Genomic DNA, 224617 nt, shown 5'->3' with positions numbered 1-224617 from the left:
GTTGTTAAAGCCCAAGGGCGGCCTGTCGGGGCTCCGCACGGTGAAGGCGGCAGCCTGGCCGCTCCCTGCCTCCTCTTCGTCGCCTTGCCGCCACCTCCCCGGGGCGGACTGGCGGATTTATCGGCGATAACCCACGAAAGGGAGTTTCAGGAAATTGCTCGTAGAACTCCCGAAGCCTTCGTTACAGATAAAGATCCCGTTGCAGTGAGGTGCTCCCGCTAATGCGTGCGCAAAAGCCGAATTAAAATGACCCCGGCCTGTTTTCTAGAAATTAACTCGGTTTTAAGTGATAGCTGTCGAAGCCAACTTACCAGGTTTTCGGGCAATGCTGAACTTTGCCGTAGTCGCAAAAATATAGTTCCTCAACACACAATGGGGTATTTTATTTCTCTCCCTTGCAGATAGGCTTGGATTAGTTGTCATGTGAATTTCTAAGACTAGCGTGTAAATTACGGGTGGTTGAGGCTGTGTGAAATTGTCTAACGAAGCATTAAATGTTCTCTGCAGAGGGAAGTTAGTTCGTTATTGTCCTCTCCAAATAGGGCAATTCCACCTCCTTAGTCAAAAGCCAACATAAGATAAGACTCAGACCTCAAAATCCAAACAAAAGCAGCTATGCAATCTCAGAACAACGTTAACTATGAACTATTAATAAATTGTTAATTGTTGCTTACCAAGCACCTGTCCTTAACAGGTTGACTGCGAGAAAGGGCATTTGTGACACATCTCAGTTAGGAGTAGGCAGTTCTGAAAGCCCTGAGAAACGCTGTGCTCCGACCAAAGCCCTCACCGCTGAGCAATACGTTAAGCACATAAGCTGAATTTTTCTGATCCTGTTTTCTGAGAAATGATAGAAACTTTGGGAGGGTTTTACTCAGAACTGAAGCCTCAGTTTTGGAGTGGCATATTAGGCTGTCAGCTCCGAAGTGGTCAGGCAGTTGGCCTGCATGACCGTTGGAGGTTCCTTCCAACTGAAATATTCTATTCTATATCTTTTCTTAACGGTGTCATCTCTTCATAAGAGAGATACAGTGTTCTCTCTTCATGACACTGCTGGTGTCCCCTCATTGGTCCCCATCACAGGCTCTGCAAAAAGCGCAGGAAGCTCTGTAGGAGACAATTCAGTAAGGATTAGCTCATAAAGGAAGTTTTTTCCCCGTAATCCTTTCAGTAAGCATGCGGCTTTTGCCTTGGCAGGCTCAGATGATTGTTCTTTATTTGTTCCTTGTTTTCATCATCCTGTAAATATGAACACAAGGTATTCATAGCTGAACATTGTGACCTTCTATTATACGCGAGAGATTATTGAATTTGGTTTATTTTTCCCTTAATGTTTGTTTGCACGTGTTTTCAACTTGCTGCTCTTTCGTTCCATTAACTAAGCGAATACCATGCTGGAAAAAACCAACTAGTTATCCTAAACAGTTTATGCAGTAAAACTGCAATCTCTGCTAGCTCTGGGTATTGAAGATACGTACCTTCAGTAAGTCTAAGAGTCACTCTTTAGAGTGGAACAATGGAATACTTAATTAAAAGGTTTAAAACTTTTAAAACCCACTATTTTTCAGTAACCTGTTGTGTGAAAACTTTTTTATTCTGTTCAGATATGACATTGATTCATCAAGAATAAATAAATCAGGTGAGTGCAGACTCAGTGCCTCTGGAAGGTGTCCTCGCTGCTGATTTTGTAACACTTCGAACTACATAAGGAGTGTCAAAGACAAGTAAATGTCAAGCCTCCTTTCAGCAAGCCTTGGTGGCCTAATCAGGATGAATAAATAGGACAAGCAGAGTGGAGGGGGCAGCAGAAAGGCCACTAAAAGCACATACCCCAGAGGTTCAGAAGGTGCGAGTTTCTTTCCCAGTGTGAATGTGAATGCGAACTCACTCTCACAAATGTTCTGGCCCAAGAGGATTTCCACGAGAGGCCAGAAGTAAGTAAGATGATAATGGTGCCTTATCGAACAAGGGATGAAACTGTATTCCCTGAACAGGATGGCAGGAGGGGAGCACAGAAAAGGAATTGAAATAAGGAAGGATGAAGGGAGGTGAAAAGCAGTGTGTTTTACAAGGGTCTTGCATCCCCTTAGGTCTGTGGAGTGAGCTGGATTTCTCTTCTGTCCTAGGTGGTTTTCCCAAGCAGACAACCTTTAAGCTGACTGACTTTATTCCACAGGAATTCAGTACCCTCAACAGGAGTCTAAGGAAATGCGAATTTAGGATTTCCCCCGAGACTGCAGTGAAGCGCTCATGGATCTGTGTGCTTCTTGAACAGTGGTTATTTTTGCCTTCTATAAGGAAAATTGCAGTTTTTAAAAGCACCATGTCTGATAAATTGATAGCCAACATTTGGAGCCCTCTGACCTACTTGAATTTCCAAGATAGTAAATCTAAACTAATCCTGGCCTTATCAAGGTGTGTCTACTCTTCTGCCAGCATTTACAATACATCTTTGGGGGAGTTGATTAGAAAGTGGGTGTAAAAGGTCAGAAGATAGAAATGCTTCAGGCACGTAATTGCCAGCCTCTGCTTCGATACCATGTGTTGCAGCCAGGGACTTCTGTAAGAATGGACCTGTATTATGTATAATTTATCAGCCTGCATATGTACTGCTAGGAGCATTGTAAGAGAAAAGCAGCTAGCTCCCACTGCTACCTGCAAGTTCTGCAGATGGTATTTTTGACTCAACAAGGGATAACAAACCACCCCCCAGCCATTCCCAAGGTCTGATCGCTCAAAAGTTTGATTTATCCTTTTCTTTTTTACTATCCATCAAATGTAGATAGCTCTGGCGTCCAGAACATGGCTGACACAAAAAATCCTTCACAGCAGAAATTGCTGCTGAAAGGTGGTGTGCAGGAGGTGGGACTGAACCTGTCCAAAACAACAGTGACCTGCAAACATAGGTAAGAAAATGTATGGTGTGCATCTTTTCAGCGCTTCTAGGAAACTCTGGAAATGTTTTTTCCTCAGTGAGTAAAAAGTTTGTTAGAAATATTGTATGATTGTGTGGTTTGCCTGTGTCCTAGTCATTCCTCACTAGCCTCTTTCTCGCCCGGTGTGCTGGGTGGCCAGCGCTCTGGTAGAAAAGAAAAAAACACCCCTGCCTTTAACGGAAGTGAGCTCAGTTATACTAGCAGCGAATTTGTCCGTATGATAGAAAAAAAGGCTGCTTCAAACACCACACAGCTTAGGAGTCATGAAGACTCATTTTAACACAATGTCTAGATTTCAAGGATACCACAGTATTCACAGTGCCAATAATCACTCCCAGTCCTGCAGACACCTGTAATTACAGGCTGTCACTCCTCAGCAGAACTTATGAATGAAAGAATTTGAACTGAAAAGAGCAGAAATTGTTATAATAATTAAAGAAATTACATCTTTCCTGGCTTTTGTTGGAATAGCGATGACTCTCGTCTTCTCGTTGCTTTCCAGTTTCACAGGGTAAATGCTGTCATAACATTTAGAGAAGGTTTGAGATGAACACTGAAAATAACATGATAAATGGGCTGGGATAAGACAACCAGCTAGTACAAAGTGACAGCTGTGAAGAGCTGTATGCCACCTAACCGCACACACCAGCTACTGCGAAAAATGCATTTGTAACCCAGTGTCTGGGCATCCCATTCAGCTCTCCTTTCTCTCAACTCCCCTGCCTGCAACAATGTGAGCTTTCCTACAGAGCTGTGCTCTGGGCCAAGTGCAAGAGCACTTGCAGGATATAGGACAGTTATTTAACCTGTAAGTTGCTCTATTTTCTGTAGCAGCCCCCACCACACCTACCTTAGAGCTATGGGCAGACAAAGAGACGGGCAGACAGACAACGGTGCCTTAACTCTGAGCCTGCACTGGCGGCAATCTAAAGGTCATGGAAAATGTCTCATCCTTGTCTTCTGCAAAGCCATACCCGCTGCTGGGAACACGGACCGCGTTATGCTCCTGTTTACCAGATGAGCTGTCTGGAGAGGGTCAGAGCACCAGCATTGTCTTCCTGACCTCAAATCTTTTTTTCTCAGCTGGTTGCTGTTACCCATTTGTCTTCTTCGGCATGGTGGCATTGTCTTGCTCACTTTGTTGTTACTTGACACAAATTTCTACTCTGATTGCATTTCCTTCTCCTGTAAATTCTTTAAGACTACTGCTGATAACAAAATGCTTCATTATATGTTAAAGTCTGAGTATCAGATATTAGGGAGGGTCAATCTCCTCAGAACAGGACCGTGTGGCTTCCATTCACAGAGCTAACAACAACATCAGTTCTGCAGCCCAGTCCATTATATTTTGGTTGAAATTGGCTAATTAATTCACAAGTTTTTTGGAGGGAAAAGGCTGACAGGTGGAGGAACAGACAAGAAAACAAAGCGATTGCATAGGCCTCCTTTCATTTGTAAACTCAAGATAAGTATCTTCCCACTTGCAAACAACTCTGCAACAGCGATGATGCAAAGTGCTGTGTTGTGGTAAATAACCGACATCACTTACTGCAGGTGCAATATAAAATCTAGCTGATTAACCAGGTAATTGGCTTTCAGACCTTTGTCAGCTAATCTGATATTGCAATGTTTCATCATCTTTTTTAATTATTTTTTTTTAATATCTTCAGCATTTTCTCAGTTCTTTGAAAGGATGTTGCTTTTCTCTCTCTGCCTCATTGCATGCAGAAGCTGTTTGAAAGTTCACAAGCCTTTTCTGTTTTTCCTGTGCAGTTTGCATATAGAGTGCAGGGCTCTGCTGACATACAGCAACAACGCTGGCCTGAGTCAAATCCTGTGGCAAGTGTAGAGTTGGACTTTGCTTGCTCTGAGCAGCTAAAGCTGAGGGTTTGGTGCATTTGTCCTATAACTTTGGACTAGTCCATTAAATCGCTGTCTCCTTCAAATGGTTCTTTAGTTTGTACCTGACCTAAGTCTAAGTAGTTCACTGAAGCAAACACTAATGTAGATGCAAAACTGACTGCTGAGTTTAAAGATGCATGTATCTGCATTTTCACCATTTTATTTTAGACACTTGCAGCTTTTCAAATCTATAATATTTCAGTCCTGAACTCTTCTTCTAATTATGCTGAAAAATCATAGAGAAATTAGTTGTGCAGCAGTCCTCAAAAGTAAAAATGCTCTGTGTGTATATGGTGTCCGTGCGCGTTGATTCATTGCTACCAAATTTTGTGTGAGGAGGTATCCCTGAACTAATTTGTTGGAAAAATCGGTAATGTCTTAATTGTTCCCTGCTTCTGAGTCACTAATGGACACTTCCGAACTTGTTAATACACCCATGTTTAAGCACCCAGGACTTTTCAGTCCAAATGGAAACACCATTATGTCTTAGGCATCCTTACATTTAAGAATTACAGGATAGAAAGTGGTGTGAAATTGTTTTCTCAAGCCCAGATACCTATATTCCTCATAAAAGTGACTTTGCGCTCTGTGGGTGTTCTGAATATGGCCACTTTAATCTTATTTTTTGCTTTAAGTAAGGATATCATGATCTAGGAAGGAGGAGAGGTATGCAGAGGGACCACTGCCATTACCTGCTGCTGTACGCGTTACCACTGTATCTATCGCTGTGGATGCATGTTTGGGGGTTAAACCCCCTTACAGCCTGTAGGTTTGAAACTGCAAAGCCATCGGGGCTGTTTCAAACACAGGTCTTCCTCTGAGTGCTGCAGGCAAGAGCAGGCTCAGCGGACCACAGGGCAACAGGCTCAAGCTGCTGGACCCAGAATGCAGGGAATTACTCTGTAAAATGGCACCCGCGAGTCATTATTTGCAGTTTGCCCACTACAGCCTTCTGGGGCTTTCCGTCTCTTTCATCTGTCTCACTTGTAAGCAGACTGTTTTTCCATGTGGAAGTTATTCATTTTGTTTTATCCGCTGCTGAGGGGTTTAGGTGGGGAAACGAGAGTGCTAGATCAGCCCGTGCTGACAAGCGCGATGCCTGTCTCATCTCAATAACGCATTCTGCTCTCTCGACCGGAATGTACTATTTTTTTCGTATGTGTTCTCACACATGAGGAGAGTGTGGGAGGACCAAATGTCACCACTGTGCCTTGTGGTTTTGTCGGTGACCTTTTTATTACCCTACACACACTCCTGGCTATATGCAATGTGGCTGCTTCTCGTCTCAAGACTTGTGTGGGAAGTTGATGGTATAAGGAAAGAAAGAAAAAACAATACAGATAAAATCTAACAAATATGATAATGTTTCTGCTTTTCGTGTAAATAAAGTGAAGAAGCACGTATGCGAAGGGCTTAATGCTGGACTGCATCCCGAAGCCAATGCACCGGTTTTGAACTGTAGAGGCAGAAAGACCCAGCACAGCAGCACATGACAAAACGACATCTAAAATGAGAAGTCTTCATTCAAGACGAAACCTTCCTGTACTTGCATAGGCTCACGCCAGTCATTTCTCCCTCCCCAGTCCCTTTTGCCTCCTGTTTCTCAAATACAATACTTGTGCACTGCTGAAGGGCAGGGTGGAGTATGGCTTAAGGCCACAAGCACAAAGCTATTTCATTCTTGTGTGAGTCACTGGATGGTCTGGTCCATCTGTCTATCACCTGTCAGATCTGCAATTAGAAATAAGCTTAGACAGGCATGCAACAGGGCCCAGTAGACCTGCTTGGGTTGCTGAGGGAGATCCCCCCTCCACACTCCCAGCTGCTCTTGCCATCTTCCGCAGCTCTCTGCCTCGGCCCCACTTCTACGGTTTGTTTGTCTTTGTCCCTGCAAAATCGACCTCCCAGGACAGATCAGTCCAATGCTCTGGTGCTGGGCGCCAGCACTGACTGGGTTGTCTTTTGGTGACCTGGTGCAGCAGAGGAGTGGTGCTTCCCTGTGGTTTACCGGGTATGAACTGATTTAGTAGATTTCTCAAAACCCATGGAGGCAGCGACCCATTTCTAGAGTTAATCAGCAGGACAGGGAATTTTATGATCAGAACAGAAAATTAGTCAGAAATTACTGCTTAGGAAATGTTGAAAAATGGCCTTATGAAGGAGAACAGATACAGAACTGTAGATGCATTCAGTTAGGTGTGACAGAAACATTTGTGACTGAATGACTGTGGCTTTTCCAGGGGACACTGAACATCAAAGGAGCCCAAGAGAGCAAGTTGATTCAAGGGCAAGCTCCTCAAAGCACACGTGTGGTCTATCCTGATGGGCAGGAAGTCAAATCTGTGGCAGGAGGCCAGCTTGGCCAAATCAGGAGTTTCTGCCCGAGCTTCACTGTTGGAAGAATGTGTAGGGGGAGAGCGGAAGCAGGGATGGACTATCTGAGAGGAATGTAGAAGCATTGCCCAAACTGTTAAATTATGTGATAAAGCTCAGCCGCATGCCCACAAAGGAGCTCAGAGAGACAACTGCAGGCTGCAGAAACCAAATAGTACCCTGCCTGGCTCCTCCCAGGCCCATCACAGAGGCCATCTGCCCATCAAAGGCCCATCTACACAAGCCCAGAGGAGCAGAGGGACAGAAAGGCAGGCAAGAACCCAAATTAAGGACTTCTGAAGAACAACCACCGTGTCTGGGTCCCTCCAGGGCTGTCCCAGCAAAGCCTTAGCCCTAACATCCAGACGTGACAACCATCACCATGAGGACTGGGAGCAGCTCTCTGGATGACCTTTTGGACTAAGGGGCTTGCTGCCTAGGGGTGGGAAATATCGTGGGACGCAGGGGAAAAGCAGTTCATGATCACACAGGACTTATTATAGGATGTTTAGGAGGGGAAGCAAGCGTGGGACAAGAGAGGGGTTTAGCTAATTTGGGAGGAACAAGAGCAGTAAATAGAGGGGTAAGGGAATAAAAAGGGCAACTGCATGTAAATAGTTGGCTGGTCAGTTTGCTTGGCTGGCCTTGCCCTGTGCCTTACCAGGGCAGTCTGTCCTGTCTTCTTCTTCAACTCCTTTCCAGCTCTTCCCTGGGTGATGGCTCTCCATTCTGTGTGTGTACGGGGGCGTGAGCGGAGCAACGGGACAGACCATGGGTTGGAGGGCCCGTGCGTCCCTGGTGCCAGTGGCTGGAGTGAGTGCGGGTGTGTGAGTGAATGTGTGAGCGCTAGCGGAGATCAAGCTGGGTGAGCCAGTGAGCAGGTGACATGACTTGGGAGCAAGGGGGTGAGTGGGTCTCTTAGGGCCAGCTCCAGCTGCGAGAGCACCGGGGTGCCTCTAAAGTCAAGAGCATGGGGTGGGGGCCAGCTATGAGACCAGGGGAGTCCTGGCCGGCTCTGTGTGTGACAGACACGCAGGGAAGGAATTAAGAGAGCCAAACCTGAACCAAAGTTAAAACTGGTGAGGTGTGGAAGGGCACCAAGAATGGCTTCCACAGGCACATCCACAGCAGGACGAACACCAAGGAAAAGATGGAGCCGCTGCTCAATGGGGTAGGTGACCTAGTCTCAAAGGACACTGAAGAAGCAGAGGTGACTCAAAGCCTTGACTTACTCTTCACTGGCAAGGTCTGTTCTCTATTCTTCACTGGCAAGGTCTGTTTTCAGGCCTCCTAGTGTCTTTGTGCCTACAGTGCCCAGGTAGGAGTTTGGGGGAGAAATTTACTACCCATAGCAGAGAAAGATTGAGTTATGGACCGTTTAAGCACACTTGTTGAATACAAGTCCCTGTGTCCAGATGAGATGCATCTGAGGGTAGAAAGGACAAGCTGGCTTACATCACTGCAAAGCTACTTTTGTCTTTGAGAGATCCCTTCCAACCTATATGATTCTCTGAAGCTACAATTTTGTGATAATGATTTGCAGAATGCACAGATCTCCATGCTTTCTAATGAATAACTAGTGGAACTAAAGAACTTTATCAGACAGGTCTCCACAGATATTAGGATTTAGGGAATTGAAGACAGATGGAAATCTAGCTAATCTTTCCTTGAAGACAATAGCTGAAATCAGTTATGTATAAGAGCAAATCTCCAGGTACCTTTGGGCTGACAGTGAATGCAACATGCTGTGGAATATTATTTGTGCTTCTTAAATTAGAATTTTAAATGTCCTTGATAAGACGTGTTAGCCGTCAGGTTTTAAAATAAATGCACTCAGTATGACTGACTGCTAAAATTCTATGGACAGCTAAAGATGTTATAAAAATAAAGCTGTCTTTCCAGTTATGCATTAGCATTATGAAATAAAAAAGGGGACAGTACTATGTATGACAGGCCCTTCCAGAAAGAAAACATTTAGTAATTGCCATTCTTGGAAAACTCACAGCATCATTGAACAGTGTAGGCTGGAAGGGACCTCTGCATGTTATCTGGTCTTACCACTCGCTCAAATCATGGCTAACTTCAAGGTTAGATTAGGTTGCTCAGAGCGTTCTCCAGTGGAGTTTTGAAAGCCTCTATGGATGGAGAATCCAGAACCTCTCTGGGCAGCCACTCTCACAATGATTTTTTTTTTAAATGTTTAATCAGAATTTCACTTGCTGCACTTTTAAACCATTGCCCCATGTCTTTTCACTGTGCATTCCTGAAAAAGAGTATGGCTCCATCTTCTCTACAAAGCCCTCTAGATAGCAAAAGAAACCATCTTTTCCAGGTAACTCTCTGGATCTTCTTTTGGAAGATTTGTTGCTATAGCATACAGAAGTGTCTCATGGAGAGTCATGATGTTCAGGCTTTTACAACAAGGTTTCTGACACCCATCTACCAGTCATTTCTAAGAAATGCTTCCTCTTAGATTAATATCTTTGGAAGAAATATATAAGATTGAGGGAAGCTGTGGTGAAGAGTTACAGCATGGCTATGTCAGGATCAATTCCTAATTTATTTTTTTTTCCAAATTATTTCCATTAGGGATTTGGGAAAGCAGAAACACTTGTGGACTCTTCAGTTCCCTTGAGTCCTAGAATGCAATATCTGTCTCACCCTATTCTGTCCTTCCAAATGTCCTCACTTTCAAATGGGAGATCACAACTGGAGAAATAAAGGAAGCAAAGTGTCTTTTCCTCTCATTAAACACTGTGCTTTAGTATGGAGGAGAAATCTTTTATCAGTAAGTGCTAAATTTTCCTGATCAGTAAATTAGCTTTCCAAACCTTTCTGATTGCCTGGATAGGTAAGGTTTGTTTGTCTTTGTATGGTTAATTATTCCTGTTTGCCTATTTTCCTGTGAAGTTCTTCTTTAATTAATGATTCAGGGATGTTTTGAAAGGCTTTTTTAGTTGCATATATGTAAATTTTTCTAAAAGACTTTCTGATCAGGAAACTCCTACCAAACATGGCATAGAAAGCTAGCTCCAAACTTCTACATGTTATTGTTTCACAGCAGGCTACAGAGATAGCATAAGGGATGAGAGCCTTTCAGGGCCCACAACAAAGCTTGAGATCCCTAAATTAGTGGCCTGCTTTTTCCATTAGTGTTGTGCTCTGCTGAAATGGCACTGGACTGACTAGATTTTAAGCTGGTTGTTTCTAGGATGTGATTTATAGACAGTCAGATTATTTCAGTAGGATCAAGTATCCAGTGAGGTACACTGACAAGAATGTAGACGTACCCTGAGCTTTCTCAGAAGTTGTGACATCTGTTCTTCAGCTCAGATGTTTCAAACTGTACAGCAGTTTTGACTGCCTTACAAATTAATAACATCATGATGGGATGTGCATTTAAAACTCATGTCCAGGGAAGGGGTCTTTGGGAACAGCTATTCCTTAATCATTCTCCCCAGAGACGTGCACAGTCTAGTTCCTTTTCCCTTGTCTGTCTGATTAGCACTTGCTTCTCCGCTTGCTGCTGTGCAAGCTCGCTTGTAGCCAGCTGGAGCCATGACAGCACCGACTGCACTGTTCAGCGTGAGACAGGGTAACAGACACTACTCACTGATTTTTTCTTTGTTTATTGCAAACAAAGATCCCAAAGGGTCCAAAACATTCTCCCTCTTTGGACCAAGCTTCTTCCTCCCGTTTCTGTGCTTGTTTCCTCTGCTGGCTCTCCTGAGTGTCAGGCCATCTGCTCCTTCCCCTTTGCGTGGAGAGCCTGGCCCTTCTACAGGTGCTTCGTAAGCTTTGCTGCCGCCTGAAGAATTTCCTGCTGCCACCAGTGTTGCTTTTTGCATTTTGCCGTTCCCAATTTCTTTCTCAGCCAAAGTGGTGGGTTCATAACAAAACAAAGCCATAGCTGGGCTTTGTGCATTGATTTTCTCATGCAGCAAGGCAACGTGCCAAGAGATCCCCTACATACAAACACAGTGCTGGCGGGGAAGGAGGTGCAGAGGGGACACGAGCCATGGAATAGCTCCAGAACAGTTTGAGGAAACATGTTGCTACATTCTTGTGTATCATCTTCTCTTTTTTTTGATATGCCTATTTAGACATGTCAGAAAATGACGTCCTAGACAAATTTTTAGAAAAACCACATTCAAGGGTATAGTGTTTAAAGTACTGATCTGCAGAGTGGTGGACCCACATTTAATGAATCATGCATTCAACATGAATCAGGTTATGAAGAAAATATTTTTTTATTCAAGACATGTTTAATTTATACAAAATGGAACAGCTGCAATAGAAGAGTTTGCAAGAAAGTGAGAGCTATACCAAAGCTATAATCCAGCAGTGAGGGATCTTACCGTGGTTTCTGATAAGGTTGCTGTACTTTCTTTGTGCAAAACATTTTTCAAGGTTTAGTTTTAGTGCAGAGGAAAAGCAAATGCAGTAACCTCACCGACTCTCCTGAAATCGAGTGCTTGTTTTCTGGCCAGTACCAATTATTATGCTGCTCACATATTCTGCAGGGAAATACCCAGCAGGCTCCCATCCCACTGAGGCAGCCAAGGAAACAAAGTTGATACACAAATATGATCTGCAAGTACAGGAGTGTGTAAGTTGCAAAAATTCTCCCAAAAGAACTATAGGGGGTAGATGTGCCACTTGGAAAGGATCCATGTGATGGTTCAAAGATCAAAAAACAAGAAACTTGAAAAACAAGATCTTTCCTGCCTGTCAGCTAGGCAAAACATGCTTTTGTATATACACATACAAATATTTGTCCAGGATTTGATGCTGTGGCTTTTAAGTTTATGGGCTATTCTTACTGTCCTTAACTTCTTGCATGATATATGACATATACTCTGCTTGCCATCATTCCTTTTTCATATTATTCCAGCAGCTCTGTTTTCATTTAACCCCATGTTAATGGGCAGTTGCGACAGAAGATTCAGGGTGAAAGCGCAGAGCATTCATTCTGCTTTGTGGAAGTACCAAAGCTTGATTTTCTGGCATCCTTCATTAAAACAAAAGAAAAGTAATAATAAAGCACGACACAGGCCAGCACATCCTACAGTTGACATTTCAGATTGCAACATTTTGACTGAATACTTATTTCTGCTCATTTGCTTCTTTGCTTGCTGCTCTTCAAAATGGTATAGTGTGACCTAGGAGCTTTTCCACATCTGTACCCTGACTTAGCATATCATATAGAATACCTGCCATTTTCTTAGCACTGCTCTCTTGACTCCACCTGTTGCAAATGGGAAAAAGAGTCCTCCTGCAGTTTGATGATCCAGTGTTTGCCAGATCCTTGACGTATCATCCTAGTTTATGCCTGCAATACCTGACATTCCTTGTTAATTATCTATCCAAGCACTCATTAGCACCTGATATCAGACTGTATCAGGTGTAATCACTAAGAGATGCCCAGGCAAACACAGTTACTGGATTAAAAAATACTATTTCTTTGTTAATTGTTGTAACTAATGTTATAACTTGAGTTACTTTAGACATACAGTTCTGGAGCATCCCCTCTGTCTGCACTTTGGGAACTTAGCACACTTACTGCCTACACAGTGCAGAGATATTCCTAGACAAATAGTCACAAGTAAAAGACTAGTTACTTTACTTCACTGCCTGCTGCTGAAAGGAAATATGTATTATAATTTCCTCCTTCGTTTTCCTTCTATAAAACATCCAACATTGTAATTTTCCGCTCACATATTCAGCTAAAAATACAACGTAACTCAACTGACCTGAGATCAGGTTCACCTTTGCTGCAGCTGCAGGAAAGAGAGGAGAAGGTAGGCGAAGAGGGGCTGCCCAGGCAGGGTGGATACTCTGGCATGGTGTGAGGTTATGTATGTGCCACGCTCCCAGGCTCCAGTTTCCTGGGCCCCTCTCCCTGCCAGCCTGCACTTGGAACTGTGCTGCTGCAGTAAGGCAACGGAGGTCTCCTCTGAGCTTGCCTTCATAATTCGCAGGAAATCAGATGCCTGCAGATTATAAACAAAATCTGGCAGATTATGTCCTTCAGCTCTTAAATAAAATGGCAAGTAAATTTAGACTGGGCAGAAGCTGGAATTAGGAAAAACCTGAAAATCAGAAAAACACTTGTGAAGTGCTTGAGCTACCCTAACATTTGGCTAAATTAAGATACTGTGCCTCCCCATACTGAGCTATTTTAAACCAAACTTCTTGGCTCTGCTAAAAGCACCCTTCTTCCACTTTACACTCTGTTGTTGAAGCAGAATACATCAGAATTATTTCTAGCTAATCCATTGAAAAGAAAACTGTCAAAAGAGTTAGCTTTCTTTGAAAAGTAAGTATTACACAACTTCTTGAAGCTTCAGTTCAAGTTTCACTACATTTAAGATTGCTGATTGGAAACACAGTCATGTCAGCTGAATATCACATCGAGGCCAATATGACAAAAATAAACACCAGCAGTATAAAAAAGGCAGAGAGGTGAACCAGTTGTCCTTGCTTTATTCTCATAACTTCTTACTCCAGAGCACTTGAGAGTTTGCATTTAGAAGTAGACAGAGCAGGTATGAGCAGATCTAGATGTGTGTATGCACATACATGCTGAAAAAAGGAATTACTCTGAATTAGAGCTTGGCTTTTGTCAGATATGACTGGAACACACAGCAGAAAAAAAAAAGGTAGGTTAGCAGAAGGGAAGATGATATTTATTTCTATATAGGAGTGAAGAGTGTGACATAACTGAGTTCTTAAGTGGTCCACAATATGGGCAAAGACAGGAAATACCACTTTAGTATCAGTAGCTTCCACTGGTCTGTCTGCAGAAATGCAGAGCACCTTGTAATGCTCCTGTACGTGATGCTTTAATTTGTCATAAGTAGTTGGATATTAACAGATCTACACAGGACTGTGGCATCCAGCTGGATTCAAAATGAAGTGATATACATAATGTTTTCTTATGAAACATTTTCCCCCTTGAATTCAGGTCTGGAAGAAGCTGTTTTTGCAGTACTGCTAGTACAAGTATGAATGATTGAAACATTTTGAATCTATATTTGAAGCACCCTGCTGAACATTACCAGGCCTCTGTGAGTTTACAGAGAAGGGCAGATGTCTTTTGGACATTACGATTTCTCCAAATTTGGCACAGCTGTTACATGAGACATTGCTAATCAGAGCATTTACCCCAAGTGTTCAAGACAGAGCACAGGCATACCTAGCCGATTCTCACCATGTAAGTGTAAAATATATGTGTAAATAGCACTATTCACACACTTTGTAGATGTAGAAATAAAAAAAGAGAGAGATATAAGGGATTCTCTTGCTCACAACTTTTTGTTCATATCTCTCCCTCCCTCTGGGAGTAACAAATGACCTTATTGTTTCTCCCTTTGCTGAGACTTCTGCCTCTCTGCTTCAAAGATGCCAGTCACAGTGTTCTTTCACACAGATTAAAACCATTACATTAAACTCAGAACAAATGATCCACATTCAGCTTGAAATTTGCTGCCTTGAAGATCTCAGGAAGCCTATGTATCTAAACCTTTGCCTTCTTTTTTTCCCAGCTATATTAGTTGGTTAGCTAAAAATCTTTACTGATCTTTCCAAGCTTTTCCAGCAAGTTTGAGACACTTTATTCAAAAGATATTGGAAAAAAAACTGCTGTCTTTGGTACCGAGTTGAAGTAATGGGAAAAGAGGCAAGAACACTGCAAGAGATTTCTGAGTGTGTTGTTCCTGATACAAGGTTACGCAGCAAATGACCTCAAATTATTTGAATCCTATCTATCCTATTCTGTATTTTACTTTTTTTTTTTTCAAAACAGAATTATTTAGCACTTCCTACAGTGTGTTTGGTATTGTATGTAACAGTCAGCACTGACTGTGCTGCTGGAGTGGATTGCATCCAGAGGCTGGAAAGCTTTCATAGGCTAGAAAGCAAAAGTTGGCCAGCTGGGATGCTTGGCTTGTGGATGGAAGTTGCCTGAGAGGCACATGGCTTGTTAAAGGTCTTAAGCTATTCTCTGAATTCCGCACACACTATAATATGCAGGTCAGTGGGCAGGACAACACTACACCAAACAATGGCTTGGACACCTACCTGGGAGCCTCATATGCACTACCTCTACAGCCTGTGGTCCAAAATGTGTCATGATGAGATCTGCTGTGGACAAATAGAAGACTGATCAAAATTGCTTGGGTTTAGTTATCTGAGCTGTGTCCGTGTTACAAACAAATACCTCTCATTATTCTGGCAGCTGCTGTTAAAGAGAGCATCAAACAAGCAATAAAAATGAGGAGGATGTTGAAGGAACTAATCAAAGGACGTTTCAGCATAGGTAAGGAAAACTTGGCAGGTTCTCGTTTGAATTTGATATGCCGTGATCATATCATCATGGTGATCAACCATCACATCATGGTGGAAAACCTGTGCATCATGGTTTAACCCCAGCAAGCAACTAAGCACCACGCGGTTGCCCGCTCACTTCCCCCCCACCAGTGGGATGGGGGGGAAAATGGGAAGGAAGAAGGTAAAACTTGTGAGTTAAGAACAGTTTAATAGAACAGAAAAGAAGAAAATAATAATGATAATAACAATAAGAAAATGACAATAATAATAAAAAGATTGGAATATACAAATGATGCACGATGCAATTGCTTACCACTCACCAACCAATGCCCAGTTAGTTCCCAAGCAGAGATCCCTCCCAGGCCCACTCCCCCCAGTTTATATACTGGGCATGGCATCACATGGTATGGAATATCCTGTTGGCCAGTTTGGGCCAGCCGCCCTGGCTGTGTCCCCTCCCAACTTCTTGTGCCCCTCCAGCCTTCTTGCTGGCTGGGCACGAGAAGCTGAAAAGTCCTTGACTTAGTATAAACATTATGTAGCAACAACTGAAAACATCAGTGTGTTATCCACATTCTTCTCATACTGAATCCAAGACATAACACTGTATCAGCTACTAGAAAGAAAAATTAACTCTACCACAGCCGAAACCAGGACACTGTGGAACTTTCTAGACCTGGTATTCCTGACTATTGGCTATCCAGTGGCCAGGAAACAGCTAGCTGAGGAACAGCTGTATGGATGATGAAGCAATCCATATTATGTGGTAAAATACTGTATGCAAGTATGTAAGCCAGAATCTCACTGTATGATAGTTTCAGGTAAGTTTGGCCCAAGTACTGGACCACTTATGAAAAGGAGTTTAATTTTTCCACTGTCTCGCCTATTGTAGCTTGTACCAAGTGAGCAATCTAAGCTCTCTCCCATCTGAATTCATATTTGCCCTTCCCAAAACACGATAATTAGACATTTCGTTTCGAAGGCCAAATGCTAGGATTGCTTTTATGAACTGTAAAAACAGAAGCTGTGTGGGAGATGTATGACAGGCATAGTTTCACTTCTATTTCTGAAATACGTGAATAGGAAGTATTATTCTCAGTTTAATTCTGGAGAATAAGGATAAGAGGAAATGGCAATGGATTTCTTCTATTCCAGAAAACAAAATGAAGGGTGAGGCTTTCTAGTAGCAGTAATTTTTTTATACCAAAAGTAGTTGGTATCTAGATAGAAGCTTTTAATATGCAGGTTTGCCAGTCCCAGAAGTAGGGTGAAACTGCAGTTAGAAATTAGTTGAAGCCAAATTTATAGCCAGCTAAGGCAAACAGAGGATATGGATTCAGTTGATTAACTTAGTACACTAAAGCAAATCTGAACAAAAAGCCTAGAAAAGAAACAAACAGGAGCTTGTTCCAGCTGCCTCCTCTGTCTGAAGATATAGGTCCTCTTTGTGCTGCTGGTGCAGATCTGAAGAAAAGAAAACAAACAGGATGTTCACAGCACAGAGCTGAGTTAGGATTCTTTTAAATATCAGGGGTTTGTTGCCAAGGATGAAGTTTGCAGTCCAAGTGCTAAGCTAGAAGTTTCTTTATAAGAGCTCGCCACCAGATTCCTTTTGGCTGTCATGGTTTTATAAACAGGATATCTGTGCAAAACCCTGGGAATACTCCTTTCTACCTTAATACCTGAGCCTCCTTGTCTCTCCACGTCCATTTACTGTCTCTGGCCTTATGCTTGAGATTGTATAGAGCTCTTCTAGACAGCAGTGGTCCTAGAGGTCTGTATTTTTACAGCACTTGATACAACAGTATCCAGATCCATTTCTAAGTCTCCCTGACATTGCAGTAATGCAAGTAATAAATACCACTACTAATAGGTTGCATCTGGCTTCCTTTCTGCTTATGTTTGTAAGCTATCTATGCCATCTAGTGGGTATTTTTTTACTTACAAGTTTGCTTCAAACATCAGGGTGTCAACAAGCCAAAGTCCAATTTTGACTCGGCAGGAACGCAGCTCAAGTCTGGAGAGGAGTTAAGGGGCGCTACCACTACCCAAGAAGCCCCAAGGACATTACAGCACCTTCTGTACAGAGGCCATCCCTCTGCTGACCTGACACAGCCCTCTCCTTTGGTATGCCAATGTAACAGGAGTCGGTGACAAAAAAGTCACTTGCACAACTCTAATGTTTCTGGGCTCAGGACGATATTCTCCCAAGGCTGAGAAGGCAGCTATCAGTCTTGTAACAGAAAATAGCCATTGTGAAAGGGGATGCAACAGAGCCTGCATGTCTAGTCTCACTATTTATTATGGAAGCATGAACACTGAGTGTAGGCTGAACACACTCTGCAAAGGAAACTTTTTCCTAACAGATACACGCTCTTAACAGTGATACCACTACTGACCAAACTGTTCCCATGTCAGTTAATGGACCATCAGGGAGCGGGGATCCATCCACAGAGAAAACAGATCTAGAAGATAATCATCAAATAATTTATATACATCTGCTTAAGGCTCTTTCTGAAAGAGCAGCTAATTTCAATGGAGATGTTCTTTATTACAGAGAAGTAAGTGATTTGGGGAAAAGTGTAAGTATTCATTGGCTTGAAGTATTTTAGCTACTTAAATTTCAGGGAGTGGCAATGATAGTTAGCATTCAGATTGGGAAGCTCTGTCTTGATTAGGGTTAGCATAGATACGAAGTCAATATCAAGCCTATTACATTGCCATGCATACAGGAGGGAATAGAAGGCTCAGGAGGGAAAGAAGCAAGGAAACTTTTCCTAACATGATGATAACAGCTGAGTTGCTTAGTAGTTGCCCCAGGCGAGCATGAGATTGGTGCTTAGAATACACTAGTGTTTATATTAATTTAAGTACCAACATGGATGGAAAGGAAGGGGTGGCTGCTCCCCTGCTTACATACTGCAAGTGCTATGTGGTAATACTGGAGAACTGGTATGCTCATCCCTTAGGTGAAAGGAAAAAGACATTAATGGTTTCCAAAAGCTTTCTCATCCAGGTTTCCTCAGCTGAGGAATGTACCCACATCACAAAACTTTCAGGGAAATGGTTTAAAACCTGGGAGAAGAGAAAAATCTTCTGTTAAGAATTCACAATATCATATTTTTTGAAGTCCTACAAAGCGCTTTTTCCTCCAATTTCTTAATAATGTCACCACGTTCACAGCTGCGATTTCACATGGGACAACTGTATTTTCCTTTGACACATGAACAAAAGCCTTACCATTCACTGGCAGAACAAGGAAACCCTATTTTTTTTTAATCCACTGTGCAAGTGGTACCTAGTAACAAACAAATGCCTTAACAGGACTGGAAGCCTGTTCTGTTATCTACTACCTAGAAGGAATCTAGAGCTATCAGTGGTATCTAAAATGTTGTTGCATGACAAGATGAGTAAAAGCTTTCAGTGACGGGCAGGAACAGGCAACACTCACTTTCTCTGTACGGGTGTATTAAAAAGCTGAACACATGCTACAGAAAGTGATATACACCTCCTTTTCTGTACTGCGTGAAGCACTACTGCCACACAACCAGAGGCAGGGAAGCAGGAGTTGCACCTCACTGCTGCCATAATCAGGGACAGCAAATCAGGTTTTTCACAGCAGAAGTTATCATTGCAGTATTACATAGGTATTAACATACAAAAGATTTGCAGATGCTTGAATTAGGGCAGAAAGGACAGCAGGAGAAAGGATGTGGCAAAATGTATGGATTATGCATAAAAATAATGTAACTAGAGAACAACTTTTATGCATCTACTGCAACTTTCCAAACTGTGAGGAAGTTTTCATATTCAGATGTTCAAGTATCTTATGTGTACCTATACATGCAACAGCAAATAGATTATGAAATTTAGCCACAATTGAAAACAGTCATCTTTACTGTAAATTAACTGAAATACATCAGAAATTAATTTAATCCTCTTTATATAATAAAGAAAAATATGGATAGGAAGGGAAACTATTAAAACCTAGTTTGGGAGTGATGCTTGCTAATTAAGAAAGTTGTATCTATCTTGGATGTAATCTGCATTCTCTGCAGATAACCTACTGGCCCAAGGCAAATACATTAAAATATAGAAATTGGGTTTGCACACAAAATGGAAGATTAAAAAAACTTCCTCAAAATTTGGAACTTAAAGTTCCAGTAGCTGGAGAAATGTCCTTTAGATCTGTTGCCATGTAACCTACAATTTCATTATTCAAGTAATAATGTTAATGAAAGCAATTTCAAATTTGTAATAGATTTCGCATCAGAAGACTGATATTTACAAACTTCATTCATAACATCAGTGATATAGTGTGATTGTGTGATCAATGACAACTGATTAACACCTCATTTTGAATAGCAAGTGCTCACAGGCAATTGTGCACAATTTGTAGACAGAAACTGCTTACTCAATACACAGTAATAAATTCAAGAATACTGTATATTGCGTATGGGTGATACATAATAGATGATGGAGGTGGATCTGTTGAACTGTTGACTTCTGCATTATTTACTTGTTTGTAATGACACTGAGATGAATTGAACTTCTTTTACTTACGATGAAAGGGTACACTTAGAATCATCAGGATAATCCAGGCAGAGTAAGAACATTACAGACCTGTGAAGACATCATTTTATTTAGCATCTTTCAGGCAGAAAACTGAGGAAAACAAAAGAAAATCCAAAACAAACTCAACAGTATTATCATGTTTAAAGCTTCCCTTCAATTATATTTATCTTACAATCTACTGTGAATAACTAGACCTGTGAATACTACTGTGAGTAACTACTAATTCTGCAGACATTCAATAGTGTTTTTAACCGTTGTTTATATTTTCAATCCAAATAAATATTTAACAGTGAAGTGGAATACATGAGGCCATCTTCTGTGTCTGACATTGGGTAAGTACAATACTCCACTTAATTATACAATTATACAATACAGTGTAGTGTTTTGCTCAATTCACGGCCAAAAAATGGTAAGTCTGAAAAATGTGACATCACCCCTCCAACATATATCACCCCATCACCCCTCCAACATATCAGTCTCTTACTGAAGACACAGCATTAATGGCACTTAAGTACTGGAAGGTAAGAAAGCATTTAAAATAGATGAGGTGCTTCTGCAAATACACCACATTAATGAAGGATTTTCACTTACTTGTAATTGTCAGTGCAGGTGACATCATAACCAAGGGTTTTTAGCCTGTTTTCTAATATTTTTACAGTGTGAGTTCCACAGGACTCTCTGTGAGAAAGGATTTTAGTATTATTGCAAGTCTTTTATCACCTAATTTCATTTCACTGAACTTGATGGAATTAGTAAAGTAAATCCCCATTACTTTGCCTCTTCTATATTCCTTAACACCTACAGAAAACTGGTGTACATTGCTATTTATAATGCTTCATTTGCTTACAGTTTAACATTTTATACTCAGTTTGCAGAGACTGGAAGATTGGCTTCAGCCAGTGAAGCATTTGCAGATTCTATTAACTAATATTCCTCCTTTTAATATTTCACTAGACAAACAGAAAAGGAGATAAATGATTTTGTAAAATAATAAGTAAATGTTTCATTTGTAATATTCTTTGGCAGCTATTTAGGTGGTGCTAAAGTTGATGCTAGCTGTCTTTACAGGATAAGATGGTTATGATAAATTAGAATTATTCTTGCTAGAAGCTTGTCCTCTCTCTTGAATACAGAACAATAGAAAAACACGACGAGAGGGAAAAAACCAGAAACAATCCTAAGCGCAGCTTCTGTGTCTAGCACTGATTTTTAAATTTATGGTCCATTAGCAAAAGAAAGTTCAGCATAGTACAGAACCTACTGAGACCTCTAAAACTTGCACCAACATCAAGTGTTAAGACCAGTGCTACTTACATTGGTCAGTAAATACTCATGACTCTAAAGAAATCATATGGGGACCAACAAAATCATTGTAAAAAGCAATCAATAAAAATACACAAATATTCCCATGCATGTTTGTTTGTTTTTATTAAATTAATAGCAAAATTAGACCTTTTCAAAGCCTGCATTTTATTATTTGATTGATTTTAAGTATTGAGAGAAAACGAGCCCCCTGGTGGTATTTCTCTGCTTCTACTAAATTTCAAACTGTTAAGATAGGTGAAAATGAAAAGAATGCATACGGCAAGGTGAAAGTAATATTTCAGGTCAGCATTTAATCTGAAATTCAGATTGACTCTTTTCTTAGTAAAACTGTATGTGCTATAACTTCACTCAAGGTCCGAGATCCACACACACATCTAATCAAGAGTGGACTCTAGACCTAATATTAGAATTAATTTGTATTTTGTCTAATTCTGGTATTTCTATACTTTTGGGGAATGGGAGGATGTGCCTTCTGTGTTAGTGAAATCATCTAAAATATTTTTAGTTTAATTGCTTTCCAAATATAATCAAACAGAAAGCTAAGGTGAAATTCTAAAGACAGGTCCAAAAAGGAGAAATTAATTTTTTTGGAAGATGTAACTTACATATCTGGTCCTTCAATATCATCCACAACCCAGATGACAATTTTTGAGATTTTGTCTTTCTGGAGATTAGGTATTTCATAATCTGCAAAAAAACTGATGCAAGAAACAGATTTTTAGAACTATAGAGAACATTTGAAATAAATAATCTTTTTTTCCCTTTGCATTAATGAAGGCTCTGATCCTGCTGCAGGATATGGGCTTGCTTGATTTTACATTTATATCTTCTGATTATAATCAGACTTAACACAGAGTAGAAGAAAATCTGATTCACATTCTGGATGTCCTCAAAGGTCAAAGGCATTTAATCAGAAGTTTTGTTTTCATATTCTTCATCTTAGAGGGGGTCAGCTGAAAAAAAGTTACAATTTAGAGGTGAACCAGAATGAAGTAAACTTTAAAAAAATGAAAAAACACAAAAAAAGCATTTGATACTTAGTAAAAAAAGAAAAAGGTCATTCTTGTAGTTATTGCTTTTAGACGCAATACATTTTTTCTTTAAATAAAAAAATAACAATAGCCACAAAACAAATGTATTTTTAGGTACAAAATCACAGCAACAGTAACATGAAGTCTCTGTCTAGGATAGATAAGACCATCAAGGAGAAACTTCTAGACATGTCCATCCCTAGCCTACGAAATCTTCCACTTTATTGCTTTGTGTAAATTGACTTTGATAGATATTTAAATAGCAATTAAAACAAGATAATAAAATGGCAACTAAATCATAGAATCACAGAATCATAGAATGATTAGGGTTGGAAGGAACCTTAAAGATCATCTAGTCCAACTCCCTTGCCATGGGGCAGGGACACCTTCCACTAGACCAGGTTGCTCAAAGCCCCATCCAACCTGGCCTTGAACACTTTCATGGATGGGGCATCCACAACTTCTCTGGTCAACCTGTTCCAGTGCTTCACCACCCTCACAGTAAAGAATTTCTTCCTAATATCTAATCTAAAAATACCAAATCCAAAGGATTATTTTAATGTCTGTAAATTGAATTTTTTGTGAGATGCAGGCATTTCAAAGCCACAGATTTCTAACCCTTCCAGCAAGATGTGCTGTAATGATTTCCAACCTTTTAATTGATCTTTTTTTTTTTTCCCCTCAGAAAGCTTATAAGGGCTGTATCCGTGCTGAATGCTTGGTCTAAGCCTGAGCCTAGGTGTGTACTATAATTTGCTTATCATGGGTCTTCTTAAATGTCTACATCTGGGCTGCAGTGTCTCTTAGCCACTTTAAATGCTCTGAGACCCCCCAGCCTAGGCGGTACTGTTAGTTGTTGCCTTCTGGATGAGACCACCAGTGGCAATGTGACCACTGCTTTGTCCTCCTGGTGCCTGCAAGCAAAATATTGGTGCTCTGGTGTGGAAGCACAAGACGTGTGGTGGTTTTCAGTGTCTGTGGGCAGCCAGCCGAGACCTGTTCATGAAGTTTGCAAGTTAATTTAAACTTCTGGAGAGGTGGATACCGGCCCTTGCCCTCTCTAGTCAAGTCTAGTACAGCAGTGACTAAGCAGGGACCAGCAGCAGCAACAGCAGGTTTGCCTGTCTGTCCCAGGTGTCCAAGCCTGTCTTAAACACATAGTGAAAATATAACAAAAAATAAAGATTCCAAAATTTTAACTCATTTGCTCATTCATGCATATGTTATTGCCAGCAAAAATGCAGCTTCCCCCAAAATATAAAGCAATCTTTAAGTAGAGGAGTCAGAAACTGTGGAGGAACAATGTACAATTGACTTCAGTAAACCAATTTTTGAACCCACTAATATTATTAAAGAAGTATGCCAACTACATTCATACTGTGTGAATGAGTGAAGTTATTTTGCAGTGAAGTGAGAAATAAATTTTAACTGAAATGGCAACAGGTGACAATGATGATTTATGTGTACAAACTGTAAAGCAGGATAAACTTTGGAAGTGGCTTTGAAATGCATGAAAACAGATCAGAGAGGTGTTTAGGAAGACAGGTAGATCTTTCAGATTACCTTCTGCTATTAATTATTAAACTCTAAGCCTCTTTCAAACAAGATCTCTTAAACGAATTCAGTCATAAATGGACCAGAAGATACACAGCAGAGAAAACAGATGGAGTAACTGGCTTTGTTTTTTTTCTTGGCAGGCTGTGTTCCAGTGGTGGAGATTTCACTGGTCACGATACCTCCAGACAGGCAACCCAGGGAAGTGGTGGAATTAATTTATGTGCAAGAGGTTTCTGAAATAAGGAACCTGTAAATTAAGGGAAATAAGGAATCTTTTTCTGAAATAAGGAATCTATAGTGGATTCTGGGCATTGACCTGCTGCCACATATTATCATCTGTGGAAGACTTGATCCCAGCTGACCACCTGACCAACCCAAGGAGACCATATAAGTCTTCCTGATTAGCTGAAAGCTGTGTACAGAGATGGACCTTTTGGGGGTGGAGGTAAGTAGGTAGTAGGTGTTTTGGAACAGATGGTTCTTGTTTCTCTCCTATCCGGAGATAAAATTAACTTTTTAGTCCTCAGTAAGCACACAGGAGGACGATCTGTTCTATGGGTTTTTAAAGGATGTTTTTTTGATCTGTCTTGGACAGGACAGTTGCTGAGGTAAGGAAAGATGTATTTTTCATTACAGGTAGGCAGTCACTGCAGCCACATATTCAGTGAAAGTTCTTAAGGGTGTACTTTTAGAATAAATTTTAAATATAAGCTTAGATGAACTTCTGCATAGTGGTACACTTGTAAATCTGGGAAAATACATCTGTCCTTAATATACGAGGGAATAAGGAGAAGAGGAAGCTAATCCTTGCTGTTATCCTTCTCAACGAGCTTTTTTGCTTTCTGAAACCATAATGGCTCTCAAACTACCTCCTTTCTTGGTCACAGAGAAATAGCAGGACAAAGCACTTTCCTTATAGAACTTACCAAGTTTGCTCCTAGGCCTGACAGAGGCTACAGTCCTTGTAACAATGTTCTCTCCTTAGAGATGTCCCTGAATAGAAATTTTGTAATGCTCATCTTTTTGAAGACATACACATTTTGCCACAGATGTTGGCTGACTTGAAGGCTTCTTTCAAAGACCATTTATCCTGCTTGCCATAGTAGTTTGTAAAATGCAGGAGTCAAAAGGATTGTTTCCATCCATTTCATGTTAATTCCTACAGCTGGGGACAATTAACAGTTGTCCCCACAACTCAGCAGAGTTTGATGCAACAGGCTCTTCCAGCTACACTTCCCATGCTTTGTGCAGCAGAAGACCCAAACAACTGTTTGACCCTTTTTTTGCAGGCATCAGACCTTGTACACATAAATAAGTCAGTTTTCTTACCCTGGGGCTGGATAAGCTCCTCCGACTGCAGAACCGTTCAACAAGACATGTATCACCCCAGAACTGTGCTGTGCATACTGCAATACATAACAATTTTTTTCAGAACTCATCTTACAGATTTGTCATATGACTTGATATTGTATTGCAAGCAACTAACACCAAGACAAGAATTTTACCAAGAAGAATATCAAAACTGTGAAAATAATACCATCCTAGCACCCTAGTAGGTCACTGCAGTAGAGAGGACAAGAACTGAATAGCCAGTGCATTAATTCAATGCATCTTCTCAAACTATTTTCTCACACACTTAAATAGTTTCTTCAGCATAGGAAGAAAGCATTTTGGCACTCTATGTTGGGTTTGATCTGTGAATAAAGGGTTTCCACTAAGGCTGTCAAATGTCACTTAGGACCTACATTCAGTAGACAACTAGTGTGCTTATTGTGCTTAGTATATGCTTAACATATATTAAGAAAGCTAACGCAGAATTTCAACACATTATCTAGCTAAGGTGAAAGTTAGGTTCCTCTTGCTAAAACACTGTACCCAGTCTAAAAGAGTGTATTTGTATCAGGGGAAATAATCTAGCACAGTTACAGACTTAAATCTGGTTTGATCCAGCGATGTTTTCCTGAACCACCCAGGACATGCTCACTAATGTACGAAGTCAGCACTAATGCACTATTTACAGTGATTGAGGCCATCCTCCAGAAAGAGTCCACCGCGTTGTTTTCACATTCCTCCATGGTAGGGCAGGATTCATAGTCCAGTCCTGTAGGAAGGCATGTGATTTCTTCTATTAGAGAGATGATAACAACCATAAAAAGTGACCTTAGAAAGCAATTAAATATATTTGCGCATTACTCACTGAACATACAAGATGGTCTGACATAACACTGAAAGCTGATAGTTTCCTTTTTTTCTATCATTTTCCATCCTTTGCAGTTTACACAAACAGTGACATTCTGTGGATTCAATAATTCAGCTGAAACAGCTCTAACTCTATACCTGGGATGCAGAGAGCTCCACATTCAGAGGACTGAGAAGGAGGTTTATCTCCTGTGCAGCACTGTTTAGATTTCACTGTGTGCTTCCCTGACTGCAATGTTAAATGTTCACACAAAACAGGAGAGAATAAGACAATGAAGCTATCCCTGATTTTTCATGGGGTAAGAGCAAAATTAGCTCCTCCAGAACAGCAGTTGGTCTCCATTATGGTTTTACAGACAGATGTTTAATATAGCACTCATCGTCTTACCAGCACTGTTTGCCTGCCCACACCAGTTTAGAAAATCTCCAAAGAAGCCAAACAGAGTATCACTCAGAGACATGTAGCGACGGCCTCTGTCAGCAAAGCTCTTGACTAGCAGCTGATTATTTTCCCAGAAGAGAGACTACATGAAAAAAGGAAAAAAATAATAGAGAAGAAATGAACTATCACTTGGGCATGGACACAATGAGATTATGGGGTGTTGAAAACAGTTTTAAACACTTTTTAGTATTCCTTTCAAAATCAAGCAAATAACCAGAAACGTTAGCTATCTCTTCAGAATAACAAAGTTGTTGGTTTTTTTTACAGTGGTGTAAGTTCTGATCACTAGAGGCTTTAGGGGCATTCATACCATGATGGGAATCGATAGACCTATATTAAATATAGTTAGGCCTAGCTTTGCTTTCCTCAGCAGACAGATTTAGGAAAAGGGAGAAGAAAGGGAAAACAGATATTTATAAGCTAGATATATCTTATCAGAATTCTCTCCCACTGCTATGTTGACTTATGGTGTGAAAAAATCATACATCTAGCTGTTATTTCTGTGCTTGCAAAACTCTTTGATGAATTAAGCTGTGTTGACAGGAGTATTTGTTGGTTTAGCTTGTATCATTTAGAGATAAGGAATAATTGTGCTAGAGGAAAAACTGCTTCAAAGCACAACCTTTTAGAGAAGGCCAAAGCACACATTCTGATGGGGTATGATGGCATGAAGAGCCGTGTTTTGCACCTGCACAGTTCTCTGCAATTGCCAGCACATCAAACCCTTACTGTTTTCTACCATATAATGGCATCCTATCTCATTTCTGCTTATGCTTGTTTAACATGTCAATGTCTAACATGTCATTACCCTGTGACTTGGCTGTGGAAGCAAAAGACAATAGCAGGCACAGTCTTTGCAGGCAGAGCACCTAACTTGAGGAAAAGTGGAAGTGGAAGTTTAGGGACTATGACAGAGCTCCCGGCACAGCAGAAAAAATGGGGGATCTTTGTAGTATGAAAATATAAAAGTTGCTGAGAAGTTATTGCATAAAACAAATGCAGCCAAACACATGGAAAAATGCCATCAAGCCTGTGCCTAGTTAGTAAACTACAGACAGGCCAAAAATAATGAATCATGAGTCAGCCACAGAATGACACTTGGTCAATTTTGAACTGTGTCTTGGAAAATCTGCTGGATGTCACAGGACTGTTAACATAACATTAATAATCATTACCTTGTTAGGTGGAATTGTGTGCAATGACAGGTTGATAACTAATTCATAGTCCTTAGGTAGAATGCTGCAAGGATCCTTGTTAATAAATGCATTTTTAAACGCTTCCCATATCTCTGAACAATTCTTCTCACTGTAATCATTGAAACAAGCAAATAGCAGTATTGTTTTTTCAAAGCACAGCAAGAATGTAATTTGTTCCCAACTTCTTCAAATTCCCAAACTAAAACCCCTACAAGGTTAAGATAGAAAACTGAAGTCAGGGTGGTAGAGAACTTGCAACCCAGGAAGAACATATACACCTTGTCTTTTCCTGACTCCTAACAGCAGCAGATTAGGAAGAAGTAACAATGAAAATATTAGGATTTACAGTGTGGAATTAGAAATACATAGGAATTCAACAGAAATCTTAGAAGGAATAGTATACAGAGCAAGCTTGCTATCCAGCATTGTAGAAATACTAAAGAAAATAGTGTTCTTTGAAATTTTCCATATTCAAAAAGCCACTTCAGTTAAAGCATAGCTAAATGTGCAAAGCTGCTGGAATGTAAAATTACCTTTAAAATGTCAGATTCAAGTGCAGGAGGAGTTACTAAAATGTTTCAATGGTAGAGTAATGGTTTTGACAAAAAGATGCCTTCTGTGTATATAGGCCCTAGGATTATGCAGCTTTACCTTGCTGGAATGAGTACAGTGACCATGTGGAACACGTACTGTTGCTGTGCAGTAGCTACAAGAATACTGTTAGGATTCAACACTTAAACTGCTTGTGAAGGGAGGCCTGAAATAAGATGCTAGGCTGTGCACTTCAACAGTTCCCTTCTGCCAGCTCTGCCTTGGGGACAATAATCTCCCGCAGAAGGACAGGACAGGCCATCTAGGGATGAAAGTGTCTTATCTCTCTGGACTTGCAGGATCTCCTCTGCCACAGCTCTAAGCCTGCCTGGAGTAATTAAAAAGGGAATTGCTACTTTCATCACTTTCCCACAGTACCTTCCCCACACACACTGTGACAACGTCTATGCCGGCGACACTCTTGTCGTGGTTTAACCCCAGCCAGCAACTAAGCACCATGCAGCTGCTCACTCACTTCCCCCCTCCACCCAGTCGGACGGAGGGGAGAATGGGAAGAGAAAAGGTAAAACTCGTGGGCTGAGATAAGAACAGTTTAATAGAACAGAAAGGAAGAAAATAATAATGATAATAACGACAACAATGACAATAATAAAAGGATTGGAATATAGAAAACAAGTGATGCACAATGCAATTGCTCACCACTCACTGACCGATGCCCAGTTAGTTCCCGAGTAGCGATCCATACCCTCTTTGGCCAACTCCCCCCAGTTTATATACTAGACGTGATGTCGCATGTTATGGAATACCCTGTTGGCCAGTTTGGGTCAGCTGCCCTGGCTGTGTCCCCTCCCAACTTCTTGTGCCTCTCCAGCCTTCTTGCTGGCTGGGCGGGAGAAGCTGTAAAATCCTTGACTTAGTATAAACACTACTTGGCAACAACTGAAAAACATCAGTGTGTTATCCACATTCTTCTCATACTGAACTCAAACCATAACACTATACCAGCTACTAGAAAGAAAACTCACTCTATCCCAGCCGAAACCAGGACAACTCTGCAAAACAGAATAATGTATTTTATGTGCATACAGCATTCCTAACACGAACAGCTGTAACTGCAAAGCTGTAGCTTGAACAACAGTAGTCCCAATAAGTAAACCACACTTTGCCATTAGAGTGTTTTGCTCATTTAATGCCATCCACAGACAGCAGAGTTTCTGCTGGCACTTCTTGTGAGATTCTTTAAGGAGCTCCTTTGTGATGCTGAATGTCACAGATACTTTAAAGTATCCCTTGTGATGAGCTATGTAGCTCCCATGCAGGAAACAGACCATGGATTCTCTTGCAGTAATCTGTGGCCATGCTTTCAACAACTATATAAAAACCCCCAATATATTGTAAGCAAATATGAGATCTTGATCTGAAAATCTTCAGTTATGCAATATCACCCTTGATCAGTAGTTCCAATGTTTAAATAGCCTTACTTGATAAAAGGATTTGCACCCAATTTCTGATTTCAAGCTGTTAAACTTCAGCTTCTGACAACTGTATATACTTATGTCTCATTCTGCTAAAGAGCTGTCTACTGTAAGCACTCACTTTTTCATGCTAGTGCTTGTATATTATGATCAACTTAACTCTTAACATCTTTCTTGACAGTTGAATCCAGCAGTCATTTTCTGCTTAATTCACATATTACATTTTTTTTTCTTCACGTCTTCTCATCCAGGTTTGAATAGCTTGTAAATCGAAAGGATTATTCTGCTCTGTTACTCAAAATTTCTTAGCTGGCAAAAATACTTTTTGAAACTACAGGGTGGGGAAGGACTGTAGTTCAGGACAACTCCTTCCAATCTTAACAGACACTAATAAGTCATATTAGATTTATTCACACTAGTCAGTTAAAAAAAATGTTTTCAAAAATTCCATCATATACTGCAAATAAAGAAATATGGGGGAAATACACTACAGGAACATTTGTGTTGTGTAGCATACTCCTATTAGAAAATTTCAAATATGATTTCCATTCAAATCCCTCATTTCTACATGACCATAACATTTTGTAAACTGCGTCTTTTGACTGCCATTTTGCATGCTCTGTTTTAATGTAAGGGAAAGTTTTTCTTATGTTTCTATAAACATCTTTATGTTTTAACTGTGTTGCAGTGTAAAGACATGCTTTGTTAGCTGCTTTTCTGTTAGCAAAGTATTTTTAAAAAATTATTCTATTTGCACAGAAATTCAGAAGCAAAACCTATCCAGGTGGCTATGCCTCTGTAAAAGCTAGCCTGGGGGCAATTAAGAAACAGAGAATGAACAGAAAGGGTTATAAATAATTAGATTATCGGTTTTGTGCCTGTGCAATATGAACTTTCCATTTTGTTTAGATTACACTATTTGCTTATAGACCTAAGGGAAAGCGAAAATAACACATAATATGAAATTAATTGTGCAGCTCTTCTTTCTGTAAAAACCATTTTGGGCCTTAATTCGGGAAAGAAGTCCTAATGTCCAGCCTGGCTTCATGCTATTCTGACCAAGAATACTTTGATGAATGTGTTCAGACTTCTCAATTTTAAAATTACATTGTGAAAATGTCACAGGAATTAATTAGACCACAAAAATGCTATAAACATGAGACATATAGAAATACTTTCAAGAATATTGTATTTACATTTCTAAAAGCCCAAATCAGTTAATGATAAAATTAACATCTCCAATGTAACAATCCTTTACGCTGCTCATTTTAGTGTATTCTGTATTACTGGTCATGTCCTGCTTCAGATATAAATGAAGTGACATCTGTTAACTCCAACAAGAACTCTACCTATCTAGAGCCTACTGCAAGACCATACTTCATATACCTACACAACTGTTAACTGACTTAAGGTTTCATAGTTTATATTATATATTACATTGTAGGTGTGTAGAAATCTATACTTAAAGTTTACTGGCACCTTCCACTATAACATGTTTAGAAATTTGCCAAACTTGAATTGTTCAGCCGAACTTTTAGTACCATGTTACTGGCATTAGGATGATTTTTTCTTTCATGGGGAACCTGAACCAAAACACTTCTGATGTTAAGAATGTTATCAGAAAGAAACATGTTCTTTTGCCTTTGTTAAAAGCTGTGAACCTGTTTTCAGTCCTGTATATCTTCCTCTTTTTGCAGCAGGAACTGAAAATGGGAAGTTGGGGGAAGAAGGTAGTATTTGCTGATATTATGCAACATAATCTAACCCTCTTTAAGACCATGGTTCAATGCTGCAGGAACCCTGCCAGGCCACCTCTGCAAATACCTCTTCAAACTATCAGGAAACATTTTAGTGGCAGAATAAAGGACTGAACTCCAGGAGACTGTCCTTCTTAGTTTTTTCCTTTTTACCGAAGCCCAAACAATGTAAGGAAGACAGAAAAAGTAGTCATTTTAGCAAAGTGTGTGACTTACCTCCAGTTCCATGTAATTAACACAGACAATGAAAGCTCATGGGTAATCGTACTTCAGCAGTTGATTACTACTTGATTTTTCAGGTGCATGAGCTAAACAGTCTCTTTCAGTACCACAGGATAGCTATAAAGCGTGGTGCTTTTGTTCTTACATGACCTGACATACAAGGCATGCAAAGTAAAGCTGGTCTTCCCAGGAGCACTGTCAGATTAGGTACTTCAGAAACACCATCCCCACCATTTCTGTGCAGTGTTCTCCTTACAGAACACTGTGGCACTGGGGGGGGGATGTGAAATAAAAAGTTGAAGGATTAAAAATCTTGCCTTAATTACACTACTTTTATTAATATGACATCCGTCAAAGTTAATTTTTTTGCTTCCAGACAGCTACAAGCACGTTGGCTTCAGTAGGATCACTTTCATGGCTAGGAGCAAAACATCAGGCTTCTGATTAATAACCATTTTGTACGGAACATAAGAAACTGATCCAGAAACAAGCAAAACTTACCCAACAGCAGGATTCACAATTCTAATATAGTTATAGCATCTTCCAATGACAATACTTTCCAGGTTTTTTGTTGTACCTTCACCTTTCCATTTCTTTCCCTGCACGTCTGAGAAGCTGTTCATAAACAGAACAGAGACAACTACCAGAGACAAAAAAAGGCTCTTCATCGTGAATTCTTGACAACCCAAGTTTTTAAAAATAAAGGAAAAAAAAAAAGAGAGAGTTAAATGATACAATTTAAATGGAAACCTGGAGGTTTAACGTTTAATAATTTCAATACTGGCTATAGCTCTGTACACAAAAGAAGAAGTTAGACGGAAATGTGAACCTTGCTGGGGACTGCAATCTGTTTCCTGGAACGATTGCAGCACAGGGATACATCACTTCCCTATGTCTAACCGTTCCCCACTTCTGAAAAACAAGACTTTTAAAGTCGTGATATTGCCACCTGGTGGTAACTGGGAAGAATTACAATATATTTCAGTAAGAGGGATGGAAAAACCCCTTACCGCTTCAGTATTTATCATGCTTTAGGTTCGCTTAATACTCATTGCTATGCTACACCTTCCTAAAAGATCATAAGTGCTTGCAAGCAACATGTTTTAAAGCAGTTTCTTTTCGCTTTAAAAGGGCTATACTTTTTGCATGTATTTCTCTAATGGCTGAAAAAAATGCTGAAATACTTATCAGGAAAAAAAAATTAAAATATGCAGGTAAAGCAATGATCGCATAAATACGTAAATTCTCAGGTGATCTTGCATCACAAATGGGATAAAATTAGTCAGCTCCTTTTCCACCTCTCCCGGGGATACTGACAGCAACATTTTGGTGCGATGATATGTGTTTTAAAGTCTTCTTCATGAACAAAACCGCCTTGCAGGCAGAAATCAATCATAACGAGAACCAAAACGATTAAGACATACTTGTGCACCGAAGAAATCTCTTCGACGTCTGTTTACTCTTATTCTCCTTACAGCTTCTTTTCCCTAAGTACTTTGTTAGATCATCAAATGGTATCAATTAATCTAATCTTCAGTGTAAACATTCTGTGGTGTACACTGCTGCAAATACAATCACACTACTTTTTTACCTTTTTAAAAAAAAAATTTTTTTTCAAGCTTAGAGTAATTTGTCTATTGACTCACATTTCTGAGGAACATGCTGGTTCTTTTTCTATTAAAAAGTCTCCATGCCTCAGTGAATATATCCATCTTTTTTATTTATGTACTTTTTTATATAGTGTCATGCTTACATTGATGCACTGGTACTCAGCTGATGGATTTTGCTGAAGGCAAAATCTTGCCCATCATCAAGTAAATTGCTGATGATGAATTTCTCCTGTAAATGTGATGATAGAAAGATAACCAGTTGGTTTGTTACCTGTAGCAGAGTCTTTAGGAAAGCCAGATTTACCCAGAAATGGATGTGCAATGTTGTGCTTGATACGGTGGAGACACAGCAAATGCTGTACTTCACTTCAGTTACCTCTCTGAAACATGGCCATGCTGATAGGGCACCAACATGTTAATCAAATGGTTTCAAGTCACTGCTTTGGATTCAGGATTAGAGAGTGCAATAATCCATGGAAGTCAATGATTTCTTTATTTATTATCAACTTTGCTGCAACCAAATTTTGCTTAATAATTTCAGGACTAACAGAAACTAGAGTCATCACTGATGTGATCTTCTATAAAGAACAGGGCAGAAATTGTCACCGATTTTTGCATCAAGACTCAAACTTCTGCTTAAAATATACAGTATAAGTTAAAAAGACATAAAGACGGATACTGAGTTTAGGAATGGCTTTTCTCCAAGGACATGCCAGGTTAGGACTCATCAGCTTCAGGAAGATGTGGGTGCTGCTCAGTGGTGTTCTCCAAAAAAGAGACAACCTGTCATAACATACCAGAGGGAAGAGAAATGAGTCCAACAACTGCTGGGATCCCCATCTCATCCCCTATCGAGCTCCCTTTCCTCACTGGCTACTTCTAGAAATACAACATAGGGCCAGAAGGGCCTCTGATCTGGCTCAGCACAGCCATTTTTAATTTACGTTCTTAGTTTTTATTTAAATACTTCATGTGATGGCTAAACTAACACACCTCCAGGGAAATTCTTCCAATAGCTTGATAGCCTTAGCTCTGGCCTGAACTTGTCTACCTTTAGGTTCCAGTCATTGGATCTCATGATGTCTTTTTCTGTTACAGTAATGAAGAAACTACCCTCAGAAATCTTCTCTCTGTGTAAATTCTTGTAGAACACGACCAAGTCTCCCTTTAAACTTGTCCATGGAAGATTCAATATTTTAATCCCACTATCAGGCACCTTCTCTTGTAGTACTGTACTTCACTGCCAGGAACTGGCTCTCCATCTTGCCTCCCAAGCTCTGGCAATTCATGCTGGATGCAGATCACTGTCCCTCACTCTCTGCCACTCTCTCCTAGAAGACATCATAGCCCATGAAAGAGAGTGAGCAAAATCGGCAGCATATCTGCTCTGGAGATACTCTAGTTCACAAACTGAATATTAACTTAAATGGCCACGAAATTAAGCTTATGTTTATATTCTGAAGCCCTGGAAGACGAAGAACAGACATGTTCTCTCTTATTATTTCTACCAGATGGGAGTGGTAACTTCCAGCAGAAGGAAGGTGTAACAGGTGGGAACATTAACCCTCTATTATTATTCAGGCATGAATTGCTGGCAGAATAACACCAATTCTGTACAACTTCATGCTTTAGGCCTGGAAATAGGACCTTGGAACTGCTCATATTAACAACCTCCTCTGTAAGTGTTGAAGTAACGAACTTCACTAAACATTGTTTCTTGAGGGTTTGTCTCTTTGGTGCATAATTCTATGTAAAGCAGTAACCCAAGGTCTCGCCTGCTCCCTTGTTTGCTATGATACACTCTCTGTGCAAGAAATGCACAAGCTCAAAGCCAGAGCTGTGCTTACTAGCCAAGCAGTAAATACAACCATGTGCTGGCTGGCCAGCTGCGTAACACCTGTGCTTTGCCTTCCTTTTCTTCTCTCATGTGTAACTGCTTTTTTTCCCCAAAGTTGTACGATGTTAACCTTCCAAGATTCATACATATTTGCAAATATGATTAAGTAGGCCAGCATGTTCAAAAGTCCCTGGAGGTGGAAAAGATGAATGGAAAAGGGAACGCCCAATACAGCAATTGCTTAAGCCTCATTTCCTTAGATAAAGAGATAAAAAGATTATTGTGCACAGTGTGATCTAGATAACCCTCATCACATGGCTTCTCCTTCTCAGTTCATTATCTACTACTTTTACCAGCAATAATTTTGCATTTTATTGCCAAGCATTAGTACGTTGAGGAATACTGGACTAAAAACGTATGTGTGCCTTTGCTCGAAATATTTCAAGCTGTTCACAAGTAACTGCTTACATCTATAAACTAGCTGCCTTTTGACCTATTTAGTATCTGCAACATAGATTTTGTACAGTAATAGTTTTCAGCCAGAAAGGTCTGCTGCATTTGTTGTATGTTTGACAATGCATTTCTGGGACATTTACTACACGTTGCCATGCTGGTCGACAGTTTTACTACACATTGCCACGTTGACTGACAGTTACGCCTTTTGTCAAACTGAGGTGTGATCTCAATTCTGCTAAGTGTTCCTACTTTTTTTGAAACGTTGCATGGCCAGAGGAGTATCAAAGGCAGGTGTTCCCGTTCCTTTTGTCTTGGATGTTACACAAACAGCGCACTTAACTCTGCTTATTTGGCACAAATGCTGCAAAAAGTTGGGCGCGGAGACCCCGCTACAGCCCGGTTTGGGACACATCATAGGTCTTGCCTCATAAACACCCGTTCCCCTGCAGACACCCTCTTCATTCCTCGTATGTCGTCATCTCCTCAGTTTATTTGGGTGAAGCGAGTTTTCTTTACTTCACGTAAACGCACGACGCAGTTTTAAATTCCTTCCGACTTAATTAAAGGCATAAAAACTGCTGTGCCCCCGGCGTGCCAGGCTACCCGGCGGGCCTGGAGACCCGCTACCACGGGACAGCGGCCGTGCCGCGGGAGCCCGCCCGTATCAGGAGCCGCTCCCGCAGCTCTGGTCAGCCGAGCCCCCGCCCGCATTTTGCAGGCCTGGCCTCTGAGCGCTGCGCGCCGCGTACAACCGCGGAGCGCCTAGGCTGCGCTGGAGCCAGGCAGGCGGCAGCCAGACCCCCGCCGCCGCTGAGGGGCCGTCACCCCAGCAGCCCGCCGCAGCCCCGCTCCTCTGGGGGGGGGGGGGAGGGGGTAAGGGGAAAGCCGCCATCCCCCCCCGCCGCCCGCTCCCGGCGGGAAAGGGCGGGGCAAACTGCGCATGCGCCCGGCGGCGGGCCGGGCGGCGGCGCCCGCGGGGCGGCCGCGGTCACGTGGCGCCGGGGCCGGCGGGGCGCTCTCCGCGGCGCGCCGCGCATGCGCGGAGCGGATGTTACCGCCGCCGTTAGCGCCGCCAGCGCCGGGGCTCTATGGGGAGAACATGGCTCCTTTCCCCGAGGAGGTGGACGTCTTCTCGGCTCCGCACTGGCGGATGAAGCAGCTCGTGGGGCTCTACTGCGACAAGGTAGCGGGCGGGGGCGGCCTCCGCCCCGCTCCCCCGAGGCGGGCGGGGGGATTCCGGCAGCGCGCGGCTGTCAGCGCCTCGCCGCCCCGGCCCCGGCCCCGCCGGCAACTTCTCCTCGCCGCTGCCGCGGGGCGCCCCGGCCCTTCCCGCCGCGGGCGGCGGGGCTGGTGGTGCCGCCTTCCCCGCCGCGCCCCGCGCCCCGCTCGGCCCCTTCCGAGCCGGGCCGGGGCTCCGCTCGCGTCCCCCGCCCCAGCGGCTCTGCCGGGCTGCGCGCCGGCCCCCCGGCGGGGCGTCCCGCTCCCTTCGGCCCGGAGGAGCGGCGCTGCCCCGCGGGCGCCACGCCTTCCCGCCGCCTTCCCTCTCGGCCGGCCGCGGCGAGGGAGGGGCGCGGGCGCTCGCCCCCCCCCTCGGACCTGCTGCCCCGGGGCTGGGGAGCGGGCGCCGGGGCCGGCCGCGGCAGAGCAGGCACCCCCCGTTAGGGCGCGGGGCCGCGAGTGGGCCCCGGAGAGGCCGTGGTGCGGGGGGGGGGGGGGGCAGGCAGCGAGCCCCGTCGGTTTTTGTTACTTAACCGGTGCCCCGCAAGTTACCGGTGCTGCGCAGAGTGGTCGCTAACAGTCTGCAGGCGGCTGTGTTTGCGTTCTTATGCGCAGCGTTCGGTGGGCGAGTAGCTTAAAGATACCCTAGGTAGGTTTTTTTATTTTAAAGATATATAATTTTACTCGTGGACGAAAGTAGCTTTTTATTCTTGCATCGGGGTAGTTAGTAATCAAGGCTGATGTGTCACCTGAAAGGCAAACTTCGCTGCGGCAGCTTTGAGTGTAATGGAAGGGTTTCAGGCAAATATTTCAAAGCCAGCACTCATACCGAAAGAAGTAGTGCCTCCCATCTCTGGGCATAAATGGCTGTTTGGAGAACCAGATTGGCTAACAGACATTTAAAAGGAGGGTGAAGTTACGTGAGAGACCGTATAATACCTTACTGCTGCCAACAGGATGGGGGAGTTCTTGCTTCCTTCCCCTCTTTTCCACATGCCACCTTGTACTGCTCTGGGGCTCACCAGATAGATCCCTTCGTGTGAGCCTGTTCAATTTGCTAATCGGGTAAAGAAAATGTGAGTTGTTTTTTGCTGGGTTAGCTAACTGAGCAGGCTGAGCAGAGGGTCTGGGGGGAGGAGGAGGCGAGACCTTGAGTAATTTCACTTTGCCTTTTATTTGTGAGTATGTTCGCAGTTAACTTTATTTTTAATCTGTGGTGGCGTGGAAACTTGTGATATTTTAACAGAGTGGATTTTACATGAAGGGAAGCAAACACCTGGGACTCTTCTCCCCCTGGCCCCCAGCAGCAGTATTAGCATATTGTTGACAGCAGCTGAACAGGTTTTGTTTGAACCTCCAGATATTGTAGACATTTGGGTTTTCTTCCGAGAGGGATTTCTGTCACTTTTATTGAGCCTCCCACAAAGTTTTGACCGAATTTACTGTGACTTGATAGAAATAAAACTGCCTGGGCAGGAATGGTTGGCTTTCCTAAATACTGGCAAATTTGATTAAAACTATCCAGTTTGCAATGAACATAATCTCTTGTTTTCTAAAAATTTTTCTACAGGCGTTTGCTTGCTTCCTTTTTCTTTTGAAGTGCAAGCATGAATGAATGGTGCTTTTAAGTATTCAATCTTGCATCCTTTAACCCTGTTTCAGAACTTGGAGACTGTGCCTGGCCTATGACCTTTGTATTAGAGTAATGCTAGCTTTGCATCAGAAAAAACTCTGCACTGTGTTTGCCTTTTCTTCTTGTCTGATATGCTGTAATTGGATAAGACTGTAGTTCTGCTTACATGGCAATTATAATCTGTAAAGCCATGCTCTTTATAAATTTAGTTTGTCCTTGAGGGGTCTTTAATTCTGTGAATTACATATTACCTGCTGGTCCTCATGTTCCCTGTATGCTGTAATAGAGTTGTTGTCTGTTAGCGGCTGAATTTAGTAAATTCCACCAAATGTTAGCAGGGGTGAAATGGGTGCATCTGTGCTTTGCTTTTCAGGGGAACAACTATAATGTTACTGAGGGGTAAAGTGTGTAGGTACTTAAATAATCCTGTAGGACAGAGACACACAGCTTGTTTTGTTCTTCCAGGACTTGATGTGAGATGGAACAGTGAATCAGACATTTGTTTGGTGCATTAGGAAAGTTATCCTACTTCTTTTTTTAACTGTTGCTAGCAGAGATCTCACCATACATTTGCTGCATTCTTAAATGGCATTTTTACCTGCGTTGTACACAGTGTCTTGGACAATAAGAATAAATAAAATTCTGTTTTGTAAGGAAACCCACAAAGTTCTCAAACCTATCACCTACTCTGAAGATAAGTAGATGCTTCAAGTCTTCAGAGGATGTACCCCCCTGTAGGTAGTGGAGTGCTACAGCAGACAGTCTTTATAGTTAAAATGCTTTTCCTAATGCCTGACGTCATCTTTGCTACAAATAGAGCAGATTCTGTTTTTCTCTCTCTAGTGAACCATTCTTCGTTTTCAGAAAGATCTTGTGCCGATTTGCAAATTGTAGCTGTGTCCTCCATCTTAGTTATCTGTTTTCTGGCCTAAGCAAACTGATGGATTCTACTTCATCACATGGGTCATGCTTTCTGTACCTCAGCGTACTTGTTGCTTTTGTCAGGACTAAGCTGCCGTTCTGCAACAGTTTAAGCTATCTGACTGCCGCTGTTATGACTGCGTGCCTTTCTTGCTCCCATCAGCACTTGAAGTGACTCACAAAGGCTCTAAGCTGGCAGAAAACATTTTTTTTCTGAAGCGGGGCAGTTTTTCTGCTGATGTGCTGCCAGCAAGCACTGGTCAGATGAGTACTGAAGCCAATGTGAGGCAGAGGGTGGGACTGTGACAGCCAGCAACTGGATTGGCTTAAGCTACTGTGAAACCTCAACCTAATTATGTGTATGTTTTCCTGAAATCTGTTGTGCAAAATGGGACACTGCTGATGTTGAGTAGAGCAGATGTGGTTTGGATATGTTATTCTGCAATCTTTTTTTTTTTTTTTAACAGCACCGTACTCGCTTTGTGCTTCTCTATAATCCCATACTTCTCTGAGGGCTGGTACTCAAATTGCCTTTCATATTTGTCATCAGACTTCTGTCCTATATGTAGAAGTATGCACTTGTCTAAGTCAGCATGTCAATGTCCCATAGAGACCATTTCTGTTGTCACATTATGATCTTGTTTCCCGCACTCGAGAATGTGCCACTCATGTATTACCAGCTTTCCCAGCTGTGGCCGAAAATACCGTATCTGTCATGAGGCAGCACAGATTTCAACTCATCGTGTATTGAAAATCCCATTGTGGTTAGGCTGGAGGCATTGGTAGCTACAGCTTGAGAGCACTATTTGCAAGTGCTTGAGCTACCCTGCGATTTCCTGTAGACTGTATTAGTTTGCTGTAAGGCAAAACAGTATAAAAAACCCTAGAGAAATCATGATCTGTAACATGTATCATCTTCTTAAGTAGTTTGGTTATCTTATCAAAAGGAAATCGGATTCTTTTTTCTAAACAAATCTGTGCTGGCCGATTGTTACTTCATTAGCTTCAGGATCAGGGTTACTCAAGTAGCAGACTCTGGTCTAGATACACACTGTGATTAAATTTTGCCTGGGCCTTCCCCAGAGACAAGACACCTGGTATTGGTGTATGGGATTTCAAACTTCCTGTGGTCTTGTGGACTTACTGCAGCTGAAGAATATGTTTTTGAATCTTTGTGTTAGAGAATTACCCAGCAAATTTAGGCTGCTTTAGGAAAAGAAATAGGAAAAACAGTTGTGCTTTGAATGCTGTAATGCAGTTATCAGTGATTGATGACTTGTTCTCATGTCTTTCTGCCTCTCAAAACGAGTGTGAGACTTCATACTGTGACTGAGTGGATCTAACAACTAGCTGCTGCTGGAAGGGTTAATTGTTGATGATATCCTCTGTGCTCATCTGGCCCCTTGATGAGCAGCTAGTTCATCTAGTGCACTGAAGCGAAAGGTGATTCAGTAAAACCGGCTCACTAAGAGGTCAAACAAGCTCCAGAACCACGTTGACAGTATGGGAGGAGGGAACAGGACTAACCATTGCAGGAGTAAACAGCTGCTTTAATAGCTCAGCTTTATTGTGAAACCTTTGGGTGTTTGATCAAAAACATCTAAGGTCCTTCTTCTGTTTGCCTGACTTCAGTCTTCTGTGATCTTGCCTTTCTACAAAAGATCTCTGCAGTTATTTCTCATGGTTCAGTAATTACTTTGGCTAGTTCTTCCAGGAAATTTGGATCAATTTTGTCATGTTCTGCTGACTTGAATGCATTGAACTTGTATAAATATTTAACTAGCGTTTTTCTTTTCTAGCCTACACTTCTGACTCCTTGTTAAAAATTAATTGCCATAAATATTTTTCCTAATTAATTTCCTTATGAAGACTTGAGCAGAGAAGACATTTAATTTTGCTGTTGTCATCTCTGCCTTTCCTCTTAAAAAGTTGACTTAAATTATCCCTTTTCTTCTTTTATCTAAGTATATGTAGACTCTTTTGCTGTTTTTTGTCCTCTGTCCTCCTTGTTTGAAGTCTAAATGCTGTTCTGTTCTACTTACCTGCAGTGATAAATTCTTGGTTATTTTTGTAGGATTCTTTTCAAAACTTCCATATAGCTAAAAAGTTCCTCTTTTTATTTTCTAATAATGATTTCTTTTGATAACTTGCATTTCTTTTTAACCTTTGTGTCTATTTCAATAGCCTTCTATTGCACTTGACTTGTTTCTCTTGCAAGCTTTGGCCTCTGCTGAAGAGAATGAAGTGTTTTCATGTGTTAAATCTGTGATGTTCTTACAATAAGGATATTGCAGATGAACCATTTTAGGAGTGAAAAATACTCCTGAATTAAGTTGTATTGACGTTGTAAAGCATTGAGCAGGGAATTATATGACCACATTAGGATTACGCTTTTTGTGGCAGCGAGGACTGAAATACAAAAAACTAGACAAATTATCAACACTGACTTTCTATTTTCCTTGGGAACAGGTAATGACTGTTCCATGAAGATAAGTCTCTTTCTGTTTCTAATCAACAAATGTTGGTAAAGCTTACGTGCTACTTTTGAAATACCTTTTCAGTATTTCAGTACACTGCCATTCATTTTCCACTGCTTCAAATGTGTGTGTTGATTTTGAAATTCATGGTATCTGGTTATTGCCACTTAACATTCTGTAGCATTGAGCACTTGCCTTCACCTATGTTTAGAATGAATAAACAGCTACTTAGGATGCTTAGTGTTAATAAGTCTGTAAACGATGGGCTACACTATCACTGCAGGCAGAAGATGGAAGGAAATTCCTTCTTTCTTGATGGAAGGAAATTAAACCTCCTCATTAGCATCCAGAGTTAGGTGAGCAATTTGCCGTCCATGCCTCTGACTATTGCATCAGAGACTCTACCAGTCATCTTTCCATCTCAGCTTCTGGATGCTGAATAGTTCAGTAACTTTTTGCTATACCTATTGGGAAGTGCCAGCTTTGAATTCATTTTTCATGCAGAAGAATATTTTGAAGATGACTCTGGAAGTGACAATGTGTTTTAAATATCTACTTTTTAAAGCAAATGCATTTTAAGTAAAGTGCCAAAGGAGGTCTGAAATGGGGGACAACAGCGATAAAACCTGTTTGGCATTTAAGTGAGGCTCTTCAGACCTGTGTCGCAATTTCAGTCCTTTTTTCAGGACACACTTAGCTCTTGTTGCCACCTTGAACCTTCTCACCATTTTTTTATTTTTTGTCTAGCAAAACACCAGTTTTTTCTTACCTGTCAGATGCTTTGCCCTTTTGTGTCTCTTTTTTGCCTTCGTGAGAAAAACCTGAGGGTATTTTCTTATGCTAGACACAGTAGCAGATTTTTTTTCCAAGTAATTGCTTAGCACCTATTTTTGCCCTCAAATTGTAGGAAAAAAGTTTTCTGTTCACCCATCGCATGTTGCTGTGATCTTTTGTCCTCTCTTCCAGCCTGCTCTGCAGAGCAGTAATAACTCACCTTTGCCCTTCTCTGCTTTAAGCAACGACAATTATTTCTCTCCTACTCTTTGGCACAAAAAAATCCCAGAGAAACCGATGCCTTCTAAAAAGCTAGAGACTGTAATTAGTGTGTATCAGTGTTCATACAGGTTTTGTGCAGCTATCCTAGGATATGCTTTAAGTGATTAAATAGAGTATAAGTTGTAATTCTTGAGCTTTTAATTTGTTTTTGCAGTTAGTACCCAAGATGGATTAAGCTGGATTGGTGAATTTTTCCAGTGCCCACCTTCAATTGTGTTAGGAAATTGCAGTGAGACTGGTGCAGAGGGGCAAAAGCATTTTTGCTGTTTGTGGTTTGTGAGTTACTGCAGTGGGAGAGTGGAGAGGAACCTTGAGGCTGCTGTTAGTTCACTCTTGGGAGTTAGATGGTGTCCTCACGAAGGCCAAAAGGCCAGGTCTTCACAGGAATCTATCTCTGTGAGGGTGTAAGACAGGAAAGCTGCCTTCTACAGCATCTACAATGTATATAAGAAATGCTGTGACACAGGTATCTAAATAACAGCATCATTGCAAGTGTTCATCATGCTTTTGTTTGAAGCCCTTGTATTTCATATCCTTACTAGATTTTTCTTTAATGTTTTTTGGGTTCATCTCTGCAGACCTTGTGACAGCCTGTGTCCCTTCATCCCTGGTAGACTTCTGCTTGTGGAAACCATGTGTTGGAGGAGGCTTAGCTGATTTTACCACTGCTTCCTGAGCTGTGCTGTGCGCTACGGTCCCCAGCGGGGTCTGACACTCATAGCAATTGCATCACTGAAAATCTTGGTGCAGTCAGTCCCATATTGTTATTTGTATCTCTTTGTGAAAAGCCCTTCATGATTCAAAAACTGATCTATGGGTGTTCATTAGGCAAAATTGACTGTGTATGTAGTGCAAGAGAGTGATATGAAAGACCCCAATAAAAATGAAAATACCCCAGTTTGTTTGCACCTCCACTGTGCTCTTATGCTTGGCATTTATCAGCTTGACCTTAGCCTTTCAGAATATAGAGATAGAGAGTGCAAGTTTTTACCTGCTCTGCTGCCTGTGCTCTTTGAAAAACAAAATAGTTTTGTCTGTCTTAATCTTTGAGTTAATATAGTGTTTGTGGTTTGTTTTTTTGTTTGTTTGGTTTTTTTTTTTGAAAGGCTATTTCAAGATTTTAGTTAAGTTGCAAAACAACTGACAAGATCACATAGAGGACAGGATTGTATAGAGAAGGCAGATGGGCATTTGAAAGTTTTGCATTTCTTGTTGAGTTCTGCCAGATCCTGTCCTGCCTGCTGTAGTAATTACTATTATTTTGGGTTCACCCACAGCCAAGAAAAGCACCCAGGGTAGAAAACCTGTGTAACTCCTCTGTTTTAAGGCTTCATACATCTGAATAGCTGGAGCATGAAGTAGTTTAGCTAATTCTCTTACTGTTCACCTCATATACCTCTACATAAAGATAAGCTGAGGAGCAGGTGACAGTGAGAGGACAGTCATCCTTTTTACTAGGCTATCTTGGCACTATATTTCTTCCTTGGGGAAAAAATAAACTGAAATTCTTGTTGTGGATTCCTAAGTGAGATGTTGCATGTAACTGGGCATCGCTGCTGGCTGTCTGTCACACTAGCGCACTGACCAGGTGAAAAATGAACCCACTAAAAAGGCACAACTTCTTACTGGGTCAGTACACCAAATGGGTTCATCTTGCAGCTGCATAATTGGTAGAGCCTGTTCCAGGGAAGTGGTAGGAATGTACAGCTGGAAGCAGGGGCAGGGCTGCTGCTTCTGGGTGTTTCCTCCTCCATCCCCATCCCCCCTAATTTACAGCAGATTAAGTATAACATGAAGCCACATGCTCTTGGTGTTGACACAGGCACACCTTGTTATGGTCTTTGTCCCTCCATTTTCTTGCTCATAAAATTGATATAATATCTGTGCAGAGTCCAAGTTCCTGTCCTTTGAATTTTAGTGCTATTGCATATGTGAAGTGATAATACCTAAAAATGTAAGAGTGAAAAGTAGCTGACTACTAATGCCATGCTGCCTTTTTTTTCTTTTTTTCTTCTTAGTGCTATTCTATTCTAAAAATGTTAGGTTTATTTAACCAAAGCGGTCTGCCAGCTCCATAGTGAAAAAGATTTTACTATTTTTTTAATGAGCTTTAAATCTGCTGAGTTAACTAGTGGTAGAATGCTAGTCTGCATTGATCATCAGGAGTATTATATCTATGTCACCTGTGGTGGAAATCAGCTGCTTGTATAGCTCTTAATGAGCACAATGGTCATGTGTGGAAAGCAGAATATATAGGAATGACCTATCAAAAATGTTACTTGTGATGATACATGAAAAGGAAGAAAAATTGCCTTCAGTATTTTTTTTTAGATTCCAGACTGAATTTTTAGGGTTAGTGGTTGTTTAAAAGTTAGAGGTGCTGATGGGGAAACCCTCATTTGAAATAAAGCAGTTTGTGAATTTGTATCCACTTTTGATTACTTTAACCTTGAGTAATTATCTCATTTTAAATTCATGAAATATTTGGGCAGAGTGCAAAAATCAATTTTCCTTTTCCTGTTCTCTTTCCTAATTTTTGTTGTTTTCCAGCTTGTAGTTGGGAGTAGAGAGATAGTTGTAACTGGGAAAGTTAGCGCACAGCATAGACTTGGCATATTGCTGTGGTAGTCTGATAAGAGCAGCGTACTTCTTTTTCTTTATTCCTGTTTGCTACTTTCTCCTTGTCAGTTAATAGTATGCTTGGATATTTTTAAGGAACAAGCACAACTTTCCACTCACTAAATGTATTTTTGGCATAGATATTATGAAATAACTGTTTCAGTTTACTCACTGTAAACTAACATTTTCAGAATATTAATGTTGTTCTTCTAGGAAGACATTTTTCCATATTGGCATCATATATGTAAAACACTTCCAGAAACCAAGTAATACTGTGTTTTGTTCAGTGATTTAATTAGCAGTCTTGAGCTTTCTTATTTATTCACAACATTTTGGATGGAAGTATCTGTGTCTTCATCTGACAAAGTTTCATTTTTTTTCATGAAAGCACGAAAGCCACAAAGGAGATGCAAGAGTTGAATGTAGATTTACATTCAGTTGAACGTAATGAACATGAAACACTGTATAAATAGCAATTGCTGTTAATCTTGCTGGTATTGTCATCTTGTTATTGAAGCACAGAAATTAAATAATAGCTTACGGTAGGGATGTTTTTGCTATGTCTCTGTATGTTCATCTTGACCATGTTAATGGCTCTGTTGTAGTCCAGTGGAGTTGGTGACTCACCTAAAACTGGTATGTGATTGTCTGAGCTACAAAGACTTTTCAAGCGTAGCTATTCTTGAATTGTGTGATTCAAGGTTTAAAAAAAAAGATGTCCATAAAGTGAATTCTGAATTCAGAGTTACTATTTTTTCCTGCAAAGGAAGGATGGAATTATCTGATCTTTGAAGTTTTCTGCCATTGATTCAACCTCTACTTCTTAATAATCCTGATACTAGTTTACATATTGCTTCTAACTGTGATGAAAAATCGGTATTTCCAATTTTTATTTCAGTCTTGATTTTAAGTATTGTATACTGCAAACCCCCTAAATTGACCACTTAAGTATGAAGAACTTCAGAGAACAGCAGTCTTAGGTTAGCATGACTATCTCCTTGTCATGCTGTTACTTGGAATAGATTGGGTACATTTTGTGACCTCGTGCTTTACTTCACTGCTGGCACCACAGTGGCCCTTGGATTATTGATGTGCCTTCTTTCGTTTACATGAGATTAATTTGATGTGTTGTTTGGTGTTTCGTTTTGGTGTGGGTTTTTTTCTTGTTTGTTTAAGGGTTTAATAAAGTTAATACTGAGTTTAATAGCTCCTGGCTACTTCTAGAGTATGCCTGCATCAGCTAAAGGTCTCTGAAGTTTTTTCAGACAGAATTTGCAGTGTGATTGACTGACTGTTGTTTGGGCTGTTGCTCAGGCTGTTTGGATTATGTATAACTTAAATTTCATGAGGCTTCAGGAAGCACCAGGACTGTTTCTCTTGTCATACCCCTCTTCAATTAGAGTTTGCATTCCAAACACAAAACCAGTTGTGCTGTAACTTGGAATTGTTTAAATGTAATGTCTTCAAAAGTCCACAAAGCTCCCCAGTATCTGTAACACCTGTTGCTGTGATAATCGGTTTAGTGTGGTGTGTTGTAAGGCTGCTCAGGGATCGCACATGCACTGTGCTTTATATATTTGACCAGTCAGCAAATATCCTCAATACAAAGCATTTCCTCCCCCTTGCCATGCTCTTGGGATTTTCCATCTGAGTTTGGGGGGTGCTGGTTTTTTTGCGCTACTAACCTCCTGCACTAGTTTTCCTTGTGTAGAGCTGGTGAAAAGTGGACCTTGGAGTGGAGCAGCTGCTGGCTGTTAATAGCATTGGTCTCCCATCGTAAGACTTCCATCAGTCCTGGTAATGAAATTATAGATCTGACCGAGTGACTTTGTTGCTAGGCTACCTGTCCTTTAAAAAGCCAGTTTTCCGCAGCTTTGGCTGACCTTTTTAATGTACCGATTGCTGATTCAAGTACAGTCATTAAACTTTAATATCCTCTCCATAGTTCTAATCTCTTGGATATCTGCTGGAAGCCTCAGTAGCAGCGGTGAATATGCAAGCGTTTCATGTGCAGTGGCTTCTGTAACATTTATAACAGGAATTCTTAAATTGCATTCACAAACGGATTCGTTATTCATTCCAGATTTGTGGATGATAATAGGTGGGTTCAACATAAGTTTTTGAATCCTGAAAAGACTTTGAGTCAGGAGGATGTGAAGATGCTATTTTGTATTGGAACCAATTTTGTGTTTTTTTTTTTTTTTTTTTTTTTTTTTTTTTTTTAATTTTAACCCAACAGCAAAATACAGTAGTTCTGTCTAACCTTCCTGTTACACACTTTAGCAGCCTTGTTTACATTTTTATGTGAATCAAAATGCGAAGCATTTGGGAGCAAACGGGATTTTAGGTGAAAAGGGTCTTTGGGGACTGACTTCAGGTATTGTGGATCCTTATGGGTAGAATGAACAATTTCGAGACATCATTGATCAAGAGAAATGCTACATTAGAAACCAAACTTCACCATTATTGAGGTCTGGAGGTGAGGAGGCTCACCTGAAGAGGTATTTCTGCACCCATCTCCTGTGCTTGTTCAGACTTTGCTTTTCAGTGTGGAAATTCCAGCCTTTTGTTTCATCTAGTACCACTGCTTGGTATATTGCATTCTCTGAGCTTAGCGTAGCATAGAAATGGTCTTTGGAGCGAAGTTTGTTTCCCGTTTGTGATATGTATGTAACAATTCATGCCTCAGATCCTAACAGTGCATCACAAACATAGGGATTTTTTCTGACCTATCAGTAGTTGGTCTAAAAGATACTGGACTCCCCCTGCTCCCTATCCCCCCCCGCCTTAACTTTGCCGTATTTTCTGTCTCTGCTGAGGCTAAGTAAATTTGTTTTTCCATAATGACAGTCATTTTGCTTAGATGTACAGTATGTAATGTACAGTATGCACAGCTGACTTGAGTTTCATAAGTACTTGGCAGATGTCCAGTGTGTTTCAGTTGCATTGCTAGTGGTTGCCAGGAAGTGGCAATGCAATGTCAGAATGAATAAGTACATTTGGTTTTTTTTTAAATGATAGAAGTTTTAGGTATCTCAGTTTATGGTTGTTTTTGATGTATCTAAGACTTATGTATGAACATACATGTCTCAGATTCCCATTTCTAGTAAACCCCTTAGACTGCAGAATCTTTGTAAACTAAACCACTTTTGAATATTCCAGTGCCTTAATTGTGAATTAAATTAAATGAAAATATTTTTATTTTTAGAGTGCTTGCTATTGTATACTGCTGTAGGCTATGATTCTTGAAGCTGCATGTGGAATAAAACATAAAAATGGAAAAAATACTGTTTTTCTGCATTCACCGAAGGAAGATGCAGTTTTAAAACCTATTGTTGCTAGTGGTAACTGTTTGTACACATGTAAAAATGGCACTACTGTGTTACCTGGAACTTTGTGCTGTCTTGATTTGTTGGTTCTGAGTCCATTGGAAGCCTTTTCCAACAGCTAGTATAGTTTGTATTCACTTGGTAGGACTCAGCATTCCTTGTGGATAGTATGTCCCTAAAGGTAGGCTCAGGGCTATTTGATAATGGCTTCTTAGTATGAACTAAAACGTAGGTCTGGGAAACTGGCGAAGCCTTTCTGCTGTCCTGGGGAGATTGCATTGATTTCTACCAGGAAGTTGTTCTCCATTTGTTTATCTTGGTGTTTCACAAGATTGGTTTATGTTGCTTAAATACAACTTTGATTTTACTGGCTTCTTAAAGCTAATGCTATAACTGCATTGCTCTCTCAAGGATGATCTTCCTTTAAAACGTGATCATACTACTTTCGGGTTTTCTTAAGCTAAGTTCATTCATGTGGAATGAGACATTTGCCTTCAGAATTTGTGTGATTAAATGTAACATGCTTTTCTTTATAATGCGCATTATTGCATATATTATGCTTTGTTAAACTTCTGTAGTTTAATATCATTAGTTCTTTGTAATATTTCTAAAATTTATAGCTTCCTTTTTTTCTTCAGAGCCTGTGACGGGAAATGCAGTTACATAGTTGCCACTGGAAATGAGAGAATTGTGCAGTTAAATCCCTTCATTTACTCAAACCTCATTCACAAAGCACAACATTGTAGTAAAACTGCTCTGCTAACTTATATTGGGGAGTTAACAGAATTCGAGTGTGAATGGCTTACTGTTTTAATGAACTGTAAGAGGAAACGTATACATGAAATGACCATGCATAATGAGTTTTTGAAAGTTTTAAAACAAGTTTGAGGGTTTTATATAGAATTTGTGTCAGTTCCTGTTAACAAATAAAAATTAAATGGCAAGTCAGTTGTGAAGGTAAAATAATTACGAATTTGGTAAATAATTTCAAAAGTCATATTAATAGGGATATTATGTAAATGTGAGTGTAGTATTCAAATGCCAATATTCTGCCCATTTCTGGAAGAAGTTGTATTAAATTCTATTTTAATGCACCAGTTAGATAAATTATGAGAAAGTTACTATTCAAATAGAAGACTAGTTTGTGTATTCCTATCTATGCACTTGAATCTCTGATTTTTATCTATTGCGCTTGAAGAAATTAAAAGCATTCATTACTCTAATTTTTGATGTCTTTGAAGCGAGTTGCTCTAATTGCAAATTCAATTTTTATTTTTGCCAGTTTTCTGTATAAAACTGAAGTTTTTCAGCTTTTATGTTATAAGTAATAAGGGCAATGAATAACTGGTGCTAATACCTGTTCTAAGGATTTAACTTGACTGTGACATGATTTTCATTGATTTTTTTTTTTTTTTTAACGAGATTTTCTTTCTTCTAGCTTTCCAAGACCAACTTTTCCAACAACAATGATTTTCGGGCTCTTCTGCAATCTCTTTATGCCACATTCAAGGAATTTAAAATGCATGAGCAGATTGAAAACGAGTGTATCATTGGTTTACTTCAGCAACGTAGCCGGACAGTGTATAATGTGCACTCAGACAACAAACTCTCAGAGATGCTTAGCCTCTTTGAGAAAGGGTTAAAGAATGTAAAGGTAAGTAGACTATAAGAAGGACTTGTGTCCTAGCGAAAACATGCTGTGATTACATATTAGTTTACCTCGACTTTTCTTAATACTCTCTACAAATAAACTAAGGAGGAAGAAGAAACATTTGTGGTTTCTTCATACAGTAGTGAAAATTTTCCAGTCTGAAACACAAATTCTTCTGCTGTTCATCACAGTTACTAAATTTCTGGTAAAAATTCTTTTCAGAGGTGTATTTTGTGACAGAAGTCCATCACTGCATATTTGGAGGTGTTTTGGAGAGACAGCATGGAAGTCTCAGATACAAAGACTTCTCTGCTAAGTGATCAAAACAGTTTCTGAGTATAGAAATAATGTGTTTTATTAATTTGTTAGGAAACCCTGAGTATCTTTTTTTGTGGCACATAGCATTGTATTATTGTCACAAATGGAGATGATTACCAGACTTAAAAAAAAATAAAAAGCATTGTTTTATTCTGTTAGTGAGTCATGTACTCCTTCCAGTAATCTGTTGCTCAGTAATGCTGTTAATGTTCCAGTCCTCAAGAAACTCTAAATGTTATTTCTCCAGCTGGCTTTTTCACAACTTAAAAGTTGTTAAATTCTTCTCCAGTAGAACTGTACTTGAATTCTGTCTTTCCTCTGGAGTACCCAACTCCCCTTCCTGCACTCTAAGAACTATAGTCTCCAGTAATAATTTGACATCCCATATTACATTTTTAGTACACATGGTCCATATTTTCGGTGAGAAAAATACTAAATATGCAGTTGATTGATTCCATTTTACTATCCTTATTATCTATTTTTAACCTGGGAATCCTGCAAATATTTTTTTTTTTTTCCCTGTGCATATCAAACTTTAAAATTTGTCTTAAGTTGTTTCCATTAATGAATTGGAAAGTGAAGGAAAGTGAAGGAGAGGGGAAATTTAACACTTGGTTTTGTGTTATACCTTCTCTGATAGGATGCTAGTGTTATTCTGTTACTTCACTTCTTAAGTGTGGAAAAACCGATTTCTCTAGCTCTATTTAGATACGTTAACTGTTTAACTTTTTTTTGAGAGTGTGGTTAGTTTAATTTAAACTGATGGCTTAAGCTTTTTTCTGTAATAGTCAGGGTTTCTTGATGTTATAGAGGTTCGAAAAGAAAAACTTACAACATTTACTGTAAGAGCTAGGAGGAACTTCAGTATGTTGCAATTACTGGGCAGACTTCAGAACCAGCTTCTTATTACTGGCACAGAGAACAAGCTAACAAATTGATAGGTGAGGTTAGTCTAACTTTAACGTTTAGAAGTCAGTTACATCTCTACTTTGGAAATTGAAGAACTCTTAAATAAGTATCTATGGAGCATGTCTGACTAAAAATTCTGATTATAATTGGGAAGCTAGAATTGTAGAATAACTAATGTAAAATGTATGCAGTTAAAAGATGAAGTGGAACTGCTGTATCCTAGAGTAATTCTTATGCAAAACATTCATATACTTAGATTACTCTTACTACTTTGAACTTGGGTGAGACTGTAGATTGGCAGACTTCAGTCTTTGCTCCAAAGTAAAAGTGTGATTAGACAAGTTAATTCATATCTATGATAACAAAATAAATTGGAATTAGACAGGAAGGGAATACTTTGTTCTGCCTAGTAACAGGCCAGTACAGACTATCAGTGTGTCATGAAACTTTGTAAGTGAACACATTCTTACCATGAAATAGACCAAACACGCTGCATGCATGGGGAAGACATAATGGGCTTTACTTTGAAACACTGGTTTATTTAACAGTTCAATCCTTGAAAGAATGGACAAGATTAGGTAATAGTTAATTTTTTGTTTTCTTCTTAGAATGAATATGAACAGCTAAACTATGCGAAACAGCTGAAGGAGAGATTGGAAGCCTTTACCAGGGATTTCCTTCCTCATATGAAAGAGGAAGAGGAGGTAGGTAAAAATTTTCCTCAAATATTATGCTGATCTTTCTTGGGGTTTGGAATGACTGAACAGAGACAAAGGGCTTAGTTTCAGTTTTTTCACAATTCTCTGTTTTTATTACTATGCCAGTTTGCATTCAGGACTGTGGTGTCATTGTTCTGTTCTCTGACTGCAAAGTGACACACTCTGAAATAGTGAATATATTGAAAATTTATGATGAAATTCTGGTGATTTGAAAAATTGATAACAGAAGTCCACTAGGGCTGGGATTTGTTTGCAGCAGGTAGTTATTTAAGGGGATGTCTAGCAAAACTTAAAGGAAGAAAAGTCCTGTAAACCAGTGCTTCATGACTCAAACTGACACTCCCAAACAGCCTCTGACCTATATTTGAAACATAGACTAGTACTGCCAGTCTGATGATTTATGGGTATCCAAAAACTGGGAAGCATCTTCTGGAGAGAGTAAATCTTCTGCAGTCTGTCCAAGAGAAATCTTTTCTCATGTTTTTCTTCCTTGCCACTTTGCCTTCCGTGTGAGTACCTCGACAAGTTATATAGTTTAAGCAACTTTAATCACTTCCCTTTTCTGTTGGGGAAAAGAGTTAATCGGCTTGCCTGAGACCGTGCAGTGATCAATTGGCAAGCAGAGGGTTGGAACTCAAAACTTCCATGGTCCTGTCCTTAGGTTCACTTAATGTATGACATGTTTTACTTGGAGAGAATTTGAAACAGGAAATTCTGTGTTGGTAGGTCTGTGTAGCATTATTGACTATCTCTGTCAGCACCGGACTTCTTTTTTCCTTTTTCCTTTGCTTTAGGTTTTTCAGCCAATGTTGATGGAATACTTTACTTACGAAGAATTGAAAGATATTAAGAAGAAAGTAATTGCACAGCACTGCTCACAGAAGGAGGCTGCAGAATTCAGAGGTCTTAGTAAGTGGAATCAAGCAGAAGAGCTTCAGAAGGTCTTTAAGTATTCTGTGGACGAGAAGGCAGATCAAGGTGAAGCATCTAATTAAAGTTAAAGTAATTTTCAACCTGTAATTTTTATCTAAAAAAGCCACACCAATGACATGCTTCAAGTTATGTGCAGGCAGATAAAATAGTTTTTATAAAATGGGAATTTCTTCAAACCAGTTTTGAAGCTTCAGGAACTTTACTGTTTGATACAGGCTTCTTGGCAGGTTGTAATGTAGACAGTACTTCATTGTTTACCTGTTCTCAACCTTCTTCCTCTCCCTTCTCTTCTGTGGTAATATTTGATAAAATAAACAGGCAGAAATTATAATTTACTAGTAATTTCATACGTCCATTGAAATTACATTTTCTATTTGCAGACCCTGCATTTAATTCTTGGTTTTCAGGACTGCTTTTAAGCTTTTCTGTTGATGGTTCAATAACACAGAATAGTTAGCCAACTGACAATATTTCAAATTAAAAGCTACTCACCTTCCCCAACTGCGCTACCTAACTTCCCTGGGCCTCTCAGGAATTGGAAAGGAAGAAACTGTGTGCATGGAGTAATGCAAGGGAGTGAATCCATGCAGCGTGTGAGGAGGTCAGATGAAATGTGCATTCTGAAAGTAGATATTTAATTTGTGTTCATCTGTAACTACCTTTCCTGATGAAACTTTGAATAAATGGATAACTACTGAAGTGTACTTCAGGCTTGTTTTATGACTGTTGAATCAGCCTAAGTTGTCCATGTTTACAGTTTTCACTCTTAACTAACAAAGAAGAGTTGATGCCCCAAAGAAGGGGAATTAATGTACCAAAAGTGTAATACTGGGGTGTGAAACTGTAAGTAGAGCAAGCCTTCATGAACTGACTTTGTGGTGTTGGTAAGATGTGGTGCTCTCATTAGAAAAACTTGAAAAACTACTCTGTAGTCAGATTTTTTTGATGAAACTTGACTTCTCTGAACTACTGAACTGGTCATTTTTTTGCCCTCCAGGTGAAGCCTTCAGAAAAGATCATGGTCCATGCTGTGAAATACTGAGTCTGAACAGATGAATGTGACAGAATTAGCCTTATGGCATTATATGCTGTTAAGTCTAGCTGGAATAGCAGTTTTGGGACAGTAGTAATTCTGCAATGGTTGTGTTCTAGACTTTAGGGAGTGGGAAGTATGTGTCCTGCATCCATTTTTTAAAAAAGGAAGAAAATAACACAGCTTGCAGTCCTGTGCAGTTTTAACTGCATTTTAGTGTGAAATTCTCTGTAGTTTACTGAAGCGACTTGCCAGGTGTATGAATAAATATATTGATTCATCAAGTGAAACTGTATTCAGTTATATTTTTTTGAAGTAGCAATAGATTATCACAGGGTGAAGTTCACATGCTCACTTTTGAAGTTTATTTGCAAAAAGAAACCTGATGCTTGTCTCGCTGTTAGGTCTTATGTACTTTGTGTCCTAATTTTAAAAGTAAATACCTACTAATTTGTGAAACCTGCTATTTCTAAGTACTCCTGAAAACTATTTTAGAAATATTTTTTTCTCAAGTAAATTGTCCTTAAAGCGTTAAAAATTCTCTTAAAATGGCAAAAAGCCCACTAATCAAAGCACTGAATTTGTTGTTTTATCTAGTTTGCAGCTCTCTGTATTATGGTGATAAGGGAGAGCTACTGGACATGGTTTCTGCTGCTGTCCATTGAAGTATTAATTACAGTGATCAAATTTTAGTCTCTAACATAATATCTAGTATTACTTTGCAACCTGAATGGCTTGTCACCATTCAGAAGTTAAAATTAATTGTCTATGCTAGCAGTTAAAGCTAGAAATAAAATATGAGACAGCTGCAAAGAGTTAAGCATGGACTTCTTGCTGTGTCCCAGTCAAGAGGTTGAGTGCTTTCAGTGAGAGTGGTCCCAGCTGGTAAATTATGTGTGCTAGTACTGTTTCCTGGGAATGTGACAAAGCAGGTATATATATTATCAATGACAGAAGGTATTTTTTTAAAGCATTTCATCTATAGCAGCTTTCATCTTGCTGTGGTTGAGTAGCAGCAGTTTACTTTTGTCCAGGGCTCTTTTGGACCTTCGGGGAGTCAGGGTTGGAAAAAACTAACCAGTTGAGAAAATGGCAAACAGAAAACTGAGCTGATTTTTGTTTGTTTGTTTGGGGGGGTGTTTGTTTGTTTGTTTGGGGGGGTGTTTGTTTGTTTGTTTGGGGGGGTGTTTGTTTGTTTGTTTGGGGGGGGTGTTTGTTTGTTTGTTTGGGGGGGTGTTTGTTTGTTTGTTTGGGGGGGGTGTTTGTTTGTTTGGGGGGGGGGTGTTTGTTTGTTTGGGGGGGGTGTTTGTTTGTTTGGGTTTTTTTTGTTTAAGGTGTTATTACAGTGAAAGCTTCTTAAAGCCAAAGCAGTACCGGTTCTTTTTTCAACTCTTTTGTCAAACAATTGTTTAAAATTTTTTCAGACACTATTTTTTCATTGCCCTAGTAAAAATGTGAATTCCACTACTATTATTTAAAGCTCTGAGGCTGTGCTTCACTTAACACACACTTTCTATATTTCAGAAACTGAAGTAACAGGGCACACCACAAATATTACTAATCTTCCTCCTGAAGTCATGCTGACCATTTTCAGTTACCTTAACCCCCAAGAGTTATGTCAGTGTAGTCAAGTAAGCACTGAATGGTCACAGTTGGCTAAAACTGGATCTCTCTGGAAACATCTGTACCCTGTTCGCTGGGCCAGAGGTAAGTTAAATTTAATTCTTCCTTTGAAAGCATGTCAATTATCAGAATTTCTGAGTCTATAAAAGAGAATGTTTTAGTATAGACTGTCATGTACAGTGAACCTAACAGCTGAGCGTGTTGGAAGGGTGTACCCTTCTGGCAAGGATGGTGCCCTGAAACTTGGTTAAATGTTAAAAGTCCCCCAGACATGCTTCCATCTTGTAGAATTAAGAAAGTAAAAGTTGTCTTTGTTGTAAGTGATGAGTAGCTCTTGTATACGAACTGTTGATTACTTTTACTGAGGTTTGTTTGCTTGTATGAATTCTAACAAGTATATTCACTAATACAACATCTTAATAATGATTTAAGAATCTGAGGGGATTTGAATTATAAATGCTGCTGTTACACCTGTATCAGTAAAATTTTTATTTCATTAGGTTACTAGGTAGAAATAAAATACATAACAGCAGAATGGAAGTTTAAAACAAATGGAGTTCTAACATTTCCTCACAATCTGTTCTTACTTTTTATATTCAAACTGCATGAATGTTAGTGTTAATTCTTTAGATATATTACTTCAATAACTTCTTCTGCAGTATGGACTAAGTGTTTTTTTTTTATAACTTCTGTTCCTCAAACTCTCCTGTTAATTAAAAATTCCTATTGAGAAGTGTAACCTTTGCAAAAGTACCTGTTCAAATAGACAAAATAGTCTGTATTCCAGTGAGGCCAGTTACAAGTCATAAGAGTATGTTTGCAGCTTTAAATATTTGTTTGTATTTGTCTGTATTTATGTGAGTATTAAACAATCACTGGAATATGGCATTGCAGGCTTCACAATTGCTGCCATGTCAGTGTCGCTGAGTAAAAAGGAAACAATCTATGCTCTTTAAAAAGGTGTATTTTATGTGCATTTAAGATTTTAAGAGAGAAAGCTAACAATATATAATTTAAATTTTGAGATACATAGAAGCTAAAAACTTCTTTCTGGCTGGACCTTTATGGCTTCTAATATCTGTGCAAGGCAGAGAGGAGTTAAATGGCTTTTGGGTCTGAATTAATTTTTTTGGTTGGATAAATCTTACTGAAAATAAGTTTGGCCCCCGAGCTGCAGAAGACTGAGCGGAGAGGAGAGGTTTCAGAGTTCAAATTGTTAAATTTTTATTTTCATCTAGTTGTCTTGATAATTCAGTGCTACGCAAAAAAGATAATGGGCAACTGCTTAAAAGGACTTACTCCTAAACCTGGTTTTGGCACAACAGGAAGCTAGTCTCAGGACGTACTGTCCATACTACTACAGTTGTTTGTGCAGAAGTGCTCTGAACTGGGTGAAAGCTTCTCAAATGGGATTTACTGCCAGAGGGGAAAAAAAGATCATAAAACTACAGGCTTAGTTAAATTTTTAACTTTTTTTTTCTCCTAATACAGAGAGGGCTTCTGAGGCTTTTTATGTAATGTAAAGATGGGTTAAAGAAGGTGAGAAATGTTACTGAAACCTTTTGCTTCATAGTTGGTTGATCAGGATTTCATTGTCACTGTGTTGCTCATATAAGAAACCTTGTTCCTTTAGATACTACTCAACAGGGGTTGCTCTTGCTTTGGGTGTGGTAGGATCTCCCACTAGTGAGATATTACAATAAGGTGTTTCTGTTTTAAGCATGTCTACACTGAGGGAGGCAGCAGACCTGCTTATACGGAGCCCAACACTACAATATACCCAAACTAGAAGTAAATTAATGCCTGTGCAATAACCCTTGGGGAGAGGGGATGCCCTACTAGCTAAAACAGTGCAGCTGTTGCTGATATTCGTGTTTATCCAGATGTTCTAAAAAATGATTGTCTATTGATTTGAGTCATATGTATGTTATAATCAAGTATTCTATGGCTGTTGTAGGTAGGCTACTTCTGGAACTTGGATTTCTTGATCCTGGGGTTGTCGTGTGCAGTGACTAAAAACAGGCTAATAAAATATGTTCTGGTTGGCTGTACATTTGTGAGATTCCAGAGGAAAATGGAAATGTGTTATACTAAAAGTTGGTGGTTAATTTATCTGCCAGAAAGAACTTCAGCACCTACACAGTCCAAATAATCCATAATGGTTTCTGTTATTTTTGCAATCATGTTGGTCCCTGCTAAGAAAATAAAGACAACAGGCATGTCTCAGAATAGCATAATAGGCTGTGAGTTCTGTAACGATACTGGAACTGTTCTAGGGATCTTTTGAAGCTTTAAAATATAGATCAAACAAGAATTATCTCAAGGTTCAGTCCAACCTTAGTTGAGATGAATGCAAAATTCATTTATATCTTTAGGTCAGGTCACAGTATACTGAGAATTTATCATGGCTTTTTTGTGCACTGATGAGTAGTTTGTCTTAACTTTCTTTTTTTTTCCTCCTTCTTTTTTGGGGGATGCGGGGGGTGAGTAGGTGATTGGTATAGTGGTCCTGCGGCAGATCTTGAGACAGAACCTGATGAGGAATGGGTGAAAAACAGAAAAGATGAAAGTCGTGCTTTCCAGGAATGGGATGAAGATGCTGATATAGATGAATCTGGTAGGTAAATTCTGATTTTGCTGATCTTTTTGGTGAAGATACAGCTATAAGAAATAATGGTATAAAATTGAGTCTTTTCTGTAAAATCAGTTTAAAATACAGATTTTTATCATAGTTGATAACAGTACATTAAAATAATGATAAATCTAGTAATACATTCTGTCTAGATTAAATGCTTACTAAACCAAGTAGACTTATACAGTAAAAAAGAACTTGGGAAGTTTTGTCTAGCAACTACTTAAGGTTCCTGAAAGGAGTGTTCTTTTTCCTCATCTTCACCTCATCCTGAAACCCAGCTGGGTGGAGGAAAAAAAAAAAAAAAAAAAATGAATAGGGGATGAGGGAGGGGAGAAGCAGGCAGCTGGTTTTAATGAGCTAAATTAATTCATCTAGGGGAGAGCAAACATGAGTGCAGGTAGAAGAGTTATGGGCATGTGTCTGGAGTTAGGAAGGAGGTAAAAGCTAGGCTTCATCTCTTCAGGAAGTTTGGATGAATCATCTTGCATCCTAATGCATTCTAGGCTTAGTTTTAAATTTGTCTTAAGCTGTTATACCACAGGATATGAAATGCCCTGTGAGATAGTATTTCAATGTATAAAGCAAGTTGGTGGAAACAGCTGTCCCAGACAGCCCTGAGCAGTAGTACATAATCTGTAGTAAATATTTATCCAAAGTCCTTTAATGATAATTTTCTGTTAAGACTTTTACTGTTTTTACTTGCTGTTGGAGTTAAACTCTTCAGGACTGTCAGAAAGACAAGCAGATATTTTTTTAAAGATGAGGCTTAAGCAGTACATTGAGCTAGAATTCAGCAGAAGTTTGATGTAAGGTACTTTCTGAAACTTATGCCTTGTTAAGCTTGCTTTAGTTTCCTGAGAACTTGTTTGATGTAAGATGGCAATGTGAATTCCAAATGACTGAAAGCACATTTTAAGTCTTTCTCTTCCATTTTATTTTGCAGAAGAAGCAGCTGAAGATTCACTTGCCATTAATATAGCACAAATGGAAAAACGTTTACTTCATGGCTTAATTCATAATGTCCTCCAGCATGTAGGGTCCTCAGTGAAGACATTAGTATTGGCCTACAGTTCTGCAGTGTCTAGCAAAATGGTATGTAATTTGAAACTGGCATTTAATAATTGTGGCTATGCAACCTCTAATTAATAACTGATGTGCCCAAGTTTAAAACACTCGGGTAGTGAAAATGAATTGCAATTCAAGAGAATGTTAATTCTTATATTGTCTCTTGACACTGTGTGCAACCTTATTTGCTTGTGTCTTCACTGATTATTTTCCGTTCCTTTCCTTTTCCAGGTTAGACAGATCTTGGAGCTTTGCCCCAACTTGGAATATTTGGATCTCACTCAAACTGATATTTCAGACTCTGCATTTGAAAGGTTAGATAATTGTTGTTTCCTTTCAAAAAAAAATTAAAAAATCCAGCTTTTTGAGGGGGAAAAGCATTCAAACATGTCTTAGTCCATTGCCAATAAAGAGAGAAATAGAGAAATCCCATTTAGGATTCACACATAACTAAGAACTAAACCAGAGTAACAAATCAATGAAATAGCAAGTGAAGCATGTAACTTTGTAATGGCCATTTAAAATGCTGTCTTCACTATTGGATATGTATTACCTATCAATGTGTGGCTATCCATAACAATAATTGTGTGTTGTTCTAGTATTAACAACTTGAAATTGTCCATGGATTTTTACGGAGTCACTCAGTTATGGTAGTTCTCTTGGTCTGATATAGCTGGTAGGGTTTGCAATACTGCTATTTAAGACACTGATCAAATGGTAGGCAAAGCTGTAAGGCTCAAGTGTAGTAACTGTGGATTCCTGAGTTTTGCTGAAGCCTGCAGAAGTTTCATTGATGTAGTGGGATGGTACATGGATGCAGAGCCTGCACCAATAGGTCTTATTGTGATACTGAAATTTAGTGGCTATGTCAGTGTTCAACACTTTCATCATATAGTGCTCTCAAGTTTTATGTGTTAACTACATAGAAAATTTTACCAGCATGGATGCTGGTAACAACCCTCTGCAGCTTGTTGAAGTTTTAGTTGAAATAAAAGCTTTGTGGAATTTCTGTGGCTCAGAAATCAATCTTTGTGAGCTTTTGTCAATCTCTAGTGAAACTTACATTATTTGCCTGTCCTCATATATCTATATTTCCAACAACCCAATTTGTAACTCAGAAAATTAGTTGGGCTTGCTGTAAATATAAGCAATCAGTTCTGGAAAGTAAATGATAGTTAACATTGACTATGGATAGGTAAAGGTCACTTAAATCAGCTGTATACTTTTATAGCAATTAATGTAACAATATTACTGTAGATCAAATTTCTATTTCTTTTGAAAAAGATAAGGCTGAAGGGGTGAGGTTTTGTTAATAGGAAAAAGTCTGATTTTATTACCATCTCTAATCCTAATCACTTTTATGGAGTAATTAATACTCCACACACAGAATGTGTTTCAGGAATCCAGCTCTTCTCTCTGAAAGAAATGGGAAATTACAGGAGGATATATGTTCTAACTACACTGAAATTTCAGTATATGTAAACAGCCAAGCTTGAGAAACTCAGATACTAGAAATTACAACTATTAAAATACTTTGAACTGAATATTGCATCTCAGGTGTAAATTTGGGGGGGGGTGTGGATTTGTGAGTTCAGTAAGTTTTTTCAGCCTTCTGAGGAGTTAACTGTGATGTATAGTAACTTAGATGGCTCTTGGTAACTGCCTTATACACAACAGAAGCTGCTTTTTGAAATTGTCCATGTATGTATTTGGTGTTTGCAGTCTGATCTACTTTTTAAAAATTTGTTCAATGTATGGCCAATTTGGACTTTGAAGTCTCAGTGGCAAATTTGGACTTCTTTTAAGTCTTAGCATATGGAAAAAATATAGGTTGTTACTGAGTTATGATTAATTTCACATTTCTTTAGACGTAATATTTCTAGGCATATATACAGCACTTGGAGTATCAAATCTAACCTGTCTGGGGTCTTTTCTTTTGTATATTCTGTGAATTAAGTATTTTGCTTGTGAAATGTTCGTTTGTATATTTAGCCTTAACATCTGTTTCTGAACAAAAACTAAAGAAAAAAAAACAACCCAAACCAAAACCAACTAACCAAACCACTTTTTTCTCTGATTTCAGTTGGTCTTCAGTTGGTTATTGTCAAAATCTACGCCACCTTGATCTGTCTGGATGTGAAAAAATCACAGATGTGGCTATAGAGAGGATTTCCAGAGCACTGGGTATCATATCAACTCACCATACCAGAGGTATTCTGAAAAGCTGCAGAAACAGGAATGCTAAGACTTTGTGGAAAAACAGAGAGATTACTCTGCAGTCCAACAAGAAGTATAATTGTTTGCATGAAATCAACAATGAAAACCTCATTGAGGGAGGAGATGGTGAGCAGCATTGGACTAAACCTGACAGCTCAGAAAACTTGAATTCTGCTTATGTGTGGATGCTAGATGCAGATGATTTAGCTGACATTGAAGATGCTGCAGAGTGGAGACACAGAAACGTTGAAGGATTTTGTCTTACAGAACCAACATCCCATGTTAATTGTTCTGCATCGTGCTACAGTAGAGAAATTTATGGATTAAGGACTAGAGGGTGGCAGCAGCACTGTGCTTCTACTGACTTGATTTACTGCGGTCACTCATTTTGTTGTGCTGGGACAGCACTAAGAACTATTCGAGCACTTCCAGAGTCCTCTGCACTGTGTAAAAACTCAACAAGGACTAAGCAGTCAGAGAAAAAAGACTCTGTATACTCTGGGAGTGAAAAAACAGATGAAGAGACTGCACGAGTTCTTCAGTTTCTCAGTCTTTCTGGATGTTACCAGATCACAGACCGTGCTCTCAGGTGAGGAGGCATTTTTGAGCTATTTTGCTGCAGTACGTTTTTTCTAATTTTATTTGTTGGGTCATTCTGGGGTGAATCTGCCTAGTCTCAGTAGAAACATTTTTATCGAAGAAGCTCTGGTAAGTTTTTAGTGGTCTTTGCATCTTAAAATATTTATAGTACCAGACTTGAAAACTTTATTCAGCTTTTGCTTTGTGGATTTAAAAAAAAATAAAATCTTTTAGACATACTTACAAAAATACTTGACTTCAGAGGATTTGTTGTTCTAGGTAGTATTAATGCTTTGATCTTTAGTGATTTCTCATTAGGAAATTGTGTTGATTCACTAATTTTTTTCATTATGCCTGTCAATATGCTTGAAACTTTATAAAACTGAAGTAACATCTCATTTAACCTTTCTTGATAGTGACATAATTTATGGACAGGCTAGATTGATGGGCTGAGGCCAGCTGTCTGAGGTTCAACAAGGCCAAGTGCTGGGTCCTGCATTTTGGTCACAACAACCCCATGCAGCGCTACAGGCGTGGGGAAGAGGGGCTGGAAAGCTGCCTGGCAGAAAAAGACCTGGGGGTGCTGGTTGACAGCCGGCGGAATATGAGCCAGCAGCGTGCCCAGGTGGCCAAGAAGGCCAACGGCATCCTGGCCTGCATCAGAAATAGTGTGGCCAGCAGGAGCAGGGAGGTGATTGTTCCTCTCTCTTCGGCACTCATCAGGCTGCACCTCAAATACTGTGTTCAGTTTTGGGCCCCTCACGACAAGAAAGACATTGAGGTGCTGGAGCATGTCCAGAGAAGAGAAAAACAAAACTGGTGAAGGGTCTAGAGAGCAAGTCTGATGAGGAGCGGCTGAGGGAACTGGGGTTCTTCAGTCTGGAGAAAAGGAGGCTCGGGGGAGACCTTATCGCTCTCTACAACTACCTGAAAGGAGGTTGTAGCGAGGTGGGTGTTGGTCTCTTTTCCCAAGAAACAAGCAATAGGATCAGAGGAAACAGCCTCGAGTTGCACCAGGGAAGGTTTAGATTGGGTATTAGGAAAAATTTCTTCACTGAAAGGGTTGTCAAGCACTGGAACAGGGTGCCCAGGGAAGTGGTGGAGTCACCATCCCTGGAGGTATTTAAAAGATGTGTAGATGTGACACTCGGGGACATGGTTTAGTGGTGGACTTGGCAGTGTTAGGTTTATGGTTGGACTTGGTGATCTTAAGGGTCTTTTCCAACATAAATGATTCTATGATAATTTTGTATGTGCAGAACATCATGTTAAATATTACTTCATATAACAAGTAAAGGAGGAGAAAAAATAGTTGACTTGAACATTGAGATGGTTTCAAGAGTTAGAAAATTTCCTGTGTGTGATATTTGCTACTGATATTTTGTATTGTGTCAGAAAAATGTAGTTACTGCTTCATAATGAAAGTGGGATGAGGCTGAAGTACTTGCAGCCACCTGCTCAGGTATGCTGCAGCACTTAGGGCTAATTAAAGGTTCCTGGAGTGCGAAGACTTCATGCCTACCTGTACTGTATGCTGTAGTCAGCTGAGAAATAGTGTGAGGCACTGCTGGCATTGATTTGTCTCTCTGGAGACTTCATCCCCATTTAATGTTCAGAAGTACCAGCTGTTCAAATGTCTCCTGTAGTGGAGGTTCGGACACTTTCACTCACCAGTGTTAGTTTTGCTCAGAGTAAGCTTCAGATAGCTGTGCTTTGTGTTTGAGCTTGTTGCTCTTCAAGTGTTAGAGTGGACTGGTACTGCTGAGTTTCCTTTAGGTGCTGATTAGGTCATGCTGTGTGTAGTTTGCATGTTACTGGTCTTTTTTTTTTTTTTTTTTTTTTCCCCCCATGACTCAGTAATCTAGGACCGAAGGGAGTTTTGGTCACTGAGTCATGGGAAGGGTTTAGTTGTGGTGCTGGTTTCCCACTGGTGCTTTTTGGATAAAAGACAGTATTTAAGAGCTGAGAGTGTGCTGCAACAAGTGCTTCTTGAACTCACCAGAATAGTTTGAGGCCCTGAGGAAGGAGAATGAAACCTAACAGAAACACTTGCCAGTTCATTTCATTGAAAGGTTGTTAGCTGGTTTTGTGGTCAACAATTATACTTCTGCCTGCTGACAGGAGAAAGTGGTAGTGATGCTCTGAAGGCATTTTCAGTTTTATGTCCTGGCTTGAATCTGCAGCTTGGTGATTCAAACCTGGTGGTTTTTTTCAGGGAGGGTGAGCTTGTTTGTGATTGAATGTGAGCACAGAGAAGGCAATGTGATGTTTCTCAGAGAAGAATGTGATGTTTGTGATTGCCCTGTGAGCTCACAGAGAAGCAAGCAGACTAACATGGAGTGATTGCTCAGGTGTGATACATGCATGAGGCTGTTGCTTCAGCAAACTTGTGCACTCAGAGGAAAAACAGAGAATCTAATTGAGTAATAAGATGGTGTGTTGGCGTAGAGAGGCTCTGCTGTCAGTCCTAGGAAAATACAAATTTGGACTCCAAAATAATTTTAACAACAACAACAAAAAAATACAAGACAGTCAAACTTCTGGAAGCGTAATATACCAAACTTGGGAATGTCATGTTTTCAGGGTGAGTTGAGGAATATACATCACCTTGGAGGAGTTGCCAGAATCAGTGGTGTTTTGGAGAAGAATGTCTTGGAAGTTCTTTGAAATACTTGGTCATCTCTGGAGTCATTCATAAACAAAGTGATTTACCATTTAAGTCTGTCAGAAGGAATTGTTAGTTTCAGTTCATTTTACAGGTCTGTTATGCAGCTTCAGGGGTGACTCCCTTTACAGGGCATGGAACTGCCAGATTTAAAACTACATGGTTTATTAGAGGTGTGTTTTTTTGTTATGAGATGCAGTTAAGTCTGTGACTTGGCAACATAGTGGAGTACTTGTCAGTCTACACTGTGTGGGCTCTTAACACCTCTCTTCTGTCTGTTAACAGGGCATTGACTTTGGGAGGAGGACTGCCGCATTTGGAACACCTTAATCTCTCGGGTTGTCTCACTGTAACTGGTGCAGGCCTGCAGGATTTAGTTTCTGCATGCCCTTCTCTAAATGACGAACACTTTTACTACTGTGACAACATTAACGGTAATGTCTTTTTATGAAGACGTGATGCTTTTCTGGGGAGCGATGTTTGCTTTAAGGACACTTTTTAAAGCAAAACAAAAAGAACCACCAAACCCCTATTTTTTTTTTTTTTCCTTAGCTGTGTAGCACTCATTTTCACAGATTAATTATGAAATGACAACTGTTAAGTCAGTTTTTTCCTCATTTGTTCTTTTGGTTTTTTTTGCTTGACACTAGTACAGTTTTGTATTACCTAAGAAAGCATTTTTAATCCATTTATCTCATAATTTAGTTTAGCCTAAGTAATAGGGGCTAGAAAGTAAGTGTCCATATAGCTAATACTCACTTGCCCTCTCTGTATCTTCCCTGTAAAGCATGTAATTGTATGTTTTCTTTATGGTCGTAACTTCAGACAGAGGCCTTATTAGATTGGTACCAAAGTGGTGAATTTTAGGAAAGGAATGGCTTGTGTTTTGCCATGCAAACCTCCCATATTGCAGTAGTTTTGGTATAGGGTATTTTTGATCCTATATGGATCACGTGTCCTTATGGAAAATGTAATTTAGTTTTTCTGGTTTTGCTTCAGTCAGTAACTTAGGGATGGATCTAAGCTGGAGAAGGATCTAGATAAATGCATAAAATACATTTATGGTGTAAGTCTTTTCAGTGTTCACCGCACTGGAATTCAGTCTATTATGTTAGGTCCAGTAAGCATTCATAGCATTAGAGATGGGAACCACAATGTGACTTGTATTCTATGTGTGAATTTAAAACAGGTAAGTGCAACAGAAGGGGAAGGAAAAGGAGGAAAATAACTGAGTTCACAGGATTATAAGAGCTAATTGTGTGTAAAACAAAATCATATTCCCTGGTAGTTCATGGTATTCAGCTCAATAATTTGCATCTATATTGAGATGTAGCCACAGCAGGGGTACAGGATGCCAGAGCTTTGGTACTACAAGTAAATCTGTACTGACGTTTGGGTATTCAATCCATTGAAATTGATATAAGATGATGCACTTGGATTGGATCCTAATATTAGAAGTGAAAGTATTAAATCATATTTTGCTTCCATAATTTTTGCACTACGTTATGCACTTTTTTGACACTGCTGGTTTTTTTTCGAGACTTGCTTTTTGTTACTTCCTTCCATTCCATCCAGACTACAGCTTTTAACAATCTTCTAGCATTTCAACCTGAGAACTTTGATATTCCTTTTTTAAAATCCTTCACTGACTCTCCTTCCTGCATTGTGTTGAGTTTAAAGATGTCTTCAAAGACCAGTGAAAAGCCTTTTTCTTTTACATCTGATTCCGTACTATTTTTCCTCTGTCTTCGCTTCTGTCAGTAATACCAGCCTTGATGTTCTGTTTGTCTTCAGACATTTCTGTTTATCTTTGTGTCCCTAAAATACACTATGTTGTCTTAGTATTAGTTTACAAAGCCAGAATCTCTTCTGTGAGTGTACCACTTTAAAGCTTGGCTGTTCCATAATATCCTCAAGAAATTATTTATATTCAAACAGAATACTTTTTTGGAATTACTCTGTAAAGTTGTCCTGATCCTCTTCCTGTTTATTTCCTTCCTTTTACTGCCTGCTGGAAGCCGTGAGCCTATAAGCTCTGCTTGGTTCTGTAAAGTATCACGCATGCCTTTGTATGAACAGTTACTCCTGTAGAAAGAAATCAACAGGAGAATAAGGCTGTAATGGTCTGACTTCTGACATCTATTGAGAAATAGTAGCATCTCAGAAGTTTGTGGCTGTTTTCTTTAAGAAGGAAGTCGATAAAAACTTTAAAGGGGTGTCCTAAGCCAAATTTTGAAATAGGAAATAACCTTTTATAACTGAATCTCCCATAGTTTTATCTGGGTACTGTTCTTTGTATTTTCATTCAAACTTCATTGGGATAGGGCTATTCAGTGTGAAACTAATACCTTAGTTCACTCTGTGGGCAGCAGGATTTCTGTGACAGCTTGAACTATTTCTTTATCATTTGGTATTTCTAAAGTAACTGTAGGGAAAGCAATAGCCGTTTCATTTAAATCAATCCATATCTGAAGCCGTTTATGTTTCTTCGCACATATATAGATTGTATAATTAACTGCTGCACAAAGATTACTGATCTGTAAGCATGTAGAGAATAATTTCATAATTTTCTTTGCCCACCAGCTTATCAGGGATTATTTTTGGGGAAGGAGATATGTTCTGGGATCATGTTGGAAAACACGTCAGTCTTGCAGAACAAAAAATGGAGCCAACAGCATGGAATTTAGCCATCTTTGAATAATAAAGATACCATTTTGTCATCTGTTGATAAATACGGGCTTTGCTTTCACCTACAGCCTATTTTCAGATTGGTTTTTCCTATAAACACTGAGCCTAATGGGGGTGCTTATACGGAGCTTCACTGGATTTTCTTTGTGGAGGGCTTGCCGGACTTGTTTGGTAGGCATGTTTGTTCGCAGTTTTCAGATTTTCATTGCAAGTGCTGGTCTAACCATAGCTACTCTACCTTTTTAGTAGACTAAAACTAAAAAGGTGGAGCGGCTGTGGTTAGACAGACTCAGTTGGGTCTCAGTCACAGAATACTGTTGCACAGCAGTAATATACTGCAGTTTTTATGAGCAGAGACCATGAATTTGCACACACTTCCAAATTTATTTTCTGTTTACTGTTAGTACGACTTCAGTTCTTGGTTTGCATACTAATGTTTAGGATCTCTGCCTGTGTTTTGCTCAACACTGGAGACTTGGAGTTAGATAACCCTTAGCTGCAGCTGAAAACAAATCCGTCAGTATACACCACTTCTAATTGCCGATTTTTTTTAATGTCTAAAACGCATTTGGTTGTCGATCACACTGGACTCAGTAAGAATAGTTTAATGTTTGAATTACCTCTTGCCACTTAGAAGTTTATATTCCCCCATAGGCTGTTTTGTCCAGCTGTGTTCAATCTCCTTACTATATTCTCAGTTTTAAAGCCTGGAGTACTGTCAGCTTCAGGATTAGAAAAATGGGGCTCCCTAATTTCTGCAGTAGTAGCTCTTTGCAGCTTTTAAGTATGATTCAGTTTCTAGAGTATTTTTAATGATGTAGTCCTCAGGTGCTGTAATTAAAGAAATAGGGCATTAATGAAATAAAGTTGTGGTGATTCTGATGATTCACTCTATTCTTCTGGCATTTAGAAGTTCATTGGTCATAGTTTGATCTGTCTTTCAGCAATGGAGCCAAGGCTTTGCAATTTGTTAGGCTTTATGGACTCCTGTGTGCAGATTTATATGGGCATGCATTGTTATTAGGAGACCAAACTCTTGAAGTCTAAGTTCTACAGATAACCAAGGTGCTCTCATAAAGGTCTGTAAGTGTAACTTCACCAAAGGCTGATAGAGAGTAGCACTTGGTAAACTCAGATTTGAATTTAATATTGCCTTTATATATTTTTTAAAGCTAATGCTTAATTTGATCACTTTTTTGGTAATTCCATTGCGATGTATTACTTTTGCTACATTACCATCCAATACGGTATGCAGCATTGATGATGGAGCCTCTCACTGGTGGTGGCTGTGAAAAAGAACTCTTTCCTTCCCTCCTTTGTCATCCTCCCAGCTCATTCTTACTGCCTTCCTGGGGCCAGCACTAGTCTTTCTGTGGCTACTTGGTAAACTCAGTCAAGAACTGGGGGAGCTGAAAGCACCCTCTTTTTTTTTTTTTTCTTCTCTCCCCCCCCCCCCCCCCCCCCCCCCCCCCCCCCCCCCCCCCCTTCCTAGGTGGGTCAGGGATCCATCTTCCTATAGACCACATGACTGTTTCTGCTGCACAGGCAAGAGCTAGAACAAGTGGCTAAAGAGGGGTGGTGGTGGCAGCCAGTTGTCCTGGTTGGAGTGGTTCTTTCACCGTGGTCTTGGTCTGGGTTGTTGTGTATTCTTGGTGAAATGCCTAACTTCTTTAGGAAATTCTAGGAAACTTTGGCTAGTTTTTGTTTCACTAGTACATGTAACAAAATGGAGTAACCAAATAGCTGTGCTTCTTCCTCATGTTGCAAGATGTGTTTATATGTACTTCATTTGAAAACACAGCTGTTCATCGTGAGTAAACAGACCTCTGTTCTGGGTCACCTGAAGCATCTGAGAGTAATCAGATGTGAATGTAGAGACCATTACAACAATCCGGTTTAGAGGTAACTGAACCAGTAATGTAGACTGTGGCAGGTTGGACAAGAATCTGATTAACTTTGCCCTCCCAGATGAACCAGCCCCAAACATGTTTAATTTAGGCACTTTGCTGCTAGCACTTAAGTCTTCACAGTCAGTAGAAAGAGAGGGACCCTTCTGAAAGTGATTCAGCCCCACTGTAAGACCTGAAATGACCATCTTGCTCACTGGGCAATACAAAAGGAACCGTATACAGTTACCGTATTGCTTAACCTGGTGTGTCAGTGAGGTGAGATGAATTGGAGACCTTGTATATAGGGTCCAAAGGAAACAGGAGAGAGTGTTTTTTGGCAAGATTAAAGAGGCTATTTGAACTTAAGCAGAGATAGTTTGAAAACAAAGTCCCATCCAAATGAGGTCAGTAGCAAAGACTAGGGAAAGCGGAGATTAGGAAGCCAAAGAGATGTAGCCAAAAGTCAGTTTTAGTAAATAAAGCTAGGAAAACAAAAACAGTCTCTGTGGCTGTCAAAAGCAAAGGCACTTGAATTTTGCTATCTGTATCAAATGTAAAAAGAACAAGCAAAGGAGGGCTAGGGAATTTATAGAGGAGATAAATGACCTGTGATGGAGGACAGCAATTGACATGTCAAAACATAAATGAAATGAGTTATCATCGAATAGCCTTACTGTTAAAACAACCATTAATGACACTTCCTACCCTGTTGCAGTAAGAGCATAAAATACCCTCCAAATCATGGGAATTGCCTTTATATGCTAAGAAAGAATACAGGGTGGCAGATTTCAGGAGATGTGGTTTGAACCCCGAGTATTTCATTTCATCAGAGTTCTTTATCAGAGGCTATAAGGGAAAGTTAGTGATGGTATGAGGACTAGACATGGGACAAGAAATGCAGCATAGGAAGAAGGGTGGATTTTCACTGTGATGTGGTTAATGCCATTTGTAATTCAGTGCCTAATAAATTAGGAAATGAACCTATAAGCTTTTCAGACGATGCAGTTTACTTAGAAGTTTTTGCTATAGCTTCTAAGTTGCTATAAGACTGGTTTAAATTTAAAAACTGAAAGCTAATTAAAAGATAGGAAGAAAGGGCCGGGCTTAATGGTCACTGTTCAGGATGGACAGGAATCTGGGAGGTAACATCTCCCTCCCCATTCTGCCCGCAAGAGTTCTGTGCTGTGATCAGTCTTATTCAGCATTTCCATTGCTCTTGTGGTATAAGAAATGCACACAGTAATTTCCAAGTTCTTGGGTGGTACTGAGCAGCCTCAAGCAACGATACTGGTGCTGAAGATTTCCAGAAGGACTTCTTACGAGCTTCAGTATAGCTGTATGTATGGTTATATGTCTGTGTGGTTGGGTATAATCAAACTGTTATTGCATGAAACTGAATTCAGACCTGGCAGTTGCAACATGGAGACAATGATTTCAGAGAGGTGTCGGTGCTAATTCTGAGATCTTTCCTGTTCGCAGCAGCAGCCAAAAAAGCCACCAATGTTATGCATCATCAGGGTGTTCAGAACAAGATAGAGGGTGTTGCTGCACGGTCCTGGAAGCCTTGGGGCACTCACATTTGGAGCACTGCCTGTGGTTTTGGTCTCCCCATCTTGAGGAGTGTATGTAGTGGAGTTACAGAAGACACAGAAGAGGTCTACTAAAAAGAATTAGGGAGCTGAGCAGCTGTCTTGCAAGGAGGCACTCAAAAGGCTGGAATGTTTCAATCTGGGAATGAGAAGGGTGAAGGGGGATGACTTAACAGAACTGGGAAAGCAGTAGATGAGGTGAATGTGCAGCAGTAACTCGCCAAATTCTGCAGTATTAGAGCTTAGCGACAGTAGATGAAGAAGGTAGGCAATTGATTCAAAGCAGATGCACAATGTAGTGAACTTTGTCCTGTGGGGAATTGTGGAAGAAGTACCAGCAGGTTTAAAAAGAGGTTAAACATAAAAGATATGCAGAATAGGCTTATATTGTCTCCCTAGATAACACTTGCTGTTGCCAGTGATGAAGGTAGTGTTAGATAGACAATTGGTCAGACCTAGAAGGGCAGTGTTTATGTTCCAGTTATGAGCATAAGGAAGAACATTCTTAAAACGAGCAAGAAAAAGATGGAAAACAATATTGAAGTATACAGAGTATTCCCTTCCTTGGGATGTTGGGGCTCTATACGTTTTGTCAACAAGCATTTTACTAGAATTGTGACAGTTGCTTCAAAATTACTGATGTGCTGCTTAGCTGTGGCAATGATGAGGAAGGTCAGCTACGACTTGGAAAATGCTGCTGCACAGAACATGCTCTGCTAAACCAGCTATTCAGAAGCACCGAGTCTCCTTTTTAAAGGACTTATGAAGAAGCTTTCAAACTCTAGCTCGTAAGTCACTTGGAGGATCAAAATTTAGTTCAGGTGAATAAAAAGATTTAAAAAGGAAAATGAGTTTATTGACAAATGAAAAGTTTACTATTTTGCATACTGTAACCATTGTCCTTTATTATAGCTTCAGGTTTGTTTTATTCAGTCTCATGCATGTGAACTTAATTACCTTGTAGAATATTCCTCATTGGTGTGTGGCATGAAGCAGAAAGCTGATTTCCAGACACCAGGTTCTTGGAAATTAATTGAATTATGACTTTAAAGTACTGTTCAAGGGGAAAAAAAAAAAAGCCAGACATAGCATGGTGCCCTAGTTCATTACATGATTTTGCTAGTCTTTTCTAAATGTATTAAAACCACCTTAATTACTCTTTGATTTGTATCAAATACAAAGGGGGGAAATTTGGGTTGTCCTGGTTAGGTCTTTACCAGCTTGTTTTCGTTAACTTGGCAACTCACTTCCAATTTACGTGGGGTGCCAGAGTTCAGCCAACTTCTATGTAAATGTTTACATCTCTAAAGAAGGCATATGGCTACAGGAAATAAAATCCTGTACTAATAAATCTAATAGTTTCTTATCTCATGATCATTTAACGTTTCAAATTAAAGGGATAACAGTAAGCAAAGGTAAGTGGAGGTGGGTTGAATTAGTGTTGGTTTGTACTGTCAGTGCTCACAACTTTCTCTTTTTGAATGGCTAGTTTTTAGCCTTACAGCTTCTGATAACTGCAGTGATACTAAAGGTGATTTTCTCTTTAGTTTTTGAATTTCCAGTCAGCATATGTGAGGCCTAGCCAACCATGAAATGTCACAGAGAAAAAACCTTCCAGACTAAAAAACTGTTTCCATTATGGTAGAAGTAGTTTTGGACATTATGATTTCTTTGGTAATGCCATGAAGTCATCAACTGAATTTGAAAAATGGGAGTTAAATATGCATTGTGAAAATATACCTCAATTCTGAAAGCTAGCTGTGAGAGCTTGCTTAAACTTGCTTATTTAGTGTTGCTCATCATACATCTGTGTCATTTTGAATGTGTTATCTTCAAGGGACTAAGCTATTGGAGCAAAAATATCTTGAAAAATAACTGTTCCAACTGAGGTTTTTATATTGTGATAGTACTGGCAGTGTTTCAGACTTCACAGTGCTGAAAGCACTTCAGTGTATTAAAAAAAGAGAAGTTTTATGAACTACCAGGTTATGAGAATTCTGAATCTAAGTAAATGGCCTTTTCTTCTTTTCACATTTGTTCTGTTTTTGTGCAGGTCCTCATGCTGAAACCGCCAGTGGATGCCAGAATTTGCAGTGTGGTTTTCGGGCCTGCTGCCGCTCTGGCGAATGACCGCTGACTTCTGATCTTTCAGTCTACTTCATTTAGCTCAGCAGGCTTCCTTTCATGCACTTTACTTACAGTTTGCATCTTGTGTTAACAATCCTTGGAGTGAGATTTGTTATACTAGCCTGACCCTGCCCACAACTTCAGAATCTTAATTATGAGTGTACTGTACAGTGTTGTAACAATCTCACAATCTCATTTGGTTTGAAGGGTGTTGGGTTTTGTTTTACTTAATTTGGGGAAGATGGGAAAAACATTCAGATTTTTTTTTTATGCCACTTTCTTCCAAGTTTGGCACTTAAATATACTTTACTGGATTATTTTGTGTTAAGTGAATGGTTTTTTATTTTGAATCCGTAAGTACAATATAAAGCTCTGCAGAGAATCTGAAGCGTACTGTTTGCATTTGGGTAACAATTATACATCTTTAGGAGCCTTGTTTCTTCCCCTTTCCTCTCATCCTCAAGTCATTCTTTATATTGCAAAATTAGGGAAATTCACACCTTCCTTTTGCATTTGGTTTTGTATTTGGGCTTGAAAGATGTACTCAAATAAAACATTCCCACCAATAAATGTATGTAGCAGTTGAATATATATGCTTTTAAGGCATAATACCCAGCCATACCATGCCAGTAGGCTGCAGAGATTGGGTGGATGGGTGTTGTGGTTGCAGAGCTGTGAACCTTGCAGTGTGTGGGGGTGTTTTGTTTTGTTTGGGGTTTGTTTTTTTTTTTTTCCTTCCCATGACTGTGTTAAGATGCATTTTTGAAATGGCTTCCAAGGAAGTCTGTTTTCATTAATGTGAAATGTGTGGAAGACAACAGTACGTTTTCCCTGTTGCTTTGATTTTTAAAAAGAGCCCTCATCAAACAGTAGAGACTAGCAGGTAGGCAGAGAATCCATTGTTGGGCTGAGTGAAACCTGTGCTAGGAAGAGAGATGAGTAATGTATGAGTACTGCACAAGTGTGTGTGTGGGCAGTATGGGGAAGAGCCCATTGCAAGAGAAGTAAGTATTGTAGCCCATGTTAAGTTGCAAACTTTAATGGCCACCTGCTCCTAAGTGGCATAGTTGCAGGTGGTTTTTCTCTTGGGCAGAGGAGGGGTAGGTGGCAGCCTTTGTAGAAGGCAGACAGGTTTTTTTTTCCCCCATCCTGCCTAATTTTGAAGGCTGACAATATGTCAGTAATTTTTACCTGTTTTACTAATTGGATAAATTCTTTTGAGTAGTATTTATTTAGGACAGCAGTCATGGTGACATATGTAGCTTTCAGGATTCTTGGTGTCTGGGAGGTCAGTTTGCAGGTGTACCTGGAGATTACAATAAACTGCAAGTTTTGATACCATCTTGCTCCCACTAATACTGAAGAGTAGTAAGGTAAGAAAAATACTAGTGAATGTAGAGTTGCTGCAGTGTTGGCTGTTCATGGTTAACAGCTGAACATGGGCTAGAAGCAGAACATACAGTGCTCAGTTAGAAGCCTACAGAAGAGGTATAAAAGGCTACCATTATTCCAGCAGCTGTTGCTTCAAGTCAGCTACATTAAATTTACTTTGGTGCCCAAGGGTTAGAGTGGATATATGGCCATTTGTGCAATGCTGACTGAGGTAAGATGAGAATAGTAACAAGGTACATGGTGGGCTTTCTTGCATCTGTCCTCGTTGTGGAACTCTTGTTTCTGAGGCTGGAAAGGTGCAGCTAGAGGTCCTCCTCCTTGCTGCTAGGTGGTCTTTTCTGTGGAGATTGGTAGAGACACAGCTGAGGCCTGCATCAGCTGCAGAAGATTCTGTTCACTTACACCATGTTTCTTCTTCAGCCTTCTCTGAAGGGGAGTTGGACTAAACTTGGGAGATGTCATCAATGTTGTTCAGCAAAGCATCATGTGATGACAGTGTAGCTACTCCTTTCTGCTGGAGGTTTATGGAGGGGAACCTGTGGCAGCAACCCCAGGCTCTAAACCAAAGATTTTGTGTCTAGTATTTATTAGGTAAACTGAATCTAGTTTGGGGTTAAGCTCAAGAACAGTCTTAACTTTGATATGTTCTGATGAACATTTTTCCTAAGCTCAACCCACCATCATTTTCACTTGGAACAGTTTGATTAGCAAGGCAACTGCAGGAGAAGGATATATATTTGTATCAGTATTAACAGTTAACGCCACTACTTAACATACTAATAAGCGAACCTGATTTTTGTTAACTATTCTTTGATAATCTTCTACTAGGGTAACTTGCAGATAAGGATTTCATACTCCAAAGTAATTTAATCAAATTCTTGTATAAAACGAATGATCTTCCACTTATGTTTTGGTATAAATATTTACTAAATACTTTAACTTCTAAAGAAAATGTTGTCTTATACCTCTAAATGGTGCTGGCATTATACAGACACTAAGTATGAAGTAGCAGATGATGCAGCCTCTTAAAAATTGAAGTATGGCCTTCACTGGCTCTTTGGTGCATGAAATTTATTCATGAGTAAACAATCCTGATCTTCATTCAGGAACTCGGGTACTGGAAAACTCTTAACTATTTGTATTTGCCACTGTCTTTGAAGAGGTCTGTAGATAAAATAAACTGACTAGCTAAAAACATGGTTCCTAGAATCATGCCTTGAAGACTAAGTTTCACCTGAAAAGGAGGTGGCTTAAACTACCATTTTACTCTGAAGTGTCACTATATGTGGGCATGTGTTATGCTTTTAAGAGTGTCATGTCCCACTGGGAGCTGTAAAATACTGTATAAAAATCACCTATCAGTACTGGAGTTTTAAGCTGTCAGTCTCTTCCTTAGCAGTAATAAGTAGCATCTTCAGTGGTTGTAGGGTGAATAAAGCTCATGTGTTTGTAGCTACTAACAATCAGGCTCTCATTTGATTTTTAAAATACTTGGGATAGCTCAAATCAGCAGTGTGAGAAATCTGTTATTTTTACCCCTACATAAGCAAATTTCTTGAGGTATTCTGACTGGTCTATACTACCTATTTCGAACAAGTGAAGCAACATAAATCCATACAGAGAGAACATTTTGGGGATAAGCATGAATATACACAGCTAGAGCAAATTCAACATTGGAAACATCAATGGTATGAACTCCCATGCTGTGTACAGCTTCTATTAAAGGTCTGACTTCAGAAAATGGCATGTGAATAGGAAATCCAGAGACCTGGGAGAAGGAAAGAAGAAAAAACACAAAGGTAAGAAGAAAAGGTAAAGGCACCTGAATAAATACTCAGTTTTAAAAATCTGTTTTACTGTGCATGTAAATTTTATCTTTTCTATTGGTGGCCTGAGAAGATGCAATAAAAAAGCCTATTTTGTATTTTAATACCACCTCCCTATTTCATATACATCAGGCAAGCTTCTGCCATTTTTCCCCTTTAGTCTGGGTTAAGTTTGAAGTGAAGATGTTTAGAAATCCACTAGAATAAAGTTACATTAATGAACACATACAGCATAATTGCTGCTTTTCTGCCTCTTAACTGGTTTTAATTCATTGTGTTCTTCTGTCTGCACTGGCTGGGGCTTTGAGGTGGCACATGTCTCCTGCCCATAATACATTTCAGGTCCAACAGGAACTGAAACCTCAACTCATTTTGAAAATTGCCAGAGTTTTGTACAGTATTGTCACCATGTGTTTTACATGAAGACCAGAAGGACCTAACCTTTAGAACAGCCTGGAGGAAGAATGCATGGGTACACCTGTGGCTGCAGTGAATTCTTAAGTACATTTTCTTCTGTCTTTTAAAGAGCAGAGCAATGAGTAGAAAACGGAAGTAAAGCATGTTGTCGTGTGGGCTTCTGCACCTGTAAGTAGACTGAGTGTAGTGCTACTTGGCACTAGTGCCAGGTTCTTGCTGACCAGACTTGAGAGCTAATGCACCAATCAACCCATAAGCATCCAGTGCTAGGAGACTGCACTTGTATTTATGTGTGAGAGGTAGTGACTGTTGCAGTACAGCAATAATCCAAGAACAGTGCAGCCAATTTATCTCTACATTCTTATCTTTACATTCAACAGAAAGTTTTTATCTTCAACATCTACAAATGAAATAAAATAGATCATCACTCCTTCACTCTGTAAATACTACATTGGTTTATCTTTTGTATAAAAGCATCTCTGATTTTTGGTAGTAGAGGAAATGAATAACCTAGGACAGAGTAGTGATAATAAATCCTAGGGATTTAGATTCCTACTTCTGTGCACAAGCCATATATATTCACAACTGTACCCTGTAATCTCCTAGCTGTTTTTGCAGCTCTGCCTGATGGTCATCTTCTATGTCTTTGCCTTGGTTTTGTTCTAGCAGTGGCAAAAAGTTACGCAGGGTAGAGGTACAGTATCTGTTCCAACGAGTTAGGTGCCGTGGTCTCCATTCCATAATCTTCTCTTTTAATATTTTTTCAATCCTGCAATAAAATAGACTAATTATTACAATTCTAGTATTTACTGGACATCTTAACTGATCACACTTAGTACAGATTATGGGGAACGCAAATTACCTCAGTTAAATTTACTGCTACCTAAAAGCACAGAAAAGCAATGCCAACGTAACTGTATGGTGCTGTGCATGTTCAGTAACAGAATGGGAGGCCAGGGGCTTACAACCCTTTTTAGTGTACAACCTCTACGGCATTTTGCTTATTAGGGAACCGTGCAGCAGTAATTGATCAGTTGTATCTGGCAATCTCTATTAAAGAGAGAGAATTAAAAAAAAGCCCTGTGAACTACAGCTTCTGATTTTTTTTTTTTTTAGGCCATTTTCAGTTCTTAGCATTCCAAGCAGGTTTTTAGGACCTAGGTATGAATATGCTCTAGTGATCAGCAGTGACAGCGTTTGCTTTGGAGGTAGAATTACCTGCCCTGTAGTTCCACTGCAGCAGCCTTGTCTGCATGCTGATAAACTAATTCTTCGGGCTAGCAATAAATAAAACAATTAAATGTTAAAATGTACAATCTCTTCTAGCTATACAACAATAACTACAGGAGTTACTGCCTTGATGGTACTCAAGTGAGTTCACAATTATGCTAAAATAATCTATTATTTAGTAGAGATATGATAAATACACACAAACATCTAGTTAATGTTACACTGGTTTGGTTGGTTTTTTTTTTTTCCAGTAAACTTCAACTGCTTATACCTTTGATAAACTGTAGAGAAATTCCTGTTTGTTTACTAAGGATGCATGTACAGCTTGAAATAATGCCTTCCTAGCTGTAAGACAAAAGTTGACATTTTCTTTATAATACCAAGCTACTACTTTAGATATGTTTGTGTTAAAGATTTGTCATCCCATTTACCTTACTGTTGTCCTGAGATCTTACATGGATAGTTAGAGGACAACAGCTGTGCATTCATTCTGTATAAAACCAAATACTTTGCAGTATTCCTGCTGGCCCTTTTTTTTTTTTTTTTTTAAGGAGTGCCTGGGAAAATGTTTTTAAAACCCAATGCTGTTACATAAATACACTTAACCACAGAATTCTGAAGAACCTAGTCTCTGCTTCTTTATATTAAGTCTGTGACCTCTCAACCCCTCAAATCAAGTTGGTAATAGATCCATTAATACCTGAATGCTGTGGAGACCAGGGTATGGCAACCTTCTTGAAAAGAAAGACTTCCAAAGTTTTGGTTTGCTGATATCAAAATTTATCCTTATTGGGGAATCATATTCTTGCATATTAAACCAAATCTGCAAGAAAGCAGGTTTGTTTTAACTTTAAGCATATAATCACAGCTATGGAACACATTCCACTTATGTGGCAATAAAATACTATAATCTTGATGTCCTCATAGCAATTGCCAGTATGAGTTCACATGAAAGAAGGCAATCTTGTATAGTCAGAGGTGATGTGCAACTTCCGCATTCTTGCATCAGAAGGGATGCTGCTGGTCTGTCATGTCTTGTGCTTCAGAGTATGGACTAAGACCAGTGTACGAACAGAATTACTGTCTGCAGTTGGCAACTCTTCCTGCTGAATCTTTTTCTCCAGTATTTCCTTTTCAAAGCCTCATCTGCTGTGCACTGTGGCAGTTTTTATGCTTTCAGACACTTTCTGCCTTTACTATTACTTCAGCGTCACATAGTACTGGGTTACAGTATACTCCAAAATTTCTTCCACTGTCCTGGGCTGCATTTCCACCCCTCTCAGTTGCTACACAAGTCTCTTCTGAATTCTGAGTAAATTCTTCCACTGGCCCAGCACAGTGCAGCTGTGGCTGTGATGCCTAATAGCCTGCTGCACCATTGCTCTCTCAAGCTTATGATGCTGAATGTAAGTAGATATTGCAGACTCGCACAGCTCCTGTGTACATTTTGTCATCAAGGGGAACCCATGTCTTGCATACCAATTCTTTACAGATATTCAATTTGGTCTATGTTTGAGCCTAGGCTGAAGCATGCAAGCATTGTAGGCTTCTTGCTCAAAACAACCTTAAATAACTACTGCTAAGGCTGCAAAATGTACCAATAACTAATATGTAAATCTACTAATTAATATGTAACCTTTTGTAACTGATGGTTCTGTGTACAGCCTATATAACACACCATAACTGTGTTTTTCCTGGTTAGGTATGAAGTGGTATTGGTCTGCTGGCAGCACACCTGCTCAGTCACATGTAGATTGGAATTAGTTGCCTTGAAAGATGTTGTTGAGCTCTGTGGTTCAAGGTTAGCTGATCAGGTTATCAGTGCTGAAGTCCTTAGTTGCTTCTTCCAGGAATTAACAATTAAGATAGATACATTTTTCTTAACTGTTAGGTTTAGTACTTAAAAAAAATCACAAACCCCAAACCAACTCAACCACTCCCCAGAACACTTTCAATGAAAGACAGAACTGACACTTAAAATAAATATGCTTTAGAATACAAAATCATAATCTGTGTTTAGAATAAAACCCCAGAAGGTTGAAAAACAGAACAAAAGTTATAACACATGACACTTGCAAACAACTTCTCCAGGTATGTTCTCAATACAGAAAATAAAAGCAAATGTTTGCTATATTTTGGTGCACAATGGAAGCCTGACTCACTGTTCCCTGACAGTGTTTCCAAAAAACTAAGGAGCAAACTTCTAAACTCAACACCCAGTTTTTGTACAAATAAACCCTAGGGTTCTTTCTTTTAAACTCACCTTGTGTTTCCTCAGTTTCAGACTTCCACACATCTTTCTACCTAGCTGTCATGTCCCTGTTTGTGTCCCCAGAAGCTGTGAGGGTTTGCTTCTACCCAAGTTGGGGAATGCTGCTGGCAGGAGACTGCCAAGGGTTTCTGTCCCTCCCGACACAGGCTCAGCTCTGCCCCGTTCCGTGGTCTTCGGTTCACCTGCCCTAAGCTGTGCAGCTCTTACAAGGTCTTCTCTCCCCCACTGCTATCTCTCAGAGAGTTTCTAGCCACACAATGAATAATATATTGTGAACATGCACTAGTGTTACTTGTATTTTAAAGCAAATAAACAGGAGGACTTGATGTCAGGCAGAAAATCAATACAGGTTTTGTGCCTTGTAGTGCCAGCTCTGTGTTTTGCACGTTGAACCATTCAGGGCTGTGCCCACCATTACATATGCAACTCAAGTGACTCCTTCCAATATGGTTTATTTTTCATTTTTCAGTTACATTTCACCTGCAAACTATTAGCTTTGCTGAATTACTATTCCTCAGCTAAGCAGTGGTAAACTTAGGTTATCCAAGTTGGGAAACATTGAAGTAAAACTCAGTAATGAAAATTATATGAACATATGTCTTGATCCACCTAAATGCTGATTAAAAAAAAAAATCTCTTAAGTGTTTAAAAGTAGCTGAAAAACCTACTTAAGATTGAATGAAATCACTAATAATGAGACAGCATAAATATAGTTACATTGATGAACAAATGATGCATAAAGTCAAGAAAAATATCAACTCTTACATGTATAGAAATGTATCAAGACTAGGTACACTTACATTATCACAGCCGATCAGACAGTACACATTTTGTAAGGGGCAGAAGGTATCATACTGCCCATAAAAACATCCAGTACTGGGATTCCAAATTGCATATTGACTTTGTTCCAAAGTTAATACATATGCAGTTGGTCCCTAGGAAGAAAAAAAAGTATGAGAAAGATGTTTTAAAACTGGCTATGAAGACAGTATGCTTTGCATTGTGTGGAATATTAAGTTTTTACTATTGAGATTAATAGTACTTTTGGGGGCAAACTGGTTGGAAGAAGTTACAGGTTCATTACTATTCAACAACTAACATTTACATAATAAAGTGTTCTCTGTTACGTGGCAGAAAAGTGTTAGACGTACACAGCCCTGAGCCATTCTTAAAATACAGATTCTTAAAGTCATCTTGGTTCAGCTATGAACTGATACGAAATTCCATATACAGGAATGCTTAATGTATGCCACTTTGGCATCAGCATGTCCTGCTTGGTTACTGCCACAACTCTCATCCACGGGCAATCTCTGAGTTGAAGGACTGCCGCCCAGGCAGCACACTTTGTGTCTCATCCGTCAGCCTTCCCTCATAACAGGCACATAAGGAATTTCCCAGCTCTCTATCACAAATCCCTAACCTGCTCTTCTATTTTCTTGTTATCTCCCACATTTTCCAGGCACCTTGAAATACCTGGAATAATCCCCCTCCTTACAGCATGTGTAAGCTGAATGCTTTATTAAGGACTACCATCTCCATCAGATTTTGAGTGGAAGGAATATACCTGAGTACCTGTTCCTGCCACTGCAGTATCTCAGACTGTGCTGAAGAATTTTTACCAAAATTCTGTTCAGCAAAACTTTCACATATGCTTCAGATACTAATGTTGGAAAGTTGCATTATAAACAGTCTTACCATCTCTTTTCAAAAGAGCAGTATTGGTTACTTGCAAATGTGAGTGCTTCCCTGAGAAGAAATGCAACTCCTAGGGGGTAAAAGATTCTAAATATTTTAGTCCTTAGCCCATCTAAGCCGGATTGCTGCCACAGTGGGTTCACAGTCCAAGGCAAAGCAGACTGCCTAACCTGCCTGTATTACATAAGGCAGATGAAGATTCACTTATCAAGCCTGAACAAATCTATCATTTCTCTTGCTGCAGCTTTGCCATCAGCTGGAGAAAGAATCAAGGGATGTGTACATACCAGTAAGAATCCCTGGCAAGCCCTTAAACATCTCAACCTTGACCCAATCCCACCCAAACTCCATCACAGTCTGTGTATTCACGACTGAGACACTGTGAATGGACTGTCTCCATTACCTTTGTCCTGGACACACCATTTATACAAACTTATACAGATGCTTGGTAGTGTACTATGAGGATGACAGCTACTACCAGATTAAGTGTGGAAACATGGGTCCAGGAAAAAAAAAAAACCCAGACAATATTTATACTATGATATACTTTCAACTTCCCCCCCCCTTTCTGAAAAGAATCATTTCAGCAGCACCAATGTTTAGATAACTTCCTGGAAAAACATGCCACCAAGAAATGATTCTATCCATTGGTGGGAACCAAAGACTTCACAGAATAAAAGTTAATAGTCAGACCAAATGAAAAAATCCTCTTACCTCAGGAATAGCATTTCCAATGATAAGCCAGGCTTTTTTCCCCATACCAAGAAAATAATTACACAAGAGCACAGCATGTTCTTCCTCATCTCCCGCCAGAAGATAAAGAAATTGCTAATTGAGGTACAAAAAAAAAAAAAAAAGTCTTTCTATGCAGTTATCAATGGTGTTTTCAACTTACAACATTTAATAATATTTCTTAACACTTCTGAAGCAAAAGAGTTCTCTCACATCTTTGCAATTGATCTTTATTGTTAATTAGGCACTGCTTCAACATGCAGGATGAAAAGTGAATGCTGTGAAAATCCATGATGCAGATCTGAAATTTTACAAGAACCAGGGCTTTTGTCTTTTGAGTTATTCTGAATTTTGCAGAAAAGTTCTGAGATGGTAAAAACATAATCTATGATTAACTTAATATCTGTTATTATTCTATAGATGACAGGGTTTATTTGTGTGTGACAGAGAAGGCTAAATATCCCATTATTGCTGACATTACATGCAATGTTTTTTCTGTAGTTCCTTAGAACTACAATGATCAATTTTAAGTCTAGTTTTAAAGTCTCCACCAGTCAGCATCCTTTCACTTGTGCATGACTAGCCATTTTGGATTGTTTTATAACTGAAAACAAACAGAAAAAGCTTAAAGCCCTAAGCATTCTTAGGGTCACTCAATTACAACCTATCAAAGAGAAAAATTTTGGCTTGTGTCAGGATGAGCAACTTTTCTCAAGCTTTGGTCCTCATTCTTTGAAATAAACAGCTGATAAAGAAAAACAGTCCTCACAATAATAGAATCACAGAATAATTTAGTGCTGAAGGGACCTCAGGAGCTCATCTAGTACAATCTCCCCCAGAAAGCTGGGGCTGCTAGGATGTTACATTCAAGAGGATAAAGAACTTCTGCTTAATGCATTGCTTACATCGGATGTACTCCATAAATCACAAATTCCAGCAAATGACACACTATCTGGCAGAAAAGGAATCAAAGCAACATATCGACCCACCAATTCCTGCAAAAAACCAAAACAGAGCAATTCACAGTTTCAATTCACGACACTGATCTAACAATAGTATTGTTATGCCAGATGTGAAGCATAGTGCTGTTTCCACAGATATCAATGACAAAACACTGAGTAACCTCGTTACATTAGCAGCTAGCTCATTTTAGAACATATATCAAAGACTGATGATTTACTCCCATTGAGGTTTGTCTTTTAAAGGACAATACTCATCAATATACCTATGTTTTTCCAAAGACAAATATCCTCTTCCAGCATCATTATAGACAGACTTACTGCATATCACACACAGTCATTACTACTTTATTTTGTACCTCTCATTTTTCCTTTACAAAAAGCGTAGCTATACAGCAGACATATAAAAAAAGGTATGTGCCTACGTGCAACGTGCATGCGCACATGTGAACACACACATTCTGAAATCTGTATCCCAGAAACTTCACTATCTTTTCTAAGTACTTACTGCTGCTGTTTGAGAACTATTTGGGATGGCATCAAGAAGCTCCTGTGGTGGATTCAGAGGTTTGATATATCTGGTAATAAAAACCGTTTTCCCATTGAGGTCAATTACAGTTGTTAGGCATTTGCGGCTTGGAAACTTTGATGTACATTCAGCTTCATACTTTGCTGCTGCCTGGAGCAATTTCTCCTCTTCTTGGGTATCAAACTTCAAAAGACAGTACAATTTATACAAAAATAGTTTTATTTATAGTTTGGGCTTAAGTCTTTACTATATTCGGCCTTATTTCACCATTTACAGGAGCATAAAAGGAGTGTAAAATTCTTTCCTAATAGCATTTTGAACTTCCCTTGTAGTATATACTTTGGCTCACAGACATGTAAGAAAGTCAAGGTAATGGAAAATCAGGCAATTTGCATTTACTTATGAATGCACATAATGACCTGTACCTATAAGCTGGCTTTATTAAAGCACTGAAATATGTAGTGAAAGTTATGGCCAAGCAAAACTACAGGGATGAGTACGTAACACCACATATTAATTCACAGGTAAACAATTATGGTTAGGTACTAATCCTACATGCTATTCACATAACATTCCATTAAAACCACAACTAAGGTTATGCACAAATCCCAGTAAATTTTATATAAATAATAATATGGCAACCCTGCACAATGCCAAAATATTTGCAGAGAAGGTCCAAGTAATTTTTAGAGGAATCCTTATAATTCAGACTTGCCTAAAATTTCAGGGCTTTTAGATGAGATTTTGTAGAAGCAAATCTAGGACTCAAAAGCACTTATTAATTATATAACAACAACAATTATTTGCTCATATGTCACCTAAAATGTCATCTTTTACAGGTATTAGGATCAGTCAAAGTATTTTTTTCATCTACTTAGAATCCCTTCTATATTTCTAGTGGTGCTGAGAATTAAAGCTCATACTTCATAATATTTTTGTTCAATATAAACCACTTTTTGTTGTTTGTATCCTTCTTCTCAAACTAACCAGAGGGGGAACAGCTGGGCACTGCCCTGTAGCTAGACCTTCAGGTCAGCAGAGAAGGCATACAGTGGTGATTCTTCTCAACCATAATTAACAGCCGAAATGTACAGCCTTTGGCACTTTGTAAATTTAAATTTAGTAATTCAGTGCAAATATTACTGACAAATAAACAACTACTATATCAGAGTCAAGTAATGCAAAGTGCAAAAAGATTGCTGAACGGCACAAAACCAAGCTAAGTCTTAAACAGGGAACAACAGAAATCTCTCAACTGATTTCATTTATTAATATTATACCTTCTTAAGCATTTCGTTCATCTATATAGAGATGCAGGAAGGACAGCAGGAAAGAGAGGAAAAATAGGTAAAGAAACAAAAAAGGTATTGTAAAATTAAACTAAAATTAAGCTTAGCATCCTAAATCAGTACACAAATATTTCAAATGACTTAACTACAGCAGGAATGGCTAGGAATAGGAACAAAGGATGGCAAAAATATTTAGTTAGTTTTTGTCATTTTACGCCAAACACTTTCTATAATAAGTGTATGTGTTACATTTGGGGAGTTGCAGCACAGAATTATAACTTACCTAGTCATGGTTAGAATACACGCATATGTCACTTTAGTAATGTTTTTATGTACAGATTTCATTAGATACATACCACCTAAAATAGAACAGTCTCTTAATGAATTTGGTCCTGCTTTACGTAGTTTCATCTAACATGAAATTATATTTTATTGTTTTCTATTTATATTGCTTTGAAAAAAATGGATTATTTGAATATCCCATACAATGTTTGCTAAAGAAACAATTTGGTTTGGCTTAGTATCCAAGGTAAACAAATCATCTGCTGCTAAGTAACATTTTTATAAGATTTAGAAAAATCTCTAATGCAAAGAGTGAACAAAAATCTGGCAAAACTCCTACTGATTTATTAGTCACAACTGTTTTTTCCACTGTTCCTCAGATTTTAGAAAACAGATCTTCTGTACCAATAGTTTTCTTACCTCAGCAACATTTTCCTTATTCCTGGTTTTACTTTCAATGCACTTCAGTGGTAATGCATACTTTTTGGTACAGTTTAGCTTTCATGGAATCATAGAACAGCCAGGTTGGAAGGGACCTCGAAAGACCATCTGGTCCAACATTTTGTGGGAAAGGGAGCCCAGATGAGATTATCTAGTACCCTGTCCCATCGCATCTTGAAAACCTCCAGTGATGGGGACTCTGCCATGTCACTGGGGAGACTGAGTGAATGATTGTTCTCCCTGTAAAGAATTTCTTTCTTATACTGAGATAAAACCTCTCCTGGTGCAACTTGTACCCACTGCCCCTTGTCTTCTCAGTGTGGCTCCCTGTGAGGAGAAGCTTTGACATGTAGTATTTCTTGCTACTTAGAACAGGACTAATTTCCTGTGTTGTGATTTACTGTGCTGTGATTCTTTGCTGAATGGAAGGTACTTCAGTCTCTTTCTAGTTCTTTATTGTCTGAGTTTTGGCAAGGGGCAGTTAGCTCCTACCGTCATACTTGAAATGAAAGACAACTTATGTCAGAAATATCTATGACTTTAAGCTGTTTTTTCCCTCTGAAGTGTTCAAATCAATTCTAAATATAGCTAGCAAACTGCACGATTTTACTAAGCATTAATACAATACATAACCTGTTGATAACTAAGCATCTATGCAAGAAATTCTGAACATTTGCTCATTATTTAAAAAAGTCAAGATTTGCAACATATAGTCCATAATATTTTACAATAATCTCACCCCTTATTTGAATTTCCATGATTTTTCTTTTGAAACAGTACTAGAGACAGGTCTTTCTATAAACTGAGATCTGTTTCCTTACAAATTCAGTACATTGTTTTTCCCAGCAACTAATTACTGTGTGTGAAGATTAAGACTATGAAACTCTTGAATAAGGTCTCATCTATTAAAGGTGCCTCAGGGCTGTTAAGTTCATATTTACGGTTTCAAGTCCTAGTAATAATCGTATCATTCAAACTAATTAACCTTAAAAGGCATCTATGAATGCGCTTTATTAATTTTCTTTATTATCAACATTACTAAATTGTAATAATTCCCACAGTACTGCATGAGAGCAAGAAAACATAGAACTGGATAGTTTCCAACACTGTAATTTAACAGGAAAAAAGGTTTTTAGAATGCATCATACAATTTTATAGTTATTCTGAAAAAGAAATTACATAACAATAGACCTTTCTCTCCAGTTCCTGTTTGTCTCTAATAATTCACCAGTGTAGCACTGAACTGGAAAAGAATGAACTGCTGCTGTTTGTGCATGAGAAACATACATCCTTGCTGAATGGATCTCAAAATCATTGCATAATGTTACATATAATAGCAAGTGGTGTATGCATTTTAACTACATATTGTTGTTAGTGTAAGGCACTTCTGGTTTAGTAAAATAACTGAAAAAAATAACAGCTGCTGTTTAGAAATGATTATCTTCAAGATCTGGAGGCATGCATGAAGTCCTAAATAATAAATGCTGTATTTGAATAGTATAAACACAGAAGCAAGAAAATACTATGTTCACACCTGCCGCCTCCTTTTTGTCCACTGTTCACAAATACTCACATGAATACTTTACTGTTTACAGAAGTAAAATGGGAAAATTATATACTCACAGATAATGAATGCAAATTTGCTTTCTATTAACATTGGAACTAGATACCTGGTGAAAGTTATTTCTCATGCATTAAGTGTTCATCTAACTTAATGGTGCATCCAATTAAATTGAACTGAGCTAAAAAATTTCAAACAGAACCCTCAATTTGTATTGATGTCCTTCTGTATTTGTATGCATGTCCTCTGGTACACTAAGCATACCTATTTATATGCATCTCAAGAACTGCACCACTGGAAAAAAAAAGCAAGAATATGATGAATTACTTACTACTTACCTTCTCTCTGACTGACTCTCCAGGAATAAGCTGTGGTTCAATGGTAATAAACAGTGTTATATACGAGCCCTCACTCAGATTTTGCACAGAATCATAACCTCTCTCGATTCCCAGGTTCTTTTCTTTGCTGTAGCCAAGGAGGACTGGAGGAACATCCACCTTAAATGTACCATCAACCTACAACGTATACAGAGAAATACTTCTCATTAGAAGCAAAAAAGAAAAACTTCCTTCTCAAATACATTTTCTACTTGTATTCAAGTATTTTATTACTTTGATTTCTTTACTACTCTGAATTACAAAACAGTAAAATGAGAGAATATGACATATATACTGATTAACTGTGGGGAAAACATGAGACATCTCACGGTTAAACTTATTAATTACAACTGGATTTCAGCCTCTCTTGCATATTAGGGACACTAATATTTAACGTAATGGAAATCACGCACACTAGTTCTTAAAGAAAGAGTGCCAGCCTTTCACTGTTTTTCTTTCAAACAGCAATCTCCACATGGCACTATTTACCTGGAAAATGACAAAATGGCAAAATACAGGCTGCAGGACTACGCTTCTGAAGGCAGCATCACACCAACATGCCTTTGCCTATGTTTGAGTGATGTGGGATGATGCTCCAGCATCTCACAGATGGACACCCTCCACGCAGAAGTTGCTGATGCTGCTTGGGTGCAACTGGAACTGGGCCCATTCAGCCAGCTTCCCCACAGAAGAGTGCTCTGATAGACCCACCAGCCCTTTGCACCTCCCTCTGCCACCACAAACAAAAGATAAGGTCTTTCTGAAAGGTTGTGTCAGACAAGAAATGGCATGCCCCTCACTTGCTCAGGCAGGTCTTAACAGTGGAACTACACAGCTTTAACAGAAAAGCAAGAAGATTAACCTCCTGATTTGGGCAGAATTCAGATGACTGCCATCAAGAAGCCTATGTTCAGTGGATGTAGAAGATGAACAGATGACTCACTGTGCTGACTCATCAAACATTTAAGAACAAAATTAAGTTTTGATAAGGAGAAAACTCAAAATAAATCAGTCAATTTCTGCTGTAGTATAGTAGAACAGGATGAATAAATGCTTCATTTTCTACTGAAATTTAACTGCTAGATGCACCTTGATATAACCACTGGACTGATCGGGCTTTTTCAAATTCAGTAAGAAATACTGTTCAAATGTAAAGAATCTCTAATGTTGGGAAGATCTATGCAGGCACTCACACTATGCTTAGGGAATCACAAACTGCAACACCTCCTCAAAGAGAGCCAGGAGTGCATCTGACAGGAATCCTGGAGCTACTCTGGTTCTACAACAGAAAGACTGATACACCAACAAGAAGTATGAAGAACAGACATTGACATCAGACTGGTAATCCCTGAAGATGGATTATAGGCTCTGTCCTTCACTATACATTGGTAAGCAGCCTGTTAAAATGCCTATGTCTGCCCATTAAGTCTCTCAGGACTGTGAGCAGACACACTTCTCAGGTGAAAGTCATGCATTCAGCATGGAACATTTCCCTAAAAAGAGTGGTGGTCACATTATGGGACATTGTTTCCACAGGATGACCAAAGAATTGTGTAAAGAAGGCTAGGTTTGAGGGCACCACAACCCTCAAACACGTAAATTCGTTGATTGACTTCCCAAGTTGAAGATAGCATATTATTAATGATCTAGCAGGAACAAGTGGACTAGCACTGGTTAGACATACACTGTCCAAAATTTCTCAGCAATGAAAAGAATCCCATGCTTTCTTGAATCCTTTGACAATTATGTTCTGTTATGCCCTGCAAACAGAGAGCCCAAGAAAACCACGTTGAACTCCAAGCACTACACTTAAATGAGATTCCTACAGACTTACCCTCTACCCAAAGAATCCAGGAGACTCACAGTATGTCTTAAAAACCTTAAGGTTCTGAGAAGTGCTCCATATAGCCAGAGGAGAGCAAATTAAGGTATCATTAGGTATGCAATGTATGTTAGAATTTTCATGAAGTAAGAAACAGACTTTCGTGATACGATGACTTGATCTACACGTGAAAGCAACTGCCCCGCAGAAAAAAAAAGTCCTACAGCAAGATTACAATATGATAGGACTATTGATATGACAAATTAGTTTCCTTAACCTAAGCCAGGATGGGTGGCTGGACAAAAAAACATGCCTTTCCCCTATGAAGAACCACATGTTTTACTATTACTCCCATGCCTAACGGTTGATATCTCTTGAAGAAAGCTTCTCTTGAAAAGTTCTAAAAATGGAGGGAAGAAGGGATTGGGCCAGGCAAAGGTGGAAAACTGGTGATTCATGAAAAGTGTGAAAAAAGAAGTTATGTCAAGTTTCCTATCACCTATCTAGCTGATACTCCTATTCCTAGTTCACCTATCTAGGCTGTGCAATACCAGAGATCTCAAAAGACACTGACAAAACCATCTAAAGAATATGTACTTTTAACCTCATTACTGAAGGAAGCCAGGCTGCACTGTCAGTGTAGAAGTATGTTTGTTTATCTCTTCTCCCTTCAAAACATTGAACTTACTGACAAATACTCATCAAATTTGACAAAAACCAGTGGTTTCAAAGACATTTTCAAACAATTCCATAAAAATAAACTAAGTACAGAGAACATCATTAAATCTGACATTCCATTACCAGCCCCTTTCCATTCTCCAGTTTTGTATTTTAAGAGATTTACTCCAAGTTATTGACACTTACCCTTGCTTGAAAATATATGGTGGTAAATGGAATCTTAACACAACCCAGCCAGTGTCTCTCAATACGAGTGCGGATTCCACTTCCTCTTTCAGGATCATCCTATTAAAAAGTTACCCAACATAATGCTTTGTAAGACAGCTCCATTTCCTTTAATTCAATCAACAATTTAATCAATGCATTAATAAAAATTCTGTATTGTTTTAATAATTTAATATAAATATCAGTTCAACTACTAGTATGGCAATGATTATTCGGCATGCCTTTCAAGCATGCCAGATGCTGAACAAATACAAGAACATCATGGTCCATGATACAATGTGCTTGCACTTCAGGGTTCAAGTCCTGTATAACCTGTGATGGAGAACTCAAAAATCTCACAAGTAGTCCACAAGAGTCTTCTCAGACAAGGTAAATTAAGCTCTGGTCTTCTAATGAAATATTTTACTAGTATTTAAAAAAGCTTTTTGAAGGTAAAATTGTATGAAAATCTAACTAAACCCTGTGGAATGGAAGCACTGTTTTCATGTGTATTACCTATCAGGGATTTCCAAAGCTAGTATGATCAGCCTACAGTTATTTAAAAAAAAAAAAAAAAAAAAAAAAAATTCTCTAAAGGCTAGAGTGATATCTCAGTTTCAAGACTGCATCTTTCTTCCCTCTGCTTCATCAAATACCATTTCAGTTTTGAGGACAGAATTCTGTTCTCAGTGAAATGTGTGCATTATTTATTTTGGGGGTTTTATTTTCAAGAATGTTGAGTGCTGCTATTTTTGTGCATGCTGAATTGACTGGGAAAGCTTTCACTGTTTTCAACAGGGGAAGTAGTTATGCCAACACTGAGAGCTTACAAAAATTTCTTCTTACTAGTACTTGCAATTTTTATCTCATTCCAAAAAATTAATATATACAACCAGAAGATTTTTTTTTTCACCAAACAGCTTGTAAAACAGGATGAGACAGAGCATAAAAAGATAGTTAATAAAAAAATACATGAACTGGGATCATTTGTCTGGAATTTAGTAAAAAATTCCGATTAAGAACAACAGAATTCAGATGACAATTCATATGTTGCCTCTCAATTGTACTATCCCCAATTTCATTAACTATCAGTAAAACAGATTACATACACATGTTCAACTCTAGCAGCAGATTATATAGTACAAGCTTGATTTGTACAGACAAAGGTTAACACTATAAAGATTGCTCCCTGTAACAATCTTGTAGTATTGATGATACAAAATCATAAGGAATGACAAAATAGAAAAAAAAGAGGCACAGAAAGGTGCAAGCTATTACACTGAAAAGTCTTATTCTGTCAACTTCAAAAAGCTCATAATATTCTGTAATGTACACTATCCTTCAATTATGAACTCACCTCTACAGCATCATGAAGTACTTCATCAAAAACATTAATGAAGACTTCATCCTTCACTGACTGCAAACTGTGGGTGCTGTAGTCACCATTAGGTGCTCTGAAAAGGTTAAATAAACAAAAAAAGTTACTTGAACAGAACAGGAAAATTTAAATAAATTTGCACGCTCAAATTAAATTATTATTACTCAGAAATAATTTTATTTCATTTTGCCACACCTAAATGGAAGCTCAAGTTCCTCATTCCAGTTGGGGTTTGGACCCTCTGCTGTTGTTGTCCGGCAGACTGTTCGCTGAAAAGAAACTTCTACAAAAGGACGGACTAAAACCTATAAATGGAGATCAAAACAAAGGAAACAGACCTCTATAAAAATTCATCAGAACATATTAAATTACACATTTTCATGTATTTAGAAAAATAAACATATACTTTGTGGAGATCAGGCTGGTCCAGCCCAGATAAAACTTCAGTACACCTTAAATATTGCACTTCCCAGGCTTCTAAGGATTTATGAAGCTTTTAAAAATATTTTATACATTAGCATTTCCAAAAGATTATGTGTATTTCAAAATACTTAACATATTTATATACACCAGCAAAACCACATTTTCTCCTTGGAGTGGGAAAGCTACTAGCTATCTTATCAAAGAAGGTAACTGAAACAGAACATGCGATCCAGACACCAGTGGAAAAAAGTGCACTTGTATCCTCTTACCTGTAATCCAAGCAGCCTACTGCTACAATCCTGGTTGTCTCTGAAACTGGCTCCTATTACAGATAAGCAACTTCACACAACAAACCCCTAATATGATTAAAAATGCAATAATGGTGCATTTTATTAACATTCAGATGCATAAGCCAGAACCTTTTCTACATCTCAAAAAGCTGTACTTTTGAAGGAAAATAATAAAAAAAGGAAAAAACCCTGAAGGGCTTCCATCTTCATTCAGAAGGATGCTGACTTGATGTTCTCAATAGTAAGCAAATGTAGCTTCAGTATCAGTTGTTAAGAATGGCTGTGCTGGTTTAGACTAAGAGTGCACTGGGCCCAAAATTCAGGCTGTGAAAATGGCCATCAGATGACACATACAAACAGAGCAGGCATATATGATATTTTCTCCTGTTACTCTTCCAGGCTTCAACTGTTTTCAGATGAAGGACTTTCCTTAGCCTGTAAAGATTTTTCTATTTAGTAACTCCCAATGGATCACTCTTCCAAATACTTGTCCAATACCCACTTCAATGCAAGCAAACCTTTTTAGTCCACAAAACATGCAAGCAACTTCTCTGGGCACCTACTAACTTCTGCATGAAGAATCACAATCTTCTGTTTGTTTTGAGCCTAACTCCTACCAGCTTCATTTGACAATCACTCACCCTTGTACTGAAGGAGCCAGTAAACAGTCAATCCCTATCCACAATCTCTATATACTCATGATTTTGTGCCTCTCTACCATATTCCTCCTCCCCTACTCACAGTTACTACCATTCTGGCTGAAAAGCCCTACCATTTTTCACTGTACAGCAGCCATTCTGTATTTCTGACATCCTTATCACCCTTCTCTAAAGCTTTTGCAGCTTTATATCTTTTTCAGATCAAGGAGTGGGCAAGCCAGCCTCGCTAATAAGATACCCTTCTGATGGTAAATGTTACTGCCTGTGGAAAAGAGGAATGCTCACAACTTCACGTAAGAAAATGTTAGTGTTGTAATATACCTGGTTGAATGCCCAGTCTGGGCTATCCGTTGGGCTCTGAGCTGACGGAGAGGCTGCAAACATGTCGTTAAAGGACCTTGAAGATTTGGATGGTTGTTGAAGTTTGCTATGAGAGGAAACAGACAACAAAAAAAGACAGAGAACACATTACAAAATATAAATCCCTCACATTCTGTACTAACCATACAGAATTCTGGAAATATTTCTAATATTTTTATGCTATAACTTTAACCTTGGAAAGATATTTATTCGATCAAATAACACAAAAAGAATGCCAGAAAGGGGTAGCAAGTGTATAGCTCTTGTAAGCCTCATTGCAAAAGAGTGCTTTGTGCCTGGAAGCTCTTTTCTGACGAGCTTATCAACCCCAGGCTTTTGTTGGTTTTTTTTGCCTCCCCCATACAATCTCCTTGAGCTACAGGTTTTTCAGTTTAAGGAGATGAATCCCCACAGAATTCATAAACAGTGTGGACTTCATGGTATCCAGGCAAGGCCTCTATGACAAAATTAAACCCATGTGAATATTACACAATTGGCAACCCATGAGTGAAATAAAATAAATGTTAATACCTTTATTTTTATAGTGTTTCCAGATAATTTTTTTGTAATAACACCACAGTACAGGTTATAAAAGAATAACTATTCATGGAGAAAGCAGCTCAAAATAAGATACCATATAATGCAAAAAGACTAGGAGGGTTTTTAGTTATTTTTGTAATACTGATAATGAATTGAAATTTTCATCTTTTCCTTCCTGTCAACAAGTTTCTAATATGAATTGCTTGTCTCAGTATGAACTTCTTTACAGAAATGCAATAGAACCTTTATTATAGTAAAGGTTTAAAACAGTAGAAGATACTAAATTCTGTATGCACAGTAATTGGTCAGCTTGAAAACACCTCCGAGTTAAATGCAAAGTGTATTCATTTTGGGAGAAGGAGAGAACGCTGCATGAATACATTGCTTCTGGAACTGAACCAGAGTGTTCAGAACTCAAGCATCTCTACATGATGCAGCATCACGCAGTGCAGGCATTGCCTTAACGTATGAATGCCTGAAGGTAATGGTCACCTTTAAAATTAGTCAGAGCCAAATTAGGCTCAGGCCATTAACTTAAACAGTTCATGAAGGAGAAGATGAACATGCTACACTCAGGAGGCAAACACAGAATCCCACGATGAAGAACTGGATTTTTTTTTTTTTAATACTTATTTTTGGTATTTAATTAAGATATTATGAATTACAATTGCCCTAACTAACAGACTTGCTTAAGGTATAATTCATCTGATATTACCAGAGTTATAATGTTGTCAAAGTTATCTTCTGGACAGTTTTTTCCTCAAGCAGATGAATACAGTTTTTGGCAAAACATTTCTTGAATTTAGCAGTTATTGATAAATAATTATATTATTTTCCTTGGAAAATAATATTTTCCAAACCCACTGCAAATATTTGCATTCTGTCTATTAAACACAAAGAAAATGTCCAAATATACATTCTTTTTTTTTTCCACTGTTAAGAGAGTCACAGTCCAAACCTACAAAACAGCAGTTCTTTATCATTATTAATAGAAAGATAAGTGTATGTATGTTTTTATCATGAGGATCAAAACAACACACATGGCTGAATTTCAACATTAGTTGCTTCAGCTGTCCTCAAAACAGCTGCAACCAGAAAATGAATCTGTACTGGAAAGAGGCATTTAAACATACCTCATCACTGGTTTTCTCACTGGAATATCATAAGCTCTAATGATGTTCACTAACAGTTTTATGTCTCCATCTGATAAATTCTGTGCTGTGACCTTCTTCCTTTCTTTTCTTCTTGGCTTTAATGGTCGTTTTGGCTCTGCCAGTTTAAAGAGGCTGAGTCCCAAAATACTAATAAACATAAAAGACATATTTAGTCATTTTTGCAGAGAATCCAACATTCTAGTTTTTTCTATGACACACGTGCAAATTATGCATTAACAGAAAAAGGAAATATATGCTCCTGTTAGTGCCATACAAAACTCTGTGAAATGTCAAAATGTTTTAATTGTTTAAGACAACACAATCCAGTTTTGTTGTATATTTCAGAAATTATAACTTAAATGTGCAAAAAAGGTGGTTTATTTTCCAAAACTAGGTAAGATACAAATAAGGCAATTAGACAGCTTCAAGACAGATCTAAACTACAGTGCTATAAACAAGGTATCTAGCAGGTGACTACAACCACTGTATGGAATAGGCAAAAAAATCTAATTACACAGCTATGTACAACAAACAATACGCTATAGAAAGGAAGCAGAATGAATATGCCACAACATACCCTGGACCCTCAGAACTTATAACCCAAGGCAAAGCAGAACCAAATTAAAAAAACAAACAAACAAAAAAAAAAAACAGGAAAAGAATATGTATGTTTTTACACATCATTGACACTAACTGCAGACATTCCAAAATCTACTTTAAAAACTGATAGCCAATGGCATTCTTTCCTTATACATAATAAAAAAATCACACTAATTACTGTTAAAATAACACAAAACCACGAGTTACTGAAATATCTCACGAAGTAGATGCTTTAAACCAATCATGGTGTATTTTAAATTCACTAACCATATAAATTAGCAAATAGAAACCAATATCAATTAGTATTCATGATAAGAAAGTATCAGTGAAGCATTTGATTTTAAACTTCAAAAGCTGATTATAGTCTCATTCAGATTTTTCCATTCTGTGTTGTGAAAACATGAACTAAAAAAATAGGATGAACTCTTTTATAAGACAGCAAGTCTCTGTATCTCCAGCAGATGGGACTGTTTAGATTTATACTGCTGATTGAAAAAGCTCTGCCTGTACTTTAAGAGTGTCACATTTATAGGGAACACAAGCAACTTCTACATAAAAGAAAAAGTATCTTTCACAAACTGTTTACTTACACAGATTTTAAGTGAGCAACGCTAATTAAGAGTCACCTATGCTGTGATGACTGATAAATGTCAAAATCAGTAAGTATGGGATTTGGAACAAAAATTGAAAGAAAGTGCTTAAGTAATAAGACAAATAATAATCTTAAAACAAAAAAGAAGCGATTTCCAAACCCAGTAACATTTCTGAAAGTAAACACCATATGGCGACATCCAGCAACAGCAAACAGAAATACATGAGAAGTAAAATAAAGAAAATGACTGTTAAAAAAATCTATTGCACATTATTGGCAGGACATATGCACTGACTCTAAGTGAGTATCACCTATAGAACCAGTAGTAGTATTACTACCTCTGATACTTGTCTGACATTTGGAAATCATTCAATCTGGCACCAGCTAGGGCTACGCTCAGCTCATCAGATCACAGCCTAATGCATTATATCCTGCTAAATCTTATTTACATGCTGTCACAGTACTTCTGCCAAAACCAGACTTTTTCCTAAAAAAATTTTACGCACTTTGTGTATCAATACACTGTACTGGCAGAAGTGTACACAGTGATTGAAGTTTATGTATTATACTAAACACAAAATTGCATCAGAAGTCACATCAATACACTTGCAAAAAAAAAGATCAGAGATGGTTTTACATTATTTTGATAGAACAAATAAAGATAGTTCCCTTACCCCAGGCTGGGAATCTCCTCTTCATTGACAAGGTCAGAGAGAAGGAAATTGTGTTTTGCTATGAGGAAACGGTTTATGACTGATTCTCGAACCTGTGAATGGGGAGGGAGAGGAGACAAAAGTACATTTCTAATCCAAACCCACTGCAAATATTTGCGTTCTGTCTATTAAACACAAAGAAAATGTCCAAATATACATTATATTTTTCCACTGTTAAAAGAGTCACAGTCCAAGGAAAGTTTTCTTTCCATCAGATATTTCTCCAGAACACAATATAAGCTCATTTTACAAATACACTGATTCTCTAGAAACATACTGGCTAGCCAGATATAAGAATGTATGAAAGCATACAATCAGAAAATGCAGTCTTATCCGCTTACAGCTCATCATCAGAAACAATCACAACAATAAATGACACAAACAGACATCTCTTTTCCACGTCTAAATGAAGTTGCAGAAAAGGCTGTAGAGAAATCTGTATGGTATTAGTTATGGGGAATAAACACAACACTCTGGACTGCAGAACAATTGATGAAGCCTGTATTACAAGTACAATGATTTCAAATAGATGTTTAAAATCCTTAGTTCCTTTCATTTCTATGCTGAGGTCATAGACTGAAGCACAGAGATGAAAGTCTTCCCTCTTCTCCCAGCAACTATGTGGAAGCAGACTGACAGAGAAGGTTTGTCCTTTTTTCCTACCACTAACGCTACTAATGCCTTTATATACTGTGCTGTTACAAGATCAGTTGCAGAACAGCAACAACAAACAATTTTCTGCAATACATCTTTGTTATTTTAAAAAGTTTTTAAGTTATTTTTATTATAACTTGTGTTGAAGTGATAGGCATATACAGATCGCATTACAGAGTGAACTGAATTTCAGTTCTGATGTGAGCAATCTAATTTTCCAGCACATCTGACAATTTATAAAAGTGTAAAATATCCGAATATTATTTTTAAAAAGGCTACTTGTATTTAATCTAAAAGAGTGACAAATAAAGGTACCGTAATGTATGTTACTCTGTACTACTACACTATTACTCAGTGTGCTGCATAAACCACACGTTTGAGTACAAACTTAAATACCATGCAAAACATACAGGGCTGACACAGACATGACAGCTTTGTTAAAAATAATTTTATTATCATACTGAATCTGGGCTTTGGCACTTGCCTGGGAGATTTAAACACTCTTCATTGTCTAGATTCTTTTACAAAACATTCTTTCTAACAAACAATTTGTTTTGTCCTGCATCAAATCAACCTAATCATCATATTACATGTTTTGCTGGCCAGCTAGGATTTGATACACTTTTTTGCTATTTCCAGTACTGGTAAGAAACTGGTAGCCTTGTTTTGCACTTGCTATTTTGCCAAAATAGTCTGACATTGCAAACTTGTCATGGTTATATGACCAATGTTTTCCTATGATGTTTCTCCCTAAGGATTAAAGAGAATGTCATCCTAACAGAATGAACAGACTAGAAAAATAAATTTAATCAAGATAAGGGGGAAAAGATGTTACTCTAATACCACAAAGAAGGTAATGTGATGGAAGATATGCCCTCTGCCTCAGGCTGCAGGACAAGACACTACTCTGTGTATTGCATTAAATGATTTTTAACAGCAGTTAGGGCCACTTTCATGGAGATAATTAAGTTCTTAGCATCACAGCTTACAAGATGGAAAACAGGGAGAAGGACATCAGTGAATACCTGGGACACAACAGTACAAACCTCTGGGACACTGGAGCAAAAAAGAATTTACAGAACTGCTAGAAAAATCCAGAATGGCTGGTCATTTTGTATATTGCATCTTTTTCAATAACATTAAATGAGACATTCACAAACCTCCACTTGTTCAATTAGACCAGTTTCAGGCCTACCTTGGAATTTTAAAGATGTCTGTACGTCATGTTTAGAGATGAATCAGTTTTTAGTATTCATGGAAATAAAGCATCCAAATATAGAAGCAACATATGGCCTAGAGAAATATGGTGGATCCATATTTTTTGCAGCTTACCTTCTGTAGATAGTTGGCAACAACTGCTCTGTGTGCATCTAGGTAATTTTTGCTGTCAATCACATCCCTCTCTTGCAGTCTCTTCTCATAGTCCTAAAGACATTTACTAGAGTTTGTGATTCGATACATATTTTCAGTGCTTTATTGCATACAAGAAAAATGGCAAATATTTCATTAATATTAATGTATGGATCACAGAAAACCAAAACAGGTGTCAGAGGTTTATAAAGCTATTCTTAATGCTAATGTATACAGCAATAGCATTGCTACACTTCCATGAATAGAGACAAGAGTTCCATTAAGTTACAAAATTCATGTGGTTTAAATTACTATGAATAACTTGAAGATTTCCCTCTCTTCTTTTAAAGCTGAACTTTGACCTGCTGCTATAAACTGAAATTCCATTTGAACTACTGCAGCTGCAATAGGGATAATCCTTTATAAACAGAAGTGATGCAGTATTCATGGAAGATTACCTGAAATCTGAACTCTGTTTTAATACATGTAACTAGCTTTCATAGTGTCTAATACTGAAAGAAACTCGACTTGCGAGAGTTTGTTGAGAAACAATTACAGAGCTATTTTTAAGTTATATTTAAGAAATAAAGATATCTAATAGCATAATAAAAATCTCTGTACTTTGTGACAAAGTGAAAGCTCTTTAAGCAGCCAGAGTGTGAAGATTTTGCTTTGCCTGAGGTTTGATAAAAGAGTCTGTGGCCTAACCAAGGGGCTGACATGAATACCGGTTACCACCACAAGAAAAGATTTACGAGAAGGACTTGGTCCTTGGGAAGAAGTATGTTGATGGAATATTTTTCAGGGTTGTCTACTATTCTGGTAGACTACAATGAAAGCTGTACTGACAGATGCAACTTTTATTCACAAGTTCAGGAAAGCATCTCATAAATTAAGAAAAGGCTAGAGCCAACACTCAGCTTCCAAGCAAAACACATAGCCTACAAGTCCAGGGGGTCTCCCAGGACCTGCAGCGTAATGGCAGTCTGCAAATCAAGTTGGCTTTAGAACCACAGCTAGTTATGATGTAAAAGCTACTCAGGTAAATTAATCTTCAGGTCATTTTGCTACTGTTTTTACTTAACATCATTTTTTCCTAAGGGTCCGGGAAGCACATTGTGGAAACATGGTGCTTCATTATTTCAACAATAAGTGTTTACTTCAACAATAAGTGTTTACTTCAACAATAAGTGTTTACTTCAACAATAAGTGTTTACTTCAACAATAAGTGTTTATCTAACTTCTTCAGTGAATAATAATTATTGTTGAATGACTTCAGATTAGCAACAAAATAAAGTAAGAATAGCTCTTCTGAGCCAGAAATCTTAATTTTTAAGCAGCTTTAGTAATGACTAACCTAGAAGTCCAGTAACAGGAGTTGAATGTCTAACTGGTACACACATATGCATTGCTCCCTTCAGAAGTCTTTTTACTGCAATATGATTTAAGTACCACAAATCATTAACCAGTACTTGTTAACTTGTAGTAAACTGTTGGCATTAAATGAACTTTCAGAAGAAATAGGAAAAGATCATAAACTTCTGATAAAGCAAATACTCAGATACAGACTGACTGGCCCCGACTCTGGTGTTGAACACCAAACTAAAACTCTTCCTATTTGACCCAAGACACTTGTTTTGTTTTACTTCCATAAGTGTATCAAGACATTCTGCTTGCCCGTGAGTATGGCACGTCTTGGATTATCAAAATCCTACAGGCCATGCTGCTGGGCTCTTTGGTAGAGATGATGGACCCATTTGTCCTCAGGAACAGAAGGAACCAAAAATATAAAGCAAAAGAAGACTTCATAGCAGTACTGCATATTAGTGCTGTACACTGTAAAAAGATTGGAGAGGACAAACAAAACAATCACTTGGGGAAACACCACAGTGGGGAAAAAATTAAGATAATTTCATGGCCTAATTGTGTTGGGTCAGGCTGGGATGGACTTAATTTTCTTCACAGCACCTGGTATGGTGCTATGTTTTGAATCTGTGACTCAAATGGTGTTGGTAACACACCACTGTTTAGACTGTTTTTGAGAAGTGCTTGCACAGTGTCAGCACCATTTTTTCCAATTCCCCCCCCCCCCCCCAGCAAGTAGGTGGCGGTGTGCAAGAAGTTGAGAGGGGACACAACAAGAACAGCTAACTCAAAATGTTCAAAAGGATATTCCATGCCATGAAATGTCATGATCAGCAGTAAAACAGAAAGGAAGGGGATTTTGGGGAAAGTAGCCATTGCTCAAAGACTGGCTAGGGCTTGGTCTACATCTGGGAGGTGGCAAGTGCATTTACATCACTTGTTTTTTGTTTGTTTTTTTCCTTCTTCTTTCTCTTTCCTTTGCTTATAAAACTATCTCAACCCCTGAGTTTTCTTGCTTTTGCTCTACCTTTTCTCTCCCCTGTCCAAAGTGGGAGGGAAAGGGAAAGTGAACAAGCATCTCTGTGGTGCTTAGCTGCCTACCACAGTTAACCAACAGCAGGAAACTTCCATTATCAGATTTAGGTACAACTACAGAATTGTCATTTAGGAATAGCAATAGGATATAGATTGAAAATATCACTGTCAACAAATGGAATGCAGTTATTCCTTGTTAGGATAACCTGAGGAAGTATGGGTTTGAATGGACTGAATGGACCGCTTGCTGGGTTGAAAACAGGAAGGACAACTGAGCTCTAACTGTAAGGAACGATAGCTCAATGTACAGTTGGTGTCCTCTAACTAGCAAAGTACCCCTGGAATTGATTATAGGGCCAATATTACTCAGTACCTTCACCAGTGACCTGTACGAGGAGACACAATACACTGCCAGCAACTTAGCCAACGATACTCGATTAGGAAGAGTGATTAATACAATACATCTGAACCACAATTCAGATGGCTCTTGATAATTGAAGACTGTGACAACTGAGGTCTCAATGAAGAAAATTCTGTATTGAGGGTGGAGTGACTCCATGTGCTGGCTGGCACAGACTGGAAAGCAACCAGTAGAATAACAACCATATTCAAAAAAATCTGGAGGTTATGGTTTAATGACAACCAATGATGTGTTCTTTTGGCAAAAGGTAAACCACAGGCTACATTAGGAGTAGCATGGCCTACAAAGAGAAATGACTAGCCCCTCCAACCTGGCACTTGTGAGGGCATACCTGAAATATTGTGTCCAATTTAGGGCTGCCAGTTCAAGAAGCATTTGGAAACTGGATGAGGTCCACTAAAGGACTACTAAGACAGTCAGAGGCCTAGAGTACATGACCTACAAGAAGAGATCAGAATCTTAGAGTAATGTAGGTTGGAAGAGACTTCTAAGGGTCATCTGATCTAAACCCTCACTCAAAGCAGGAACAACTCCAATGAGGATGCTCATGGGCTTTGCCAGTTGAATTTTCAGTATCTCGACATGACAATTCTACAAACTTCCTGGACAACGTGTTCTAGAATTCTTTGCGAAAAATGTTTTCATTATATCTAACTGGAATTTCTCCTGGAGTAACTTGTGTCTATCATCATCTTGCCTCCAAGATGAGTCTTGCTCTGTTTTCTCTGCACCATCTCACTAGGTACCTGAAGGAAGCAATAAGATACCCCCTTAGCCTTGCCTGCTTAGGCCAAAACGAACTTACGTCCTTTCAGCCTCTCCTTGTATGTCACGTGCTCCAGCTCTGTAGATATTCTGGTAGCTCTGTGCTGGACTTGCTCCCGTATTTCAGTGTCTTTCTTGCATGGGACAAGGTGTTCAACTTAATTAGTCTAGTGAGGAAGCGATTAATGAGTAATCCAATATCTGCCCACAACTATTTCAGGGGCAGTTACAAAGAAGAGTGCGCCAAACTCATCTCTGTAGTTCCAGACAATATAACAAGGGAAAACAGCCATTAAATACAATTTGGAAGTCTCAGGTTGGACGTGAATTTTTTTTTTTTTTTTTTTAATCACTGGAAGGATAGTGCAGTACTGGAACAGGTTATCCAGAAAGGCCATGGAATCTCCCATTTAGAGGTTTTCAAGACTTGGCTAGACAAATACACAGCTGACCTCATCTAGTGCTGGCAAGAGTCCCACCACTTCAGTGGAAAGCAGGACTAGATGACCTCCAGACAATATTTTCCAAACAATATTTCCATGATTCTATGGATTTTCAGACTTCTTTGCCAAATAGCTAGTAAACCAACTAGGAACAATACCACTTTAAACTTAGTTTTGAAGATCATGTCGTATAAAATGAACTTGGAATGGGTGATCATGGGTTTATCCAATTTATCCTTAATGGAAAAAAAAAAAAACCAAAACAAATAAAACAACTCAAACTATGGTTTTCGATTTTGAATGATAACTTGAAATGAAAAAAGTTAGTCTGTAAAATCAACTGGATCAGAAATGTTTATCACAGATGTAGCACATCTTTAAATAAAAGATACAAAACTAAACTAAAATGTATAAAGTAAAAATATTTATTGCAAAGAGCCAGACATGATTGAATTAATAAATACCTTTTTAAAAAGATATAATCCAAAAGAAATGGTAGGAAGGAATTTTTCAAAGAAATTTATGTAAGAAGAAGTAGGGATAAAGCAGCAGTTGCCAGAATCTGAGATGATTCTGATCCTGCTAAGGCAATGAACACACTAAAATGTTCCTCAGCTACACAAATTGCTAAAGAACAAAAGAATGGATGACTTAACACTAATAATGGAGTTAAGATTAAAAATAATTGAAGTATGACCCCCAAAAAATGCACACATTGCATTTCAGTAAGGTAATTAACAGACAGGCAAGGACAGGGTAAACTATGTACTAAAACAGAAATAACTGCAACATAGGCTGTAACAAAACATAAAAAGGTTTTAATTCTCATTAGAGTCATTGCTTCCAGCAGTGTCCACAGAAAGGGCTCAAAAGTTAATAAGCCTAAGCCTGAATTATCTTTGCATTACCTTTCTATATTTGAAATCACTTAAAAAAAAAAAAAAAGTATCTTACCTTAAAAAAAACCCTATCTTAGAACATTTGTGCCTACAGCAGTTGCTGTGTTTTATTTTTCTCCTTCCACAGTATAGCTGTGGAAATATTGCCTTGGAGGGAAGCTATCTTAATTAGATTAAAATAACACTAGAAAAGACGCAGGAATAAAATTCTGATTTTTTTACACGTCAGCATAGCTGTACATTCTTTAAGGGACCAACTGGCTTAATTGCAAGTCAAATATTACTAGCATTAAAATTAGAAAAGAAATATTTCAGACAAAATTCTACCTGGAAGATTTTCTCACTGATTTCTCGTTCATGTAAAGGGACTTGCTTATAGTTTCGGAACTCTGCCACCTCCCCATTTCTGAGCTGCAAGAGTCGAAATCTCTTTGATCTATTAAATTCCTCATCAGAAACAAAATTAAATTCTTGCTGCAACTGTTCCAATCTGAAGAAATCAGGAACATGTGCCTCTCCACTTGTAGCAACCTATATTAGTCAAAAAAACCCAAAGTGACAAAAGTCTGTAAAATAACTTTTAAGTCTTACATGCATATTGCAAGGATGTTCATTTTAAGCAAAAGCAATTGAGATGGATCAGACTGAAACATTAAGTGTTTTAAAGTAGGTTTTTGTTGAGTGAAGTATATGAGATTATACATTTAAGAATACAATAAAATTCTATTTCTTTGTAGCATAAACAAAACATTAAAGAGTAGGAAAACTATAATATAGCAGACTAACTTAGGAAGCTGTACTGTAAAGACGATTGATTCATTTACACAACTTCAGCTATGTAAATAGCTCCTCAATTTGATGTTTAGAAAAGCTGCAACTTCTACAACACACTAGATCTCTTTGTGCAATTGTCACTAATGAGCAACTTCCTATTTAATACCATAGAAGTACACTGGGAATACCCCTGCCCTTTAAGGAAACAACAAACTCAAAATCCAATTTTTTTTTTAATTTATAAAATAATCAGTTTGCATACTCCCTTATACCTATTTTTCACCACTAGAATACTGCTGAATGAATTAATAAATCATACTTATTAATAAATCATTAACCCACTACTAAATAGATTAATAAATCATTTTTTTAGTAGACATTTTGCTTAACACTCACACAAGTGCATCCATCACTTCAAATACTACTATACTCCCTCTCTGGCATGCATGCAGATTGCCGGAGAAGGTACTGGTGACGAGGTGTTTCACAGCTCCATTAGCCCTACAGCTCTCAAAAAGCCACTTACCATGATTAGCTGCATCAGAGCTGCATTGTTTGGGTCATTTGGATCAAGTTTTGCTTCCGCTGCCCACTTAGCTAATTTCTTCATGTCAGTCAAGCCTGATGTGCCAATGGATGCAATAGCATCAATATTTTTTAAAGCACTAAAAAGACAAAATTGACAGAACTTATACCTAAAACACATATGACTTAGCAACATAAAAAAGTATTTAAAACAATCTTAGAAAAAACCAAAAAGGTCCCCACAACCTGAATAGTAAATTCCACTACACAATTCTTAGTTGGAGCTATGCAACTGACAGAATGATGAATTGCAAAGGAAAGTGAACAGGAAATATGAAGGAACTGGTGGAAGAGAACTTTTATGCAAGGTAATAAGGTGCTTATTGATACATTTATGATACACCTACACTATTCCATGTTGCTAATTACTAGGAAGTAAGATGATAAATTGCCTCACAGCATGAAAGTTAATATAAAAGTTTCGACAATCCATATAGAAAAGAACTTCTCAGATGTACATTCCTCGCTTGTGCTATGCCTTAAATCCTGTCTTTGACCTGTCTCCAGGATGGTGCTCTCAGACCTGCATTGTAGCCTTGGTCTCTGCCCCCTTCCCTACTGTTTCTGGATAGACCCTGGGGCCCAATTCATCCCCTCGCCACGTCTGGGATTGCTGCGAGCACCCTGCTCTGCCTGTTACGTTCAGCTCCTGTAAGACTGCATGTTGGCTGGTGAGGACAGTGCCTGTGCTGGGACACCCTTGCAGCTTTCTCCCTTGTGGTGCAGCCCTGCTTTTGGTCCTTGTATTGGTTTTGCTGGCAAGGTTTTGGTAGCGGGGGGGGGTTACAGGGGTGGCTTCTGTAAGAAGTTGCTGGAAGTTTCCCCTGCGTTCGAGAGAGAGCCAATACCAGCCGGCTTGAAGATGGACCTGCCGCCGGCCAAGGCCGAGCCAATCAGCGATAGTGGTAACGCCTCTGTGATAACATTTTTAAGAAGGAAAAAAAAGTTGGGACAGGCAGATTCGGCAGCCGGAGAGAGGAGTGAGAACATGTAAGAGAAACAACTCTGCGGACACCAAGGTCAGTGAAGAAGGAGGGGGAGGAGATGCTCCAGGCGCCGGAGCAGAGATTCCCCTGCGGCCCGTGGTGAAGACCATGGTGAGGCAGGCTGTCCCCCTGCAGTCCATGGAGGTCCACGGTGGAGCAGATATCCACCTGTAGCCCGTGGAGGACCCCACGCCGGAGCAGGTGGGTTTCCCGAAGGAGGCTGTGACACCGTGGGAACCCTACGCTGGAGCAGGTTCCTGGCAGGACCTGTGGATCTGTGGAGAGAGGAGCCCACGGAGCAGGTTTTCTGGCAGGACTTGTGACCCCATGGGGGACCCACGCTGGAGCAGTCTGTGCCTGAAGGACTGCACACCGTGGAAAGGACCCATGCTGGAGCAGTTCGTGAAGAACTGCAGCCCGTGGGAAGGGCCCACGTTGGAGAAGTTCGTGGAGGACTGTCTCCCGTGGGTGGGACCCCACGCTGGAGCAGGGAAGAGTGTGATGAGTCCTCCCCCTGAGGAGGATGAAGCGGCAGAAAACAACGTGTGATGAACTGACCGTAAACCCCATCCCCGTCCCCCTGTGCCGCTGGGGGGGTTGGTAGAGAAGCCGGGAGTGAAGTTGTGCCCGGGAAGAAGGGAGGGGTGGAGGGAAGGTGTTCTGAGATTCGGTTTTATTTCTCATTACCCTACTCTGGTTGATTTGTAATAAAGTGAGTTAATTTCCCTAAGTTGAGTCTGTTTTGCCCGTGACGGTAAGTGATGAGTGATATCTCTCCTGTCCTTATCTCGACCCACAAGCTCTTTGTTATATTTTCTCTCCCCTGTCCAGCTGAGGAGGGGGAGTGATAGAACGGCTTTGGTGGGCACCTGGCAACCAGCCAGGGTCAACCCATCACAGTCTTTTTGGTGGAGAATGCGGGCAGTGTGAGGAATTCGAGATAAGGATAGTAACTGAGAGAGGTTACGGGCAAAACATGGACTGAACGCAGCTAGAGAGTTAAGAGCTGCATGACGAGCGGGGAATTTTATTGTTGTAATTGTGGTGAAGGGACGAGGGGTGGATTGTGTGTAAATTGCTCACCTTTTGTCGGTTTTGTGATGATATTATTCTGATTTCGGTGTGGGAATTCTTTTTGTTGATGTGAGTGAAGATTTTGTGTGATGAATGTAGATTTTAATGATAGTTCTTAAAAATGTGATTCACAGAGGCGAGGGGTGGAATGTATTGGTTTTGCTGGCAAGGTTTTGGTAGCGGGGGGGGTTACAGGGGTGGCTTCTGTAAGAAGTTGCTGGAAGTTTCCCCTGCGTTCGAGAGAGAGCCAATACCAGCCGGCTTGAAGATGGACCTGCCGCCGGCCAAGGCCGAGCCAATCAGTGATAGTGGTAACGCCTCTGTGATAACATTTTTAAGAAGGAAAAAGTTGGGACAGGCGGGATTCGGCAGCCGGAGAGAGGAGTGAGAACATGTAAGAGAAACAACTCTGCGGACACCAAGGTCAGTGAAGAAGGAGGGGGAGGAGATGCTCCAGGCGCCGGAGCAGAGATTCCCCTGCGGCCCGTGGTGAAGACCATGGTGAGGCAGGCTGTCCCCCTGCAGTCCATGGAGGTCCACGGTGGAGCAGATATCCACCTGTAGCCCGTGGAGGACCCCACGCCGGAGCAGGTGGGTTTCCCGAAGGAGGCTGTGACACCGTGGGAACCCTACGCTGGAGCAGGTTCCTGGCAGGACCTGCGGATCTGTGGAGAGAGGAGCCCACGGAGCAGGTTTTCTGGCAGGACTTGTGACCCCATGGGGGACCCACGCTGGAGCAGTCTGTGCCTGAAGGACTGCACACCGTGGAAAGGACCCATGCTGGAGCAGTTCGTGAAGAACTGCAGCCCGTGGGAAGGGCCCACGTTGGAGAAGTTCGTGGAGGACTGTCTCCCGTGGGTGGGACCCCACGCTGGAGCAGGGAAGAGTGTGATGAGTCCTCCCCCTGAGGAGGATGAAGCGGCAGAAAACAACGTGTGATGAACTGACCGTAAACCCCATCCCCGTCCCCCTGTGCCGCTGGGGGGGTTGGTAGAGAAGCCGGGAGTGAAGTTGTGCCCGGGAAGAAGGGAGGGGTGGAGGGAAGGTGTTCTGAGATTCGGTTTTATTTCTCATTACCCTACTCTGGTTGATTTGTAATAAAGTGAGTTAATTTCCCTAAGTTGAGTCTGTTTTGCCCGTGACGGTAAGTGATGAGTGATATCTCTCCTGTCCTTATCTCGACCCACAAGCTCTTTGTTATATTTTCTCTCCCCTGTCCAGCTGAGGAGGGGGAGTGATAGAACGGCTTTGGTGGGCACCTGGCAACCAGCCAGGGTCAACCCATCACAGTCCTCCCTGACACTACAACTCCCAGCTCCACTCCTTACCCTTTGGATGCTCCTGCTCACCTTCTTGTATTCACAGTAGGCAAGGAAGTATGGTAGGTAGTCTGCAGGCCATTTGTACACTGACTTGCTGGCCAGGCTTCTGGCATCTTCTCACAAAAGCCACCTCTGAAGCCCCACTGCTACCAAAACCTTGCCACGTAAACCCAGTACACCAGGACATGTGTGTTATTAGCTGAAGACCACAGAAGGTGGATGTTGCCCCTTCTCTTGTTAGGCATGCTAATTTGAGTCTTTGTTCTCCACTTATCTGAATATTTTCAAGAAAGCTTTAAGAACTTATGGATCCTTCTTGCACTTGGTTAGAATCAGTCAAATATCCAGCAGTTACTGGAGCAGCAGATAAAGTGGTAACATCAAGGTTGTACCTTTAGGCACCACTCTTGAACAAATGGACACTGAATCACAATTGTGCTGAAAAGCTAATGGGCAGCAATAACTAACTTTAGGCATGAAAATCCTGTCTCCGACTTTCACGACAATGGAAAGTCACAGAGGGCTGTTCATCTCTAGAGGGTGATTCAAAGAAGGGTGTTTCACAGCTAACTTCCTTCTGAAATTCCCCATTTTTCCGTTTACTACAGTGATTAGTCTCCTGAGTTTAAAGTTAGCTTTTGGGAATGCATCCTTACATTTTAATCTTATGCTATTCTATTCTCATTGAAGTCAGCAGGTTATTCATATGCTGATCAGGAAATTACTCTAACGGCTGCAGCTTGGGTCAAAAATAGTAACAGAGTAATTTGGATGCCAGTGTCTAGCCTTTAAATAAATAAAAATCTGACAATCTAATCAGCTGGAGGAGGTACTTGCTCAGTATTAATAAATATGGGAAAACTCTTAAGGCTTTACAGTGAAGTTACCTGAGGACATTACAAAAGCAGACTTTAGGTATCATCTCCTTAACTTTATTGGAATTATATAAAAGCAACAAAATGGGCAAATAATCTACAATATCCAACTTGCTGCCACAGGGCAAATTAGATTGTTTTGAATGGAATAATATACTCATTTCTGCAGGTCAACAGGCTTCTGACGGAGAAAAATCACGAAAGACTATTATCTTGGAATGATCTGACAGATAAGAATTTTTCACTGATTGATTCACTAACAGTGTCAAGCCCCCATACTAACTTCTACTGCTTTCATAGTGTAATTTTTGTCATTAATGACAGAAAAGGCATTTAAAGCATGTGTCCCAATAGCCTCCCCAAATGCACTTCAGGTAAGAAAGAGCTGGAACTTCTGTTCTTAGAAAAATGATTACAGGGAAGTTCCTTGCCAATATATAAATCTTCTATTAGAAAATTATAAAAGTGAATTAATCAGCTTGAGTTTAACTTTAATATTGTCTATAAATAATATACTAAAAGATAAAATTTCTACCTAAAATCTATTTACCAAAAAGGTGTACCCTGACATATCTGCAGGGGGTTACAGCGCGAAGTAAAATATCTAAACTTAAGGAAAAATATGAAAATTCTTGATTATGAAAGTGTATTTTTTTAAAATACTAGTATAATCAGTTTCCCATGAATCACTGAAAATTTGTATCATATTACCTTGGAATGCCTGTGTTTTGCTGAGATACTGGAGGAATCAAGGGGATTCCTTTTTCTCCAACTGCCCAAGAGACACTATTGGATACTTTCCCAGAGGTCATTAAAGTCATTTTGTTGCTACCATCAGCTTCAAATGAGAAGGACACACCTATCAAGGGGGAAAAAAAAACATATTAGTACATTTATGCATTCAAACTCAGTGTCTAAATATCTTTACAAATACTTCCTGAAAATAAGTAGTCAAATAATCTGTGCCTTTATATAAATGGGGTAATGTGAAACAACTTGATTCTGCTGTGTGCGGTGGGGAAGGACACAGGTCTGCAAAAGGAGTGAAAGATTCCATTCCACCAAGCCACAGAAAGGCTTTCCGTTTGGGTTGGAAGGAAAGGCTATGCCTTGAAAGCTATGCCAAAGGCTTTTTTTTCCTTCACAGGTGTACACTATTTAATATTTCTGGTAGTTTTCAGATTCAGCATACTGTTATTAATGAAACAGAAATTCAGAGTCAAAAGAATTATGCATGACTGAAAAGTCAGTCTTAAAGCTTTGTGATGCACAATTGTATATACAATTATCATGGTCAATGACATTTACACACACATTTGTTGTAATGATTTTTTACCACATTTCTTTCCTCCACAGCTTTTTATCTATTATTCTGCTCTAGTTTGACCTGTATTTCATATATGGCAAATTTATGCAAGTCAGTCATCTCATAATGCTGTTCAAACTTACTATATAAACTTGAAAGTTCCATATGCTACTATGTATTACTCTTGTTTCTCCTTTTTCTCTCTCTCCCTTTTTTTATCTTTCTAAAGTCCCAGGGATAAAATGTGTTGCAGGATGTCAACAAAGCAAATAGGAAAACAAAAAATTACTCTGCATATACACTTATACAGCCAGTTGTTCAGTGGTTTAAAACATTAAAATCACTGGACCTATACTGATTAATACCATCTGCTTGCTCTGCAGTGTCAGAGGCTTGATTACTTACATTCTAAAGAAAACCCCAAACACCTTCTACAGCTAGTAGAGTTCCACTAATACAAGCCAAATAATAAACACACGCAATTTTATTATATACATCTTAAAATTAGTAAGAGACAGAAATTCCACAGCAAACTTTAATAAGAATCATGACTATTTTATAAGATTCAGTTACAGAAGCTGTAAACGCTCTAACAGAATTTACTCTGGAACTTATGCCAGCCTTTTCCTGCTACATGGTTTCAGCAAAATGAGAAATGCTGAACTGAGAAAGACTGAAAAGTCCCTACCACTCCCAACTCCTTCATGGTCCAACATCACACGCTGATTGCTGCTGAACTCTATTTCTTCTATAGGAGCACTGCCTGTCAGAACTGTAGTCTCAGGAACAGGTATGAACACTTCAGCCAACAAGGTAGTACTGCTCATACCCATTGTTTCATATATCTAGAAAAAAACACATGGTAACAGACATAGTCAAAAATTTAGACATGTATTCATGAGAAGTTGAAAACATATTGTAGGGTATTCGGACAAAAGGTTTTACTATGACTTAAGCATGAAATAATTCATTTAAGGCAATTGTATTCATTTACTTTCTAAAATATCCAATTAGCAGACATTTCAGCTACCAGCAGCTAACTTGGTCCGAATTCTTCTTAAAAGTATATCTTCCTCACCTTTCTAATGCACCTGAGAATAGTACAAAAAACTCCAGGCTTTAAAAGCATCGTTGTACAATAAGCAACTGCTTGTGACAGTCACTGGCATCAGGTGAAGATGCCAGAGGGATTCTGTCTCACTAATTCTCCCTTACCACCAAAGGCAGGGTAAGGCACACAGTCCCCGTTCTGGCAGTACTGAAGGCCGCTTCCTTCTTTGCTGGCCAGTTGCAGGCTCAGGGTGACATGAGTGATTTCTCCATTGCGTTTTTAACCCAAGATGATGGCACTCCTTTTCCCTTTCAGTTTGTGCGTTACATAAATGGAGCAGGCAAGGGCTATACAACCTCCCCTGAACTACCAGTGATAAGTTACCTAACAGGCAAAGTCATCTAACAGAAGAAGTAGGACTCTGACTGTGTTCCTCTTAAAAATATATTGTATTGATTCTGAAAATTATTCATGTGACTCATTCATTAATTCATACTTGGAATGGGGGTGTTGGTGGTTTGACTTTATTGCATTGCTGGTCAAGTCAAGTGCAGTTATGGACATTACTAGCAATGAATTTTTTTCTTATCCCACTCCAGCAAACATTATGATGATTTTACTGTGTGGACAATAATGTTTTAAGATGACCGTTTTGGCAAGTTTATCTGCAACATAAATCAGTTTTTCTAAAATTAAGAGGCTGCTCTATGAACATATTTAATCACATGTCCCAAATATTTAATTTTCCCCCATGCAGCCCATAGTCATGTTAGAAATAAAACACACACACACACACATATATATAAAAACCATATACATATATATATAAAAAGCACAATCACCAAAATTTAGCAGCAAAGTTAAAAGTTTGTGGCTGGAGAAGCATGGAAGGGGTATGAAACTGATGATTTACAAAGGGTCTTTCACAAGTTTTTCAGTCTTTACAACACTACCAGAGAGCAAAATACAAGTATTACGGGAGTAATTACAGTTTATATTATCTTTTAAAAAGTTACTATGATAAATCATTATCTACCTGTAGTTTCAAACTCTCTGGCCAATTGAATATTTGTAAATTGAAAATCTGTCCAAAGTGAACTCTGAAATCTGAACTTATTGGTCGGGTAACAGTCCTTGATACTTCTTTGGCGTTGAAAAGGACTTTTATAAATGCTGAGCGTTTCTTCACATCTTCTCGTCGCAAAACTTCTGCTCTGTAAATGTGTCAAACAAGCTGTCATATCATTTGTAGTAACATTTTTATTCTTTGGTTATTTTTAATGAGAATCTGATTTCTCAAGGGAAAAGAGAAGTCACCTAATTAAAGATGGTATTCTTCTAAAAGTGTCACTACACAGGAACGACTTTAAAACTTTTATTTTCTCATGAATATAAAACGATGTAAAAATGAACAGGTCAAATTGTAGATCCACTAAAGCCACCTCCATATAAAAGGAGTTATTTAGGGAAACAAAATTACCTTCTACTCCCTTCCTCCAAAGCACAACAAATGATATCAAATTGCATTAAGGTTTTAAAGTTTTTAGTCATTGGGAATAGAACAGCCAAGCAATATTCCTTCATGAGGCTATTTGCTGAACAAGTACGAAACAAAGCAGTTTTTAAGTAACTAAAATCTGCTAGACGTATGTTAAATTGCCTGTGTAAATGTGGAAAGTAACACAAACAAGTAAATTTATTTATTTTATGCACAGTGAAATCTCTGGTTTACTACACAATTTCTTTATTTTCCCTTTGTTGACTACAGCACAGACCTGGTATAAAGGACTAGCTAGTGAAAGTAGTACTGCCAGAAGTGACCTAGACTCTATACCGAAAAACTTCTTTATACGCACACTGCTCTTCTATGCAGATGCTCAAGGAACGTCAGAAGGTTCAAAGGGAATGTGTAGACATGCATTGTCCAAGCCCACTATATACAAGGTTATATGTGACTTGAAAATAAATAAAGTTCTATCAGCTTCAGAAGCAGAAGTTTTATCACTAGGCTAAACAGAATGTTGAGCACATGCTTCTGAAGTTGTATAAATAAGCAATTAATAAATAACAGCAGAAAATCACAGACAAAGTAATTTGCAGGCCAACATTTATCTTACCGAGGACACAGCTCAGTTGGAGTTACGCTTCCTGACAGGACCAGTTCAGGAATTAGAGCAGGCTCTCCAGGTTTCCTTCTGCAGTTGTCAGCTTTTTCTCTAACCTGCTGCTCTATTTCCAGGCTATTGGCCATTTTAGGTGGGATGGGTTTTACACGTTCCTCACCAAGATCACAATCTTCTACCGATTCTTCTTCTTCATGAATGTCTTTTTTCTTCTTTTTCTTTTTGGACTTCTGCATATAAAAATAATAATGTTTTCCTGAACTTGTTTCAATCAGTAGAGTTTTTTTCCTCTTGTCCTCTTGATTTGCAAGTGATAAACATGTATGAGAAATGACTGTATAATTTTAAAAACACCACACACAAAAATAAGATTTCTTTCATTCTATAGTACTGCTTCAGATTCAGAATTCAGCAATGCATTCCATTCATATGCTTCAAAAACATAATGTGCTTCAAACAAAACATTTATCTAACCTTCCAAACCAACTTACAAAATAAACATGTTTCTTGAACACTCTGGCTAGCAGCTGACTCCTCATTTAGCCTGAGTTACCATGTGCATTCTGTTAGGACTGACAGAAGGTTACTCAACCAGTAGACACAGTTCTCTGAGATGTATTTTCTGCATACACATTGACAAAGTGAATGCACTTGTGCCACAAACTCTGGAGCACAAGCTTTTTAGCTTAGCAGTATCTTTACCATGAACACAAAGACCCCCTCCCTTCCTCTATGTCAAACACAAGAATAAACAAACAGAACACCACATGCCTTTCGGCATCTCCTAAACTGCAGAACCCTAGTGTTCATGTGCATGTTCAGCTTTAAACAACTGCAAGCAAGTTCCTCTTTCTGCAGAATTCCAGATTACCTGGAAATACAGCTTGCTGGGAAGCACCAGCCAGTTCATGATTTAAGACACCATAAGCAAAAGAGAAGAAAGCGAGGAAAGCAAACAGTTTCTCCTCACTAACTGAAGTATTTAGCCAAACAACTTGTTCACATATTTTTATTAACACATAATCTTTCTTCCTTAGCCTAATTTTATGTTACCCTTCTTGTTCTTGTATTTCCTTTTAAATTTATCTAGTCTTTTCTACCTCTAGTGTCTTCCTTAGATTCACATGACCTGTGCTAGTAAGACACCAACAACAGTGATTAACCAAAAAAGTCCTTTGCATAAAATAAAGTACTTCCAGGCATGAAAGGAAGGTCTGTGTACTACATTTCACTCTAAAAGGAATGAACCACAATCATCTCAGTCTCAAGACAGTTTGTGACTAACAGAATAAAAAGATGCTGAGAGGAGCTTTGGCTGGAACCACCCACCACAGTATTTGTGAAGGCATAACTGGCTAGAGATAGATGAACAGGTCCCAATTAGGATCAGTGCCCAAGCCTATCTGCCTTCTTTTTAAGGTTTACATTTATTCATCTTATCCTACAAGTTGACATGATACTAATGAGTTATGTGCCCACTTGTATTGGAAATTCCTGTCACCAGAACACCTGCAGACCAGCTTCCCCTCAAACATTTCAAGTGCCTCCCACAGAAGCTGCATGTAACGTGAAAAAACTTTCCATAAACCTATCAGCAGATGCACTACATTCTTGAAAACTGTATTTGAAGCATTTCCTTAAACTTTATTTTGCTTTGGTATCCAAAAAACCAGTGTTCAAACTGGGCAGTAATTATATTCAAGTATAATCACCATTAACCCTGAGGTATCCAGTACATTGCCACATAACTATGAAAACAAGTCTGATTTTGCTGGTGCTGCCACAGGCTATTTCAAAGATCATCCTGTTGCAGTGTATTGTTTTACCTCCTGTATTTGTCAATATCCCCTTGAAGCACAACTGAGACCTTAACTACAGTACAGATTATTAGCAATAAAGATTTTCAGAGGTAAAAGGCTAGAATATTAATTAAATTTTTCAGTTTTGGGACATTCCTGAACATAAATTTACATGAGATGACATCAACTGCTTGTTCATTAGACACACCCCATAATTATTTTCCTTCACCACTCACACACACAACATTCATCCATGTTTTTTCTGTGCAAGGACATGAATTTAATGGGAATGCTGCAAAACTATTAAATTTAAAGAACTGCTGAAGTGCTGAAAATCAATAGCAGAAAGACAATGCTCCAAAAAACCTAGCAAATTTTAATTTTTTAATTAACAAGTAATTTACTAACAAATTCTACGTAGACAGAATGTATCCAAATATATTACCAAGTATATGCATAACTATCCTGAAATTTAATTTATTTCTGTATAGAAGGACAAATTTTCAACACATTTAGTAATAATTTTATTTTTGTGAAACTGAATGATTTAAACAAACCTGTGTCTTCTTCCAGGATTTCCACTCTTGTAGCTCAGTTTTATACTCCTTCATTTTCTTTTCATATTCTTCCATACATTCTTCTAGTAATTCATTTATCTCAGCCTGAATTTCTGCTTCATATGCTTTTTCATCTAATCTCTGATCAACCTCTTCCCTTCAAAACAAGTTATCAACATGTTGCATAAATTAACATAAGGGCTACAATTAAGTCTATAAAATATGACTAAGTCTACTTCTCCATGAATTAATTTCATTATATCAAAAGTGTGTTCAATTTAAAAATACTAGCATAGATAGTGTAACAGCTGATAGCAGATGGTTACTATCCAGAATGAATATAATTACTTTTTCTTTACTCATTACCGTGTAGAAATTGCCTTCTGTTACAGTAGTTACTTGTTATTTTAATCTTCCTTCCTCCCCAAACTCAAAAAGAACAGTGGCAGGCTCAACCAGTGCCATCAAATTCTTACTTTTGCACCCTTCATATCAGAATTGTAAGCTCCCAAATTGACCTATCTTATTAAAACTCCACTGCTGGCAAATGAAACAGAAAAAGTGTTACCAGAACATACTTCCTCAAATAAAGTTTCATGGGTGTGTTAGTAAACTTCTGAAAGTCACGGAGGGATTTAATTTGTTTCCAAACTTTTATAATGGTCTTAAGCAACATTCTGTCTTTTTCTTGTTCAGCATCACGAAGTCTTCTGGTTTGCCTAGAAATATATATACATATGCACAAAATCAATCAGAATTGTTTAACTCGGTGGAACAATAGAGTGAAAACTTGCGAAACCAAAAGCCAAGTGATGTGGGTTTCAATCTGATTGATGGCTCCAGTGGTTTAAATCCAAGAAGCATAAAACTCAGACTTGAAGATGGCAGGATTTGTTTTCCTTCTGCACTCTAGTCTCTTGCATTTTGGACAATCTGACTTCAATTACAGTTCATTCTCTAGAGATCTCAAAGTTTTCTGAAATGCTTATTACAGCTGTACATCATTAAAAACATTTTAAAGTCAATTCATGTAAACAAGAGCCCAGGAAACCGACACTGCTGCATGAAGTAATGCTTATTACAATCATACATTACAAAATATGTTTTAAACTTAACATGCTTGTAGCTCCAGTAAAAAGGACTTGCAGAGATGAAGTAATGTAGCATGTATGAAGTAATAGAAGTCCTTTGACAGCCCTACAAGATTCTTAACACAAACAAAATTAACAGGGCTTTTTTTTTTGCCTCAGAATTGGTATTTCACATTTCCACCCTCTAATCTGTTTGTAAAAGAGCTATTCATTAGAACTTTTAGTGACCAACACACACTTCCGGTGTAAATGTCTATGCAGCACCAGCACAGACTGTTTCCAGTACTATCTTGATAGCTAAACAAGTCTAGTAAAAATAACGTGTTTTTTTTTAAAAAAAGAAAAAAAGATGTACAATAACACATTACTAGTTATAATAGAGAATGCAGAAGACAGGGAGGCTGAGTTAGAGCTGACAGAAGAAATACATCACACATTATTTAAAAGCATAAGCAAATTTAGTAAAAACAATAAACAAAGAAGAAATACTGACTTTCCAGAATATGAGTAACTTCTCCACTTCATTAGCTAGCAGTTTGAATATTACTTATCCATGCAGCTTAACAACCTTTTCTTCTTTGTCTACCAGATGAAGCTAGAAGACGAAGCTTAAAGACGTGAGGAACATATAGGTCAGTAATTACACTTATCCAATGTATTTGATTTGGAAGCAGGACCTTTCAGTAGAGAATCACTTCCGCTAAAATACATCAGCCAGAAGAGCCTGAAACCTGCAATCCGCAGCATACGTTGGCTTCCTCCTCAAACGAGGACAGTAGGGCTGAAATTGCTAATTTGCAAAAGTTTTCTCTATTCAGATGACATTTCTTCCTCAAACCAATGGAAAACTACAGCTTTGATCTTCAGACAGCAAAGAGTACACATCAGTTATGTTATTGGAGGGTGGAGGAAACAATTAGATTATTTTCCATGCTACACTCTCTTCACATCTGTAATTTCTCATGAGTGTACTACATTGACCATCAGGGAAATGCAATGTTAAAAGAGAGACGAGGCAGATCAGATGTTTTTACCAACATATGTGGTCCAAGTTAGTATTAAACACCATGGCAGTAAAAATTCCTAAGCTCATCCGAGCCTCATATGCGTAACAGCTTCCAACAACAGAGCTGTAGCCAGAAAGAATTACAGATATGAGAAGCCCTAGAATAATCCCAGCCAAGCTCATCTCACGTTACTTACACAACACTGATCTCACTGATTTCAACTAAGTTTCTCCTGATTCATAATAGTGTAACACTAAAATAAAGCACTCAAGACCTAGAAAAACACTTAAGATACCCAGAAGGAATATTCTATCTAACTGGAATTAACCATCTAGCAAGCCTCAGGGTTGGTGCCAAAACCCAAGAATCTCATTTCCACAGTGAACCTTCTCATTACTATTCTCATGCTTTCCCTGGTGAGAGTTCCTATCTCCGAGGTACTGTATGGTAACTGCATACCTCCTGCTCCTAGTCCCCTAGCAGATGTGTTAAGACAATATTAATAAAATCTACTCCTTTTTCAGTGGAAGGAAGACTTTGTCCTTCAGTATAAAATAATACATTACAGATTTCTATATGTCCTGCACAGAAACCAGTGTATTACAAGACAGCGTACTTGAAGCATGAAAATCTGAAGAAGCAACTCCCAAACTAAGAGTAGTGAGTGAATGTGTAAGTGTAAGCAGATGTAGATTTCAAGGCTGAGAGTAGAATTGTTATTAAAAAAAATTTGCCTTTTTAAAAATATTGTATTATCATGTGACCCATTACATCAGCCTAAACTTCTATTTAAATTAATACATTATTGCCCACTTTCAGATTGTGAATAACTTTCAGATTTTTATTAAGTGTCTACTAGTTAAGAGACTGTTCAGCGTGGATCTCCAAAATAACTTAATTTTTATCATACTGCTTACACTTACAGCTCACCACTGTCCATCTGCCAAAAATAATACTAACTTTCACTACCAAGCCAAAACCTGTAATATATTTTTACTACCCAGTTACTGTCCAAGAATAATAACTGCAATCCTGTAAAACAAAATTCTACCATTTTTTGTATATTAACCCATTGGCAAAAACATGGCCAAAATACCTAAGAATGGGAAGTGAATCAAGAACACTTGTGTAATGAGGAAGAAGATGGAAAAAACTAGGGGGTTTGTCTGTTCAAGAAATTACACCACTTGCATTGTTGCGAGAACTTCATGCATCCAGCTGATGTCTATTGAAACCTTCTTTTATTGTGCAAAACACACCAGTAGTTACTAAGTAATTAATAAAAGGTAATCAAATTAGACCACTTTTGAAAGAAGATTTCAGCCTAAGATACGTTTTCTTCTTAATTTTTTTTATTCAACTTATCAGTAAGAACTCTTAAGCCCTCAAAACTCTTCTAGAGCTATTTACAGCAGAATGTGAAAGTCTGACATGAATCATATTGTGTACCAGCATGGAAAGGAAAAAAGGAATACAGTTTTAAAAACCAATGATTTAATGAATCCATACATACCTGATCTCAATTTTGTATTCAGGTATGCTCTGTTGTGCCACAGGTCTAGGAACTCCAGCATCACCACTGTCTATACTACACTCCACAGCATTCCTCAAAGCATGCAGCTTAAATGGACAAACAACAGTTAACAGATGGTTTGACATTTGAGGCATACAGCATAATGTGCCTTGACAGAAGGAGCTAGTTACTACATAACAGAAAACTCTGAATTGTCCTGATTCTGTATTTACAGGGTTTTGCCATGTCTGTGAGGTGCCAATTCTTCAAGATGAAATTCTGCTTAGGATCCCTGGACATATGAAGGAGATTTACTGACTTTGATCACTGTGACAGATCTAAACAAGGGGAAAAGACTGATCTAGGGATTATTCTGAAAGCTCAGAAATCAAAGGGGCACAGAAAAAAAAAAAGTGTATCTGCCAAAAAAACACCTTCTAGAAAATTTTTTTTGGATCTAGGAAGGGCCACTAAAGGTAACCCTAGAAAATCAATAAACAACAAAAATGAGTGGATTGTGGATTTGATGACTGCCTTACAGAAGCTGGGCACCTTGCAAGAAAGCATTTAAGCATAACATATTGCATTTAACAACTGGAAGAAGAGAAGGTCTACAGACAAGACAGAACTGGAAACAATGATACAGTTCAAATGCACATTGGAAGCCATACTGTTGAGCCAAGAAGCCACCCTTTCAACTAGGATTTGAAAATAGGCATCAAATGATTACATGGAAGATGGACACCTAGTTTAGGAGAATGCAAAAATATACATGGCTGTGAAGACAAGAGAATGTAAAGGACTGGCTAGGAGAAGAGAGAAAAATAAGGAACAGCAGTAGGACACGAACTAAAGTTTTAGTTATTATGTTGCTGTAGGTCTCCTTAAGGATAATACTGAATGTGAAACCAGAATGGCTAATGGCACTGGAGAAGACGAAAGCAACTACAGCCAAGGTAGAAGCAATGAAGTTACAAATCAAGGAGCAAAGATTTTTTTTAAACAAATCTATCAAACTGGAGAGACAATATAACTGGAGAGAAGGAAGCACACAGCTGAAAACATATATGGGCAACCACAAAATGAAACTCACTGGTATAAAAAAAGATGTTGAAAGAAATTTTGAAAGAAAGAATAACTGAACACATGGAAAGCTGCTAGTACCATCTGGGGCACAGAGAGCATGTTTTATAAAAGGAGACAGAAGTGCAGTTTCTTTAGGCTGCCAAAGTGAGGACTGAGAGGTGATATATTTTAAGATACAATGAGCAAGCATCAGAAGTGGATAAAGAGAAGTACGTTGGGACATGGCAGGGAGGCAGGGAAAAGGGAGGAAGAGTTGTTTAGGCTTAAGAACAATTTGGCTATTAAATAATGACTGGGAGACAGGTTTTAAAACTGCCTGTCAGTAGCAGAATGGTAGCTAGAATACCTTACTATTAAAATCCATTTATGAAAAATATATTATGCAGTTGCCTACAATACTGGCGAAGTATTGTGGAAACACCCAGGAAATCCCTTCCACACACAGGTTCCTGTAATGCAGGCATGGAGAACCCAAATGTCCTATTTCACTGTTTCATGGAAAACTAAAGCCAATCCTTCAAAAGTAAGACAGACTAAAGTATAACAAAGAATTATTTTGAGACACTGTATGAAATATTTGTCCAGCATTAGAACGATATCTTAATGCTTTATACCAAAATTCAGAAGTATCTGTACAGCACCTACTGACCCTCATTACACTAATATAAAAATGACCTTGCATACAATGATTATTTTTCCCTTATAATAGCCCTTTAAGGTAGAAAATAATCATCACCTTTAATTTATGGAAATCTGAATTTATATATACTTAATAATCAAACTGATTTTTAACAGACCAGCCCTACTACATAGAGCTATATTGTATCCCAGTATTTACCTCGCATTTCTAAAGAATTGTTATCCTTTCAGATTTTAAAAGCATTTTAAAAAAATATTCTTGTGTGCCCTGATGATATTGGAATTGTACTAACAATGCCTAATGTTCATGTACAAATTTGCACCAGGGAGGACCACCACCATTACTTCCAATGTACAGATGGAGGAAGAGTGATGGTACACAGAGGGTAAGCAGCCCAGCCAAGGTCATCCAGCAAGTCAGTAAGGGAGTCAGGAACAGAAGAGTTTACGTTTGGCCTAGGGTTTTGCCATGTCACAAGAGTGACACAGTCAATGTGACAACGGTATGCATTTAAAACACAGCACCTGTCACAGATATATACCCAGAAATGGGTCATCAACTTTTGTAGAATTTGGTGAAATTAAACTGCTTTCTTTTACTTTTAATCGACAACTGAACCTAAACTTCACTAACTTCCCTCCATCCTTGAATACTTTTGTTATCTGCCTGTCAGAGCTGCTGTGCACAACCCTGTAAAGTTTTATCTGTCATTCACTGGAAAACATTTTGGATACTCTAAGTAACACAATGTAAATGTTATTGTATTCTAACAATTATATTCCCTTTACCTCAGAACCTGCATAAAGTTAATTTTAAATAGAAGATCAAAGAAATTAGTAATTTTAAAAATGCAGTTCTGCACTGAACACATGGCAACCTAGGTGAAATACTTAGGTTTTTATCTTCTGACAAAATGCCATTCATTATATACAATTAGAATTTCATCATCCTGCTCTGAAGAAACAAATTCAGCTTTTACCTTAAACTGTCATGTCATTATCTCAATAAGCTGTGACGATGGAACAGAAATACCTTGTCTGTGAGAAGTTTGGTAAGATTCTTCTGTTTTCTTGCTAAATACTGATCATATAACTGAGCCAATTTAGCTGCTAACACATGCTCACGGCTAAAACAGGGATGATGGGTGAATATCAGTCCAGAAATATCAATATCCAATTGAAATGGCCCCTGAAAATCTCCAGGTCCAACAAGATACTGATTGGCAGCTGTCATTTTTATTGCCTGAAAGAAAAAAAGAATAAAATGGATTTACAAGCCTTGACAAAACTATCTTGCAAAGAGATCCTGTGACAGAAAATGACCCATTTAGCACTGCCTACATCTAATTACTGAGTCTTAAACTGTAAAGGCTTCTGTGGTAACCTCTTTGCTTTATTGACAAGTGGGTGGCATAAAACCACCACAGGTATTCTACACAACAGAATTTTGATAGCCCATATGAGGCTGAAATAAGAAGTCATCTGCCTGTACTGCAGGTTTTGCTGAGCAATGAAGACAATAACATTGAATTGGAAAAAGAAAAGCCTACTGGTTCTCTTTTTACCTGTTTTTTTAGTATCACTTTATTTCCTCTTAGGACTGAGCTCTAAGATAAACAGTCCAGCTCTCAGAGAGCAGCTTTCCCTGTAGACTATTTGGATTGTGCAGAAGAGGAAATATGTTATTTGCTTCCGCATTCTAACACCAGGGAAATTCACACCAACAAAGCCCAATGAAAGCTTTCAGCAACAAAGCTTAAAGAGTCTGCTTCAACCTGCTGCAACTGAAAGGCAATCATGGCTTATATCCTCAGGTTACTGAAATCAGAAGAGAATTAGCAGTGCTTCCTGCCTGACTACTACTGCTCCCCTCTTAGAATTCTTCAGAAGAGATTCATCAAAGAGATTCTGGTACCATAAAAGTGTTTATTGCAGTCCCTTCGTAAGAACTGGAAAGAGGGAGACTGAGAGGGGGATTCAGCCATTGCATAGCTCTTTTACAGGACTGGTATAAATGGCCACAAAACACACTTAAGTCCACCTGATCCTTCCACAGTGAGTTTCTCATCAAAATGTTTAATATGACATAATCTGTCATAAAAATGAAAGCTTTGAATTCCTTATGCCTTAACTATTTTTGTGCCCATAGAGGACCCCTAAGCTTAATGTCTTTCTTTCAACAGTGATTTGGGTATTTACATGTCACTATTCATGTAAACGTGGTGTTCTTGAAACATAAGCTCTCTTGGCCTATCTTTACTAAGATCTAAGCAGCAACCTCTTTTCCTCTATGCAGAAACACCCTGCATAGATCTATGGTACTGGATCCATCCTGAGAATTGTGTATTTATAACCAGCATCAATTAAAGGGCAACATTCAAATCTGTTTCAACAGCAGCAGACAGAAACACTTTTGTGTCCCAAAAGAACAATCTACTTTAAAGTCTAAAAAGTCACAGTTTTTCCAAGGGGGTAGTAGAGTGCTAACAAGCAGAATAATTAAAGCTTGCTTAAAGCTTGCTGAATGGTTTTAATTAAAAATTGTTTTGATTTGTACTGACTGCACACTACAACTGCTGTTTGCAGGGTAGCTATGCTGTGGATGAGGCAAAAACAAAAAAACAAAGCTATGAATTGATGCAGCATAACTCAAAATTAGTTGCTTTCCACATGAGTGAACTGCATGTAAAGACTTATTTTGGAGGAGTTTCATCACTGTAAAATAACCATCATGCACATGCCCTTCAATTATTTCTCTCTTAAGCTGCAAAGAGCACCTCTGACCTGATTACCAAGTCTGTCTACCAGCTTCTACCATGAGGAGCTTTATAGATACATTAATATAGGAACTACCCTACTTTGGCACTAGAATATCCAAGGGTGCCTCATAGTGACCTTAGCAACTCACAGACTCGAAGCAATTCGTCATGGACTGTCACTTTACTATTTTAACCAGTACTACTGGCTAAACTCTTCATCCTTTTGTATGCATTATTTTTACAGAAAAATACAAGTGGAATATACTTGAAAAAGTAGAGCACATTTAAAGACCAGTTGTGGAACCCCCAAAAGCAGTCAGTTCTTATGGTTCTTAGCACAAAACCCTTCAGGTCACCAGGGTTTCTGGTATAGAAGAACTGTGATATTGGGTCTCACAAACCACATACATGAAATATGCCTACCTTTCTATACACTGTTTCGAGTTCTGGTGCAATGCCTTCTTCCAATGAGAATATTGGAGGCCTAGTAGAAGACTGTTTAATTGGATTAGGCAATGCTAAGATTTTGCCATCGTCACCAAACCACTCTTTCCCCTACAAATAAAAACATAATTTTATATTGTTTCTTACTTTATATAGAAATAACTTGCAAAATTATAATTCTTATGAAAAACAATTACAGAAAAGGTGACTGAATTGTTCATGACTCAATTAACCAAAACTTTTCTAAGACATCAAAATGAAATCTTCAAATATACTATAGGTACGTTTTGAAACCGAAAGATCAAGAGCTTGCTCAAACTTTAAATATACTGTATTTTTTCCTTCAACGTTCAATGTTACACAGTTGAAAGAAAAAAAATCAACACTTACATCACTTAACATTTAAACGTTTTCTTAAATCACTATAATTGAATTGTAATGTTTTACACAAGACTGCCACCCACATCTTCAAATTGGATTATAAAAATCATAAAGCAAAGAATTAAAGAGCTAAATGGCAGCTTGGAGACATCATTTATCATCTCTCAAGTCTTCTAGTCCACAACCTGAACGAATTAAACAGCATCTACGAAAGCAGATGAGGTAAGTATCTTGCACACCAATTGCTATCCATGGCTTCACGTGTTAAACATTGTCTTAATTCATCCCTCTGCTCTCATGACCTGGATTCAAGAATAGCTTAAATCAGTGCAGCTGCTAAAAGACTCTGGCCTGCCCTCTTATTCCCACACCTGGTTTAAGCTGACCCTAGAACCAAACATTGATGTGGTAACATGGTGAAGCAAACCAGAAAACTAACCAGGTTGAAGCTGGCCAGTTAAAAATTTTAGATCCAAATATTCCTGATCTGATTCACAAAAGAACCTCTGCTAGCCCATGAAGAATTCATAGAATCATAATAAAATATAAAGGACAACTGCTGTATAGTAGCTTAAGTCTACTAAATTATACACACCTTACCGTGTATAGGAGGATAATATAGCAGTATAAAATATATCCAAGCCACCTTCATGGGTATTTTCATAAGTCATTCTTAAAAATCTAAAATGATTCTAAAACCTCTCCAGATAACCTATACCAGTATTTAATTGCCCCTACAGTCTGATCAATAAGTTTCTACAAGTTTATGTCTTCGGATTATCTTCAGTGAACACAGAAAATAGCCATTCCATATTGTTTCCCTTTGTTATGATCTTCTAGTGAATAGCAACAACAGCGCCCAGCTGTTGCATAAGTCTTTATGTATACCACTAGCACTCACAGCATTTTATTAAAAAAAGTAAATTATAATTACCCCTATTGCAGTGGCAACTAAACTCTGGCACAGACGAATGAAGTGATTTCTTCCCCAGCAGGCTATGAGCAGAGCCAGGAAAAGACACCGGTTTTCTAAGTTCCAGTCAGGTGCTCTGACTATCGGGATACACTAAAACACACTCCTTCAAAAATCCACATTTCCTGACATCTAATACTGCTAAGCATTTTAAAGATGAAAGCTCCGTATTACCATGACCATCTACCTACTTAACTATAACAAAATAAAATACTGATAAATAAAGGATTTTAAAAAGACAGCTAAGGTGGTGGTGGTGACTTACTTGCTCCTGTCTGAGTACTCTGTTTTCTAAAATATTTTGATTAGACTGTGACACAAAGGGTCTTTCTCCTGTGTAAAGACCCTCATCCTCAAGGTACCTAGGCTGCATGTTTCCAGGCATCTTCTCAGAAGGGGGCACTAATGAGAAATTAAATAGAAAAGCATGTAAAATACCTTATAACTGTAGTTCTAGTTTATTAATTCTCTAAGAGCCTATGCCATTCTTAAAATGAGTGGCACTGCATATTTAAGCATGCTGTCAGAAATATTTTCCTAACTAGGAATAAATAAAAAAAAAATATAACCAAAACAGGTCCTTTTCTTAATCAGGACAGATCCATAGTTTAAATCTATCATAAAAGTCACAAGTCTTCTAAACAGATAATTAAACATTTCCTCACCAAAAAATACTTCAAATAACTTAGTGGAGTTTAGTTTTAATGGTTGCTTGCATAACAATGTAAAAACCTGTTAGCAGCAACAACTAACTAGACAAACATTTCTAAGCCTTTCCCATATAAAGTGAACCTTTAACTAAGATTAATCCATCTACTATTACTAGTTTGGTTAAGCTACTCTTGTACAAAATACGGAACATGCATAAAAAGTCTTGTTAGCCCAGTAACAGCAGGTAGAATTCTTTAAAGACTGCCTGCAGGATTATTTCACTGGTGTGTATGGGCTAGGTATTTTTCAAGAAGCAACCTCAAAACAGGGAGAGATTATACTGAGGGTTACAATAGAAGTTATCCCCTAAATCAGAATACAGTGGACCATACTGGAAGCAGTCAGAACTAAGTTAAAAGACACGAAAAACCAGAGCCACCCAATGTCAAATATCACATTGCAAGCTGTGCCGATACCATTCTGGTACAGACCACAGAGAGACTAATTTCTGTTTCTTCCACTTCAAATATTAAATAGCAAGTGATATTATAAAGCAATTTTTTCAGACTTTGCAGTTCTATGGGAATAAGGCAAAAAGGTCATAGACATGATCAATGTTGACTAACTACTTCCAATTCACAAAATCAGATTTTGGGAAAAGGGCCCCTTGAATTACAAAAATCCTTATGTTACTTACATGACTCTTGACAAACTTGTCACATGGAAAAAACTGCAGATGTAGCCAAGTGAAGAAACAGTGTAAATTATAATGTACAGTGCATGAGCCACTCTTAGTACCTAAATGTGTGTACCCAGTAACCTGTTGCATATGTTAAATAATGTAATAGCTAAACCCCAGTGAAAGAGGGACCAGCCATCTTGAATTTACTACAGATAGCACTAAGGTAATTAGGCCAGAGCAACCCATGTGCCCTGAGTTCACTTTCTAGCATACCAGCAGGTGATCTGCCGAGATGTGCATGCTCCCAGTTGGTCCATTTTGTCAGACCTTCTCAGGCTTGACTGGATGATCAGTGTCAGAGAACCACAATTAAGTATCTCTCTACTGCCATAGACAGTCTGATACAAGATTTTTCAGCAGATCAAAAGGTGCCATGCTATGCAAAATCCAGGAACAAAATGGGTAAGCACAATCTTCATACCTGCTAGCATGCTGGGAGTGAAGAGAAATTCTTTCTCCTTTTTCAGTTGCTCAGAGTAGCTTTCACAATCAGCAGGTTTCATTACTAGAAAATCTTCGGCAGTTTGCCCTATAATGAATAAATCATCAGCTTTAACTAGGCGTACATCTTCATCCTACAGTTTAAGTGCAAACATCTCTGTTAGTCTATTTCTTAAAATGGAGATCTTTAGAAAGTATACTTTCAGAATTTTTAAGGAAACAAAAGTTGCCATTTTGTATTAGGTGATTAAAATGAATTCAAGAAGTCTGAATAAAAATATGAACATTTATTCTATAGCTCACACCGTTTCATCCTCCTCTTGTTCATCCTCATGGGTTTCTACACATTCTTCTTCTGCCTGCTCTTCTTCATTTAATTCATTCCTTTTCCTGGCTCCAGCCTTTATATTCTCTGGTTCAGAATCAAAATTGAAGGTAAAGAAATTATATGCTTCTTCAGCTGAAGGAAAACCATTCTGGAACTAAGAAAAGAACAGAAAGATACTTTAATATGATGTTTATAAGAAATCTAGGGCAAGTGAAGATATCTTTCTACTAATAGTAGCAATAACAGCCTGTATAAACACTTGTCACAGGACAATAATTATTTTATCGCAAAGAGAACTCACCCAAATGCTGAAGCTGACCGAAATTTTTATATGATACGTGCAACTTTCTCTATTGGTATACTATTATTTCATTAAATATTTCTTGCAATGTTTTACTAAAAAAAGTTACTTGGTTTAATTTTAACCAGCTGATTGCTTTAAATTTAAACAATTTGTGAATGAGAAATGCCAAAGTTTAAATTCTGGCCATAATACAGATATCCAGGTGAACGATATGAAAAAAAAGTTCTAATGGCATTTTTCTTCTGAAGGACCCAGGCCCCTTTAGTGTTAGGATGAATCCTCTAATAAAAGAATTAACAGTAGGATTTTGTGACTAATAAATATCAATATACTAATCTGCAAATTGCTTTAACTGCCAACTGGTGGCATTCAATAAAAAGGATTTAAACAGAAGAAACATTTTTCCTCCAAGCTCCAGTAATTGTATCCAGATGGATTTCCTTGATTTTTTTTTTTTTTAATCAATTGACCCAAAGCCATTCTTATATTTGATGAAGAGTCCCTTTTATACTCCAATTGTTGGCATATACTGTTTGCGAATTTTTAAATTAAATAAAACCCCCTCCACTGTTTAAGACTGAATTCTGTCTGTTTCTTCAAACAGAATCATGAAGCCATATAAAGTTTAAATGAAATTAATATCAGTTATTGAAATGAAGGAATTGGTACTTACCGTTGACTTTTGCTTATGCTTTTTTACAGAATCACGAAATTTCATTTTTGATGGTAAATGGGATTCATCCTCCTGCATCTCCCTAAATTTATCATTATCAGACTGCACAAAAATATATACATAATAAGTTATAGCATACAATTACTGATCCATAAAAAAATAGGACAAATAGCTGAATACAGAGATTAGATACTGCATTTTCACGGCAAAAAAGAAAAAAAAAAAAAAACAAAACAAAAAAGAAACACAGTCACTGTGGTAACAGTTACACTGATTTTATATTTATTTTAAAAGGGTACATCTAATTATTACTTAACTCCTTTCTCCTTTGGGTCAAGAAATAGACTGCAGAGTATCAAGGAACGGTTCACTGCATAAATGTTAGCTTACTTTCTTCACTGCTGATGAGATCATTGTTTCTGCACTCCCAAACACAAGCAACCATATGCTAATTTCCAAACACAAGCAACTACATGCTAATTTCCACAAGGGGGAGAAATGGGGTACCAACACAATATTGTCCGTCTACAAACCCGGCAGCAGTGGCAAGGGTGCTGCTGACAGACACTGCTGACCAGGGAAGGGAATCAAGGAGCTAAGGCCAGCTTCTTATATAGCCCCTGCTGCAATCAGCAAAAACCTATTTAGTATTATTCAAAAAAGGTGGTGTCCATTGCTTGGGTGCTTAAATATAGACTTGATTATTTGTTTTGTTCTCTCTCAAACAATTATTGCTAGGCTACTGTAAAACTGTATGGGTGATACTCCTCTACCTTTTCAAGAAAGGAGGTAGCATGGTTATCCATTTCCAGTTTTCTGAAGCTTTATCTGTCCCTACACATAGATCACTGCAAACATCACTGGTTCGGAGGTTGCTTCAGCAAGTTCACTGAAGTGCTTCAAAGTGATTTTCATCAGGCTCAGCCAACATAAACACATCTAACATTCTATCTGTTTTTCCTCCTCGTGGCCTGAATTCTTAGATTAAGGGAAGACATTTCTCAAGTTTACATCTATTCAACCTAAACTTCAAAATAACAATAGCAAAAAAAAAAAAAGTCAAACCCTGGCAATCTGATGGCTACTTGTTTAACAACAAAACAATACTTCATATGTATGTAAATAAGTACAGGAAACAAAACCAACACACGGAAGGTTTCAGATATACTTTATATAAAATTAGTAACCAACTTAATAAGGGTATCGCTTCAACATTTTCCTAATACAAACATATTAAAACAATACTACTTAACTGAAAGTTATGACAATTACTTTTTATGAGAAAACACTGCCAAAAACCTTACCACAACCTATGTGAATAGGTAATTCTCTCCTAGACAAGCAATTTAGCCAGGCTAATTCATAGTATTTGGAGTTCCAGATAAAAACATCACCGCTACATGCTGTTATTTTCCAGGCATACATGTTCTTTGGAACACATTTTCTACAGGCAAGCAAAGTCTTTGTGAATTCTGAAGAACATCTGGGTGCAAGTTCTGCACAGGCACATCCTTTATTATTTTTTTAATACTAAATCCATTTTCTAACAAAGAATGCTTATACTAAAAAAACCTGAATATAAAATAGTAACAAGGAAATACAAAACAGTACAATAACATAAAGTTAATATCCAGCCTTTAGCAATTACACTGTGCAAATTTATATAGAGCTATAATACAGTGGTCCTTTGTTACAACAACTTTTAAATACTTCAAGGCATCTTAAGCAACAGAAGTCATGAACTTGTAAATGCCAAAAGTTTCACATGATGTCTGTACTACAATGAAAGCAAATTATTATTGTTAAATATGTACATCAAAAGCAATAATCAGAAAGGTTCCTTCCCAGTTACTAATTCAAACAATAGTATAATTTTGATCCCATTAAAATAAATGAAATTGATCTTCAAGACTATGTGCAGTCTTTGATTTATTTCGTGTTTCACACTCACTTTCTTGTTATCAGAATAGCAAGACACAATGCACCTTCTTACCGCTTTATCCAATCTGAAATCTGTTTTCCTTTCTCTGATGCTTTTTAAATGCCTTGGTCGTGGACTAGGGTCTTCTTGCAATAAAGTAATTTCTGCTTTTGACTAAGCAAACAAAAAAAAAAATGCTTAGCTATTATAGAAATACAGCAAGACCAAAGCTACAACAATTCCCAGGAACTCAACAACTTAGGCGTGTTTGTGTTAGGGACAGAGTCTTTTAACTGTATAATCAGCTTAAGTGATTTTAAAGACCTAGATGTTAATACCCCTTATTAAATGGCTCAGTAAACTTACAAGGAAATCCATTGTTTTGAAAGTAGTGTAAGAATTTTTTTGACAAAAACACAGAAGGATCTTGTAATGATTGTATCATTTGAATTATAAAACAATGATAACTTTTATATTATTACAAACAAATTAAATATAAACTTTAGAAAAAATACAGCAATAGAAATACACTGGAAAATAACTGTGCTGATGAGCAAAGTATTATTTCAGCATTAGAAATAAAAAACCAGATAGTTAAGATTCACATAGCACTAAGCAAGCAAAATGAAGTGGGTGGTACTTATAAGACTAAAGTCAACCGAACAGGACTTCCAAAGGATTCTCACCCTTGCTGCTTTTAGTTTCTCTCTCATTCGCTCCCTAACAGAAAATTCTGCAAAGCCTGTCCTCGATGTAGAAGGAACAGGTGGCAAGTCTGAAACAGAGAAAACAAAGTAACATGTTTTAATCATGTATTTTCTGAAAGAAACTTAAAATTATGTAAAATAAAACCATATATACCATACAGAGTCCCAGTTCCAACAGAAAGAACTTGCATGAGAAAATGTGAAGCAATGAAACATTTTTTGGAACTCAGACCTTATAGACTATCACTTAAATGCCTTTAACTGCAATGGAACTACCTTTCATTATACACTATGAACCACCTTAAGTAAAGCATATACACACTTTTTTTCTATTAAAAATACATCAAGAATTACCTGGCATTTTACAAGCTGTTAGTCAGAGCTGTCTAGATCTAATTTTGAATGGTGATGTGCTATAAATCCTGATACAGGTTTCATCGGAGCAGTAAAGCGTTTACAGGCTTGCTTCCTTTTTCAGCTTAGAGGTACCTGCTTTTTGTAGTGACAAAATACTAATTTCTCCAGCTGTGTTTTTGTGCTATAGCTCTAGAACAATCAAGAGAGTAAGATGCATTTTACCCTGTCCCACATATGACTGACAGCATCATCAAGTAACTTCACATTTCACACACAAGCTACTCTCAGCTCTACTTGTGCCACCCCTCTAGAATCAACAGATCACCTCCTCCAAGCTCAAGAGCAGTCTGTACCCCTACTCAGGAAGTCAAGCAAGACTCATAGGAAGCTACATAGATGAACTAACTCAACTCACACATAAAAAGAAAACTTACAAGAGATGTAAACAGGGACAGGTGAGCTGGGAGGAATACTATGACACTGTCCAATCATGCAGGGATGGTCTTAGGAAAGCCAGAGCCCACCTGGACTTGAATCTGGCAGTGGATGGCCAGCAAGGCGGGATATTACAGGTGTATTAGCAGCAAAAGGAAGACTAGGGAAAATAGTTACCAGCTGCTGAATGGGGCAGGGGACCAGGTGACAGGGGACACAGAAGACACAAGTAATCAGTGCTTTCTTCATCTCAGTTTCTACTGCCTTCAGGAAAACCAGGCTCCAGAGACCAGCGGCAAAGCCTGGGGCAACAAAGTTACCGTTAGCAGAGGAAGATCAAGTAAGCCACATTTAAACAAACTGGGCATATGCAAATCCATGGGTCCTAATGGGATGCTCCCATGAATGCTGAGGGAGCTGGTCACTGTCACCTCAAGGCCACTCTCAATTATCTTTAAAAGATTGTGGTGATGATCAAGGGAGGTTCCTGAGGACTGGAAGTGAGCAAACATGACTCCTGTCTTCAAGGAGGTGAATCTGGGGAATTACAGGCTGGTCAGCCTCATCTTGATGCCCAAGAAGGTGATGGAACAAATAATCCTGGAAACCATTGCCAGATATGTTACGTACAAGACAAAAACTGGGAGTCATCAGCATGGATTTATGAAGGGGAAAAACTAGCTGACCAACAGACAACTTTCTGTGATGGGATAATTGGGTTAGTGGATGAAGGGAAAGCAGTGGATGTTGTTTATCACTGTTTCTTGTAACACCCTTACAAAGAAACTGATGAAATATGGACTACATAAGTAGGTGGACTGAAAATTGGCTGAACTGTTGGGCTCAAAGGGTTGTGATCAGTAGTGTTAAGTCCAGCTGGAGGCCATCACTAGAGCTGTATCCCTGGAGTTGATTTCAAACAGAGAAAGAAACAAAAAAATCCCACAGCCCACCCTCCAACCCCAAGACCTCATCAAAACTCTACATCCTTTAGGATCAAGTATTCTCTGCTGATCCTGTGAAACATACAAACCTGAGTTTTAAATCAGTGGCATATATTTAGATTTTTTGATAGATAGTAAATACCAGGTTTGGACAATGACTTGGGTAATCATATGATTATGGAAAAGGAGAATTACTGTTTGTTGCAGCCTTTGACTTGCTGCTCCCCCAAAACCCAGGCTTTTCTTCCATAATTAAAACTGAATGAGAACACATCTTTGATAACCAAACTTATGAGGGCCTCCTTTTCCTTTGAAGGATCGATGGCATTGCTCTCCCTTATCTTTCACATATGAAATCCTCTTAGATTATGATTTCCTCAGGTAGATTCAGTAAATATCAGTAGGGTGATCCTATACCCTACTGCATTCCCTGATACCTAAATAAAAAGAATGAGTAATTATCCAGTTGTTTACAGAAAAGCTATGCTCTTTGGGTCAGAAATACAAAGGGGTGGATACCCACAACCTAACCTCTCATATAAACACAAACAAAAAACATTTTAAATGTACAATATAAATGAGATTGTACGTGTAAGCAAATGGCAACACTTCCAGCAGTTTTATATATTAAACACAATTATGATAATCTTCTGCACAGTATTTTGAAAAGGTACCCATCTCCTTCTCTTGGATTGCACTACCACTGTAAAAGAGTCAAGGTTATCCTCTTTATAAGTCTCCAGAATATTTTTAGCTGAAAACATGGGTTTATATACCTAATAGCTTAGAAATTCCATCACTTCAGTATTTTTCTTTTTGAAAGACCTAATTCATTTCTTCATTAACAAAACTGATTCTAGCTATGTAATTGTCTCCCCATCTGCACAGACCTCTTCAGTCTCACTGGAGCCCTGGAGTTCACCTGGAAATTCTCAGGAGCTTACCAAAACTTTAACTTTAACTGATATATGCAATATTAACTTTTTAAAGAGAAATGCTTTACATCCCTTCTAATATGTGGAGTGCTCAGATCTTATTTTTTTCTCGTGAACTTTTTAACTAGCTTTTATTTCCAGAAGGAGCTCCATTGTTCCACACAGAACACACTGGTACTTTTATTGGAACAACTGTAAGATGATTATCAGGAGAAAACTGTAGCTCTTTTTGCACATGTGCTTTGTGGTGCATGGCTTTTTTTTTCTTTAATTTTTAATCTGTGAACACATGACATTCTGGGTAAATAAGTTTTTCTAGTTATCTCCAGTTATAGAATTATATTACTTGTCAGTTCTTTGAGCCAAACACTGATTTGTTCTTTGCCCTTACAAAAGAACATTGTTTGCCAAGGTCTAAGTAAAGGGTGATTTCAGGTTTATATAAGGCATTAAATTAATGAAAAGGAGATAAAACAGCAAAGGGTAAGGGCTTAGAAGTGGTAATGTCACACAACATATATCACATTATGGCTAATTCAATATTATTCCAAGAGCTTTACCGGAGGCAGAAAATACTGTACGTTGAATACACAACTTAAACATTTAAAGGCTACGTACTATACCAAAGTCAAAGTGCAATCCAATTTCTAGGATGACCTTAGTCCACTGTCATTTAGAAAAGAAAAAAACATTAAGATAAACCCTACTAATACTAATTCTACTCAGAAACATCAAAAGATTTGGGAGAATCTTAATCTTTTCAAATTACACAATTTACTGCCTGTATTTGTAAAAAAAAAAGCATTCATTGTATTTGGAAACTTTCAAAAGAAAGAACAGGCAGGAAGTGAGTATCACTAGCATGAGACACATGAGAAAAGCAAGCATCCATTAACTACTTCCTTACCAAGAGGAATACTAGAGACAGAAATAAGCAAGTACTCAGTAGAGACACTAAGACATGACACACAGAAAAGCCTTTTTGCATTTTGTCTTTTCTAGCAAGGAATGCAGTACGAGTAAGAAGAGGGAAAAAATTAATGACAAAACAGAGAACAAGATCTAGATAAATATTCATCAGACTAAGCTAATTAAAAACCATCGTTGCAGGGTATCCAATAATGAACTGGCTGCAGCAAAATCAGAAGTCAGTGATTCTGAGAAATGATGGAGAAAAGGCAAGTTCCAAAATCCTGGGCAAGTGTCTTTTAAGAAATGGGAAAGAGAGAGCTGCAGAAGCATACACAAGTCAGTCTAACTTCAACTCTACAGAAAAGACTCAGCCTATTTGTAAATATCTAAAAAACAGTAAAATAATGAGCAACAGAAGGCCTACACGAGCCAAGATCGAGACCTATCGAGACAATTTAGTGTTCTTCAACATATATTCTACCCATTCTTGTGAATAACGGAAAAAGCATACATCTCAGCTTTTGAGCCTCCCTTACCGAAAGCATCTCTCAGTAGGAAACATTTTGATCAAATGACGGGGGCGGCGGGAAGGGGGCACATGCAAGTCACTCGAAAACCACATTTAAAAAGATAAGCAAATAACAGTTAATAAATTCAAACCCCATATTGAGTAGGTATTTTCAGGATCTGACTCGATCTAACACCTTTAAAATATTTATTAATGGTTTGTATGATGGAATAATGTCTGTGTATACAACATGCAGGCAAGAACTGTCAGAAGTCACATTTGCTCAAAGACTGACTTTGAAGAGTTTTTGGAATGGAGAAAAAAATTCAACATCTTTTACAAATTCAAGCCCACAAAAGGCTGTTGCACACAGAAAGGCTCTCTGTGTCTGCTGGAGATGGAAATGACACTTTAATTGCAATAAGGAAGGTGGTTACACATTAGAAAAGCTTTTCAACTTTTGGGGTATTCTAGCATTGGAATTGAGTCCCTTAAATAGTTATGGAATCTTCACTGGTGCAAGCTTGCTTTTAAGTTAACAAAAAAACCCCAAAACAAAACACCCCCCCCCCCCTCCCCCAAACAACTCAACCAACCAAAAAAATCCCCACCAAAACCAGGTATCAAGACTTAAATAAAGTTGAAATGACTTAAGGGGAAAAGTTGGTCTAAAGTTACCTTATGATTTCCCTTCTGTGACTTTTTTCTACCATTGTATTCTGTTCAGTTAGTGCGTAAAAACATATTCTATTTCATTGGAGCAAATGCTTCATTTCAGTTCCATTCTGATAAATGAAAACTAGAAAGAAACAGATTAGAATCTGTTTTTGATCTCCTGAAGTACTTAATTGCTTGTAAACATTTCCAGACAAGCCAGGTTAAAGTGAATGAACAGTGTGAACATGCAAAATTAGGGCAGAAACAATCTGCCACTACTTTAAGCACCTCTTAAAGCATCAGAACTCATGATCTGTATGCAGAATACTTCATGAATGAATCAGCATCTTGCGACAACAGGGGAATTATCCTTTCTATACGTAATGAAAAACATTTTAAGGCTTTAGTAGTTGCAGTAAAATTAAGTCAATGCACCAATTATTGTGGGATCCTGTGGTTCCTTGACAAAAGGACCACATAAAAAAAGATTTTTGTTACTTTATTTCTCTGTACATATACTTTTGTCCTGTTTATGTGAATAGGCTCTGCAGCCAACTAATTTGTGCTTAACTTCAAAATATATTTGTGAAGTGAAAGAATAAGACTGATATCCATGACAGCATTACTTCGTAGGATGTAGCATTACAGGCCTGTATCAAAAAATTTCACACCCTGTTTTACACTGGAAGTGTCATTATCCTACAATAGCTCCATATTTTACTTCGGGTAGACCTAATAAGCTTGCTGGATAGTCAAACCAAAATTAAGCCAAACTGAGAACCTGAAAATGTCATCTATTAAATTTGTCCCTTGATTTCACCTGCACTGGGAGGAGCCCAAACCCACTAGATCTCTGTGTGACTTCAAAGCTCTCTACACTGACACAGACCCAGAACTGCTGCAAGTATCTCGACACTAGTCCTGTATCTGAACGGGATGCAGAAACCAGGCATGAGGGAAAGGAGACAGACAGCAATTTATGCTGTGACTAAGCATCAGCTACCTGAAAGAAAATAGAGAGTAGTAACTTCCAGCATAGGTCCTAGAAACACTTTTGTATTTTTCATGGATACAATCATTGCATAAATGCATAGTAAGACACTCCAGAAACTGCAACCAAATAACTAACAACTTCAAAAAACCCAACAATGAAGAAAAAGATCTTGTAACACTGTAGTTGTCCTGGCTTCACAAGGGAATAACTATCAGACATGGGGTTTTTCTTTAAAGCAAAGTCTTATTTATTACAAGTTTTATTTATTAGTCTGACTAGCAGACTGACATATAGCCAAGTCTTTCCATTTAAGAAAGGTATACAGGCATCTAAACACCTGTGTAATTAGATTATAGTAAAATAATAAATTTCTGCAAACAGACTGCATTAAAAAATAGCAGACACTGACTGAACGCTTGAAAGACTAATAGGGACAAACACAGACTATGATGAATATTAAGTGAAGAAACAGTTGATGGATATGTTTCAAAATAAGTTTGCCATTGTGGGACCAGAATGAGAAAACGATCATACCATGCTAGCATAAAATAAACCGAGTATTTGAGGGACATCACAAATTGATAATTCCACAAACTTTACCTACTTCCCACTTGTGTTAAAATACAGTTTCCTTTTCATAAAAAGGGGTGGGGTGGGGGTGTGTATACTTTTAACACCAGAAATTTAACATAAACAATGAAAAAATATGGTGACAACCACAACAAACTACAAAGGCCTAGGAACAGAGGCAATGTATTATCACAGGCACTAAAGCAAAAGCGGAACAAGATAGTAGTGGAAACAGCCTATGTAGAATTTTTCAATGGCACCTGGAAAATGGGGCAGGGTTGGGGGTATGTTACATGAGGTGTGTGTTACATTTTATTATTTTTTTTATATGGTTAGTTACCACTTGCCAAGACAATTACAAGCAGAAATTCATACACAGATCATCAGCCTATTAAAGGCAGTGAGGAACTGAAATGAAACCTACTTCTACCTTATGACTGGGCAACACAATAGGAAACACCAGCGTCAGCATATTCAAAAGCTTAATATACAGAAGATGGAAATTTAAATTATTTATAAATCTGTCAAGACTGAATTCCAGGGGGGGAAAAAAAGAAAACCTGAAATAATTTTCGGATAGATGCATGAAGACTCCAGCTCAAGGTGCAGTCTTTCTCAAAATTTAAGATGTAAATTTAAAAAAATAAGTCAGATGGATAAATTATACTGCAATTAAGTAAACCAATCATACAGTCTATTCAGAATACTACATGCAGTACTTTTCACTCGATCATACAAAATTAGCAGAATTACAGGTATTTCAGAAGCAGCAACAAGAACAAGTAACAGAGCAAAATACTTAATAAAACATTTATCACAAGGAAACTAATGGCTAGTTTGAGAGTACTGCTGTGCTGTTCTGTTTATTCTTGGAAAATGAGCTTTTGTTAAAAAAAAAAAAACCAACCATCACTAGAGGGTGTCTCTTGATTTCTCCATGCAATCAATTCTGAAAACTGTTTGGACTCTATCTGTCAAGAGCATATCACTTCCCAGCACAAGCTGGCCCAGTGAGACTCAAAAGACATTCAAAAGAAAAGTACACAGACCTTGAAAGAGCAGGAAACATCACTAGATTGTAGATGTCTGTAAAAAAATACCATATTTTGCTAAAATGAGTTTAACGACAACACATACTTTTTATTTTGATAAACCTTGATACTGATGAAAAACTAAGTATGTTTATACTTCACTGGATTTTTGTTTTATTGAGTTTTTAATACTCTGTTCTTAATTAGCTCTTTTATGCATCCTATTTAGGTAAGCCCATAAAACCATGCAGCAAGATTCACAACATTAATGTTGTCCTAAGTATTTAACAGGAACGTTGCAGATTCTGCTGAAGAAATTCAAGATTACTTTTCAAGTACCAACAACTTCTCTTCCTTCCAAGCCCGGAATGCAGTCAGACATTCACTTTTAACAGCTTCCCACTGTATCACTGTCTCGCACTCTCCCACTTCGTATTTCACACCTGACAGTTAAAATAGCCCATCAATAAATCCATACACCGTCATAAGCATGAATAACCCTTCAAGCACAAAATACGACGTTCCTGTTCAAGTATGTAAACACTGCATGTCTACAGTAACACCCGCGAAAAATGTTGTGCATTTTATGTAAGAACATTTCATAATCTACTCATATTTAAATACCACAGGAGCATGTCTTTCGAGCGGAGCGCTCTGACTGTACGCATAAAGCTTCGAGCTGACTTGGCTCACGACGGGCACCCCTCCACCCCTGCTCTAATACTGCGAATGAAAAGCGAGCTTCAGGAAGCTCTTCAAGGGCAAGAGTAATTCGCGCGCACCACGCCCCCCCCCCAGGCGTGGATCCCGCAGCACTCCCCCCATGCGTGAGCTGAAGGCAATCTCAGCGTGGAAACGCCCGAGCCCAGTAACACCGCCGCGGCCAGGGCAGGCTGTGCCTCCGGCCCGGAACACCGCCGCGGCCAGGGCAGGCTGTGCCTCCGGTCCGGGACCCCGCCGCCGGCTCAGGGCCACGTGGAGCATGGCGGAAGCGCGCGCCGCCCCGACCCGGCCCGGCCCCGCCCCGCCGCGGCCGTCGGGGAGTCACTCACCGCGCAGTGCCTGAGGGGCAGCGCCGGACGAGCCTGCCGCCATGCCGGCGCGGCTCCTTTCCTCCGCCCGCGGCTCGGGGGGACCGACGGCCTCCGGCAGCTGCGGCGGGACAGAAAGGGACGGCACATGAGCGAGGGGAGCCGAGACAGGACGGGAAGGGAAGCGAGCCCGCCCGCCGCCTGCAGCCGCCGCCGTTGGGACCCCGAACCTGAGAGGGGAGAGAGCCAGCACGCGTGCGCGCCGCCCGTGCCGGCGCCCTGCGCGCATGCGCGGCAGGCGCCGCAGCCCGCCGGCGGAGGGTGCCCCTGAGGCGGCTGCCAAAGCTGGGCACGGGGTGGGACGGGGGACGCGGGACGCTCACCGATTTCTTTCTCCTGTGCCTGCGAGTTGTCAAGGTCCTCCTCAGCCTTTCCACCTGAGCAGGGTCCTCACCCAGGAACTCCTCCTTTCACAGAGAGAGAGCTACGCTCTGGGATAGAGGCTGGTCTTGCCCCCAGACCCACGGAAGTAACCTCTGGTCTATCAAAATACCCGATTTGAGCAGTTTTCTGCAGACATATATGTTCTACTGATGCCATTGGCAGGCTATAATCCTGATGCTGACTGAAGTTAGCACACACTGCTGTCTGTTAGCAAGGTTAAACCTTACTGACGGGTGTAAATCATCTTGCCTTATCTTTACAGTCTATCTCCTCATACCACGTTTCTTGGGCTTTTTCCCCCCCCCTTCTGGCATTTTATTGATAGTACCAGTCACAGTTTAAACATGATCACTTCAAAAGCATTTCTACTGGTGAAAAAAACAGGGTAACTTTCTGTTTTTGCAACCTACTCAAGACTAAATATATTTAACCAGTAATTTGATGATAATTTAATCAAGTAAGTGTTGCATCAATATGAAATAGAATTAAAAATGCACATTAAAGGTGCCTATTTCACAGCATACGGTGTCTATGATTGCAATGTATTTGCACAGGAATTAATAATGATGCAAACCTGCATTAATTAGAATGGTACTGACTGATCTAGGGTTAACAAGAGTTTACAAGACACTCTTGTCTTACTTATTTCACTTTTTGCAGTTATACATACAAAAGATTCCTATTACTCTCAGTGGAAAACCATCATACGCCATTTTTGTCTCAACTAGTCAGTTGACACTAACCTCCATGATTATCCTCTGGGATTCTTCTCTGCGGTTCATCTGGTTGGTGGCTGACACCTGGCTGTCACAAGCAATGCAGCAATTACTGATGAGAGATATGCTTTAATACATGCCTAAGAATCATGAGATAACATTCTATATAGCCTTTGCACCCTGAACACTCAAATGACACGCCATTTACCATAGAGCCTTAGTACTTAAAAAAAACCATATTTTTTTCAGAATGGAATGGTTAAAAAAAAGTGCATCCATTTACTTAATTATTCCATATAACAGTGGATAATGTGGGCCTGTACACACTGTATGAACACTCCTGTTACATTTTGTTCTAATAAACAACCCATCTACAGTCCATAAAGTCAGCTGCAAGACTCTGATCACCGAGACATGTTCAATCCCTTTTTTCCTCCACTTCCAGCATTGGCCTTGGTTGGGGTTTCAATTTTACCAAACCTGGAACCCACCAAATCACTTCAGCTTTGTTTACACTAGAAAGTCGGTGTATTTGATTACAACCATTTAGGAAATTTTTTAGTTTGTATCTGTACAACTCAGTTCATTGCTACTATTACTGCAGGTTCCTGTCCTGCTTTACCTTTAATTGTCAGGAAAGCAACCTCAGCTGTACTTGTTCCCTGCACAAAGCTTGCGCCAACGTAGCTGCGCCAGTGCAAAACCTGAGTGGCAATGTACTGAGCTAACAGATGAAGTAACTTGCAACAGCATAATTTTTTCTGGATTTCAAAATCCCCATGAAACAACTCACGGGAGTAAAACATGGGGCCTTTTTCTGTACCTGGCTAAATCTCCTCTGGCAAGAGGGCTAGCTGAGGCCTGCACAGGTCAGCTGTTGTTTCCCCATCACTTCTTTGTACTGGGTATGTACAGGCTCATGCATACTCACCTCAAGAAGTGCTTCCAGCCCAGGCTAGAATATGAAGAGTGATCTTCATATTCCTCTTTATCTTTTAGGAGATGCCTAATAAAAAAGCAGAAGCAGCAGGGGAGGAGCAATGTGGTTACCTCCTGCCCGAGGCTTAGCCCTTACCAGCTACTAGCTCCAAGGATTTTCATGTTTCTAAATAAGTCTCAACTAGCACAGGGAGCTGAACGCACCCTAAACAAGTGGTTTTCTTAGATAAATGTGACTATCTCCCAAACCACTTGTGCATTCGCCTCAGCACCAATTTCCTCAGTATCTCACACCAGGGCTAAGGGTGATGTACCCCAAAATGGCACCATTTCCTTGCTGCAGGCAAGGTTCATCAAATACCCTCTTCATGGCACAAAAAATATAGCATTGCAAGAAGCAGCAGCATTTTTATTGCTTGGCACATAAAGCTCTTTTTCATATCAAGCTTTGTGTATCAAATTTAAATAGTCTTTCCTAAAGGCACATGTAAATGGAGAATGCTGGCAACATAGCAGAAGGGCCTTATGGCCGCTTTCTTTAACAATTTTCTAGCATTTCTTGCAGTTAAGTACTATAGCAGGCACTTTAAAATGTAGTAAACAACTGGATGCAAGAACTATAAAGCTCTCCATTAGCTCAGAGGCAGTTTCCAAAGCACTAAAACTAGTAACAGAAACACAGTGAAGTTTCTCTCACTCCTATTTAAAAAATTAATGACATCAAAAGTACCTAGAAAATGATTTTGGATTCTTAAATCTGTCTCATTCATGAAAACATGCAGAATGTGGTGATATTGAAACAGATCTAAAGGAAAATGTTTCCTACCTGGGTTTTCTTTTACAGCAGCTTTCAGAGTAGTCAAGAGCCAAGCACAACTCTCCCCCTAGCAACAAAGCCTCAGCTTTGCTTTTTAAAGAGCAAGAGTCAGATTCTCCTGCTTAAGCCACTGAAACAGTTCCGGAAGACTTCTTTTTTGTAAACAATTTCTTTTACACTAAAAGGAAAGTAATGAATAAAGTATGGGGAGGATGAAGTGATTGCAGCTCCTGCAAACAGCAGTGCATTTCAGTTACTGCAGTGACTTGAAAAAAAAAATAATCCATAGTATGTTTTCGCTTATTTCCTCCTAACTTTAAGTACCTAACTTTGCTAAATTATCTGACAATTTCTGTGTACTTCTTCTGCAGGTAGAGGAGAGGCACAGACTATTCTTGGAACGTGTACGATTCAGAGCAGTGATTTCTGAGTATCAATCATTGCGGCAGAGCCTGTCTCACTCTGTTGACTAAAGGGAGATGGTTAAACCTCTAATTCAGACTATATGCCAACATTCCAGCAAGTAAATATTTTTTTTTTATTAATTTCACTCTGAAAAAGTCCCTGACATCAGTCATGTAGGGGTAAATCCTTGAAGTGGACGGTTAGTAGCTAGTTGTTTTCCAAGTGCTGTCTCTGTTTTCCAATGCATTAAAAGTACTCGGGAGTATTAATCGAAGACGTATTAAGGGGACAACGATGCATTATTCTTTACAGCTGACCTTTACAAATCAGCATAAGCCTCAGCAAACTTCTTAGCATGTCATTTTGGGGAAAAATAATGGGAAACATAGCAGAGTTAAAAAAGGTATAATCTCTCAGCAGCTGTAATTTGCAAACACAGGCTTTTTGTCACACCAGGATTAAAAAATATATCCATAAATGCTCTGAGTCTGGGGAAGACAGATCCTGAAACCAAAGTAAGACAATTCATAACTTTATAAAGTTATAAATATACTTTAATACTTCCATGGCAGAAAAAAGAAAGATATAAAGGCTTCATTAGGGTTGTTCTAGAGCCTGCTTAAAGGGAAATACAATCCTTAAGCCCTGGTTAGAGAAGCAGTGGAGGGATGGGTTATCTGCTTATGAAATGCTCACAACCAGCTTATGTAGATACTAGGAATGGCAGAAATGTCAGCACTATCAGACAGTTTGTAGAAATGTGGATTGTCTTATATATAATTCCTAATTTGTATAGGTACAAAGCAATTTATAGTTTTCCTATCAAATCTGGAGAGGGGTCTTTTCTGCTGCACTGGATTGTTCACAAGGTAATTTCTTACATTAACATGTGTATTAGTATCTTTAGTACAACCAGAATAAACAGTATTGCTGATACTAAATGGAGTTGTTATTAAACCTATTTATAATTGTCTTTATATAAACAGTCCCTATAACATCTGAAGGTCTATTACTGCAAAGTTTTAGTAGCTGGAATCACATGAAAAGAGATGGCTTAATTGTTTCCCGTTTCTGAATACTGTTGTAAGAAGGAGGTCATGGGAAGAAGTAAACAGTCATAGATAAAAAAGATTGGGAGTATGCATTTTTAATTGCTAAAAGAGGAACTATCACAGCTAGAAGACACCTGACATGACAACAGCTTTCAAGAATGGGAAAGAAATGTAATCAAAAGACAGGTTTCTTAGGGTAACATATACGGTACACAATCTCCGTTATCTGCTAATCTTACCGTATGTGGGACTTCAGAAATGATCCAGTGGGTGAACCTTCACACAAAGTTTTGGCAAGGACTCAGGTTCAACATCTTGTTTTGCTAATAAGTCTGTGTCCCAACAATTTATTTCAGTCTCAGAAACAGTTGTACAAACAGTTTAAATGATGGGCAAATATGAACAGCGTTATATAAGGAACATCATTACTATAATACCCTAAAGGAGCAGTGGGGGACCTTGGCTTCACAGGATGGAAAGCTGCTTAAAAACACATGTCAGTACAATGACTCTACTCACAGGAGACATACAGAATTCAAACTACATATGTTTCCTGAGGCGGGGAACAGCTCATTTATCTTGGTCAGCATTATAAAAACAAAGGCAAGCCCAATGTCATTGGTTACACTGGACAACAGATTTAGTGCTCCAAATATGATGATGTGAGCTGCTCTGCCCTGTTAGATGTGACACTGTCACACTTAGGCATAAACCGTTGTGGTGTCAATGATAGTGAAGGATGGCCTTTAGCACAGGCAGGGTAGGTGGCAGCTTGTAGTGACCACGGTGCAGGTTGCCCCGGGAGTGGGCAGGCTAAGGGATCGCAGACCCCAAGTTCGGCATTAAAACAGTTTTAAAATGAATAGTGGACAATGAACGGTAGAGTTTATTCTCAGGCTTTCAGGATAATGTAAGGTTTGGATTGCTATATATGCCTCTTTTGACCTGCCTAGAATCAAAGCCAAAACTTGTAAAACAAATTAAAATAGAAGTGAAACTGCAAATCTTACAAGCCATGTACAAAATCTACAGAATACGAGTACATATTGCTGTGTTCTTACAATAGGAATTTCAAGTACTATGTGCAACTCTACAGTGATCCCAGTTTCAGGGAGGTTACAAACAAGGAAGAACAAACTCTGCTCATCTTGATTATTTTAAACTGATTGCACCTTACTCCAACATGACAGAAATCACAAATAAAATTTCCTGAAATTTGTCACACGTGATTTAGAAATGTGTGTTCGCGTACCAGAACATGTGACAGAGTGTGGGTGAATACAAGTGGTGCGTGGAACGGACATCAGCATCAGTGAGAGGCAAGTTTTCAGACTATTAAAGAGATTGTTGTTCAACTGAAAAATTTTAAATCCTTTCCACTGTCTTCCAAACCTAGGAATAACACTTTGTTGAAAGTAGAGAAAGAAAAGGCACTGCTGGTACACTTCTTTCATACAATTCACTTGTTTCTAGAAATCCCATCTGCTTCTTGCTAAAAATTGCTTACTTTAGAACCAGCTGAGAATCATACTTCGTTCATGTTTTTCAAGAACTCAGCAGGTTTTGTCCCTTTGTTAACATGACATAAACAAGGCTGTTCTTTCACAGAGATGGTTTTACAAATATTGTGTTACGTTTTGTATTATGGTTAGGATTTTGACAGGTGCTTTAAAGTTGAAAAGAAACAAATTTATGATTTTTTTTTGGTATAAGAAGAAACACTCCTGAATACATTCAGGTTCTCTACACCTAAAATTAAGTATCCTTAAAAAATTCAGTATTTTATATTTACTTGAGTGTGTTGAATTTGGAGGCATGAGAGGATTATCTAGCCCACCTTAATACACTGTAAAATTTTCTGGAGGACAGCCAAGTTACTGCAGTTGAAGTTGTCCCAGGAGGAACTTGAGCAATACTTTATGAAAGGTCTGACAAGAAGTCACTTCCATCATTATAAGGGTACTTCTATGTTCTCATCAATCCACATCTTCTCTCTAATTGTGAGATATATAAATCGCCAAATTAAATTACACCAAGTTTTCGAGTTAGTGGATTGTTCTTTAAGAGGAGACATCTTATTTAACTTTTGCCATCCCAAAGTTAAAGGCTAACCTAAGTTAGTCATGTAGATACATGTAATGTGAAGAGACAGGTACCTCCAGATTCCTCCTTTCTTAAAGTAGGTGTCTAATACAGTGTCATCCAAACAGAGATTTACACCACCTATTTCTTTGCACTGATGACGGAAGAGCTAACAACTAATTTAGCCTAGGCAATGATCTTTGAGCTTTTAGATATTAAAGTCAGGTAAGATAACTTTTATACTAATACTTGCTGCTGCAGGAACAATCTGCATAAAGGAAAAATCTCCTTCCACCTCTTCCAGCAGCTAGCTGCTGGATTGTACCAAAATAATTATACTCAGAATTGAGGGATATAAGCCAAATGCCAAATAATCCAAGACACCTTTTTCTTTTTATATATTTACTATTAAAAGATATGTGTATAATATGTCTAATTAATTTTTCTTTTACTTTAGGTAATAACTTTCATGAATTGATCTGATGTATTCAGCTAGGTCAAAACCAAGTATCAGAGACTGAGAATTTCACGTGAGTACTTGCAAGTTTCTTCATGCCAACATGAGGAAGAATCAAGCCTCTGAAATTCAGAAATACTGATGTAACCTCAGTTTGGAGTGTTGACTTACAGGGAAGTGAATATAACCTCTAAACGCTCTCTGAGCTGAAGTCTAAATGGTTTATACTGAAAGGAATAAATTGTTTCTTGAAAGCAATGTAACACTCATTGAGAAAGATTGTGGTATATTGCTGTCTCAAGTCTATTTTTCTCCTGTTTACTATCATGTACTATTTCTTGGATGGGATTCATCACGTCCTGAAATACATATATAAAGTAAGCCACATTTCTACATAAAACTGAGGTTGCTACTGACCAAATTGCTTCGTACAGCATCAGTACAGTTATCCTGAGTATGAATTACCTGCCAATGGATAAATTAAACCAATTAGTGAAAAGTAAATTATTCAGTAAGTGTCTTAGTGAATGAACATGAACTGAACATAGTGTGTGACCTGTGGAAAGTAAATAAAAATAAAGTATTATACAAACTGCACCAACTAATGAAACATACTTGGTAGGGAATGAAATAAGCTGCTTGTCAGTTTTATATATTTTTGCATATCCCAAAAGTACATAAATAGTGAGTCCTGGTTTCAACTGGGATAGAGTTAATTGTCTTCCTAGTAGTTGGTATAGTGCTATGTTTTGGGTTCAGTATGAGAAGAATGTTGATAACAAACTGGTGTTTTCAGTTGTTGCTAAGTAATGTTTATACTAAGTCAAGGATTTTTCAGTTTCTCATGCCCAGCCAGCAAGAAGGCTGGAGGGGCACAAGAAGTTGGGAAGGGAAACAGCCAGAGCAGCTGACCCAAACTGGCCAAAGGGGTATTCCACACCATGTGATGTCAAGCCCAGTATATAAACTGGGGGGAGTGCAGGTGGGGGGATCGCCGCTCGGGGACTAACAGGGCATTGACGGTGGGTGGTGGAGCAATTGCACTGTGCATCATTTGTATATTCCAATCCTTTTATTATTACTATTGTCATTTTATTAGTGTTATCATTATCATTATTAGTTTCTTCTTTTCTGTTCTATTAAACCGTTCTTATCTCAACCCACGAGTTTTACTTCTTTTCCCGATTTTCTTCCCCATCCCACTGGGTGTGGTGGGGGAGCTGACTGAGCGGCTTCGTGGTGCTTAGTTGCTGCCTGGGGTTAAACCATGACATGGTGTTAGGTAGATTTTAAAAGATTTGAAGAATGTAGATAATGTTCTCAGTATTGATATCTATTAGTAACTATTTCCTCTACATTGTATGAGCATTGTAAAAAATTCTTTAGGACCTATTGCTCCTGAAAAAATTGTATAACAGCCTAAACTGTATGGACATGAATACCAGTAGTGAAGAAAGTGAAGGTATTTAGTCAAAGTAACATACTCATATCAATTGGAAGATGGAGTTTAATGTTTGATTAGTTATCTAGGTTAAAAGTGTTCAGCAATGGAACATGCGACTGACTTCTTCCTTGATGTCACTCTACCAAGTATAAAGAAAGCCTGAAACAATAAAAGGTTGTGGGGAGCTATTTTGTTTCAAATAACTTTTTTTTCACTTACGTATATTTACATACATATATCCCAAGTAAATATATATATATATATATTACTTATGAAGCTCAGGAACACTAATCTTCTTAATATTGTTTGAGGGTTTCCTGGTGGTCTGAAGTTTGTGTGAGTTCTTGCAGCCTCGATCAAGAAGCCTAAGAGTTTGTGCTGCAGCAAAGACATGCTTCCTCCTGGGAGTTTCTCCTGGTGATACTAATTTCTGTCTGCTGACTGTAGGCAAAGTCAAGATGACTAACTTGGTCTGGATGCCTAATTGTATATGACACTATGGCATGTGTAGAATGACATATATATTGTGTAGAAATCTTAGATTAATTTCAAATTTAATCCCAAAGAGATTTTGCTCTTTGTTATCCTACAACATCTTGAAACCATACCAGATCTCCCCAACGTAGTGGTGTAAATAATGGGAAGACTTCAGCCCAGGATACTTCCCATATAAATTCAAATTTAGGCAGGAATACCCGTAATAAAATATCATGTCATCAAAGTTGATCTATTTTCAAGTAAAATAATAGCAATAGCAATGATTTACTTCAGGATAATGGCTTGAGATCCTGAATGAGGGCAGGGACATATGCTACTCGTATGCATATGTTGTCCATACATGTAGTAAAAAGATTCTTTTTGCCAAAACCTGTAGGAATAATTCAACAGAATAACTTATTTTTAACAGTTCATGCCAAAATATTAAACTGTTCAAATAACTACAGAATCCAAATGGGAAAACTTAGGGAAGCTAAAATGACTTTTCAATGATTGTACAAACACAAATCTAAAATTATTAAGTAAAGGGAAGCAATAACTCTTGGTTTACTTTTTCCCATGATGTCATTTTCAACATAGGTGTGGTTAAAATATCTCTTTTATATTTATTTTGTTTTTACAAGATTATTACGTGGAAGCAGTTTGCTTTTAGTTAGGATTGCAACCAGAAACATTTCATTATAAAGCCCTATTTTTTCTCTATTCAATTGTGAAAAATTAGTTTTGTCTGAAAATTTCCAGAATTATTATAACTACCAAACATGTTTCTGTAGATTCTGAAGAAAATAGGTCATACTCTTTTCTTAAGTTTGACTTTATAGGGGATTTTCTAATTCTAATAAAAATTGACTTCTAACGTAAACTTTCTATTGATTCAAATGTCATAAACCTATTTCCATATTTTTTTAAATAAACATGTAATTAAATACTTCTATTAGTTGCTTTTGCTGCATAATACATATTATAGGTCCAATCCTGCATCTGTTGAATTATGCTTCTTGGAGATGATGGGCCTGATATGATTGTCTGTTCTGTCCTGTGGAATTTCATTGCAGACAGCACCGAGCACTGCCAATGATAGTCTTTGTGCCTTGTATAGGCATTGATGGCTGTGAAGTATTGGCATCAATCATTGTTGTAAATGATGATAGGGCTACGTTTTGCACTCATATTGTGCTTAATTTGCAGATGTATAAATGATTGTATAGCACAGTGATAAACTGAGTCTGTAAGTGTTCTCTTCCATATTTTTCACATGAAGCAGCTCTTGTATAACACTAAAAAATTAGATATCTAGTTAGAAAAATAGTACACTTTTGTCTTCTACCACACATCTCTCACTGTCAAATAAAATAAGGGTTGTACAGGCATTGCCAGTTTGATTTGTGAACAGGACTTTGCACCTGTTCACTGCATAAATCAGCAATCACATACTCAAAGACATGCATGTTAATGCATGGGAAAATGAAGGCACAGATACAGAGTGCATAGACTAATGTTCCATACATAATTGTAGTGCTCATTTTGCAATCTCAGTGGTATTTTTGTGTAATTTTATTTGGTTGTAATTTTCTTAATTAAGTCGAGTACACAGAAAAAACCCAGAAATTTCCCTCCACCTTGGTCATAAATAAAGTGGGATCAGGAGTTGTGCAACACAGACCACTAGCATTTGAAACTATCTGAATAACTGTTAGAAATAACAGATTACAGGTTTCTGTAAATCTGGGATGAATAAAATAAGAACGTAAATTCTTGGAAAGTGAGAGCACCCAATTAAAGATTGCCAGTCTTGACTTAAAGGTGTTGAATGCTGGAGAACTCATGATGTTCCTACTTATTTTTACAATGATTGATAACCGCCACTGGTAAAATGAGTTCCTCATTTCCAGTGGGAACTGGTACAGTTTCTCACTGGTGGATCTTGCTGTGCTCCTATCTGGTAGAAGGAAGTGCCAGGTACTACCAGAAGTTTTATCTCCAGATGGGCACTTGCAGACTGTGATCAAATCACCTCTTAACCTCATTGACAAGAAAAATAAATTGACCTTGTTACATCTCTTATGTAATCCACATGGGTGGAATTGCAACCCTTTTTTTTTCAAGTAAGTTTTTGAAACATTGACAGAATTAGCAGCTTCCTAAGTAACTACTCTTTACTTCTGCTTGTAATTCCATTTATCATACACCCAAAGGGCTGTAGCAACAGCCTACTCTGATGACTCGTATTTAGCTGATTATCCAGGAGGTCCCATGTACCTTTTACAAGTTCACTGATTTCCTGAATGCAGTTTTTCATCTTGTGTGTAACTTACATTTGTTTCATTGCATTTGCCATATCGGAATATAAGTAAGTCTGCTTTAATGATGTGACTCAGTTTGTTCCATATAATTTATTCTCATTATTGGTTACTGTTCTATCAGTTTTTCGGCATCCATAATTTTCTGCAGCAAAAAGTTTCTATTTTCTTTGGCATTTCTCATAAAGATACTGAATAGCATTGAAAGAACAGCAAACCCACTTGGAATTACACTGAAAATACCCATACTGAATACTGATTGTGTATCTCCAAGTTTTCAGATCTCCAGTTTTTAATTATTTTATATGTTTAATACTTTGTTCTGTTCTTTTATGGCTGTCAGTGGGCAGTCCTCAGCTAGTACAAATCTTCAGGTTAGTTAATTATGAATATCATTTGTTGGTGTAAATATCAGATGGGACTGTCCTGGTGACCTGTTCAGCTGCACCAGACATTCCTATTTTATTCCTTTGCTTTTTTAAAATCAACGTTTTCTCTTTTTTTAATGCATTTCCTCTCTTAAAATGACCAAAGATGATATTGCCATCAGTTGTTCAATTTTACTTTAATGTCATATACAAAATATCCGTTCTACATTGCAACTTAATATATTTTATATAAAATCCAATGTACAGTATCTTAAATTTGTTTAAATAGTATTATAAACATAACTTTCAGGAGGAGTCAGTCCTGGAGTGATGCAGTCTTTTTTTAATTACAGTTCCTTTTGATATCCCTGCTGTTCAGTAAAAAATCCAGCTTAGATTCTAGAAGGATTTGTATGAGCTCAGGTTTGGTTTCTATCAAAGCAAAAATATACGCCCAGATTATTTTTTTTCAACTTTGTGTCCCCTACACAGCTAGATAAAATCCTGTGCTGGGGTGTCCAGTTTGAATGTTATTTGCCATCATCTGCTTCAGAGCTCATCTTCATCTGATAAAGCGTCAAGGTAATCTGTATCAACGTATAAGAGAAATCCAGAAAACAAACTGTCTGCCCACGTTGGATCAGAAAAGAGACCATTTTGGTCAGTGTAGAAGATCTCAAGCCATACTTCGTCTTCTGGCTGAAGGTAGATCACTGTGGATCCAGAAGCTACATCGTGGTTGCCTGTGTTCGCATCAAATGTCTTTATCCGGTACTTCCCATTGTGAACCAGCCCAATTGCAAGATGCTTGTTTGCTAAGGTGATATCATAAGAAAAATAATAAATCCCTGGGATGGCACAAATAAACTTCCCTGTGGAAGGGTTGTAATGCTCCCCCTCATTGAAGAGGACTTTATTGAATACAATTGGTAATCTTTCCTCCGGGTAGCTGGTGGTGATGCCAACAGAAAAGGCAGATTTCAGCACTATCTTTCCACACTTACAGACCCCTGGTGCACCTGGCTCTCCTCGGTCTCCTTTATCTCCCTTAGGTCCAGGTGGTCCAGCTGGACCTACTTCACCTTTGGCACCAGTCAATCCTCCAGGTCCTTTTTTACCAGACTGACCTTGGTCTCCTTTCTCTCCAGCTGGTCCTAATGGCCCAGTCTTTCCTCTTAAACCTTCAAAAACATTTTAAGTTAGTTAATCGTTGCACATATCATCTCAGTAAATGATTGTGTGGGCTATTGTGTGTGCCTGAACAAACAAGAAAAACACAGTCAGAATTTCAAAATACTCCAAAAATACTTTCAAAATCTTCTAGTAAGCTTGCAAAAGGAATGGCAGGTTGGAACAGAGGACCAGGGTCCACAGCCCAGAGGTCCTTTGTTTCTATATTCCTCCTTTTCTTCATACGTCTTGATTACACATTGAAGAATTTTATATGGAGTCAGTCCATTGCTGACTGAACTATGGGCACTGCTGATGGAAAGGACCACAGCATGGCTACCCATATAATGATACTTGTGCACCAAATATCTCCTACTATTTGAGCATTTTTAGTGTGTACCTAAATACCTGCTAATCTCTTATTTCTGGCTAATGGCACAAATGAGACTATTTATTTGACACCACACATGCTTCATTTTTCATGAACTATTTCTTAGCATCTATGCGCAGGAAGGCTATGCATTTACATTTATTTACACAGATTTCAGTATACGCATATTAAGACATAGCTAAAATATATCTGCATATTTTCTTTCTCTCACTATATATACATGCATCACACTTAAACCCACACAGGCACATACACACATTTATCATACATATATATATATATGTATAACAGTGGCAATGAAAGGTTATACTTTGTTGCACTAGTGTGTTAGGTTACACAAGTATTCAATACCTGCACTCCCTTTTTCACCTTTTTCTCCCTTCCTGCCATCTCTACCATCTCTTCCTGGAAGACCAATGCGTCCATGTGGCCCCGGGGATCCACTGGCTCCGGGGGGACCCGCAGGGCCTGGCAAACCAGGGATGCTACAGATGTATCTGGTGTAGTAATTTTCTCCTTTGAACTGGCTTTGAAGAGGTTGTTCGCTTGTGTAGATGGCAAAACTTGTAATGTAAAGCAACACAAACATCCTTGGATCTGGGAAAAATACATACGAATAAGACTATTTATGCATATTATGGCACTCTAGTCACATGCAGATGGCTCTGAATATGCTAATAAGTGTGCATTACACACAGGTATGCGTGCAGAGAACAACCTGGGATTTCTACATTAGCAGAATCCATGTAGGAGGCAAGGAGGAAAGTCTGTCAGCTTGGACCTTCTTCTGGTCACCATATATGTTACTGTATGTCTTTCAAGTAGCCTGTAGATTGATATAGTATAACTGGCAAATACCAGCTTTTTTGGACCAAGTTTTGACACGTCAAAAAAAGAATCTGGATTTTTCAATGCAAAGCCCTTTGCTTGCATAATTTATTTTGCCTTTAAGACCTCTATAAACTTTACAGAGAAAAGCCCTCTTGCTGGAGAGACTTATATCTGTGCTAGGAGGATGTGCCTGCAGGAGCAGTCTTTTCTAGTGAGGACAAAGCTCACACCTTCATTTCATTTTGAAATTTGCTCTTATGGTTGTGAATGAATCTCCAACCTGAATAACCACAGCAGAAACTTGCTGAGCCTGCAGAATGGATACCAGTAAGAGAGCTGAAGCTTCAGTGCCTGGCTAGAAACCCTGATGACCATAGCATAAATATGTGTGACCACCCTAATCGGTCAGGTCAAATCAAGCAGCTGCCCTGCGGGGAATGGATGGAGTGTGAATGGGCTGCTAACAGGTTGGGTTTTTTTAAGCTTGGCTTGGACTGTCATATGAAATGAACTGTGTTGCAGTATCTTGCAAGAAAATTGTTTAAAGCTTTATATATAATATTTGGGTGTTTTCATAAACAATTGGATGCCAATTGGATTTCTCTGTTCCACTACATACTGGGATACTAAAGAAAAACCACTGTACAAACAGTAACATGTGGAGGAGTTGCAGTACCTGCTGTACAAAAGCGCCTTAAATTACTGTTGCATTCGCAGGGAGTCAGTCATGGGTCAGGTGAGATTTTGCAAGTCAAGCTGTTTTTTCTAGTTCCCTCGCTGGCTTCTCAGAAGATTTGTGGGTTTTTTTTGTTGGAGTTGTCCATTCCTTCAGAGCTAATTTAGACCATTCAAGGAAATCAGAGTCCACTGGTTTCTATGGGGAGAAAAAGAAGAAATGGAGTGGAGGATTCAGAAAAATAATTTTGTAAAATACCATCTACCTTTTTTGACAGTGAAACTCAGATTCATTCTCAAAGTCAGAGTTAAAGAAGTTGCAAAGTGAATTAATCTAGAAATAGTTGTTCCCATTCCCTTCTCTGTGATACTGATTGGCATTGACTGGTTGATTTAAAAACCCAAACCGTTACATTTATTTGCAGTTCATGATATATCAGCTGGTGTACAGCATCGTCAAATCTATTCAGCAGGGAAGAAGGCCAGCATATACACATAAACATATACATACACAGTCTTTATGAAGAATCTTTTCTGTTTTACAGAACAGAAAATTAGAAACTGTCTTGGTATCAATGGCAGTGCAGAAAAAAGCATGAAAATATTGTAGTTGGAGAAAAATAAATAATGCTCCAAAATTCTCTTCAGTGATGTATATTCTGCTTTTCATATTAAGCATCTTGAATCAAATTGGCAGAAACCGAACTATTAATTTTGCTGTCATTTGATAAAGCCTTACAGTACAGTCAGGCACAACAGCCTCCAAGAGCAGATTAACAGATGAATGCTTAGCATTACAGCAGAGCAGCAAATGATAACTCCAGTGCAATAGTTAGCTACAAGCACAAACTTCACAGCGACGTTTGCTCTGATGTACTACCGAGTGTACCCAAATAAAGCTTGCGGATTTTCATAGGACTTAAAGCAGGGACAACAAAGCTTTCTGCTGAGAAGAACAACTTTAAGCGCTTAGCCAGCAGGGAGCTGCTTGCAGGGAGTTCATGCCCAAGAATACATATGCATTTTACACAAAGCTGATGGATAAGAAGCAGACACGACCTAAGGATCAAGGACTGGAACAAAACCTGCCCTTTGCCAGATGAAAGTCTGAATCAGTAGGCTAGGTGTTCCCACACTGTGTTGCACGTAAGCCAAGCAAAAACAGTCTCAACAACTGCTGGTTTTGCCTATGTCCAGGATCTTTTACATGTCAGAGTAAGAGCCTTCACACAGCTGTTCCTGTCACTGGCTGGCCAGTAACTTACTGATGCGTGAAGCTGTCTCCAGCTCCCAGAGCTCCCCTGCTGTTCTTCTCATGTGCCTACAGGAAAGTAATTAGTCTGGGACATGTGTTTCTGCTAAGGCCATGGGAAAAAAGTCATTTGGGAAAGGTGAGGGGAATGGGGTTGTTGAGATAGGGATGTGCCTTAGATGGCTGGGGCATTGTGGCTGGAGAACCAGTTTGGGAAGGAGAAGGCATAGAGGGGAATACGTGGAGCTTTCAGCTATGGGTTGGGGGTCTTAAGGAGTGATGGGGCTGCGAAGCAGAATGGTGGGACTGCAGGAAGAGGAACAGAGGTAGTATTGGGAGGAAATGGTGATGATGTTCAGGTGATAATGTTTACAGTCCTGAATTTAGGCTTGGGGGGAATAGAGAAGGCTGCTTCCAACAGTGGTACCCAACAAATGACTTTTGGGAAACCATGCACAGAATCAGGACTTCTCTTGCCCTGTGACTTCAGACTCTTGCATTTCTTCCTGTGTAATGGTCCAATTTTAAAAGGAAGGGTGGAAGGTGCTTCTCTTTGTTATTGCAGCAGTCTCTTGGAAAGTGTGAATCTCCTCAGACTAAGGAAGGATGAACAGCATTGAACCCATGCACCCTGTTTCCTGGTGAGTGCTCTAAAATGTAAATTGTAATGTTAAAGGTGAATGATAACATATGGCCATGCTTTTGAAATTTCAGGCTGAATTAGGAGGCCAAAATCAGAGATTTCAGTTCACCTGGGCTTATGAAGTGAGAGGGTGGAATACACCTCCCAGAACACTTTCTCAGGAGTCACCTATGTTGCAGTGAAATACCTGATCACAGAGAGTTAACTGGTAGGCAGAAAGTGAGTGATAAATTACACTTTGGTCCTGGCTTCTGATTGTCCTTCTCAAAGATACAAACTTTTGTCCATAAACTGGGGTAGGAAACAGTGTCATTTATATATGCCAAATAATTTTTCTTCAGGGAAGAACAACATTTGAGGAATTCATTCTTTTTTCCAAATATTGAAAGCCAGAACAAGCACATGGTATTCTTGTTCACAACAATAACAATCATCTTCATCAAAACCATCACCAAAAATAATAATGAGAATGGTATGAACACAGGATTAGAATAATGTTATTCCAAGTTTATAAAATGGCATTTCAATAGGTTCCAAATCCACTAGGTAGAGCAAGAGTGCACGCCAAGGCATTGACTGGAAGGTGATGGACATGCTGATCAGTTCTAATGTGCACTGATTTCTGGAACAGCTTTTCAAGGTGGGGGTGGTAGATTCATTTGTTCCATCACTGTTCAAATTGCACAAGCAGCATAATCACTGCCCTTGTGCATAAACCCAAAAGATCATCTGATTCATTCAATATTGGAAAAATATTTAAAAAGCTATTCTGGACCTAATACCTTGTTGCAGTCTGTTAAGGTGACAGATCTAAATAGTCAAAAGAAGTGTGGCCAGCAGGTTGAGGGAGGTGATTCTGCCCCTCTACTCTGCTCTGGTGAGACCCCACCTGGAGTACTGCATCCAGCTCTGGGGTCCTCAGCACAGGAAAGACATGGACCTGTTGGAGCGGGTCCAGAGGAGGGCTACAAAAATCATCAGAGGACAGGCTGAGACAGTTGGGGTTGTTCAGCTTGAGAGAGAAGGCTCCAGGGAGACCTTATTGCAGCCTTCCAGTACTTAAAGGGGGCTTATAAGAAAGATGGGGACAGACTTTTTAGTAGGGCAAGGGGTAATGGTTTTAAACGAAACGAGGGTAGATTCAGACTAGATATAAGAAAGAAATTTTTTACAATGAGGATGGTGAAACACTGGAACAGGTTGCCCAGAGAGGTGGTAGATGCCCCATCCCTGGAAACATTCAAGGTCAGGTTGGATGGGGCTCTGAGCAACTTGATCCAGTTGAAGGTGTCCCTGCTTACTGCAGGGGGGCGGTTGGTCTACATCACCTTTAAAGGTCCCTTCCAACCCAAACTATTCTATGATTCTATGATTTTATGATTCTATGATCTAACTTGAGAAGATAACTCTGTATGTTACATTCCCATCGAAGCTAGGTGCTTTAACATCAAGCTTTTAGGAAATCTCACTTCTTTACCCACTTCATACTCAGACTATGTCATTAACATTTTTTTTATGCTTAGGAATTAAGGGATTGTAGCAAATTCCCAGTTTTGAGACTCCCTGGTATATGATCTAATCTTCCTCCCTTGTCTAGCTATGCAGGTCTTAATTCTAAAACTTACTAATTGTCATTGTTTAGAAACAATCCTAGAAGATTTCCCATTAATCTGTTATAAATAAAAGCTGGGTCAAAAACCAGTAATTATTAGTCACAAGTTATCCTGGCTGTGTTCTTACTTTTGTCTTCCCTTGCTAGCTTTGAATTCACTTCCAATACATATGCACAACTATTTGAGAAGGAGAAGATGCATTTTAACCTCCTTGTGCAAAAAGATGTAGATGAGAAGTAGCGATGCTCCTGGGCCTTTTCTGTCTGCAGCACGGGCAATGGCTTGCTGCAGAACAAGATAGTCTGTACATCCTCTGGCTCTCCAATAGCAAAGGCCCATACTACCTCACATTGCTACCTTGCATCCCCACTGTGGGATGTACAGACCTTCCCCAGCTCTCCCATCCAGGAGTTCTGTGGTAGGAGAAACAAGGTGGAGAAGGACATAATAAGTCAGGATGAGAAGCAGAGAGAGACACCCTCAACAATTAAGGTGAAATCTCACTACCTATGCCTGGCTTTTCCCTCTCAAAACATGATCCACAAAAATCATTTGTGTCCACATGCCTGAAGGGTCCAACCTACCATTCAGTTTGCCACCACCACCGACCTTTCTACAAAGCCTTGGAAACAGTGGCTTGTAGTTTAGCATGCCATGCTCTGCAGTTTCTTTGCACTGTGTGATTTTTATGCTATTTAAAATATAAGTTTTAATTATGGATTTTTTTCCAGGTATTTTACATTGAGCATTCACCTTCAGTTGGGCACAGGTTTATGCATCTCCCTGCTTGTTTTGTGTTAGGGGGACTATGCTGGTCTTCCAGAGCTCTGCCTTTAAGACCGTGCCTTACTCTAAGGAATCAAGACCACAGCTGGCCACCACCACACTCCTTGGGTTAGCTACACAATCCAGCAATCTTGACATGGCTTTACATTGTCATTACTTCCCTTGTGTAAGAAGGGGAGAGTGACCTGACACTTCTTGAGCAGTCTGAACTTTTAATTCCCAGTCTCAGAATGGCTGATGGTGCCCAAAGGGATCAATCAGCCAGTGAGAAGGAACATTAGCTAAATATTTCCGAGAAAACAATCCTTAAAGGCCTTATTAGCAATGCTGACATTTAATGGTCTCACTCACTTAAGTTTGTACTCAGTCACGTTTGATCAGTCTCCTTTATAACTACATTGAATGGAGTCAGAATCTTAAACCACATCTCAAGCCTTCACAAAAAATAGAGTGCTTATAATCAAGACCAGAAGTTCAGTGTGTTTGATTTTCAAAATATCAAAGGAGTGGGAGTCATTTTATTTCTCAGTGTCTGACTTGAAAGACAGTCTCTCTGGTTCCAGCCATTCCCGTTACTTGGAAGGCTGTTTTTACTAAAAATGCCCTAGAAGCTGGTAAAGGCGTGTATCAGTGAGATAGCCTGACTCAGCTGGGGGGAATTTTAACATGAGGGCTGGCAGGCAAAGCAGCTTCACTGCCAGCCATACCAGAACACACAAATAAATGAAACCTGACAGAATTTGTCTTGACAGAGAGCCGAGAAGCTAGGCCAGTTGCTTACAGTTGGCAATTAACATGGAGACAATAATACGTTTGCTTGCAGTGTAGTGAAAAATGGCCAGGAATTAACACTGGAAGACTCAGGATACAAGGGTCCCTACACTTCAGGGACAGGCTTCTTTGAAAGGTTTTCTCTATTTTCTTAAAATAAAAAAAACCCCAAACAACAAAAGAGACAGGAACCATAAATCACAAGCTGTCTTCAGGGATGACCTGTAATTTGCAGGGTTAGTTATGAATCTGAACTGGAGTCAAGCATGTGGAAGTATGTAGGCATCTAAAGATGTGGATAGATGCCTGGAGCAGTGTGCCCATCTGCCATGGAGTGTCTTTCAGTTCAGGCAGGCTTCCTCTTCTTGGTTCCTTCCCAGCCCTTGCTGGGAGAATTTCCATCTCCTATCTTACATCATTCTGCTTTACCAGTCTTGCAATGATAGAAGACAAATGGAGAACAGACTAGGAAAACCATTCTGGATGGCATGGAAAGAGGAAAAACAGAGGGCACAAAAAGAAAATGTCAGACTGCAAGGCACATGAGGACAAACAAGAGCAAAAGTCATAGATTATCACCATGAGTCATAGGGGATAGACTTCCACTGCCTCGTGCCTTGTGCTTACTTGTGTTCACACCTGGGCTTTGTGAGCAAAAGTCCATGAAGAGCTCCCATCATGAGAGCAATCACTCTGCACAGGGGTGAGTGATGGGGACCAGCCAGCAAAGCGAGCTCAGGACACACATAGCAAGAACAACTTTGAGAACTTTGCTGGATTTCTGGCTGAATATGTTCTAGTCCCTGGGCATGGCTTAATTCTCATCCCCTCAAGGTAAATGTTATTTATGAGATCACAGACACCTCTGAAGATGGATCCTCCTTCACCCAGTTGCTCCATTGGTGACAGCATATTGTACCAAAGAACAGTGTTCACTATTTAAAAAGATAATCGTGCAGGGAAGAAAGCTTCTAGACCCTGAAAGGGACACTCCTCCCCCAGCACATTGTTTTCTTCTGGAAATTCATCAAATGATATCACCCAGGCACTGTGCCTTTCTGGGAACCCTGCGGAAAAGGGCCTCCAGCCAGGGACTACATTCTACATGAAACTAGGCAAAGACCAAAGGAGCAATTTAAATGCTTGGGCAGGACTAAGCTGGTTGATTTCCCCTGAAGCAAGTTGGGGAAGGCTCCCATAAACTTCTCTGCCAGAGGAGCAGTGGAGGCTGTGACCTGGGGCAGGGAGCAGCCGTGTTCAGCTGAGTGGCAACCTCTTGTCCTTGTTCTGCTGTACATGGACATCTGTCCAGGCTTGACACAAGTAAATTTTTTCACACTGCAAACAGTCATCGTTAAGTTAGCAATACTTTTAAGTGTACAAAGGATCTCTCTGCACTGCTGTTGCAACACAGCATGCCATTAGCTTTTCCAAGAGGGGAGCTGGAAATTTTGCCTACATGGGCAAATCCCCAGCTAGAAATGGCTTGCTAAACACTGTAGTCCCTTCAATCCGGGCGATATTGTAAACAGTCCTTATCATACTGGGGAGTGCAACGGTAGGATAAAGTATAAATTTTCTAACTTCAAAATTTGGATAAGTATGTGTGTCTGACAAGATTGTGGAGGACTAATTAGTTTTTGTTTATGTGACACCTAGAAGATGGAAGACATTGTAAAAGCCCTATAGTATGAATTTAATAATCTTAAACCACTCTGAATTTTATTACTGAGAGTTTATATGTTGCAGCATGAAAGCAGGAATTTCTGAAGTGCTCCATGCTAGCCAAGCTATGCTTCCAGCAATGGCAGAACTGCACAACAGAGCTCAGATAATACCAGTACTGAAAAAAACTCACCACAGCTCCCAGGTTCCTGCTTGAGAACCTTCAAAAGATAACTGCACAATTGTGCATTTGAAAATTGACTTAGAAAATCGGCATTCTGGAATTAAATATTCCTGGGTAAGAAATAACTCTGTGGTGCTAAGACCTTTGGGCTGAATTTACAGAAGTTCCTTTAAGTTCCAACTTTTACATATGACTTTCACACATAGAAAATACATCCTGGGGGGAATTGGGTACCTAAGTCCAAATGAATGAACCATAAAACCTGTGACATACCAACCGGAGCACGAGAGGCTGCCTTAGCCTAGAGTTTCTGAAGGGGGTCTCTTCAGGTACATCTGCAGGAGCAGCGCTGTGCAACACAGATACTCAGGACAGCGATGTGAGGCCCAGGCTGTGCACACCTGACATGGCTCAATGCCCAAGCAACGTGTAGCCATGCAAATACTGCAACCTTTCTTGCAGGACTACGTCCACAGGGTACTGCACTATCCACTGCCCAGAGTTAGCCACATGATCTCCATCTTCTGGCCCTTGGTACACTGTTGGCATGTTCAGGAGCACCAAAGAGAGAGCCTCAACGTGAAACCGAAGAGTCAAACTTAAGGGAGACGTTGTAGCTGTGAAGCTGAATCTCACAGAGGTGCAAGTCTTAGGAGGCTGTGTCTCATCGGCACAAATGATAAATGCATTTAAAAAGTGTAAGCCTTACTGTGAATCATTAGGGCTTGAACTTCTGAAAGCCTAATGCATTTTGAAAATGGCATGAGAACTTCGAAGCTTCATGTGCTTTTCAAAATGCCACCCACATTAACATATGTCCCCAGCCTCTGGGACTGCCTGCCAGGCTCTCATGTCAACCTCGGTGGTCTCCTCCACACTGGTGCTCTAAATTGTCAGTACAGGAGATAAAAATCTGGCCTCAAAATCGGCATACTTTCCTGACTGTGGCTGTTCTGAGAAAAATCCTGCTCTTGTGGAGTGAGTCTACCTCAAAGCTATTACTTCAACAGTTATTACTTCTATATTTGTACTGGAATAGAAAAAGGAGAATTTGGCCTGGTTTAGTCACATGTGTGATTGTTATGGTTAATGTCAGATTCAGGAGATTGGAGCCAGGAAGATATAAAAATAGAATGAAATTTATGTAATGTTTGCTTTTGGGTAATAGCACGTTTTTTAAGTATGCTTCTTCCTGATTAAATCAAACCTTTAAATAACAACTTGACTTTCAGTGAGGTTGACCTCTTTGTGAGACTGAAGGACATGCACATTAGAAAGACAGCTCTAAACAGTTTGGAACTTTAAAATAAAATTCCATTTAAATTCTGTATGGTATGGTATTTTCTTATCTAAACAAAGACTTGTGTTTCCATAGAAGAGCAGAAGGGACAATGCATCCTGCCTCCCATCAGGCTTCACAGGAACACCAGCTGCACCCAAGCTCACCCTCTGGCAACCCCGTTGGTCCCCAGCAAGCACTCACACAGGACCTGCGTTTCTAGTTGATGGGCCTGAAGTTCTACAACTTCACATCTTGTGGAGGTATTTGTGTCAGGCAAGGGCTGGCTGCTGCCTGGGGCTGGGAGTGATGGAGTTCCCCACAGGGTTGCAGGGCAGGGTCTCGCCAGCCAGAGTCCATCCCATCATCCCAGCAGGGACCAGGGTAGCCTGGAGGCAGCGGGGGGCACCCCCAGCATCCGAGGCCAGAGCAGGACGTCAGCTTGTGGGTGGGGGTCAGCTGGGCTGAAATGGAGTCCTGGACCATGGGCAGGCTGGTGGGACACCCAGGAGAGGCTGGCAGGGACAGTCAGGGATGTCAGTGCCCTCATGGCTCTGACAGTTCGTACTTCTTCAAAGCGGAAAAAAGCGTTGTGATCCCAATCTGGCAGCATGCGTCTACTCTATGCATATGGAAGTAACAATTTTCAGCACAAGGCATTCAAAGGTCTGTTTAATTCCATATGGATTCTTACCCCACTCCCCACTGCAGCATTTGCTGAGCCACATAGCCAACTCGTGTCCTTCAGGATTTGTTCTTGCTTTCATCAGTTTCCTGATGAGGACCATTTCTATGGTGGACTGGATTTGCAGGGTCTCAGTCTGAGTTGTTTGGGTTTTTTTAATACATAAACTGCTATCTGTTGTCAAGATACAAGTGTCAAGCTTGCTTATTTGAAGAAATGTTTGGATTGTTCTTACAACACATTGAAAAATCTGAAATCTGTTATAAGAACTTCTTGTTATTGAAGTAACACTGACACTAATCTTTTTTCCTCTGTATTTCTGACTTGGACATTTCAGGCAGGCAGCTTTAAATCTCCAAGAAGAAAGCTTATGAAGAAAAAAAAGTATTATTTATTTGTTTTCTAATTTGTACAAGCCTTGAAATTTAAAACCTCATGCTGTTGTACAGAGCTCTGGAGAGTCTATCAATCTATTTTGCTAACTACTATAGCCTACTATATATCCTACTTGCAATATATCCTAACAAGTCTTTAAAAAGCATAAGATATTGAGAAGAGCTTTGTCTTCTTTTGTTTGACACAAATTTGTCTGACACAAATTTGTCTGACAAATTCACTTAGAAGAATGACGGTTTTTCCTGTGATATGACAACTTCAATTTGATACACATAATCATTTGTCAGCCTGATTCTGGGCATACTGAAATCAAATGCAAATCTCTCTTGTTAATGGTGTTTCATCAGATTCACAGAGAGGAAGAAAGAAAACAGAGCACAGAGTTTTCTTTCAGGAGATCTTATTTCTGTTCCTCAATCAGAAATGTCCTTTCCATGGCAATTATTTAATCATACATGCTTCTATTTCTTCATCAGTAAAACAACAACATCAATAATATCAAGAATAATATTGCTCTGCTGATGTAAAAGCAGGTTATTTCAAAAGCACTTTTCAGATTTTGCTTTTCTTAAGTAATTGTGAATTGTGTTTCATATTTCAAATCATTTCTCTTATGGGAGATTAAAATGGATGAAGTCAGCATAATACCTCCAGTTTTTCAGTACAGTGCAGATGATGTCTAGTGTCTGATAACTGGTCATTTCTGACTTTGTAACAGAGCATCAGCCATACTCCTGCTTATCATTAAGAACAAAATTTGGGTCTCACGTAGTTGGGCATAGCTCTTTGAAACTACGCGCCTTGTATTCATGTTTGGCCTTGAAGGTGTTTTCTCACTTAAGTACTTGCAACAATAATTTGCCTGTTTTTTGAAATCTGTCCTATCTGGGAAGTGTTTGTTTCCTTGGGTTCCTCCAGGGAATAGCACGAAGAAGCTGCAGCTGTCAGTCAACTTGCCACTCTTCAGTAGGGAAGTCTGACCTTTGGCTAGTAAGGAGCGGGCTTTACCTTGACTTTGTTCTGCATGTGTGTGGTGCTTCAGGGTCATAAGTGCGCATTCCTGGATGCTCTGAAGTTCACAGAGTGTTTAGCAACCAATTTAATTTCATTTTCACTTGAATTTGCCCTGATCTCAGCCTGCCAACAAGTCCCACCTAACCTTGAGCCACGGGCTGTTAGAGTCACCCTAGGAGGTCCCCAATCCAGCTAGTCTTCTCCATGTTGATTAAGATGCCACTGTGTAGCAAATAGCATAGACGGAGACGTCTTACCCAAATGCAGCATGCTAAGGTTAGTCCACATAGCCAGTAAACATACATTTGGATGGACCCTAAACTGTGTGGCATGTTGTGCCCTGGGGGTAGCAGCTGGATTGCCCAGACACGGCACCAGAGGGGTTTCTTTGGGGAAGGAATAAACAGGACACACAGGTAGCAGAGAGTCTTTTCCACAGATGACACGGTCTTGGGGTGCACCTGCAGTGCAAACACAGCCCACGGTAGTGGTATGTGGTAGGTTATGCCAAAGATTGCGCATTTCTTAAAAAGAAAAGTGATTATAGATAACCTTCTTTGCAATTCCATAATCGGTGAATATGACTTTGCCTTATTGTAGTATCTGGAGTTTTGCTCAGGCTTCTCATTCAAGTATCTACTGATATAATTTACAATGATGACAATAAACTCGGTGTTATTTTACAGCTGCAACTCCATGGCAACTGTCTGCCATGAGCCTTTTTGCATTTCAAAGAGTAACCTTGATTTAAATTTATTTCTTAAGAAATTTGGGCTGGTCTGAGACAAACAGAATGCCTAAATCACTTCTAATGATCTGTCCCCATAAAATTTCCTCACATAATTGTTACTACAAATAAAATATATAAAAAAAGAGTAGTCATGCAAGGCTTAGAGCAGGTTAACTTCAAGCTTCCATCAGGGTAAAGGGTTTTGCAATTTCCACTTTAATGGAAACCTACAGAGGTTCAGAATGTATTGACTTGCAAATAAAGTTGAAAATACATAAAACATAGAGAAGCTTTCTCTTGCCTTGGTTAAAATGACCTTTCCTTTCAGCGATAAAACTATCTAAGTTTTATGGCATGGAATCAAGATATAAAACTGAAAAAATTTCTTATAATTTAAAGCCTCTCAGATCAGTTCAGGCAGTTGCTTTTCCCTCAGCCAGGGCATAATTTTATCACAGACAAGTGTGTGGATGTGTGCATGTGTGTGCGTGCATACAGATACACATCTGTACCTTTACCAGCCAAAGGGGTCTTGTTCTCCCTTAGCTTTTCTTCAAGGCCCTGGAGTGCGGTGGATGCATTTTATGTCAAAGATATTATTAAAGAGTTTTTTTCTATTTGACTTTGACCGATGGAGTTAATTTTCTTTAATACAGATCTATTCTCTGATGGCCTGAATTAACGATGTACTTAGATTTGTTTCTAGCTGATAAACAGTAAGCTGGCATGTAATAAGCTGTTTTCTTGTTTTTATCTTTGTGATAGGTATCTTCATTGGGCACTGCAGAAAGTTCCATTTTGATATTCGTGATTTTGTTTATTGCTTAAAATATACATTATGTCTTGAACAGGATAATTGCAATTGAAAACTCTCCTATGCTCAAACATCACGTCTTTCTTGCTTAGAATTCTCCTTTTCTTTCTGTGAGATGCTGTGATTTCTTATGAGGCTTCTGTTTTTCCTCTGTCTTTGAGGAATTTTGAATGTATATATGTGTATATATATATATCTATATCTGTGTACATGCACTGTAAAGTTAAAAAAATAAGTTTTATAAATTTATCAGCTCATGGGGGAGAATATTGAAACACTTCATTTGGAGACCATTTTATTGGCATAGCTTTTCTCTTACAGTTTTTGTCTATTCGGCTTATTTTGTTAATGCATGAAACTAGGTCTCTGCAGAAGTTCATAAGCCACTGCTCTTCCTTCTCTGTAAAATTAATTGGTGTCCCAGTTTGTTCTCTTGGGGAAATTATGACGTCATCTGTAACAGTCATTTCATTATGTCTCAGTTTTGGGATTAATGTTACATGTGAATGACTCGGGTAAATATGATCCAAAGCCCTTCTAGCCCTGTACCCTCGCTCTCCAGCAGTGTCCTACAGGACAGGCAGGCTCTTGTGCTCTTCCCAAGGATGTGGGAAGCGCGCAGCGGTGCGTGCCGGGAGGTTATCTTCCTGCTGCCAGTGCTCTGCAGCTGAGGTCTTCTGAACTGGAGATATTTTCTGAGTCTTTGCTTTCTGTCAGCCTTGCTGAACTCTTTATCCATAAACTTGGAAAGAGTTTAAACTCTGGCTTTTCACAACATTTCTCATTGGTAAATTGGTTGGATTAATTATGCACAGAATGCATTTGTCTCCCTTAAACATTTTTGTCTCCCTTAAATCTTTTTAAGTGATAATTTCATTTGATTCCCTCTATTCCTTGCATTATAAGAGACAGTGATTAACCTGCTCCTTAGTATGTTATCTTTCTCAGAAAAGCAGTAACCTTGGACTCCTTATAATTGCCACAAATATTTCCTTGTTGAATATTTTTACTTTACAATTAAAAATTCTGGTGGTTATATGGTCCACTAAATTGTAAGCGCAATCTGCTCTCTTCCTCTAGTGTATTAACATTAGTAAGGAAGATTCTGAACGACATACAAGAGCAGCTTTCATGTTATGTCCTCAGATCAGTGTAAACCCATCATCTCTAACAAAAATGCAAAAGTACAGCTGCAAAAAATGCAGCTGCCTGAGACTGTGTTATCTGGCCTCTGCCAAAGACATGCAACGTGGGACAGAAATCTCCCCACTATAGTGATTGTCATCCTGCTAGACTTAAAAGCCAAGAAAAGTAGTAAAAAGTAAATATAATGTTTTCCAGGAGACATCGGTGGCTCTTATAGAAAGAAAAAAACCCCTTGAATTCATCAAAGCTGCATAAACTCTCATGTGTTTGCTACAGACAGCTGAAAGGACAGTCTTCCTGATACTCTATAAAATAGTGCTTTCGTTGGCACACTTTTAACAAAACAATTATGGTTTCTTCATACAGATGTGTCCCATTATTATTCAAAATCAAGTTTGTTTATTTATCTGTTTTAACCACAGAATGCCAGATTATAGAGACTCTTGCTTTGCTCTCCATGAGTAGCCAGCTGAACACAGCAGTGTCACTGATGACCGCATGTCCTCACAGCCACCATGCTGGCTTGGTTATGGGGTGATGACATTTGCCATTCCCTGTCAGGGTGGCTCTCCTCCTCCTCATTCTCTTCCTCCTTCTCCTCCTCCTCCTCCTGTGCCTGCCAGCACAGAGCTCCCCTCTCCTTGCTGGGCTCCTGACACCGCTGAGCTCTCCTACCAGCATCAGGAGCCCAAAGGACAAAATCTGTCCTGCTCCCAACAGGCATATGGGGAAAAGACCCTTTTTCCCTTTGTTCCCTGTCTATTGGGATGCGGATTCCTCTGGGTTTTCTCTTTCATTGCCAGGCACTGAGGATGGAGGTGAGGGAGAAGGAGAGATGCAGCAGTGTGCGAAGCCCAGGGGCAGCCAGGGCCATCCTGGGGCACCTCTGAATGTCCCTGCAGATTGCCACCATGTCCACACGGGACAGAGAGAAAGGGTCGCCTGTCTGGAGAGCGGTGTGGTGTCAGGGAGGTGGCAGTGCGAAGGCTTGTCCCCCCCTGCATGGTGCTCCAGCTGGCCCAGATGTAAGATGGCTGGGAAAAGTCCTTGAATGGAAATCTCAGATGTGGAACTTGTTTTTCCTGCCAGAAGTCTGGCCGAAGTAGACTGTTTGTTGTAGTGAACGTTCAAGCTGTGGTGAGCCCAGATATCACAGTCACTTCTCCCTGTTTGAGGTCTATCTTCAAACCACGATAGGGATGCAGCATGCCAGCGGTTACAGAAGAGGGACCTGTTGGGAGCTCACAGGGTGTAGGGTACAGCCCCGAGCTCCCATGCACTGCCGCTGCCCTCCCCTCGTTTGCGGACCTTTGAAGACTAGTCCTCTCTTTCGAACCCTGGGAACAGAGATGCTGTGCAGGTGGTACCACTTGTGCAGAAGTAATCGCAGCCAAAACAGCCTCCTCTCCAGAGACCCTGGACTGCGGAGAAAGGGCAATAATGACTCACCGCCTATTAGCAAGCGGAGCGGGTTTGGCAAAAACAAGGATCCTTTTAAGCAAAGAGGTTGTTCTGTTTTGGAGCTTCATCTGTAAGCTGTGGGGTTTCTTTTTTCTATCATTTTTTAAACCTTTCCTCTTTCTGCCTTCTTGGTGGGTGCCACAGTGAGGGCCAGGGAAAGCCAGGCTGTCTGCAACTCTTTCTGTGCCCCAAAGCACAAAGACCTGGAGGCGGACAGGCAGCTCAGACCTGCTGCGTGTAGTGGGCGCATGGAAACGATGCTGCTGCCGTTTCCAAATGACAAACGGTTAGTAGCTCCTGGGTTTTGCACGGTTTCATTTTGATAGCTCTAAGGGAAAAATGAATGTAGCCAGAGAATAAAGCAAGAGGTTGTGCAAGTCTCTCTGCAATAAGCAAAAGGGGAGTTTGTGCTCTCGCCTGGAGGAACATCTGCTTTCCAAGAGCCAGGGGCAGCTTGTCCAAGGAGCAGCAGGACATGGTTGAGGCTCCTCAGCCTTCTCACCTGCAACAGCAACTAAAAACCACAGCGGGGAGAGGCCAGATGGAGGCTTTGTTCAGCATCCTTCTTGCCCATGAGCTTGTACCACTTCCCAGACAGCTCAGGAACCCTGAGATTTCCCTGTCTGCCTATGTATGTTCCTGTTTACCGCCCTAGTCTAGTCCAAATACCAGGAAAAGGCCAAGGAAACATGAAGTCCAGTCTGACTGTTTGATGAGTTACCAGTACGATTCTCTCCATAAAAACAACAGAAATTTTGTGAAAGGTATCTGTTCCCTTCTGTTCGTTGCTTGCCCCTTGCTGTGCCCTGTCTGTGTAGGATAAAGCAGCTCCAGCGTATCAGGGAGTTTTAACGCTTATGGTCTTCCTTCATTCTTCTGATTTACTTTTACTGCAGGCTAAAGCTTGTAAACCTTTGACTCCTGTTTACAAATAGGCAGCCTGGATAACATTAGCAAACATAAACAGTACTCTCCCTGAAAATCGCATTTTAAACACAGATTTGTAAAGACCAATTTTATCTCTACCATCTGTAACTAGTTAAAATTCCAATTGTTTTTCTTAAAAAGGATTTTCACAATGGATAGTAAGCATGAGGTAGATTAAAAGTAATTTAAATTGTAGGTTTTTATTAAGAGTTTAGAAAAAATCTATTAGCGACCTGGGTTATCTGCAGCCTCCAAATGGTGCTGAAAAAATGGTAGTGCTCTCAGTTGTCATAGGTGATTTTTTTCTTTTAAGCTGTATGATATGTTTTTCTAACATTTATGCACAAACTTGCATTGGTTTATCTTCAAATAATTTAGTTAAAGAAATGCCAGATCCTCAATGGATACCTTAATTGATCTAGAATCAACCAATTTATTTTTATTTGGTCTAAGCTGGAATAAGGAGTTACATAAACTACGGATATAGTCAGGCTATATAAACTAAGGATATAGTCAGGCTCTTGCTGCAGAAATGTGTGTGCCAATTTAAATTTAACTATCCCTCTGCAGTTTGGTACTGCTGTTCTGCTGCGGCTCCCTTTCTTTGTAGATTAGCCACTTCCATAAGCTGTTTAACCCATCCGACACTGCATTAAATCATATGGGGAGCATTTGCCTGCTTTGCTATCCAGTACTGTTGTGTAGGGGAACATAAGAGCCCGATGGGTAAGGGAAGGGTTCCCAGGCAGTAAATGGCTGACCAGAGCACAGTACAGTGTAAACCATTCCTACACTCATTGGACCCACTGAAATCAGTTGTTTCAGCTGAGACACTGGGCTTTGCAAGGCTGCAGGCACACGGTCCTCCCGCTGCCATTTCTGCAGCTGTGGCCACCTTGGGCAGGAGATCTCAACGGGTGGCAACTTCGTAAAGCACCCCATCAGGATTCACCAGACGTATTTGTCAAAAGTTTAAGGTGCTAGCATGGCTGATACATTCCCCTTTCCTTCCGGCCACTTTGCAGATGGGGCAGGTGAAGCCAATTTTTATCCACTGCCATTGTTTGCTAGGTGAATGCGAGCCAAAGCGCTGAAAGTGTCCAGATGGGTGCTTGCGCTGGTCTAATTAAATCAGTTTTGAAACATATCTTTAGGCTGTGGACAGATGTTCATTTTGTAGAGAGCTGTGCCAGATGAAGATTACAAGCCACGCTGCTGGAGGTTGTTGCCCTCACAGCTCCGCTGGCACAGCCGTCCCAGATCCAATTCAGCTTAAACAGGGTGCAGACGTGCATCTCAGGTGGTGATGGCTGGAGAGGTTATCACCTGCCTGCCCACACTGGCCTCCTTGGCACAGCACCAGCTCTGCTGAGTGCTCCAAAGTGCATCTCCTGGCCTCCTTCAGTCAAAACGAACCAGGCTGGCCTGTACAGTGGCAATAAGAGAGCTCTTGTTTGCTTGTTGTTGTCTGAGAAGGAGTGGGGAGCCCTAACTGGCCAGGGGACCGTGGGAGCACAGGGGACAAGCTTGGGCTGGCACAGCTGGATCTGGAGGAGGCCAACTGTTTGCAGCCCTCCTGCACTGGGGTGGGAGCAAAAACGTGTCCTGCTGCTGAAGCCATGAAGGGTGACCTGTGGGCGAGGAGTTTTGGGGAGTGGCAGGGAACTCAACTGCTTTGGGCTGCTCACTTACTAAGGTCGTGGCATTGGCTTGAGCTAGGGCCGTGGGGGTTGACGAAGGATTGTCAAAGGCAGTCCAATCCAAACAAGGAAGCTTTTCTCATCAAGCTGTTATATTTTTACCAAATGTGTTAATGTGTGTACAGGCAAAGTATGCACAATCTTAACCAAGTCCAGTGAGTTGCTAGTTTCGCTTAGCCAAAACTATCTTTGCAGATGGTATTAAACTTTTTAGGTACCGCTAAGGTCAACTGTGACAAATTAACATGCTTTTTGTGTCTTAAACCCTATCTGCATTAGGAACTATCATATTTGTTCTCATGACAATTCTCAGTTAAAATGTGTTAGCTCAAAAGCACCTTAAATGCCTTACAAAAACATCTATGTGGCCATGACCTTAGCTATTGAGCTGACCTATTTTCAAGGATGCTAAGTTTATGGTTTCTTCCCATTGTTCAACAGTTGCTTATTATTAAAGAAGGCAGGTAGTGCTGTTTCCACTGAAGGGTAGGAAAAATGTCACTACTGCTAATGGTGCTGTCTGGCTTTCCTTAACTCTCCGAGCCAGTTTTTAATTAAGCATACATAATGCAGTCCTTCCTTGCTAGGGGAGTATTTCTTTTGATTGCACTTTTAAAGATCATGATTACATGCAGAAATCAGTCCCTATCTGTGTTTTTCAAGAAGTGAACCAAAAAGACGGCTGAAAATAACTCCAGGTCCAAGCCCCATCCCTGAGGTCTTGCCTGTGCATTGCTTGTCCTCCCCGCAGGTGGTCAGCCCGGCAGAGCAGCCAGCTCCGTTCTCCAAGGCACCCGGTTGTGTCCACCTCCTCAGGAAACAAATGACTAATCTTCTGTGTATATAAGCTACTATTATTTATCGTTTGTTTCATCAGTCTCTGCAGTTTCCTTCGCACTCTCCAAGCAGTGAAAAAACCATGTTCCCTATTCCACATAAACATGGCATTTATGTAAGTTGAGAGTGCTCCTGAGAATATCCATTTACTTAACTCTGTTTTCAGGCCTCTTCTTGCTGCAGCTTTGCAGAATTTTAGCAGCCCAGCTCGCAGCCATCCAAGCGAAAGACTGGCAACAGGAGCAGCAAAAGAAAAAGAGGCACAAGCAGCCCTAATCAGAGCAGGGGTCACCAGAGCAGGAGCTAAATTTGCCGTGGCACCTTTGCTGGGTGGCACACTGGGTTTGAGCTTGGCATTTGATTTTCTATGACCACTAGATGGCATAAAAAAATGCTGTTGTAGGCATCAGCTTGATCCTGAAAAATTACTAAGTGGCAGGGTCATGCTGCAGTTAAAGGGGATTCTTATGTCGCTTTTAATCAAAGGAATATCGTAATGTTTCTCTTAGATGCAAAAATTCTATTGAAATGGCAATTTAACCTTAGCAGCAAAATTCAGCTTCAAATAGCAAGCACTGCTGAAGTCAGTGCCATTCTCAGGTGGAGGATAACATAGCAGAAGATGAGGGGAAGGGAGGTTCTACTAATTGCATTACAGGACCAGGTGCTAAGAAAAATCGTCAGTTCTCATCTTGGTCCTGATAATGATTCTCTTTGTAGCTTTGGGCAAATCACATAATCTGCTTCATTCCTCTACTTCCATATGAAGGGCAATGATTTCCTGCCTTGCAGTGGTGTCGGAGGAGTTAGTTAATACTTATAAAGCACATATGGAGAGAAGAAAAATACTAATGGCTCCCAAAAGCTACTTGTGAGGAAGAGCTCTCCTGGTCTGTCCGTCCTGCACCATCCAGCTGTTGCTGTGCCCCTGTGATGGTTATAGGAGATGATGGAGTATGGATAAATTTAAAACATACTCAAAGAAATGTTGCTGAATGCTACTGAAAGAAAGTAAAACCACTGAAAGAAATGGACTAATGTTTTTTTGTTCCGTTTGTAGTACAATTTATTATGGAAATTTCATGGCGAGTGAAAACAGCCTGCCTGCTGCTCTCCAAAACCGCTCTGAGTTAAAGAAACAGCCTGACGGACGGTGGCTTGTATGGCCTGACCCCCACGTGCAGTCCAGCTTCCCTCAAGCTGAGGGCAACTCTCAGTCCAAATCTGAAGCTTTGGTGCAGTCTCTGGTTCGGTTGCTTACTTGTAATTAAAACTGGTAGTTACTCAGAGTGCTTTGCAGCTGCTGTGAAAGCTAATGTCTCTTGTACCTCCTCCGGATCAAGATCTTTGGTGATTTTACCACTGAAATATGCAATCTGATTATAATGGTTTCTGATATTGCCAGACCATAAACTAAGACATTTCTGAATGCTGTTAGGAGCTAAGAGAAAAGGATAGGGAATCCATTGTAAATTATTAGTGACTGGGAAAATCTCGCCACAGCAATTGGTATGACTGCTGTGGTCACGAGATGACATATTTCTTTTTACTGTTCTCTTCATGGAGTGTAGTGGATATGAATAACCTAAGGAGACCCAGAGGATTCTACAGGGTATACCCGGAACTACTTTTCATCATTTAAAAAGAAAGGGTTTAAAGGTTCAGATAAGGACAGTACTGAAAAAGGAGAATTTGGCATGATGTCCCTGAGAAAACAATATTGCAACAATGAACAATGATATTCGAGCATGCTTTATACACTGATTTCACTGCCAATGAAAAGAGACTGACTGTATGTCTTCCCATAATCACAGAGATTATTTATGGCATAAATGTAATTTTTGGTTTATCTGAAACTGAGTTTTATCAGCTGTCCTTTAGCAAACTGAGGAATCAGACTGTGAATGAGAGAGACATAAAAACTGTCAGACTAAAACACACCCAACAAAACAAATGATTACTGATTGGCCTTGAAGAAAACTGAGAAAAACAATTTTCATAACAAAAATAAGACACTAAGTGCTGTAACTGCAGTGCCAAACTGATTTCCAACCACTCACAAGAGTATCGGCTTTGTTTTTCCAGCGATAAATTTAGTTTTTCCGCTTGTCCCCACTGCACATTTTCGTGATGATGTTGGAGACTTTTCAATTTCCATTTAAGATTTTAAACAGCAAATAAAGTGATCTTGGCAGCCTGTGGGACAGTTAATGCGGTAGATAGAAGATGTGTAGAAAATGGTTTATACAAAGGTTGAGTTCAGGTTCAGCTACTCTCTCTGAAGCCGTACTGCAGCCAGGTGACAGCAAGCACTGCGTAGCCTCAGGAGCATCCAGCAGTCCTTCACATGGACCAGAAATTCAGTGAGATATTTTATCGGCTTGTTTCCTTGTTCTGCTACAGCTGTGGTGCCCCTGTGCCTGGGCCTCACTGGTTGCGATGCATTACCCTCCATAGAGGAAAGGCCATATGGCAGCGCCCGTCCCCTATAGTGATGTGCCTGCTGCGTACGCGCAGGACGAGCAGACCCAGCATGAGCTGTAAAACCTGCAAACGCAAGCAAGGCCAGCCCTGCTGTGGTCATATACCAGGCGAGTGGCGAGAAGGCCCTTGGATCTTCTGTAGGAGCCTGCTGTGATAGAGGAGATGGGGTGAGAGGACGACAACGAGCAAGAACAGGCTGGTGCTGCCCCGAGGGCTGTTGCACGGTCCCTCCAGGAGCAGGCTGTGAGCCAGGCTGATGCGGCTCTGCTGCCATTTAGTTATCCCGAGTGCTGAATATGCTGCTATGGAAAAAAGTCTCTTGGGTTCCAGCTTTGGATGCTAGCATTATGATCATAATCCTTTGGGACCCATGACTTGTCCTCCCTCATAGCCAGGGCTTGCCCACGTTCACTAAGCGAGTACAGTGCTCTCTCCTCCTGGCCAGAGACTGTGTGAGGCAGAGTTACCCAGCATGGTAACCTTCAGAAAGTGTTTTATGATCCTGAAAACAAACCCTTTATATAGGAAATATAGTAACATGCCCAGCAACAGTACTAACTTTTAGCCCTTAGCATCATTTTGTTCCAAATAATAAGCTTTCTGATACTGTTCTTTTCTTGATAGTGAAATCTTGGTGTGTTGTTACTCCTCTAAATGGATCAACATGACTCTCAAACCATAATAAAGCAATAGCAAATTAGAGATGATTTTAGTTTAAAAAAAAAAAAAAATATCAAGCTGAGATTGAAAGTTGGAGAATTAAATGAAAGGGAAGAAAAAACGCTATAAAGAAGTAGAAGCATTTGACAAATAGCTAATAGACTTAAGAGATTCCCTTAGTCTTACTGCTCAGGGAATTTACTTATTTTTACCCATGTAGAACATGCACAATACCTTATTTAGTAATATTTCAAGAAGGTTTTTTTTTAGCATCTGGCATTGAGCGTAATTGTTGCAATGCTCTGGCAGCATGCTACACTGTAAAGCTAACACATTAGCATGCCACAGAGATGAAAATGAAGAGAAAAGGCTCAAGAAATTTTCAGTGCAAGGTGCAGCTCCTGTTACCTCCAGCTCCCTGGAGGATTCCTGCTCTAATGTCATTCTTCTGCTTTCTACTCCTCTAACTGAAAGCACAGGCATTTTTTCTCTCCTCCTCATTTTTTTTTTTTTTTTTTAGGGAAAGAGTTGTCAACTTCAAGTACCTTGAATATGTTGCAATGCATCACTATGTGGGAGTAGTGATGTGAATCAAGTCAGGCATATGCACTGGGTTTATAGGATTATGCAAGCTATAAGCAGAGAAGCTGACCTGGATCAGGCGTGCAGTATTTTCTGAAGCATCTTTAATGGCATGAGTAGAATTGGATAGAGCCTAATGATAGACCTAGAACATTTTTCTATTTGAGTTTGCTACAAAAGTTGCTATGCAACAGATCTTTAAGTAAAACAGTTTTCATCAACAGTTGTTAAATACCACCCTGAATAGTATTAACAAGGTCAATGCAGAGATCAAATAATTATTATCAACATTTCTTATAACAGGCTAAAATTTTGCAGATATCCTTTTCACAAAGGAGATAAAATAAATTTTGGTTCATGACATAATTGTTGGATGTTATGTATTCTTTTTCTTTCAAAACTCTACCTGAAATATTTCCAAACATAGTAGTGCATTCTGGAGTTAAAAAGACAAGACTAAGAAAATCTAAGCTGACAACAAAATACTATGACAAATAAAATGAGGAGTGCCAAATACTTCACAAAGTTCACTAAAGACTTTGCAATTGCTGTTCATTTTTATGGCCAAGGTGCTCAGTGACTATGGCAACAATAGCAGAAGACCGAAAGCAAGACGGTGGAAGTAGTGAAGAAAGAAAATGCATTTTTAAGTAATCCTCAGTAAATACCATTATTATTGGACTCTTAATAAGCATTCAGATAGGTTTTAACACACTGCATGTATTGTCCATGTCCACTGGGATGTGATGTAAAATCAGTGGACTAAATTATGTTCTCATTGGCACTGGTGTAAATCCAGAGTAAGTCATTGGACTACATCGTGGTTATTTCCAGTTTTCCAATGAGTAACCAAATAGAAATTGGTCCAATGTTCCTTGACTGTCTCTTCCACTCCCTTGTATAGGAACTACTCATAAATAAATCAATGGTGAGAATATTGTGCTGACTGCATGTTCTCCACTCGTTAATAGGAGGAAAAATAACACCACAATGTTTTTCCCATGTGCCTTCTTAGTGGACCACCTCTCAGTACAAGAATTGCAAAGTACTGCCAGCCTCAGGGATCCTGTATTCTAAGAAAAATCAAGCTGGTGAGTCTGGGGAGCAGAGGAAGCATAACTGTGAAGTTGGGAGCCACCTGCCGCTCAGAGGAACACCTGGGGATGAGGGAAGTGACAGGAGATTATCTGATCATGGTCAGCTGCAAAGTAAGGAGGGTGATAGAGAAAGATGTGAAATGAGCAGAAACTCCCACTGGAGGTCCCTGAGCGCCGGGAACTGGGGTAAACAAAGATTTCAGTGGCAGGAGTGGGAGCTATTGTTCAAAAATACAAAGGCCAAGTCCTATCCTGGCCGATACAGGATTAAAACCCAGAGCAGCTGCCTGCCTGGGAGTGTTGCTGTCCAACTTGCACCTTTCTGTGCTTTAGTCTGACACTGCATACGGAGTGAACTGGCTGGGCATGACTAAACTCTCCTACCCCACCAAATAAACATGCAGGAATTTGATGTACAGGCTGTTCATTTATCTTATTTCCCAGCAAACACTCAGCCTCCGTGGGACAGACTTACCATTGCCCTAACATGTAAGTGGACATGAAGTGGGGCCTAGGAAGAGTATTGTGGGTAAGACACACAGGAGGGAAAGCATTTTGTCCTCAGTCTTCAAAAAATGATGCTACAGCACAGTCCAGAGGTGAATCAGGCCCTGCAGGAATAGCATGACCGAGCAGCTGCAGGCAGACATGGACCTGTGTAACTTCATTACCATGGATCTGCTTCACCTTCAGCGACAGTCCGGCGATGGCAAAGCGAAGGTGCTGTTAATGCCCAGACCTGGTAGAAGGGCTTTGCATTCCTGAATGACTGAATCAAAAAGCAGAGCATAAACCCCATAGGCAACACGCCTTGCATAATGTTTATTTTTGCTGTGTGAATTCAAGCGCTGGAATGTCCTGTACTGATTCCAGAAGGGTTAACGCTTTCATGCCTCACAGCCTGGCCAAGTGGGACACACAGTGCTGCAGGTACAGGCTGTATCCTCATTTTCCTTATACCTCAGTGACCGAAAGAGCCATGTCCTCCCTGCCTTTCTCAGATCACCATTCCTTTAGGGGCTTCTTAAATTATTGCTCCCACACACACCTTACTTCTCCAGATGCAGCTTAGCTGGCATATCTCTGAAAGGGGCACGTAAGAAGTGCATGGTAGAGTTGGTAATATATGGTACGGTTGCTAACGACAGCCACTGTGCCGTCTTTGTGAGCCGGGTTCCCTGCTTTAAAAGTAATGCCAGGCTGAAGAGGAAGACCCTTCACTATCAGTTCCAGGACATGGCTGTAAACAACGCATAGAGGAAGATGCTCTGCCATTTCATAAGGGGAAATGCTGTTCCCTTCTCCCCTCCAAACCAGTGACACCACTGCAAGAGACGAGGGCAGGAGGGATTGCAGCCAGGCTGACAGAGGGCAAGGTGCTCAAATCCACCGTGGCTGAGACCCTCTGCCACTCAGCTCACAGCACCGACTGGGCTCCCCAGCCTGCTACTAGTGGGCCCATGTGAGCCCAGATGGACAATTTCTTCTTCCGAACCTTGGCAAATCAACACTCTCGTGTTCATAGTTTGGTTTTTCACTTGGGGAACTGTTGCCTTACATTACACTAATGAGACAGAGACACTTAGTTGCTCAGAGCAGAGCTAAGCAGTTAACAGAAATGTGAGAAGCCACTCATACTAACAAAAGGCAGTACTACAGGCAGCTGCTCGCTTATGTGCTTCCTGGAAGAATTCAGAGAAAGTGGGAGACATTAGCAGAAACAAAATTTGTTTGCTATAATCCGCTTTTAGCTGATCTTCTAAAAAATGTGCTCTTTAACCAAGACTCTAAGGTCCTACTACTGAGCAACCATGGTCACCTCTTCTAACGCACTTTTAAAAACTTTTGAAAGATGGCAGGATAGGCCATGTTGTGTTTCATCCTGGGTTTTCTTATGCTCCTTTCTGATGGAAAAACTAAGAGGCCAGTACTGGAAAACTCCTTCAGTGATATGACTTTTCCAAGGTCTGCTGTCACGACTTTCTTTTTTTTCCAGTCAACGCCACTTTGGCAAATGAACAGATTAAGACAAGTCCTGGTGCCATGTAGACTTCGACATTGTGTCTCCATTCCATAGGGAGTTCTTTTCTCCAAAATATTCCAGTTCTCTTTCTAAAATAATTTTTTGCATCTCCAGGCTAGGCAGGGACTTTGAACAACTGCTATTTGAAGAGACAAGACAGTTAAAATGCAGAAGAAAAGAAGTGTTTGCTCAGGTACTGAGAAAAAGACTGAAACAGCTTGCTTGAGGGCACAGAGGAGCTTTCCAGCAATGAAAGGTTTGAACCCAGGTACCCACTCTGTAGCTTTACCATAAAACACTTCCCTTGTCCAGAGAAGCAATAAAGCACCATGACTGTGAACTCATCATAACCTGTTTAATTTTCAAATGGATGTCTTCTAAAGGAAAAAACCCCACATAAGTATCTTCTTCAACCCCTTGCTATCCATGGGCTCCATTTCCCTCTCATATGTAAGCGAGAATTAACATTTCTGTAGTTCTAACGACAGCCCATTACTTAGTGGCATAACCCCATCTCAGCCACCATCACAGATCTATACCAAACACAGCAAATTTATTCATTAGATTTACCCTATGTTTATTAACAGCCCAGCTCAGAAAAAGAGTCAGTGACAAAAACCATCTGGAATAAACATAATGGAAAACAAACAATGTAATATATTCCATCACTCCAGCCTAATTACACTGTTTGGTGCAAATACTATCAATCCAAGTGACAATTTACAAGCCGAACTCTTATTAAAGGGAAAAATGAGCTGTGTGGGGAAGCACAAATCAAAGTAACTAATCAACACAGACAACACATTCAGGGATTTAAGAGCCAAGGTATGGTAGTCTTTTATTCCTCCTTGTTTTCAATTTGGGAGACCTGCTGTGATGTTGCAGTACATTATACGTTATATCTACTTATGCAACATTGGGGAGAAGCATGTCTCTGGCTGTTGTCTTATTTTTCACCAGCTACAGCCTGTGACTTCTAGGTTTAAACACTTTTCTTGTCCTATCATTTAAGCTGGGAGCAAGGTACGCTGTCCCAGGCACCAGTTTTCTTTTAAGTCAACTATCCTCTTTTAGGATATAGTAAAAGCTAGGAATTAAGGAGAAAGTTAGAAAAGGTTGGAGTTAGCTAAATGCAATGCCAATTTGATCTGAAACAAGTTCTTATTGAGTGAATTGGTTCAGCAAGAGAAAAAGGAAAAAGATCTCTCCCTCCCATGCAAGCATCTGAACAACACATGGCTGCTGTCCATGATCTGTTTCAGCTTGGAAGCTGGAACTGACTCATTAGATGCATCTGGTGTCCCCAGGGAAGCAAGAGAAAACACTGGCAGCAATGAAGAAAAGATGGTAGAAGCCATCTGAAGCAGAAATTAGCCAACCATCCTGTCTGCATTAGAGCATGAACTCCAAGAACAGCACTGGGCACCTGTATGAAAGCTGAGCCCTCAAAGGCATAGCAAAGGGATACAGTGCTACAATGTGTAACACACTGTCAGTTTAGGGAAAATACACCCATAATGTGGAAAATACCATCGCAGGCCAACAGGGAAAAACTTAAGACCTCGTTACAAGGGGCAACAAGCTAGCATTACAGTGAAATCAATATGAACAGATACACACACAGCCCTGACCACAGAAGTGTGGTCATAACTTCCATAAATGTTAGCAAAATATGATTTATATAATCCTACGTTGAAAAATTCCTTGTTAGTGAGGAGAGACTGGAGGAGGTTTTTTTAACTCTTTCTGTGGGGAAAAAACAAGAGTGAGAAAGGGCTACACTGAGGGGGACAGAGATGTCAAAAGACCCACATGTCGCTTCATCTGCCATAAGGAGGGAGATCACCAGTCACCACCACCCCATCTGCAGAAGTGCCTCTCCGGACCTTCATGTTTAATTCCTTGTCTGCAAGGAGCCAGGGTCCTTTCACACTTTGGAAATAGCCATGTAGCTCAAAGACCTTCTACCATGAGACCGTCTTGGAAACAACATTCATTTAATGATAAGGCATTTCATATTTCTCCCTGAACTGTTTTTTTCTGGAACAAGGTCTAGTGTTCTGTTTCAGGGTCCAGCAAGCCCTGAAACATAGCTTTTTTTCAACCATAACATAGGCTTATTCTCAAAAAGAATGCTGATAATGAGCAAGCTTTTGTCATAGCTCATGTGTGTGAAACATGTCCAAAACTCTGTTTCTGCACCTGCTGTTTTCAGGAAGAAACAATAAGTGTGGCATCCTTTTCTCCTTGAAGAGGTGATGTCATAGATGTGGCCACAGCGGGATGTTTCTTCATTTAAGAGGCAAGGTGCAAAGTCAGAGAAATACACCCCTGAGAGTTTTGAAATTTCAGTGATTCATAAAAGCCAAAAAATTTATTGCCAGCTAACTGTGGAGCCATGTCTCCAGAGCCTTATTGCATCATCTGTATTAGCATGCAAATCAAGATGACATAGCTGTTGCTGACTAATTTAAAGTGTGATATTCACAGCATAGATACACTATTGGGATGGTCTTTGGCAACATCCTCATTCAAGTATCTCTGCATGCTGTCTGTCTTAAGCTATCATTCTTTTCAACCAGGAAGATGAACATGAGGATGACTCTTTTCCTCACATGTTGAGTCCATGCCTATTCTTAAAAAACAGTGTATTTAAGTCACCTGTCAAAGCCCACAGGTACTGTGTTCATTTTTGTCTTTCTTCTTGGCCTTAACTACTTTGATTCAAGCAGGAACCTCCAAAAGTTTTTTTTCTCTTGTTTCCACCTGAGCTATAGGAATTTAAATAATGTTCAAAAGCAGTATAGATAAAAGAAGGATGACTCCCCATTTGTAGATTACAAAAATCTAGGAGTATGTGGTGTCTGTCAATAATTATAATGATAAAAAACCTTAATTTTCAGTTTATATGGATTCTTATCCTCTTGTTCTGTGACTGCTGCTGCTCAGTCTGACTAGGGAATCTGAACATTTTCCTTCCTGAACAAGGAATGGCCATGAATACAGAGCATTTTCTTTAAGGAGCAGAACATAGCAGCCATGGTATGGTCAACCCAGCATGATCACATAGTGTCCAAATCTTCAGCTTTGTAACTGGGAATTATTCTGCCCATTTGGGATGCTCAGACACTTTTGTTGTTGGTCTCTTCAACGCTGAAGATTTTTGGTAATCCTGTAGGATTTCCTAGTCTGAATTTTTTCCTCTGAGGGAGGAGATTCAGGGGACATGCTAATGACACTGTGCAGGTAGGTGGGAGGTTTTTCGTGCACTGAGGCAGTGATCAGGGTGTGCTGGCAGTGCCCCTGCTGTTGCAACCTTGTGATGCTGAATCAGGTTTCCCATTGCCACAAACACCCCCAAACAGTCCCAATGCTTTCTTTTGACTCCTTCCACTGTCACCTTTTCCCACATGCTCCACCAAAGGCTTTCAGTGCTGTCAGGGATCTGAACTACTGATAACTGCCAAAGTCAATTCGTGGTGAACACTGAATTTTTTTCTCAGTGTTATCAAGGATCTCTCAGGGACAAGGTAGCTGAGATACCGAGCTATCTCAGCAAACTATCTATCAACAGCCCCTCAAGGCAGAAACTACTTGCTAGAGCATCAGCTGATGAACCAAAAGGGAGATGAAGTTCAGAGAAAGAATTGTTTTAATTACCACGTAGTCTGCTCCACTGTTATTTTAGAAAAAGCTGGATGCAGATGTTACATGGATGTAATTGCAGATTTCAGGAAACACCTTAAAAGCCACAGAGGAAAGCTTAGAAATATAACACAAGTAATTCCCTCTGGCATATGAACACAAGCAGTTTTCCCTCCCCACAACTGCATTTAAGATATCAAGAATGTTAGTTACTTCACTGAACTTCAGAAATGGGCACTCAAAGATAGGTTGCATTAGCTAACAGCTATTGATAACTAAGGATGACAATACCTGTTCCAGCAGTTTCATTTTCCTACAGGCAAAAAGGCCGTGTTCGGATTGCAACCCTCCATTGCAGCAGTTTGCTTAGAGCAGCTTCCAGACTAGCTTTCCGTCTGCAAACTGGTATGCCACTGCACTGCTTCCTTGCCTGCCAAGAGCTTTTCCGAACCACGGTAATGGTAGCTGGTGTCAGCTCTCCATACTGGTCACTTCTGGATGTTTTGCTACTTAGGTCCTTCGCAGTCAGTTTTGCTGACTGTCTTGTACAACATTTAGGTTGAGAGCTTTCTGGCAGGTTTAAAGGGTTTGTTTCTGCTTCTGACACTATGGGAAGACTATAGGCACACAGCAGCATGGCAAGGATTAAAAGCTGTTTTCTCTCCCTCTTTACAAAGAGCCTGTTTATTTATGGGTAGCCATGGATGGACATATATTTCCAGAATTCAGGAAAACTACCTTCAGTTTTCTGTATCTTCACAGGCTTCTAGTATGATCTCAATTCCACAGTCATTGAGTCTTGCCTCAGTCCTCATGTCTGTAAGCCCAAAAGGTGGTATTCAGAGAAATAAATACATATGTGCTGTGGTGTTGCACTGGACCAGTAATGGATAGTAGGGCTCCACAGAGAGAGAGGTCTTGAGATAGATACAAGAGAAGTCTGGCACGCATCAGAATGTAATCTCTTCATATCATTGCGAGGATTTATTTAGGAGAGCCTCTCTCTGAGTTACATTGCTGTCAGGTAGCAGAGTACCGCCTGCAGTTTTTGAAGTATTGGAACATTTGCAGCCTTTAAACAATTAGAATTGTCAGAAAGAAAGACAGCCCATCAATCAGAAGTTTTCACAACTCCTCATTTGTATGTAGATTTCTAAACCTCATATTGTCAAATAATAGACAATAAAATAGAACCCTTCAACAATTTCCTTTTTTCTTTTTCTTTTCTTTTTTTTTTTTTTTCTTTAAAACCCTATAGTATTGGATACAGAAGAGATCTTAAAACTTTAGAGTGGAACTGAAGGAACTCCTCTCTTTGTTCAAACTAATGATTCTGTTAGTCCACTGTTGTCTTGGGCAATGACCAGTCCCAGAAGACATCTGGGTGAGGAAACCACCAGGAAATGCATAGCTAGTCGAGGCAGTAATTAAAGTAGCCATGAGCCTTGGGCAACAGACTACAAGGGTCAGCAGCCTGCGTGCTTTGCTTACATGTGGGCTTCTTTGCTTGTACCTGCAGAGATGGGGATTAGCCACTGAAGTCCAAACAGTGGACAGTTTGGCCCACCAGCTGTGCTGGGGCATGCCGTCCCCATCAGGCCCTTTCTCCATCCCAAGCTTTCTCTTCTCCAGAAAGGCTGAACATCAGCCATGGTGCTTTGGAGAAAAGAGAGGCTGATTTGAGGTGCAAAAAGAGGAAAATCTGTATTCTGGGACAGCCTGGCATTAGGGGTTACTGTATCCTGAAGAAGGGAGAAAGGAAAAGGTTCTCAGAGGTAATGGAGAGAGGGGAAAAAAGGGAGGGAAAGAGCATAACCTGCATCACCAGTGAGCTCTTCTAGCATCCCCACAGCACCACGAACCCTTCAACAGCCCCGTTGCTTCTCAAAGGTGGAGGCAAAAACTCTAGAGCTTGGTTGAAATGACACATATGTCTTCTTTCAAGTCAGGCTGGTGCCTTGTGTAAGCTCTGAGTCCATGTAATAACATATCTTATGTCATTATAATTAACAAAGCCTTCGACAATCTGTGCAATAATCCATTCTTAAGAACAACTAGTTCAAGTTTAAACAGTTCATGCATGTCACAGGCTGTCTCAAGAGATTTCTTTAAAAAACAAACTCTTCAAGTCTGAAAGGTGGAGAGGGAGAAAAGAACTATAATTTTTAGAGCAGTAAATGAATATCCAATAGCAAAACATTTGGGTGAAATCTGTTTATCTGGCTTCTTTTCCTTGAAAGAAAATGAGAGTTATCTTCTTATTTGAGATTTATTCTTTCCATTTGTGTTCCCAAATTTATTCCTGGTCTAAGATCTTATGTTCTTAGATTCTCCGCTCATCGAATTTCATAGCTGTACCTCCTGAAAAATGAAATTTTAGAATAAGAAAGATCAAAATATTTTTTCTTGGTTATTTCTATAGGTAATGCATTATTTCCTCTGGGAAATTCTGCAAGAGGAAGATTTCAGCCTGCTCACAGTAAACATTGGAGTGGGAATGCAATTCACAAGCGAGGCAGCTCCTCTGACTCTTTTTGTTGCTCGTTTGCTTTGTCTGAGCTCACATCAGACTAGTGTATTTTGCAGTTGGTTTGTAACTTGAAAACACAAGTTGAGTAAAGGGATGAAAATACCTCACAACAAATAATCCTGAAAAACATGTGGTTTATTGGTTTGCAAGCTAGGAAGTGACATCAAGCATCCAGACATGGATACTTTTCATTTAATGCATCAGTTCTGCATAGTAAGACAGAGTACATTCCTCCCCATAAAATATACACAACAAAGTATTTAAAGATGTTAAAATTCAAAGCCATAACCATCTGCTTATCACAGACATCTGTTGCTTCAAAGCAAAGGACTATATGAAAGGTTCAGAAAGTTTTAGAGCTCAAAAGATGCATTTGCCAAGAGACTAATGGAACACATGCATATACATAAATTCCAAAAATATAACAAACTGCTGTTTTCTCCCTGGAGTGCAGTTACACCAGTAGGTATGTGAGAGCTGAGTTGCAAAGAAAGAAAAACAGAGTTACCTCAGCTCTTACCCATCTCTGTACTGAAAATTAAACTTTTTGTCATTCTCCAAACACTCTTGAAAAGCAACATCATCTTCCTCCGTCAGCAGAGGAATCTGACTTTCACACTGATCCGCTACATCTCTGACTCGCTCCTGCCAATGCACCTTCAAAATAGGATTGCTATCACCCTGCAAACTCCTTTCCATGGAGCCTCACCCCATTCTTGCTCAGGGAGGTGACACCCCAGCTTCACTGGGAGCAGCACGCTGCAGCTCCACAGTCCTGCGTGTCTATTAATTTCTTTGCTATTTTGGCACCCAGGTCTGACTGCCTGGCTGAAGTCAAGGAGGGCCTTCCCATTGACTTCAGTGAACCGTGGGCATCTCCCTGAATGGACAGTGCCCCTTTACCCACGTGGATCTTGCATTGCCATGGAAATGAACGTCAACAGGAGGGCTGGAAGAGGTAGTAAGCTCTTTGGGGCAGCGTCTGCGTTCCTCTGAGCACCTGATGCAAGAGGCGATTGTGTCAGCGTGTAATTTTGTATTGCCCTGTGGGTATGTGCCAGGTTTCCACCATGAGGGTTGGAGGGCAGAGTATGCACCTTTCAGATGTGTGGGTCTGGAGGGAAGGACCTGCTAAAAGTTATTGGGAACTGGGAAAATGTGTGAGCTAAATAGAAGTTGCAAAGTCAGAAGGGATTAGGTGCTTTTGGAAAGGCTGCAAGGAATGCAAGGAGGCTAGAGACTCTCCGGACAGGAAGATACCGGGAACCCTGAGTGCACGAAATTTCTGTCTCAGGTTAATACTACCTGTACCTAGTCAGCAGAGCTAATCAAGCTTCCTGGCACAAGAGCCAGTTTCCATTCATTTATCACCCTATCTGTGTATGGGCAGCCATCAAAAGGGGAGGGACGACCTCACAGACAAGAAAAATTTAGGATTTCGATGCCTGTCTGCCAGGCCTATCGATGCCAATATGTACATGAACTGCATAGAGAACAAGGAAATATTTCTTGACATTAAATTACATTGTAAAGCTCAGAGAAAGTTGATTCATCCCCTGCAATGAACTCCAAATAACCATACAGAAAGTGATTAACTTAAATATGAGCATGAACATCAAGATACACTTTATAAAGCAATCAAAATATTTCTTCTGTCATTTAATGTTCCTCTTAGTCACATAATCTGTGACCTCTTAAACCTCACTATAAAGCGTATAAAATCCCACAAGACCAGAAGTTCAACATGGGGGTTACACACCATTTCTGGATTCACTGACGCCGCTTTATAATCTACCCTTCTGCTCTTTGTTTTCCTTTGCACAGGTTTTGCATTTTCCTGCCAGCTTCCCATTGTCCTTGAAATCAGAGTAACAAGAAATTGAACAAATCAGAGTTCTTGTGCCAATCACTAACAGAACAGAAATGGTCAGCGATCAGAAAAGCAAACAGAGCCTGCCTGAGCTGCGTACAGATTCTGCTCCGTACACTACTCACAAGCAAAACATTTCTAGAAAGGTAAGTTAGTTATTTATTGTGCCAACACACAGGCATTATTCAAAGCAACAGCAAGATAACAACATTACTAGTATTAGGAAACTCATCTCAAGTTTAGATTATCTCAGATTTTTTATGAGGCAAGAGAATATATGAAGTTTGCTTCAGTGAAATAAAGCCCTTTACTTACATGGCTTGCAAGAGCTTCCAGCAGCTGGAGTCTGAATTGCAGTGCATGCAGATATTGTGCTTTTCTGAAAGCCCGCTAACTTTGGCACTGGAGACAGCACATAACTCACCGGTGCTTTGGATTGATAAATAATTTCCTTTAAAAACACTCACACATGTTTTTTTATCAGTGGTGCACACTGACAGTAGACTGCAAAGCAGAAAGCCTGTCTGGCGTTATGAAGGAAGAGTTCCCTCTCAGCTGAATCAAAAAAAAAAGGAGTCCTTGACCCCGACAACTAGAATAAATCTACTATATCTGCTGGCTCTTTTCTGAATGCATACTTGAGCAGTAACATAAGAGCGAGCAGTCGGAGCGCAGAAACTGTGGCATGTCATGCTCTGTACCGGTAGGGTATGTGAGCAATGCTTCCAGCGCAGGCACAGCAAAATGCAAACACAGTGCGTGTTTTCAGCTTTTATTTTGTTCACATTTATTTTAAAAATAAAACAAAGATGACGGGCTTCTCTATTTCAGTTCACAGCTCCCAAGTGGCAGCGCTTTCAGCTCTGTCCCCTCTGCTGAGGTTCCTTCTGTTCCAGATGAGGTTACTGCTGACTTTCTATTTCAAACCTCAATTTTCTGAGAATCTCTGTATCTCAGCCAGGAAATGTAACCCAGACTGAAGTTTAGCATTTCAGACATCATAAATGCAATGAATTGCCTGCAAGCAAAATGAGTGTTTTTCAGATATTTTTTTTTCTCCTTCAAAAGATCTGTTTACTTCTTTTTTTTCTCTCTCTCTTTCCTTTGTTCTACTTAAACTTATTAAACTTCATAAAAACAAGCATAGCTTTTGGAACAAGTCCTCACTAGAACAAATAGTGAGACAAATATGAAAAGCAAGATAATGATGTAGCTTAAAATAGGTAAATGTAAAGTTTCAGCAAAAAAGAATTTCCTTGCTCCGTTGTAAAATTATATTTACAAGAATAAAGACATTACTTTAAACATAGTCATTCAATTCCCAGACAATGAGGACAGAGGTTTTATGGAGAGGATGAAAAAAACTCCCATATTTTAGGCATAATAAAAGGAGTAGCAAAGAGATAAGAAAGAAAGAAAATCAAAGTCCTCATTCATTCCATTGTATTTGGTTGCAAGAGGGAAAAAGGGAAACAAACTTACAGCCTAAAATCAAACTTTAAAATATTGTAAATTCAATATTCCTGGCTTTATGAAACATAAAGATAAAAAAAAAAAAGCGCTCAAAACTTTTAATGAGCATTTCTAGCTTAAGGAAATAATAGTTTTTAATGAAGAATGATCAAATGGTCTCTTTTGTCTAGTGTGTTATTCCCCTTGTATGACTACGGACTCGAAAAATCCCCGACACATTTTATAAGTGTGTTATCAAGGTTTTTCTTGAATCTCAGACTTGGGTTCAGCTTTTGTTGTTGTTTCTGGTTTTTGCAACTTTATTAAGACACTAAAACACATGTACAACTTCAAAGTTGTTTATTGGTAATTAAATTGTCTCTCCCAGTTGTAGCTGACTAGTAGCAGTGATATATTGTGTTGAATGAGAGAAGTCTCACTTTCAGTTAGTTTCCATTTATATCCCCTTTCTTTGTCAAATACTGAAACTCAAAGTCTACAATAAATTAATTTTTACTCTTTTCAGCTCTTCCTGCTCTTTTCCCCTTCCCTTTCTCCACTAACGTTTTCAAAATACGAAGCACTATCAAACCATATATGTATATCTAGAAAGTCAAAGTATTGGCATCGATTTTTTTTTTTTAAATTAAAATTCGTATTTTAAAGCTGTTGCTTTAAAAGTGGTGTGGGTGCAAGTATTGTTCTTCAGATACCAAAACACCTTTTCTCTGCAGTGGGCTCAAGCCTCATACCTGGGGCTTATTTACCTAGGTCGGTGCTGATCTCCCGTGCCATACAGGGGTGAGCCTGTTGTCACCTGCCATGCTAGACCTCTTTCCTCTCTGCTGAGCCGTCAGCAAGCACATGTTTTCTCCCTCTCTCCCAGTTCAACTTTTCTATTTTTAGAAAATAGCTGGGATTTTTGACTTTTAATCTTGTTTTACAATGCGGAGGCCTTGTGACCCGGTTTGTAGGAACCACACTTGGCACACAGGACTACTCGCACACACCCAGGTTTCAGACAGCAGCCCCACGAGTGGGGTGTATCGGGATCCCATCCAGCTTTCTGTCCATGATTGCAAAGGGCTGAACTTCAAAAACTGCTTGGGACCTATTACCTGCTTCTTTGTGAAGTGTTTTGAGGCAAGCAGAATATATACCTAACTTCTGAGAACCAAATCGTGTTGTATTCAGCATGGACATGTGAAACACACCACTAATTTGAGCACCAGTTAATTACCCCCAGGCGTGACACTGTTTCTGCCGCAGGGATCTGGCTTTCCCCTGAGGAAGTAACAAGCCATGGGGCAGTGCACTTGCAGCTCCCTGTGCATGGACGGTGTCATTTCTTCCCCAGCCCATTTCAGCCACAACACAGCTGTGTAAGCCCTGCAAGCCTTGGGGCACTGCGTTTTACTGTGGCCATGTGCAATCGTGTCTCACAACTGGAGGCAGCAGTAGTCTCTGAAAATACCATCTGCTTTACTGAGTATTGCATATGCATTCACAGACCTTTATATAGGAGTTAAGAAAACAGTTCACAAACTAAGGGTCACAGTTACAACCGCAGTTGTGTATGTGAAAGTGGAAGCTTGGCCAGGACCCCAGAAGCTATAACACAAACAGAAATGTATGAGACTTGTTGGGTGAAGTCTATGTCATGATCTACCACATCAAAAACTTTAAAATCTTTTTTCTTTTTTTTTTTTTTTCCTGGTAGAAGTGTAGACCCTCATTTGTAAACTAAAGTCTTATGTTTCTCATCTATCTTTCAAACACCTGCCCAGAAGATTGGTTGGGTTGTGCTGCCCGTGGGCTGGGAGCACTGCCTTGCTGGCATGATGCTGTATGATTACCTCTGAGACCCTGAGAAAGTGGGTCCCTGTGTCTGATGTGACACAGTCCATTAAATGACCTTGATCAGACTTTGTTTTGAAATTGTCTGATTTTACTCACAGCTTTAAAAAATTTGGGCATCACAGGGGTATACATCCCAGTAGCTGTTATTTCCAATGTCAGCTTTTACAAAGCCCACACTTAGTTCATGAGAGATGCAAGATACACAGTCAATAGGAACCACAAAGCTCAGTTTCATTATTTCACGTACAGACTGGGCAAGAAGGACTGAAACAGTGATTCAGTGGCAATGTAAGATAACATGACAGGTAAATGTGAACTAGAAAGCATATTTCCCAATATGGTAAACTTTCATTACCATCTGGAGATAAACCGTACCATTGATTGGCTCCGTGGAGGCACAGTGCTACCTAAACGCATTTACACTGTTTCTAGGATTAGCCTGGGGCCACAAGTACAGAAGTACATTTAGTGGAGGCATTGAGCTGCTCTGAATCAGTTCAGTCCATCGTGACTTAGTTGGTCTGTCCCTGACAGAGGCAGGCTGTCTCCTGCAGTGCTGCTTCAGGGTGTGCACCATGATCTCCAGTGCTCCAAGAGGATGTATTTGGAGAGGTGCAGCATTAGAACAGAATCACAGGAGTAATTTGGGTTGGAAGGGACCTTTGGAGTTCATCTCATCCAACATTTGGTCAAAGCAGATCTAATCAGCTGGCAGCTGTCTCTGCAGTACATGCCATGATGACTATTATTCAGGGTTTTCCATTCCATACAGCACACCTGACCTCCATTACCCCCAAGAGCAAGGAGCTGACTCAATGTTTATGATCTAGAGGGATTTTGCATCCCTTACCCCAGGTAATTACAAACTCTTGGTTATTGCAATATCTGATCACCCAATCATTTGTTTATACTTATCTGGCATGGAAGCCAAAAATAATATCTCATTTTACAGATGTCGACCTAGGGCACAAGGATGACATTATTTGCCAGAGATCACATAGTCTGGGCAGAGTAAGAAATTGAGTGGTCATCTTTCAGGGCTGGCATCCTACCTGCTGTCAGCTGTCTGTCCATTCCTGCTATTAGTTAGCTATTAGTTATTAATAGCCAACCTGCTATTACAGATCATTTTTTGAGGCAAGGGGCAAAGTAACACGGCACTTGTGAGATGCCAGCTATGTAATGGATTCCAGTGCTGAAGCTGAAAGTGGGGGAAAATTAAAAAGTGTTAATGCTGCTGCTGTACATGTGGTGGGCAGCTGTGCTAGGGATCATCAAATGACTGATTCTCCTTAAAACACAGCCCTTCTGACAATCTGGAATGGGATACAAATTAGTAAAAGCTGGTTTTGGAAACCAGGAAAGGTCCCCATGCTCTCCACTGCTGTCAGTGAGAATTCATATTGTAATGATCAAAAACTGTGTGAAGGTGAGTATTGCTGTAACTTGTTTAAATTACAGGCCTGGAAAAATATACTTAAGACATCTGGAATCAATTTTTGTTTTGAAATTCAGTTCATACGTAAGGAGGGCTTGGGAAGAATGAAAAGACAAGATAGTCTTGTCTTGAAAGACAAGAACGAAAATGAGAATGTTTAAACAAGTGGCCCATATGCATGGCCCTCACACTTCAATCTCACATTTAGCTTTTGTTGAGTAATACTGTTTTATACGTGGTCCCACCAATATATATATATGGCATGTAGCTAGGAAACGATATATTACTTCTGAGAAAACCCAAAAGAATATAGCATGGGTCACAGATCTATTCTAGACTTGTTCTGCTTCCTGGAGTGATCCAGTTAACCTTCTTTGCAACCCATATGTGGATGTCCCATACTGCCAACTCCTGTCCTGGACACTGTGCTGCATACCTGCTCATACTTGCCAAGCCAGCCAAATTAGGACTGCAGCAATATCTCTTAAGGTGAGATGCTAATGCCACTTGTTCACGTGGTCTCAGCTAGTATAGGGACTAGTGAATGACGGGCAAGAACTCAGGAGCTGCAAATTCCTGTTGATGCTTCAAACTGCACATTAAAAAGGAAGAAATCTGACTTTTTAATGTGTAATTTATTTTAATTTTAATGTGTCATTAATATGTAAAAAGCAAATCTCCTTTTTAAACCTGTAGTGTGTAATGTCTTGTCTGTATAATTTCTGTCTTGAAATCTGAATGGCCAGATCTTGAGCTGATATAAATCAGTACTGCTGCATTGATTGCAAAGGCAGCATAATTAATTTACACCAGCTGAAGTTCTGGCTCAAAAATGTGCAGAAGCATATATATTCCCTTTCTGGTCACGTGGGTGCCACTGGAAGATGACTCGGGACCTGATGGCTACCATGGCTTTATATCCACATCAAAGCTTATCCTTAGGCCTTTTGCCATACCCCATGGGGGCTGAACATTTGTTTTTGAATGCTTCACTGAGCTATATAATTTAGGAACATCAACAACACATACCATTAAAACCCATCAAAAGCAAATCTCAAGCTCAGATACAAATGTCCTGAGCCTGCACTTCAGGAGCTGTGTGATCTTCCATTTGAGGGTCAGAAAGGATTTTTTAAATAAACTGCCTTGCCTTTTAGAGGTCAGACAACATGGATGAAGCCTGGAGATCCTTTGAGGCAAGGACATTCTCTCTCTCTTACATTGTGGGGTGTATCTTTAGCCAAAAGCAAAACTAATTTCAACTACTGCTACTTCCTCAGAGGTAGGAAGGCAAAATAAACTCCCTGGGAATTAGAAAGCATGCTTTCTATCAGTAGCTTGTGTCACTTTCCCATCAAAAATCTGCTGCTCATGTACCTTCAACATGATGGTAAAACATTATGTTTCATCTTTTGACAGTTTAAGAAAATGGTCCTTTTTGCAACAGATCAAATCGCCTGTAAATTAAATCTGTAACCCTTTCTTCTCTACAACCTTGGAAAAAACAGTCAGAAACAAAAGTCATTGCCCCAAAATATCACGTTCAAGATACATTTGGAAATTTGAGACAGCTTTCCTTTTCAAATTCATCAGTCTTTTTATCATGTCTGGAATGAGGTGGAGGCTGTTTCAGACCAAGCTATTGAAAACATTAAAGAAAAATGTTCTTTTCTTGCAATGAGCTGCAACCAGTCTTCTTCCTGCAAGTGCAAAGCTTACTGACACAAGGGTATCTCTGACCATCCCTCATGGGTACAGAATGAAGGCAGGCACCTCTTTAACTAGGTAGAGAAGAAGCCACTTACAGTGTATATCACCATTTGAAGAGCAGCCCAGTTTGCAAGAAGTAAAAAGGGCTGCATCACTGGTACAAACTAATTTAATGGCATATGGTTTCTTCATTCGGGAAAAGGCTTCAAAACTGAAAAGCAGATTGCAGCTTTGCAGAATAAACTGGTGCTGGTGGTCTCATTGCATGTAGCTTACAACTGCTGAAGTGATACAGGCTTGTCTGGATTGAGTTAAATTTTTTTTTTGTTTAGTCCAAAAATAGAATTGCTTCAGCTCTGTTCAAGCTCAGTGTTGTTCCAGTTGTCTTCAGTTTTCTTCTCAAACCCACTGTTTTCCCAGATCACTTTATGGATATTGTGTATGGGAGGGGCGGGAGTGTAGTAGCTGGAGCAGAGCACTGAGGGCTTTGATTCCTGCTCTTAGTGCTGCTGTTGACTTTAATTCTGCTTTCCTTCTGTTCTTCTTCTGTTGTTCTTTTCTCCTTCTCACTCCTTCCTTTAGCCTACCTGACATTTGCGCTTGATGAGAAGTTCCTTGCAATCCTGGTACATCATCTAATCCTATCATTTAATAGAAATAATGGAGGAGAAGGATTTCCGGACTGCTCCAGCCCCAGGAGATGCTACTCACAGCAGAAAAGACTGCTGAGGAGAGGAGCACCGGTCATCGCAACAGCATCCCACAGCCTTATCACCATTCCAGTGTAAGGCTTAATTTCTAGCAGAAAGCTGTATATGAGGCTATTTTGCATTTTCTTACAACCCACTCAGCTGCTGCAATTAAACCCGAAAAACCAAACTTCCAAAAGCAGCATGCTATGCCATGGCTACAGTACATGCACCCACATGCCTGGGGTTGCAGGGTCTTATTCTTGTGTGTGAGAGACCCAGGGGGGACGGCCTGTGTCCGTGAGTCCCTTTCTACAGCAGGGGCACAGGCTTATGAGGAATGAGGAGCACTGCAGTGTCTACCAGGAGAGGACACCCAATTAAATCCTATTTTTAAAGGTGTAGTTGAAGAAATTGGTACAGCTGTCCATTTCCTACGTAACAGGGCTAGGTTTAGCACAGCAATTTGCAGATTGAGCTCAGTATTCTTCCTGTTTTACCTCTTAGGTAATAAACCCGTAAACCCCTGGGGTTCAGGTAACACTGTTCTAATGAACCCTGCCTCCCTTCCCCTGCCTCCCTGAGCACCCCATTCCCGGCTGCGCAGTGACCCACAGCATGTGGGACCAGTCCCACTGAGCCCTGGCATCCCCAGCCCAGCACCCTGGGGGGGTCCGTGGGCAGCTGAGGCCCTGCACGAGGATGCCCTCCCATTCCCACACCAGATACTTTCTTTTTTTGTGGATGCCCAGGCATTTCGACCATCCTACTGCTGGTAGGGGTTGCCTTTTCCCATCACCTTTCACAGATGCCCAAGGTCCAGAGACCTCCAGCAGCAGACCCCAAATTCTGTCCTTCTGCAGAACCGGGCCGGCGTTGCTGCCGAGTCTCCAGGAGGTATGAAGATCTTTTTAAGGCTACTGCATTGCTATTACTTCAGCGCTGCCCGTGCATAGCAGACGTGCTGTGGCTAGGTGCCAAGCTGCCTGGAGAAGATCCTTTTTTTTAACGAATGATAACACAAGCTGTAAGCAGTAGGAACCGGTGGTCTGAAGCAGCTGTCAGCAGAAGCAGGGTCCATATATTGTTTGTAGGCTGGATGGCTCGATATACGCGCACGTGCTGAAATACAGCTGCTCCGAGGTTAGCTGCGGCCTCCAGCACTGACACAACATAGGTAAACCCAATAATTTTCTCAGTCTTATCTGGAACGGGTTTGGACTCGTGCCCCTATCCATTAAGGCCTTCGGCCATTTCGTGGAGCGAAGCGAAGGCGGTGTCTGTGAAAGCTCTCGGCGCAGTCCTGCCTGGGGCGCCGAGGGCGGCCTTGCCCGGGCACCACGCTGCGCTCCGGCCTCGCTCCCCGGCAGAACAGCCTGAAACGATGTCTTCAAAAGGCAGAAGGGCCGTGCTGGAGCTGCCGCCGAGGCCTGCCTTTGGCACCCGTGCAGTGGAGGGCTGCAACGGCTATTACACACAGATAACGTTCTGAAGGCCTAAATAGATAAGTGTTAGTGCTGTTGATGAAAGGAAGCAGTGCCAGCCGCTTTTGGCCAGCGGAACAGGACCGTGTCCCGTTGCCGCAGGTTGAAAAGGCTTTGGATGTTTAGGGCTTGCAAAAATTAGAGGGAGGAAGCGCTGGTAACAATATCTGACACATATTTGCTTAATTCATGGACAAATTAACCTTAATTATCCAATTTATAAATCAGCTTTAAGTGGAAGGGCCCCTCCTCACCCCCCACTGCTGCATATTTGGGGGATTAAGTTGTTTGTTTTTAGTGATAAATTAGAAACATCTGCTTCCGCTGACACGCTAGAAAGGAGGCACATACAGCAAAGCGGCTGGCCGTGCTGCTCTGACGCTGGGGGGATTCGGTACCAGGGCACGGTCCTGCTGACCTCTGGCCACGGGGCCCGAAAGGATCAGGCCCTCTCCCCTCTGCGCGGGGGCTCGGTGGGGCAGGGGAGGTGCACAGCTGCTCCCGGGCTTGCCGCTCAGGATGGTTTCTGGGGGGGTCGGAGCAGTGGCGAGCATCTCCAGCAGCGTGCGCTCGGCAGAGCCTTCCTTTTAAGGGTGTCTTGGCAGTTCTTCCATGCAAGCGAAACTGTTTCTGCTATGGGATCATCAAGTCTTAAAGTCAAGGAATCCAAACCTCATGCCAGAGTCGCTGCAGAGGTCACTGAAGCGTGAGCAATGGTGGCAGTAAGCGGCCCAGCGACCCCTTCTGATGAAGGAAATCGTGCTAACTGAGGGAACGGAGATGTTTTACAGCCCTGGCGTATCCTTGCAGAGGTGATACAACTTCCTGATTGCCGCGGCAGGTTGGAAACGGCCAAGAGACACGCCATGTCAAAGCACTTCACACGGGCTTTCACCTCGTGCAGGAGGTGTGAAAACAACCCTCCTGGCTACAAGCCATCATCTGCAGGAGTGGAAAGCTGGGGCTAAATCCTGCCAGATGCAGCAATCTAAATATACCCATGGCATCCATGGAGCTGCACCCACGAAGGACCAGGTCTGTGCATCCCCCTACGGCACCCCCCAAAGGGAACCACGAGGATTGTTTTGACTTCAGTGTGGGCTGGATCTCACCGCAGGGTTTTAATACATGCCCTATTGGGCTGCAGAAACAGATGTTTTACACACACCAGTCAGATACTTTTTTTCCAGCATTTGGCAATCAAAACTCTTGGACAGCAGCCCTGATCCGCAAGGACAGAGCTTGCCTGCAGAAAGGGATAAACCAAAATGCTGGGTGGTTTCTAACAGCTCCTGTTCCCAAGATGCCCTCTTTTTCTGCCTGGATATTTTCTCCAAGTGGGTTTGAGGATTATGCGCATTTAACCAAGATTTTCCAATAATCTATCAGATCTGTCAGAGCAAGAAACCCCAGACAGGTTCAGTGCATGCTCTCAGACCGGCTGTACAGTACAAGTCCTACAGGGTGGACACCTCCTGGTAGCGCAAGACGCACTGTTCATGTGTGACACAGTGCAAAGTACACATATTTCTGTCTGAGAAATTCTGCCCACAGAGATTTTGAATCGCAGTTCTGCCCAAAGCATGCTACAAAATCAGGACTGAGGAGTGTGGCCCATCAGCGTGCAGGGAGCCATCCTAGCCAGTCCTGCAGAGGAAACTCTCAATTCTCCTTTAAAAAGCTGAAGGCAATCTCCAATGCAGCCTCCAAAGCCCCATTCCAATGTAAAGCAGCGTAATCCAGCTGTAAAGCTTAAAATACAGTGAAATGCAACCCTTCCTCTACAGAAACCAAAAAATACCCACCGCACACCCATGGACCTGGGTGTGCAGCAAAGCCCCTCTGGAGACCCAGGGGCCAGCCCTGGGCAGACAGGACCTGCTCACTCTGGGGGTGCAGGAGGGAGGGGAGAGGTAGCAGGACAACCTGTTGCACAGCTAGCCAGGACCACTGATCCTGCTTGTCCTGCCTAAGGTGTTTTCTTCTGCCTGACTGCCTATGTTATTTCATCTTTGCATTCCCATGGAGGGCACTCGGATACATGACGTTGATGATGATGAAGTTGAATCAGGAAAGGAAATTTTTTTCTTTCTTTACCCAAGTTGGGGAGAGAAGTGAAAATTTCCTTCTTCCAGGAGAGGAGCAGGAGCTGTAACCTGGACTCCAGGCCTTTACGGGAACTGTTTTGCTGGAGTATTGGCCATCCTGTTCCCACCCCCAAAATCACTACCTCTCCCTGGAAGAATTTCTTCCTACCCCACCTCAGAGCTGGTGCTCAGAGGTCATCTGTAGACATGTATTGCCCCTTTCTAGCAGGAATGTCTGCACTGAGTAACAGAAACAGTAACTCAAGACAGGCCAAAGCAGCCTTGGTCTTCCTCCAGCCACTGGGAAATCAGCTCTCAGGAAGCTGGAGAGTGCTTTGCCACATCATTTGCGCAGGGGTTACAGGATAGCCCACTGACCGCCGTCACTTCGGGGAGGAAAGACTGCCGGCAGAGCCCCCCCAGAAACCCCCTGTGAGGAGGTGATAAAGAGGGAGCCCCTGGGTAAACACACAGACATGCCAGGAAAATGGAAGGGCTATGAGAAGGAGGATACCAGATTGGTAATTTACAGGAGGAAAAGGGTAGAGGAACTGAAGAGAAGTTGGAGACAAGTAAAGATGTGTGGGACTGGGAGGGTTGCTAATGCAGGGCTGTGATCAAGGCTGTTCTCAAGTTGGGACCAAAGAAGGACAGGCTCTGGAAGATAACTTTCAGAGCACATCCGTGCAGAGCTGGAGCTCATAAAGACTCAAAGGAGCCAATTGCTCTGTAAAAAAAAAATACCAACATGGTGTCTAGAATAAGCAATGGATGCAAAGAGTAACCTAGGTGTTTCTCTGCTAAGTTCCAAAAGAGCCACATCCACTGTTTAGTGACAGTGAAAAAGGACTGGAAATAGCAGTCTAGGATGTGTTGGGGAGGTGGGCTCAATCCCCAGGTGCATTGAAATGCAGCAGACCAGTGCTGTGCAGGAACTTCAGTGTGGGGCTAGCAAGGCTGGCGTAACATCAAGTTTTCATAGACTGCTGAAAAGGGAAAAGACTTTTGGTCCTGAGTCGTAACTGCTAGCGAGAATAGCAGACACGTGTTCCAGCACAAGGAGCGTCTCCCTCCAAGAAAGGGAGAGTTTTCCTGGACAAATCCAGAAAAAGTTCAGATGACTTTTTTTTCCAAAGGGTAAAAAAAAAAAAAAAAAAGGAAGGTCCCTCTCTCAGCAGCTTACAGATCAGGTCCCCCTGTGCTGCAGTGATGGGACTGCCACGCTGGCCTGGACCCAGCCACAAGGCCCATCAGACCAACAGAAAGAGGTGGGGCGAGCAGGCTGGACACACACCTCTTCAGCTCTGCCCTTTGAGCACTCCTTGTTTTTATAGCGTTGTCACTCCCTGTTTTTATTGCACATTTTTTAAACTACATTTCAGGTCCCACCTCCATTATTAATACCCTCTCCACTCTCGTTTTCTCCTGAAAGAAAAATATCTTTATTGAAAGAATGTAGCAAAAACTGAGAGAAATAAAACAGAGCGCATGAATTACAATACATCCAAAAAACCCATCCCCTTACTGAACAGTTCCCTTCCTTCCCCAGCTTTAACCTCGGACTCTTGCCAGATGTTCCTGTTTGTTGCAGGGTGTCTGATTTTGGGTTTGGGGTCTCTCCAAAGCAGAAGGGGAGAGCGTAGGCTGAAAATAGGATGGGTGGCCTGATGGCGTCCAAACACAGTCAGCTATCTCCATTAAATCTTGTTCGAGATTTGGCCTCCTCTTCTGTAAGCTGCACCCCATTCGGGTCTGAGAGATGCGATACACAGATGAGGAAGACAAATCCAGTAGATAGACTGAAGACGAGCCAATACATTTAAGCCAGCACAACATATGGACTCTCACATCTCTCAGCCTAGGAAAGATTACTCCCCACAGATTTCTTCTAGGTTTGCCCAGACTAAGTGAAACATCCCAGCCAGTGAGACTTCTCCCCTCTTTCCCTCTGGATTATTTTATAACTGTATACCTCTTGCTGCCAGGATCTTTTTCCCATTATGCACAGCCTATTCTTCCCCTTTTAAAACGGTCCCCATTATCCTCTGTGATAAGACTTGGTTTTATACTAAACAGTTCTGCCCTTCCCAACGGATACACCTCACAGAAATGTGTAGACTGTTTGCTCATATGGTCCTATCCCCCCACACCCCAAGGTTTAGAGAAAATGGAAAGTATCTTTGAAAACTTGAGTCAGGTCCTCTGCAGTTCTGCCTTCATTGCTTTGAGCTTTCCCATCTGCATCCAACATCAGATGAGACTTGAGGCTAGACACCCAGGAACAGATTCACACTGCTTTTCCAAAATGAAAACTGAATCCTAATTTATGAAGAACCTGAACAATTTATTTCAGCTTTGGGAAATCAGAGGAATCTGGATTTCTTCTTCAACCCAACATAAAAACTACCCTACTGATCTGCACCTCTTACTTTAAAGAGACTGTGGGCAGAAATGAATACATTTTGCTCACAGTTGCAGCCTGATGCCTGTAACTAAAATGTAAATCTGGCCAGTAATTATCTCACTTGCAGCCTTTATTTTCTGGGTATGATCATGAAGATGAGCCTGCAAAGCCTCTAGGTTTCTCTGCCAAGGCAATCACATAATTGCTTTACTGTCCTTTCGACTAACAAAGAATCCACTTCAGCAGATAAAATGGAGTTTGACCTGTCTTATATCTGTGACAAGCAACCTCTAGGAATCAGAAACACTGTATATTTTAATGACTCTTATTTGTATAAAAGGTTGCAGCCTTAGGATTTTCACTCCCCTGTGAGATTAAGTTTTTCTGGTCAATCTAAGTTGTCATTTTATCATCTGCAATGTGTCTGTTTTGTAACATGGATGTTATTTGATCATGCAATGACAGTATGCGTAATGTTGCTGTAGCACCTGTTTAAGGACTCTGGAAATTAGGCTTACTGGTGTATGGGAAAGACCTGTGAATGGACGTGTCATGGAGAATTAAGGATATAAGTCAGGTCTATCACAGTGAATGGGACAGAGGATTTTCTCCTGCAGACGCTCAAACCCAGCCCTCAGGACACCGCTTATATGTGGGTTTCCATCTACCTTCTCACCTTGCCACTGTGACTGAACCATAAAGTGCAACAGTGAAGTGTGGAGAAGACGGAGAGGATGAAATAATACGAACACTACATTCTTTGTTTGCATCACTCCCTGTTATTGCTACTGAGCCAGAAGCAGTCCCTGTGGCTGAGATGATACTCAATTTCAGAAACCATCCTGTTTCCTGTGTCATTAAGCCATATGGAGCAGGACCAGCCTTCACCACCTTCACTCTCACCTACCCATCAGATCGGTGGAGTATCATGGAGGAAGGACAAGGAATAGGCAACCACTAAGAGAGGGGAATACACCTCCCAGTCCCCATGGCACGTAGTCCTCACCCAGGTGACACCTGATAGAGATGTCCCTAGCTCTACCTTTTCAGAGCTCAGCAAGGATGTTGATGGTGGGCTTCCCACTTGGCACAAAACTTAACCCAGGGGCAGCTTCAAAGGGAACCAGGCTTTCAGGATTGCCTCTGTGACAGTGGGCAGGCATATCAGCTCATCCACTTCCAGTTTTGCTTTTCCGAACCCTTTGCCCTGCCCTCTCTGCGCCATGTTTCTCTACTCTTAAATGCAGTACTTAGGCAGAACGTGGCCTGTGGGGACACAGCATCAGGGGGACCGACAGCCCTGCATTCCCACCAGGGGAAATCTGCTCCAGTAGCACAGCTGAAGTTGTTCCAAACCAGGGGAGACAAGGAGCAGGCACTATAGGAAGAAGGGATTTTCTGCCTCTAATGCAGCACACTATAGAACACGATAGTTGTATGATTTCTGAAACAGGTTGCTGTTAGCGAATTTCCATAGCTTGCACAGCTCCAAGGGCTGTGGGTAATGCTGTGCTCACACCCATATTTTCCTAAAACTTCAGCCTGAAAAGCTTCATCATTTCCTTGAAAGTGAGTGCGTTAGAGAAATTAGCCACCATTGTGAGTATCGGGTTTTGGACAGCTGGCATGCAGGCAAGCCTTGCCTCAGCCTCGCCTGGGTAATGGTAACCAGAGACCCAGGGGAAAAAGGGGAGCAAGAAACTGTTAATCCATGTACACTCTCACCTACCCAGACCAAGGCTGTGTTTAATCACTTATGCTCAGCATTTCATTTATGTTTAACAACACACATTCTCTCCCCAGTCTGCATATAGGCAAGAAGCATACTGCTGGTAGCAGTGGAAGCACAAAAAGTTAAATGACCTTGAAAAAAAACAGCCAAACAGAAGAAACACCCCAACAAAATAACAAATGGATATATTTGTGAGAGTTTAATAAGTTAAATGCAGGAGCTTAAATTTGCAGGAGCACAACCCTGAAGCAAAATGATTTATTTGGTATTTACAGATTTTTTTTTTAAAAACAAGTTTCTATGAAACCATAGCAACAAAGGTTAAAGTGAAGATTTAGAATGATGTTGGAATCATTCACAAGGGAAAAAAACAATAATCTCCATTTTGAGCTGATGGAATGTAAGATTAAAGCTAAATAGAGAGAAATATTTCAAAAGATTTTAGACAATTTAATCACCGTAAACCCTGTGAAAGGTAGACATTTAAAACTATTTTTTTGCCAGAAAATTGTGTCCTTCATTTTTAAAAAAGTCTGTTTGGTAACTTTCTGATAGGAATGTTATGTGCATAAATGTCCAAGTTTATTACTCTTCTCTTACAAGACAAGATACATGAACAGATTTCACTGAAGCCCTACTACAGTCAATTTCTAATGGAATCACATGTATCCCAGCAAAAATCTGCATTTTTCTGAAAGGTCTCTCTATTGCATTCCCTTCTTCAAATGCATTTCAGAGAAGTCAGAATGGGAAAGTGAATCAGTTGTAACTTACCTTCACACTCGAGTAGATGCCATCGGATTTTTCAGGGAAAGCAACATGCTCCGTTTGGGCAGTGAGCTGTAAATTCAAACCAACAGGTAATTGTTGGTGATTCAAAATCCTTTAAAACAAATTTAAATGCTGCTATGACAGATAATGTACTTCGTGAAAACTTATTTGAAGCTAGATGCTCTTGTATTGAGTTTTGTAACTGTCTGTCTCGGCTAAATAAGCTTCCACTCCTTTCCTCGGCCACTTGCCAGCTTTTCTAATTTAAAGCAACTGTGAGCTTGCTGTAAAACTCCTGCTGGAAGGAGCTCAACGTATACCATAGAGCAAGGAGCAAGCATGTGCTCCAGACTGAAGCGGTATGACAGTCCTAACAGGACCTGGGGCATAGCCTCCCCAAGGTAATGTTATATCATCTTTGGAAAGCATGGTAGGCTAAGTTGTCTCCTTCTCGGTAAAGACACAGAGAAGAGGAAAAAATCATGCTGCTTCTGGCATGTAGTCCCCTCAGCGTGGGATTTGGGAGGAGCAGCATCTGCCTCAAAGTGGAGGAAGAAGCAACAGCCTCAAATACATAAAGTGCTCAGAGATCCCAAAGGACCCTGGTCCTCAAATTGGCCAAAAGACTCCCAGTATTTTTAGAGGCACTAGTCCTTGGTCTGAGGCTTCGGGAACAGGTCCAGGGCTTTTTCCTCGGCTTCCTCTGCTAGCGCAATGCGAGGTGCCCCTCTTACGGGGTGATTGGGACACCCAAGCTGAGGTTCATGGCTGAGCACAACCCCAAACCTCTTGATTTTGGAGAGTTTCAAACCTGTGATTTTGGATAGTTTCAAAAGACACTCATAGCAATGATCCTATCTTTGGAGACACTGTCAGGCTTTAAATAACAGAGGCATGGTTTTCAAAGGCATCCACTTAGTGGGGATGGCTCTGTTCTGCTTTGCTCAAATTAAGATAGTGAAGCATGCGAAATGTCGTTCATATAGGAGAGTTGCTTGTGCCCATGTCAAATTCCTCCTTTTTGCAAGGCATTTATTTCAATCAGTTATGGTTGACACGTGGTGTGCATTTATGAATTGACCGAAAAGGCCCCCTTTTGCAAATACGAGTTTTCTCTGCAGAGTAGCTAAAAGCAAGCAACCAAAAAGCCAAATTGTAAAACATTATTGTGATTTGAGAAATTCCAGTCTTTGAGCTTCCACATTAGTAGCATAACAAACTTCTGTTTAAAAATGAGGGTGCTGAAAAGCCTACCTCAGACTGTGCCCCAAATCACTCAGCACTTTTGGAAATACATCCAACTGACGTGCTGATGCTAAGGTGACATAAGGTTTACTGTAGTTTTTATTAAGTGACTTTGGTTTTGTCAGCCATATTTTCTTGCAAAACTAATGTAAGTGAAGATGGAATCATTAGACTGAAATTTTCAAAGGTGTTTGATGCCTCTAACAGAGGAAATGGATCTTCTGTGACAAAACAAGTCAATGACAAAATGCCACTTGTGAAGTGGCTATAAAAGATCTTGTTAATTTGAATGTTCTAATTTACATTACACTGAAATATTAAGTATTTCATATTTTAAATTGAGAATTAAAAAACAGTCCTGTGCGTCCAATCGATATAAGTAAAATACTGCTGCCAATGATGGGAGAAAGGGTTTAAGGAAAACCAAATATATATATTTTTTTCCTAATGGAGCTTCATTCCAGTACTAAATGGTAATAACTGGGATGTAGAACACTCTGTTACAAAATCATATGGTACTGTGAAAGCTTCAGTATATGATTTTACAAGTCTCATTTTTTCCTCAAAGTATAGCTATCAGAGTATTTTTATTTTGCTCTGTGGCTCTGCTGGTGAAATTGGTTGTAGGTGGGCAACAGTGAAAGTACAAATACCATCCTATCGTGTCACTTAAATGTACATAAATGATTTCTCTATCTTAATCTTTACTTAGTGATCAGGCATTAGGCATATCTTTTTAGGTACTGGCACCTCTGGAAACTTGTATCTGCATGCTTGTGGGAATTAAGTAGAACTTTTAAAGATCATCCAGTGAGTGTTGCCCTCATTCTCTCAGTTGATTGCTTTCTGCTCCTGTTTAGGGGAGCATGAGGTGACGCTTCCTCTTCCTGATGAGTCTTTCTTGGGGAAGCAAGGGATGTTGCCCCGTCACATAGGGAAAAAAACATGTTTTCTAACAGTCTGTGGAGAAGACTGGCGGGAATTACAAACCTGGGCTCTGCCACTGATTCATACCTAGCTCTGGACTCAGTCTTCATCACTTCCATTTACTTGCCTGCCTCATAGGAATGTGACTAAGGACTAAACAGCCATTGGTGAAGTAGTAAATAATATTAATCACAGTAATTTTGTAGCAGCAATAATTAAGATCAACTGTTTCTTCTGAGCTGTTAACATTTTATGCCCTCTGAGGCTACCTGCATAGTTTTCTGTGGTCCACAACACAAAGTTAAAGCACCAGCTGGCAGTTCAGCTCCTATGGCAGAGGGAAGGAGGCTTAGCAAGGAAGATGCAGTTAAAGCTTTGTCAGAGGGAAAGTGACATGAGCTCCAACATAACAAGAGTCTTAAAAGGAGGGAGTTGAACCCATTTCATTTGCTTACTGGGCTTTCCAGATTGCAGGCAGGAGGCAAGAGTAAAAGTGGGGGAGGAACTGCAAAGTTCTCTGCAAGCCTTGGAGGTTTAAGTGTTCAACAGAAAACACAGGTTCAATTTTTTTGGAAGAAAGATTATACTTCTATAGGGTTGCTCACTGGTGCCTGTGGTACGCTCATTTTTAATCCTTCTAAAGTTACAATTCTAGGCAACCATTTCACATTTTAGCACTTCACCAGAACATCGATTTTCCTGCTCTTGGCTTTGTCTAGACACAGCTGTAGTAGGATCAAGCTGCTAGCCACAGCATCTGAACCAGGAACTGCTATTTGGCATTCATGTCCTCACAGGTACATCATGGCAACTAACACAGGGGTTAGGAAAAAAGAAATCATTCATCTCAGAGATATTTCAAAGGGGAAGAAAATGCCTCTTGCCTCACCCATGAGTGCAAGTCTTCATGTGGTCCTGTACAAGTGGATGTTTGATCCATAACAGACTGTTACGTCTTGAAGACAAAAAACATGAATCCGTGTAATAGATGCATAAGTGTAAATGTGCTCTAGGGAATATAGTTGTCACACCCTTGACAAATCGTGATCTTTAATCCTGTCATGTGGCAAGTAGCTGAGACTTTTTCCTGGTGACATCTTTAAGCCCTTTCTCTGACCAAAGTGTTTTAAGATTTGGCAGGTTCTAATACATACAAAGGATGTTTCCAACACAAGTATCTGAGGAATCAAACAAAATCCTTCAACTGCAGTGAACCACTAAGAAGTTGATTTGCTGGCAGGAAGGAATTATGACTTTGTGGCATTAAAAAGAGAAGTATCCTTTGATGCTGGGATTTGGGATTTTCCTGTGTCATGGCTGAATGCATTTACATCCAGATAATACTCAGTTCAATAGCCAAGATGTGAATGTAACTGCTCAGGATTCATCTTGCTTCAATACTGAGAGAATGAGCAGGTTTATATGGCACAGTGCACTCTAGGAGGTCACAAATCTACTAAAAGCCAGAAGCCTAATTCTTCCCTCACACAGAGTGGTGTGAATGAAGACTGCCGTCATCCAGGTAAACAGAAATATGTCATTGTCCAGTGGCCCTAAATGAGAAGAAAAAACCGTTGTTACATGGAAATATGTCAAAACACATGGAATTTTATGCTTGTTTTGGTTGGTTTTGGGTTTTTTTTGTGTGTGTGTGTGTTTTTCTTTTAATAGCTAGCTCTTGGCATTTACAACCTGGCCAGTAGAAGAGCTCATAAAATACTCCCAGGGTGATAATACAGAAATAGCTAAGAAAGAGATCAGGGTGCTGCTTTCATGACTCCCAACTGGTGCACCCATCTGGAGATGCCCAACAAGTGAATGGCTGCAGGATGGGGACTCAGCGATGCTGAAAAGCTCATGTCCAGATGACTGTGCAGGTGCTGGGGCCACACACCTCAGGGAGGCATCTGGGTACCAATGGATTAACTCCACATGCATTTTTTATCAGTTCCAACAGGGCCTGTGACTTTTCAAATGAGTATAATTTATTCTAAGCCTCAATTTGCTAGAAAACACAGTCTAAATCTCATTTACCCAATGAGATTACCTAACTAAAGACACCTCTGCTCTGCACCTCCGTTCAATCATTAGTCACCAATGTAAAACTAGCATGCAGGGTTTAAATCTTGTCTGCTTGGAACAGCTTGGAACAACTCTGCTATACTTACTATTTTGAAATCAAATGCTATTTGTGGCAAGCAGTACAGCACATTACATTTCCTACCCTCCAGTGAGTCAGATCCCCCCAGTGTTAGGGCTTGGAGTCTTAATGGGGCAGAGCATTGCAGCTCCATTGCCTCCACTATAAATCTGCAATTAAAATCTTAGTTGGAATTTTACTTTACCTGCCTACCCTCCACATGATGAAGGGGGCTTTTTTCCTGCTGTTTCCCCCCCCTCCCTTTTCCTTCAACAGCACACTTTTCCAGCAGGAGTCTTAAACACCACAGCCCAGACTGGCAAAGATGTTTTGATGCCTCAGGCCATCACTGGGAACCTAGTGAGATTTACAGGGCACCTGAAATGAGTGGGGGCTGTTGTAAGCTGACAATATCTGCAAAAATCAATGCTTTATCTGAGTCTTCTCTCTTTTTTCTCTTGGTTAGTCTGTTTTCACTAAGCAGAGAGTGACCATTGTACCAAATGCAGACCAAAGTATTTCTGCTCCAAAAGCTGGACATTTGTGTTTCTCAGAAAGTGTCAGGTTAATATCACTGGGCACAGGTCCTTCCTCAAAGTTAATAAAACAAGGTCTACCTCCACATTACCCTGAGTGGGAGTTAGGACCTTGCATGGGCTGAGGTGAAGCCCCTTCACAGGTTATAGAGATGTTTCACTAAATACCCAGGTTTTTATTTCTTCCAAATCCACACAAACGGTCTATGATGGAAATGGAAATAAAAACCACATCTGTCAGTTCACATCCCTTTCAGAGCAGGATTATTGTCTTCATCTCATAGGTGGCTGTACAGAAGTATCCTTCAGAGGCACCATAGCTTCTTCGCCATGAGGTCTCAGATTATCACTCTCCTTTATTTTGGAAAAAAAAAGATGCAATAAGCCGCCAGTTTATCTTCTACTTGTATTAGCTACATGGAATGAAAACTTGCTTGATATTCAAGACAGTTTAATAATAACGGCTTATATTTATTTCTCTTCTGCCAAGTGCAGTCAAGCAGCAACTAAAGATAAGTCTGAAAGTAATGGAGACCCATTTAAAATTAGGACACATACTGATTTGGGAGGATTGGGGAACCAAACACTTCCTCTGAGCATTCTGAACAGTTTTCCTCTCTTAGGTGCACTGAGTTTGTACAGGTGAGAAGGCAAGCTCTGCTGGCCCTGGGGTGCCAGCAGCTGGGCACCTCTGCCGTTACACCTCGCAGCACGTGGTGTCCTCGCCGGTGCTCTGCTAACACCAGTGAAGTTCCCACAGCCCTGCTGCTATTGCCACGCTGTAGGCAGGAATCCCCCAGCACTACCCACCAAAACATTAAATCCTAGGCTTTAAATCAGTTATTAAAATGCAGACCTGTTGGCATTGGAGACCATGAAGAGAGACCATGGCAGCAGCAGTACACAAGCACTCCTGTGCTCCTTCAGCTTTGCTATGTCCATTGCCCAGGACTAGAGGGTACGTTAGAGAGGTCATGTTTCTACAAGCCCCTCATTCAAAACCCTTATGAAGAAGAAAGCTGTAGCCATACACAACGGGTAACAACATTTCTCTGCTTGCACACATCAGTGTTAATTTACTTTAGATGTTGACACAAATCTATTCAGCATCACAGAGGCAAACTACTCATTTTTGTTCTCTTCTATTTCAACAGGATAGGGCAGGAAAGGACTTTTATCCTGTTTCATACTCCACAGGGCTATGCATGTAGCACTTCAAGAAATAAAGAAAACATTATCAGCCTGAACTACTTTCTAGTTTCCTTATTTTGTTTGTTCAAAGAGAAAGTTATCCGATTCGTTATGCCTGGTTTATCTGGAAGCAGTCTGCAATGTGCTAGCTGAGTGCTTTGACCTTTTGCATATTCTGTGGTTGATTGGTTTGGCCATCCATCTTCTCCACTTGTTGAAACCCTCACTTAGCAAAGAAAGGCCAACAGCCAAGCCTGCGTGAAAAATGTGGCGCAAAAGGAATCAATTAAGAACAGGGTATATTTCATTGTATTTCCCATAGACATTGAAGATTATGTAGAATTTGAAAAGTTGCCTGAGGTGCCTGGATTTCACAACTGCTGACAAATTATGACTGTATTACAGTATTTTGATAAATCTTTTTGGGAAAAATAATGATCTTATGTGATCCCATCACCTCGGTACAAAGCAGTTAATATTCCTATTTGTCACAGTGATCTAACTTCTACTGTTGGCCTCTCGAGTTTCTTTCTGACTATCTTGCCAACTCCTTTAATTTAACATAGCTAATACCAAACTCCATGTTTTCCTTGTCTAATTCCCTGTAAGCTATTTTGACTATTCCATCCTCACTTTTGCCCAGGAATGTGAAGAGGGGGAAAAAAAGATAGAGATGAACAAGCTGATAGGGAAATTAGGAGTTTAATCACAGCTTTCAGGCAGGGTTCTCCAGAGCATGCCCACTCTTCTGTGCCCGTGTGCATGTTCAGATTTGCCTTCCTACTAGTTATATCAAGCAATCTTCTCTCTGCCTGCCTCTTGTGAAAGGCTCATCCTCATGAATGTTCAGGGCATGCCGCATTCCCAGCCCCAAACTCCTGAACAAATACAGGGGTGAGTGCTATGTTCATTTGAACACTAACATTGCTAGTGCTAGGAACGGGTACCAAAGCAGCACTAGAAGCACAGGTGAGAAAGATCCACCCTTTCCAAACGAGGGCCCTAATCACAGAGCTAAAGAGCATATAAAGCTCCCATTTGCTCAGTGACCCTTGGATTCACAACTTCTCCTCTGCAGTGTGGCACAGCTCCAGCAGAGGGGTAGAGGATGTCCTTTGGGCAGAGAAGCCCATAGCCTGGTGGTCAGGACACCCTCCTGAGCAGCAAGAGGTCTAGGCTTGAACTCCCTTAGGCTCAGGGTAGCTCTCAACCTGCATATAAAACTCCCCTGGACAAATACTATTTTTGAAAGGCTATCGAGCCCTTGGATGTGGAGGACTGCATCTATTCTAATCATATTTTACAAGGAGAGAGTTCTTCAGAATAAAGGAGGTGCAGAGAACATCACAAACCTCTCAAAAGTGGGGCTTATGAAAGTGTTTCAAGCACTATTGGCCATGAGCATAGGTGAAAAAACTTACTGTAAAAGAAATTCAAAGACCAAAAAAGTGGATTTTTAAGTGTATATGGATGACAATCTGTGCTGAAATGTTGGCAGTCCTGTCCAGACAGAAATGCAGCATTTGGATGAGTCTCAGCCCGGTTACCCAGTCTCAAAACTCACGATTATGTTCTAGCAATTAGTCACCATAGTAAAAGAGAATTGGATAAGAAAAGGCTGCATACCTCCAATAAGGACAGGAATTGTACTGAATTCATGCAATGCATAACCAGGAAGACAAAAGCATGAAAAAAAAATGCATTTGCTTTATCTCGTGAAAGTGGTTTGTATAAATGGGGAAACTGAAAAAGTCCCTTACCCGAAGAGGGGGAGTTTTTCTACGTATTTCAGAAAATGTCCTGCCTCCCAACGTACCCCATATCCCGTATGCCCTTGATCCGTGCATCTTTCAGGCAGAAAGGGCAGCTGCCGAGTGCAGCTCGGGGTTCACGCCACAAGACAGTCAGCCAGACAGACTTTAGATCTGTCTTCATAACCCAGCAAATATCAGTCTTGCACACGAAGAACCATATGGTTCTCCCTGACTGCACATACAGCTGGCTTGGGTTTGAAGAAAGCATTATCTGACACCCTCCTGCAAATGATTCAAGGGTTACTCCAGGATAAAATGGCAATTGCTCAAGAAAACCAAACACTACATATGGATACGCATGTAAATTCATTTCTGCTGTTCCTTCTCTGGCTGGCTGATAGACTGTCCTTCCGGCTGCTAAACTGCTATCAGAGGGTGGCATTTCTTTTTTTAAATGCTCTTTAATTTAATGGAAAGAGGATTCTTTTAGCTGTTAATTGACACCATCCCCCAAAGCTAAGACAAAACAAATGCAGGGAGGCTGAAGCTCAATTAATTACAGATGGCACCATTGTACAGCAGTGGAGGAGGATGCAGCCTGCGTTACCAGCAGATACCTAACTACAAGGACTCAGCATCAAAAATAATCACTTAAGCTCAGCCTCTTTGGAAGGACTGAAAAGATCCATGCCATTAAATTTCTGTTCATAAAACTTTATTGTCTATGGGTGCCTTTCCAAGTGAGTAGGCTGTTGGCTATACGCATTTCCTGACCTATACAAGTTCTCTGACACTAATGGCAACAAAATATAGCTGGTAACTTTCTGAAATGAAATGTCTGATTCACAACAAGCAAATCACTGCTGTCACAATTAGCTTGACTACTTAAACTTTCTGAAGTAGCATAACAGCACTGACCAGAATGAGCAACTTATCTTAAAAAGCTGGAACATTTATTTCGTTGGCAGAAAAGCCTTTCTTTCATGCATTCAGAGATGTATCAGAAAGGCCAGAAGTTTAAGTTAGCTGAAGGTTTTAATCCTCATCCTAAATCTCCAAGGTGTGCTGCCACGGTGGAGACCTACTGCTACCTTTGTGCAGCTAAGTATTACTAACAGAAGACTGGGTATCAGGTCATCGGGGCTCACAAGTATCTGTTTTTCAAATATACAGGTGTTGGGGAACCAGCTATCACAGGGTACAATCCAAAAGACAGGCTGAGCTTATCTAGCAGTTCCCTGCTGCCAAAATAGGGTGTCTGCCCCACAGCACCCTGCCCTGCCAAGCTGTGTGCTCCCGCTGCTGGTCCTCCCACTCACTGGACAACCCTGTGGGCAGATTCAGCTCATTAACCTGGCACAAACTCATCCAGCAAGAAGTTACATCTTTCTTCTGTCAAATTAACAAGCTGAAAGAGTCACCGGAGGACCCAGGGTGCATCAAAGGCGGTGCAAAGGACCACAGCAGGGAGCAGGGATGGAGGAGCTCCCTGCAGCAGGAAGGATGTGGCACGCGTGGGGCTGTGGCCACCAGCCCAGGATGTGCCCACCCGCGCCAGGCAGCAGGTCAGACCCGGCTGGCTGAATGTGTTGCCACCCACTGGTGTCACCACCCTCTTCTCTGCAGGCTGGCAAGCCCACAGCAAGTGGCGGTGGCATATGCTGGACTGTACAAGATGTTGCCATTCATGGCATGGTCTGGTTTTCAAGAACATGGCCAGAGGCAGTGATATCGCAATCACTTGCTGAGACAGGGAGTGCAGAAGCTTGCCTGGATAGTGGGATTTGATTTCTGTTTGCAGGACATTTTTCATTGAATTAAAGAAACAGAGGCCAGAGTCCGTAAGTCTTCATTCTAGCTTTTTATTGGAGTGCCTCAAGCAGAAGATGCTACAACCTTATGGTCTTTTCCCATGGTGGTGTGGCTCAGCATCCCTATCTGTGGGAGAGATGTCGGCTGCCCGGCCTGGCTGCTGGGGCACTACACTGTGAGAAAGGACTTGGAAACTCTGCTCCTGCCTACCCCGCTGCTCTCCCAGCAAAGCTTGGTGCCTGGGTATAGGTGCGGTGCGGACGGAGAGAAGGTGCTGAAGCAGCAGCTGGGAGCAGCCCAGAACTGGCCAGTGGGATGGTGTGGTTTCAGCCAGGCCACGGGGACAACAGCCTGCACGCTCGGCCAGATGGCGTTAGTGGAAAAAGGAGCGGGAAGGGGAGGAGAGGAGAGGAGTGCTAACGCTTTCATTGCCACTGCTGGGAGCAATGGCAAGCGCCTCTGCAGCTCCACCGCCCAGGGATGGGAGGCAGCTCCCTGCCAGAGGCCAGGTCCCCCCTCTCCATCCTCACCCAGCCCTCTGGCTTAGCCTTCACCACTTGGAAATGAAGGTACAAATGTAATACGAAGAGCAGCAAGGAATTTGGAAAATTGTGCGATGCAGCAGAAGTTGGAGTGGTAACAAGCCCAGAAAGCTGCAAAGACCATCACGGCCATGCCCCGTTCCCGGCTAAGGCAGGGGGCTGTTTAACTAGCTCACTGCAGCAAAGAAGAGAGCATGAGCCTTAGATGAAAAAAATGTGTCTGTATGTGGATATGGAAGTCTAAAAGGAAAAATACAGGCTTATATACCCTTATTTTTTTATCCTTTTGTGTGTGTGTGTTTCCCAACCAATTGCTAATTTGGTCCATCTATAGTGAATAAACAGATCAGTATTCTGGAATCTGTTTTTAATTACACTGTTGTTTCTTTTTAATGATGAAGAATGAGGATATCCTTTCTCTGTCCCATGTGACCTATTTTCTATAGGGTTTCTATTTTAAAAATTTCCAAATATCTTTCTTTTCTGGTTCCAAAATGTCCCTGTTCTCCACCCCTTATATTTCCTGGACAGCATTTTAACTCCACAGTAACTAATTGCGCTATGAATATATTTATCCTCACAGATACGAGAGAGACCTCTAATTTCCATAGTGCTGTTTTCCAACGTTTTTTGAAGCTTCCCAAGTGACTCCAGCCAAACAACCCAGGAGTAATAATGCTGCAAGGCAAAAGAATTACATCATTAGGAATTGCTAAGAAATCATGGACTCAGTCTCTTTTTTCACTAATGCCTTTTTGTGCTTCTTTGCAGCGTTTAAGAGGGCTCATTAAGGGTTGCTCTGCCAGGGCAGAAGTACCTAAGTAGACTCACACGTATGAGGCTCATCTTTGAGAGACAGAATTACTTTGGTTCCCAAATGGCCCCAAATGCAGAGAGCACAACCACGGCTTTAATTGTCATTCTTTGATACCCTCTTGGCCGCTAAAAGCCTGTCCTTAGAGTGAGAATGGAGCACCTGAAAACTGGAACCATTTTTATAGGGTATTTTTCCTATTTTTAAGCAGATGTTTCTCTCCACTTTCTAAATCTCTTTTAAAGAGCCTTCAAAATCACTTCTCCCAAGAAGTGAGGGTAAAATGTTTTTCTCACCTGCAGGTTAAACCTCTGGAGGTGTGAAACTCGGAGGTGTGCTTTGGGGTTTTAGGGAAACTCTCCCCCGGCCACCAAAAGCTATCCCTGCAGAGGCTCTCGGATGCTGTGAAGGACACACATTTGAGGACACATGGTATCACAAAACTCACAGGACTGTAAAACAGAGCCGGCCAAAACGGCCAAGGGAAGCAGGGAGGGGTCCATGTGCGTCAGAGCCGCTTCTGTGCTGCAGAGTCCCTGGTGCGAAAGCAGGAACCACAGAAGGAGCAGAAGCAGCAAATCCCATCTGGACGGGATGTTCCCTTGCCCGTGTCCAGCTGCTGGTGAAGCCAGCGGGGAGACTCCCACCAGCATCAGGGGGATGTGAGCTGGGGGGGGACAAGGGCAGGTGTGCACTCACCCCCGGGACTTGCTCAGTCATCCAGAGCCAGCACCGCAGCGTGTGGCACCACTTTCCAAAGCCAAAGGCCATCACGGTGAGGGACAGGCTACCTCCTAACCCAGGTGCCCTCCTGATGTCAGTGTCGAGTGCAGGTGAAATGGCAATTTTTAGAGGGGATGAAGTATTGAAGAGGTTTGAACATCACTTGCTAAGAAAGACGTAATTTTTTTCTCATAACTTCTTGGTTAAAATTAGTATTTTTTTCCCTCCAACATGAAAGAAGGCCAGGGTTACAGCTTAATGAACAGAGGAACTCTGTACATTTTGCTGGTCACACCAGGAAAGGGAGCATGTCTTGACATTTCCCCCTGTATACCAGCATGTACACAAGGAGAGAGCTCTCTATCTGACCACTTCCCTCTATTTTCCACATGAGCTAAACTACTCTTTCCTTCTCTATGTTAGAATTTGTGTGTGTGTATGGTTTTTACCCACAAACAAGGAATCTGCTATTCTCAAACATCCCCATTTGACACCTTTCGTATTGGGTTAAAAAGTCTTGATAATGATTTTACAGCTCATGGATGTTTTGATTCGGTTGCCAGTTGGGTGAACAATTGGGCTAGGCTGCTTTGAAATACTTAATTTGCTTTTCTCTTTTTTCCAAGCAAAAACAAAAGTGAAAATGGAGGAGGATGCAAGAGCTGCTTTGAGTTGGAAAGAAATACTTAATTTTTTGAACACTGGTATTGAAAGACAACGAAACAAAAAAAATTTGACTGTCGTGAAGCGTAGGAGACAACTCCTTCCTCTGCTTCAGGGGATCTGAATCCATCCCTCCCTCCAGGAAAATACCGTGATGTCCTGCTGTGACAATATTCTTGGGTGGATCCTCTGCGTCTCGCTGACATAAGTTCAGCTTCACACAGGCTAGGTAAATGTTTTCTGCACTAAAGAGAAGATTATTTTATCATTGAGGGGGTGAGGGTACTCCCCAGTGATGGGGGAGGCTCCAGTTCCCAGTCAGTCTTCCCGTGATTCAAAGCAAAATCTCAGCATGAGTTCACAAATTCTCATCTGCTGCCTCAAAAAGATTTTATTTCAAGAATAAGCTATTGTTCCCCTGCCCCTTCCCCAAAGAAAAGGCAAAGGAAACAGAATACTCTGCTTAGCTGTATTCCGGATAATGTGTCTCTTAGCTTAGTGGCTACTTTTAATCCTTTAGAAAAAAACAAGGTGATGTAAAAGCAACATTTGGTATTGTCACAATTGAATTTCATGGGCAGAAATGATTGAATCAGTGCTCCCAAGTCACTCGCTGAAGGGAGTGGCTGCTGCTGAGCAATGAAGGAAAGTCCCTCCTTGTGCAGATGTGTTGCATCAGAGAGGGAAGATCTGGGCTGCTGTGCTCGGGGCAGGGGGGCTGTGGGCATACAGGGATGCAGGGATGTTGGGATGTGGGGAAGAAGGGACGCAGGCACGTGGGGATGCTGGGATGTGGGGAAGTGTGGATGTGGGGAAGTATGGATGTGGGGACACAGGGATGTGGGGATGCAGGGGTGTGGGGATGCAGAGATGTGAGGAGGTGAGAGCCTCCTTCCTGACATGGAAAATCCTCACAGCCCCCCACACACATCTGCCCTGTGTGCCTGAGAATGAGTCCAGTTCCCCCTGCAGCATCAGTCTCTACAACAGCCATCCAACCAAATTTTCCTTCGAACTAAGTAAAGGCAACACGATTAGAAAAAAACCAAACAAACCAGCCAGCAGAAAACTGGCTGTGCTTGTAGCAGCTTGTTTGCTGCCCCAGATGAAAGGGGTTCAGGAACACGCCTGGGCTCCATCCTTACGGAAAGCGGCAGGGAGTTGTGCGAGGCAAGCGGTGGGCACAGCTCTGGCTGCCCAGCCCCTGCCTGTCCCAGGGGCCGGGGTGGCCGGACTGCAGCCCCGCTGCTTGCCCCAGCCAGGCTCGCCCACGGGGCTACAGGGGGGCTCTGGGTGCCCGGGGAAAGAACATGCTCCGTTTGCCGCCCAGATGCAAAGAAGTCTTACAAAGGCTTGAAATGCAAAGTCCTCTCGCATTCCCATGCAGGATGAGCCAGGCAAGTCAGAGGGAAATATTTTTTTCCCTAAGTCAAAGGCCTTCCCATCATCTGGAGGTGGGGTGCAAGAAGCACCCGGTCCCAGAAAGCCCAGCGTTAGCTCGTTTTTCTGCCTATTATTGCCCTCTGGTGGCACTTTCGAAAATACCAGCAGAATTTTATTTGTTATTCGGACTGCCGTTTAGTCCCCCATTGCTTTTGTTCTTTATACTCTTCTTTTACAGTTTGTCTCTGATGCGTTTGATTGCATTGCTAGCTTGAGCAACCTCAGACTGGCGATGCTAAAACGTAATTGCGTGGTTACCAAGCTCTTCTAAAAGCTCCTCCTTCATCGGTGGGGATTTTGGTACTGAGGTTTCACCCAACTAACCCGCTCAGGGTGGAAACTCCTGCAACTACACCAAATTGCACCAGCTCTAGGATATGCCTTTCTTGGTTTTGCACACCCTTTAGGGCACTCTTTGAGCAGTGTATCCCAGTGGCCAGGCTTCAGTCTCCACCTTGCCCTGTGTACAAGCTGAGAGTGCTGGTTGGTTTATATTCCAAAGACAAGTTTTTGTCCAAGGAAGGTTTCTTTCTGAAGCCAGGATAATAATGAACTGGTTGCTCCAGTACATTGGTGAAAAAGGATGGAGCTGATCTGCCCTACAATGAGCTTAGCATTATGGTTTCTTGGCGTAACTTTTGTGCATTTGAAAGGACCAAGACTAGGAGTCAGCTCCACTGAAAAAAGAGGCAAGCATCTTTTTTTAGGGGTGTAACTTAAAGCTTGGAGATCTTCCATATAAAATAAATGAACGACCCCCTCCACTTCATTTGAACTTGGAAAACATCCACATTTTTTTGGTAAACTTGACTAAACTGGGAAATATCCCCCCAAAGACAAGACTGCCCACAGCTTTTGCTGGTGTGAGGGTTTGCTGTAGGAAGGCTGGATGCAGGGTGTCATGGTGAGGCTGCAGGCCCACTGGGTGGGACAGCAATGGCTGGCTGGGAAAGAGGAGGAGAGCTACAGCCTCCCAGTCTCATAGCCCACCTCCATGTCATGCAGACTATGAGCTCTTCTGCTTCCTGTTAAAAAAGGTATCTTAGCTGTCAAATACTCACCTCACCAGTCCAGTGAAGCAGTGGCTTGGCCAGCTGAAATCTGAGGACGGTGTTGCCCTCTGTCCCTTTGCACATAGCATTGCTCCTGCTGGAGAGGGTGCAAAGCCTCCAGCTAGTCATTTTGGTGAGACCTCTTCTCTACAGGACAGGAAACTTTAGTGTTAACTGCATTAAAAGTCCTGAAAAGCAGTAACCCAAGTAAACAAGCTGGCATGGGGTCATCTCTTTTTGCAACCAGACAGCAGCTAGCAGCCAAGCTACCTTGATGCACTGGCACTATCTTCTGCTTTTGTGGCTGCGTAGCAGATCTGCTATGTAAATAACACAAGATGGAAGAGCATGAAAAGGACAATTTACACTTGGGGTTCCAGTCTGAACCATTCAACCCAGCTATTCCCAAAGTCAGTGAAGCTCTTTCATAGAGGTTTAAAAGGAATCGATACATTCCCTGAATGAAGGTTTAGACCTAACAAAACCAAAACGAAAACCAAAAAAAAAAAAAACCCAACAGAAAAGCAGAGCTCAGATCTGAGCCCTGCTTTATGCAAGGACAGAAGTGAGACAAGAGCAAAGCCAACCTGGCATTTCAGAGTTTCCTGCTGTTGGCAATATCTTCTACACTTTCAGGCCTTTCAGGCTCCCTCGGGTCAGAGTGAGAAAAGCACATTACGATGCCTTTCTGGTGGGAAGCCTTCAACCCCTGGGGCTGTGCAGAGGAGAGAAAAAGGACCGGGGAGCTCACAAATGCCTGCAAGGATCAAGAGGCATCTGCTGGGCTGGGAGAAGGAAGCAAGGCAAATTGCAGAGGAAGGAAAAGAGAGACCTTAAAAGGGATTTAATGTGCAGGGAAAGCAGCAGAGCTGAACCCAGGCGCTGAATCCTCTGCTGCAGTAAGAAACCAGAAAGTACATTCATCCATAGTCCTTAACATTGCAAAGCCGTCTGGGAAACGAATTCCTCATTATGAAGAATATGCCAACAGAATGAGCTTCAACTAATAGGGATAAAGAGTTGGTCTTAGCGAGAATGCCGCAGCTGAAGGATGGTACTGAGCGTGCCCCGGGATGCTCAGGTACCAGCTGGCCATGTCACGGTGCCTTGCATGCAGGTAAAAGCACAAGGACTATATCTTTTGGGCATCTGCCTGGGGTTTTGATGGCATTTTTACCTGATGAACCGCAGGGCTGGGTTCAAAGTTTGGACTGAGAAATTTTATATAGTGTCACCTAGAAGATGCCTTATTTTAGAAAAACAAGGTAGGAAGAAAGCCAGGGTCTTCTGTCTGTTTTCAAAGCCCTTGCGCTCAAAGGAGCACATTCTTCTCTCATTTTGTTAACATCTCCAATTTATTTTTTGGAGATCTGAGATGTTAATCCCCCTGGTATTATCAATAGCAGCTGTGTGGCACACCTCTCTCCTGCTGATGAAGGCTAAGATGTAATTTGGCTTGTCATTTCACTCCAAGAATGGTCTTAGTGTATCACAGAGTTTTCTCTTTATTTTTGGATATACAGTTATGTGAATTCACTACCTGTTCAAGGTTCCTGCCAGCACCTGAAATTCTCCTGAGTGGGATCAAATACACATTTTACTTCAGCAATATCAAGCTCCCAGCACTCTGTTGCAGTTTCTTTTTACAAAAATTTGAATTAGTAACATAATACAGAAAATTCAATAAGAAACTTATTTGTGGAAGTGGAATTTCAGGTTGCTATTATAGCTAGTCACTGAAAAAAACCCCAACAATTTGACCTCAGGATACATAAGTAAAAAAAAAATCTCTCTAAATGCAGAACAAGAATGTTATGTGCTTTTTGGGATGAAAGCAGTAAGATGGAAGAAGCAATGTGGGTATCAGTTTACTGCCCATTTGCAATAACTGAAAAGGCATTTTTAAGCTACAAAATGCCACTGCTGTGAAGCTGGGTAGCACTTTCCTCGCACTATAAATGGGGTGAATTAGGTGCTGCTGAGGTTATTTCCCGGTAGAAATAGCTCATGGGCAGGCATGGGGAGAGGGGACACGGAGGCTTGGGGGGGGAAGCCGGGGTCAGGCTGCAGAGGAAAGGCACAGGCAGCCGATGCAAAAGAGACTTGTTTTTACTGGTGTGCAGGATTAAAGCAGCCATACGCAGGCTGGGGAATTGAGTGCTGATGTGCCCATCACAGCACCCAAACACTTACTGGCCATTAATCTACCTTTCCTCAAGACATCTCCTGTGGGAGCACAGTGCCGTTATCCTTATTTTGCAAATGAGCAGCCGAGGCAAGAGGTTTCACCTGCGTGGACTGGTTGCTCCCCGTCCCTCCCCCACGGCCACTTTGGTGCAGGTCTGCTGGGGGATGGCTGGTGCGGTGTCCTACCACCCCTGGAAAGAGGTCAGGGAGGTGAGGGGGGCTGAGCACATGACCTGATGGGCACGGCAGCCCTCTAATAGCCTGGAGCATCCAGCCAACATTTTAGGATTTAGGAGGACTAAAGTTCTTCTTAGGTGTTAAGCCACCCTGCGCTGCTGGGAGATCTCTAGGACCACCAAGTGGGCACCATGAATCTCATAGCACTTGGCCTGAGCTGTGATTATGTCCAGATTCACTCCAGTTTCTTCCTTTCTTTACTTTGGCCTGGCAGTGGGGTTTTCTGAAGCACTCTCTGTTGATCGAGCTCCCCTGTTCGTTAGAGTCTCAGTCATGGCTCATCACTTCCAAGCCAGCTGTGGAGCTGGAGGCCACAAGTCCTTGAGGATGCACTGGAGAAAGCAGAGGCAGTTTTCTGGTGGATTTGGCAGGTTTGTGCTAACACAATGGGTGAAAAATGCAATAGTTGTGGAACTATTGTATGCTCTTTATCCGAGACAATGGTGAAAAATGTAGAATTGGTGAAAATACAGCTATTTTAACATTTAGCTTAAAATAGTGGTGGAATTAATTAGCACATGTAGAAGTCACTCAGTTAAAAGGTATTGCAAATACATCCCAAACACATCCTCCATACATCCCTGAAGGATTTTTTAATTATAGTGAAAGCAGTGTTCCAATACCTTTAATTTCTGCAGCTGACAGGCTATTTTATGTTCCAAATAAGTAAATCAAAACTAGAACAGCGTTGCGCAGAGGCAAGAGCTCAGATTTTACAGCAGCAGCCCGAGCTAAGTGGCATGATTGCAGACACCCTGCATCTGCAGAGCTAAACACAGCTCAGAGCCTCAGAAAATACAAGGATGTTGTTTTTATGGTGAATCATTCTTTTGTTTAGCCTTTGAAGTGAACATTACTCCAGCAAAAAGGCAGGCATTTGTCAAAAAAGGTGTCTGTTTTTCAGCAGTAGATGTGCAAACCTGTGCTGTGCATTTCATTTTTTTATCGAGGGTTTATAGTAACTGCTTTGGTTGGACATGCCTGGAATATATGATCAAACTGTTTGCAGTCCCAATTTAAATGTATTTTGCGTCATTCTTTTGTCTCTCTCACTTATCTGGTCATTTGGAAAGCTTTCATTTGCACATTTACAAGTAATTTAAATTTTTTTTTCCTTGTCTATGAGCACCCGAAAACAGTTCTGATTATTGCTACTTGGATTTGATTTAGGCTATGATTATAACAAGACCACTTCCAAACATTCAAAATTCATGAATTCAGCTATTCCCAACCCCAAATGATAAAATGTTAAATACAATAAATGTGGGAGTCTTCATTTTCCTTCTAGCTTTTGAATCTTTCAGATGAAATCAGCCCATATTTTCAAGCTTTTCTGTATAGCCAGGAGAGTTAAAGGCTTTCTATCCCCCAGCCCTATTTGTCCTCAGTTTTTCAAGCACAAATGCACACAGTAAAGAATAGGCCAGTCCAAAAGTTGCTAAAAATCTTTGTCAACCATCTGCAATCTCCAAGCAGTGCAGGAAAATAACCCTATAAAAACTGTTACTAAATAACAGCAGATTAGAAGCTGTGTAAAAATATTCACATCCCAAAGCCAAAGACACTAAACTCACTGTTTGGGCAGAGAAAATTTTGGCATCTTTACTGAAAAGCAGCTTTGCTACACCAAAAAAAGAAAGAGAAAAAAAAGAAACTAATTTCCCTATTGGATTCTTTCCTGCTTGTTGGAAAATTATATGAGGATGTGCCTTGCAGGTGTTACAGCTAAGGCTTCGGTAAATTAAACAAACTATTGGGTTAAAGCAAATTCATTCTGCAAAAACAGGAACTGCAGTGGTTTCTGTTTCTGTCTCACAAACCCAAAATAGGAGCACAAAAAATATTGTCTCAGAAACCCAAAATGGGAGCTCAACATATTCTCACACGAAGCTTGGAAATGCTGCATCCCACTGAAAGATGTGAGCACAGTGTTGGGCTGGAGAATGGCACAAGGATGGGGGACACACACACAAAATGCCCCAATTTATTCTCTCTGCTCCAGGCTGGCTTTTAATATGAACATAATTTACGGGGACTGAGGATGAGCTTTAAAACAGACAGGCTGTTGAATCCTGAGACATTTCCACCCACTCTGTTTTCACTGCATAAATCAAAGCCTGCCTTTGTTCGGCAGTGGTATTGTAGCAACATCTAGGAGTTCAGATCAGTGATTGAGTTGTCTTTGAGCTAGCCGCCCTGCAAAAAATAAAGAGTAAAATCCTCCAGAGTGGAAAGTTCATGTGCCAAGTGCCTGGTTCAGTGGGCACCATCCAGAACTGCAGGTGTGGCTGGAGCCCCATTATGCCAAAACAAAACTGGTCCATCTGCAGCTCAAGCGAGGGAGGGACCAGGCAACAAACAGCACACTCATCAGCAAGTTATAGTGGTTATACATAATCTGTAGATTAAAAAAATCCATGGGAAAAAGTGCATGTCTATGTACAGCACAGAATAACACCAAAATGAGGGTTCTTTGCAAAACATGGAGCAAGACTGTTGGCTTGTAACTGGCCGGTTGGACAGCTGGCACTTCTCAGGGAGCATCGCAGCATCAAGGTTTGGTGGAGGAGGCGAAGGATCAGCCATGCAGTTATGACAGGGGGCTGTTCCCCCCTTCCTTCCCAAACAGGAGAAGCTGCCTGGGGAAAATACGAAGGTGTTTGAGAGAAAAGTGACCAAATGGTAAGGAAGGTCAGCGTTGCTGCGGGACCAACAGCTGGGCTCAGCATTGTGAGAAGGGCATTGCAGGGAGAGCGTCTGAGACTGCCTGCACTGCACGGGATGCAGTGGCTCTTTGGGGCCCCTCCTGCCTCTCTGGAGGGGCAGGTTTATCTGATT

The 224617-nt window shown here is 40.2% G+C and overlaps 4 protein-coding genes and 1 long non-coding RNA gene across 22 annotated transcripts; 1 reads left to right on the top strand and 4 right to left on the bottom strand.

The window, feature by feature from the left end:
- Positions 1-11442: 11442 nt before the first annotated feature.
- LOC115342026 lies at positions 11443-15701 on the bottom strand. The gene is made up of 2 exons (XR_003923607.2): positions 12965-15701; positions 11443-12222 (listed from the first exon to the last, which is right to left on the bottom strand). It is a non-coding gene; the product is annotated as an uncharacterized LOC115342026 (long non-coding RNA).
- Positions 15702-16671: 970 nt separating this feature from the next.
- On the bottom strand, positions 16672-32790 carry BST1 (bone marrow stromal cell antigen 1). Of its 5 annotated transcripts, none has more exons than XM_030015736.1 (10): positions 32704-32790; positions 32376-32566; positions 27848-27977; positions 26619-26754; positions 26050-26132; positions 25361-25437; positions 22049-22141; positions 20709-20795; positions 20106-20165; positions 16672-17006 (listed from the first exon to the last, which is right to left on the bottom strand). In XM_030015736.1, the coding sequence occupies exons 2-10, from the start codon at positions 32540-32542 to the stop codon at positions 16892-16894; spliced, it is 948 nt and encodes a 315-aa protein (XP_029871596.1). In that variant the 5' UTR covers positions 32543-32566; positions 32704-32790; the 3' UTR covers positions 16672-16891. The 5 variants fall into 5 exon arrangements, with proteins under 5 accessions (XP_029871596.1, XP_040980599.1, XP_040980596.1 ...); XM_041124665.1 differs by adding an exon at positions 17942-18007 and having other exon boundaries at positions 32376-32778; XM_041124662.1 differs by having other exon boundaries at positions 16672-18007; positions 32376-32779.
- Positions 32791-36781: 3991 nt separating this feature from the next.
- On the top strand, positions 36782-74240 carry FBXL5 (F-box and leucine rich repeat protein 5). 2 transcript variants are annotated; one of them, XM_030015696.1, is made up of 11 exons: positions 36782-36960; positions 50469-50684; positions 52517-52612; positions 53422-53605; positions 56118-56300; positions 58708-58833; positions 59795-59943; positions 60148-60230; positions 62000-62722; positions 65663-65811; positions 73597-74240. In XM_030015696.1, the coding sequence occupies exons 1-11, from the start codon at positions 36826-36828 to the stop codon at positions 73671-73673; spliced, it is 2121 nt and encodes a 706-aa protein (XP_029871556.1). In that variant the 5' UTR covers positions 36782-36825; the 3' UTR covers positions 73674-74240. The 2 variants fall into 2 exon arrangements, with proteins under 2 accessions (XP_029871556.1, XP_040980595.1); XM_041124661.1 differs by lacking the exon at positions 36782-36960 and adding an exon at positions 37502-37644.
- A 124-nt stretch (positions 74241-74364) lies between these two features.
- On the bottom strand, positions 74365-144509 carry CC2D2A (coiled-coil and C2 domain containing 2A). Of its 10 annotated transcripts, none has more exons than XM_030015629.2 (39): positions 144429-144509; positions 142691-142751; positions 141887-141970; positions 141525-141624; positions 133109-133197; positions 132495-132596; positions 130502-130603; positions 129502-129678; positions 129177-129330; positions 127628-127764; positions 125988-126119; positions 123839-124048; positions 121081-121187; positions 118048-118188; positions 117470-117626; positions 115108-115343; positions 114027-114204; positions 112628-112784; positions 111345-111492; positions 106318-106456; positions 105345-105548; positions 100072-100164; positions 98047-98138; positions 96758-96772; positions 96160-96327; positions 94448-94553; positions 92950-93059; positions 92734-92830; positions 91359-91457; positions 88634-88810; positions 86003-86023; positions 84702-84905; positions 84140-84229; positions 83217-83330; positions 81608-81742; positions 79236-79358; positions 78524-78582; positions 77897-78074; positions 74365-76830 (listed from the first exon to the last, which is right to left on the bottom strand). In XM_030015629.2, exons 2-39 carry the CDS (start codon positions 142727-142729, stop codon positions 76642-76644), a joined length of 4863 nt encoding a protein of 1620 aa, XP_029871489.1. In that variant the 5' UTR covers positions 142730-142751; positions 144429-144509; the 3' UTR covers positions 74365-76641. The 10 variants fall into 10 exon arrangements, with proteins under 10 accessions (XP_029871489.1, XP_040980582.1, XP_029871514.1 ...); XM_041124648.1 differs by lacking the exon at positions 144429-144509 and adding an exon at positions 143595-143686; XM_030015654.2 differs by lacking the exons at positions 141525-141624; positions 141887-141970; positions 142691-142751; positions 144429-144509 and adding exons at positions 137899-138019; positions 138698-138860.
- An 8698-nt stretch (positions 144510-153207) lies between these two features.
- Positions 153208-204847, bottom strand: C1QTNF7 (C1q and TNF related 7). 4 transcript variants are annotated; one of them, XM_030027369.2, is made up of 4 exons: positions 204517-204847; positions 156094-156291; positions 154938-155183; positions 153208-154206 (listed from the first exon to the last, which is right to left on the bottom strand). In XM_030027369.2, exons 3-4 carry the CDS (start codon positions 155173-155175, stop codon positions 153575-153577), a joined length of 870 nt encoding a protein of 289 aa, XP_029883229.1. In that variant the 5' UTR covers positions 155176-155183; positions 156094-156291; positions 204517-204847; the 3' UTR covers positions 153208-153574. The 4 variants fall into 4 exon arrangements, with proteins under 4 accessions (XP_029883229.1, XP_029883219.1, XP_029883207.1 ...); XM_030027359.2 differs by lacking the exon at positions 204517-204847 and adding an exon at positions 189202-189572 and having other exon boundaries at positions 154938-155186; XM_030027347.2 differs by lacking the exon at positions 204517-204847 and adding an exon at positions 189202-189571.
- Positions 204848-224617: the final 19770 nt, after the last annotated feature.

The sequence above is a fragment of the Aquila chrysaetos genome, chromosome 1 (assembly GCF_900496995.4).
Source record: "Aquila chrysaetos chrysaetos chromosome 1, bAquChr1.4, whole genome shotgun sequence".
Taxonomy (NCBI): Eukaryota; Metazoa; Chordata; class Aves; order Accipitriformes; family Accipitridae; genus Aquila; species Aquila chrysaetos.
Note: the sequence above shows the minus strand (reverse complement) of the source record. Positions and strands in the feature narration are given on the sequence as shown.

Excerpts from the sequence above, each read along its gene's own strand:
- BST1 (XM_030015736.1), bottom strand. The coding sequence starts at position 32,542 with ATGAAGAGCCTTTTTTTGTCTCTGGTAGTTGTCTCTGTTCTGTTTATG. Across the intron at positions 27,978-32,375 it reads ATTGTGAATCCTGCTGTTGG|TGAGAAGAATTGTTCAGAGA; the intron begins GTAAGTTTTGCT and ends CAATGATTACAG. Across the intron at positions 25,438-26,049 it reads GGAGGATGGCCTCAATCACT|TATGCACAGCACAGTTCTGG; the intron begins GTAAATAGTGCA and ends TATGTATTGCAG.
- FBXL5 (XM_030015696.1), top strand. The coding sequence starts at position 36,826 with ATGTTACCGCCGCCGTTAGCGCCGCCAGCGCCGGGGCTCTATGGGGAG. Across the intron at positions 62,723-65,662 it reads ATCACAGACCGTGCTCTCAG|GGCATTGACTTTGGGAGGAG; the intron begins GTGAGGAGGCAT and ends GTCTGTTAACAG. Across the intron at positions 65,812-73,596 it reads CTACTGTGACAACATTAACG|GTCCTCATGCTGAAACCGCC; the intron begins GTAATGTCTTTT and ends GTTTTTGTGCAG.
- CC2D2A (XM_030015589.2), bottom strand. The coding sequence starts at position 141,792 with ATGCGCGCAGGGCGCCGGCACGGGCGGCGCGCACGCGTGCTGGCTCTC. Across the intron at positions 132,597-133,108 it reads AGAAACTAAAAGCAGCAAGG|TCAAAAGCAGAAATTACTTT; the intron begins GTGAGAATCCTT and ends TTGTTTGCTTAG. Across the intron at positions 117,627-118,047 it reads ATGAAACTTTATTTGAGGAA|GGAAGAGGTTGATCAGAGAT; the intron begins GTATGTTCTGGT and ends CTTGTTTTGAAG.
- C1QTNF7 (XM_030027369.2), bottom strand. The coding sequence starts at position 155,175 with ATGTTTGTGTTGCTTTACATTACAAGTTTTGCCATCTACACAAGCGAA. Across the intron at positions 154,207-154,937 it reads AGGTGAAAAAGGGAGTGCAG|GTTTAAGAGGAAAGACTGGG; the intron begins GTATTGAATACT and ends ATGTTTTTGAAG.